Source organism: Eublepharis macularius, chromosome 8 (genome assembly GCF_028583425.1).
Source record: "Eublepharis macularius isolate TG4126 chromosome 8, MPM_Emac_v1.0, whole genome shotgun sequence".
Classification (NCBI taxonomy): Eukaryota; Metazoa; Chordata; class Lepidosauria; order Squamata; family Eublepharidae; genus Eublepharis; species Eublepharis macularius.
The window spans coordinates 44,725,930-44,980,242 of record NC_072797.1 but is presented as its reverse complement, the minus strand read 5'-3'; the positions used below and the strand labels follow the sequence as shown (position 1 = coordinate 44,980,242).

The window sequence follows — 254,313 nt, the reverse complement described above, 5'->3', positions numbered from 1 at the left end:
TGCCAGCCATAGAACTGATGTCTTATTCTAACTTCAGAAATATTTGTGTATGAATCCAAGATTGAGACAAATAACCGTTCAAGACCAGACTGAATATTTTTTTCTGTTTAAAACTAAGCAAAATGATGAACAAGATCAGCCTCATCAGGAGTCTCCATGATAATTCCTCTTAAATTTTCATTAATTACTATCATATGACTGAGAGTTTTCTGCAGGAAAACTATGCAGAAATAAGTTTGTATTTCATACTTAGGAAGATGTTGGACAGAACGAACAGAATGGACACATGGCTTTCAAAATTTGGGGGAATGCTCTGAAGAAACCTGAATACTCTAAGCTAAAGTGCTTCTATCTAATGCTGACAGGTGGCATGTTTTTATGCACTGAAGGATAGATGCAATCACTGTATTGATGATAAGTCAGTCTGCATCCAAAGGAGAAACAATAATGCTCTTTATGCTTTCAGTTTAATGCATGTTCTAGTGCAAGTTACAAAGATGCCTCCTGTATTAAAGTGCAGAAATGGGAATTACCTTCTTTGTTATCTTTCCCCTCACCAAACCTGAACCTAAAAGGAATATCATTGGCTAATGTGAACAAAGCCCCAAAGGACAGATTGTGAGGCTGCAGCTGCAGTACATTTAGTGGAATGTTGGCACATGGCCACCTTTTTGCCTTAACTGTTTGCTTGATTGTGACAGTTCAGGAGCTGAGAGTGTCATGGGCATTGTAAGGAGAATACAAAGCAGAGACATGCCTATGCCGCCAGGGCTAGAGGGGGAGTACTGAAGGCATGCCAGCATTAGCACCGTCTGTTCTAACCCTGATGGGTTCCAACAACCCCACTGGTCTATGGACCCCACAAACAGGTGCTTTAACAGGACAGATAAAGCAGAGAAGCTCACAGCCACCAGTAATGGGGAGTATCTGCTGAGAATACAGTTAAGAGGCTGCTGAGAAATGTAGTCCTGGGATTCCACATTACGGATACAACATGTTCCACTCTGGCACCACAGATCCAGAGTTATTTGTATGAGCTCCATGGCTTGGTTCAGTTTTGAGGAGATGAGGAAATATCCCAGCTCAGATATCCAAAGGCAGCCAACTATTGTGTCAGTAATGGTTTGGTTTAGGTTCAGTTTTGGCTCTGGTATGGGAAATCCCTCCACCTGGCTTCACTGTTGAAAGCTAATATGTCTATTTTGTTCCGTGCCAGAAAGGGGTGCCAGTCCTGCATACAGTCTAGTAGACAGAAATTTCCTGAGCCAGAATCAGTGATTAAAAACATGAGTTAATATGTCACTGAAATAACTTGTATGCATTTGTTTAATTTATATGCTTACCAGAATGGGGTGGGAGGGGGGGCAGGGGAGATCATTTTTACAGATTTTGGAATCTTATTCTTAGAATGGGAAAACGGCTAAAATGAAGAAGGAAAAAATTGTTGGCATGTAGGAGGACAAGGAAGGAATTTTTGACTTTGATAATCTAGCAATTTGAATAGGCATTTTAGGAACTTCTTAACATTTCCTATCATGAGTAACAATGGTAATAAGGAAATAGGAACCATGTCATTTAAAGAGGTCCTTCCTGCTGCAACAATGTAGGGTTACTAGGGTTTTTTTTGCTTTTGATAGCTGCTGTTTCCCCCAGGCTGATATTTCTGATACATAGATTAGCAGCTGTCAGAATAAAGACCCCCCTGTGGCTTGAAGGCAATCAACAGAAATCAGAATGGGGATATCCCTTTCTCCAACCCCCTCTTCCAATATGTCTAGTTTGTGAGCAATCAACTCTGATTTAGAAGAAAACATTTCCTGTTGAAAGATGTTTAGATAAATTAGAGAAACATGGGTTGCTTCCGCATGGAAATTTTGCTTCATCCAGGCTCTCAAACTGACATGGCTGTTTTTAGGAGCAAATCAATGTCCGTCTCCATTTATCCACTTCCATGTCTCCCCCTGCTTTGCTCCATTTCCCAAACCTGCTTTCAGGATATTTCTGGAAAGATCAGAGTTCAAGCAAGTTTGCATGCTGTGTGGATGGAAAGTATACATTTTTTAAACCTCCCACTCATATTGTCTCATTTAGCTGCCATAATCCTGCTGTGGCTTCCATTCCCCTCTCCCGTGTCCCCAGAGGACTTTTTGCTGTTTTTTAAAAAAAATTGTGATTGCTCAGCTGTTTACGCACACCACCATCTTGGGGTCCCAGCTGTCCACACCAAGGCTGCTAGGAGTTAGATACATTTAAAAAAACTCCTTTTAGATTTTAATCTATAGGATAAACTTTAGTAACCCCCACTGCCAAGAGTTCCATGGGCTGTGCAGATTGTATCAGGTCTCACTTCTAGTCCCCTGGACTGGCCTCAGTATTGATTCAGGCTGCACCTCAGCCTATGTATTCCCTTACTGGAACATAGAAACAAACGTGTGGTTGCATGAGTGAAAGTATTTGGACTCCCCCATCCTTGTAACTATCCATTTCAGCATGTTTTTAAAAAGTATGGCAGGTTTGTGACCAAAGATGTTGTCATCTATGTAAACCCCCAAACAGTTCTCTACCCAAAAACGAGAGATAAAGTCTGAATGTTTTATTAATTAAACTAAAATTAATGTTTTATTAACTAAACATATATTCTAGAAAAAACAGATATTTGGGGACAATCTATAGACAGATGGAATAATACAGAACACTAGTAAAACAAAAAGAAAATGCAGTTGCTATCTAGATCAATTTACAATGTCTAAGCATTTCCCGAGGATGGTTGAAGGCACCACATTGTGTAAAAAATATTTTCTGAGTTTTTTTCTATGGAGTTGCTGGAGACTTAACAAATAATTGACCACAGGCTTCCTTATTCATGAGTTTCCTTCTAGTTCGGGATTTCCTTTCCTCGGCCAATCAGAACTTGGAGTAAAAATTCACACACACACCCAAGACTTTTTGACCAAGCAATTCAAAAGTATAGATTAAAGGCTTCTTGAACTCTTCCTCCAGCTTATTGTTGGTTGCAGCCTAGAATGCCAGGTGCAAAGATGTGAGGACCAGGAATGCTTTGTCAGAGACAGTGACATGATGACCCAATGGCCATATCAGACTATTGAGTCTACTCTTACCCTCACCGCATCAATCAGGAAAAAGCTGCCAGTTCTCCTGTGGGAATATAACTTGGGGGTTTCATTGCTCAATTCAAAAAGGTAATCTTGTGTTATCCTAAAACCATATTAATTCATACAAAATAGTTGCTACATTGCTATTGCAATATTGCAAGTACCTTTCAAAAAGCCAGAGAATGCCCTTAGGTGACATGAGAGGAGGGGGGGAACTGCAGCAGATGACAAAGTACACAGAATCCTCCCAAATGCTCTGTTGCATTTGCTTTGGAAACAAACGCACAACAGGTAATTGTTACCATGTGGAGTTTAAGATGGAAATAGTCTAAAAGTCTTGTATCATCATGACTAAGCCAAAGCCTATATCATCAGCACAAACTGAACCGTGAATTCATAATCAATGAGCCTCTAAGCGACCACAGGATAATCCTGTGAGAAACTAGCACAGCTCCAGATCTTGCTCAGTATGCTTGTGGAAAAGATTGCCTCATGACACACAGCTAGGATGTGAAGGCGTCCTGCCACTAGATGTCACTCTTAGTATATTAAGAAATATAGGAAGGTGAGTATCGGGCTGTTGTTTGTAGATTGTTCACCTACAGTTTTGTAGCAAATCCATTGGGATTTTTTTAATGTAAGATTTGAATTGATCAAGTTTGATGCACCGAAGAGCTAAATTATCTGTCAGCATTTGAAACTACCTCAGTATCTTAAGACAGAAGACTGTTCCTGCTGGGCTTCGTAAGAATTTTTAAGACTGTTTTACTATATGAAAAAGAAGAGGAAAACAAGAGGGAAACATGTTAAAGGAATAACTGGATAAAGTGGCAAAGGAGATGCGGATTGGTTGTCAAATAGTTGAAGGAAGTAGCTGAGTCAACAGATTTAATGCATAATTGATGGAGGGAGGGAATCTAAATATTGTATTTAAATAAAAGCATCACAGCAATGACAACATGAAGATATATATACGCTGGTCACAAAATACATGCATGACAATTAATAAACCCTTTTTAAATGGTGCTACAATAATCAAAGCCTTAAGATCACGCTCCAATATTTATTGCCATAAAACTACTCCTACTGCAAATCTAGCTGCCTCTGGAAGAGGTTTTCTTCAGGAGAAGAAAAATCTTGAAAGCTGATTTATAGTGTCAGAACTGTTAAGAAAATTCAGCAGGCTCCCAACTAAAAAGGAAACCACATGCACAAAATTATGAGGCTCAGTAACTAATTTTGATTCTGCCTTCCATCCATTTGTTCTTACTGAGTAAAGAAGAAACGAAGTAACTTATGCAAGCAGCTTCAACTTTTTGCCTTTTCCTCCCTGGCTTCAAAAACAGGACATGCCACATTTTTCTATGGCAATGGAGAGGAGAAAAGTGTATTTACTCATTCCACCCCACCCATCAATTTGTGGGATTGCAAAATACAATGCACTATATTTATATTGTTCATTCTTATTCTGATCATCTATTTATAAAGGACAAAAATAGGTGGTTGAATATGACTACTACTACTACTACTACCCACCACTGATTTTGCTGAAGTTCATATTTTCCTGGTTGGTGACTGGTAATGCTCACTTCCAATGGGAGATGATCATTATGTTCACAGACTTTGTCTCCAGCTTATATTATGTTCCCTGCTGGAGAAGAATTTTACCCTCAACCTGTATGACAGATCAGTGGACTGCTGTTTTATCCCAATAGATTCCCAAACCAATAAATAACAGAACACCACAATTTGGATTTACAGCTTGATCAGTTTTGTTAAATCTATTACCTTTCTTTATTTAACAAGTCAATGACCCAAAAGTCTTGGACAGAGTCAGTCCTCCAAATACCACCCTCTATTTCCATCCTTGCATAAGGGATGGCGACAGAAATATAGCCATAGCCAAAGTAATTCCAGGATCAGTATCAGCCAGCAGGGAAGACATAGATACAACAGACACATCAGAAGCTATCACCAGCTGTATCAAAGGCACAGCCAATACACAATCAAAGAAAATATGAGATAAGGTTTCAATCACCCTAAACCTACATGCACATAATTTATCTGAGTATGGTGTTCTTCAGAATTTACCTGCCAAAACAGCAGAGGGGAAAGTTCTTAGCTTAGTCAAAAGAAAAGTCCTCCAGTATTTGGAGACAGGCAGTCGATGAAAATAAGATGGAAGGGTAAGAGGGGGCACAATATCAAAAAACAGTATAGAGCATAAATCTACAAGCCCTGCTAAGAGCCAACTGTCAGTCTAATGCCCCCAGTGCTCTTTCTAAGGATAGTCTAGCAGCCTGTGGACCAATAGTTAGGAGGAATGAAAGAGACAGTCCTACAAAATAAGGGTTGGATTCAAAATTAAACTGCCACTGTGAAACAAAAATGGGGTGGGGTGGGGAGGGAGAACCTACTAATATCCTCAGAAAACAAGACTTTCAAATAAAAGTGAAAAGCTTGATCTCAAACCCAGTTTCAATTGGAAAACCACTGGCAACCCAATGAGAAACTTTGCTGATTTTCGAAAGAAAAACCGCAAAAGGTTGATCAGTGGAACTATTGACTCCAGTAATCCAAAAAGCGACCACATGTAGAAGCTGAGAGAGCATTTTGGCCTTAAAGAATTGCTGCAAGTGCATAGTGACACCACCACCCCAGCAGAGGAAAATCAACAACAAGCAGAACCTGAGGAACTGGCCAGTGAAAGCAGAGCACGCTCTGTGAGCTTTCCACAAGGGAGAAGCTTGAAAAAGAATACCTGAGCCTATTACAAATGTCACAACAGCCCATTTACTATCTCTTCAAACAGGCTATTCTATATTCTAATATAGGCCTAATAGAATGGGCCTAAAACTTTATGCAAAGAGATTGTCATAATTACTTATTGGCATATTTCATCTGACTTCTGTCCACAATACTTAAGAGCCCTACTGCTCTTCAGCCTATTGGTAAGGCAGGAGCAACTAAACATCCTTATAACTGGGTTTAACCAATAACCCCACCACCACCAGCAGCGCACGCGCACGCATCATGGTAAGGAAGGACGCTATGAAGGACTGTAAGGATGTCATACATTGCAAACAAATACGCTATTATACGCTAATGCTGTGGTTTTCTTTGCCATGCCTCTATATGGTTTTTTAATGTTTCTTCCCTATATTCATCTTTTGTACCCTTAACTTTAATCATTCCTTCCTTGTAAACATCTGACAGCATCTTCTCTTTCTTGCTCTTGACATAATCAATCAGCACCCTTTTTTATTCTACTTCCCTTTATTTTATTTGTAACAATCCTTGGCCAGAATCACAGAGTTGGAAGGGGCCATACAGACCTTTTAGTCCAACCCCCTGCCCAATGCAGGATGAGCCTAAAGTATCCCTGACAAATTTTCATCCAGCCTCTTCTTGAAAACTGCCAGTGAAGGGGAGCTCACCACCTCCCTAGGCAGCTGATTCCACCTTTGAATTACTCTGACTGTGAAAACGTTTTTCCTAATATCCAGCCGGTACCTTTCTGCATGTAATTTAAGCCCGTTGCTTTGAGTCCTATCCTCTGCTGCCAACTGGAACAGCTCCTTGCCCTCCTCCAAATGACAGCCTTTCAAATATTTAAAGAGAGCAATCATGTCCCCCCTCAATCTCCTCTTCTCCAAACTAAACATTCCCCTCAGCCTTTCCTCATAGGGCTCAATCTCCAGGCCTCTGATCATTCTTATTGCTCTCTTCTGCACCCTCTCAATTTTGTCCACATCCTTTTTGAAGTGAGGCCTCCAGAACTGCATACAGTACTCCAGGTGCTTCTCTGATGGCTGATCTGCAATACCTACTAACCTTCATATATTCCTCTTTAGAGGTCTGTCCTTTTTTCCATTTCCTGAACATTTCATTTTTCTCCCTTAGCTTATTCTGGAGCTCTTTGTTCATCCACATCAGGTTCTTGGAGCCCTTACTATGTTTCCGTCTTGCTGGAATTGTGAGGGCTTGAGCTAGCAAAAGCTCATGTTTGAGAAGAGCCCACCCTTCACTCGTTCCTTTCCTTTTCAGCATACTCCCCCATGGAATGACTCTCATCAAGCCTCTGAGTTCATTGAAGTTGGCCCTACGAAAATGTAACCTAAGAGTCAGGCTACGAACTTCCTTATCCCCCCCTCCGCCCCAGCAACTGGAATTCAAGAAGGACGTGTTCACTTCCCCCTAAGGTCCCCACCACCTTCACCCCATCTACCAATTCTTCCCTGTTGGTTAATATTAAGTCTAGTATGGCCGAGTCCCTTGTAGTTTCCTCCACCATTTGAAAAAGGAAGTTATTGGCCAGGCAGGTCAGGAAGTTGCATGAGTCTTGTTGCTTTGCTGAGCTTGTCTCCCAGCACACATCGGGGAAGTTGAAGTCACCCATAATTATAAGGTTCTGATGTCTGGATACTCTACCAATCTGTTCAAGGAGGGCAGCATCCATTTTCTTTCCCTGGTCAGGTGGTCTGTAACAGATTCCAACAACAATACCCTTTGTCCTTCCTCTCCTTATTTCCACCCATATACTTTCCACTGGGCTGTCAACCACATTCTCCAGAACTTCCTGACAATCAAGCCCTCTCCTCATATACAATGCCACTCCGCCTCCTCTTCTACCCTTCCAGTTTTTCTTGAACAACTCGTACCCATCCACTACCACATTCCAGTCATGGGAATCATCCCACCAAGTCTCAGTAATTCCTACTATATCGGAGCCCTCTGTTTGCAGGAGAAGCTCAAGCTCGTCCTTCTTATTACCCATACTTCAGGCACTGGTATATAGGCACTTGTAGCCTTGTATCTTTGTTCAATCTGGCCTGCCCAGGTGGGCCCCCACAGTTATCGCTTCTTCATTGAAATCCCCATATTGACTGTCCCTTTCCCCTTGGGGCATCAGTTTAAAGCTGATGAAGCTCTCCAGGTTCTTTCCATACATTTTCTTCCCTGACCATGAGAGGTGAAGCCCATCATGTGCTAGAAGGCCTTCTCTAATAAAACTTATCCCGTGGTCCCAGAACCCAAAGCACTCCTGCCGGCATCACCACCTCAGCCAACGATTCACTTTGAGTATGCTCTGCTCCCTTTGCATTCCTCTTCCTTTGACAGGAAGGATAGAAGAGAATACCACCCACGGTCTTCAACTGCCTTCCAAGAGCTTCATAGTCCTCTTTAATTCTTGCGATGGTATTCACAGCCGTTTCATTCGTTCCCACATGCACCAGCACAAACGGGTACTGATCAGTCGGTCTGATCAGTTTCGGCAGTCAGTCTGTAATATCCTGAATTCTGGCTCCTGGCAAGCAACACATCTTTCGGAGTAGGGGATCTGGCCTGGACATATGATGTTCCATACCCTTGAGCAGAGAGTCCCTGATGACCACCACCTTCCATTTTCTTCCACTTCCGTGTGGCCCCATGCCATCTTCACTCCCTTCTCCAGGTTTTTGTGGTTCTCCTTCCACTCTCATCTACGTCACCATCTCAAGCAACTCAAAACGATTCTTGAGCTCCAGTGGACCAGAGCGTCACCTTAGTCCACATCTTCCGGTTTGTATTGCAGAACTGAGAGGAGGTCAGAAGGGAGAGCGACTCTTCCTTCTTCTCTTGGACTTATTTCTTCATGCTTGTACAGAGCCCCCAGGCTCTTCTCAATAAAAGCTTCCCCTTCCTTAATTTCCTGGAGGGTGGTGATCCTCTCCTCCATGCTCTGAATCTTCTCCTCCAAAAGCCTGACCCGTGTACACTTCTGTCAAGTGAAGTCCGTCTTCTCTTCCAGGAGGAAAACCAACATGGCACACTCCATGCAGGTGACTGGAGAGGGGCCTTCTGTCAACATCATCGCCTTCCAAGTATATTCCAAGAGTACTCTTCTAGCTGCAGGCCCCTTTCCTTCTCCTTCTCAGAGCCCAGATGGCTGTAATGTGCCTCTGGTGAGGAGAAGCCTAATTCAATTCAAGGCTCAGTCAGTAGAGGGTGGGAACAGCAGTTAGCCCCAGGCAAAACAGACTCTCTCCAATTAGTAAGAATCCCCCTCTGCAATCAGCTCCAACTCAGGCAAAAAAGACAAACAGAAACACTTACTCCAACAGGCACCACTTTACAGCAGACTCTACACACTCATACAGCCCCAAACACTGTCCTCCCACACAGTAACCTCAGCAAATTCCCACAGTAGTTACGGAATGCAACAGAAAAAGACTCACCGCTCTAGCAGCTCCCTTTCCTGCTCCTTCTCAGAGTTCAGATGGCTGTGACAGCCACCATTACTGGCCACTATGTGGAAAATAAAAGTCAATCTATGTCACCATGAGGAGGCAAGGCATGATTGGCTGTCATGATCTTCCTCATTTTGCAGTCTAATGCATCCAATTCAGCTTCTGTCCAGACTATAATTCCAGTGCAGTATTGAACCACTGGGATGATCCAGGTGTTCAAAGCACAAATTATATTTAAACAGTTTAGGTCTGACTTGGGCATTTTTGAACCCCTTTTATGTATTCAACACAAGTCATGTTATTATTATTGTATTATTATTATTTTTTCTTCATTTATATCCCATATTTCTCCCCAATGGGGATCCAAAGTGGCTTACAATGTCTCCTCATCTCCATTTTATCCTCACAACAACCCTGTGAGGTAAGTCAGGCTGACAATACGTGAGTGGCCCAAGGTCTCTCAACAAACTTACATGGCAGAACAAGGATCTGAACCTGAGTCTCCCAGATCCTAGCCTGACACTCTAACCACTACACCAAACTGGGTTTCTGGACTTTGCAACCTGCAGAAGAGAATGAGCCACAAGCAAATTAATGAAAAGCCATACATTATGTACATTTAGGCTTACCAGGTCCCTCTAGCCTCCTGGTGGGAGGCGGAAAACCCAGTGCTTAACTTTCCAGCCTTCCCATGATCCTCCATGTGTGCACATGCCCCCCACGACCATGCAAGGACGTCACTTTCAGGAAGTGACATCATTGCACCGACACAAGGGCATGCTCATGCTTTGCCACAGGCTCATTTTGGCTTCAAACATGCCAAAACAAGCCCATTTGGAGCCAAAATTGGTCTGCAGTGAAGCATGGGAGCGTTCTTGGGGTGGTGCGATGACATCACTCCTGGGAGTGATGTCATCGTGCTGCCCCTGAGCACACCCAGGAGGCCCATTCCTATGCCTTCCCTCCTGCCGGCCAGGTGAGTGGTGATGGGGGTGGAGGGTGAAAGCAGGAAATCCTGCACCCCCAGCAGAGGAATGGGATCCTTACATACACTACATTATTCATAACTTGCAATTGCTACCTCCCTAATCGTCAGGAGCAATGCAGCAAACCTGAAAGCCTACATGGAATATGGAAGAGAGAGCAAGAGGATATGACCAATGTTCCCTCTAAGCTGTGCAGTGTTGTGAGCTAAAAATCTACTTCATGAGCCAAAACAACAACTTTTATTAAAGTTTTGAGTGCGCCTCCTTTTTTTAAAAAAATTATTTCAGTCTACAAACATACAAAACACACAAACACAACAAACAAACTACAAACTAATGTGTATTGTTTCTCGCTTAGAAGCAACAATTCAAGCAGTCATTCATACATGGATTCTAAATATCAAACTAAATTACCCTTCAGGTAAAGTTATTAATACTTCTCCTTCCTAACTGTTTGATATATAAATATATCTGAGAACATGTCCTAGGGTCTGTATCCCATCCTGGGCACATGCTAGCCTTCTCTATTCCAACAAGATTGCAGCAGGTAGGTGGAGAGATTTACAGTATAATCCTGTACTAAATTACTCCAATCTAAGCCCATTGATTTCTAGCTTCTGTAGAATCCAAAACCAAAAACCATGTAATACATTTTGATTACAATCAAAACAAATTAACAATAAAAACTAGTTGTCGAAGACCATTTAGTGTCATTAAGTGAAAGGACCACAAAATCAGAGTGTACTTCTGTATAAAAATGGATATGTTCATGCTGATTGCAAAGGGGTAGCTGTGTTAGTCCATTGCTGAAAAATAAAGCAGACACCCAGCGGCTTAAAGACTAGCACTTTTTTTTCAAGATAAGCTTTTGTGAATCAGTGCTGACTTCTTCAGATATGTATGGAAATCAACCTGAGAATCATTCTTACGTTTTCTTTTTCCCACATAATGAATCTGCACTTGAAAGACTCGTGACAGAATTCATCCTTGATCTTAATCCCTGCCTCGTCCAACCTGCCCCGTAAGAAGGATTCTAAGTTTGATTTCTGCATCTGAAGAAGTGAGCAGTGACTTGCAAAAGCTGATACTGAAATAAAAGTCTTTAAGGTGCCACTGGACTTCTGTTTTACATTTCAAGCTTTCTTGTGGTTCAGGTGCGATTCTGACTGTGGATTTCTCAGCTCAGGCAGTAAGCCAATACCCTGTACAAGCACCTGGAAATCTGAAATTTGGGACAATTGTGCTTTAGACAATTACAAAATACATAAAAGCTGTCTAAATGCAGTATCTCTCTCATAGACTTCTATTATTCTCCATGTCACAAAGAAAATGTGGTTCATCTACCCTTTTCATTTTAGACAGAAGCTCAGGAATGGCAAACCTGGCACCTTAGTAACTTTGTGCATGCAACTTAAATAGCCTGAAGTCCATTTGCCAGTTTTCTGGGGCAAATAAACAAGATCTGTACAGTGTTGCAGCTCAGAGGGCTAGGACATGCAAATACAGAATTGCAAGCTTTGATTTTTCTTTAGAATATTTATATACCACCTGTACAGAGAGCTGCTTGAGGTGGCTCACAAACAGAAAACAACATAATTTTTAAGAAGTCAGGATGATAGGAGGAAACGTTTCCAGAATGCTTCAATCCATCATCATTAGGATCAGGGCTTTTTTTCAGCTGGAACGCGGTGGAACGGAGTTCCAGAACCTCTTGAAAATAGTCACATGGCTGGTGGCCACACCCCCTGATCTCCGGACAGAGGGGAGTTTAAGATCACAGCATGGAGGGCAATCTAAACTCCCCTCTGTCTGGAGATCAGGGGCGGGGCCACCAGCCATGTGACCATTTTCTCCGAGGGCAACCCACTGAGTTCCACCACCTCTTTTCCCAGAAAAAAAGCCATGATTAGGTTGAAAGCCAGTTAACATGAACTAGATCAAAACCTAAACCTGTGGAGTTGGCCAGCAACCTCTGGTTTTGAACAAAGTGAAAGAGGAGACTTTGTGGCACCAAAAGAGGTTCAGTTTGATAGCCATCTTGGTCCGCAGTAGAACAGCAGGATCGGAGTCCAGTAGCACCTTAGAGACCAACAAGATTTTCAGGGTATAAGCTTTTGAGAATTCAAGTTCCCTTTTTCTTTATATCTGAAGAAGAGAGCTTTGACTCTGGAAAGCTCCTATTCTGAAAATCTTGTTGGTCTTGAAGGTGTCACTGGACTCAAACCCTGCAAAATCTTCCAGGCTTCCTGTTTAATTCTGCACCTACAGACTCCCCTGTGAACAAGGAAGCCTTCCCTTGGCTTCTGCTGCAGGAAAGAAGGCAAATCAGGCACAGCTGCCCTTGGAGGCTCACTTTAGCATCAGATCCAGATTTGGGGGTGGGAGCAAAGAAGGGCTGTGAGCCTGCAAAGATGAAAGCAGCTTAAAAAGGGAAAATGAGAGAGCCCAGTTGGAGCCAGCCCCAAAGCGGTAAAATAAACCCCCAACAGCACGATCCTATGCAGAGTTACTCTGGTCTATGCCCATTGATTTCATTTTAGATGGAGATGCTCAGCTTACCAAGACAAGGCAGCCAGATCCAGTTCTTGGCCGAGTCTGCATTTCAACCTGTAAAAGCCACTTTGGAATAGCCCTCAAAAAGGAAGCCTTGTCAATGGCAAAGAATCAGCTTCCTTCAGCACCACAACGGTCTTCTCCTCCTCATCTGGCCATCAGTGGGCACCATGAGCATCTGGCCTCCTTGCCCAGCCAGGAAGGAAAGAGAGAAGTGGGACAAGGCTCCATCTCTGCTCTATCCCTATTGGTCCTACCTACTGGCACCAGCTGAGTGGAGGGTGGGGCTGCCTGAGAGTTAATACCTGTGAGCTACAGCTGAGAATCTGTGAGCAGAGGAGTCAGAATCTGTGAGCAATTGCTCACGTGCTCACATTAGCGGGAACACTGGATAAGACAGGAAGTGTCTCCTGACTAGGTCAAATTTCTACAGGTTCTTCAAGACCACAGAAACAGACACTTTCATCTGTGGCTATGCTCAGTTCTAACTGCTTTCCACAGGAAATGACAGGTGCCTTGATACAAAAGAAACACTCATATAAATCCCAGCAGTTTAGCTTGCATGGAGATGACATGGGAGACTAGAGTAAGTGTTGTCTTCACTGCTCCCCAGCTACTGTTCCTCCCCTAAAGTAATCACAAAAGAATTGGTTTGGCCACCTCTGCTCCTCCCCCACTCCAGTCTACAGGAAGGAAAATGGTAACAAGAACTTCCATCACATACAAAAGCACCTAGAAAATCACGCTTGATTTTGATGGCCACCACATGCAGGGAGGTCCAAGCTTTCTCTGCCATATTCAATACATAAACGCTAACCACTGTTTTGTGGGGAAGGGAATGAGCTGGCTGTATTGTGTGTGTGTGTTTGCGTGCACATGCCAAAAGTGTAAAAGGGTGTGACTGTAAAAGCAATTCTCTGTGAAATTTCATGGGTATCCATTTCTTACACCAAAACTGCTAACTCCACAAAAGCAAATCTCTTTTTTGCACTGCCAGAAACCATCAAGAGTCTACCAATGAGCACATTTGTGTACTTTGCACTACTTCCTGCCAACTGAGTCAAGTTCACACTTTTTACTGGGTGGAAGGTAAATGTTGCTTCAAGAAAGCCAAAGTAGGGCTTTGGATGCCAAAATAAATGGGGAAAAAAAGGGCCTCGTTGCTTGACCTCAATATAAAAATGGTTTCACACCTACTAAATAAATCCTCTGCTATTAATTATTATGTAGCTCTCATTCCTAAATATAATATTATGAAAACAAAGCAATTCAAAAGGAGTGAGTGGAATGAAAATGACAAAGTATTTATTTTCCTGTTCAACTCCTTTTTAATTAATATCCATCAAAATGCCTGGTTTGCAGGCCAGGTGTATAAATACGAAAACTGAGGTTGGACATGGAACTGTGCCAGTCAAATTCCCAACTTGGTGGTATGTAGTTCTTCAGACAGCATCTTTAGACAGTTCTCAGTTCTTTAGGCAGCATCATCATGGTTGTGATGTAGATTTATTTATTTTCTCCCTAGCAGAGACCAAAATGGCTTACCACATCGTTTCCCCATCCGCCTCTTTATCCTCACAACAACAACATCCCTGTGAGGTAAGTTAGCCTGAGAGACAGTAGCAGGCCTAAGGTCACATGCAAGCTTCCATGGCAGAGTGGTGAATCAAAGCAGGACTGACCAGATCCTAGTCCAACACTTGAGCCACTGCACCATATTGATTCTCTGGGTTTCAATTGAAACAGAAGCCAAACAAATCGCATGTTGAGCTTCATCATAACAAAATCACATAGTACAATTTTTTTGCTGGACAATTAATAAAAATTAAAGACAAAACTGGTTATGAAGCTAGAAGTCAGTAGAGAGTGGGAGCTATCCGGTGTTCTGCTCTGAATGCAGAACTTACTTGCTTGCTGGATAGAAGTTGTGAGTGTGTGCAGAGTGCAATGAGCAATTGGTACTCGGAATATACGTTTGTTCCTTTGAGACCTAGGTGGCTGACACAAGCAAGGGAAGTGGTGGTTTGCAGACTAGACATCCAGGCTCATGGAAGAGAGATCCCATTCCCATACAGCTATCAGAAAACGAGGTCTCATATAGGATGGTGTCATTACAGAGGAAAAGGTAAATAATCCTTTAGAAGTGACATAGTTCTCAGGTATTAAACAGATATTGTCTTGTGTTGAGAATATGTGTGTGTGAGGGGGGGGGTCAGGTTAGTGGGGGGGGTCATTGCATGTTCACTGCTTGGTGACTTACCTGCCTGATGTAATAGTTGTAGACATCACACACTATGTGTAGGCTGGCAGATAATGCAATGGGAAAGTCAATGGTTGTTGCGCATGTTAGCAGCCATGACTGGGAAATTAATGTTTATTTTATTTATTATTTATTTTAAAAATGTCTGTGCCCAATTCAAGGTCCTTAAGGTGGCAAACATTAAAACAAAACATTAGAACATTAAAACATTTCACAATTAAAAAGTACTTAAAAACAAATACATATAAACACATATTTAAAATACACAAAGAATGTAAAAATAAAAAATGAACACCTAAAAACACATGAACAAGGAGAAGGCTAATAAGAGTTAGTGAGGGAATGCCAAAAACACAAATAAAACAAAGAAGTCTTTACATGCTGGCAGAAGACAACAGTAGGAGAAGACAGACAATTCTCCCTAGGAAAGGAGTTCCATGACCAAGAAGGCCCTTTCTCAGGTGGGCACCTATCCAATCCAAGAATTTGGGGCACCAGAATTAGGTTCTCTCAAGATGACCAGAATGGTCAGGTAGGTTCACATGAAAGTAGATGGCCCCGAGCCATACTAGGCTTTAGTATGGCTTAGAAAAAATTGAGAGCCAGTATAAGTGGAAGAAGTCTGGAGTTATATGGTTCCTACCACCCACTCCAGTAAGTGTTCTGGCCGCAGCATTATTATTATTATTTTGTACCAACTATAGCTTCTGAATAGTCTTCAAGTCATACAGTACTGTCAGAAAGAAATAATTCCTGGGTAAGATTTTGAAGTTTCCAGGATATCATTCACAGAAATGCTACATGATTCATGCATGGGGACAGTGCTAGAAAAATTGAGTCAATACATGAAGATATATTGTCGAAGGCTGTCACGGCCGGAGAACGATGGTTGTTGTGGATTTTCCAGGCTGTATAGCCGTGGTCTTGGCATTGGAGTTCCTGACATTTTGCCAGCAGCTGTGGCTGGCATCTTCAGAGGTGCAGCACCAAAAGACAGAGATCTCTCAGTGTCACAGTGTGGAGAAGATGTTGGCAGGTAATTTATATCTACTCAGGAAAGTGGGTTTGGGCTGAGTCATCCTGTAGGAGTTTCCCAGGGTGTGGAATGCTAATGGAGGGAGGCGTCACTGTATCCTGAGGAGGTTCTTTTGCATATGGATTGATGCTTGATATGCTAATCTTCTCTGCAGGGCTATTGTGGGATGTGGAGTATTTCGTCTTTTGGTGCTACATCTCTGAAGATGCCAGCCACAGCTGCTGGCGAAACGTAAGGGACTACAATGCCAAGACCACGGCTATACAGCCCAGAAAATCCACAACAACCAATACATGAAGATGTTTAGATAGTAAAGCACTCAGCAATATTTTAGAGCAAGACAAGCTGTAAACAGAAAGTACATGTTCCATTTGAATAACAGTGGAATCCCTCTGCTGGGGCAGTTCACTTTTGAAGGCAAAGACAATGGTAGCATATCCTGTCTGGGAATGATGGTATACATGTTTTTGGTGACCATCTAAGTAGGGGATAGTGTGGAACTTGGCAATAAGCACAGAGCAAGAAATGAGAGCTATTTAAAGAGATTAAAAGGTCATAGGACACATTTGGAGATGGAGTTGGTGTTTATATGCCAGTGCTAGAAGGCTCCAAGCTAATAAGGAAAAGCGGAAGTGCTTGGTGCTAAAAAAGAACAAGAAAATAGCAATGGATTTCTTCCAAACTGGATGAATGGGCAACAAAATGGAAAATTAGATTCAATGTCAGTAAACATAGAATAAGGCATATCGAGGAAAAAATACTACTTTCACATATACATTGAGAGAGTCTGAACTGGCAGTACCTAACCACAGAAAAGAAATGCAGGTTGTGATGCATACACACATCAATGGAATGAAACATCAATGGAATGGCTTACAGTAATGAAAAAAGGAACACTTAGGAATGGTGCCGAAACCAAAAGGGCCAACATCTTAGTACCATTCAAATATGGTCACATTTGTAATGCTGTGTACAGTCTAGTCATCCTATCTCAAAAAACTTTGCAATAGAACCGGACGAAATACACAAGAAGGTAATCAAAATAATCAAATTGGGTTTTATAATTTATCCACCCCCCAATCTAGATAGACATTGAAAAGATATTGTCTTAATCCCATTCTTAACACTCTTTATTAAAATGAGGTAATATGTCATTGGCACTAGACAGGAAAAAAAGTACTTCACACAATGCATTAGGGAAATAGCTGCCTGAGACAAGTTATAGTGATGACCAACGGGTTGGACGGCTACTATACAAATTCATGGAGGATAAACTTATTAGTAGGTATTACAGCCATAAGTTAAATAGAGTATCACTGTATTCACTGTTTAACCCAGTTAAAAATAAAAATGTTTAACCCATTTAAAAAATTTAAAAATTCTGTATATAGAAAATTAGCATACCAAGAAAAGGTATTCTAGCTTACTTCCTCACATGCTAGCTTACTTCCTCACATGCTAAAGTGAAGGGCATCATGTGGGGGAACATTCAAACATATACCGATCACGAAGCATTTAATGATATATTAGAACTGCATTGTGATAAGTAAATCGTATGTAGGCCTCAGAAACCTAATTAAAGGATTCCATGTTTGGGCTCTTAGCAGAGTCTATCGTTCGGCATAGGAAGCATGATTATAGATGCTTGCGAGCTGGTTCTGCTGGCTGGTGTGTGTGCAGGAATGGAAATAATAAATCATACACTTGATTTATATTTAGCAAAGAAATGAGAGTTCTTTATTGTAGGAACTCCATATTCTGATAGGAAAGGAGGAGAGATCTTAACTACCTATCTAGTATAAGGATGCGCTTGGATAGCAGGATAAGGCCTGCATCCATGCTGCCAAGATGGAGGGAGGAGAGGAGAGAGGTGTTGCCTGGAACAAAGCCAGGAAGAGATGAGAGGCAGGAAGTCAGGAGGAGGAAATCCTGAGAATAGCAATCTACATATCAAAGGATAGTCAGAGCAGTAAACAGAGTGCCCTGACCTTTCTTTCTAACTCTTTGGTTTGTCCCCCTCTGAAACCTGAAGAGACAGCGCTGAATCCTCCTCTTCCAACACACTGTCAACTGGCTCTAAGAGAATAATAGTTGTCATGTCCTGTTACCTGGACAGAATGTGAACGTTATTACTGAGAAGATCCAATCTGTCACAGTGACTTGTATTTGTCTTTTAGAGGTGTTTCTACACCTTTAAGTCAGTTTCCAACGGTGAGGAGCACTTTCACAAACAATCTTCCTCTCACATCTGACCTAATGAACTACTACTTATACTGCTACGACTGTAAGCTTTGGACAATGTATTGCAAGTGATGAAGTTATGTTTTTAAAAACTCTGGAAACTACAAGTGGTATAATATTAGTAGCAGATCCCCTGCTAATGGCTTCCTCTTCCTGCGGTGTTTCTAACTTCTGGTTTGGCAGTACAATTGCCTTTTTAGCTACTAGGGAGGTGTTCTGAGAGAAAAACCATCCTGAGGGCATGTTGAAATGTGCTTGGTGGCTACTCAAACTCCTTGACTTGGAAGTTTGCGAACACCTGAGCTGGTACATTTCCTAAAGGCAGTACTAAACTCTTTAGTTTGGGCTCATGTTTGGTTACTAGGGTTGAAACTATTCAGGATTATGTTACTTACTATACAGTGTATATTTTCTTTCTTACCTTGTTTCATACATGCTGCTTTTCAGTATAATGCATGATATATAGCAATATAAATATAAAGTAAGAGTTTATCTTTTCCTGATTTTCTGATTAAGTGAAGGTTATGTTGTAATCCAGAATATGAAAACAGTACCAGAGTAGGTGAATCGTCGTCATTAGCAGATTACATTTTTCCATTGTTATTGCCAAGTAGCAATAACACAAGAGTTATCTAACCTGCTTAACTACTGATGTTCTGAACTACCATGTCATCCGTAAACTTACTAAGTAAATGAAGAACTGAATTGGCAAGTAATATTTTCCTGCAAATAATGGGTTAATTATTTCCAAAGTATCTCAGCTGCTTATAAACTTAATAGGATGATTCACAAGCCACTTATACTGATGTAAATAACCCCCTAGATGTTCTTTGTGGTTATTTATATATTCACGAAAATGCAGGCTGGCTATATCACTCTCTCTCACACAAACTCTCACACACTCACACATACTTATGTCCTTATACCAATGCAATCCTAGCTTTCTGTTGTCTTTATATGGCTAGTTAACAGTAAATGTAATATTTCTGATACATTTATGCATTCTGGGGTATTTTCAGACTATTAAAACAACCTCATACCTTCCTTTGTACCTTATCTTAGCCAACATCACTGGCATTATATCCCTGACCTATACAAAGTAACAGGCTTAGATGTTGGTTACAGGGATTCTCTATGTGTGTTTTAAACTCCTCAGGATGATACAAGATCTTGGGGCCGAATTAGAGACAACAGTCAAAGATCCACAGTGAGACTGCTCACTTTTTAACTCTTTCTTCCTATGCTTTTTTATCAACAACAAGAACATTCAATTTATATACCGCCCTTCAGGACAAAATGCCCACTCAGAGTGGTTTACAAAGTGTGCTATTATTATCCTCACAACAATCATCCTGTGAAGTGGGTGGGGCTGAGAGAGCTCTGAGAGAGCTGAGACTGACCCAAGGTCACCCAGCTGGCTTCAAGCAGATGAGTGGGGAATCAAACCCAGTTCTCCAGATTAGAGTCCTGCCACTCTGAACCAGTACACCAAACTGGCTTTTCCCAATTGAAATCACTAGGGTAGGGGCTTACTAACAATGCAAAAGGGGATAGTGACAGACAGGAATAGTTCCAGGTCCACCTCTCCTGGGGAACAGCCACTGAAAGCTGGCAGAATGCTGGAGCTAGTGACAGTTGAGATCCATTAAAACAGTTAAAGAGGGGAGAAAAGTTTTTGGAACTACTGAAGGGTAGCAGCAGATAATAGCCAGCTGTTGACACCTGTTCATTTATATTGGTATTATATATTATATTGGTATACAAGTGTGGGGTTATAAGTGCACCTCTTAACAACAACTGTGTGTATGTTTCTTAAATCGTTCACTTTTGTGTTCAACATCTTATAAATAAAAAAGTTATCCTTTTCCTGTTTTCATCATGGCTGACTTGACGTGGTTGGCTGATGGGAAATAACACACACACACACACACACACACACACACACATGAACATCAAGCATTCTGATCATAACCAGTGGGCCTAATTTAACTTGATAGTGGCAGCATATAGAAAGGTTAAACAATAGCCCAGGCAGTAGCTGTGTGAAGGGTAGTGAATATAGGAAGATGGCTGTCTGTTTATGGAACCTCTGGGAAGAGGAGCGAGAGGACTCAGAGTGGATCTGGATCAGGGCTCTCTACCTGATAGAGGTTAAACGTGGTGTTTTGTGACTGCCCTTAATTGCTTGTGAAGCCTCCAACCCATATAGCATAGTAAAATGGCAGCCCCATTTAATTTTCTTTCTTGTAAATCTTGAAAAGAGACACATTAGTTCTGCTAAAGGGACTTCTCTAGCGATGGAGGAGGAGAAAGATGAGACAGCAAAGTTTTTTCCTAATCTCATTTCTGGTTTAGCCAGCCTGGATTGTTATGACATTACTTAAAGTGAATAAAAATGTTCTCAGATGACTAATTGTTTCCCATAAGCCAGTCTGTTTAATTTGCAAGATCACATGGAGGGGGAAAGTACCCAGGTGTTCTACTGTGAAAACGAGTGGAAAATTAAGAGTTGTGTTGTTGCCAGTGATGGGGAAATACTATGGCTGGTAGTCTTGTTATTAGTCTGACATACTAAAACTTTTGCACGAAAATGGAAACAGAAATGGCTGGAATATCTTAAAAAGTACCTAGGGGACAGTTCTACATTTTATTGATAGCTGTAAAGTTAAAACAGCACTCAAGACATGGAAGTTCTCAAGAATAACTGGGGTTTTTTCACCTTTTTTTCTTTATTTAAACTATAAACTATACACCATAACATAATAAACAATAAACATAGAGAATAAGAACAAACACACAATTCTAAACATGACACACTAACAATACATATATCTATATAATTAAAAGGAAAAGGGAAAAGAAAAAACAGGAAAAAACCTAGATTACACTACAGGTTGAGTTCCGATTTTCTCCGCAACAAGTATATATCATTTTTAGAGTCACACTTATTCTAGGTTAGTCACAAACCCCTCTTTTTTATTGTTCATGTTTCTTAATCCATAAATGCAGATGTCATCAAATCCTTGTTATCCATTTCATGCAAAAAGTCTATTAACGGTTTCCATTCAGTCAAGAAGTTAACTAATGTCCTTTCTCTAATCAATGCAGTAAGTTTTTCCATTGACGCAAACTCCAAAACTTTTGTCAACCATTCCTCCACTGTAGGCAATATTGTAGTTTTCCATTTTTGTGCATAAAGTACTCTTGGAGCTGTAATAAAGTATAAAAACAGTGTTCTAAAGCTTTTTTCCAACTGGCTGTCCATTATTCCCAACAGAAAAGTCTCTGGTTTCAGCTGTAGTTTAATCTTCAAAATCTTCTCAAACGATGATTGTATCTGCAACCAAAAACTCTTTGCTTTCTTACATGTCCACCGCATATGGAAAAATGTCCCTTCTTGTTTGGCACATTTCCAACATACATTTGATGCCCCCTTATACATCCTAGCCAATTTTTCAGGAGTCATATACCAACGATACATCATTTTGTAAAAATTTTCTTTAATACTGGAGCTTAATGTAAATTTCAGCCCTCTTGTCCATGTATTTTCCCATTGCTCCATTAATATATCGTGTCTACAATTTTTCGGCCATTTAACCATACATTTTTTAACTTGCTCTTCTTCCATCTCAAACCTCAACAGAAGTTTATACACTTTAGAAATAACATGCTCATCATTTGTACAAAGGGCTATTTCAAATTCAGTTTTAGATTTCTCAAAGTCATAATGACTCTTGTCTAATTTGAATCTCTCCAGAATTTGCATATATAGAAACCACTGACAGGCATGCCCTTCAGCTGCTGAGTCCTCTCTTGATTTAATTTTAACTTGGTCCTGAGAGAATTCCAATAAATCCGGATAAGTTAATCATTTAGGTGGACTAACCATTTCCCTTCTAAAATGAGCTTCTTGTGATGACAGCCAGAGAGGTATTTTTGAACAAAACAAACTTAGATTTATTCCATACTCTCAGGATTGCGTGCCTTAGGTAATGATTATTAAACTCTGTGTTGGCTTTAACTTTGTCATACCATAGATACTCATGCCACCCAAATTTTAGATCATGCCCTTCCAGGTCCAGTAATCGTCTATTTTTTAACAGTATCCATTCCTTCATCCAAACCGTTAGCCACAAAATATAATCTCAAATCTGGGAGGCCCAAACCTCCTCTTTCTTTTGCATCCTGTAGAACCTTAAATTTAACCCTTGGCTTTTTGCCTTGCCATATAAATCGCGATATATCCTTCTGTTATTGCTTAAATTGTCTGAAATAGGAATAACATTCTAGGTAAGACATTCATGTAGCTATTCTTCCCACCAGCGATAATTGCATTTTATCCCATCTTAGCATATCTCTTTTAATTTCTTTCCAAGTCTTAATATAATTATTTTGGAATAACATACAGTTCATATTTGACAAAGTAATACCCAAGTCTTTTACCTTTTTCTCAACTTTAAACCCTGTTTTGCTCTCAAGTTTCATTTGATCTTGTATTTTCATATTTTTAGTTAAGACTTTGGTTTTCTGCTTATTAACCTTAAAACCAGCCACTATACCAAATTCTTTCAACTTTGTCATTAGAGTTTCAATTCCGTTCAAAGGGTCCTCCAAAATCAACACCAAGTCATCTGCAAAGGCTCTCAGTCTGTAGTTCTCCTGTTTCACCATAACACGAATTCTCTCATCTTGTCTTATGTCCCTATTCAAAACTTCAAGCATCAGTATAAATAACAAAGGTGACAATGGGCAACCTTGTCTTGTGCCTCTTTATATTCCGCATGGTTTGGTTAACTCTGCATTCACAACTATCTGTGCAGTCTGGGTTGTATATATCGACTTAGTCCATTTAATAAAATTGTGCCCAAAGCCCATGACTTCCAGTATCTTAAACAAAAATTTCCAGTTTAAATTATCAAAGGCCTTCTCGGTGTCTAGGAAAATCAAAGCAACTTGTCTTTCATTATGTTTTTCTAAATATTCCAGAATATCCAATACTGTTCTTATATTGTCCTTTAGATACCTGCTAGGTAGGAATCCACTTTGGTCTTCATGAATAATGTCCCGTAGGATACTTTTAATTCTTCCTGCCAAGATCGATGCAAATAGCTTATAGTCATTGTTTAATAGTGATATTGGCCTGTAGTTTCTTGTCAATGTGTGATCTTGTCCATCTTTAGGAATAAGTGTTATATTGGCCTCCTTCCATGAGTCCGGCATTTTCCCTCCCTCTAAAAGAGAATTCATCGTCTTTTGTAAAGGCTGAGGAAGTTCATCCTCAAAACACTTATAGTGGCTACTTGGGAGGCCATCTGGTCCAGGAGCTTTTCCCAACTTACTCTTTTTTATAGCTTCTCCCACTTCTCTTACTGTTATCGGTCCATCCATAATTTGTCTTTGTTGTTCCGTGATCTTAGGTAACTTCTGTTTGTTAATATATTCATCTATTTTTTCCACTGACACATGACAACTCTTATACAGATTTGTATAGTACTGATAGAATGCCTTTTGTATATCTGCGGTGTCTGTTAGTGCCTTATCTGCCTCTTGTATTTTCAACATCATTCTCTTTCTCCTTTCTCAATTTATAAGCCAACCATATTCCAGGCTTATTTGCATATTCAAATATTCTTTGTTTAGCATAATTCAATTTAATTTCCATTACTCTTGACATTAACATCGATAGTTGTTGTTGTAAGATCTTGATATGTTGCAATATATTAGTATTTCCAGGAGCTCTCTCGAGTTCTTCCTCTTTGCTCTTTATCTCTTCCAAAATAAGTTCTCTTGTTTCTTTGTTCTTAATTAAGCATTATATTGAATTAGATAACCTCTAATATATGCTTTACTTACATTCCAGGCCATTCTCATATCTGTACCTTTGTTTAAGTTTAATTCAAAATATTCTTTTAGTTTATTTTTAAAGTCTTTGCCCTTGAAATGTAAAAATCACACCTTCTGGAGTATCCCATCGAAAAACAATATTTTTGTTTTAGATTTTCCACCAGAAAGCTATAATCCTTGCGTTTACACAGAAATCGGATGGGAATTTCTTTCAAAACTATAATCTGGGCATCACCAATTATTAATTTTGTGATATAGTGCTGTTGTAGAATTTGATCCTTCACTCTTCTTACAAAGTAGACCAGCACATCCATTGGGAGCTTTCTCATTTTAGCAAATTTTGAGTTAAAAGCATGAATATCTGGGGTTTCTTAAAGTAAGTATGGGGGGGCAGTGAATTCTAACCCTATTCTTCATTGTACAATGGCAACTTTGACAAATGATATTTATTGATTCTACATATTATCCAACTTTATAGAAAGTTGGATCCTATTAGCTTATCCTCTGAAGAAAGAAGTGGGAAAGGCTCGATTCATTTAGGGTTCAAGACCATTCCACCGGCAAACTGTTCCAAAAGACAGGGGCAAAGACAAAGAAAGTTCACGTCTAGGCTGAGGAAGCTTGCATCATCCTATGAGAGGACAGTAAGCAAGCACAGCTGGATGAAGTGGAGCTGATGCAGGAAAGATAAGAGGGTCCTAATTAATAAAGAGCTCTAAAATCCAAGTACTATACTACAACCTACTGCTGGGATGTGCAGCCCCCCCAAAAATTTAGTTTTAGTCTGCATTTGGGTAACAGGGATACCCTAAAAATCCAGCATCCCTGAAATCCAGGTCAGATTCTCTAATTCTGTTTGGTAAAATTAGAGAATCCTGAATTTATCCAGCAATTTTTCCCTATGGGGGAAGCTATCTGGGGGCTGGAAGGCATTTTTTAAGCAAACTCTACCAAATGTGCAGGGAACCTACTCCTTCCAGTTTCAGGAAGGTTGAACCCAGGATTCTAATTCTAAGGGCCCCTGATCAAGCTGCCACCAGCTACTCCCCATTGTTTCCTATGGGAGAAACATTTCCAAGGCTTTCCAGGCAAAGGGAAACTTTAAGCAAAGGCAACCTCTGGCCAAAAGCTAGTCTCAATGCAAGCTACTCCCAATGTCAGCTAAACTAACAGAAGCCAACAGAAAAACAGGTTTTTACTTACCGTAACTGTTGTTCATCTAGGTCTTCCGTGCAGGCACACATGGGACTGCGCACGTGCAGGCCTGCCGATCCGGATATTTCCAAGCTCAAAATCACCACCAGGGGGCGCTCTCGCCTCCTACCGCACAAGTGCAGCAATTTCCCGCCGAAAAAATGGCTCCCAAGAGGCGGAGCGTCCCCCACATACCCTCAGTTCCTCTTTCGCTGCCATCTACAAGGAAAATACCAAGAGACTCAGCGGGGAAGGAGGGAGGGCATGTGTGCCTGCACGGAAGACCTAGATGAACAACAGTTATGGTAAGTAAAAACCTGTTTTTCATCTACGGTCTTCCTGTGCAGTCCCACATGGGAAGATTACAAAGCTTAACGCCAGGGAGGTGGCATTACAGAAAAAACACATACACGATTTCCCCTTTTTTCTTTATTAACTTCAGAAGAACATGGATTGCAATACTGCAGTACCCACTAAAGATTCCTTCCTATCCAGGATATCTAAAGCGTAGTGTTTTATAAACGTGTCAGCCGAAGCCCACGTCGCTGCTCTGCATATATCATGGAGAGGTACCCCCCTCAGGAGGGCCGCAGAAGATGCCTGTGCTCTAGTAGAATGAGCACGTACGTCTAAAGGGCAAGGCTGGTCTGCTGCAGAATAACAGGTCCAAATTGCCTGGACCACCCAATGAGAAATGGTGTGAGATGATGCCTTCTTACCCTTTTTTGGTCCAGCAAAGCACACAAACAAATTAGAGTCATGTCTAAACGGTCTTACCCTGTCTAGATAAATCAGGAGTGCCCTGCAAACATCTAAGGAATGCAATGGCCTTTCAGCTTCCGTAGACTGTTCCGGGAAAGAAACCGGCAAAGTAATATCCTGTGAAAGATGGAATTTTGATACCACCTTCGGTAGAAATTCCACCTTTGTCCTCAGAACAACTTTCTCCTTATGGATCTTTAGATAAGGGGGTTCGTTAGACAAGGCTGCCAATTCCCCCACCCTCCTTGCTGAGGTGATAGCCATCAAAAAGACCACCTTCTGAGACAAAAAGCGAAGAGGACATGTGGCCAATGGTTCAAACGGTTTTCCCATCAGCCGAGACAAAACCAGAGGCAATGACCACTGCGGGACGATAGCTCTTACTGGGGGGAAGAGGTTATTCAGTCCCTTCAGAAACATCTTTGCTACCGGGTGAGAAAAAACCGACCTCTGATCAATGGAGGGGTGAAAAGCCGATATAGCCGCTAAGGAAACCTTTACCGAGCTATTTGCCAAGCCCCTCTGTTTGACCCCCCACAAAAATTCTAAAATTTCCAGCAATGAAGCCTGAAAAGGCTGTGAACCCCTCTGCTGACACCACAAGGAGAACTTATCCCATTTAAACATGTATGACTGCCTGGTAGAAATACGCCTAGCGTTCTCTAAAACATGAGTTATGCCAGCAGAAAAGGAGAGTCCTGCTTGATCAGCCAGGCCGTAAGCTTGAGCCTTTCGATATAGTGGTGCAACACTCCCCTCCAAGTCAGTAGGTCCGGCACCACCGGTAATTTGATTAACTGAGTTTGGAGTCTCCAGAGGGCGTGAAACCACGGCTGGCGCGGCCAAAATGGGGCTATCAGTATGACAAATGCCCCGTCCCTCTGAATCTTGCTGATGACTTTGGTCAGCAGTGGGAACGGGGGGAACGCATACATTAGGTGACCTGACCACCCAAGTTGAAATGCGTCCCCACGAGACCTTGGGCCTACTCCTCCTCTGGAGCAATACTCCCGGGTTTTGCAATTCTCTTCCGAGGCGAAGAGATCTACTTCCGGGAATCCCCATTGAGAGAAAACAGTGAGAAGGTATTTGTCCTGCAGGGACCACTCGTGGTTGTCCCTGTCCAATCTGCTCAGATGATCTGCCATAGAGTTCTCCACCCCCGGTATGTGCACTGCCTGGAGCCACACAGAGTGCTCTATGGCCCAAGTCCAAAGTTTTGTTGCCTCTGCACACAGGGACATGGATGCCGTGCCACCCTGCTTGTTCACGTAAAACATTGCTGTCGTATTGTCCGTCAAGACCTGGACGGACTTGTGCTGTACGGTATCTGAAAAGGAAATTAAAGCGAGTAAGATCGCTCTCAGTTCAAGCAGATTAATATGTTCATTGCGTTCTAGATCGGACCATACCCCATGAGCATACAGTCCCTCGCAATGTGCACCCCAACCTAAAAGCGAGGCATCTGTTGCGATTGTGACTTGAGGTTGTTTATAACCGAACTCAACACCCCCCATAAGGTTGGAGTCAGTCAACCACCAATTTAGCGAAGTCAGAACCTTTCTGGGGACTGAATATTTCCTGCTCTGGGAGTCCAGTTTAGGAAAATAAACGGAATTAAACCACATCTGCAGGTCTCTCATAAAAAGCCTGGCAAAGGAAACCACAGCCGTTGTGGATGCCATGTATCCTAGCAAACTCTGAAGGAATCGTGCCGGCTGGTAACGGCATCTCTTCAATTTACGTATAAGGGACTTAATCTTAGATGCCCTCTCCTCAGGTAGGAAGCCCGCATTCCTAACACCATCCAATACCACTCCAATAAATTGGATGGATCTAACCGGGGTCAATTTTGATTTCTTTTGGTTGACAAAAAGACCCAACCAAAGACATAAAGATAAGGTGAGCGAGATCTGTCTATCAACCTCTTCCGGAGAATTTCCCACTAGGAGCCAGTCATCTAAATACGGGAAAATGCAACATCCCTGGAGTCTCAAATGGGCCACTACAACAGCCATGCATTTTGTAAATACCCTCGGTGCGGTTGCCAAACCGAATGGCAAGACCCTGTATTGAAAAACCTTGGTGCCACAAGTGAACCGGAGGTACTTTTTATGATCTGAAAACATTGAAATATGAAAGTAAGTGTCCTTGAGGTAAAGGACGGCGAACCATGAATTCGAGGGTAACAGCGTTAAAACTGTTTGCAGCGTCACCATCTTGAACTTTCTAGTTCGGACCAACTTATTTAACCTCCGAAGGTCAAGGATAGGCCTCAGACCTCCATCCTTTTTCTCAACCATAAAAAGGGCAGAGTAAAAACCCAACCAGAGTAACAACTGGTATGCTGCCATCATAGCTGCATAGTTTGCCACCTTGATCCCAAAGGTAGCCGAAGTGTAGAATTTCCTTCCTAATGTATCAATCTTTCTACTGTCGTTATCGACAGGCGTAGACATAGAACCCTGTCTTGGTCTAGTTTGCATCTCTTCAGTAACTAGAGATGATGGAGGTGGATGTGTTGAGAGGAAAGGATGAGCATCATCCTTGAGGCGATAAAGATTTTCAACCTTACGGTTGGTAGCGGGAGTAGAAGCCGGTTTCGAATGAAGACCCTTCCACAAATCCACGAACCCATAGATCAAGGGAAAAGCCACTGTTGGGGTGGATCCTGAATAGACGTGTTGCAAAATTTTGTCCGTAAACTTGGACTCTGTAGCAGAAATCTCAATGTCCAGTGCCTTGGCCATGCGTTGTAAAAGGTCGTTGTAAGCTCTGAAATCATCCGTAGGTGAAGCCTCATCTGTAGGTCCAATCTCTCTGTCTGGAGAATCAGAGATAGGTGACTCACTGTAACGCCGACGAGATCTAGGGAAGTCGACTTCAGAACGGAGAGGTGTTCTGCGAGAGTCCCCATAGGACCTCCACAAGGGTGATCTGGGGCTCTCCCGATAAGGTCGGTCCGATAAAGGGGAGGCTCTCTCACTAAAATATGACCCAGCCGGTTCGTCACTGAGGCGATCCTCCCGCGAATGGCTCCGACAGGAACGTGGACTACGCCTTTGGGGTTGACCCGTGGTAGCCCGATGAACCCGATGATTGTGCCTCTCTCGAAGTCGATCTCGGGCGCCCTGTTGGAGTGGGGGGTTTGTCTAAGATGACAACATCATCCACTGGGCACTGGGTTCGAACGGAACCTCTGGGCAACCTGTGATCAGTTGAACCTGCACGTCGGTCCTCTGCTGGGATGGCCTGTGCTGGTTCCGACGGGGGGGCAGCAGGGGTCGCAATAAGGCTCTCCAAGACAGCCGCGTCCTGTTTAGAAGAATGCTTGCGCTTCTTCTTCTTCTCAATAGTTGGTTCCGGTGTTTTCAACGTCGGGGAAGGATCCGAGGGTCTCAGATCCGATGACGGAACAACCGGAGCAGACATTAGAGTTGTCTTCGGAACCAAGGAAGGTCGGTGTCGATCCGATGCCGGTTCCGAGGTTCTATGAGTCGATGACGCCGAAGCCGCAGAAGACGCCGAGGGCTGACGACTCCAACTCGCCTTTGAGTCCGAAGATCTCCGACTAGAAGCTGCCGGTTCCGAGGCGCTCCAGATCAACGTGGTCGGAGGTTCAGAAGGCTTCGGTTCCAAGCGGCAGGGAGAGGGATGGGGACGCGAAGTTCTCGAAGATGTTGAACCTGGGCCAGATCTCAAAACCGTTGAACCTGGGCCGAGCCTAGTGGAATCACCCGACGCTGGGTCATTGACTTCCATTGCCCGCTTCCAAAGAGAAGCGTGCAGCCGGCCCGCTCTCTCCGCCCTAGCCTTGGAGGTGAAGGCTCGGCAGTGTTTGCAAGCCTGTGTATTATGGGTTTCCCCCAGGCAATACAAACAGTTAGCATGGCCATCAGACTGAGTCATTTTTCTATCGCATGTCTCACATCTCTTGAAGAGGGCAGTGTCCGACATCGCTGCGACGAGCTGGAAAAGAACCTTTTCGATCGGCGGCGAAAAAGGAACTGAGGGTATGTGGGGGACGCTCCGCCTCTTGGGAGCCGTTTTTTTCGGCGGGAAATTGCCACGCTTGCGCGGTAGGAGGCGAGAGCACCCCCTGGTGGTGATTTTGAGCTTGGAAATATCCGGATCGGCAGGCCTGCGCGTGCGCAGTTCCATGTGGGACTGCACAGGAAGACCGTAGATGAACCAAGCTACAGTAAGGGAACCAATATCAAATGAGAGAATCCCAATGTCAAACCAGAGAACCCCAAACTGAATCGGAGAGTGGGGCTCGCTGGACAAGCCATGGAGTTTAAAAGGAGACTAATGGTGGTTTTTGGAGTTCAAGGGTGGAGGCAGTGTGGGACTCCACAACTCTCAAGGAAAAAAGCAGGCAGCTAGGGATCCCATTCCCTTGGTGGGGGCAGGGGATCCCCTACCCCCAGCTTCTTCCCCCTGCCATCTTCCTGACGGAATAACCGCCTGTAATTAGTGCTGCCAAGTGACCCGCTTTGCCCAACAACAAAAACACTGGAGCCAAGACGTTGTGATGAAGTGCAGATGGTGTATTATACAAGTCCATATATTACAGGTGCAAAAGTGCTCAGCATACATACAGAGAGAGCAAAACCAGAGTCCAGTCCTTAGGTCAGTTACCAGAGTTATCCAAGATTGTTCTGAGCGACAAAGGTTTGCACCAGGCACCAAGCTGAGCAGATCAGCGATGCACAAACCTTTGGCTGGACTTTTAAGTGTCCACTAGCCTATAGGGTGAGTTGGAGTCAGCCAACCAGCACACGGCTGATGCAATCATGCCGCAATCCCAGCTTAATTGATCAGGTGTGAACTGTCAGAGAAATTGCTGACTCACCCTATGCTCTATGTTAAAGGGCACAACAGCCTTTACACATGTGCAAGTGAGTTTATATTCTGACACTCCTGCTAAACTCCTTGCCACATGTCACATATCATTTATATATATTATACACAGCTGACCTTACATATTTACACCATCAAACAACCGTTCAGTGAATATGTTATGTTTTATCACATCCAACCCTTTGGTAAACATGTCAGCTATGTTTTGTTCAGTGTTGCTGTATTGCAGGTCCACCAACCCTTTGTCAACAGCTGCTTTTACGTTTTGATACCTGATCCCTATGTGCTTGGAGCGACTTTTAAAGTTCTGCTCCCTAGCTAACTGAATAGCAGCCGTGTTGTCACAGTGTATAATGACCTTGTTTGGGGCTATACCAAAATCATGGCATAGCGAAGTAAACCACTCCACTTCTGTGACACAGGAACTTAAAGCACCAAATTCTGCTTCTGCAGAACTTAGGGATACAAACGTTTGTTTTACTGCTTTCCACTGAACCAGGGCACCACCCAAATAAATAGCTATACCAGTGGTGGATTTCCTTTGCTCCCTGTCCCCCAACTGGAGTCTGAAAAGCGAACAGGTTTGTATGGCTGGCTGCCAGAGTTAGTTTCCTGTTGCTAGTGCCCTTGAGAAACCTCAAGACTCGCTTGGCTGCCACCCAGTCAGATTGCCTAGGACTGGCATTCTTCTGACAAAGACGGTGTACAGCGTATGCGATATCAGGCCGAACCCAGGAGGACAGATATAGGAGAGATCCCACCAGTGATTGATATAATGTTGTGTGAGGAAAAAGCTCACCTTCTTCATCACAGCTATTTGTAATTATGGGAGTGTTAACTGGCTTGGCTTCTGCCATGCCAAATTTGTCCAGGAGCTGCAGGATTTTTCCCTCTTGGGACAAAACATAGGTTCCATTTGAGTGCCTGGTCACTTCCACCCCTAGGTAGTGTCTTAAGGGGCCCAGGTACTTTAGTTGGAACCTTTCCTGCAGCTTGCCCTGGAACCATGTTAGGTGCTCCTCATGCTCTGTTATGAGACATAGATCATCTACATAAACCAGTAAATGCACCCATTTACCTGCCCTTTGTAAGGTATACAGACATGAGTCAGCGTTGCTCTGCTTAAAACCCAGAGCTTTTAATGCCTGATCCAGGCATTGGTTCCATTGCCGGGCACTCTGTTTCAGCCCATACAAAGCCTTGTGCAGTTTTAAATGCATACCTTTTTCTCCCATGGGGAAACCTGGAATTTGATCCAGGTATAGACTTTCTTCAAGATCTGCATTGAGGTAGGCAGTTTTTACATCAAAGTGGAAAGCTTTCCACCCTTTGAAACCTGCTACAGCCAATGCAGTTCTGAAAGTCTCGGTTTTTACTGTTGGGGAAAAGACTTGGTCATAGTGTATCTGATTTACTTGTGAGAATCCCCTAGCGACCAGTCTTGCTTTGTATTTGACAGAACCATCCTCCAGTGGTTTCTTTTTGAAAATCCACCGGCACCCAATTACCTTTTCACCCTTGGGTAGCCACATTGGTGACACAACCTTATGGGTAATGAGGGACTGGTATTCTTCTTGCATAGCAGCCTTCCAGCCCTCTTGCTCTTTTTGTGGCAGTTGTTGAACCTGCCAAAAATCCTCTGGCTCAGAGGTGTAAACATAATTTATGGCCTGTGAATAGCCCAGCCGGTCTGGCGGCACACCTTTGTTTTCCCTCTGTGACCTCCTCGGCACAGCCTGCATTTGAGCAGGGCTGGAGGAGGGAGAGGAACTGTTTGTTTCTGCAGGAGGGGGAGATCGGCTGACAGCCGACTCACCCTCCTCTTGCTTCACAGCATGCCGTTTCTTCGGGCTGGGAGTTTTTGGAGTGATGACGTTCTCCTCCTGCTGTGGAGGGGCCAGAGGCAATAGCAATTGTGAGTGGTTGCTATCACCTAGCCTCTCCCAGCGAGAATTTTCCTTAAACCCCGCGGACCGGCTGAAGATCACCTCATTTCTATCACCCAGGAACCTGTAGGCTTTTGAACCTGACTGATAGCCAAGAAAAACCAGCTCCCTGGCTTTCTTGGACAGGGTCCGTCTCTTACCCAAAGGGACGTTTACAAAGGCTTTGCTCCCAAAGACCCTGAGGTGATTTATGTTAGGGTACTTCTTATACAGGGCATGATATGGAATGTCCTGTATTGAAGAAGTCCAAGTCCTGTTGGCCAAATAGCAGGCAACCTTCATAGCTTCAGCCCAGAAGTGTTTCTTCAGACCACTATCAGCCAAAAGGGCTTGCATTTTAGTTTTGAGAGTCTGTATCCACCTCTCAGCCACACCATTCTCCTGAGGAGACATAGTGTTGGCAAGCCTCTGTTCAACCCCTTGCTTTTGCAACCATGCCTTTAATCGGTTTGAACAGAACTCGCCCCCCCTATCTGACTGGATAGATACCACAGCAGTGTCCAGCTGTCTCTGAACTCTGCTCATCCAGTACTTAAGTGTACTAAAAACCTCTGATTTATGTTTCATGGGATACACCCAACAAAACCTTGTACAGTCATCCACTATTACAAGCACATATTGGTTCTTAGACACACTTTGAGGAAAGGGGCCAGCCACATCCATATGAACCAGCTGAAGAGGCTTGGCTGACTGCCTCTGGCTGTGTTTGGCTACTGGGGCTGCCTTGCTTTTTACTTCCTTGCAGATATTGCAGTCTAGGAAAGCATTGCAAGGCTTTACCTTTACCCCTAGCAGTCCCAAAGTTTTCTCCAAAGCCCCAAAAGAAGCATGCCCAAACCTGCGATGGAGAAAGTGTATACACCCATCGTGGTAAGGGCGGTTACTCACATGGCTAATGGTAGGAGAGTTCTTAACCATGTAAACATTGTTAGTTCGTGGTCCAGACAGCAGCTCCACTCCGTCCCTGGAAATTGTACACTCTCCATTAGCAAAGCAAACAGCAAAGCCTGCTTTGTCAAGGTCAGCTACAGAGAGTAAGTTATTTTGCAGGGATGGGACACAAAGCACCCCCTCCAGGGAGTGCTTCAATGCAGGAAAACAAATCTCCCCTTGACAGACCGTTGAAGCAGCTTTGCCGTCTGCAAGGGAGACATGGCTGAGCCTGGGCTCTGTTTCAGTGACCAACAAGTCACGCTCACAACAAAAAGATTGTGTAGCGCCCGAATCGACTAGCCAGATACTCCCACCAGACACAGAGGGTCCAGCAGACACCAGTGCTGTTTGAGTACGCTGGGTCACACCACTGCTTGCGACTCCTGCTGACTTCTGCTGCTTTTTCTTCCTCCGGCTGGATGGGCAGGCATTCTTTAGATGCTGTGTAGAACCGCAGGCAAAGCAATGACGGACACGCAGTGCAGTTTCCTCGCTGGAAGCTTTCTCCGGCAGGTGCTGGGACACTCCTCCGCATTGTTTGTTGATTGCAGAGCTCTTGAAGGTCGTAGCAGTTTTCGCTTCTTGCTGCCTTGATTCCTCCTCAAGCAGCAACCCAGAGACGAGGCCCATCGTTAAACTGTCCACGTCTCTTGCCTCCAAGGCTGTAATGAGGCTATCAAACCTGGCATCCAGAGAGCTGAGCAGGGCGAAGACTTTGTCCTGTTCAGGCAGGATTTTTCCTCTCTGAGCCAGCTGTTGGAAAAAGCCCTCCATCCGAGTCAAGTGAAAAGACATCGACTCCCCCGGCTGTAGATAGCACCGGTAAAGCCTTCTTGTCAGAGTAATGAGTGAGCCCGCTCCTTGCCTCACATGTAGCCTTCTCAAAGCGTCCCATGCAGCTTTGGCAGAAGCAGCACCCATCACATGGACAAGCTGAGTCTTATCCACACTCAAAACGATGGTGGCCAGGGCTTTTTCAATGTTAGTCTGATCTGCAGGTGTGGGAGCAGCGGGAGGGTTGCTTACAGCAGTCCACAGCCCTTCCCTTTTTAGATAATGTTCCATCCATACTGCCCACGTAAAATAGTTATCGGCTCCCAGCCTTTCAGCCGGCATGAGAGCCATTTGTGCCATGGTTGTTATCTTGCACTCTGCAGGACTCCCATGCACTCACCGCACTCACAGCTGCCTTAACGGGTCCAGGCACCGGCTTGTAACCAGTCAGCGTCTGTTCCAACCCTTGAGCTGCCACACAACGATCCAGACGACGCTCCAGCAAACCAACAGGTTCAGTTGCAGGCGGCAGGTACACTGGCACAGCGGAAGCGTGCTGGGCCCATAACCCTGACGGAATAACCGCCTGTAATTAGTGCTGCCAAGTGACCCGCTTTGCCCAACAACAAAAACACTGGAGCCAAGACGTTGTGATGAAGTGCAGATGGTGTATTATACAAGTCCATATATTACAGGTGCAAAAGTGCTCAGCATACATACAGAGAGAGCAAAACCAGAGTCCAGTCCTTAGGTCAGTTACCAGAGTTATCCAAGATTGTTCTGAGCGACAAAGGTTTGCACCAGGCACCAAGCTGAGCAGATCAGCGATGCACAAACCTTTGGCTGGACTTTTAAGTGTCCACTAGCCTATAGGGTGAGTTGGAGTCAGCCAACCAGCACACGGCTGATGCAATCATGCCGCAATCCCAGCTTAATTGATCAGGTGTGAACTGTCAGAGAAATTGCTGACTCACCCTATGCTCTATGTTAAAGGGCACAACAGCCTTTACACATGTGCAAGTGAGTTTATATTCTGACACTTCCTGGATTGGCATGAATCCAGCTATGTAACTGGTATATGAAGGCTGGATTGCACACTCCTAGCTTCTGCACAGGCAGACATGCTGGAAACTACAAATCAAGTGCAGTAGAAAAGAGCAAAGGTCCAGTAGCACCTATATTCATGAATACTACAAATTTTCTTAGTCTTATAGGTGCTACTGGACTCCTGCTCTTTTCTACTGCTACAGATAGGTACACAGCTACCTATCTAAATCAAATGCAGTTATACAGTGAGAGGCTAGTTTCAGCTAAACAGCCAGGAAAAGTCTCTGCTGCTGTGTCTCTGCTGTAACACAAGTTAAGGTGATAAGCTTGCCAGCCGCACAGTATAATGAGATGTATCTTCCTAGTGAGAGCAGGTAAACCTGGCTTTGGATTCAATGCGTAATACAGATTATATACCTTTTATAAGAAGCCAGATGAAGTATTCAGAAATACAAGAGTTCTAGTGATTATACCACAACCCCTAAGAATTGTGTGGCTGAAGACAGCCTTGTGAAACACATTACTTTACTCTCTTGACCCTAATTAATTTCTAAAACTTCACTTACGTGTTGTTTTACCCCACTGGGACAAGGCTCATTCTTTAGAAATGTCCAAAATTATTTCACCTAGCCAAAGAATCTAACTTTACCCATTGCATTTGTTACTATTCAACAAGATACAAAGTAAAACAAGCAATTATCAAGTAGTGTATCTAAGAGCTTTTTATTTATTTATATCTATTTATATCTAAGAACACATTTTAAATATTTATTTTAACATTTGACTTTATATATAATTTGTTTCTAACTGCTGAATAAATGAAATAAAACAGTAAGGTTGTTTTATTTTAAGTTTGTTAAGGAGGAGTTGAAAAGAAACTGCTCCTGTGTACTGCACTGTGGTTCACGCACCATGGTTAAATGAAATTTGCTGAATGAAAATTTGTCTAGGTAAAGGCAAGATACAGTGTTTACTCATAAATCTAGCATGGTACACCCCAAAATGTGAATTTAATGTAATAACTAAGGAGGAAATGAAATGGATTTTCTGATAGTTAAAAGTATGCCTCTTAACTACTGAACTTAATAAAAGTTACTGAGCGTTGTGGAATTTAATGCTGGGATACTCATATAATGCTAGGATATTCAGATAACTGGGGAAAGGTTACTGGGGGAAAGGCTATTTAATCCTCTCCTGTGGTTTAAATCCTCTCTCCAAAGATGCCCAGTAAAAGAGGCTGTAAAAAGTAAAGAGGGGGACAATTCAGCTTTCCTCATGCACATGCCTCTGTTGATGTTGAAATTAGACACCAACACCACCAAGTCACATTTTTACATATGAAACGGGCAGAACAGGGCTGCCACCATGTCTGGCCTGATTCTAACCTAACCATATGCATCACTGTACATTTATTACTATGGGCATTCGAGGAATAAAATGTTCACGTTGCCTATGCATGTGTGATCATTACACATGAAGATGTACACAGATGAAGAGATGTCATATTGTAAGAGGGGCAACTGCCCTTCCCTCATGTTGATTTGTGTTGCTGGCTGTGAGTTCCCCAGGCTTTGGAAATGAGATAGGAGGTTAGGCCTCATCCTGATCCTCCATCCCTCTCCTTTAGCTGCAGGAGGAAGATGCCAGTGTGTCCTCATCGGCCTCGTCTCTCCTGATTTTAAAGGCAGCCTTACAGCCTGCATATGCTCCATAGGGGCCACTGCTTCTTGCAGGAGGAAAGCCTCCCGTTAGTAAATGGAAGCCAATTGTCAGATGCCTACCACAGAATGCAGCTGGCCCACCTCTTTCCTTACCCCATCCCAGTGCAGGGGAAAGAAGTTGTCCCTGTAAATTAGCCTCTGCCCATCTTTCTCATTCCCCATCTCAGCAAGCAGCTGATCGGCAGGCAAGGGTTTAAAATGTAAAGGGGTCATGATGTCAGCATCCCCGCCCCACCCTAAAAGATGTCATAGGGCTGAGACTTCTTCACTGCCCCACCTATCAGCTGTAGTCAGGTGGGTGGAGAATACAATGGCCAAGAGGTTGGGGTGCTTCCTGGCATTTTGACTGTCCCTCTACTGATTGCTTGAGCTTTGTGATAGGCTTGAACAATACTGGGGCTCTGGCCTGATCCTGACCCCACATCCCTCTTCTCCTGCATACCTAGGGGAAGGTCTTTAAATAGATCAGTTGTCTTACCCAGCTAAAGAGTCAGGGTTTGAGCCCCTCCCCACAGTATCAGCCAGTCAGGGGAGCGGCCTCCACAGTCTCTCGGCAGACATGCACCCAATGATTTTTTGTTGTTTGCTCCACAAAGTCTTATGTAGTGTTGTGAAGTAACTTGTATATCTATCTGTAACTTACTACTGTTGCTAATGGGTCTAATAAATCAAATTGCAGGAAGGACACAATTCAGCATACAGGTATTTCCTTTCAACCAACTGTTAAACTATAATGACAAGAGAAGAGGAAAGGAGATTTTCATCATCTGAGATCTTAAACCCATTGCTTTTGATAACCATTACATGAATGGGCATTTGCTTTCTGGTAGGCCTGTCCTTGTCATGAAAAACAATTATTTCTTGTTATAAGATACAATAATGTCAACACAATGTGACATGTTGAGGTATCTTATGATGAAGTGGACAGCTTGTTCACCATGATGTTGCCACCTTTGCATCTGAGTTTAGCTTTACAATTCACCGTTATTCGTGTTTTTAGGGAACCTGCAATAACAACATTAAAAAGTAATCAGAAGTCATGGAAGAATCAGATGAACACTCCAGTAATGATATTAAGTGTGTAATTATTATGTCACTCCTGATTTTGTGACTTTTCGTAGCTATTAGAAAGGTTATTGGTAGTGTACGGCCCTTTACTGCAGGTAACAACTGTTCAGAAGTAAATTTCTCAGATACATACATAGCAATTATTTTTGCAACAGAGACTTGTGTTTCCTGACAGAAACAAGTGTAGAGCAGGTGTACAACACTAACCACTCAACTGCTGCTAGCTTCCCTACCACTTTGTTTCCAAAGGGCTGTGCAAAATGCTTGGTTTTTATTCCCTTTGGCAAAGCCTGAAACATGCCTGGGAGGGAGGGGAAAGCAGCTATTTAATTCTTTCCTGGCTTTTAAAGCCAGGAGGAAAGTGCAGTAATGTTGCAATGTTACAATGTTGCAACACTTTCTTGCCTTTGGGGTAAAAAAAGAGAGCGTGTGTGTTGTATGCATACCCCAAAGAAGGAATGGAAAACCAGCCATTTAGCCCTTTCCTGGCTTTTAAAGCCAGCAGAGAATAAATGAACTCCTGCAAACATGGGGAGCAGAACAGCTGGCACGCAGCAGCAGGGAAAGGGGCATTTAAACCCTGAATCAGCTGCTTGTCAGGGATCTCCCCAACAAGCATCTGATCCAAGCTCATCTCCAGTTGCCTAGGAAACTGATTTATCAGTGCCAGGCTGTCTGCAGTGATGAACTGAAAACGAACCAAACGAACCAGCCTAAAGTTCATCCATGTTCATCAGAAATGGGCTCTGATGAACTGCTGGTTCGCAAACCACAAACCAGCCCAGTCCGTGATGAACTTTGGTTCGTATTTCAGTTCATGCCCATCTCTACTAATGATTACTATTTATTTTTTCCAACATTGTCAGGACCCAAGTGCAGGTTAGCTTTAAATGTAGAAAAAGTCACCACTGAACTAACGCTTAACTGCATTTAAGGTGGGCAAGAGAAATTCATTCTGAAGAGGGCAGGAGCTAGGAGGGAGCATGTTTACCATCTCACGATCTGCTCCTTATCTCTGAACTGTGAATAAGAGGGCCGTCTTATTGGGTCTACACCAGATGCTGAAGATATAGTAAAAAGGTAGGTCAATCTGTTATAAAGAAGAGTGCAGAAGCAAAACTGAAATGGATTTTTCCCAAGCTATTTTTGAAAATAAATTTATAAAAGTTTAACAGTCAAGGAATACATTCAAAATTAATAATACAAACAATGCAACAAAATAAAGTAAGAGAAACCCTCTAGCTTATTTTTGAGAGAGAAGATTACGGATGAATAAGGGCAAAATCAAAGAGTGTATGTAAAAGGCAATAAAGACATTAATTAAAGAAGTGAATAAGGACAATTAGGAGAGGTTTTAACATTCTGAAGAAAAGAGCAAAACAGCTTTCAAGTGACCAGTTTCATGTAAGATCTTTTATACCTCTTTAATCAGCACTTGCCCTCTGCTCAGAATTGACTTTTGCATAACTCAGAGGTAGCTGGAGTCCCACTACAGGACCAACAACACTTAGCCATGAGATAATGTAATTTGTGTTCCTACAAAACAAAAAGAAAATATGTGGAAACTACCCTGGAAAAGAAGTAATATACAATAACTATCTCTAAAAGGTTTGGGCATCATTTTGAACAACTACCAATTAATCTTAAAAACTGATGTGACATTACAGTTGTTTATTATACAGTCTAAGGAGAAAAAATCATCACTGACTATTTTGACCTTCTAAATTAACACAGTGCACTTGAGATTGTGTTGTGCCACTTTCAACTGAGAATCTGTAAACCAGTCAGCCAAAAGCTCAAGAGTCTAGCACTTTTTCCAAGCCATATTACTGAGGACCTGCTCAGAAATTGCAGGTGGTAGATGTGAAACAGTCTGCAATAACTTGAAACAGCTAATTTTAGATGTACAATACCTTGAGTCAACCATGAACACCTCAGATGTCTTTAAATGTTGCCCTTCCTCCAAAAATGTGGGAGCCTAATTAGGATGATTTCCCCTCAGAAGACAATCGATTCATTTGGTTTCAAAACTCCCTTGGGGATTTTGAGAACTAGGTTAGTTAACAAGGTCTTAGTAGCAGATTGGACTATAAAGCTTCTGGGAGTTCTGGAAAAGGGATGCTGCCTGGCGTTGTCTTCTGCTGCCCTTCAAACACAGCCTCAGCACTATGGTATATGAATGAGCTGAGGGTGCTAATAAGAGAAGAAGATAGCTTACGCATTGCTGGAAGAAAGTTCATGCTGATTCAAATAGAGCACACCATACAGCACATTTGAAAGCCTACATGGTATTTGGTGACAGCATCAAAGACTTGCTTTTCTGCAACCACTGTGTTAGCTGAATCACGTCGAGGTCTGTTTCAAGTTGTACAGAATTTTTGTCATCGTCGGAAGCATTTGGCTGGCCATGATTTGACAGTAGGCTCTGATACTTTAACTAGATTCTGTAAAGCAAAAAGCTCTCTCATATAGTTTGACTCTGACTCCAGTTTAGGTGCAAATTAGAAACCAGAGGCAACAGAAATACCATAAGCTTTGCATGGATAGTTTTGGTTTTGTGGGATGTTGATAGGATTATGGAAGCGGAGAAGGCCACATCCTCTAAATTGAGTCACTCCTACTTATGGTTATTAAAATCTTGCGTTGAACAAAACCTGGGCTCCTTTGAACAACTGGGACAGAGGAATAACTCATTCAGCCTTTAAAGAAGGCTGTGAGGAACAATCAAATCAAGTCTAGATGGGAATTATGACCCAGAACTTAACACTAACTCTAAAACCTCAGAGCTTACAGCTAAGAAAGACCTCCTACAGCATACAAGAACTCTAAGCACTGGACAATTTTCTTCAGGGAGATAAAGAGCAAAACTCTTAAGAAATTGTAACTTAATCTGAGAATGATGCACTGAGAATGGTGTATGAAATTCGCTGGAATTTTTGTGAGTTATAGGGGGAGGATATAATACCCTACATAGCTGAACAATTCACATCCAGCAGCTCCTCACCTCTTTCCTTTCTGTGAACTGGATAATATAGAAGCCATAAATTCATTTGTCCGACAAGGATGAAGTACAAAGAACGGCTGTCCAAGTAATGGATGTTCCTGAAAAGAAAAACAGCATTGTTAATTTTTAATGAATCATACTCAATATACAAAGTAGTTTACAACATTATTATATTGGCCTTCATTATAATCCCATTCTACAGAGGAGAAATTGAGCTAAAGTTATATAAACTTCCCAAGATCACCCAACAAATCTTAGCCTTGGTTACTCTCTTGACTGGTGATGCATATTTTTTTTTATTTTTTTATTCTTTTTATTAACTACATTAACTAACGATACAGAGGGAAAGAAAGGGGACAGGGGAAGGAAAGAAAAAAGAACAGCAACATATAACAACACTACACTACACAGAATGCTTTCCCTTCATACTGCCATTATTAAAAAAAAAAATTACAGCTTTGTATGATATTGATGAAGTGGTTGACCTTGCTAAATACAAATTACAATTCAAATTAAGTCTTCCTCCCCCTCCTGGGCCCCGGACGCAATTCTCTCTGAGCAACTGCAGCCGCAGTGCTCGTTTCCCGCCCCCTTCAGACTTCGCCTTTTCTTCTTGCTTGGTGTCTTGCTGAAATTCCAGATTTTTGTCCTCAAAATCCCTTAGTTGATCTTCTGATGTTATCTTGTAAGCTTGATCTTTGAAACTGAATCAAATACCTTCCGGAAATAGCCATTTGTACTTTATTCCACGTTCCCTCAGAAGAGCTGCGAGCTTTTTATACTTAAATCTTCTTTTCCGAACTAAAAATGGGACGTCTTTCAGTATCTTGACTTTATTGCCCAAAAAGTCCAGATCCGCATTGTATGAGTTGTATAGGATAGTGTCTCGGATCCTTTTAGATGAAAGATCGATGATGATCTCGTGAGGCAGCTGATGCTTCGTTGCATATTTTGAAGAAGCCCGACGGACTTCCAAAATGGTGCTTTTTACCTCTTCTTTAGTTGCCTTTGCGGGTGTCGCCAATAGTTCCGAGACCAGACCCCATAAATCCTCATTTTCCTCCTCTTTCACATTCTGGAGGCGCAATATTGTCTGTGTTCGTTCCACTTGTAGCCCGATCAGCTGGTTCTCCACCAGCTTTAACTCTTTATTCGTTGCCCTCACGAGTGACGCATTTTCCCGAGCAGACTTCTCTGCCCCCCCCGCTACTTCCTTAATGGTTTTCACTTCGCTCTCAATTAAGCCCACCCTTTGATCTGTTTCATTCAGCTTGTCAACAAAGGGTTTTATAGCTTTGATAACCGACCTCTTCACCAATTCCTCGAGCGACTCTCCTTTCCCCTGTAGGGCAGCCGAAATTGACTTGCCCAAAGCGGGACTCTGTTTTTTCGCTGCCATTTTAGGAGGGGGGGGACCGCCAACCGAATTCTGAAACTCAGCGAGGGGGAAGAACGAGCCTTCTTAGCTTCAGATCCCACCACTTCTTCATGTGCACTTGTAATAACAGAAGGGATTCGCTTACTTACAGGCTTCCGCCTAGTTCTGTTCTTTGCCGTTTTCCATGGCCCGGCAGCACTCGAGGTGCCGCGCACGTCTGCCGGCCTCCATAGGAACAAACGGGCAATTTACCCCCCGCATTGGTTTTCAGGGGGCTCTTCCCGCAGCGTTCCGGACCCTGCCTCCCTCACTGGGAGTCCTGGGGGCTAATCTTCGCAGATCAGCCACCCGGTCAGGGTGCTCGGGCGCTTCCTCCCGGACCTGCGGAGAGGAGCGTCCGACATGGCCGAGAAAACGAAACCGAATCTGGTGATGCATATGTTTTAAGTTAACACTCAACACACAGTTCAGTCCAAAAAGAGTTACAACATTCTAAGTCCACTGAAGTTATTGGGCTCAGAAGGGCGTAACTCTGTTTAGGATTGTACTGGTAATCATTTCATAATCTAATATAACTTATTTCTCTTTGCACAGAAATAGATATTCCAATTAGACAATATCATAAACAATGCAAACATATATAAAAATTGTTTTAATATTTACAAAAACACCATCAGTGTTTATATTTATCTAAGCCTTCATCTTGGTGGTTAGTTGAAAATGATGGCTATTGGAAACAGGTTCTCAGCTGATGTTATAAGTTTCTGGCTCCAGTAAGTGCATGTAAGGCAGCCTAAACTCTTAGCATGTTTTATTTAGGAAATGGTCTTTTGTTTACTGGCTAACTCTATCAACATATGAATTCTACTTCCCCTCTTTTGCTGATTGGAATTTAGAAGGGAATTTTTAGACTACCAGTAAAAGTAGTTTTGATTTAACCTCTGAACATTCCCAAAATTCAAATTCAACATTCACCTTGCAAAGTTCTAAACTCTTACCTAGATATCTGTGATGGTGTCATTTCATCACAGGCGACCCTTAAGTACAGCTTGTAGGAGAAACGGAGAAAAATCCTCTGCCTTCATTTAATTAGCAGAACTGTAACATGGGATTCACTGTTGTTTTGACCATGTTTGTGTATTTTTGCATTTCCTGTAGGGTCATCTTTAAGCTACCTTCATGTTACTTAGAGCACTATCCCACAACTATAATTATTGTTACTGGAATCTGACATACCTGGTTGAAGGGACATGTCCTACAGCTACAATGGTGAAGCTCTAAATTGCAAGGCCAGATTTTCCTACACTTTACAGGAAAATAAATTTTCCTGATGTTTTTACACTTGACAGGACATTTTTACACATGACAGGAAATACTCTTACTATTTCCTCCAGTCTCCAATTTAGCACTTAACCACTGGGTATTCTTTAAGCACAATTTAAAATTGTTCTATTACAGACCTCAATCAAATTTTTAACACCTGTGCAGATGCAGGAGACATTTTCATATCTGTATACGTGAGGAAATAGGATGCAGCAAATGATAATATATGCTTACCCTGGCAACTAGAAGCTAAATTTTGGGCTTTGAAACGAAAGTGGGTTTTGGTCTGACAGCCACAGAAACTCTTGTGCTACAAATTAAAATGAGATGCAAGCTGCTTTTGGTCCCCATTGCAAAGAAAACCAGAGTACAAATACCTAAAAATATATAAATCAATAAACTTCCTTTTCTTCCACCCTCTACTTCGTATTCTCTCTCAATACTCTCTAATGGAACACAGGCACAAATGTCATAGCCTCTCTGGCCTGCATAGCGCTGTTGTTCTGATATTGTTTGAATCAGATGCTCTGATATCAAAGAAGGGATCATTTACCTTGACCCAGGCAGCTGCCTGCTTAGTGGGTTGTTTTATAGCTTAGAGTCAATAATCTCAGAGTGTTCTATGTTAAAGGAATTAATTTTACTGGTGACACCATTCCATCTAGGATTTCAAATTATACCTTGAAGATACAAATTGATCAAGTGGTATTAAAGCATTCTACCAAAGCAGGACTGTGGTAGATCAAGATAACCATGACCCTGGTCCCTATTCTTTCCCAGTCGCTCAGAAACCACCACCACACATTCTTTAAGCCATTCTTCCCTTAGCAGGAGAAAACTTCAAGCGGCGTAAGCAAGCTTCCAGGGGAAGGGGATTCCCTTGGGCAGGACAGCCAAGAGCTAGTCTCTGGGTGAGTTCTCTGATCTCCCCTTTTTAAACCGGCAGTAATTTGGAAGGAAGGTTTATTTAAGGCATAGAGGAAAGATGAAAAAACGTAAAGGTGGAAGAAAATTAAAATGTTGTTTCTGACTTTCCTTTAGGACTAGGCCGTTTTACACGCTTACCTGCAACTCTATTTGGCTGATAAGAATATTTGACCTAAACAGACTTTTTGGGGCCAGCAACCCTGCTTTAGGAACTGTTTGGGCAAAGAAAAAAGGTTTGGGGAGAGGCCAGGCCTACCTATTCTTAATCAGCTCTGAAGGACTGAGAGAAAGAGATTTTTTATTCAGTCTGGTGGGAGGAAATTGGGCAAATAGTGGTCCACAGGAACAAATTTTTACAGGATGATAGGAATCCAGACTTTTTAACATAGTGAGACTCTAGAGAGAAGGCAATATGTGAATGTTTCCAATACCTCAATGGAAATCTTTTCACCATGCTACCAGGTATAAATAGCTATCATATCTTGGGAGAATGGCTTAGCTAAGTGGCAAGGCTAGGCCATGGCACAGAGCTTCTGAGGCTCTTTCTTCATCTTCATGAAGGACCTGTCCTCTAACTAATATATCCTGGCAGTGGAGAATAAGAGATATAAGGGGGGAAAGGGAAAACAAATAGTTTTTCCTAAGCTGCAAACTACACTATATGACTGATCTCTATGAAGTTCAATCCAAACTCTTTTCCCCTGACATGAGAGGCAGAGCTGGCAATGTGGAGTAGGACCCTCCAGCACCAGTGAAGGAAATCGGTTAGCTAGCTGCCCTTGCCTCCTTCATTGAATGGGGGTGGGGGAAGCAATCCTGAAGATTCTAGAATGCCTCTTGCCTTTACTGGAGAATATCAGTTATTGGCATATCCTCTCATTGGCCTAATGAGTGATCTCTGCCCGTGGTGAACCATGTACAAATCATGGAGATTATCTACCTCATTCTGTAGCAAGACAGAATTCATTATTTATAGACTGGATTTCCATGAATCAGAACTATCCCCCAATCCTAAAAATGCAGGAAAGTCACATGTTTAAAAGATTATCTAAAAATTCCTCAAAAGTTACTGCTTAAATTTCTTCTCCACAGTAAGTATCTTGGAAGAAAGCACAAGACTCCCAAGCAATCTAAGATTTGTACATGATAACTTAACCATGCTCCTTGGTTACTGAACTATTAAGAAGACTGATGTACATCCAAGGTCAAAGCAATGAAACAGGCGGGCTGAAGCAAACTGAGAATAGTTGCCAATGCAATGAATTTTTTTAAAGTTAGCAGCTCAAGGAACAGATAATGAAAAAAACAGAGTTGCGCTTACCGTAACTACTGTTCATTGACGTCTTCTGTGCAGACACACATGGGACTGCGCCTGCGCAGGCCTGCCGACCGGATTTTTCTTTCTAGCAAACGTCCACTAGGGGGCGCACGTCCAACCCAATGTGCATGCGCGGCCGTTTCCCACCCGAGCGACATTGGGCGACGTCGCCCCCTTTCCCCTCAGTTTCTCCTTTGCCGCCGAATGCCTTCACATTATCTGGAAGAACACAGCGGGGTAGGAGGGAGGGTTGTGTGTCTGCACAGAAGACGTCAATGAACAGTAGTTACGGTAAGCGCAACTCTGTTTTCACTGTCCGTCTTCTGTGCAGCCCCACATGGGAGACTCACAAGCCGCTTACCCAGGAGGCGGGCATGTGTTCTCACCGAAAAAGAGACTGAAGCACTGCATTACCAACAGCAGCCTCTTTCCTTTCCCACACATCTAGTGCGTAATGTTTAGCGAACGTGTCAGAAGACGACCACGTTGCAGCCCTGCAGATGTCTTGCAAGGGTACGCCCCTAAGGAAGGCCGCAGAAGCAGCCTGTGCTCTGGTGGAATGAGCTTTCAGTTCCAAAGGGCAAGGTAACTTAGCATGAGAGTAGCAGGCCCTAACCGTCTGAGTAACCCAGCGAGAAATTGACTGGGCTGTAGCAGCCTTTCCCTTTCTGGGCCCGTAATAGCACACAAACAGTTGTTTGGCACTCCTAAACTGTGACGTACGTTGTAGGTAAAATAAGATAGCCCTTCTCACATCCAAGGAGTGTAAGGCCCTGTCAGGGCCACTGGAAGGGTCAGGAAAAAATATAGGTAGGACAATGTCCTGTGAGGTATGGAACTGAGTGGAGACTTTAGGCCTAAAACGAAGGTCTGGCCTGAGAACCACCTTATTTTGATGGACCTTCAAAAAGGGGGAATCCCACCTCAGGGCAGCAAGCTCGCTAACCCTGCGGGCAGATGTAATGGCAATCAGGAAGGCCACTTTACAGGATAACCATTTTAAATCACAGGTAGCCAGTGGTTCGAAGGGTGATTTCATAAGCCCCGTCAGCACTACCTGCAGTGACCATTGGGGAACAATTTCCTTGACTTGTGGAAACATATTATACAACCCTTTCAAAAACGACTTCGACAAACTGTGGGAGAACACTGTCTTCCCATCTATTTTAGGGTGGAAGGCTGAAATGGCAGCCAAATAGACTTTAATAGAAGAATTAGCTAGTCCCCCGTCCTTTAGGGACAGGAGGAACTCAAACACAGAAGACAACTGGCAATCCCAAACATTAACTTCGTTGTCAGCAGCCCAGGCCTCAAAACGCTTCCATTTAGCTGCGTATGACCTGCGAGTGGTGTCCCTATGGGCATTCAGCAAAATTTCAGCTACCCTGTCAGACATCCCCTCCGTCCCCGAATGTGCCAAGCAGTGAGGTTGAGTTTGGGTAGGTCGTGATACCAAACCCCTTTGTCGGACAGAAGGTCCGGGTTCAGTGCGAACCGATAATATGACCCCTGCGAAAGCTGCATGACATGTTGGAACCACGCTTGTCTGGGCCAGAAGGGCGCCACTAGAATTAAGTGCGGCCCATCCCTCTGGATTTTGCTGACGACCCGAGACAGCAGTGGGAACGGAGGGAAGGCATAAAACAGGTGCCCTGTCCAGCGTATCTGGAACGCGTCCCCCAGGGAGCGGTGACCTAGCCCTCCCCTGGAACAGAATTGCGGGGCCTTCTTGTTGGCCTCTGCCGCAAAGAGGTCTACGTCTGGGAACCCCCAGTCCAAAAAGATGGCGTTCAGGTAATCGTCTGCTATGGTCCATTCGTAGTTGTCGAATCGCATCCGACTCAGCTTGTCCGCGACGACATTGGTGGTGCCAGGAATATGGACCGCCTGAATGAACACGCCTCTGTCCATGGCCCAGTTCCAGATCCGAACGGCCTCGTCGCAGAGGGCCTTGGATGTAGTGCCCCCTTGTTTGTTCAGGTAGAACATCGTGGTGCAATTGTCTGTGAGCACCTGAACCGCTTTCTGCTGCAGCGTGTCTGCGAACGCGATAAGGGCATAACGGACCGCTTTCAATTCTAGCAGGTTAATATGATCTTTCCTTTCCTGCTCTGACCAAACCCCATGTGCCCTCAGGGCACCACACTGGGCTCCCCATCCTACCGTGGAGGCATCAGTCGAGATTGTGATCTCGGTTTGGATGGACCCAAAGGCAATACCCCCAAGAAGGTTAGCCTCATCAAGCCACCAACGTAAGGCCCGGATAATCCCTCTGGGGATGGAATATCGTTTATTCTGGGACTCGTGTTCAAAATCATGAACCGATAGGAACCACAGCTGGAGAGGTCGCATGTGCAACCGGGCCATAGGGGTGACAGCTGTAGAAGAGGCCATGAGGCCCAGTAGCCTCTGGATAGCCGTTACAGATTGGAACCTGCACTTAGAAAAAAGGTTCACCATCCTGCCAATCTTTAAAGCACGCTCCCTGGGCAGAAAACCTCTGTTTACGCCACCGTCCAGTTCCATACCGATAAACAGTATCCGTCTGGACGGGGTAAGGTTAGACTTTTGTAAGTTAACCAAAAGTCCTAATCTGGAGCAGGTGAGCATCACAGTATGAATCTGGGCCAGGAGTGCATTAGCAGAGGGTGCTGCTAGGAGCCAATCGTCAAGATAGGGGTAGATGGTACAACCCCGTTCCCTCAAATAAGCCACTACCACAGCCATACATTTAGAAAAAACTCATGGGGCTGTTGAGAGGCCAAAGGGAAGTACCTGGTAATGGTAGGCCCTATTGTTACACAGGAACCTAAGGTATTTCCGATGATCAGGATGGATGGCAATATGGAAATATGCATCCTTGAGGTCCAGGACAGCGAACCACATGTCCTCAAGCATTAACTGGAGGACTGTGTTCAAGGTAAGCATCCTGAACCGCTTGACGAGAACGAATTTATTCAGTTCCCGGAGGTCTAAGATGGGTCGCACACCTCCATCCTTTTTGTCTACCAGGAACATCCTGGAGTAAAAACCTAAGAGGGGGTCCTGAGGGAGCACCTCCTTCACAGCCCCCTTTTCCAATAGCACTATAACCTCAGCCTGTAAGCTATCAGAAGAGGATTGTAATGAGTGGTCAGGAAGAGACAACACTGGGTAAACATCAAACTGAATTTTATATCCAACATTAACGATTCTAAGAACCCAACTATCGGAAGTAATTTCTGCCCATGCAGAGGCAAACCGAACCAATCTGTTCCCAAACACGACAGACTGTTCGAATTCTAGTCAGAACTGCTTTGGCTGCGTTGCTGACTCTTTGGCATCGTGGGCTTGTGGACCGCGACGAGGGCGGTAGTTAGGCCTCCGGCGTTGGTAGGAACTTGCAGGCGGCTGGAATTGCCTGTAGGACCCATAGCGCGGATACGGCTGGTACCGCTGCTGCCGTCCCCGATAGCCCTGTGAAGGGCGATACTGGACACGATTCTCGGTGGCTGGTCTGGCCGTAAGAATGCCGTAAGAACGGGCTGTCATCCGGTCTTTGCGCTTCTGCGACAGGTAGTCATCCGTCTTGGCAGAAAACAGGGATTGACCCTCAAAAGGCAGATTTTCAACTTTATTACGTGTCTCGACTGGCAACACAGTTGTGCGGAGCCACGAGTGCCTGCGGAGGACGACGGAGGATGCTAACGCCCTCGCAGAGGTATCAACCATGTCACGGCCCGCATTTATTTGTTGCCGAGACAGCCACAGGGCCTCATCGAGGATCACCTTTGCCAATACTCTCTGGTCTGCCGGGAGTTTTTCCATGAAGGCCGCCATGCGGTTCCAAAGGAATATCTGGTACGTCCCCATGATGGCTGAATAGTTAGAGATTTTCAGCGTCAGGGCAGCAGAGGAGTATAATTTCTTGCCCAAGGAATCCAGCTTCCTGCTCTCCTTGTCAATGGGCACCGCATAAGACCCCTGGCGTGGGCGGGTCTGCATTTCCTCTGTAATGAGGGAAGAAGGAGGCGGATGTGCAAAGAGGTATGCACAAACATCATCCCGCGTCTTGTACAGGGCCTCCAGCTCGCGGGATGTCGGGTACACAGAGGCCGGCTTCTCACAGATGTCGTGAATGATCTCCACCAAGCCTTCGGTGAAGGGGAAAGCAATAGTTGGAGGGTTCCCAGACTGGACATATTGTAGAATTTTGTCCTTTGGCTTAGGATCCACAGCCGATATCTCGATGTCGAGAGAACGGGCCATTCTGACCATCTGCTCAGAATAGAGCCGGTAGTCCTCAGAGGGTGACACACGACCAGTCCCAATGATGATGTCATCCGGTGACGGGTCAGATGGAGGGCTGGGACTCGGGCACTGATAAGGCTCTGCGCGTTGGTAAGGTGAGACGCGCCTGGGAGAACCATAGTGGGAGAACTCACTCCGAGTGTCACCCCAATACTCCCTGCCCAACGATGGAGAGCTGGCATACAGGGAGCCCTCTCTGTCATAGCCACTCCGAGGAAGGTGATCGGTCCTCCATATAGGCACCGGCATGCCACGTCTGGGCAACCCGAGGTGGAGCGTCAGGCAGGTCACCATCGTCATCAGTGGAGTGGAGCAACGGAGGTGACAGGTGGGGTGACGGGGTCGAGGGCTTCTCCCAGCGGACCTCATCCGTTTGGACCGACGTCGACTGCCTGTGCTTCGATTTTTTCTTTGACTTCTGTTCGCCCTTGGCGGCTGAAGTCGGATCGGAGCTTCGGTTCTGGTCAATCGGAGCCGGCGACATGGGCAACGGATCCGAAACCTCCGGATCCGATCGAGAGCCCGTCTTCGGAACAAGGCCGGTGCGAGCCGATTCAGTGGGCTTCGGAGCCGACAACCTCGGAGTCGGACTCAGATCCGACGGCTTGGGAACCGACCCAGCCGGGATGTTCGGATCCGATGAAGTCCTCGGCACCTTCGGAGTCGGTGTGGCAGTCGGTTCCGACCTCGACGGGGACCTGGAACGATGCTGCTTCCGAGTCGGATCCGACTTCGGAGTTGAGTGCTTGCAACCCGACGCAGAACTCGCAGCCTCCTTCGGATCCGGAGTTGGGTGCTGGGCTTGTCGGCGATCCGGCGAGCGGGAACGCGAGGTGGTAGCGGTGCTCCGGACAGATCCCATCTCTGGGGGGGTGTCAGCCATCCCACCAGCCGGTGGCGGCCCCCACGGAGTACCCGGGGCCCCCGAAGCCCGCATCGCCCTTCTCCACAGCAGGGCGTTCAGCCTATTCGCCCTCTCAGCCCTAGCCTTCGGGGTGAACCGTTGGCAATGCTCACATTTCCCGACGATGTGCCCCTCGCCCAGGCACTCGAGGCAAACGGAGTGACCGTCCGTTCTCGTCATCTTCGTCGAGCATGTAGAGCAACGCTTAAAAAGCGACTTCTCCGACATCTCTCACAACTTCAAAAAAAGGTTCCTCACAAACAGACAGCTAGGTCTTTACCGGTCGGCGGCAAAGAAGAAACTGAGGGGAAAGGGGGCGACGTCGCCCAATGTCGCTCGGGCGGGAAACGGCCGCGCATGTGCATTGGGTCGGACGTGCGCCCCCTAGTGGACGTTTGCTAGAAAGAAAAATCCGGTCGGCAGGCCTGCGCAGGCGCAGTCCCATGTGGGGCTGCACAGAAGACAGACAGTGAACAGTATTTTATCGCTAGGTCACTGGTCCAAATACTACTATGTTAGCAGTAGCAAAGAGATATTACTATACAATAGTCTATAGAAAATTGACAGTATTTACATAATCAAAACTTGCATTAATTAGCCCACTTGTTATCACTCTAGCAGATAAATGACGAACTAAATTTACCAAGGACAATGAGTTAACCCTTTGACATTCAAGCCAATCATATAATAGTGGAACTAAATTACAGAATATGGCTGTCTAGGTTACTTACAACACACACTCCATGCATAAGAATAAGGCTAAGGTGGGATAAAATAACCCAATTTTTTGGAAATTAAAAGATCTCTGTCTTCAGGTTTTCAGTTCAGGCTACAATAATGTTGTTGTCACTATCACAATTAATTAATCAACAAGAATTCTCATGTGACTGAAAAAAGGCAAATTGAAATTAGCATGGTATGTCAATGCCTCCTGGGATAAAATTTAGCTCTTTGGTACAAAACCAGCAGTACAGATTAAAATTTCTGAATAATAAGGTAAACAAGGAGAACTCCATACGGATATCTCGTCATGGATGGTGCAGAATGCTATCTCATCAATAACAAATAAAAGCCAAGAACACTAGTGCCTTAAGACATTGAGCTGAATCCTATACTTTGTTCTACTCACGAGATTTCTGACAATTCCCTCCCCCCAGTGAAGACTCTCCATGCTGTCCACTAACCCTTCAGGAGAAAGATTCTGGCAACCACAATGGTCTGCAACAGAAAGGGTAAAGTGGGAATATTCCATTCACTCGGAGGTAAATTGTATGCAGCTTTTATCGATCTAAAAAATCGAGCCAGATTATGGGAAAAATTAGCGAAGACTTCCATTGATCGCCGGCTTCTCTGGCTAATTTACAAACTGTATCAGAAGAACACAGCTCAGGTAAGATGCGGAAATAGCGGTCAACTAACAAAAGAAATTCAAGTGAACAGAGGTGTTCGACAAGGATGCCTTTTGTCCCCTTTTCAATTTATATATACATGACATTGAAAGTAACCTTTCAGGTGAACACTTCCACCCCCCTCGCCTATCTCAGACTTCTATTTCCAATTTGTTTTACACAGATGATGCTGTATTGATCTCACAATCTCATGTGGGGTAAAAACATTTACTAGATGCATTTGTGCTTTATTGCTCTCAGGAGTTTTTTAGATATAAACTATCAAAAGACCAAAGTTATGGTATTTTGTAAAGGTGTCCAACCTCATCACCACTCATGGAACATGGATGGCCACTTAAATGAGCAGGTCAGTAAATTTCCACTTAATTGAGCAGGTCAATAAATTTCGGTACCTGGGTGTCCTCTTTTCTTACAATTGTCATAGATGAGCTATATGACTGCTGTTGGCATCTATACACTCAGTAGCCCTCCTGAGATTCTTTTGACAAATTCCTGCTAGCCGCCATCCAGGCATTTAAAGCCAAGGTAGTTCCATTATTATTATTTGGGGTAACCTTGACAATCACCAAAGTAAATGAGAAATATTATTCCTGTTTAATTTCCTTTCTGCACTCCATGTCTAACTTACCAAAGTGCATCGCTGGAATTTGCGGAACCATCATTGGAAGCCATTAGATTGCCATATTTATTTTTAGATGAAAAATTATTCTTTCCCCAGAGGAGAGTTATTTACATCTACTTGTTAAAGAAGGTTTTCAGAGTTCTTGGCAAAAACTAGTTGATGATAGATTACAGAGACTGAGTTTATCTTTTGAGACCTTAAAACAAATGGAATACTCCTCTGCATGTAAGCTGATTAAATCCAAAATGTTACACTTCGATAAATGGAGCGCCAGCTATAGAGCTCTTTGTACTATCTGGGTCTCCCTATTCCAACAATTTTACTTGCATACTGTAAATTTTTAACCATTCCCAAATACAGAATATCATACTAAGGCCATATTAAACGTTCTGCCACTAGCGGAGTTAGCAGGCAGGTTTTTAGGGATTCCCTTTTCTGACTGTTTCTTTGATCGTAAATCAGGGAATCTGGATACTATTTGGCACCTTTGTACTGGCTGTAAGAAGCATGTACTCACCAGAGATGAATGGATCTCAGTATATATCCAGAAAGGGGATGGGGCATGTTTCAAAACAAGTAGTAGTTACAAAGCTTTTAGCTGATACTGACCCAAGTGTAACTCTTGCTGTGGCAAAATTTTTATCTATGGTTTTTAATGATTTTTTTTCTCCTAACGACATATTTTACACTTTATATTTAGCATTTTGGTTATTTGGTTAACCATTTTATTAAATTGTATCTTTCTGTATTTTGAATTACTGAACCTGTCTGCTTATGACCTGTTGGTCTGTGAGCATGAAATAAAGGACTTGGACTTCCATTCCATGAGCACTACTGCATTCACAGTGCTTAAAATCCAACCCAGAGTACTCTGTGGTTTGTGAGGTGTCAGATGGACTGAACAAATAAACTATACCTCAAGAAATAAGAGAAGATGTATCCAGGCATATCTGCTTACTCATTAGTACTGATATGAACCCTATGCAACACCTGATCAGTTACTGGAATGAGACTCCTTGCAAGTAAGAGGGGAGAATTAGTGGCAAAGAGTAAGGCTATACAACAGGAGTAACAAGCGAGACCTCCATCAATGTTTACAGGGTCCTCTCCCCAAGGAAACTGTCAAGACAGGTGTTCTTCAAAGCAAAGAGTAAGTTTACTTAAAGAAGAAAATGCATACACACACACACACGACGTAATAAACTGTTGGCACAGACACACAGAGTCCTAGGAAATTAGCTATTGGAATAGAGTAAGGGGGAGGGGTATATTTACATATCCAGAAGAGTAGAGCAGTCCACAGAGGAAGAGAGCTTCAAACATCCTGCGTCTTCGGAAAGGGAGGAGGGCTCAGAGAGGGAGGCTCTGAGGACACTACGCTGGGTAAGCGTGTACAACTTGAGTGTGGCAAAATCCCGGTTCTTATAGGGCAAATCATGTCCTGAGGCTGGGGAGCCCACTCAGCCAACGAGATAAAAAACAAAATGTCAGTTCCTGGGAATGACAAAGGTTTTAGCACCTTTGATTGTTGCTACTGAGATGCAACAAGAGTAAGATTGAGTTTTCTCGTTGTTTGACAAAGAAACGATTGCTCATTAATGTTCCCGGAGCTGGGCTATATGAATTTACATGTCACCAGGAAGAAATTTACAACTTATCAATGCAGACTGATGGCCCATCGACCAGAGGATGGGATGGAAATGAGGGCTGATTGGAATGTGTGAGGCGACCCAGCGAGAACCTTTGTTGTCAACGACTGGACACCCATAGCTTGGGAGGGGTAGGAACTAATCACACCCAATCACTCAGAATTTGCATTTGTATTCTATTCATGCTTCATTATCCCAGTCAGGATTTGGTCCATCCTGCTGGAATCTCCCTGATGCAGATCAAGCTGTATTAATTCAGGAGCCCTGTGATTTTTATATCACAGGCTGTATTAAACATGGCGGAAGCCGGGTCAACTGCTCACAAGAGCACATACTTTAAATCTATGTAAGCTTAACATAACACTTCCTACTGTACTTAAAACTGAAATGGTTTGAAAAACATCACTTTTCGTCTTCTATTTATTTACAGTATTTTTACCCTACCTTTCTGACAATGTTGGTATCCATGGCCAGAAGCAGTTTTAGTGATTCTGGCGCAGTGAAGAAAAATCCAGGATGGTACTTGTACTGTAACCGCAGCTTAGAAAGCCTCAGTATCTGGGTAGTCAGAACTATGTGCTGTCCCTTTAACAATTGGTACTCATGGGAATTGCTGTCCCCCCCTCCAATATAGAAGTTTCAAAAACATTTCAATGTTTAAATGTCAAGCAAGGATGCAACAGCCATCATGAATTTACTGCCAGTCTACGAATAAATTTGGACCAATAAAGATGTATCTTGCTTCTGATTGAACCATGTGTCAATACCTACCTACCTTTCTGACAATGTTGGTATCCATGGCCAGAAGCAGTTTTAGTGATTCTGGAGCAGTGAAGAAAAATCCAAGATGGTACCCTAGAATCACTGCCACCTCTACCCGCTGCTGAGACCAAGCAAAAGTGGGAGCCCCAGCAGAAGCCAGCTGCCTGTCCAGGGCAGGTGTAGTAGCCTGCTGCTGTGAGCCATGGATGGAGTTGGTGCAAGTGGCTGTAGAACTGGCTGACTGAGTCCCTGGCTGAGCATGCATAGTTAACTGTCATACAGCCTGAGACCCAGACAGGGAGAGCACAAGTGGCTATTGCTGCAAGCGGGAGGCATGAGTCCAAACAGTCTAGGTATAAGTGGCGGTGGCAGGAGCCTGTTCTTCTTCTTTATACCCTCCTCTGTTGGGGCAGGGCAATGGATGCTTGGAAACCCCAGCTCAGGGCCTAGAGCAGCTGTTTCTGTTGCTCATTGGCTTAGATCTCCTTACCCATAGAAGCTTACAAAGCCATTAAAAAGAATTGTAAGTATTTTTAAAAGGCAAAAAAATAGGATCACGTTAAGCTGTGATGATGATGAGTCCAAGCTGTTCCATCATCTTCATGCTACCACTGGAGGGCTGAGGGGTCAAAAATGACAAAAGGCCTCAACCAGACATCTGATGGTTTTGCTGCTGCAGTAGCACCAGCCATCTTTTTACTGTGCTAAAATGCACATCAGCCAAACATGAGATGCCCATAGAACCTGATCCAGCTAAGGAATCTGAATGCAAAATGCTGCATTCTGGAAGAGGGAACTATTACAGAAGCATCTCTAGTATTTTAAAAGTTTGTCTTGAGATGTGCAACAAATTACCCTGCTGTAGATTATGAGCCCCATTATTAATTATTTACTTTTCAATTTATATCCTGCCATTTGCTTTAAAAGCCTCAGGGTGGCTAATAACAATTTAAAAATATAAAATCCAATCAATACAATTTAATCAATTAATTTTTTTTAAAGGCATAAATAAATTACAACCATAACAGCAGCATGTTCCAATAAATTATCACATCTTTAAAAAAATCATCTTCCTCAAAGGCTTGCTGTCTTATTAACTTCCAAAAGTCTTATTAACTTCAAAAAATCAAGTGGGTCTACCAAACCTATCTATGGAGAGTTCCATAAAAAGGGCTCTTCCATGTTCTTTGTGTCAGTTAATCTAGTTGTCTCTTTATGCATCACTGTGATTGGCCCCCCTCCCAACTACTGATGCTTATCAGAGAATCCAGCTTATCCAGATGCTTATCCAGAGAATCATAGATAGGAGTTGCTTGACCTGCCTCCCCCAGCCAGGTTTCGATAATTCATGCCAAGTATGTACCTTCATCCAAGATTGCTATTTTGCTGACTGCAGACTTAGTAGCATTACATATTTATCTATCTGAGATACTTCTATGCTGCAAGGCCAACCAGATTCCCAAGATGATGTTCAGTTCCAAGCAGTTAGAACAATCACTCAGTAAAATGCAATAAAAATGAATTTAGTAAATACAAGAAAACAACCGAATAATACTTAAATAACAGTCAAACGAAAAAGTAGCTACAGCACATAAAAAGGAAAGCAGCTCATGTAAGAGTAGTACAAAGGCATGTGCTTTTTAAAAAGGCCAGCAATAGTTTAGGTTAAAAACAAAAGTTTTAAACTGGCATGAAGGTCATCAAGTTTTCTTTTGTTTTTTAAATATATACTGAATAATTCTGAAAAGTTTACCAACAATGTGATACCTAAATTATATACCCACAGGTATTTGAGCCATTAAATCTTTTTTATGAAATCATTTGCTGTCAACATTAGAGTATTTGGAGATGGTTGGCATGCAACAGAGCTTAACATTTAACTACTCTTTATGAATGTAGTGTTTCTATATACATGGCGCTTGACAGAGTCACATAGCTCCCTCGAGGAGTTTACATTTTGCAATTGGGGGAGATGCAAGCAATTCAGAGTTGTTAGCATCAAGGAGATGTTCAGAGATGCAGTTTCAGATGTGAGACACTGCACAGGAGAGGGGAAAGAGCAGGAGATCTGAAGGTGGAAGATCATTAAGGTTGACAATGGGTAACAGTTTCAAGGACATGATTTCACAAGTAAGGTGCCATGGAAGTCCTTCACTTTTTAGGGTGGGGGACACTGCTAAAATTCTGATACAGATGTTGATTGTTGGGCAGGCTCATATGAGAGTAGGTGGTCCTTTAGACACCCTTACCCCTGACCATTTACAATGTAATCCTAAACAGAAACAGTCCTTTCTTCCAAGCTTACTGATTCCTAAGCAGAATCACACTGCTAATATTTAAATATTTAAAATGCTTTGAATTGAGCTTAGAAATTGATTGGAAGGCAATGCAATTCTTGCAATGCAATCCTAATCAGAGTTCAATATACTTAGAAAGGTGTGACTCTGCTTAGGACTACATTGTTGTAGGTAATGTGTCATCAAGTCACAACCAACTTATGGCTATCCCAGAGGGTTTTCAAAGCAAGAGACAAACAGGCAGTTTACAATTCCATAGTCTCTGTATAGCAATCCTGGATTTCCATGGTGATTTTTCATCCAAATGTAGTTCACTGGCCAAATCTAGGGGGGCTCAAGCCCCTCAGCCCCCCCCCCCTTTACACCTATGTCCCTATACAGATGTAACAATTTTTTTCAGGTTTATATATCAAGTGCAGAAAAGAAACATGAATCAAAACAGTGTTTCTAACCAGTAACTGTTGTTCGTCGAGTATCTTCTGTGCAGACACACATTGGGACTGCACGTGCGCAGGCCGGCCGCGGAAAGATTTGACTAGCTATAGAACGCTGAAAAGGGGGACGCTTGCCCGTTCCACGCGTGCGCAGTTCCGTTCCCGCCAAAACCGGCATACTTAAAGCGAGCGTCCCCCGCATTCCCTCAGTTCCCCTGAGCCGCCGGAGGCCAAGTAGTATCAAACAGCACTCACAGCGGGGCAGGAGGGAGGGAATGTGTGTCTGCACAGAAGATACTCAACGAACAACAGTTACTGGTAAGAAACACTGTTTTTCGTCGTCGTCCTTCTGTGCAGCCCCACATTGGGAGTATAGCGAGCTACTCACCAATGGGGGCGGGTGTGAGTGTCACTGGAACGAGTGCAGGACAGCAGTCCCAACAGCCGAGTCACATCTTGCATTTACGTCCACAGAGTAGTGCTTGATGAACGTCGACGGAGACGACCAGGTGGCAGCTTGACAGACGTCTCGAAGCGGAACCCCTCGTAGGAATGCCGCAGAAGCAGCTTGTGCCCGGGTAGAGTGGGCAATCACGGACAGAGGACACTGCACACCAGCTTTAGCATAACAAAGTTTAACGGCAGACACCAACCAACGGGAAATGGACTGTGGGGAAGCAGGAAGACCCCTCCGGGGTCCAGAATAGCAAATGAACAATGCAGGGGACTTTCTACAAGCTGCTGTTGCATGCAAATAAAACAATAAAGCACGTCTTAAATCGAGAGTGTGCAAGGCTCTTTCCCCTGGGGAAGAGGGGTTAGGAAAAAAGGTGGGGAGGATAACCTTCTGTTGAAGATGAAATTTGGTCACCACCTTCGGGAGGAATTCCAGACTAGGGTGCAGGACAACCTTATCTGGGAAAAACTGAAGAAAGGGGGGATCAGCCCGAAAGGCAGAGATCTCCCCAACCCTTCTGGAGGAGGTAATAGCCACCAGAAACACTACTTTTAATGTCACCAATGCCAGCGGACAGGTAGCCAGCGGTTCAAAGGGTGGAAGCATTAATTGGGCCAGAACCAAAGGCAAACTCCATTGTGGAACCGGGGGTGCTCTGGGAGGGAAGGTTTTGAAAAGCCCTTTAAGAAACTGCTTGGACAGGTGATGGCTGAACACAGTTCTCCCATCAATCCGCTCATGAAAGGCGGAGATTGCAGCCAGGTGGACCTTAATACTGGTCACAGCCAGGCCATTCGAGTGCAACCCCACAAGGTAATCAAAAATTAAAGGCAGAGGGCATACCCAAGGGGAAACCCCTTTGGGAGCCAACCAACGGGAAAAACGGGACCACTTGTGTTGGTAAGACAGCCTAGTGGAGAGCTTCCGTGAGTTCAAAAGGATCCGCAAGACCTCAGCAGAGAAGGTCACGCTGGGGCCAGCAGGAGCCAGGCTGTCAACTTCAGTACCCCTACATTGTGGTGCCACACACCGTCCCGTAGCAAGAGGTCCGGGGCGGGTGGAAAGGGCAGGCAACATCCCTTTGAAAGGGAGAGCAGGAGGGGGAATCATTCCTGGCGAGGCCAATATGGAGCCACCAGGATGCAGTGGGTGCGATAAGCTCGAATCCTGCAAAGAACCTTGTGAAGGAGCGGGGTTGGAGGGAAGGCATAGAAGAAGCCTGGGGACCAGGGTATCTGGAAGGCATCTCCTAGGGATCGAGGATCCACCCCAGCCCTGGTGCAAAACAGAGGGGCCCGTTTGTTGTAGGCCGTAGCAAAAAGGTCGACCTCCTGAAACCCCCACTGGTGGAAAACTGAAAGGAGGTATTTGGGCTGAAGGGACCATTCGTGCTGCAGGAGAAACACCCTGCTGAGGGTGTCTGCGGACATTGTTGTGGGACGCCCAAGACCATAGCCTTGCGGCTTCCTTGCAGAGCCTGAGTGAAACCGTTCCCCCTTGCTTGTTCATGTAGTAGCAGGCCGTCGTGTTGTCGGACAGGACCTGGACCCGCTTGTTCCGGAGCAAATCTGTGAAGGAAGCAAGGGAGTACCGGATTGCACGTAGTTCTAACACATTGATGTGCATGGAAGCCTCAGAGGGCGACCAGACATCTTGCACAGTTAAAGAACCACAGCGGCTACCCCAGCCGAGGTTGGAGGCATCAGTGGAGACAGTAACGTCAGCCACAAAAGTACCAAAGGGAGAACCCCTGGATAAATTCTCAGGGAGAGACCACCAAACCAGAGAGCGCAGCACACCTCTTGGAATGGAGAACTTCCGATGAGAGGACATCAGAAGTGGGTTAAAGCGTTTAAGAAACCAGGTTTGTAGGGGCCGCATATGGAGGCGTGCCAGAAGCACTACACTCGTAGTGGAGGCCATGAGCCCAAGGAGCGTCTGAATAAGTAAGGCCGTCTGGTAGCGGTGAGACAGAAAATAACGCACCATAGAAACCAGACGGTTTAAGCGATCCAGAGGTAGGAACGCCGTCCCTAAAGAGGAGTCCAGAACTACCCCAATAAACCGTATCGTTGGCGTAGGCAAAAATATGGACTTCTCAAAATTAATGAGAAGGCCCAGGCTAATGAGTAGAGAAGTGACAAGGGAGAGCTGATCCCTAAGTCCAGAGGCAGAGGGCCCAACCAGGAGCCAATCATCTAAGTAGGGGTAGATGACACACCCTTCAGAGTGTAAAAAGCCCACCACCGCTGGCATACATTTGGTAAATACTCAGGGGGCGGAAGCCAACCCAAAAGGCAAAACAGTGTATTCATAGGCCACTGACCCACAGAAGAACCTGAGGTATTTCCTATGATCCTCATATATAGAGATGTGAAAGTAGGCGTCTTTCAGGTCAATAATGGCCATCCAGACTCCAATGTCCAAGAGCTCTATAACCTTGGACAAGGTGAGCATTCGGAATTTCTGGGTCACTAGGAAATACCTAGAATAAAACCCAAAGGGAGAGGTGGAAAGATCAACCACACGCACAGCACCCTTTAGAAGCAACTCCTGAACATTATTATTCAACAGAGAACCAGAAACTGGGGCATAACGAGGGGGCAAAGAGAGAGGGGGGGTGCAGAAGAACAACAATTTGTAGCCATGCTCTACAATAGACAACACCCAGGAGTCAGTAGTGATAGTCCGCCAAACGGGCAGGAACGGTCGGAGCCTCTCCCCAAACAAGGGGGTCTGGCCAACACCCTGGGAGGCAGGCAAGGCAACGTCCAGGTCCAGTCAGAAGAGCTGTTTCGGACCCGAAGCAGGACCCTTCGGGGAGTGTTGAGGTCCCTGTTTCCCTCGGTTCCGAGAAGACCTTTTAGCAGCACTCTTCTGCGAACCGGAGAAGGAGCGGCGGCCATAGTAAGTTGAAGAATAGCGGCCTTGGCGCTGATGGTAAGGCTGGGAAGACTGGTAGGGAGCTTGAAAGGACTGGAACAGAGGAGCACGATACCTCGAAGCCGACTGGTCAGCAATCACGCCAAGGGACTTAGCCGTCTGGTGATTCTTTTTCATGAGGGAAAGGGCCTCGTCGGTCTTCTCCGAGAATAAGAGACTTCCCTTGAAGGGGAAATCCTTAACCTTCGTCCGCTTGTCCAGAGGCAGGGCTGTGGAGCGGAGCCAAGCATGCCTTCGGAGGACCACAGAGGAAGCCATGGAGCGAGCTGAACAGTCAGCCACATCTTTTCCGGCTGTCATTTGCTGTTTCACGAGCTTAACAGCCTCAGCTTGTAGAGCCTTGACCAAGGGTCAACTGGCAGCGGGCAAGTCAGCGATGTAGGAGGATAGTCGGTTCCATAGGAAGAGATTGTACGATCCCATTATCGCTTGAAAGTTGGCAATACGGAAAGCAAGGGATGCTGAGGAGCAGACCTTGCGTCCCAGGGCATCCAGTTCCCGGCCTTCTCGATCTACCGGAGCGGATTGGGAATTCCGACGGAACCGAGCGTTGACCTCATCGGCGACTAGGGAAGAAGGCTTCGGGTGGGTGAAAAGAAAAGGGCAATCCTCCTGCTTTAGCCGATAACATTTTTCCAGGTTCCGGGCAGTCGCCGGAACTGAGGCCGGTGCTTGCCACAAGTTGTGCGCGGCATCAACGAGATCCTCCACCGGAGGGAAAGCTACAGAGGCCGAAGAACCAGAGGACAGCGCCTGGAGGACCTTACTCTTGTGCTTCGTGGCAGAAGAAGTGACATCCAGCTCCAAAGCTTCCGCCATTCGGATCATCTGCTCAGGAAGCATACGATGATCTTCGGTGGGAGAGGACGCTCTGGACTCACCGACGGCGTCGTCAGGGGACGGATCCAACGCAAGGTCGGAGGAAGCTTCCGACGGGGAAGCCAGGCCCTCCTCATCCTCGGAACCGGAGAACTCCGGCACCTGCGCAGAGGCAGATGGCATCGGTTCTGTGCGGGAGACCGGAGGCAGCGTCGGAGGGGCGACCGCGTGTCCCGGGTGTCTCATGGACGTCTCTGGTACGGCAGCAGGGAAAGCAGGTACCGGTGGAACCAGGCCAGCGCGTTGGACAAGCGCTGCCGAAGACTGGAGCCAGGACACGAAGGATGACCAGGTCGCCACATCACCTATGCCCGGGAAATTCTGCACCGGAGGCAGCCACGGGGTCGGAACCGAACGGGGGTCCGGGACCTGCTGCTGGGGCCAGAAGGAGGATGGAACGGACGGGTCAGCAGAGGCAAGAGCGGATGGCAAGCCATGCTCGAAGGCCATGATCGGATCCGGGAGGTTCAGAACCGAGATGTAATCATCCTTCATCTGCGGCGGAGGCGTGTGCGGCGGCGACGGCGTGTGCAAGGCATCAGCCGGAGGAACCGAAAGAGTTGCCGGCACAGGAGAAGGGCCTCAAGTGGCGGGAGCGGAGACGTCTCGTTTGTGATGTTTGGAACGAGACTTTGACTTTTTTGCCGGGGGTGCCGAAGCAGCCCGTTCCACAGCGGAGCGCTCTGCCGAGCGCTTCTTCGGGCGCACAGCGCCCTCGGTCACAGGAGAGGCAGTTGGCACCGCAGCCGGTTCTGAGGGGGTCGGATCCGAGGAACCACGAACCGGGTCAGACGACGGCCCGGGAGCGGGAGAAGCGGCCGAGTGAGGCGCATCAAGCTTACCCGCCTGGTCTTGGGGGAAGGAGGTTAGACCCCCAGAGGAAGGCCTTCAGCTGAGCGGAGCGGTCGTGGCGAGCCTTCGGCGTAAAAGACTGGCAAATAGCACAGCGTTGAACAATGTGTCCTTCCCCGAGACAGAGAAGGCACAAATCGTGCCCATCCGAGTGGGTCATTTTTGTGGAGCATTTTTGGCACTTTTTGAAAAGGGCCATAACGACGAGTGGAAGGAGAAACACGCTAGAAGAACCGATTCCGACGGCGGCGAAAAAGGAACTGAGGGAATGCGGGGGACGCTCGCTTTAAGTATGCCGGTTTTGGCGGGAACAGAACCGCGCATGCGCGGAACGGGCGAGCGTCCCCCTTTTCAGCGTTCTATAGCTAGTCAAATCTTTCCGCGGCCGGCCTGCGCACGCGCAGTCCCAATGTGGGGCTGCACAGAAGGACGACGACGAACACTGAGATTTGCAACCACAAACCTATTTAAATGAAAAACCAACGTGGTTCCATATTAATCTTTTTGGAATAAAATTACCACTGCACTAGACCATTTCCTCAACAGTCTGCTAAGATTACAAGATGATAATGCCAGACTGTGGAACTTTAAAGGAAGCAATCTCACATATTTAGGAACAAAAGCTATCTTCTGCACATAAATATATCAAAAAGTAAACATTTTTCTTAAACCTACAGTACTGTTTTCCTGCCAAGAACCCCAAAAGCATGAAATAAAGGTTTATCACAACATTCTTCATTTGCTTCTTGACCAACTTATTTGGAATAATAAAAAGAGATCCAGCGGTCCCTTAAAGACTAACATTTATTACAGCATAACCTTTCATGAGTTGAGCACACATCATCAAATGCATATGAGTGCTCATGCAGAGGTGTGCTCATGAAAGATTATGTTGTAATAGTGTTAGTCTTTAACGTATGCCTGGATTCCTGTTTTATTTTGCTGCTGAAGACTGACAGTCCGCCATCTGGAATCTTTGTCTGCTGCAGCAATTTTTGCACCTTCCTGTGCAGCTTTCACAAGTTTTCAGACAGAAACTTCTGCTAGGGCAACAAATCATAAGATGAGATGATATCAGGAAATAATTAATGATAAATTGAACCCAAGTATAACCTGTTTTATATGATGCTACAGAGCAACCCCCAGAGAGAAGAAAAACAAGGCAACAATTGTGATATTAGAACCCTTTTTTGTTTTGCAGTCTGAAAATAAAAATGATTAGCTGCAGCCCAATACTGGAAGTCTGATGGCCTAAAAAACGTTACAGTATACGTCGAGTTCTCTTCTGTAACTTAATGCAACAGAAGGATTAAATGAAGACAGATCTTTCTGGTCCCTCACACTTCCTTTATCGTTAACTAAATAGTGTCATTCACACCATATTTCAGTTTGAAAAAATATGTAACACTTCCATCTCACAAAGAAGCAAATAGTCAAGTTCTGAAGTTTCACCACTGATAAAACAGCCCTTTCGTTAGATTGGGCTATATAACTTTAAAAAACAAGCACATGAGGAGATGCAGCCTAAAATATGTGAAATATTATCCATGTCAAACTTCAATTAACAGCAAATGTCACTTTTGGGTAATGGCTACAGTAAGGTAATTAGTTCTGGATAGCTTGTATTGTGTGTTTTACTCCCCTTCCCCCAAACAGCAGGTATTTTGATGTTGGTACATTTCCTGTAACAGGACCATTTATTTTCCCTGTCATAACTGGAGCTCCTCCAGTAGTAATGGCTTCTATTTTCTCCAGTGCTACATTAAACTGCTTTGGAGCATCCATCATAGCATTTATGGCCTCTCCATTTCTTCTACAGTACAGAGGGATTGTTGTCCAAAACACCCTCTGCCACATTCAGTTTGCATGATGTAACTTTGATGAAAATCATTCATAGAGGGATGTCAAGACTTTTATCAAGGACAGCAGAAAATATTCGTGCTTGAACTTTTTTTTAAATACCACCTGAGACCTCAGCCATTCTTCAAGCTAAAAGGAGAAATAAGAAATAATAAAACTTTATTTCCCAGAACCTTTACGTAAATATGCTTCAAGAGGGGCAAGCTTTCATTTTATCTTTAATATGATAAAACACCAAAATGTTTATTCCTTGAATTGCATGGGGTTCACTGACATGTTTTGACTCTTTAACCCCAAGCCGACATTCAGGAGAAATCACATTAAAAAGGATGATTCTATGTTTTAGGTCAGATATTGGTCATTCGTGTGTCAAATCTCAGAAGTCTCACACTCTGATCCAAGGTAAGTTGCTCTAGCACATCATCACTATTTTCTGTCACATTTTTAATAGATGGAAGAAGACACACAGAGAGAAATTCCCTCAACTTAACACCCATTAAGGCAAGGGCCCCCAACCTTTATGAGCCCTTGGGCACATTTAGAATTATGACCCAGTGTGGTGGACACAGCCACAAAATGGCTGCCACAAAATCACTGCTGCAGGAGGAGGGGCCAGCCACAAGATGGCTGCTGCAGCTTACCTTCAGTCATATAGTGAAGATTCTTGTGCTGTGGAACCACCTTCTCCAAAGCAATGTTTTTTTAAAATCTGCACAGCCAATCAAATTTCCAATGGCCAATCAAAAGCTTTGCTGGGAAAAAGCCCCACCTAGTCCCACCCATTTTCTAAAAACACTTAGCAGGAACCAGGAAAGGTGTTGGTCAATGAAGCCTACAGGCATAACGTTGGGGAACCTTGCATTAAGTTATAGAAGCCATATCATCTTTTGCATTTGGTCAATATTGCTCTCAGAAAAACAAAGAAAACATATATAGTGAACTTAGCTATAGGTTTCTGAAGATTTCTGATTTAAGACAACCTTATGTTAAAATTTTGAATTATGCATGGCACTACTCCTTCCCTGCAGTTGTTTAGATGGGCATGAAATTCGTACAGGCTGAAGGTGTGCAGCTGAAGTTGTGAAGTGTACGTTTTTTTCTTTATTTGTATAAATTGTATTTAAATCTGAATGCAAATCTCTGAGCCTCCCTTTTGAAAAAATAGCCCCTAACAACAGTCCTGTACATCCTTACCTTTTTTGTCTTGGCAGCTATTCATGAAATCTAAGGTCTGAAACTGTAAAACTGTTCCAGTTTGCAGGGACAACAAGGCAATCACTTTCTCAATAGGTGATATTTTCCCCCTATACTAAACAGCCTCAGTTAACATTTAGAATATGTCCTTTAGGAAAAAGTTAAGCACAACTTTTTGACTTAAACTTAAAGGGCACTAGAAGTGTTTTTAAATTCAACAATAACAAAATATTTTATTTAACATAGATGGCAAAGGTCAGATGAAACTAGGGTTGAAAATTTCTGAGGTAACTCAATATAGATAACTGAGGTAAAATGCACAGACTTAAGGTCTAACCTTTCAGGCTAAAGAGAGTTTCTTAAGCTCTTCACAGTTGCTTAAATTTTTAGAGGCTTTTATTCCAGAGTTTTCCCAAACACACTAGTACACTTTTGAGTATTCTCTTGCTCTTTTTGGTTTCAAGAAGGTGGGTACCCTCTTTCCAGTACCCAAATCTCTTTTCATGAAACACTTTGATATTTTAACTGACCCTTAAGGTCTTCAAAAGCAGTTTCCAACTACACCCAACAAAGGATCTCTTCACTCTCCAGAGCTACCTCCCTGTTTGACTGCACAGGGAAAAATCTCTCCTCAGAAGATCTATCTCCTTTCTTTGGCCCAAATGCGAGTCTGCATCTACGTTCCAAACTTCCTTGCCAACTTTCACCCAGTTCTCCTGTCTGTGTTCAACCGCTCTCAATCAGGGTGAATCTCGAATATGTACTCGACTCCTCTCAGCTAGGGCTGAAATTAGACTTCCCTCTCCCCAGCATCCAGGTCAGAAGTCTTTTCTCTGTTCAGCCCATTCTACTCAGTCAGATTCCTTGGAATAGCCTGTCACTTAAGGCTATCTGTTTCTGTGAAGCATGAACCCTTGTTTGTGTGAAACATTAACCCTTCACTGTCCTTCAGCTGTTTGTACAGCACTTCTAAGCTTTTAAAAAGTACAGTCCGTCACAGAAACACAATCCCATCCTCTCCAATCCACACTCAACAATAATAACAGCTGCTTGATATAACAAGTTTTCTAGTTCTCACAACTCACTCCTGTAATCATCTCTTATATGCACCACTGATCTCTGAGTTCTCTGTAAGTAACAATCTGTTGACGTCTCTATTGCATGTGCCCCTGCATTGTTCAGTAAGATGAGTGAGCTCAAGGAATAGGTCTTTCTCTTCTATGGTGCCTCAACTGTGTAATTTGTTCCTAGGATCAGTTTCTCTTGGCACAAGAAAACCAAAATGTTTCTGGCGGATGCCTAATGTGCAAAAAGACAGTGACCTTTTTGCACTTCAGACACCAGGCAGAAATATTTGTGTTTTGCTGTTGTTATTAACTTGTGCTCCTTCTGTTCATTATTGCCTGGTTGTATGAGTGTCTCTTCTGGCTTAATTTGGTGCCTAGTCTCTTCTCTATTTATTGTATTCTTTTGTTATTGATATAATATTACTGCTTTATTTCCAAGTAAATGGTTTTGAATGACTAATTTTTTTTAACTCCTGGGCTTAATAGTTTATTGCCATTTTAAAAAGATTTTTATGTAATTTTCATTTTACAATTTCAGTCTTTCTTTTGGAAGTCTCCTGAAAAGGAATATGCTGGGAATTGCAGATTACAAATTGTTTTATTTATTTTTGATAACTATGAAATATGGTTACCCAATTATGATGAAAGTTTATAACTCATTAAACATTTTAAAGAAAAGTTTATAAATGGAAAACTGGCAGATAAGTTTTTGTTCTTAGAATTGGCATTTCACTCATTCTTTCATGAAAATAAACAGATGATATATTTTTCAACATGTGTCAAAATAGAATTAATTTAGTCATCCAAATTTTAATAATTTTGCATGTCATTTTAATAAATGTCTGTTTAAAATCTGTTCTGAACTTGTATGATTGACTTACGGTGCGAGAAGTCCATATGAATGCAAGAAAAACTAGATTGAGCTAAGATTAAGTGAAGTTAATGCAATCTGGTGATACAAAACAAAAGATTTTGAAATTCTTGCAGGTTCTGTGAAATTTAAAAACTCTTAAATTAAGAAAAGAGGAAGTTAATGATGTTAAACATATATTTAAAGTATCACTTTTTGATGCAGGAATCACAATTCTTTGTATATCTTTCTTGTTTGTGACAACACATAAACTAGCTTGCCAATAATGAGTGTTAAGAGCCTGTGAATGAAAAGCAATTAGAAAGAAAATCTTTTGTGCATTTATTAGCAACAGAAGATTTATTTGTCAAATGTTCCAAGTCATGAAAATATGCCCATGAACCTTCATCTTGAATTTGTACTTGGAAAATATTCTCCCTTGGCCTGTTACAATGGTTAACTCTTACATTTCTTATATGAATGAATTCTTCATCTTTTAAAAGATGGAGTTCTGTCACCAGCTGAAATGAGATCCTTTGGCACATCTGATTAATTGACCTCCTACAACAAAATTGGAGCTGTAATCTCCTCCTCTTCTGGAAGTGGTCAGTTACCTGATTTCTTCCCCCATGCAGGGCTCACGCCCTGCCTGAATTTGCTGCTTGCACTGTCCCTCACTTTTTGTTTCTTAACACTTTCCACTCCTTATCTTAAAATTAGAATTAAGTGATATTCCTGTCCCAATTATCTAACCTCTGCACAGCAGGAACACCATCAGCACTAAATTAGCATCACACAGGGTTGAGCTATGGAAGCTCTCTATCTCTGTTCTAACCAGGTAATAAAAACTGATACATGTGTTAAGGTGCATACAATGCAAAATACTGGGTATTTTGCTTATAGAAAACAAAGGCATTTACACTTTTAAATCCCATTAATATGCTAAATAGTATCATCTTATACGCTCATAAAGGATGCATTTTGTGTTGCTAAAGCAGCAAAAGAACTTTAAGACTGATAGGGAAGTAAGTGATACAGATATTTTACTTTTCAGCCAAATTTCTACTTTTTCTGGGCGGAGACAGGAAAAGAATCCCCCCATGGCTTCAAAATTTCCTGAAATTTTACATCTTTATTCATTTGTAACAAAACAGTTGTTGCCAGATACAATATAGCTAATTCTCTAAATCACACTTCTTTGAATGATCATAAAATATAAGCTAAACATTCCTACAAAATGTTTGTTCCCAAAGCAAAAAAGCAGCATGTAATAGATGGATACTTAAGGAAAGGCTTTCATCCAAGAAGTTTATACAGGGACACCATACAAACTGGAAGGCTAAACTGAAGGTTAATCAATGCCTCAGTCAATTCTGTGGAAAGAACGAATTTTGTAAGGCTCTCTTGCTCTCCTGAAGAGGTGGGAGTGGGGTGGGGGAAACTTCCCCCAACCATCCAAAGAGGTTTGGTTTTAGACTTAGGATGACAGTGGCCATCTTTATGTTCTCATACTCCAAAACTCAGTTTAAGTATAATCATCATCATGGTAACTAGAACTCTGAATAGAAATTGTATTCAGCTCTGGGATGATACTTATGACTTGCTTATCTACAGTTGTGTTGATGCTACAAATGATTTTCCCTAAATTTTGGATAAGGGAGCTATAGCAACTGTTGATAAAGCTCAAAGAAATCTAGCTGAAAATTTTGGCAACCTTCTGTTAGGCTACTCTATACGTAACCTCTCCAACTTGACAAAATTCTGCAATATGTTCAGAAATATTTTTGCAAAATAAAAAAGAGTCCAGTAGCACCTTTAAGACTAACCAATTTTATTGTAGCATAAGCTTTCAAGAATCATGTTCTCTTCATCAGATGCATGGAGGGCAGAAGGAAACTGGTCAAATATAGAGGAGGGGAGGGGAGGGAAGGGGGAGGGGGGATGTAAACAACTCCTTTGATATGGAGATGCAGACAGCTCCTTTTGGTGTGGGGATCAGTTTGCTTGTGTTAAGGTTCAAAGGAGTCTGCCGTGTTAGTCTGTAGTAGCAAAATCAAAGAGTCCAGCAGCACCACCTAGATTATCCAATTCCACTGCAGCACAAGCCTGCGATAACCACAGTCCTCCCCGCCAGATGCATCTGACAAAGAGAACTGTATCTCCATATCAAAGGAGTTGTTTACATCCCCCCTCTCCTCCCCTCCCCCTCTATATTTGACCAGTTTCCTTCTGCCCTCCATGCATCTGACGAAGAGAATGTGATTCTCGAAAGCTTATGCTACAATAACATTGGTTAGTCTTAAAGGTGCTACTGGACTCTTTTTGATTTTGCTACTACAGACTAACACGGCTAACTCCTCTAGAAATATTTTTGCATCTAAAAATAGCTACCTACACAATTTCTCACCACTCAGCCACAAAGATTTAAAACTTCCCTACCACAATTTCACTTTGCTGTGACTCAACACCAGTATATCAAAGACCTCCCTTCAGAAACATTTGAAAATCTTTCTTTGAAAAAAAATCACACCATTAACATCCTTGACATTTTAGGAATAATGTTTATTGATTTTTGTGTTAACACTGCCATAAATTAAGTGATGTAATGGACAGAATTATTGTAGCACTATAAAGAACATGTCTTTCGGTCTCTTAACCACATACTGAAAAGAGTAGGATTAAAAATAGTCCAGCATGATCCTGGAATCAGGGAGGTGTAGCAAAGATAGTTATTTCACGTGAAACCAGCGCATAGCACCAACGTTCTGCCACAGTCACCTAAATTGTGACTAACCCTGCACCAATCTGATCTTACCCAGCCAACCTATCAAGGATTCTGTTCAGGACTGTTTTCTATATACAAAGCATATGCTATACCACTAGGACATTTTCCTCATATAATACCTAATTTTTACGTAAAGCTGTGCATTATGCCCCAAACAAGGCCAGCAAGCATACTTTGCCAAGATAAAGTACACAAGTGAATTTGAGCAAGTGATCACAAAAGGACTGAGTACCATGAGAATATGAACATAACCATTTTTATTTACTAATGTTGCAAGTTGCAACCCTCTGGACTATAACATCAAACATGTCTATGAATAAAGGCAAGATGTTCTATACTAGACTAGATCTTCAGATACAGTGAGACAATTTGTATTTTATTAAGCACACCTTTTTTAGAACTACATATGATTTTTCTTTTGTGAGACGTCCTATTGGCAGTACTAACTTGTTTTTTTTATGGCTGTTCTCTTGTTTTTTCTAATTACTGATAGCAATGCTTATTCACACTTCCCACTGTTAGAAACAAATCCAAGGGTGATATGAATGACTGTTAATCCATATGAGTAAGTAATGTTAATCAATTCCAAACAATTTCTCTTCTTTATAACAAGAGAAGCTGTGAGACTCAGGATAGTTAAATCCTTGGCTTTTTGGGGTGACTAATTTCTATGAAAATCGTTCCAACATGATGAGACTTGGACAAGAATTCACCTTCTGAAATGAACTTTACATGTACCCTTCTTGCTTTGAACTAAGGCATTTAAAATATAAGCTAAATGAATTATTAGTCAGAATTGTTTCATGTTTCTTTTTGTATGTTTTGAATTTATACACACACAAACTCACATCTTTCATTTGATTACATTTTTTTTAAAAATTGCCAAGTAGCCTTGCCAAATACTCAAAACACATTCCTGACTTCCAAAATAATACACGGGACAGTGCATAAAAATATAAAATCTTACGCAGAGATTAATATTATGGGAAACCAGCAGAGAGAAGCTAGGTGCAACTCTTCCTTTGTATCTCTGGAGATATTTTTATAGCACTCCCCGAACAATTCTCCCTCTAGGAAACTGCTAACTTGGATTTGAAAAAGTATAACCAGCTGTCCAAATTTTGAGCCAAAGTTTGTACCTGGCTATGATATCAGAGACCATGATCTTTCAGGAAAGCTCTGAAAATCTAGGGTTCCATTTTTCTGAGAGGCGTATGTCTAGACTACTTTCTAGATGCTCTCTCCAAGGGCACATGTGTCTATACAATGGATGTCATGGCAAACATGCAACTTATTACTGCTGACGCAATGTACAGGATGCTGGCCTCATTAGGTTTGAGCACACCGTTCATTTTTTTCCTGCCCCTTATATTCTTGGAACCCTACTCATGCTTTTGCATTGCCATGACCCCCTCTGACCAGCCCTCTGACCAGGCCAGACTTGGAGAGTTCAGAGGAAGAAACTTGAAGACCAGTAGGGCCTGGATGAGTCTCGTGCTGCAGAGGCCTTAGCTATCATGCACCAGAGACCATGTTACTAGAGCCTGCAAGCGACGTCCTGGCCAACCATGCCCCAGCAGCACCCAAGACTTTCCCACCAGAACCTGCACACTCCCAGCCTCCTGCCTCAGAGACCACCACTGAGGTCCTGTCAGGCAGGATACAAACCAGGGCCCATAGTCCCTCCAGACCACTGTCCACACCAAGGGAACAATGGTGGCAAAGGATCCAAGCAGAAGTAGCATAGAGGGGATGAAATGCAAGGCTGGCAGCATACCATCTCCCAGCAGACTCTGGTCAGGACTCTGACAGCAATGCTTCCTTGCAGGGCCATGGCCAGAGCACAATAGAACCTCCTAAGCCTTCATATCTGCTGGCAGATGCAGCTGAGCCAGATCACCCCCAAGCTTACTTAGGCTGAGGCTTCGCAGAGCTTCAGTGCTAGATCAGCCAGATGACTCACGCATGCCTTGTGTTCCAGCTCCAAGCTTCATTGCACACCAGCAGGTCAAGCAACAACCTTCTAAGGAGACCATCCAAGCAGGTCCAGGACAGTTGATCCGGCCTAGCAAATGGAGGCTATGGTAGCAACAAATGAGGCTCTCAGTACTCACCTCTTGGGCCAACAGTAGCTGCCCTGCAAGGTCAGTTCCAGCAGCCAGTTGTCCCATAGGTGCCTCCACCTGCCCCTCCAAGAGGAAATGCCTTGTTGGCCTCTCACAGAAATTCAAGGGAAACGTCAGCCTGTTTCCATCCTTCCTGTTGCAGTACAAGCTCTCTATGGAACTGCAACATAAGGACTTCCCCAATGATCGAACCAAGGTATGCTTTATACTCAGCATCTTTAACGGGGCTGTAGCCAAATGGACCACACCCTTGCTGCTTGAGGACAGCCCTCCCCTGGGGAATTTTCAGGGATACATGCCCACCTGTAAACTGTGTTCACCAACCCCTAGAGGGCTGAGGTTGCAAACCGAAGAATCCGCCAGCTCCAGCAGATCAATGGTCAGCTGGAGAATCAACGGGCAGACTGTTGACTCCCATCCAATGGGCCAGGCCTCACTGCCCCTACCAGCACCAAAGAGTCATCTGGAGAGGGTCCACTGTTGCCAGCCAAGTTCTCCACCACCAAGGAGCCCGTGCAGCTGGGAGAAGTTCGACCAAAACTGGCCCCCACAGAGAAAGCTCAGTGGAGACAGGGAAATCTCTGCCTCTACTATGGCAATCCTGGGTCTTACACAGAGACCTGCCCTGCCAAGCAGACAAGCCACACTCCAGTTCTAGTAGGATCCCAGGACCTGGGGAATAGTACAAAGTTCCTTCGTTCAGCAATCCACCTGATCAGCTCAGTACAGTTCAACATGCCTGAGTACATCCCACACACCATAGCTATGCTTGATTCCAGAGCCTCTAGTAACTATGGACACTGACTTTGCCCAGAAACACTGGTTACTCAAGTCAGCCCAGCCCAATTCCACTGACTCTAGAGACTATTGATGGTTGGCCTCTGAAGTTTGACTCATTGATCCGGAATATTGCACCTCCGACCATGAGGAACCAGGATCATCAGGAACAGCTGTCCTTCAAACTGGCCATATCCTTATACTTTCCAATTGTGTTGGGGATGCCTCAGCTCACATTGCATGATCCTGAAATCTCCTGGAATCAATGACAGTCACCATGCTGCCAAACCCAGTGTGCTACTCCACCAGTGCCCCGGCCTTCTCACCACAGGTATCAGATGTTGAGTTACTGCAGCTGACTGACCTGCCACTGGCCTACCACAACTACACGGATGTCTTCAGCCCCAAGGAAGCTAATATCCTACCTCCACACCAATCCTGCCATCGACCTAGTCCCAAGGGAACCCATCCCTGCTGGTTGACTGTATTCACTCTTGGAATCAGAATTGAGGGACTTCCTAGATAAGAATTTGGCCCAGGGGTTCATCCAACCCTCAGTCTCTCCAGCAACAGCCCCTCCTATTTGTGAAAAAGATATTTGTGGAACTCCACCTGTGCAATGGCTATCGGACCATAAACAAGATCACAATCTGCAATAGGTATCCATTGCTCTTCATTCCAGAGTTGTTCAGCCATCTTTGGGGGCGGGGAGGGAACCCTGTTCACCAAGCTAGACCTCTGAGGAGGCTATAACCTAGTCCAGATCCAGGAGGGAGACAAGTGAAAGATTGCCTTCTGCACCCAATATGGCCACTTCAAATTGTAATGCCAGGATTATGTAATGCTCTGGTGGTCTTCCAATACTTCATGAATGACATGTTTCAGGACCTGATTGACCAGTATGTCATAGTTTACCTTGATGACATTCTAATTTAGTCTAGGAATCCTGCCCGACACACTGCCCACATGTGATCAGATCTGGAAAGCCTGTGCCAGCATCACCTCTATACCAAGCTCCAAAAATGTGCTTTCAACTTGATTGAGATGGAATTCCTGGGGCATATCATCTTGCCTCAAGGACTCTGGATGGATCCACAGAAGGTGAAGGCAGTCGTGGACTGGAGTGTTCTGCCAAGTGTTAAGGAGTTGCAATGCTTCTTGGAGTTTGCCAACTATTACCAATGGTTCATCTCTAATTTCTTGTCAGTGGCCTTGCCCCTGACCTGCTTACTGTGATGTCACACTCCATTTGCATGGGACTGTGAAGGACAGCAAGCATTCCAACAATTAAAGCCTGTTCACTATGGATCCAGTTCTGACACATCCTGACCCCAACTTGCTGACCATGGTGGAAACCAACACCTCCAGTGTTGCAGTGGGAGCAGTACTACTGCAGCAGTATTCTCCACTAGCACTCCCGAGAACTTAGCACAAATTTTGTTAGTCTTATAGGTGCTACTGGACTCTTGCTCTTTTCATCTGGGACAAAGATTTGTTGGCCACTAAGGTGGCCTTTGAGGCCTGGCCCCACTACCTTAAAGGGGTCCAACATCCCATCAAAGTCAAGACAGACCACCAGAGTCTGGAATACCTGCAGACCACATGCAAATTGAACCAGAAGCAAATCTGGTGGTCCTTCTTCTTCTCCCAGTTCAGCTTCAAGGCGACATATATCCCCAGTTCCCAGAACTGGATTGCTGGATCAACCGGTTCACTTCGCACAAATTCTATGTTTCAGCTCCAAACTCCACTGCAGGCCAACCAGCCAAGTAAACAACTCCCAAGGAGGCCATCCGGCCAGGTGCAGGATAGCATCAATGCCCTTAATACTAGGGCAGCTCTTAATACTAGGGCTGAGGGCAGCCACTATGGATGCTTGGTAGGCAGTAAACATTTCTGGTCACTCCTGGAAAGAATTTACTAGAAAGGAAAGAATCTCATTCTTCCCTCAAGTGTGCTTCAAAGTACGCTGGGAAATAAACTGCTATTTCCTTATTCTTCCCTGAAGGAAAGTTCTACTTTATATTTAGCTTGTTCTAGTCCCTGTGGACTGGTTCATCCTCGGTTATAGCAGCACCTAGTTTATTTGTACTGTTTGCTAGGGAACTATGACAATGTTGAGCTGTGAAAATTTTGTTGCCTCTCAGTCATACTATGATTTGTGGGAGTGAGGCACTGCCAGTACCAGCTAGGAGCGTGTGTCTGTGGCCACTTTCACAGTCAGTCTTTTGATTGGGTCTGTAACTTCTTTGCATTTCATGTTTCCTCAGGTTTCACACTTCTAAGCTAGTCATGGAACGCTGCTCCACTCTTTGTCCAAGGGATCTCCGATTTTTCTCCCTGCGGACATAGCCTGAGTTTAATTTAAATCCGCTGGCGAGTCAGGGCTGGTGCGAGGAATGTCAGTGTGAACACTTTTTCCTGTATTTTCCCCCTTCTCCTTTTTCCCTGGGTGCCGACTGGTTTCTCTGGAATTGACCACTCCCACCCAACACAGCTCTCTGAACTGATCTTTTGCCATTTTCTCTTGCCTCCCAGGCAAGCGGAGCAGGGATGGGCAGTGCAGCGAGCCCCAACTGAGCTGCACTGGGCGCTTCCCTGCTCTGCTGCCCTCCCAGGTGAACAGAGCCGGGGTCGGCAGAGCAGCAAGCCCCGGCTGAGCTGTGCCAGGTGCTTCCCTGCTCCACTACCCTCCGTGGTTACCTCACAACATCACAACGTTACCACGCATGCTCAAACTTAAAATAAAAAAAAGAGATGTGTGTTGAGAAGACCACAAAGCCCAAGGCAAATTTAATGTCTGATATCTAGCATAAAATGCAGGAAAAAATGCGAAATCGAATCGGGAGCTGAGAGTGTAAAACGGTGGGATGGAAAGCCGCAGCCACGGAAATAGGGATGACTGCTCAAATCCAGCGGTTTTAAACTTGAGTGTGAAAGGGGCCAGTGTTAGTAGAATGAAAATGTCATTTGCTATGCAACAATAAAAGCATTATGGACCAGTTTGTGTATGTGGTGCCACTATCAAATTTTGACCACAATACTATCTTCCAGCTTGCTTGTGCCTGTGACAAAAAAGAAGAGCAAGCATGTATAATGTCAGCAAAGATTCTGGTTATCTCAATTGTTTTTTTTACTACTACTAGGTTTAATTGTATATGGCCAAAGGCCGTCACAATATAAAGTTAAAAACAGTAAAAATAGAAATCTATCTTACAGGCATAAAATACAGTTATTAAAATAATAAAAATAAAATACAATTAAAATGGGACCTTAATAAATACCAGATAGTTATGAGAAAAGTTAGGTTTCTGAGGAAACAATCTTGCCCCTAATCTTTTTTGCAGCTAAGGCAAACAGGGATACTCTGCTAGTGACAAATGAATCAGTATCAGATAAGAAAAAAACTAATTTGTCAATATCAGAGGTAAAGTTACGCCGCACTAACAACTGATTTTTTAAAATGGCTAACATTGCACAAATGAGTGCATGAAGGTATATACTTCCATATCATGTTACAAACTATTTCCATGCAGTGGTGGGCATACACAAGCCCATAACAGTCATGTCAAGAGAATTCCAAAGGCATATGCTAATTCTCTAACCTCATTTTTTTTCCCTTCACAACTCTACAGTTTTAGGCTCAAGCTGTCCTTTCTAATTAAACTGACAACTTTTAAAAAATGTTTGAGTATACATTCCATTTATAAGTTCTAGTGAATGTAAACTGGTAACTATTCAGGAAACGATTTATTAAAATTTCTCACACAAACCAACCAGTCCTTAAGGAATACATAAAGATCCTCCAGGGGGAAGCCTGAACCTAGAGAAAAGGCAGAGGAGCAGTCGTACAGAGCTTGCCTCTACCTGTCCTATCAGAAAGAACTATTTAAATGCCAGTTGCCTGTGGCCTGCAGACATGAAGGGAAAGGCCCTCTGGGCACCAGCCAGATGTCCCAGAGCAGCTAAAGATTTTTCCAATTACATTGTATATATTACTTTATAAGCCATTTTATTGAAAGGTGAAATAGTATTTATTTTATTTGCATTTCTGTTAAGATAGAAGAAGCAAAAATTGAACATGTATTCCATTTGGAAAATGAAAGCAGACATATTATGTCTAATAACATAAGCAACTTTAGAAAGGCTGAGTTATTTAGAATCAGAATTAAAAAACATTTTTTCTTTACCTGGAAAGTTTCTGAACCTATGTGAAGTGAATTAGTTCAGAAAAATGAGATTGCCTCTGTCTGTTCAGAACTGCAGCACCATTTTGACAACACATTACAATGATAAACATGTGTCTAATTTGTTGCTGCCTATATCACTGTAAGGAGTTAAATCATTAAAATTTTAGGCATTTTCCTAAATAAAATTTTTATTTTACTTTACATAGCTTCATTTTCATATCTTCCATTTTTCTTAAAGTGATAATCACTTTGATGTATTTGATAATCACATTTGATACATTTTCTTATACCTCTCCCAACTGCCTAACTTAAAAATTAATTTGTCAGTTATTCCTTTTCTAGATCAAATGAGAATAAATGCTATATTCTGTTCTGCAGTGGTTTTGTTCTTCCCTAGATGGTAGGTTTCAGAATGTGGTTTCACAATCTGTTTCCAGAGTCAATTGGTGCTGGTATTAAAAACCCTATAATTTTTATTTATTTTATTATTTATTTCAAATGTGTATTCTGCCCTCCCTACGAGCGGGCTTAGGGCAGATAACAACATATTAAAATACAATTAAAATACAATTAAAAATTCATGTTCATTAAAAACAACACATTTAAAACAAGATTAAGAACATAAGAACATAAGCAAAGCCATGTTGGATCAGGCCAGTGGCCCATCCAGTCCAACATTCTGTCACACACAGTGGCTAGAAATCCAGTGCCATCTAAAGGACTGTCAGTGAGGCCAGGACACCAGAAGCCCTCCCACTGCCTTCCTTCCAGCACCAAGACAACAGAGCACCACCTCCCCACAAAGAGAATACCATCTATCTCCTGTGGCTAATAGCCACTGATGGACCTCTGCTCCATATATTTGTCCAGTCCCCTCTTGAAGCTGGCAATGCTTGTAGCTGCCACCACCTCCTGTGGCAACGAATTCCATGTGTTTATCACCCTTTGTGTAAAGTAGTATTTTCTTCTATCTGTTCTAACCCGACTGCTCAATAATTTCATAGAGTGCCCACGAGTTCTTGTATTGTGAGAAAGGGAGAAAAACACATCTTTCTCGACCTTCTCTAACCCGTGCATTATCTTGTAAACCTCTATCATGTCTCCCCTCAGTCGTCTTTTCTCCAGGCTAAAGAGCCCCAAGCGCCTCAATCTTTCCTCATAGGGAAAGATTGTGGACAGCCTTCACAGGGAGGGTTTTATACACCCCTTTTTTCCAGGCCGGCGGAGGCCCAGCCTCAGCCATATGCCTGGCAGAACAACTCTGTCTTGCAGGCCCAGCGACAAGATAGTAAGTCCTGCCGGGCCCTGATTTCAGCAGATAGAGCGTTCCACCAGGTGGGAGCCAGGACCGAAAAGGCCCTGGCTCTAGTCGAGGCTATGCGGGCCTCCTTGGGGCCAGGGACCACCAACAGCTGTTTGTCCCCTGATCGGAGTGTCCTCTGAGGAATATATGGGGAGAGAAGGTCCCGTAGATACGCTGGTCCCAGTCCGCACAGGGCCTTATAGGTCAATACCAGAACCTTGAATCTGATCCAGTACTCCATTGGCAACCAATGCAGCTCGCGTAAGAATGGTGTTATATGTGCCTTATTTGGCACTCTCGTAATAACACACGCTGCTGCATTTTGCACCAGCTGTAATCTCTGGGTCAGGCTCAAGGGCAGCCCCGCGTAGAGCAAGTTACAGTGATCCAGCCTAGAGATGACCATTGCTTGGATCACTGCAGTTAAGTCATGGGTTGACAGGTAAAGGACAAGTTGCCTTGTCTGCCGCAGATGGAAAAAAAGAGTACCTGACAACTACCGTGACCTGTGCCTCCATTTTCAGGTGTGGCGCTGGGGTGCTCGGCATCGCCGAGCATCGCCAATTTATTTATGTCACGATGGGAAAAACAATATATTATGAATTCATCTAACCCATATAGAACATGCATATATTTTTTGGTACATTTTTGGATGACCTATATTTTGTATTTAAGGGAAGTGAGGAGGTGGAACCCTTTTGCAGTTGGCTGAATACCAGGGACAATAATGTCCAGTATACGTGGACACATAATAGACAAGAAATTAATTTCTTAGACGTTATCACCTACAGGGACCAAACTAATAAGGTTAAAGTAAGGACATATACAAAGAGTACTGACCGTAATTCATATTTGGAATATGGGTCATTTCACCCACAGCATTTTAAAATGAATATCCCCTATGGACAGTTATTACGTATCAAACGAAATTCATCGACAACCCAGGATTTTGAAAGGGATGGCGACAACATGTGCAGGGACTTTATAAATAGGAATTACCCTCAGAGTTATTCGGGCGGCCCTCCAACGAGCTAGGGATACGGATAGATCACATTTATTTGAGACACGGATTCAACAACCTATACACAGAATTAAATGGGCCCTTGATTATACTCCTTTGACAAATCAGATCATAAAGATTGTAAACCGACATTGGTATATTATTGAGGGTATTGAAGGTTGCGAGCAGCGCCCTGTATGTGGATTACGTAGAACTAGAAGCTTAAGGGATAGTTTAGTCCACACTGGTTTGTGGAAATCGCAAGATGATTCTAAACTTCCTCCTGGTACCTTTAAGTGTGACCACTGCAGTGTTTGCAGACTCATTTGGGAGGGACAGGAAATACTAGTTAGGGATAAGAAATTGACTCTGAAACAATTTGCTACTTGTCAAACCCACAACACGGTGTATATAATCGAATGTCCATGTAATTTATTTTATGTTGGTTGTACTACTAGACCCCTTAAAGTTCGCATGCTGGAACATATGTCTCGAATTCGGAAAAAAATATCGGAGGCTCTCTTAGTCCAACATTTTGTAGAAAGAACTCACGATGAGAGGTCCTTTAAAGTTGCTGTCCTTGAGGTGGTATATGATCAACCTGCTCTTCTACGGAGGGAGGCATTCTGGATTCACGAGCTACAGACTGTTAAACCACTAGGTTTGAATAATGAACTCTCTTTAAATTGTTTTTTATAAATAAATCCATATGAATCGTTGGTATAATATGCTTGTCATGGGGTAAACTAACTTGAGAATCAGAATTCGTCAGTCCCTTTAAATGGAGTGGTTGGTCTTAAAATGAAATTGTATAAGAGGCACCAATAGGAATTAGAGAGGCTGCGCGGGAATACATGCAGCCACCGGTGTCCTTCCTCTCTACTCAGAAAATTTAGAAAATACTGGAGAGCAGCAGGTCTGTATGGATAAATTTGTGAGGAATGTATTTATTTTGTTAAATTGATAATATAGGTGAGATATGTATATATATATATATATATGTATGTATTACAGTGGTATGTAATGCCCCCGAGGAAGCAAGTGAACGAAATCTGAGCTTGTACAGCTGGCAGCCAGATTGGGCGTTAACAATCGTTTGAATATTACCGCGTTTAAATATCACGTTGAGGATTCTTCCCGGAGGAGGAAGAGACATAACATTTGGGACACTGTTGCTTTAATTGAAGAGACTATAGAGGAACACAGATTTTTGAATTTTTCCTTTGTGAAGTTGGAATGGACTTAGACGAAAGGGGTCATCCATTACAAACAGTGTGTAGCGTAAGCACTTGGAACTTTAATGTCTATAAATTCATAATTTGTATGCTCCTGTGAGTGTATCTCTTTTTGACATTGTCCATTTTCAGGGAGGCATCCAAGATCACCCCCAGGCTCTTAACCCTTGGAACTGGCACTAATGGTGCCCCATCAAGGGCCGGGAGCCAAATTCCCGAACCTAATTCCCTGTGGCTCAAGTACAGAACCTCCGTCTTCATCGGGTTCAGTTTCAGCCGACTGCCTCAACCAACCAGTCACGGCTGCAAAAGCATGTTCCAGGACATCTGGGGCTTAGCCAGGCCGGCCATCCATCATCAGATACAACTGGGTGTCACGTGCATATTGATGACACCCAAGTCCGAAACTTCGCACCAACTGGGCAAGGGGGCACATATAGATGTTAAACAATAAAGGGGAGAGTATTGCTCCCTGTGGGACCCCATACACCAAAGGGTGGCGGGATGACAATTTCTCCCCAAGCACCACTCTCTGTCCTCGACCATGGAGAAGAGAGACAAGCCACTGTAAGGCAGTCCCTCATATCCCCACATCAGTGAGGAGGTGTATAAGATTTAAAGCCCTATAAGATTTGAGGTCAACATATCTGAAGGATCTCCTCCTCATCTACACTGGTCATCTTTGGAGGCCCTGCTTTGGGTGCCCTGCCAGCTGGGTTGCAGGCTAGCAACCTAAGAAGGGTGACAACCTAAGAAAGGGCCTTCCCAGTCATGGTACCAAAACTTCAGAACTCTCTCTCTATATATATCTTCCACCAGCTGGTGAAGACTTTTTGTTTTATTTGATGTATGCTCAATTGTTATTGGTTCTCCTCCTTGATTGCATTTTGTGTTGATATGTTTTGATTGAATTAAATGTTTTATAGATAGTCTATTTGAAATGCTGTTTTAATTTCTTAAATGTTTTAGTGTTGAAATGTTTTAATGTTCTAATTTTTGGTGCCTTAGGGACTATATTTGGGTGAAAAGGCACCATAGAAATGTTTTAAATTAATAAATATTCTCTGGATCAACAGTTATACCTCATATATTTATTTTTATTTATTTATATCCCACTTTACTCTCCAATGGAGACTCAAAGCAGCTTACAATTTCGTTTTCTCCTTTCTTATCCTAATTCTATTATTTGGCACGAACCTGAATGTGCATGTCACACCCTTTCTGCAGTCACTCAATGGATTACCAATCAGTTATTGGGTTCAATTACTGCCCTTGGGCCCACACACCTGCAGGACGACCTCTCCAGCTAGCTCTGTCACAATAGCTTTGCTCATCTAAACAAAGTGATATAATTGAGGCTTCTGGAGCATGCTCCAGGGTCGCATGCCATTTCGCTGTATTCTCCACCTTCCCCCCCTTGCCAGCCAGGTGAGTGCAGCCAGGGAGGGAAGTGAAAGATGGGGGCAGAGGATGGGGCTGGAATTCCTATGGATGCGACGATTCGTTTTCGTTTTCGCAGCCATGTCGGACGCTCCTCTCGGCAGGTCCGAGAGGAAGCGGCCGAGCCGCCTGGCCGGGCGGCTGATCTGCAAAGGTTAGCCCCCAGACTCTCAGGCAGGGAGTCTGAGTCCGGGACGCGGCAGGAAGAGCCCTCTGACAGATTGAGGCAGGGGGTAAATCGCCCATTTGTCCCTATGGAGGCCGGCAGACGAGCGCGGCACCCAGTGTGCTGCCGGGCTATGGAAAACGGCAAGGAGCAGGATTAGGCGAAAGCCTGCAAGTAAGCGAATCCCTTCTGTTACTACAAGCGCATGTGAGGAGTGGTGGGGTCTGAAGGTTAGAAGACTCGGATTTCCCCCCCTCATAGAATCTCGGAAGATTGGCGGTTCCCCCCCCCCCCTAAAATGGCAGCAAAAAAGCAGAGTCCTTCTCTTGGCAAGTCAGTTACGGCGGCCTTGCAGAGGGGCGAGACGCTTGAGGAACTGGTTAAGAGCGGTTATGGAAGCCATAAAACCCTTTGTTGACAAGCTGAATGAAACAGATCAAAGGGTGGGCTTAATTGAAAGCGATGTGAAAGCCATTAAAGAAGCAGCGGGGGGGCAGAGAAGTCTGCCCGGGAAAGTGCGTCACTTACGAGAACAGCGAACAGGGAATTAAAGTTGGTGGAAAATCAGCTGATCGGATTGCAAGTGGAGCAAACACAAACCATTTTGCGTCTCCAGAATGTTAAAGAGGAGGAAAAAGAGGATTTATGGGATCTTGCCTCGGAACTTTTAGCGACACCCGCGAGGGCAACTAAAGAAGAAGTGAAAAGCGCCATTTTGGGAGTCCGTCGGGCATCTTCAAAATATGCAACGAAGCGGCAGCTGCCTTGCGAGATTGTTATCGAGTTTTCATCTAGGAGGGTCCGGGACAGTATCCTATATAATTCATACAATGCGGAATTGGACTTTCTGGGACGAAATTCCGCAAGATATTGAAGGACGTTCCATTTTTAGTGCGGAAGAAAAGATTTAAGTACAAGATGTTGGAAGCTCTTTTGAGGGAACGGGATATAAAGTACAAATGGCTACTCCCGGAAGGAATCGGGTTTAGTTATAAAGATAAAGCTTACAAGATTAATTCGGAAGATCAGCTAAGGGATTTTGTGGATAAAAATTCAGAATTTGGACCAGACACCAAGCAAAGAGAAGAGGATCCGAAGCCTGAAGGGAGGGGGGAGGCAATGAGCGCTCCGGCGGTAGCTGCGCAGAGGGAATTGCGCCCGAGGCCCAGGGGAGGGAAAAAGTTAATTTGAACTGTAATTTGTAATTTGTATGATCAACCACTCCGTCACTATTTTATTAAGCTATTTTTTACTATGGCAGTATGAAGGGAAAGCATTGAAATGTAGTGTTTAGTGTTTGTAGGTCACCTTCCCCTTTTTTCCACCCCTCCTTCCCTTTCTCTTTTTTTCTCCCTTCTTTCCCATCCCTTGTGCTATTGTAGTCTTTTGTAGTTACTGTCTTGTAGGTTATGTATGTATGTAGTAGTTTTGTATGTTAGATATTGAAAAATAAAAAATATTATAAAAAAAAAAGAATTCCTATGGATGCATAATCAAGAAATCTGGTTGCCAGTCACGTCTTCAAATTTGGTCCTGAAGGTGCTTGATTATAATGGGAATAAAGCTGTAGTTTATTGCATGTATTAGCTTCTTTGTACTGCATTGTTTTTATAATTTCCTGTAGTTCCATTGCTGCATAAGTTATGGTTTGTCTTAACATTATCTATATTGTATTTTTAAAAAAATTTATCTAGTTGTTGAATTGTTTGAAAGGTTGTGGCTGTAAGTAGAATAAAGAAAGAAATCATTTGAGGCACAGCTCAACCAAGGAACCTGTTTTGATTATACCAAATGCATCCTTGAACATTTTTAAGTAGTAATAAAGAAAACAACCCATTTTCCCTTATGTAGAGCATCACCCTTTCAACGTGAGATAAGCAATCCAGCACTCATCAAGGGTACAGCTTCCAGATCTAAGAAAAGAGAACAACCACAGCACCGCTGACTTTTGAAAGTAGCTACATGAAATTCTTCATAGGCACAGAATAAGGTGGCCCAGGAAAGAAGGCTCTCTTTCCTACTACCAATTTCCTTCTCTATTCAGTGCCTCCAGAGGCAAAGCAGAAAATTGGGAAAATAGTAACAGCCATTAAGGAGGGGATTATTCTTCCCACACTCAGATCCCTGTCCCTTCCTCTCTCTAAAAAAGCCCTCTGCCCTGCTTCCAAGTTTTGCAAAATACATACATCTTAAAATAATCAAATCTAAGTTTACAGAAAGAAATGTCTGCATTTATTATGAAGTTATTCTTCTTTAGACTCAGTCAGGGATAGATTAATGATAATGTTCATTACATTGCTGCACATGGCCCCAATCAAGCTTTAGTTCTCTTTATTTATTCAGGCAACTAAAGAGTTCCATTCTCAGTATATCCTTGTAAAAGTTACTGATCAAACCAAAAGAGGCTATCAAAGATGCTCACCCACCCAAACTTGCCAAAAAACACAAATGAGCACTGATGCAGTGAACTAAATTCTTCACACAATGTTCACAAAAATAATTTAGTGAATTTGACAAATTCTGCTCAGTGTCAAATTCACTAAATTATTTTTGTGAACATTGTGTGAAGAATTTAGTTCACTGCATCAGTGCTCATTTGTGTTTTTTGGCATGTAAAAGTTACTGCAGCATTTCAGCAATAATCTTGAATCAATATATAAGAGCAGAGTTCGAGTGAAGCCAAGTACAGCAGGTTTCTTGTCTCCTTAAAAATAGTATTAACAACACTATTTCTTGCAAGATAATTTTGATTCATAACTGAACTGTGAATTTGTTCCACATACAACGGAATCATTCTGGGAAGAAAAATATATTTCATTATTGTTACTGCCACTCTGCTGGTGAAAGCACTCCTACCTTCCTTTCCCAGTAGTCTCCAGTGACCCCCCCCCCCCACAACCTTCTGGGAGAAGGGGGACCTTTATTCACAAAAAGTCACATAGGCTGGGGAGCTACAGTTTGGAGCAAAATCTTCCTCTCTCTCTCTTCGCTCAGCAAAATATAAAATATTGTTAGGATTTTAAAATATAATTGTTACTGCTGGAAATCTTTGAACCATTTGGAAGTTTTAAATCATTATCTCTAAGTGGTCAGAACATCTTCAACAGTAACAAGAAACCCAGATAGGAGCTGTCTTAACTATTAAAAATGCAGTGCTTTATAAAAACCAACAGTATTTTATATTTTGATGCTATTAGTATCTGTCACTTTTATCAAAATAATTCTTCCAATTTCAGAGTTCTTCCTGACTACTGGTATAAGAACATTCTGTTTTTTTACATAAATGTGATATATTCTTCATACAGTTAACTCCATTTTGTAATACATTATAACAGATTAAGAAGTCTCAAACCTGTTGTGTAATAGTGTCCCATGGACCCAGCCAGAGACGTTCCTTGTAGCATTCATGAACACCATTCCATATTTCATCCAAAGTTAAAGGCCTTCCATCTGAAAAAAAAACCCATGCATCCTATTGTAAAATTAATTCTAAAATACATATCCACATATAAACATGCAAAATATGGCCCACAGACTGGAAGCGCTCAGTCTACATTACAATTCCTCAAAAAGGGGATGCTAAAGAGTGCAGCAACTATCAAATTATCGCATTAATTTCCTATGCAAGCAAAGTGATGTTCAAAATTCTAAAGCAAAGACTATTAACATAAATGGAACAAGAAATGCTAGATTTCAAGCTGGATTCAGAAAAGGAAGAGGCACCAGAGATAACATTCCAAATTTACGATTGCTAATGGAACATACCAGGGAATTTCAGAAGAAAATCAGCCTGTGTTTTATAGATTACAGCAAAGCTTTTGTCAGTGTGGATCATGAAATGCTATGGAGACTGTTAAAAGAAATGAGGTTGCCAAAACATCTCATTGTTTTGATTTGCAACCTGTACTCTGGACAACAGGCTACTGTCAGAACAGAACACGGGGAAACAGAATAGTTTCCAATTGGCAAGGGTGTCAGACAAGGATGCATATTATCTCACCTGTTTAACCTCTATGCAGAGCATATCATAAGGAAAGCTGGATTAGATCTAGAAGAAGGTGAAGTGAAAATTGGTGGAAGGAACATTAACAATTTGAGATATGCAGATGACACCACGTTACTGGTAGAAAATAGTGAAGACTTGAAATAACTACTGATGAAGGATGAAGGAGAAAGCGACAAAGCAGGATCACAACTGAACATCAAGAAGACAAAAGTAATGACTACTTAGCAATTTCACAATTTTAAAGTTGAGAATGAAAATACTGAAATTGTCCAAGATTTTCTATACCTTGGCTCAATCATCAACCAAAATGGAGATTGTAATGAAGAAATGAGAAGATTGAGACTTGGAAGAGCAGCTGTGAGGGAGCTACAGAAGATCCCTAAAGATCTGGGAACCAAGATCAAGATAATCCAAACTGTGGTGTTCCCATTACGATGTGTGGGTGTGAAAGTTGGAGAGTGAAGAACGCTGACAGGAAGAAAATGGATTCATTTGAAATGTGGTGCTGGAGGAGAGTTTGTGGATACCATGAACAGCTAGAAAGACAAATAATTGGGTACTAGATCAAATCAAGCCTGAATTCTCCCTAGAAGCTAAAATGACAAAACTGAGACTATCGTACTTTGATCACATCATGAGAAGACAAGATTCTCCAGAAAAGTCAATAATGCTAGGAAAAGTAGAAGGCAGTAGGAACAGAGGAAGACCTAAAATGAGATGACTTTACTCAATAAAAGAAGCCATGTCCTCCAGTTTGCAGGATCTGAGCAAGTGTTAATGATAGGACATTTTGGAGGTCTTTCATTCATAGGATTACCATAGGTTGGAGGCAACTTGATGGCACATAACAACAACAAGAAGCCTCCACTTCTAATGCTATCCCTTTCCTCAGGTTTCAGAGAGGGAGAAACCAGAGAGTTAGAAAGATAGACAGGTCAGGGCTTCTGTTTACTGTTTTCTCCTTTACTGCCCTGAACTATACTTTGATGTGTAGATTGCTAATCTCAAGACTTCCCCCTCAGGAATAGATTGGTAGATAGGAATCTCCTTTTGAAGTATGGAATTCCTATAATAAAGAACTTACTTCTTTTCTAAAACTAAGACAACTATGTCTTTCTCTTTCATGCTCACACCAGCCAGCATGCTCCAACCACCCATCATCACATTTTCTCTGCAATCAATACTATTCTCTTAAGGAACAGTTTCTGTTCCTTTTAATAGGGAAAAAGATGAGTCTATTTTATTTTACTTTTCAGTTACTTTATCATTACATTGTATTTTGGAAATGGAAATGGAGTCTACTCTTTCCCAGAGTAGACTCTGTTTCCTTGTTGAAATAGCTTTGTTTGCATGCTTGCTCACTGTTGTTTGGGGGGGGGGGCTGGGTGTGGGAGAACAGTTTTTTTATGGTAGTGGGGGGGCTGCTCAGCCACTCCTAAGCTCCTCTTTCAATTTCATTCCTTTTTTAAATGGAATGGTGGCATCTGTTGCAGAAAAGGACAGTTCCTAAAATGGTAGCCTGAGTGCTGTCTCTCTGAAACAATGAGAAAGCCCATCTGCATGAACAAGATTGGGGGGCAGGGATGCAGATCAGAGGCCTTTTAAAAAATTCCTTTTGCCCTGTTTCAGCCCGGAGAGAACATTGGCAAGGAATGTGCACTTAATTATGTGATTTTGTTAATAATGTGTTCTGAATGTCTGTGTTTTTGAAGTGGAGTTTCTAAACAGTATGCTAAGAAAGCAAGGTATATACAATCCTAGGTAGTATAACTGTGAATTTTCTTTGGGGTCGTGACTAGCATTGTTCTGAATTGCCTCAAAATGTGCTTGTACTCACTTATAGCATATGAGTTTGAAATGAGAAGGAGATTGCTACTACTCTAAACTCTGTACATTGCTCAGAAATCGAGTGGACAGCAACTGTTTTGTTTTCTGCTTTGGTTCAGGCTTCAACCACACATTTACCAAATGAAGGCATCTGCGATGCCACAATTTAGTAAATTTCAGTACTAAGTCACCCTTATGAATAAGGCAGAATCAAGACTCCTGTAAACGAACATCCCGGAAAACTTAAAAAATGTTCCCCTACAGGCTTTTCTGTGTTGACTTTCTTAGTGTCAAATTTGTGACCATTAGTTTGTCCTATACACATGGTATGTATATTTGTAGATCTTAAAGTGACTATCCTAAAAGTAAATTTCAAAAACAGGACACGTCAGGAGATTGCTGAGATAGCACTATAACCACTGGCCAACTCCCACCTTTTCCTAGGTTTGGCCCAGCCCAGGGGCATTGTTAGGGGGGTCCCCATGGGTGCCTGGGTCCCCCTAAATTTGTGGGGAGCCCTCCCTAAATCCTCCATGGCTCCGCCTCCATAGATGGTGGCAATGGAAGCCCCTCCCTATGATGTCACTGGGCCCCAATTCTTTTAAGGACCGGATACAGCAATGCCTCTGGCCCAGCTCCAGCTTCCACCACCACCACCACCCAGAAATTGGAAAGTATACGTCCCTGTTCACACCCAATCTACTCATCGGTGAGTTTGCTGTAATTCTCTACAGGATTCTTACATCCTATAATTCCTGGTATTTTTCTGCCCCCAGATATTAGGTACACAGCAGTTTTGTAACAGAACTATGCTACTCTATTGCAAGTAAACATGTAATCTTTCTCTTTTTTTAATAATATAAGAATATTTCAATAGTTTTCAATAAGTATTGTCATCTTGGCATTTATTAGATGTCAGGAGGCTATTATCTTGTGAAAAATAGTTTTATTTCACTGACATTTTCATGTCTGTGAAATAAACAAGATTTATTCAGCCAATTAACATTTGAATGTCATGTTTAGATACAACTTGAAATCTGTTACAATCAGATTCAGTTTTATCTTATTTTCTGAACATATTCAAAATGGAGGATGAAATTCTTTTTCACTATTCATCAGTATTAACTTCAAAATGTGGGAAACAATAAACACAAGGAAGCAAAAGCAACAGTCAAAAACTAATTACAGAAAAATATTAGTGTATTATATATAATGTGTAAGAGCCAGTACATGCTCCATATTACTACAAATATTTAAAGGTTCACTGTGATAGGCCATGTAATAAGGGTGAATGCAAACAAGAGAAAGCTGAATCTCAGTTCTGGAATTTTACTCCATCACATCTGATACATTAGGCTTGCTTTCAAATACTATGCAAGAACTCTTTTCCTGGATAAACACAATTTATTGATAATAGTTTGTTAATATGGGATTTCATATTATAACTGCTATTGTGTTTCAGATGTTCTCTGCCTTGATCTTTCTTGTATAGAACAGGTTGAAACTCTATACAGATGTACATAACAATTTCTGCTATTATATTCATAATACATAACTAAGGATTGTTTATGTTCATAACATAATTTATCCTATTATATTTGTAACTATAGATTGTTTATGTATGAATATTAAATGCTGTGCCTTCAGATTCCACTCAGGTTCTTCTCTCTGGTCCACTAATAGTGCTACAGTTTACAGAGTATTTTCATTCACTCTGTGCAAATAAAAGAAGGTTTTGAAAACTTGTGATCTCTATATAAAAATTAGGCTACAAGTGCAATTCTAGTCAATGATGAGAATTTGGGATGAGATAAAAGAGTCATTTTTGCTCCTTTCAGAAACCAGTTGAGAGAAGATTAAATTCTGCAGACTGATTTACAGAAGATATTATTGCAGTTACTAAGGATCTTACAGGATAGCATTCCCATGAATTGTCAGCCTATCAATTACAAATGGATGAGCCCATGATAAACCTGAAGGTTGAGACACAGTCCTTTCTGGTCTGCCTAGTGTATTTATTGTGGGGGAACTCAGTTGTTTAGTCCAGCACACAATATTCACAACTGTGTGTTTTTCTAATTAAACTGGCATTTTTGAACCTGGTACCCAGGTTCAAATAAATAAAATACAAACCAGATCTTTAGCCTTTGGGATACATAAAATGCTACATTTAATGAACAAAAAAAATGAAGTTTTTTTAAAGAAGTGCTTAAATAGTATCCGTAACCGAGTATAACAAATATTGCAACTATTTATTCTTAAGATACATTGTGAAGAGATACTTAAAAACATTATTGACACTGTAACTACATATACACTGTTTAAAACGATTCCCACTGATTTAAAGTGAATTTACTACCACAATAAATGTACTTAGGATTAGTACCTCTGGATAATGGAATTACTATTATCCTCTAGAAGTTCAATATAAACAAACATGTTGCTTTATGAAAGGTAAGGTAGGACAGGCTGGTATCATATTTCTAATTATCTGTTGTCAGCACTTCCTTTGATACACTTTACCAGTACATACACTTCAGAAAATCACAACTGTGTATCTGATGCAAATGAATCATCAACAAAGAACAGGTTAGACAATTGGAATTTACAGAGGATCCCTGCTGGCTAGGAGGGAAGACCTGCAGGCAGAGTCTTCCCAGTCAGAGAGCATTCCCAGCAGTCAGAGAGCATTCAAGGAAACTTGGAGAATATTGTGTTTGTTTGGTGATAAACTATTGCATTTGCTTTTACTTGGTGTGCCTCTGATATAACTGGACCCTAATTTATTAAGTCATAAACCATTATTTTATTCCATTATTTAATTCCAGACTTCTGGTAGACATATCTAAATGCATGTTTAGGATTGGACTGTAACTAAATCAAGAGAAAAAGATCATTATTAGTATAAGTGTGGTTTTCAGACCGTAAAAAGGTATCTGTTAGACATGATATTAGAATTGTGGTGTGACAAGGTTTCATATGACATTCAAAAGGTTATCCCCATATGAGTAGGGCCAATCACATGAGCTTCTGTCATCTGAGCAATCCCCAGACAAGTGACCACTGCACTGCAATAATCTACAAGATGAGCCGTACCCATGTAATTGCTGGTCTTTAAACATGCAATGGCACAGGAACAATCCTCAACAGTTCCTACATCATGGCTGGAAGGTCTAAATGTAACTTTATGGGTGTGCAAGCCAACAAGTCACAATCAACTTATGGCAACTCCAACAAGGGGCTTTCAAGGCAAATGAGAAGCAGAGGTGGTTTGCCATTGCCTTCCTCTGCAAAGTCTTCCTTGGTGGTCACCCATCCAAGTAATTTAGCTGCTTGGCTTCTGAGACTGGATGAGATCAGGCTACATCATGCCACCTTCCCTTCCTAAGTGAAATCTATTGTACAGGTCTGTTAACAAAACTATCTCTCTCCTTTCAGGTCAACCATTGATGGGTAAAATGCTAAAAAGATATAAAAGAAGCTCCAACTAGCTGCAAAAATGCTCCAAAAGTCATTATTGTCTATTGTGAAATATTCCCACAAAGTGTGTTAAGATATATAATTATACTTATAGGAACAATTAAAATTCTGTACTGTAAGGGGAGCTGTTGGCACACAATACAAAGACTGTGCATTAGATCATCCATCAGCTTCTGTAATATCCACTTCCAGCTATAAGGAGTCATGTTTCAACACCTCCGATTCCCTGATGCTGACAAGCTAAACAACTTGTTTTGTCTCTGGGAGCTCTTCTCTTGGTGATTAACTGCTTATAGTGAATACTAATTATATGAAAATACAGTACTGTAAAAAAAAAAAGAACGAAAGAACTGCCCTATTTCCTCTACCTTTAGTAACATCACCCCCTCCCCCTTGCATCTGAAAGGTATATTTTTGTTCCGGCTAATACAAAGATGGCATTTTTCTGCATCACAAATAAATTAATTTTCCTCTTACTATACATTTGGAAAGCACTAAAGCGACTTGAGTAGATGTCGTTTCTTTGTTCTCCTGTCTGCAAGTAACTTAACAACAGAGTATAACTACTTTGTTAAATGTTTGCAATAACCACAAGTATGTAATTGCAGTGTGGTATGTGTGAATTAGGGAACTATTACTGGCAATGGAGCCTGATATGTCCCCAATTCTCTACATCCTAATTTGAAAATATACCATAAATTGTCATTTGTGAGAAATGCACCCCAAATTAAAATTCTTTTTAATGGAGGAGACTAAGAATGTTCTATTGTCTTTCTGCATCCAAAGAGCTGGTTAAAACGCTAACGTGGCAAAATTAGAAACCATGAAACAATATAAAGGCAGAGAGTGATTAAATCCACCAAACACATTCAAAGCAGCTTAAGCTACTTTCTAATTAAAAAGGAAAAGATATCACTAGCCACATTCAGATGGGCTAATCTAGATAAAGCTAATGGATCATTCCAAACACAAAAGCTACTGATGCTGCTATACAGGAGACTAAGTTTAGAAATGACCTCAGGATTCCAACTCCCTCCCCAGCCCTAGGTGCATGGAGGAGAGCGGAGTACAGCCAGGGCACTCCAGTATGATCACTCTATTCCTGCTCATTAAATCAGCATTGCAGCCACTGGCACTGGAAGAAGAAGGATGCTTCACCTTTCTGACAAACTAATAAAGGGTCACATGATCCAAGATACATATAAAAGGAAAATAACTGTTTTCATGAAGAGTTTAAACCTGTGATGGCTATAAATATAGCCATGTAAAGATGCTGTCTAAATTTAATAATTACTAGTTTTGATGCATCATGTTTAAAACAAAATTTTGATAAAGTCCATATTCAGCATTCTTTACCATATTAAAGGCCTAGGTGTTTTGTTTGTTCATCTTGAGCATAAATTTTAAAGCTATCTCTAGCTTTAAGATTCTTTCCTCTTATCATTTAAAGGAAAAGAAAAATGGCTAGCAGGTTTAGTCAACTATAGGCTTTCTGCCAGGAGTCTAAAGATCAAGCTTCTTCAAACTGAGATGATATCATCTGCCCCAGGATACAGATACTCACAGAATCTGAAATATAGGAGAAGTGAATCACAAACTACCCCACCCCAACATTTTTATCTTTTTATTTTTCTTCTGTGACTCAGACTTTCCCACATTTATGTACATTTTTCCTTTTTATTATTTCTTTATGCAGAAGCCATCTTACCTAAAAAAAATGCTCAAAAATGCAGCACAGGAGTTTGATAGCAGCAGAAGTCCAAAACATGATACTCATTGCAAATTGCCTCTGGTGCCACATGAATTCCAGCCACCAAACACTTGGAGGCATCATGGTGATGGAGCGGGGGGGGCATGTTCAGAACAGGCCATCACAAGCTGGGTGGTGCTGTGAAGGAGCGCTCTTGGTGCTGAGCATCATCCCTTGAACCTGGTAGATGCCCTGCAGCCCATCAAAGAGGCAGATGACACTGGGCATCTCTTGGCACAGATGGGCTGTGCTGGCCAGGATAAGCAAGGCTGGCAAAAATGTCATCCCAGTTTGGAGCCAGGGTGGACTTGCCCGGTGGGCACCCAAGGAGGTTTCCTAGTGCAGCCCACCCTTAAAATAGTCAGCTTCTGTTCAAATAAGCAATGACATAGATCAGCCATTTAAATAATTAAATATTTGAATATAAATAAACAACTAGTTAACCCCACGTAATTGTGTCTGTGTATTCATTTTGGCATGTCACATTTGGGATGCTGGGGTAAGCAGGAGCCATCTTACCTAAAAAACATGCTCGAAAATACAGCACAGGAGCTTGATAGCTGCAGGAGTACAGAACATGATACTCATAGCGAATTGTCTCTGATGTCGCATGGATTCCAGCCACCTGAGAGTCATCCAGAGCTTCCTGAAACAACAAATATCAACACCCATGAACAAGAGAGCATGAATTATACCATGATATGGACCCTCTTAGTGATTACATAGCAATTGCTTTGATTAATAATGTTAGGAAGGAAAAGACAGGCAAACTATACAAAGAGAGCTCACATTGCATGCCTCAGCTACAGGATGAGATCAGGTTCCTCCAGTATTACAACTGACACAAAACAGGTTTGTACATACCCAAAATTCAAACACTGGCTTGTCAGTCTTATTTTCTCCCCCATTATGCTGACTGTCTGCACTATTTTTTTAAATACTTGCATACATGCTAATCTGTTCATATTTGCCTTATTAACACTTTTTAAAAGTATACAAAACTTCCAGGAGTGTGTTTGGGGCCAAAATCAGCCTGCTGCAAAGTGCGGGAGCACCCCAGGGCCCATTGTGCTGCCTCGGCCACTGTGGAGCACTGCTGGGAGGGCCCTGGAGAGCTCCTGTGCTTCATAGTGGGCCAATTTAGGCCCCAAACGGACCCAATTCAGCCCCAAATAGGCCAAAATGAGTCCGCTGAGGAGCACAGGCACACTCCCAGAGGCAGCATGAGGCCCTGAGCAATGGTGTCACTTCCTGGAAGTGATATCATCACACAGCCCAGGAGCGCACGCAAAGACATCTACAAAGGTGAGTGCCAGATCTCCCACCTCTTGATGTTATCACGATGGCTGTGTGAGCGCTCTCCCAAACAAAGCGCAGAAACGCTTCTGTGAGTGGTGTGACAATGTCACTTACAGAAGTGATGTCGCCACACCAGTAGGGAGTGCATGCACAGCGCACATTCCTGAGGTGCCTGATGGTGGCAGGCAAGCTCCAGGAGCTTGCCCCATCCTGCCGATCACTGGGCAATCCGCATATGAGGAGGCAAATCCCCAGTAGTTTGCCTGCCACTGGTGGGCACCTGGGAACCCTAACTGGAGGATGAGAAGACCTGGTAATCCTAATTCCACCACTTTGGAGTACTACATTTTGATAATCCTAGTTTGCAGCTTAATCCATGTACCCATTTTAAGATCCATTTGCTCCCATATTTTTCAATTAAGATTTTCATCAGAGGCTATACTATGAATTCACCTTCACAAGCTAGGCAAATGATTACTGGGGAAAAGGACATGGTGGCACCACAGCTGTTAAGCTTCTTTCCAATGAAAATTAGTCAGTCAGTTTGACACCAACCACATGAAGACGTTTTCCTATGTTTCTAATTGCATTTAGACAAAAGGAAGCCTCTATTTTGTTACCTATTGGTAATTTTATTACATTTGTGTTAATTAGATATACTATTTTAATTTTAGACCAGGAATCAGGAACATTTTATAACTAAAAAGACAAACTGGCATTTTCACAATATGAGCACCTAACTTACCCCAGTTTTTCTACATTGCTGCCTTCTCACAGGCATGTTTAAAAGAAGGAAGAGGGAAAGGTGGAGCCTGCGCCCTTTAAAAGAATGCAAAATTCCTAGCAACCTCTGTAGCTAATTTGTAATGAGAAATGAGGCCTGCATAGAGAGTGCAGAAAGAGGGTGAAACTTTCAAAAGCAAAAAAACTTTTCAAATGGCAGGCAATTTTGGCTTTCTGTCACCTTAGAAGAACGTTTCAAAAACAGAGGATAAAGCCATCAGAAATGTGGTAGGAAAGCGATTCAGAAAGAAACGTGTGTGAAATGCATTGACTAACCTGTAGCATGAAGAAGCCAAAAAAGGCCATCTGAAAGTAGCCTAAGTTCAGAGCCTGAGATCAACAAAGAACCAATACAAGAAAGCCCAGTTCTATAATAGAAAAGATGCAACTCAACATTACCGATAACTGACATGTTAGTTACTAATCCATAAAGAAAAGAAGTGGCACACATGAGGTCTTATGATAATAGATATACACTGGAGCACCCTGTTCAATTATTTAATGCACTGGCATACATATGCATATGGTTCCCACCTGAGTTATTGGCAACTGTTCACTTCTATTATTTACTTTACTGTAAAGTATCTCTAAGAAGCCCTTTTGTCCCTGTGACAGAACCCTGAGATTCAATATGGCTCAAGTGTGCCCCTTAGAGCATCTGGGTTCTCAGGCTTACATGAGAATAACGCTTTATACTTCATTCCACATTGGCACTACCTGGCCAACTTAATCCTTTTTTGACAATGAAAAACTGGTTTGGGCCAGATTCCCTTTTAGTCATGGAACTGCAAAGCCATTAAAATGGTAGGACCATCCTAAAATAATTCTCTGATTGGTAGCAATAGCCTTTGACAACAGAGATGGGACTTTGCTTAGGAATGGATAGATCTGCTAATCAATCTCACCGAGGAGGCTGCTTAGGTCAGACCCCATTGGCCATAAATATCTGGGAGCGCTGGACTTTTCTTTGTCCCCAATTTGGAACAGCTGAACATTTTGAGACCCCAAGACCAGTGGGCTAGGGGTTAAGGTCTCTTCCACTATCTTGGTACTGCAAGGAACTCTGTGCATGCTCCGAGGAACCTGCTAGGTAAAGTGTACTTAGCTGAGTTAGATCAACATTATTGTTTTTATTTTAGAGTCTGTGTGCTGTGTGATAGTGTGCTCTTCCCTGTATTTGGTATTTTGTACTCTTTCCTACCCCTTTTTAATCCATCTACCATGTCCCCTTTTTTCTATAATAAACCTCCTCTCTCTAAAGACATTTTTGGCTTCCTTTGTACAATACATTTCTCTAGGATATTTCTCTGAATCTCTTCCTAATATGCCAGACCACTTGGGAGCTACGTAGTTTGCAATAAGGTATTTTCCAGGATTTCCACCCTGTTGCAAGGACTAAGCTGGAAGGGTACCTTCTCAGCAGGTCAGTCTAGATGTTCTCAGAAGATATCTGAGTGGCAGCAATGGATTATCATGGTGCTTTCCAGGGAAACCATGGTGTAAGGGAATTCCCAACAGGGAACGCCGCTCTTCTCCCTTTCCAAACTATAACAGTCCCATAAAAATCTTTGGTTGCCACAGGATTTCCACTTCTCTCATTTTGATGGGAGAACTCCCTGCTCACCACTACTCACCTGGACAGCGGAGGGGAAATGCTGAGCGAAATTACGGGTGATTGGCAGGGCCTGGTGCAATGACTTTCACTTCTATCATTTACCTTTCTGTAAGGTATCTCTAAGAAGCTGTTTAGTCCCATAAATATCTCTGGTTGCCACAGGATTTCAACATCTCTCATTTTGGTGGGAGATCTTCTATCCCTACCTGCCACTGCTCATCTAGACAGTGGGAGGAAAATGCTGGGTGAAAGGAAGGTGATTGGCAGGGCTGACGCAATCACATCACTTTCAGTGCAATGGATAAGTGATGTCATCACATCAGGCAATGTTCTAGAATTTCCCTAAAACTCTCTGGTTTGCACTAGAAGTGGGGCCACCAGGCCAGGGACAATGCCAATGAAGTAAGTCCCTGCCAATTCAATTTCCCACCAGTAGTCTGCCATTCCCTTCACATAGTGGTTACTCTGGTATCCCATTACAGAATCCTACCCCTCCAATATTCCTTAATTTAAGTATTTCATTTTCTTTTTTGAAGAGCAATATTTGGTTTTGTACTGAGCTACAGTTGGCTCCACAGTCATAGGTTGCCGAACTATTGTAGACTTTGATTTTTAGATTGTAGGTTACCTTCACTGACTGATATTGCAGAAAGACAAAGTAAGAACCCATATGTGGAAGGATAGAAAAATATTTTGTTGCACTTTTGTTAAACTTACAGCAACATTTTGGTGGCATGGTAAATTGGGTTGCATGTGAAGAAAAGGAGACTCACAATTACTTCACTGTGTTCCCAATTCTGCATGGATCCAGTCTATCTATATTCTCAACATACTTTTTTATTGTTTCTTGGCAGACTGATGATTCAGCATCTTGGACAGAATCAATCTTGTAAAGATCACCCTCTATTACCATCCTTGCATAGAAACCACTGCTGAGAAAAATTCAGCCACAGCCAAAGTAATACCCAGCTCTGTATCAGCTAGCAAGGAATACGTAGTAACAAGCAATACTCATAAACTATAACTGTATCCATATGTCTCTCAGAGAGGCAGTATAGCATTTTTTCCTCCTTTTTGTGACCTATATATTCCTGCCTCCCTGATTTCCTTAAGTGTTCCATTAGATTTTCGCTGCCACCAAAGGCTCTCACCTTAGTCTTCTCTGAGTTTGATTTATCGTATAGGAAACCTTGGCTATCGGTAGTAGTATGACAGAAGCACATGGGGGTGGCTGTGAGGTAAAAAAGAGTTCCTTTATGGCTGATGAAACAGGCATTTTGCTTAACTAAAAACTGAGCTATACCAAAATAGGTATAGCTCCTTAAATGTCTATTAACCGATCCAGTCACAAACACTAATTTTCCACACAGCTGCTATTTAGGCTAAAAGTAATCAACAGACGTGGTTACAAAGATTTGTTTCTCTCAGTTGCCACTTATGAGTTCACCTGGGCTCAGGAGCACATGGTCTGCAGCTGCTAGAGGAGGTAAGGGCTTTTTGCCTTTCTTGGCTGTGGTGGGTTAAGCTGAGAAGCTAAGGGTGGTCCTCTCTAGCTTTGGGGCTTTTTGTGTGTAGTTTTGTGTTGATTTGAGTGTAGTTTTGAGGCTGAGTGTGTTTGGGCTTGATTGTGTTTGAGGGTGAGTGTGTTTGTAAGGCTGCTGGGGGTTGCTGGAGTACAAGCCACACACCCCCTTTGTGCTCACCTCCTGTGCTTAGCAGGAAGTGACCTTTTGCATTGAAAAGGCAACTGCTGGGCAGGGGCGCGAGCCTTTGGCGCGAGCCGAAGGGCGAGAGCTAAAGGGCTCTTGGCCTGTGGCTCTTAGCCGGGGGATCATAGCCGTTTTCTTTCCTCTTAGTGTGTTATTCCTAAAACAGAATAATGAAGTCAGAATGCCAGCAGGGGGTTGGGGGCTTTCCAGTGTATTGCACTGAGTGTCACATGTATGACTATCTGCCTTCTGGTCAGAAGTCCTGGATGTGTGCTCGCTGCAAGGAGCTCCTGGCTCTCAGGGAACGAGTACGTACCCTTGAGGCCAAGGTGGCTGACCTGGAGAAGCGGAGACAGTTAGATAGGCACGAGGACAAGATTCTCAGGGACAGGACAGATGTGTCCCACTCTAAAAATGGCAGCGTTCTTGTTGTCAAGGAGAATGAGGATCTTGTGGAATCAGGGCACCGTATTGAGGATAAGGGGAACATGCCCTCAGAAGGGACCTCTTCTTCAGTTGGTGAGCAGGTTTCCTTTCGCATCAAGGAACCATCCCTGGGTGGGGCGGGAGGGAGGCTCTTGGTAGTTGGTGATTCGATCCTTAGACAAGTAGATAGCTGGGTGGCACAACCGCGTTCTGACCGTATGGTGACTTGCCTGCCTGGTGCGAAGGTAGCAGACATTACGCGTGTTATAGATAGGCTGGTAGATAGTGCTGGGGAAGAGTCAGCGGTCGTGGTCCATGTTGGAACCAATGATGTTGGGAAATGCAGTCGTGAGGTCTTGGAACAAAAATTTAGGCTGTTAGGCAGGAGACTCAAGGCCAGGACCTCCAAGGTAGCCTTCTCAGAAGTGCTACCTGTTCCACGCGCAGGGCCAGAGAGACAAACGCAGATCAGGAGTCTCAATGCGTGGATGAGACGATGGTGTAGGGAGGAAGGGTTCAAGTTTGTTAGGCACTGGGATTCTTTTTGGGACAAGCGGGAGCTGTACAAGAGAGACGGTCTCCACTTGTCCCGAGAAGGAACCCGGCTGCTGGCACTTAAAATCAAAAAGGTGGCAGAGCAGTTTTTAAACTAAATGCTAGGGGAAAGCCGACAAGAGATAAAGTGTCTCTGGTTCAGGATGGTTCATCTCAGAGAGATGAAGGGCTAGGTATAACACTTCTACAGGGAGATAGATTAGAGTTGTCAACTGAGATGGAGACAAACAGTGCAGATGACCTAACTACGTCTCGAGGCAAAGTGTGCCGGGGAAGTTACAGGTGTTTATATACAAATGCTAGAAGTGTCCGAGGTAAAATTGGGGAGCTGGAATGTTTAGTGTTGGGCGAATCCATAGACATTGTGGGCATATCAGAAACTTGGTGGGATGAGGAAAATCAGTGGGACACGGTGATTCCTGGATATAAATTATATCGGAAGGATAGGGAGGGAAGGGTTGGTGGTGGGGTGGCTCTATATGTCAGAGAAGGTATACATTCCAGTAAGATTGAGAAGGTAACTGAATTAGATTCGCTTCTGGAAATGCTATGGGTTGAAATTACGGGCCCAAATGGAAACTTAACTGTGGGAGTTTGTTATCGCCCTCCAGATCAGAAAATAGAGGAGGATTATAAAATGATGACAGGATTAAAGATGGCTGCTAAACAAAAAAACTGTGTTGTAATGGGTGATTTTAACTACCCACACATTGACTGGGCCAATGGGTGTTCGAATCGGGGGAGAGAAAGGGAGTTTCTAGACTGTCTCAATGACTGTGCTATGGAACAGATGGTTACAGAACCTACTAGGGGAGAGGTGATCCTGGATTTGGTCCTCAGTAATGCTGAAGACCTGGTGAGAGATGTAAATGTGATTGCACCACTTGGGAACAGTGACCATAATGTTATTGAGTACAACATATGTATAAATAGGAAATTGCCAAATAAGACCAACACAGCCATGTTTAACTTCAAAAGGGGTAACTTTTCTGAGATGAGGGGGTACGTGAAGAAGAAACTGAAAGGGAAAGTAAAAAAGGTCAAAACACTTGGGGAATCTTGGAGACTATTTAAAACTACAATCCTGGAAGCTCAAATTAAATATATACCGCTGGTTAGGAAAGGCACAAATAGGTTTAGGAAAAGGCCAGCATGGTTAACAAGCAATGTAATAGAAGCTGTAAAAGGTAAAAAGGATTCTTTTAGGCAGTGGAAAACTAGTCGGAGTGAGGTTGATAAAAAGGAGCATAAGCTGTGGCAAAAAAAGTGCAAGTCTGTGATCAGACAGGCAAAAAGGGAATATGAGGAGCATATTGCAAAGAACATAAAGAAAAACAATAAACAATTCTTTAAATATATTAGAAGTAGGAAACCAGCTAGGGAGGCCGTGGGGCCCTTGGATGACCAAGGCGTAAAAGGATTACTAAAGGGTGATAGGGAAATGGCCGAGAAGCTGAATGCGTTCTTTGCTTCTGTCTTCACTGTGGAAGATAAGAAGTGCATGCCCACTCCGGAAGCACTGACTTTGGGAGGGGTTTTGAAAGACCTGAGTCACATTGAGGTGACGAGAGAGGAGGTTATGCGACTGCTAGATAATTTAAAAACTGATAAATCACCGGGCCCAGATGGCATACATCCAAGAGTTCTGAAAGAACTCAAGTGTGAACTTGTAGATCTCCTCACAAAAATATGTAATCTGTCATTAAACTCTGCATCTGTTCCTGAGGACTGGAAGGTAGCTAATGTTGTCCCCATCTTTAAAAAAGGTTCCAGGGGAGATCCGGGAAATTACAGGCCAGTCAGCCTGACGTCAATACCGGGTAAGTTGGTGGAAACTGTTACCAGAACTGCTCTTTATTATAATGGGGAATTAGCTGTAGCAGTCTGTAACTATTAATATTAAGCGAGGATCATAACCTATGTTTACGGAGGTCCCGATCCCAGACACTCTAGTGAAAAAAGAGACAGACAAGGAGTAAGGTCCAAACACGTGTATTGAGTGTAGCGTAAGCCTAGCTTGCACAATCATACAAGGAACATACAAGGTCTAAGAAATGCAGAGTAGGAAATACAGAGACGTTCGCATTAGCTGGTTCCCAACGATGATAGGGGGAATACTCACTTATCCTGGAGCGAAGCAGAGACACAGCAGCGAGGGTGGCCCAATGCCAGCACTGGAACCACAGACGGACAGCAAGGAGGTCTGGATAGGGAATGGCCGAGGCCCCGAGTGGTCTGGGAGACCAGCTTAAATACCCCAAAACGTACCCTGGGGCTGGTGCTGTACTTGGTGGTTCTCACAGATTAAAACAAAGGGTCTAATGGGTCACTGAATGGCTTGGATGGGCCACTTTGGTAATCAGATTGTGATAAGTGACACCTCAGGAAGAGGGGACAAAAGAGGGAGGGGGAAATCCGAGTGGGCTGAATGGATGTTCCAGCGGACAGGGCTTGTCCTGATGTCATCAGCTTTGGAATGCGGAGGTTTCTTTGAGATGCATTCTTTAAGTGCTTGGGATGGTCGGCACTTAGTTCCTTCTCCGGGGCGGCTCCTAAGATATGCAGAGCGGGGCGAGGGGCTTTCGCTGCGGACGTGGTGTGCCCGCTTCGCCGAAATGGCTTCTCAAAGCAGTCTTCTTCCCAGGGTCTTCTTGCTGCCTGAGAACATGGATGCCGGCTGGGCATAGCTGGGCTGGTTTGCAGGTTGCCCGGTAGCGAGGGCAAGCTCGGGGACCGGCCCGCGGGAGGCTCCAGGCGAGAACTGACCAGGGAGCGCCTAGCCAGCGTGCGCCTAGCCAGCGTGCGCCTAGCCAGCGTGCGCCTAGCCAAATAGATACATAGGATTAAAAGCAGGGACAATTAAAAGCAATTCATACAGGGTAAAGTGAAATGTGCAAGCATGGCATAATTCATCAAGGGTAGAGTAATTCATAAATGGCTAAAATCATAAATACATATATGTGATTAAAAGCAATAGTTCATGAAGTCAAAAGCAGCAAGAATAAAAGCAAGTGCGTGGAAACAATTCATGAGGGGTAAGCGGCGGAAGGGCTCATAGGGGACAGAAAAATAAACTCTGCAATTAAAAGACCAACTCATATAGTCAGATTAAAACCAAATTCATCGAGCTTAAAATCAGAAATAAACTAACCTTTAAAAGGGACCGTTCAGAAGGGGTCCCGGTTAAAACCAAATTCATAAAATAATGGATATGCTAGAATTACCTCGGCGGAGGGAGTCGGGTTAAAAAGGCAATTCAAGGTTAAAATCAAATTCATAGGGATAAAGTTCATGGGCGCACTTGCAATAGATAGAGAGGGGGACTAGTTCGGGGCTAAATTCATGGGAGTTAAAATTCATAAAAGCAATGGGGAGAAATTCATAAGACCATAGAGTAACAAAGATCACAGGCGGCTCAGTCCGCAGTACAGCTGCTGGACTGGGTTGCATATATACAAGAACAAGCAAACTTAGTTCATGTGCTCCAAAACACACTTCCACCCCCCCTTGCTGTCTGTGTCAATCCGCAGAGCAGGGTCGGCAGGCGGCGAGAAGGGCTTCAGGCACACAGTTCTAGTCCTCATGGAGGTGGCGTTGCTGGTGGTCGTCTGGAGACGGGCCGTGGGCTGGGAGGCAGAGAAATATGTCCCCCCCTAGTCCACAAGAGGGCCTCGGAGCGGTGTCCAGCAGCAAAGCGTCCATGTGGGCCGGTGCAGGATTCATACACATAATAAGCATAATCATAGTTCATACCGGCACAAGCAATAAAACAAACACGGGTTAAAGGAGGGCGCCAAGAATAACCATTAGGGCAAGAGGAGGTCTGGATTGTAATGGTCCAGACGGTAGGACAGTTGGAGTTGCTGGAGCTGTCGGCGGCTCCAACAGCCCAAATAAAGTAATGAGGCACATAATAAAACTTGAAAGGCCAAAATCACAACGATCGGGTGCAAAGCCAAATTGTAAATTCCAGTGGCAGTGGGGCTCCAGCCAAAGAGGGTCTCCCACCACGAATGCTCGCCGGTGGTCTTAATCCGCTGGACCAGATCCAAAATCTCTTTCCCGTTGTGGGACACAACCAAAGCAGTGGTGTCCCCGTCCCTCTGGATGCTCTGGAGGGTGCGGTGGAGCTGCGGGTGGGCCAGGAGCTCGTGGATTAGCTCCAGACCGATGCCAAGGGCGACAGGCTTCACATAACGATAGATGGAGGGTGCCACCAGGATCTCTTCTTGGGTCCAGACCGGTACCGTGTAGGTGAAGTCGCAGGCTGCCACCGAAGACAGGTTGCAAAAGCAGCGGTTGACTCCCGGGATCACGGGCTTCAGCTGGAACGAGTTCAGGACCACAAAATCGCACGCCGTTCGCACGCAGGCACATCCTTTCCCAATGTAGACCACAGCGGAGCTGTTCTCCCGGACGACCTCGAAAGAGCATTCATTGAGGGCGTCGACTTGCGGGGCTACACAGGGGTGATGAGGTGCAAAGGCTTGGTCTTGGCAAATGAAGCCGGTCTGGTCTCGATGCTGGCACCCTTGGAGGCTGACGAGCTGCCATCCGGTCGGGGTGAAGCGGGCCCAATGGTCGGGGTGGCGGGCGTAGAGGACCTCGGTATCGCTGACTTGGAGTCCCAGAGGCACGACTGGGTACACATGGAATGACTCGTGCGCACTGGCCGTTAATAAAAATAATTTAAGCTCCTGGGTGGTCGGTGAGAATGAGGAATTTACGAGAGACCACCAGGATTCAAGCTCCAGTTCAATGGGTGACAATTTGGGCATAATCAATCTTTTAATTTCCAGGGGCAAATGCCCATCCGTGGCTTGCCGAATTAGCCCCATGGCCACAGCCTGGTTTAATTGTTGGGCTTGCATACATGCCATGGCTATTGACACGTTGCGTTCAAAAGACTGTGTCCCTTTGAGCAGCAGAGAAAAATCTCTTTCAATTTGACTCTCCCAGTTAACTAAAATGGAGCTGATCTCGTGTTGCCCATTTGAAATGGAATTTAGGGACTGCACCACCGGTTTACCTAAGTCGGAGATGCTAGTCGTGACATGGGCAAACTTATTAGCGAGAGTCTCAATGTTGACCGAATCCATGATTGCTAAGCCTCCGGCTGCAGGAGCAGTCCAGTCGGCAATGCTTCGTCTGGCACGCGAGAGAGAGGGGGAGGGATCGATCCACAGTTGTAGCCATGCATTCCAACCCTTGCTACCGGCCTCCAGATAGGGAGCGCACTGCGGCAGCCTCTGGGTTACATTTAGCTCAGCTAAGTCTATGCGGATCTCTTTTAAAGACATTTGCGGGCGGACTAGAGCTCTCTCTCGAATGTCAGTTTTCAAAACATGGGAGCCCACTATATGCGTGCCGCCTTGGCTTAATTGTTCACTGCTAGCAATCAAAGGGTCAATTTGGATGGCGTGGGTCTCCTGGGTCTGGATCAGCAGGGAATAATTGCCTGGTTCGTGAGTCAAATTTACAAAGAGCAGCCCAAGCCGGTGAAATTTCTCTACTAGGGGCTTGGTTTGGCATTCGGGCGTCTGTTGAACCAGTATCCAATCGGGTGGGCCATGTTTGGCTAGGTCTTCCTCCTTTACAATCCAGGTCAAGTTCTCCCAGCGCTCTATAGCAAAGGAGAGAACTGCACCTGAAGGGGGCGTGATAGTGACTGATGCAGACTCAGTGGTAGTAGTGCCTAGTAGGATGGTCATTCTAAAGGGGTCTCCTGCCTTCCATACTGCGGCCGACACTAAAATAACTTCACAGTATGGTCCGAAAGCCTCAGTAACAAATGGCGAGGTTTCGAAGTTGGCAGGGGTGGTATATTTGTCTACCACCGGGACTGCGGTGGGGGCTGGCCTGATACGGGGAAGGAACATACATGGAATTGGAGCAAGTGGTGAAACTGTATCAGTAGGCGAGTAGCATACCAGTTCTTGGGACATGGTTTTGACTCCCACACATAAAATAACAAGCTCTGGGGGTCGGATCCACTGCTCTTCGCAACTGCGGAAGTTAGTGCGATCCGTAGGGGTGGTCATATTAATCTGCTGCACAACCTTGCAGACCATCATTTCGTTCCCTGCCAGGGTATTGATGCATCTCCAGTGTGGGTAGGGCATTAATTTGGACGGGCGCCCCTCTATTAGGGTGCCTGCCAGTACGAGCAAACACAGAGTAGCCAGGTGCGTCATCTCCTGGCCTTCGTTTCCTTTCTGTAGTGAAAATATCCTGGGGAGACCTGCGGATATAAGTACAGGCTCCCTGAGTTTATTGCAGCAAAAATACATGAGTGAGGTGAAGTAGGGAAAAAGAAAAGGGAGGGCGTTTTTTTCTGCCAGCACTGTCTATTAGGTGGGGCTCGAACGAGAAGTCCCGGAGCACTAAGCGAGCCTTCCAGCTTGTTGCTCTGGGGAACTCCTGTGCGAAGGTTTCTTTCTCAAGCATGTATATTTCAGAGGGTAACGTCTTTACGTCGGGCAAGGGTCGGCTGTGCATTAGGCGGGATTATGCAAACTCGCCCCAGGGGTCCCTGGGTGTCTGGACTATGTGGCCTTCAGGTGCCCCTTGCTCGGTGGCGGGCTGCTTTTATTTTGCGGGCTGAGAGCTATCGGTCCGGCTTGGCCTGGCCTTGCCGTTTTAGAAAGAAAAAAACTAAAGAGCGGTTTCCATTAACTATAAGGGTTGCTGCAGACGGGGGCCCTCGTTTTAATTTTTCAAAAATAGGCCTTCGTCATATGTTTGCAGGACAACCAATTTTTGGGGGGGACTCCCTCGGGAGGCCCCATCTTCTGGTTTAAAAAAAAAGGTACACTGGGCAAAAAGAAAAATACACTGAGCAAAAGAAAAATGCACTGAGCCAAAAGAAAAATACACGGAGCAAGAGGCATACGGGTGTGGGGTACTTTTGGGTTGCCCTCACTTGGAAGGCCTGGCAGGGCTTAATAAAACTTCAATATGCCTCCCCCCCTTCTTTTCCCTTGTGCGGTACGGGCAAGGGAAAAGATTACGTGGGGCGGGCGGCTGCTGGCGGAAAGGGCCGAAGTGGAGCCGAGGGCGCTCGGCAGCGTTTATCGAAAAGCGGCGGAGGTGGCCGAGATCTGCCGGCGCCACTGGGTCTGGGTTGTTCGGGGGTCATCTTGGCGCGGGGGATCCTGGCTATGTAAATGAGGCACGCTGCCCCTTGTGCGTGGCGAACGCACCCCAATAACACATTCCAGAGGGCACATATTTACAAAATACTGGTGGGTCTTTTACTTTTGCACTAAAGCGTGCGGACTGGTGGCGCCGTATAGCAACTCACCATGACGAATATGAACATTAGTAAAAGAGGGATGTTGGGCTATCTGGGGGTCCTTTTCCAGGGGAGGCACGGCCCTCAAAGCCAAAGCCGACCATCATGCGAAAGCGTGGGTCTGGCAGGTGAGACCCCGAATCTACGTAGATGCGGGATCTTCACCAGCACGGCGGGTGAAATGTTTTCAAATACAGAGATCACCTTTATTGGTGTGTCTCCAATATTGGAAATGCATTCACTCTTGGGCTAAAGCCTCTCCAACCACTTTCACACAGCAACTCTCTTTTGCCTGTGCAATTTTTTCCCGAACATGCGGCTTACAATCCAATTAAGAATCACTCTCGGTGGTGGTCCTATTTGGCTTTGGTTGCCGTGTCTTTCCCTAAGGGTCCCAACTGTGGGGCCCGCCTAATGAGGTCAAAGAATAGAATTGGAAAAACTTTTAACATTTACACCGATATCTACATATTCTACTATTTCTTTTATTCTAAAGCTACAAAGGTCTGGTCTAAGGGGACACACGGTATCTCTGGCCCAGGGTGGAGGGATATCTGGCGAATCACTGGGCAGAGGGGGGCTGGACTGGTGGAGGTTCCCCCAGGGTCGTACACAGGAGGGGCGGTTTGCAGCGGCTTCCCTTTCCATTCTTTTAACTGGGAGGCATGAAAGTATTTTAGCCACGTTCCTCCTGTCCTTCTCTGGATGGCTACCTGATAGACAGCTGGGGAGACTCTTTTTGTGATAGGGACTGGGCCTTGCCACTTGGCTGCTAGTGAGTGCGCCTTTTGCGAAAACTTCCTGTACAGAACGAGCTGTCCTTCTTCCCACTGCCTGGGGTTCCTGACCCATCCCAATTTGCGGTCCATATCCTTCTGAGCTGTGCCCAACTTCTGGGCCACTTGCATGTGGACGGCGTGTATGGATGAGAGCAGGTCCTGGACCCAAGCATCATTAATCACTACAGGCTGCATGTCGGAAGGGAGCTGCGTATCTAGCCAGAAGGCTTCCGGAAGTTGCATTCTTCGCCCTGTCATTACCATATGGGGTGTGAGCCCGTGAACTGCGGTAGTGCCTCTAATGGCCATTAGGATTATGGGGAGTTTTTCATCCCAGTCTCTCCCGGAGGAGCGAACCATCTTGCGGAGAGCCTCCTTGAGGGTCCGGTTGGTTCTTTCTATGGCGCCTGAAGCTTGAGGGTGGCCGGCTATGTGGAACCGTTGCTGGATGCCTAGTGCTTTACAAAGCTCCTGTGTAACTTCTCCGATAAAGTGTGAGCCTAAATCGGAGTCCATGACTCGCACAATGCCCCATCTTGAAAAGACATTGTTGAACAGTAGTTTGGCTGTGGTGGCTGCATTGTTGCGCTTGCACGGAAACGCTTCGACCCATTTGCTAAAGGGGTCTATGACAGTGAGGCAGTAGCGATTGCCACGAGCAGTGGGGGGAAGGGGGCCGATAAAGTCAATCTGTATGCGAGCCCAGGGTCCATCAATTCTCTGATGCTGGAGGGGAGCTCTAGGTCCGGTGGGGTCTGCATTAACCATAGCGCAGGACAGACAGTTGTCTACCCATTGCGCTACTTCGGTGCGCATGCCAGGCCACCAACCAACCTCTTTTACCCTTTCCAGAGTCAGATCCTTGCCTCGGTGTCCCTGCTCGTGGACAAACTGAATTAAGTCAGCCCTAACTTCCAATGGTACTACCCAATGGCGTTCGCCGGCTGCATCTACTGCCCAAACTATGCCTTCCTCTTCTCTGATCATGAGTCTTCCTGTCTGATCCCTTCCTGCGGTTAGGAGGTCAGTTATTTCTGGGTCAGATCGCTGCAGTTGTGCTAGGTCTAGTGTTTCTGCGGTTCCCTGAGCTTGGCTGCGGGCTTGTGCCCGAGTGGTGACAGGGCGGAGGGGACAATCGGTGGCTAGTTCCGGTGGGGGAGCACTTTCAGTGGCGGCTGCCTTGGCTGCAAGGTCTGCCTGGTCATTCCAATAAGCGGTCTCTGAGTTCGTCTTCTGGTGTCCCTTGACATGGGTCACCTGCGTTGGGCCTGAGCGAGACTGGAGGAGTGCTGCTACTTGCTGCCATAGCTGTAGGTGGGCTACGGGTTTCCCATCGCTAGCTCTCCACCCCTGATTCTGCCACACCGGGAGCCAGACCGTGGCGGCTTTGGCCGTCCAATCCGAGTCTGTGTAAATGGCAAGTGGGCTTTCTGGGGGCTCAAACTCAAGCACTGCCAGAAGCGCTTGCACCTCAGCCGCTTGGCTGGAATGGGGGCGGGCTGGACCTTTGAGAGTATGGGCGTCGCTCACTCGCACGGCGCCGTAGCCTGTCCGAGGGGAGCCTCCAACGTGAAAGGAGGAGCCGTCACAGAACCAGCATGTGAAGCCGTTCTGTCGGGCTTCCTCTAGCGGGACTCCCCAAGTGACTGGCCAGACAACCTGTGGTGGCGGGTCCAGGGGGCACTCGTGCTCGGTCCCGGTCACCAATAGGCCATAGGGGGCTGGTGGCTCAGTGGTTTCCTTTTTGAATTCTACTCCGCGGTTGACCAGGGCCAGGGTCCACTGGGCTATGCGGGCGTTTGAGACTTGTCCGTCTTGTATTTTTCCCGACAGGATATATTTGAGAGGCGTGTGAGTGGTTTGAACTATTGTACATGAACCTCCTATGATAAATTCCCAATGGGTCAGACTCCAAACTAGAGCAAGGCAAGTCTTTTCGCATGGGCTGAACTTGGTCTCTACTGCGGTTAGGTTGCGAGAGGCATAGGCTACTACTCTAGCGGTTCCTGCTTGCTGCTGGGTGAGCGTGGCTCCTATGCTCTTGTCTGATACTGCTAACTGGATAAAGAAGGGCTGGGTAACATCTGGATGGGCTAGGGCCGGGGCTGCGGCCAGACTGCGCTTTAGCTCGGCTAAGGCTGTCTGTTGCTCCGGTCCCCACTCCCAGGGAGTGTTCTTCTTGAGGAGGGCGTAAAGGGGGCGAGCTTTGTCTGCAAAGGACTCGATGAAGTCTCGGGAAAAGTTAAAGGTTCCTAGAAGGGCTCTGAGGGAGGGGACATCGGTGGGTGCAGGCAGCTTGGAAATGACCTCCATTCGCTGGGCATCCGGGGTGCGACCCTCGGGTCCCAGGGTCAGACCCAGGTACTTGACGCTGGTCTGAACCAATTGGGCCTTTTCCCTGCTTGCCTTGAACCCAGTCTCGCGGAGGAGTTCCAGGACTTCCCTGGTGATTTGGCGGGCTAATTCTTCCGTGGGGGCGTGGACCAAAATGTCATCCACGTAGCTCAGTACGTGGGGCCTCGAGGAGGGTTGGAGGCGTTCCCACATCTGAACTACATGAGCATGACAAATGCTGGGGCTGGAGTGGAATCCCTGGGGGGTCCGCTTGAATGCGTATTGCTGGCCGCGGAAAGTGAACGCGAACTTGTACCAGCAAGACTCATGCAACCGGATGGAGTGGAAAGCATTGGCCAGGTCTATGACCGAGTAGAACCGGGACCCAGCGGCAATGGCCGTTAGGATCTCATTATACTTGGCCACAACCGGGGCAACTGGAGGGGTGGTGGCATTCAGGGCACGGAAGTCGACCGTCATTCTCCAGGTCACTCCATCTGCTTTTAGAACTGGCCACAATGGGGCGTTGCAGATGGACTGCATCGGGAGTATGACGTCCCACTCAAGGAGTCCTTCTATAGTCTTGGCTATCCCTGCCTCAGCTTCTGCTGGGTACTTGTACTGTCTTTGGGGAGGGGGGTCCTTTCCTTCAATCAGGACGCAGGCGCCCTTCACTATCCCACACTCGGCCTTGTCTGTCACCCACACTTCGGGAAAGTCCTGAGCCCAGGGGTCTCCTGTGATGGGGGCGAGAGGAAGGGGGGCCTTGAGGGCTGCGCATCGATGGACCGCATTAACAAAGTCTGGGCCTCCCGGGATGCGCCACAGGAGCCCGTTCGCTAAGTCAATGGTCAGTCCCTCGGCACGGAAGAATGGCATGCCCAAAAGTCCATCGTCCTCTCCCCGGTTTGCGCACGCCGAAATCCGGGTGGCCAGGTTCCCAACGGAGAGGGGGATATCCTGCCAGACCGGGGATTCCTGCGTGCCGCCCCCAAAACCGGCGAGCTGCATGGTAGTGGGGGTCTGGGTGCCCTTTGTGACTAAGGTGGGCCGGAGTATATTAAGTGAAGCTCCGGTATCTATGAGGAGGGTGGCAGGCTTCTTCTTTTCCCCGGGAGTCCCGATCCCTGCCTTCACTGTCGGTCTCCCCCATGTGTCCGGCTTTAGTTTGGCAACTATGCCCACGGAGGGAGACTGGGACTCGGGGCAACCCTATTCTGATCCTGCACACTGGTCGGTGGAAGCGGCGCTTCCTCTAAAGGGGTTGTTGGGGCTCGGTCGTTCCCGGACCGCAGCTATCGGGGGACTCGAGAAGGGAGGGTCTGGCGGTAACGGGGGCGCCGACGGAGGTACTGGGGGCTGCTGCTGGTCTTCCCACTCCATGATCGCCTTCATTAGAACGGACGTGGGCTTTCCGTCGAAGAGCTCCATGTTCGCTCCAATGTTTTTGAGGCGCATCCACAGTTCCCAACGGAGGGAGTCCCTGGACTGGGGCGTGCTGCCGCGGTCCCGGTAGCCCTCGTGGTCGCCCTGCGATGCTCCCCAAGCGTTAGACTGATCTGGAGGCGGGTAGACCTGATGATTGTACGGGTGTGATGCTCGCGAGTGAGAAGGGGCTAGGGGCGCCTCCTGTAATCGGGGCTCGTGGGGTCCCTGCTGGGAGGAGGAACTGTAACTCGGGGTGGGCGCAAAGGAAACTCCCGGGCGGTAGTCCCTTGGTCCTCTTCCCCGGTTAAAGCTACTGCTCCTTCCCCTCAGGATCCCTCCCCTTGCCTCCGGGTACGGGCTGCGTCCCTGCGGTCGGTATTGAGAGTGGGGGCCATGATTGGCATAGGTGACTGCATTTATCGGCTCGCTCTCCTTTCTACGAGAGGCCGGGGGCTTCACATGGCGGATGGCGCCGGTCTCTCGCAACAGGCCCGCAATGCTCCTGATGCGGGATTCCAGCTCTCCCCATGTAATGCTCCCGGGCTCGACTCCTGCTAGGGCTAGGCGAGTGGTGCTGTTGAGTCCATCTATGACTGCCCTCCTGAATTCTAAGTCGTCGAAGTCCGGCATGTCGCTCAAATCTAAATCTACCTCGTCTGCTAGTTCGGCTAGGAGCTGTTTCCTGGCTAAATATGCCTCTGGATCCTCTCCGGGTTTTTGAGACTCTGCAATATACAGGGCTTTTAAACTCTTGGTGGGCCACAGGAAGGCGCACAACTCTTTCATGGCACCATACTGACTGCGAGTGGCTAGTCTCCTGTTAGAAATGTATGCATTAAGAGAGGTGACTATTTCGGGGCTGGCACAATGGCGAGCCAGCTGAGCTACATCGGAGCCACTGGCGGAGGGTTGGGACATGGTCACGTGAGCAAACCATTGTATAGCTGAGTCTCGGTTCAGGGGTCCCATTCGATCCGCTATGGCTTGGAGCTCATCGGGCCTCCAATTGCGGGTCTCCTTAACTATTCGGTCTGTCTTCCTGCCATCCTCGTCTGTGGAGACAATTTCTTTGGTAGCTATCGGATGGAGGGGCTGTGGAGCTTCCTCGGGCTGGGGCGAAGGAGGTGACCAGTGGTCGGTACTACCTTCGGGGAGGGCCAAGAGGGCTGCGGGATGCACGGCGGAAATTACGGCCTGCTGCATTCCCAGGTGCTGTTTTAGGGCCTCTAGCTCCCTCTTACAAGCGGAGTGGTCTGCTGCGGCTATCTTTGCAACTTTCTGCTCTGCCATGAACTGGGCAGCATGGGTTAATTTTGCAATCTTCTCTTGTCCTTCAATTACTGCGTGCTCAGCCATATCGGCACGAGCGGTGGCTACTTCAGCCTTGTGCTGGGCGTCCTGGAGGGCAGCGGCTAGTCCCTGCTTCTCCAGCATGAAGTTAACGCGTTCTGAACGCCACTCGGCTGCTTTTTCCTCATGTTCCTTCTTTTCTCTCCTTAGCTTTTCTATCTCCTGTTCCTGTTCTTCCTGAGCTATCTGTAGCTTATTAATTAGGGACACGCTGTCCTGTAGGGCGGTGAAAAGTGCCCAAGCTCCATACCTATCCTTCTTACTTGACCTGGGTTTCTCCTTCTCGCAAAAATCCTGGAAGGCGCTTCTAACTATTTGGAGCGGGTCAGGTCCCTTGAAGGAACCGGCTTCCCAGGGGCAATCTCCCTTCTTAACTAGCCACTTCTCCAGGCGGGGCACGGTGGGGGCTGCCCGGTACATTTTACTTTTTAGTTTAAGGCTGATCTCGGGGGAGGTTAAAGAGTGGACCAGCGACACCAGGGGTGGGGCGATTAAAGCTGCTCAAGGGTTTTAACAACTTCTTCCTCTCTATGTCCCTTTTGGGAGGTTTATCCTTCCCTCAGGTCCTCAAGGGTTTTTACCAGGGGGTTTTAAGGTTCTACTTTTAGGTTCACAAGGGGATTTTTAAGGGTCCTACACTCGGTTCTTCTCCACCGGGGAGAAGGAAAATTCCTATTCCCGTTTCAAGCTTGCCTACAAGCCACGGGACCAGGAAAAGTTTACTGGCTCAGAAGGTGCTCTCAAGCTCTCTAAGCCCAAGAACCAAAAACGCTCAGTGCTTCCAAGCCTCTGCCTAGAAGCCAAAGCTCAGGGGTCTCCCAAGCCTATACTCGGAAAACCAAAGCTCAGGGGTCTCCCAAGCCTATACTCGGAAAACCAAAGCTCAGGGGTCTCCCAAGCCTATGCGCTCAGAAAACCAAAAAGTGTTCCCAAGCCTCTGCTCGGAAACTGCAACTAAGGGGTCTCCTAAGCCTCTGCTCAGAAGCCAAAATGCTCTCAAGCTCTCTGCCCAAGAACTAAACTCAAAGTGTCCCCAGGCCTCACGCTCAGAGACAAACGATTAAACTGTCTCCAAGCCTCGACCAAAAGACTGAAAGCGCTCAAGGACTGCCTCTGCACGTCCCCAAGCAAAATTGCTCAGGAGTAACACTTACTGTACTCCCAAGCGGAAAAAGCGCTCAAGAGTTCTACCAACTCTCAAGCGAAAGTGTGCCCAAGAGTCCCACTGACTCCCAAGCGGAAAAGCGCCCACGAGTCTGACCTAAAACTCGCAAGCGGAAAAGCGCCCAAGAGTCTACCTTAAAACTCTTAAGCACGGTGCGGCCGGCTGCCGCGGGGCTTCAGGAACCTGGCTTTAGATTCCCAAAGCTATACTGACTGAACGAACGGACTATCGATCCCTTCACGTTTCCTCCGGAGCGGGGATTGAAGCCTAAGTGCTGGCAGGAACGGGGGTCTGGACGGACTTAGGAGAGACGGGGGAGGGCAGAAGAGAATTTTATATGTGCTGCTTCAGGATGTATATAAATCTATAGAGCCTACTTCTGGGATCCCACCCACATAGACGCGTTTAGGCGGCCCGGAAGGTGGCCAGGAACTTCACCAGTTCAGAGGTCCTCACCCACAGTACACCGGTTATAACGGCTGGAGGGCCTCGCGGTGCACCACAAAAGGCAAGTAGTCCAAAGCTGGCTGAAGGAGGAAATGGGGAAAAGCCAACCCACAAGATAGAAATGCTCGCTAGAGCCACACACAATCACACTTTTAAATTCCCTGAGCTAAATTGCGCTCTTTACACTGAGGTCTGGAAAATTTTCCTCTAAGTCAGTTCGCCGAAAACACGCGTGTCGACTCACGTGCATTCACACGAACCGGGTTATGCCCGCATCCTCCACCAGTAAACTGTTACCAGAACTGCTCTTTATTATAATGGGGAATTAGCTGTAGCAGTCTGTAACTATTAATATTAAGCGAGGATCATAACCTATGTTTACGGAGGTCCCGATCCCAGACACTCTAGTGAAAAAAGAGACAGACAAGGAGTAAGGTCCAAACACGTGTATTGAGTGTAGCGTAAGCCTAGCTTGCACAATCATACAAGGAACATACAAGGTCTAAGAAATGCAGAGTAGGAAATACAGAGACGTTCGCATTAGCTGGTTCCCAACGATGATAGGGGGAATACTCACTTATCCTGGAGCGAAGCAGAGACACAGCAGCGAGGGTGGCCCAATGCCAGCACTGGAACCACAGACGGACAGCAAGGAGGTCTGGATAGGGAATGGCCGAGGCCCCGAGTGGTCTGGGAGACCAGCTTAAATACCCCAAAACGTACCCTGGGGCTGGTGCTGTACTTGGTGGTTCTCACAGATTAAAACAAAGGGTCTAATGGGTCACTGAATGGCTTGGATGGGCCACTTTGGTAATCAGATTGTGATAAGTGACACCTCAGGAAGAGGGGACAAAAGAGGGAGGGGGAAATCCGAGTGGGCTGAATGGATGTTCCAGCGGACAGGGCTTGTCCTGATGTCATCAGCTTTGGAATGCGGAGGTTTCTTTGAGATGCATTCTTTAAGTGCTTGGGATGGTCGGCACTTAGTTCCTTCTCCGGGGCGGCTCCTAAGATATGCAGAGCGGGGCGAGGGGCTTTCGCTGCGGACGTGGTGTGCCCGCTTCGCCGAAATGGCTTCTCAAAGCAGTCTTCTTCCCAGGGTCTTCTTGCTGCCTGAGAACATGGATGCCGGCTGGGCATAGCTGGGCTGGTTTGCAGGTTGCCCGGTAGCGAGGGCAAGCTCGGGGACCGGCCCGCGGGAGGCTCCAGGCGGGAACTGACCAGGGAGCGCCTAGCCAGGCTCGCTGGAGGTTTCCCCGGCTGGCGCCCGGCTGCTAGCAGCGGCTTGGGCCCATATGAGGCAGGCTTCCATGGAGGCAGGGGGAACAATACTTTAAAACACAGTCCAAGGCAAGGAACAGGCACGGTCCGTGGCAGATGGCAATGCAGGCACGGGGCACACTTGTAACACAGTCCAAACACGCACTGGGAAGTCCAGATATAGGTCAGGGCAGGGCTGCCCAGAAAAAGAGTCGTTTTGTGCAGTTAACCAAACATGGAGTCAGTAAACTACACAGTCTATAGTGGCAGCAAGGTAATTGACACGCAGGCAGGAAACTGACACGTGTACCAGAACACACACGTGCAAAGCAATCTTTGGTGTAGCAGTAAAACAGCAACGCAGGAAACTTTAGCACAGTTCATGGCAGGCTTCAAAGCAGGGGAGGGGGCCTACTTGGCAACAAAACTATTATCAAAAATAAAATTAGTGGGCACATTGATGACCAAAAGCTGATGAGGAAAACTCAGCATGGGTTCTGTAAGGGAAGATCTTGTCTCACCAATCTGTTAGAGTTCTTTGAGGGAGTGAACAAACAAGTGGACAAGGGAGACCCGATAGATATTGTTTATCTTGACTTCCAGAAAGCTTTTGACAAAGTTCCTCATCAAAGGCTCCTAAGTAAGCTCAGTAGCTATGGGATAAAGGGCCAAGTCCTCTTGTGGATCGAAAACTGGCTAATTAATAGGAAACAGAGAGTGAGCATAAACGGGCACTTCTCACAGTGGAGGGTGGTGAGCAGTGGGGTGCCACAGGGGTCGGTATTGGGTCCAATGCTTTTTAACTTGTTTATTAATGATTTGGAATTGGGATTAAGCAGTGAAGTGGCTAAATTTGCAGATGACACGAAATTGTTCAGGGTGGTGAAAGCCAGAGAGGATTGTGAGGCACTCCAAAGGGATCTGTCGAGGCTAGAAGAGTGGGCATCCATGTGGCAAATGAGGTTCAATGTAGCCAAGTGCAAAGTAATGCACATTGGAACCAAAAATTCAAAATATAAATACAAGTTGATGGGGTCTGAACTGGCGGAGACTGACCAAGAGAGAGATCTTGGAGTCATGATAGATAACTCACTAAAAACGTCAGCACAGTGTGCGACTGCCATAAAAAAAGCTAATGCTATGCTAGGGGTTATTAGGAAAGGGATTGAAAACAAATCAGCCGGTATCATAATGCCTCTGTATAAATCGATGGTGAGGCCTCATTTGGAGTACTGTGTACAGTTCTGGTCGCCACACCTTAAAAAAGATATCATAGCACTGGAAAAAGTACAGAGAAGGGCAACTAAAATGATTAAAGGGTTGGAACACTTTCCCTATGAGGAAAGATTGAGGCGCTTGGGGCTCTTTAGCCTGGAGAAAAGACGACTGAGGGGAGACATGATAGAGGTTTACAAGATAATGCACGGGTTAGAGAAGGTCGAGAAAGATGTGTTTTTCTCCCTTTCTCACAATACAAGAACTCGTGGGCACTCTATGAAATTATTGAGCAGTCGGGTTAGAACAGATAGAAGAAAATACTACTTTACACAAAGGGTGATAAACACATGGAATTCGTTGCCACAGGAGGTGGTGGCAGCTACAAGCATTGCCAGCTTCAAGAGGGGACTGGACAAATATATGGAGCAGAGGTCCATCAGTGGCTATTAGCCACAGGAGATAGAGGGTATTCTCTTTGTGGGGAGGTGGTGCTCTGTTGTCTTGGTGCTGGAAGGAAGGCAGTGGGAGGGCTTCTGGTGTCCTGGCCTCACTGACAGTCCTTTAGATGGCACTGGATTTCTAGCCACTGTGTGTGACGGAATGTTGGACTGGATGGGCCACTGGCCTGATCCAACATGGCTTTGCTTATGTTCTTATGTTCTTATGTTCTTATCCACAAAGCAGAAACCAGGGTTGCACTTCCCTGTAACTGTTGCTCATTGTGGTCTTCTGTGCAGGCACACATGGGAACTGTCTATGCACAGGCCAGCCACAGACTTTGTAAAGCTCCTAGAGGCATGAGACATTCGCCTAGCTTTTTCAAGCGCTTTTCCACCAGGTGGGGCTACAAAAGGTGGGGCAAACAACTTCCTCCCTCAGTTCTCTAAGCCACTGATGAAGGAGGAAAGTAAGAAAAAGAGCACACGACAGGGAAGGATGTGTGCCTGCACACAAGACCATTCGATGATCAACAGTTACAGGTAACTGCCAACCCTGTTTTCATCGTTGTGTCTTCTGTGCAGTCCCACATGGGAGTTTAGAGAGAAAAACGAGAACCAAGGAGAAACTCCCCTGGGAAATCGGCCTGAATGCTGGAGGATATAAGTTTGCTAAACCTCTGAGGAAGGGCTTGCATTGTGGCTCGGCAAAGTGAGATTTCTCACTCATGTTGTCATGATAGGCCAAAATGGCTGCTAGGTGGACCTTAATGGAGGAATTAGCCAAACCTTGGTCTTTTAACTAGACCAAGGAGCAATGAGGCAGAGACAAAGTTCAGATTGTTGTCTTTGGCCCAAAGAGAAAATCTTTTCCATCTGGCTAGGTATGATTTCCAGGTAGATGGTTTCCTAGTTTCCAACAGGACCTTCTAGATTGGGGAGGAGAAATTCAGTCCAGGAGGAATATGAACCAGGTTGCCAGTTTTAGAGTGGCCAGGTCATGGCAGAGAACCATGTTGTCCTGAAGCAGGGGTGGTGTAGATTCTGCCCTGCACCATTTGGAATGGATGAACAAACCAGGCTTGCTTCAGCCAGCAAGGGGCTATCATGATTGCCACAGAACTTTCCCTCATCATCTTGCTGAGAGTCAGTGTCATAACAGGAAGAGGGGGGAATGCATACAGGAGGATGCCTGACTGTGAGATCTGAAAGGCATCCCCCAGAGAGGCCTTCCCCTTTCCTGTCCATAAACAATAATGAACACATTTCCTGTTGAGGTCTGTGGCCAACAGGTCCATGGTAGGGTACCCCACATTGCTAAAACAGGATGGAAGAACTTAATGTGGATGGACCATTCGTAGTTCTGGGATTTGAAACAACTTAGTGTATCTGCTAGAATGTTGTCCTTGCCCACAATGTGTATGGCAAAGACAGTGGATACTGGATAGCCCATTCTCATATCAGTGAGGATTCCCGAGAGAGAGCCAGAGAAGCTGTGCCCCCCCCCCACCATCTGTTCAAGTAATGCATAACAGTCATATTGTCCATGAATATCTGGACATTCTTGCCTTCTACTAGGCAAAACAGAGCCTTAAGAGCATATGTTATCACCCTGAGCTTGAGGAGGTTGATGTGCACGGACGATTTTTGATGCTCCCAGAACAAGCCCACCATCCCGACAGAGAGTGATACATTAATTGGGGAAAAGACAAAGGGAGTCTCCACCAAGAGGTTGTGCGTGTTGTTCCCCACTTCAGGGACCTGTAAATGAATTTCAGGATACAGAACCACTTGTATGGGCTCTGTCAGTGTGAGTGGAACACTCAAGACAGACCATTTCTGCAGGGGACAAAGTCTCAGCCTGGTGAACAGAGCTATCAGAGTCAGAGAAGCCATAAAACCTAACAGTCTTTGAATCTGTTTTGCACTTTTGTGCCTGTACAAAAGGAACTTGTTCAGAGTGAGGAGAAATTTTCCTATTCTTCCTGGGGTTGGGTCGGCAAGGGCTAGGGAGGAGTCTAAGACAGCCCCCACAAATATCTTCTGCTGGGGAATCAGGGAAGACTTCTCCACACTGACCTTCAGGCTGAGCTGGTGGAGAACGGTAAGGACCAGATGTGTCCTGGGACAGAGATGCTCTGGAGTGGCTCACTAGAAGCCAATCATCAAGACAGGGAAAAATAGTAACCCTTACTCATTGAGGTGGCTTACTATTACTGCCATGGCTTTTGTAAAAATATGAGAGGCAGAGTAGAGGTTGAACAGAAGAATCCTGTAGTGGTACTTCTTGGAGCCACATTGAAAGCAAAGGAACGATATGTACTGAACATTTATTGGAACATGAAAATATGTGTCCTTTAAATTGACAGTAATGAACCAAACTTGAGTTTTTAACAGAGTAAAACATCTTTTAACAATACCATTCTGAACTTCTTGACAACTATAAACTTGTTTAAGGAACGGAAGTCTAAAATGGGGTGGAAACCTCCTGACTTTTTGTTGACAATAAAATATTGGGAAAGCACCCTGTCAGTATAATCAGGTGGAATTGGTTCTACGGGCTGTTTTTGCAGTAAAGACAGCACTTCCTCTAAGAGTAAGGTGGGGGGAGGTGGAGGGTTGTACAGAGGGAGAATATTGGATGGAGTTGTATTGAATTCCAGGCAGTAGCCTCGGCTGATTATGGACAGCACCTAAGCCTCCTGAATGATCGACTACCAAGCCCATAGAGGAAGTGAGTGGTTGACTGGCATAGCCCCAAAAGGTGTGGCATTAAAAAACTTGTTTATTGGATCCAGACTGACCCACTGGGGCACAGGAATTGTCCTTCGATGTGGTTCGGAAGTATCTCCTCTGTGCTTGAACAGAGGCAGAAGAAGAAGGTTTCTGAGAGCCTCTGGGCAATGTGTGCATCGGTTGGGAATGGAATTGATTGTATTTACTATTGTAAGGTGGGTATGATCTTAGGAGAAATCTCTGCCTAAAAGGATTTTGGAAGAGAGATGTGATACCCAAGGACTTCGCTGTCACCTTATCCTTAATTTTTTTGAGTATCTTGTCCGTTGCGGACGAAAATAGGTCTGTCCCTTCAAAAGGAAGGTCTTCTACTCTCATCCTATGGTGAGGGGCTAGCACTGCGGTTCTGAGCCACACATGTCTACGTATCTCAACTGCGGAGGCCATAGTTCTCAAAGAACAATCTCCAATATGTCTGATGGTATTAATCTATTGTTTGGAGAGCCTTAACACTTCTCCCTGCCTCCCTCCAAGGAATTTGATTGGGTAGCACGAGCTGAACAGAAAAAAAAACTTCTGAACTGGATGCTGGGGAGAGGGGAGTCTGATTTCAGCCCTAGCTAAGAGGTGTCAAGTTGTGAAAGTTTTGAAATTAAGCCCTAACTGAGAGCAGTTTAAAACAGACAAGGCAAGGAAGTTTGAGAAGTAGGCAAAGACTCACATTCTAGCCAAAGAAAGGGGATAGATCTTCTACTGAGAAGAGAATTTCCCTACCCATTCAAATAGGGAGTTAGCGCTGAAGAGTGAAGAGATCCCTGGTCTGATGTGATCAGCAACTGCCTTTGGTGACCTTAAGACTCAGTTAAGAACTGAAGATGAGTACTGGTGTTTCAAGAAAATGGGTTTGGGTACTGGAAAGAGGGTACCAACCTTCTTAAAACCAAAAGAGTATGAGAATACTCAAGGAAAGTGTACTAGAGTGATTGGGAAAACACTGGAACAAAAGTCTTTCAACATAAAGATGTAAGTAACTGTGAAGAGCTTAAGTTTGAAACCTAAGAACTAAAGTCTGTGCATGTACTGATTTTACCTCAGAGTTATCTATATTGAGTTACTACAGAAATTTTCAACCCCTAAATTTACCTAACCTTTCCCCTCTATGTTCAATAAAATATTTTGTTATTTTTTAATTTAAAAATGCATCTAGTGCCTTGTAAGTTGTTTAAGTCGAAACAGTGCGGGGGGGGGGGGGCGTCATACACATCAAGCATGCTTTGCAGTATTGGAAATGCCATCAGTCTAGCCACTTTCAAACGAAGGGCTTTAAAGACAGAATCTGAAGAGGTCGGAGCAGAGCAAGTCATCTCAATGTCCAAAGATTTCACCATCTGGACTCGGTGTACAAGTGGAGATTTCACTTGGGGAAAGAGCCACATCCTCAGTAAGAAATTCCAGTGGAGAAGGTTCTGGTGTAAGACCCAATATGGCATCAGAATTGTCATCTGATTGCATCATATGGTTCAATGCTGGTTCCAGGGCAACTATATTTTCTGGAACCACAGCCAGAACAGATGTAGGTTTCTATTTAACTCTTCATTGTGCATGAACCAAACATAAGCATCTTGGTCATGGGGGAACTAATGAGGAGGCAGATACATGCTTGGCAAAGCTTCAAACCCATAAAGAGCCATAAGGAGAGTAGTGGAACCAATGGCATCTATGGTGAGGAGCCCGTTCCAAGCGATTGTCACTCTCAGATGGGTCTGAGGAGTTCTTCTGTCTTTCCACAGGCTGTATTGGTGATAGCAGTAATGGAGAAATGGCAGTAGACAGTTCCATGACCTCAAGAATCTCACTCTCAGAAAGGGATGGAAATGAAGCGGAGCACCATCTAGGGGTTGGATATGGAGTTTTTGGAACCCTGGATGGACTTGATGCAACCAAAGTAGTCGGAGCTGAAGACAAGGATGTTTTTCCTCTTATGTAACTTAACAGTGGTTGCATTATCAGCATGTTTCGACTTGAGCTTAGCATTTCTCATAGGCAGCTCTGATTAGCACTGAGGTGGAACTGTCAAAGGTGCAGCTGGAACCAACTGGTTCTGAGCTGTAATAGGCTCCAAACATGCTGGAGGAACCAAGGAGGCCCATTCTGCATGCTGTGGTCCAATATCGGCAGAGTCTTGATCAGTTTTGATCAGATGACTCCCACAGAACAGCCCCCCTCCTTGCTTTCTAGGCCTGCATTTTTTAATCGCAACAACAAACATTCAAAAACCCCACATTAACCAACAGAAACAATACACAAACTATTTATATGGCAAAACATTACAGTAAGTCAAATGAAAGAAAATCTGAGAAAGTCAATCACCCCAGACACACATGCATATCATCTATCTGAGTAGGGGAGTCCTTGGAATCTACCCGCTAGGACAGCAGAGGGGAAAGCATTTAGCCTGGCCAAAAGAAAAGCCCTCCGATATTTCAGTACAATCAATTCACTGACAATAAGATGGGAGAATAGGAGGGGGCACAATACCAAAAAACAGACTATACTCCATGACCCCTGCCAAGAGCCTCTAGTGCTCTGTCTAAAGATAATCCAGCAGCCTGTGGACCAACAGACGGGAGGAACAAAGGGGGCAGCTCTAAAACAGGAAGTTTGGATTCAAGCTTGGATTGCCAGTGTGAGACATAAAGATCCAACCGTAAAAGAAAAGGAACTAGTATCCACAGAAAACAAAACCTTCAGATACAAGTGAAAAGCCTGATTTAGCTGCATTAAGAATAATTCAGTTTTTGTTTGGTTCTTTACACAAGCTTCTTTTCTTCTAACCTCAAAAACAAATATTAAGCATTTAGATATTTCAACTGCACTGTACTTACTGTAAGAATACAGCAGCAGGATATATGGAAAATAAATACTCTTTTTTATTATCATAGTCTTATTAGCCAATAACTATTTATATGAAACAAGCAAAAAAATTATTCACAATATATTTTTCATAGCTTGGCTTCAGATTACTGCCAACAAATTTACATTTTAATAATGACAATTTCAGTTAGTTACTGTTAGAACCACTTCAGATAAATTATTTTTTCTTGGAAAGAATACTTCAATTTATTTCAAACAAATTCAAAAGTTCAAAGAGTTGTTTTGTAAAAGATGAGGAGGAGGCATACATTGCACCCATCTTTACTCCAGCCTTGTTCCTGCTCCAAGGTACCAAGCCTGATGCCTGTTACAGTTTATAAACCCTTTACAATCACGTTGTTGAACATGAAGCACTCCATCTGACTGAAATGAGCATTACTGAAGTAGATAACATGCTAAACAATCTACCTAACTTTCCTAGGAGATATCAATTACCAGCTTTAAAAAAACCCTCCTGAGCACAATTTATGAATGCAAAAACTTAACTTTTTAAAGTTACATTACACATTGGATTGCCTATTTATTTATTTATTTATTTACTGCTTTTAGTGTTCATTTTTCTCATTGAGACTCAAGACAGATTATAAAGTTATAAGACCAATGCAGTAAAGTAGCAAAATAACACATACGATGGGCAATTAAATAACAATGGAATAAAACAGCGTAGATTTCATACATTACAGGATACACTGAACTGGATTTCACAATTTGAGGAAAATGGGACGGAAACAGTATAATAAGTCTGATAAATAATGCAGTACGGTGAAGGGAAAAAAAGATTCCTGAAAATTTTCACAGGCAATTCTAGCTCCGTTAAGGGAAATATTACAACAAATCTCATCACAATAACACAATTGATATAGTCACAGAATAAAGGCAGGAGCCAAAAAAAAGCAAGTGGACATGCAAAAGTTGAGTAATGGCAGGTATTCAAGTTTGCATGTCTTACATATCCATGGAACTGGAAGTGGTACTTAGTGACCACCAGTTATGAATATTAATTTTACTTTGCTGTTTTTTCTGGGCAACAAAAAATGAATGGTTGAAAAAGCTACAAATGGAGAACCAGCTTTTCTTAAACTGCAGTAGCTTCAAAAACAGCTTGCGGTATCTTGTGCCTTTCAGGTCCTTAAGTAATCTAAATTCTTCCTTGTACACTGGGGAGATACAAGCACTAATCATGTTAAAGATGACAGGTCCACGTGGAAGTCTAAACTTCACTTATTATTCAAAAAAATAATCTAATCTAAGAAATGCCCTTCTTCAAAAACAAACAAGCAAAAACCAAAACCAGACAACAGTGTACGATTTAAAACTAGGCAGGCTAATTATTGGAGCAAATTACTTTTTTTCTTTCTATTGAAAGTTTGCTCTTATTTAATCTACTATCAAATAACACTAGAAATCTTTGCTGCACAGAAGTAACTTATAACGATTACTAGATATCAAGTCCATCCTTTTTGCCTGCCTTATTAACTAGAGAAAAGGGAAAGGCTTGATCAACAATCTGCAAACATGCAGGAACTCCCAAATCCTCCCTAAGGCCTGACCTAATCCCTTTTTATTTGGTAAACAGTAGTAACAGGATGCATCACATTAAGGCCCAAGTACTCATGCCACATATAATCTATTGCTCTGTACTTCCAATAACATAGATGCAAAGACACAAAAAAGGGAAGTAAACTTTGGTGTCTGCCAGTGTTGACAGCATCACTTTAACTGACACAGAGCCACACTCTAAATTAACTTATGTTAAACCACTGTAACACAGTGTTCTCTGGGGTGGAAGAGATCACAAAATCTGAGAGATTTTTCTGATGGCTTTCATCTGTAGAAAATGAAATTTGTTGTGCCTTTAAAACAAATTGCCATTGTTTTATTCATAATGATGGATAACATCATTACAAAATAATGACATAATAAAAGCCATAATCTGTCAAAAGTTACTAACGTACCAAGAAATAGATTTCTCAGGGCGTCTGGCACACAGAGAAGGAGCAGAGTTCTACACAGGAACGCATAGTGATCCTCCCTTTTACTTACTATGATGGCCCTACTCAGGGTTTAGCATGGTAGTGCTATAGGTATGACAAGGCAGCCAGTCATTCATAGTAAGCAGAGTTACACTACCGCTATCTCTCTTACACATAAACATAGCATCTTCAAATATCCAACAGCAAATGCTTCCCAAGTCCCTCTTTGCACACACTATTCACAGAAGACACATGGAGAGAAAACTGTATTTTTTATAAAGATTTAGACAGATAGCTAAGTCAAAAAACACAATTAAATGAACACATTCAGCACTAATAGTTCTAGTAACTGCAAATATAGCAATGGGATTTAGAAAGTGAGTTCTGTCGCTAGGTTGTCTAATAGTTTACAACAAGCAGGGAAATCCACAAGGACTTGCAAAGGGCATCTTATTTTTCTCTCCCCACAATTTCTTCTTTCCTGAAAGCCCCCAAAACCTCCCCTCTCCAGTTTCCTTCTCTCCTTTCTGCCAGCCAACCTAACGTTATCTGCCTCCCTGTCTTCAGCTTTCCCTCCTTCCCTATCCCTGGCATCCTCTCCCTAGGCAACGCCTGGCCTAGCTGCATGGTACCAGCCGCATTGGGCCCAGTTACGTAAGTGGGGTTGCCAGGTACCCTCACCCTCCCAGCGGGAGGGGGGGACCCAGCGCTTACCCGTGGGATGTCCTCGCACGTGTGCAAAATGTATGCACGCTCCTGGCACAAAGACATTACTTCCAGAAGTGACATCATTGCACAGGTCCCAGGAGTGCTCCTGGGCTTCATGCTGGGTTGATTTGGGCCCTGGGAGGGCTGTTCTCATGCATTTTCCCCTGCCAACCAGGTGAGTGGTGGTGGATGGAAAGAGAATGGGAGCGGGGGATCTCCCACCAGGAACCAGAAACCCTACCTGCAAGTACTTGCAGGGACCTCACTTTCCCCTATATTTGCCTCCTCAAACTATTTACTCTTTCCTTCTTCCTGGCAGCTTCCTAGACCTAACCCTTGCCCGGCTTCCCATCCTTCATAAAACCTATCTTTTATCTGTGCCCCATCTTCAGGAATATTTATGATTTATATACTTCATTTATGCCTGTCAGTGGGGCCACAAAGTTGCTTACATCATTCTCCTCTCCTACATTTTATCCTCACAACAACCCTTTGAGGCATGTTAGGCTGACAGTATGTGACAGATGCAAAGTCATCAAGTGAGATCCCATGTCAGAGTGGGGATTCAAACCTGGGTCTCCAAGAACCTAATTTAAAACTCTAACCACTACTCAACACTGGCTTCTTGTGCATGGCTGCTGTTAAACAGCAGCAAGTAGACAGGCCTGCATAAGTCATGCAAGTTGTATAGTAGCAAGTCATCCGGTGGCTTCTGCTGGGCCTGGCCCCAGTGAGTCCTCTCTCAAATGTTAAAACAGCCCTGGAAGGGTCCCGCCCCCCCCTTGCTTTTTACTGACAGAAACTAAGTCTTGAGGGCTAGCAATACTGTTTGCTGAGCAATGGCCACTGAGAACATTTATTTCTTAAAACTACAGGCGCTCCGTTTATCATTTGAGGAGATTAACCCCTCCCTCCATGTGTGTATTTTTTAGATTTCAAATTCATTCTTCTGCATACCTGGGGCTTTTTGCAGGTTTGTAGAAAAATTTGTTTTGTCTGAATCTCCAGATTTGTACTTAGCAATGTTAAGAATTAGATACAAGAAGACAGTGTGTGCAAGATTGGTAACTGTCACTAATTTTAACTCAATTTTCATAGGTTTGTAAAACTGAATTCAGAACTGTACACTATGACCAAAGACTTTACTTCTTTATTTAAAATGTTTATGTCTGCCTTTCTCTTAAGTATCACAGGACCCAAGGCAAACAAAAACAATGTAAAAACAATTTTATGAAGAAACATTAAAAAAAACAATATATATAAAAACATTAAAACCAATCTAAAATAACCTTATGCCACCCACTCGCAGATATTCTCCTCTGCCCAGGCTCAGACTTCCCCCAAACGTTCCCAGGAACAGTACTGTTTTACAGCCTCAGCAGAAAGGCAGAAGCATAGGAACCCACCTGAACACCTTTGGGACGGTATTCTAGAGACATGGGGAAGCCACCGAAAAGCCTTGAACCCAGCCTGTTGTTCAAAGTGCCATAGAATAGGGGGGTACTGACAGACTCTGCTAGGAACAATGAGGCTACCACATCAGAACACACAGGGAGAGGCAGTCCTTCAAGTATGTGTGGCCTCAGGTCAGGTTGACAGATGTGATACAGAAGAATACTAGACCCCAGGGACAGGGGGAACATCACTCAGGTTTTTGTTGACATTTACGTACATGCTCCCAGCCCGATGATATCACTACCAGAAGTGACATCATTGCATTGCCCCCCACTTTTGGACAGGCGGGGTAGCTGGCCACTCTTGGGCAGCATCACGCAGGAGGGCAAGCAGACTGGCCACTTCCCAGGACTGGCAGCAATGCTTGGGATGCTGGGCAGCTAGGCTAGGCAAGCAAGTGATGGAGCTGCCTGGAAGCAGGAAGGCAGGGGGAAGAGGTAGAGGTGGCGGTTTCCCCTGGACAGTCTCCGAAAATACTGGACATCTGGCAGCCCTATCTCCAGGCCATGAAGGGCTTTAATTGTAAAGCACCAGCACTTTGACATGGAAGTCACTGAAGAGATCTCAGAATATGAGTGGCATCGTCTCGCCAGCTAACCCCAGATAACAAATGGGCTGCCACAGTTTGTATCAGCTATAGCTTCTGGATCATCTTCCAGGACAGTCACATATAGCATGTGTTCCAGGACAGTCATATACATAGTAGCCTTAATGTTACTAAAACATAGCTCACCATTACCAGAGCAGGGGTTGGCAAATAGGGGGCTGCTTCCTAACTAGATGTATCTGAGAAGCATTTTTTGCTGTCATGGGCACCTATTGGGGACCTGGATCCAGCAAGATTCCCAAGCTCTTAACTGTTTTTCTGCAAAAGCTACACACTATCCATGGTAGGAAGCACATGCTCCTCTGAAGCAGTGGCCCCTCCAGCCAGAATCATCTCTGCATTATCTGGATTCAACCAGCATAATTTCCATCTTGACTGGGGTTTTTTGTCTTTCAGTCATTTGACCACAGCTGTCAAGCAGCAACTTAGGAGGACCTCTACCATATCATTGGGGATTTGGATAGTGAGATAGAGCTGGATATCATTTGGTTTTGGACGGCATCCAATTCCATAGCTACAAATTATTTCTCCTTAAAGATGTTCATTAGACTTGCACTGTTTTATCTGCCTTGTTTCTCAGTGAGAAAGGCAAACTATAAACAAAGAAACACGGAATCCTGTGACACTCTCTCATGCAGGCTCCCAAGGAGATGATTCAGCAACTCCTACTGCAACTTATTGTGAGCAGTCTGATAGAAAATGTTGGACTCATCTCAACACTGCTTGCCCAGACTCACTTCACTTTCCAGGCATCTCAGAGGTATCACATGGTTCATTGTATAAAAGGTTACAAAATGCAAACAGAATCATGGAAGAGAGACTATAATTATTCAAGGGTTTTTAAAAACATGATTTAACTCGGGTTGGATTTTGTAGAAAAACAGCTCAGAATCACTTGATTTTTCAAGTTATTGCTTCTCCACAGCAATTTTACTTGCATGGCTGCCACACTACATGGGAAACCAAGTCTGGGACTGACTGTTTCCTAAACAAATTGGGAAGTTGTCATCAGGAAGCATCTGTTATTTTATTACATTCACATAAAAGCATTCTTGTGCTATCATAATGGAGTACTAAGCAGATGCTTTAAAGCACTATACCCCATGCAATATATGTTTAATAAAAAAAAGTAGCTACAGTCTAATTAACGATACAGGTTGCTTTACGTTCATTCTCACTAACTAATGAGACTTGTCAGTCTTCAGCATTTAAATCATGTCTGTCTGTTCCCAAACATGTTTGTTCTGCTGCTTTAAAGCTTTAAACACACACACACACAGACGCTTCTTTTCATAAAGCTGTTCAACTTAAGACCCTTCATGCAAACTACAACTGTTAGGGGGAGCTGTTTTCTTGGTTTTGGCAGAATTTTTGATAAAAACCTGGAACTCAGCCAACAGCAATAGGCTCAGGTCAAGGCAGATCAGCAAGAGATCTTTCTTGAAAAAGAGGGAGGCTGACAGAAGCAGTGATCAACGAGGAAAGCAACTGTGGCAGAAGAAACTGCATCTTTCTTCACTCACCCTCAAAACTTTATCTAGCAATCCTCAGTCTAGCAAAAGCCCTCAGAAACATAGAACGAGCTATATCGCAAACCCTTAGCTACAGAATATTTTGCTTTATTTTACATGGTTTTAATTGACATTCTTCCTGGTTTGATAGAAAACTTTCTTACTGATAATGCAGAATTTCCTGGGTTCAACACCTACATTCACCAGGTCTCAGTCACTAACCTCAAATTCATTCTCAGGATCTCAGGCCAAAACATCAGGGGCATGAGCAAGCCCACACACTTGATGGCCAAACAACATGTGACGCAAGGCCCCAATCCAGATTGTGTGTGGCATGCAATGGCCTCAGGAGCTCTCGTTTCCCCTCTCTGCACCTTTTCAGGTGCCAAAACAGCAATGGGGGGGGCACTGTTCTCACACCTGAAAAGGCAGAGGGGGAAAGAGCTCCCAGAGCCACTGCACTGAGCACAGTCTGGATCAGGGCCCTACAGCAATTTTTTAAAAACTACAACTGCTTTAAAAATGGCGTCAGTGGCTACAAGATAGACACATGGCCGCTGTCACTTGTAGTTACCTTTCTGTGCATTATTTCTTGTAATTAGCAGTAAGCTCATTCTTTCTTTGGCTAAAAAGACATGTTTACCACCAATGTAAGATTTCAATTTGCTTGAAATGTACACGTTTAATTAGTTAGAGGGGAAAGTTGGTTGGAAGAAGATTGCACATTTGGCAGTGAAGGGCTTTCTGCTAAAAACCATTCTGCAAATCCCCAGAAGCTAGTCTTTCCATCACAAACTACTACATATTTTACTGGCGTGAAGTACAGAAGGTTAGGTAGAACAATACCCATTAAATCTATCAATATGGTAGGAATGTATTACTAAGTTCACCACCTTTCATACACTTTTCCACTGACTTTTTTTTTTGTGCTGCTAATTGCTGCTTCTTTCAAAATTTATACTGCTCATTTAAAGTAGAATGGGTCCAGAAGCAGGAAACCAAGGGGACACACGCAAAATGCTAGTATGATTAGCTACAAATTCATGGATCTTACAGTCATCCCCTCTCCCCGCCCCCACCTGTGAACCTAGCTTGATAAGGTCCTCAAGTGTGATGCTGTGTCCTCAAAAATGGATCCCCTCGTGTTGCAAGAACAAACAGCTATGGCTCTTCCAACTTTTTAAAAAGGGCGCCCAGTGCATATTCCACACCATGAGAGGGGAAGCACAATTTAAATAATTACTACACATTCCCTGTACAATAAACAAACGTTTGGAAAACGCTTTAAGGAGAAGATGCACCCAGTAAAAAAATGTCTTTGAGGTTTCTGGCTCTGGAGAGCATAAATGAGTAATGCTGGCCCTTCCACAGTGCTACTGGTGTGAATCCTTCTGTGAACATCACCCTTATTTGCACCCCAAATCTTAACCCTTCCCTAGGTATACTTTACCTTGGGCAAACTGAGTACCAGTTCAAACGAATATGAAAGACTATCACTACAATGTTGTATAAATAAAGATTAAAATGAGTTTAACGTAAAGGGTCCTGCTGGGGCTTGCCTGCTCCATTTGATTTTATCTTTACTGTTTAGTTCTACCTCCAGGTGTTCCTTATTAATCCTGAATGCACCCTTGTTGCTTGCAGCCCCCACTAGAATGTAATATATGCAGCTTACTTTAGTCTGCTTTTGCACAGCTTGCTGAGTTCTAGAGTCCGATCTTCCCCTCACCAGCAGTAAAACGTATGTGGTCAATTACAAGTAATTTGGTAAGATCAAAACTTGGTGATACGACCTCCCTTCAATACTATCATGTGGAAGCGTAGTGCCTCTTGGCATGAGTTTTCAGACGGAATAACAACCAGTTCCAATGGGTCAAGAAGACAGTAAGTGTCATACATCTGAGTTTCTGCTCTAAAATATGAAATCATGGGACTGGCAGAACCAAAGCCCCAAATTATGCCTTAAGGCAGGTTCTTCCACTGAGACATTACTCCACATCTACACCACATATTCCCCACACCACATTAGAGTATTCCACAAACAGAGGGAAAGAATGAAGAAGCCTGCAGGCATGGAATAGATCAGCAACATAAATCCAAATGACTCAAGCAAATGAGCCAAACCACACACTCTAGGGAAAGGCAACACCCTCTCCTAAACTACAGTCCAAACTGACCTAAGGGAAAACGTTTTTCCTTGAACATTAAATAATGTTTAATTATTTAGGAAGAAAGGGAGAGTTTTGTGACATTAAACAGTCTTTCTTGCAAAAAAGAGAACATGGGATATATATATATATATATATATATATATATATATATATATATATATATATATATATATATATATATATATATATATATATATATATATATATATATATATATATATATATATATATATATATATATATATATATGTGGTAGTAAGAAGAAGCAAGACAGACAGCTTCAGAATCTTTACAGCCATGTTTATATGCAAGAATTCTTACCTTCTTTTTACAATTTCACAGGACAATACTATGGCACACAATTTGTAAAACATGGGAGGAAAGCAGGTTTCCTTTCTCGGATTATCCAATTTATGTATTTACTCATTTCTTTAAAAATTACATCCTGCCTTCCCCACTGGTTTGAAGCTAAGTAAATAAAGAGCAAAAATCAAACAAACAAAAATAAAACATATTAAGACATGAAACCACAAAAACATTTCCTCATAATAATTTCTATCAAATTATAACAACCTTTAGAACTACAGGTTCAACCATAATTTAAAATCAAATAATCGTCTTAGTTTGATCTAGAATTATCTTGCAGCCTTGTCAGAAGAAGGAAAAGGAAGGAGCAGTTTGAACATCTGGGCCACTTCAGAGAATGAGGGCCATCACAGTAAAATGCCATGTCCTAACATAAGCATTTGATGAACAAACTAGAAAGAAAGTTTACCTAAGTTGATGAAAAAGAATATATTGAGAGAGTGATGCTTCAGGTATGTGGGTCCTAGACTTAGGTTCCCTGAACCCAACTTGCTTTCATTGCAGTCACACAGCAGCTGCAGGGAAAGGCATTTTAAGATTCCCAGGAGCACAATTAAGCTGGGCAAAATGGGAGGTGGGTCGATAGTGATTTGTGCACAGAATACTCAACCAATGTCCAGCTCTGAAGGTGGGCAAATTACCTCCCCCAGCTACTTCAGCCCAAGAAAACAGCATGGGGAGGGAGGCCACAGCCCCTCCTCTCTGGCACTGTCACCCCACATCCAATCAGGCACCTGGGGAACTTTAAAAATGCCTTTCCTTGCAGCTCAACTAATGTGTATTTTGGCCTTTAAAAGGGCTTTTTAAATAAGAATAGAGACGTAAACTGTCCCAAAATGTTAAAACCAGGGTGGGAGCAGATTTTTTTCCAATTACAAAAGAAAATTGAAATATATTCTATACTTACTTTCTTGTCCAGCCTAAATGTATATTACTGATTTAATACTATACAATTAACTATTCCCAACTTAGCATGTAACATTATACTATTTGACATGCTTATAACATTTAAAATGCCTTCATTTTCTACAAGCAAAATTGCAAATATGCCTAACATTAAAGTATGCGACCAGCAAACTAATGCACTCTGCACTAATTTTCTGAGAAGTGGGAAAAGTTAAAGTTGAAAACAGAAAACCCAAATTTTGTAGTTAACAAAGCTAATCAATAAGAATAGTCTTTAAAATACTGTATACATCCAAGTATACATACAGATTGACATTCTCTACTGCTATAAATTGGCCTTCATAAAAATTTTCATACCTACACATTCTATCTAAAAACATTGTCTTAAAAAGCATTTCATTCACAGAAGTTACTTTTCACCAGAATTTCCAGTTTTTCCATTGGACTAATGTATGGCAGAAACACAACTTCCCAATATCTTGTTAAAAGATATATATGGCCCAGTGTCATCAGCATAGGCCAACAACACAGGAGAGATAACAGAGCTCTGCAGAAAACCATCCAATTTTCAAATTGTAAAGGCCATCTCTCCAAAAGCAACTTTCTCCCATCTATCTGACAGCAAAGACTGAAACCAAACTATGCTTGAAATTCTAAATTCCCACTCTAACTAGTCTAAAAAGGTAGCATGACTGACTGTGTTGAAGACTGCTGGGAAGTATAATGACAATCAGAGAAAAGGAACGTCCTTTTCTATCTGTAGATGAAGATCATCTATTAGAGCTAATAAAGCAGTCTCTGTACAAAGGAGCCAAGAGAGGAATTAATGATCCAGTGAGTGGAGTGCTATTACATATGTAAATATTTTAAAACAGAAAAATATTTTATAAGAATTTAAGGATTGTATCAGACCTAGAATCTAACATCCTGTCCCTCAATAATCAACTATAAGGCCTGAAGTGGGCACAGAGGCCAAAGCTTCCTCCTGTGTGGACCCCATTGGCAAACTTGGCCACTTCACTGTTCAAACCCCGTTTTAGATAATTTATGAATAAGCATCATCATGCCAGTCCTAATAAAGGTACAGACTTTACAGAAACAATGGTACTTGCATCAGTTTACATAGATTAATTTTTGATACAAGCAGGGCATTTTCATTTTTGGATTTTCAGTTTTATAAAACATTTTATTTAAGTGGTATTGGGGTGTGGGAATATATTGCATCTAGCAATTTAAAAGGAACTTTGTTACCTCACTGGGATTCAGTTAAGCACTATGAAAAAGACAAAATGTCTGGATTCTAAGGAGATTCTTGAGACAATTTTCTTTATAGGGAAGAAATTTCCATCTCAACACTAGTCTTCTATAGTAGCATGTTAAACTGTACAAATGTTTAACTGTAATGGATAGAAAAGGCATAACTGCTTCAGGGAAAAGTCTGTTTGCCCACTTTCTTAAAAAACAAAAAGGGTTGTGTATCCCCTGGAATAGGAAAGTAGCAGCAATTTATTTCAAAAGGAAAAACAAAAAATGTTGTTGTAATGCCAGAACATTGCTGCAGTGGAGAGAGTAGCACTGCACTATTTTTAGAGACTATCCTTGGCAGTGAAGCACTGACCCTTTACAGAACATACTATTTTTTAAGTGCAGGCATGGGGGAAGAGCAGGCATGGATATCAGACCTGGTGATGGAGTTCCACAGACTGATTGTTCTGGAAGACTTCAACATTCATTCTGAGGATATTCTTCAACTCACTGATGCGCAAACAGAAACACAGACTTAGCATAGTTCCATTTGTGCAAAATCTTGCACTTTCTATATAGTATAAAGCCCAGAAATTGGTTGCACAATGTATTACATAAGTGGGAATCCAAGGGAGGATACATTAAGTTTGATACTACACAAGTGGTTAGTGCAGTATTTTTCTTGCATTTCTGCTTGCACCAGAGTTCTAGAGCAAGTGGGAATTTTATGCTGGATCCAACACTTTTTCGGGACCAGCTCAGGATTTTGCAGCCTCCTTGGCCACTGTGGAACTCACTCAGGGTTGTGACAGGCCCAATACATGTATGTTAGACAATGTTTTGTACTTTTACCTTAGGGAGATCTAATTTGGGAAACTTAGGGATTTCACCAGATTCCAGAATGGTTTGAGGGATTTTAGGACACCAGGCAATAGTTCTGTTAAGGCTGTGGTGGGGATCTGGAAAGCAAAGCTCCTGGCAGCTATTGATAGGGCAGCCCCTCCCTCATCATCCTCTACCACTCTTGATGCTGGAACTGAGCGACAAGGAGGGAAGGGTGGTGCCTGGAGAAGTCCTAACAGAAAATTCAGATGAGCATGCTATACAGTTCACTGGAAGGCCTACGAGACAGCAATGCCAGTAGCAAAGAAATCTCTCTGCTACCACTGCAATCAGTTCATGATCAGCTCAGTTGTTTAAGGTTAGGGATGTTGTGAATTTCTCAGTAAACCATGAACTCACCTTGTTCAATACTTAAGACCAGACTGTGAGCTGATCAGGAATATATCTGGACTACATTGAGAAATTCGAACTACTACCAAACAATGTTGCAGCTGCTTGTCAGTCAGAAGCCGCTTGAGGAATCAACTAGAAGCTAAGATCTTATCCACCTTACTCTTTTGACAAAGTAGCTGTACAATAAAGTTGCAAAAAGGCGCTCTTCCCTTACTGTCCAATGCATTTAATGCTTTACATTGTAACAGGGAAAGAAGAGCTGTCTTTCCTTTTCTCTGCTGTCCAAGCCGACAACTTGGAAAGGGGAGAAATCTGCTGGGCTTCTCATCATCCACTGCTCTAAATTTGCTGTGTCTTGGCAAGTCTGGGAGGCCACAAAATTTACAGGAATGGGAACTCAGAAGAACCCAAGTTCCAGCTGATCGGCTAGGAGTTGGTTTCTGATTCCTGTCCCTCACCCCCAAAGAATTTTTTTTCTAGGCACAGAACAAAATTTTCACAAGAGATCAGAAGCCAGCTCCCAGCTGATCCCTTATGATTCTGACTGTTGTAAGCAGCTTGTTCTTCCAACTACACATAAACAGATTGCAAACAGTCAGTTGATTGATTTCCTGATTACCAAAGGCAAATAGGAAGTGAGGAAGTGAGCTGAACTGAGAGGTGTTTTAGCATCTCTATTTAAGGTATTTTGACATGTGCTAATTCCTAGGTCTGACAAACAGGTTTTACTTACTATAACTGTTGTTCATCTAGGTCTTCCGTGCAGGCACACATGGGACTGCGCACGCGCAGGCCTGCCGATACCGGAGATTTTAATAGCTAAAAACCACTAGGGGGTGCTCCCGCCTCCAAGCGCGCATGCGCGGCCGCTTTCCCGCCGAAACGGCTCCTAGGAGGCGGAGCGCCCATCACATACCCTCAGTTCCTCTTTCACCGCCCCCTGCAAGGTAAGTACCAAGAGAGTTAGCGGGGAAGGAGGGAGGGCATGTGTGCCTACACGGAAGACCTAGATGAACAACAGTTATGGTAAGTAAAACCTGTTTTTCATCTACGGTCTTCCTGTGCAGTCCCACATGGGAAGATTCCAAAGCTAAATACCTGGGTGGAGGTGACGCCAAGGCATCACTCAAAGATGGAGTGCAGAACAGCTGTGCCCACCGCTGTCTCCTTTCTATCTAGGATGTCCAGCGCATAATGCTTCACAAAAGTATCCGCCGAGGCCCACGTTGCCGCTCTGCAGATGTCTTGGAGTGGAACACCCCTGAAGAGAGCCGCTGACGATGCCTGGGACCTGGTGGAATGGGCATGCACTTCCAAAGGACAAGGTAAGTTAGCAGCAGAATAACAAGTCAGTATAGCCTGGACCACCCATCTAGAAATAGTCTGAGACGAGGCCCGTTTACCTTTATGCTGTCCAGCAAAACAAACAAACAAACTAGAGTCAATCCTAAACGGTTTCACCCTATCCAAACAAAATAGAATGGCCCTTCGAACATCCAAAGAATGAAGGGCTGTCTCTGCCTCAGAAGCCGGAGTTGGAAAGAAAACCGGCAGAACCAGTTCCTGAGACAAATGAAAACGGGACACCTCTTTAGGTAAAAACTCGACCTTTGTACAAAGAACAACCTTCTCAGGGTGGAATTTCAAATAAGGGGGCTCGCAGGATAACGCCGCTAGCTCCCCAACCCTCTGGCTGAAGTAGCCACAATCAAAAAGGCCACTTTCATAGACAAAAAACGGAGTGGACAGGAAGCCAAGGGCTCAAAAGGTTTAGACATCAAACGAGTCAGAACCAGGGGCAATGACCACTGCGGGACCAAAGCCCGCACAGGGGGAAACAAATTATTCAACCCCCGCAAAAATAATTTAGCAGAATAGTGGGAAAAAACAGATTTTCTATCCACCGGAGGGTGAAAAGCAGAGATGGCTGCCAGATAAACCTTGACTGAGGAGTTGGCCAAACCCTCCTGTTTCACCTCCCACAAAAATTCCAAAATATCAGAAAGGGTGGACTCAAAAAAGATCCAAACTCCTGCGGCTACACCACACAGAAAATTTGTCCCACTTAAGGGCATAAGACTGCCTGGTAGACAAACGTCTAGCATTTAATAGAACATTAGTCACAGCCTCGGAGAAAGCACCCCCGGTCTGATCAACCACGCTGTGAGTTTGAGTCTCACGATGTCGTGGTGAAGAACCCCCCCCCCCGCAGGTCAGGAGATCGGAAACCACCGGGAGACGGATTGATCGAGTCTGAAGACTCAGAAGGGAGTGAAACCAGGGTTGCCTCAGCCAATACGGGGTCACCAGGATGACAGACGCCCTGTCCCTCTGGACCTTGCTGAGGACCCGTGCCAGAAGCGGGAACGGAGGAAAGGCATAACACAGGGGACCTGACCAACTTAATTGAAACGCGTCCCCACTTGATTCTGGGCCTACTCCTCCTCTGGAACAATAAGCTAGGGCCTTGCGATTTTCCACTGTCGCAAAGAGGTCCAACTCTGGAGTCCCCCACTCCGAGAAGATAGGGGCGAGATACTTGTCCTGGAGGGACCACTCGTAGTTTTCCCTGTGGAGTCTGCTCAGGTGGTCCGCCATGGAATTCTGTACCCCCGGGATGTGAACTGCATGCAACCACACAGCGTGATCTATGGCCCACTTCCAGAGTCTCATCGCCTCTGTGCAGAGAGCCACAGACGCCGTGCCACCTTGCTTGTTGATGTAAAACATTGCCGTCGTGTTGTCTGTCAGGACTTGAACGGACTTGTTCCGCACGACATCTGAAAAGGAGATCAACGCATATAAAATTGCCCGTAACTCAAGAATATTAATAAGTTCCTCACGTTCAGACTCAGACCATAACCCATGGGCATAAAAGCCTGCACAGTGAGCCCCCCAACCGAAAAGGGAAGCATCCGAAGTAACTGACAGATGAGTTTGTCGAAAACCAAGCTCCACCCCTTTAAATAAATTAGCATCATCCAGCCACCACTCCAGGGAGGTCACCACCCCCCTAGGGACAGAAAGCCTCCTATTTTGAGAATCACGGCCCGGTGAGAACACCGAATTGAACCACAATTGGAAGGGCCGCATAAATAACCTGGCTAGTGGAACCACTGCTGTAGTAGAAGCCATGCAACCCAAAAGGGTCTGGATAAAGCGAACAGATTGGAAACGACACCTCTGAAGAGTCGAAATAAGCCTTTTGATTTTTGAAGCACGCTCTGCAGGCAAGAAGCCTGCATCTCTAACACCATCCAAAATCACTCCAATAAATTGGATGGAGCGCACAACAGGGGTCAACTTTGATTTCTTCTGATTAACAAAAAGACCCAGGCGTAAACATAAATTTAAAGTGAGAGACACCTGATTAGATACAGATTCAGCAGAATCACCAACCAGGAGCCAGTCATCCAGATAAGGAAAGATTTGGCAGCCCTGGAGGCGTAAACAAGCCACCACCACTGCCACACACTTAGTGAACACTCTAGGTGCAGTGGCCAACCCAAAGGGCAAAACATTGTATTGAAAAACACGTTGACCATAGACAAAACGTAAAAACTTTCTGTGCTCAGGGAAAATTGAAATATGAAAGTACGCATCCTTCAGATCCCAGACTGCAAACCAAGACTGTCGGGGTAACAAAGTTAAAACCATTTGTAAAGTAACCATTTTGAATTTACGAATTCGTATAAATTTATTCAATCCCCTGAGATCCAGGATAGGCCGAAGCCCACCATCTTTCTTCTCCACTAGAAACAGGTTGGAATAGAATCCCAAACCAGCTGAAGCAACCGGAACCTCCTCTATAGCCCCTTTCTGCAATAAGGCTGAGAGCTCCCCCAGGATCTCTGAACGAGGGGGGTCAGAAGAAAACACAAGGAGACGTAGGTAAGGTAAACCAAGAAATTCAACTTTATAACCAAACTGGATAATAGACAAAACCCAAACATCCGAACAAATTGAACACCATGCATCCAAGAAAGCACTAAGCCTGTCCCCAAATGTGGGGTCAGGTCCCTGTGATTGTCAGAATTGCTTATACAATTGGTCCTGGTCCTTGGCCTCATGCTGTTGGGAACCAGGCTTGGGACGCTGGCCCTGCCTCCGTCTGGGAAAGGCAGATTGTGGGCTCTGGTAGCTCCTGCACGGTTGGTAAGCATACCCTTGATAGGGCTGATAGCGGTGTTGTCTGCCACGCTGGAAGGAGCGATAGTATGGGCGAGAAGACTGCTGCGACGGCTGGTGTAGAACCCCATACGAGCGGGCTGTCAGACGGTCAGTCCTCTTCTTAGAGAGGAACTCGTCAGTTTTCTCTGAGAACAGGGTGTTGCCCTCGAACGGCAGGTCCTCAACCCTGTTCCTCGTCTCCACTGGTAGGGCGGTCGTGCGAAGCCAGGAGTACCTGCGCAGTACCACCGAGGAGAGGAGCGATCTAGATGCGGTGTCAGCCATACTCCTACCAACATTGATCTGGTGTCTGGACAGGCGGACAGCCTCCTCCTGAATGACCCGAAGCAAGGTGCGCTGGTCTTCGGGAATCTTTGGAAGGAAAGACGCCACCTTCTTCCATAAGAACAGTTGGTAGGCTGCCATCATCGCGGCATAATTCGCCACTTTGATGCCAAACGTAGCTGAAGTATACAACTTCCTGCCCAAGGTATCGATCTTTCTACTGTCCTTGTCAGTTGGAGCCAACAGAGAGCCCTGGTGAGGCCGAGCTTGCATCTCCTCAGTGACAAGTGAGGACGGAGGAGGATGAACAGCCAGGAACGGATGAGCATCATCTTTGGTTCTGTGCAAGCTCTCCACCTTCCGGTTAGTGGCCGTAGCAGATGCAGGTCGAGACTGCAGCTGCTTCCAAAGATCAGCAAACCCCTCTATAAGGGGAAAAGCAATCGAAGGGGTTGATCCCGAATAAATATGTTGCAATATCTTATCGGTAAATTTAGATTCAGTGGAAGTCACTTCAAGGTCCAAGGCTTTTGCCATTCTTTGGAGCAACTCGTTATAGGCCCGAAAATCATCGGTGGGCGAAGCCTCATCAGATGGCCCAATTTCTCTTTCAGGTGACCCCGACAAAGGAGAAACACTGTAGCGGGCACGGGGCCGCGGAGAAACCCTATCCGACGGAAGACGGGACGGGTCATACCCAACATCGGAACCGACTCGAAACGAGGGAGACAACGAAGCACCTCTATAATGCCGGTCAGAGTAGTATGAACTCTCCCTACTAAAATAACGAGGAGCTGGCTCATCTCGACGTCGACTCTCGCTGGATCGGCTCCGGCAGGACCGAGGTGGGCTCCGATAGCTAGAGCGACGGGTAGACCGACTCTGTCAACTCCGAACCGAACGAACCGAGCCCGATTCGTAGGAGGCCGATCGGGTCCGACCCGAAGGCGTAAGAGGCTTCTCGAGGAGTATAACGTCGTCCTCCTGAGCCTCCCGGTCCGGAGGAGTATTGGACTGCGGACGACCACTCGCTTCTGCCTGCTGCTCCACTTGGACAGGAGTGGAGTCGATCGGAACCGACGGTGGAGAGGTGAGTAGACCTTCCAACACTGCCTTATCATGCTTGCTGGAATGCTTATGCTTTTTCTTCTGCTTTTCAGGAACGGTCTTTGACCTTACAGACGGATCCGAAGTCGTTGGAACCGTAGAGGCTGTTTGAGTCGGAGGAGTCGACCTCGGAACCGACGGGGTCGAACTTCTACGGGCTCCATGGGCAGGTGAAGCCTGGACAGTCGACGAGATCAAAGGGTTCCGACAAACTCCGACCTGAGGGGATCCTCTCGGGCCTCGACTCCAAGCGACTCGAAGATGGTTGGGAGCGAGGAGTTTTGGAACCCGACGCCTCAGGAGGACGAGAGGATGCAGACGGAGCAGACAAAGACTTCGGTGGAGGGTCCTCGACCGACATCGCGCGCTGCCAGAGGAAGGCATGCAAACGATCCGGCCGTTCCGCCCTGGCCTTGGAGGTAAATGCGCGGCAATGCTTGCACGCTTGAGAGTTGTGTGTTTCTCCAAGGCAATATAAGCAAACAGAATGACCATCCGACCTTGTCATCTTACAATTGCAGGTCTCACAACGCTTAAACAAGGCCTTCTCAGACATCGCGAACAAAGAAAGCTGTAAACCTCAACGATCGGCGGCGAAAGAGAAACTGAGGGTATGTGAGGGGCGCTCCGCCTCCTAGGAGCCGTTTCAGCGGGAAAGCAGCCGCGCATGCGCACTTGGAGGCGGGAGCGCCCCCTAGTGATTTTTAGCTATTAAAATCTCCGGTATCGGCAGGCCTGCGCGTGCGCAGTCCCATGTGGGACTGCACAGGAAGACCGTAGATGAACACTACATTCTCAGGATCTGATTAGTTGTGACTATTTATCATTCTATCTATAATTTTCTCTTTCTGTACAAAGTTACTTCTGTACTTAACCCCTTCCCTCTTTAGTCTGGTTTCAAGCTAGGCTACGGGATGGAAACAGCACTCTAGACTTCAACTGACAATCTCCATTTGAATGCGGAGAAAGGCTGTGCTTCCCTGTTGCCCTTATTGGATTTATCTGCTGCCTCTGATACAATGAAACATCTTGTTCAGACGTTTGGAGGTAGAAGTAGGTTGGGGATGTGCTTGGGATTGGTTTACATCTTTCCTTAGAGATTGGACTCAGAAGATTACTCTTGGTCTTGGAGACTTGTCCTGGGAGCGTCCACAAGGCTCATCCCTACGCCCATACTATTTAATCACTATAAAAAAATAATTCAATTTTTTGGAGTTGGTTGTCATTAATAGTCTGGCAACATTCAGCACTTTATTTTTTGTCCAAACCACCCAGCACTACTGTAGAGATCCTGAGCCAGTGGCTGGCTACTGTGGTTGAATGCTTAAAGGTGAACAAGCTGAAACTGAATCCTGACCGGACAAAAGGGATGCTAGTTAGAAAGCCCAAGGCCTTGGGGGTATTGAGCTTCCCACATTTGACGGAGTTCAGCTGATCACTGACCCAGTTAAGAATCAACAGATCATTCTGGACCCAGTATTATTGCTGAAGAAGCAAGTTAATTCAGAGGCAAAAATGCCATCAACCATCTTCATTTGGCCCAGAAGATGGCTCCCTTCCTTGGCCAGGCTGACCTTGCCACAGGTATCCATGCCACAGTAACCTCAAGGTTAAACTATCACAATGCAACTTACATGGGTCTTCCCGCAAAGATAACCCACAAAGCCCAGCTGGTAAAGAATGCTGCAGCAAAATTATGCTGAAAGTAAGCAAAGTATACATCTATCTCTTCTGTGAGTGATTAAACCTGTGTCAGTTGAGGTTGGCACAAGCTATCTTGGAAATAAAAAACAGATTTACTGTGTAATCCTAAACTTGTTCTCCAGCACTTTGCAAGCTAGGTCTAGGTTCCTCTGGAGTAAGGCCTCAGGTTTGACTGGTTAGGCTTAGCGACACAGACTAGAGTTTCCAAGCTGCAGGCAGGAGCAGAAAACTTGCACCAAATAAACCAATTGATCCAGTAAGATAGATCTCAAGCCTCAGCCTAAATAGGCTGAGAGTTAATCTGACTCAGTTGGCACGTGGTGAAGCTCCTGAGACTGTTATGTGTCAGGATGTCAGAGTTACGCCATATTAACTTGTGTTACAATCAGTAGTTGTGTAGTTTTCCTCCCTCCAGGCCCAGGTGTCATCCAGGCCGCTCATACCCATGAGAGCGAAGAGTCCTTATCTATCCAGTCCAGCCAACGACCTTGATGTCCCCGTCTTCTCATGCCTTCGCAGACGGAACTGGGGGGAGGCTGGGAATGGGTGTTTGAAGTACTGTAACTTTCATTTTGCATGCCATTCTCAACAAAGCTTTCATTCAGCCAAGGCCTCATCAGCCTTTGGAGTATGGACACCTGTATATTGAGCATAGTCTTTCACTAAACCTTTTGGAATCAAGAAACCTTGTACTTCTTGCAAGCAGGGCTGGATTGAGGGTGGGCCGGGGGGGTAGTCTGCCCCCGGCACCCCCAGGGAGGGGGCACCGGGAGCAGCTGCCAGCTGCCAGAGGGCGCAGGCAGCCTCACAGCCCCCCCGCGCTGCCTTTCGCCTGCTCCGCAGGACAGAGGGCGGCCGGCTTGCACTGCCTTTTGCCTGCCCTGCAGGGAAGGGGGTGCGCGGCAAGCCGGTCGCCCCCTGTCCTGCGGGGCAGGCGAATGGCACGGGGGGCATCGCAGCCCCCCGCGCTGTTTTTGCCTGCCCTGCAGGGCAGGGGGTGCACGGCAAACCGGCCGCCCCCTGTCCTGTGGGGCAGGTGAAAGCAGCGTGGAGGGCTGGGAAGCCGCCCGCGCCATTCGCCAGGAGGCAAATGGCGCGGGCGGCTTCCCAGCCCCGCACACTGCCTCTGTTCCACCCTGCATGATGACGTCACCTGAGTGACGTCATCACGCGGTGCGGGGAGCACGCGCACTCGCAGCCTAGGGTTGCCCCAGACGCGGGCAACCCGAGATCCAGCGCTGCTTGCAAGAGGGGGAGACGAACTCTAGGTAACTGGGATTCCATAGTCTGACATTATGACTTTTCAGGTTTCTGCAAAGCAATATGACTTTCAGAAACCTGTTCTGGAACAAAGCTGTGTGCTGCCACTTTGTACTATCTTGGCTCAGGCCTTCTGCCAATGCTGCTCTTACAAAGTGGGAGCAGGTCCTGAAGGACTACAGATTTGGTTTTGCGCCCTTGGTGGGCTATTGGATATCTCCTAGGCCAGTGGCCAAGTCTTCCCTGGCAGGCTGTGGCAAGGAGGTTTCTGGTGCTTCTCGGACATGGTCAGCAGGTACCTCTGCAGCATCCCTCTGGTCCTCCTGATTTCTTGGCTTTGGCTCTTCAGAGTCTTTCTTGGAGTACTCTGAGTCAGAGTCATTGGGCTAATGACACCTGTTTACTTAGAAGTATATCTCACTGCTCTCAATGGAGCTTACTCCCACGTGTTTAGTATGTATCCTTGTGCTGTAAGCTAGCAGAAGTTAGTAACAGCTATGCTTCAGGGTCTAATTACACATGCACTAAATGTGAGGTGAGTTGGAGGAAACCTTTAAAATGGTGGTGGGGGGGGAGAGAATGGGCTCATAAGCAGGCATGAAGGCAGTTGCATCTGTGTTGGTCCCTGCTTTCCACCCAGCATGCTTCTGCAGATATAAGAAGACCATTGGTGGAAGGGTGTTTGTCTTACTGCACGAGACACACGTCTTCCCAGGAGGCATGTATCTCCCAAATCCTACTCTGAAACTCTAACCACTACACACTTGCTTTCATGAAGTAGCTGCTGTTGAACAGCAGCAAGCAGCCAGTCCCCAGTAAATCATTAAAGCCATATGGTGTCAAGTTGTCTGGTGGTTGCTGCCAGCCTTGGCATTGATGAGTTCTCCCTCAAATGCCAAAACAGCCCAGGAAAGGGTCATAGCCCTCCCCAGCCTTTCACTGACAGAAGGCTAGCAATACTGTTGTGGCTGCCTGGTAACCCCTACAATAGCCAATAGGAAGGCATTCATTTCTTAACTTTTACTTTTAGGTTTCAGATTTTTCTGCAAATCTGGGGCTTTTCCCAGGTTTGTAGAAAGATCTAGCTTGTCTGTTCATGGCTCCAATCTCTGGATTTAAGTATCCACAAATTTGGTCATGCTGAGGATTAAATATATCAATATATGCAATACTGGTTTAAAACAAAGACAGAGGAAGACAGAAGAATCTCTTTGAGAAGGGAGTAAAAAAGAAGACCTTTTTTTTGGTTGCCACCCATCTAGCCTCAGATGGCATGGGGACCCAAAGCTCTGAAGATAACCGTAGTGGTCGGTTTCATATGGAAGTAGGCCGTCCTTAACGTACAAGTCAACATCGAGTCAATACAAGCACCTTGAATTGAGCCTAAAAGTAAATTGGGAGCCAGTATTTGTGGAACAAGACTAGGATGAGATGGTTTCAGTTAGCATTCTGTACCAATAGTAGCTTCTGGGCCCTCTTCAGGGGCAGCCCAACATACAGTGCATTGTAATAACCTAATCTAGATGTTTCCAGAGCGTGCACCAAAGAGGCAAGATCTTTTTTTCCCAGGAATGACCACAGCTGACATTAGCTGGTAAAAAAACACACCTGGTCACTGCAGCTACCTATTTATCCAACAGGAGGCCCAGGGCCAGCAGCACTCTCAAGCTACAAACCTGCTCCTTCAGTATTTCTAATACTTCAATAATATGCATTCATAACACAGCTTTTTTGCACTCAAAGTTGCTACAAATAGATATGAAAGGTTATCCAGTATTATTTTCCCTATGTGACATACATAATGTTCTCCAAACATTGACCTGAGCAAGACCTGCTTAGCTTTGGCAAGATCGTTTTAACTTAAAACTTTCCATTGTTTGTGGGACAGAGTTTTGAACTGGGGGCTTGCAGACCCACAGCACAACCATTATGCTAAATCATATTTTATATACCATGTTCACTGGGGGATGACAGCAGCCCTGTTCATATTACAGGGAATACATTTATTATTTATTTATTACATTTCTAGACCACCCTCCCCGTCAGGCGGTCTCGGGGCAATGTAACAACATACAATTTATAACATACAGTTTAAAACAATAAAAACATTATAAATAAACATTTAAAACATTATTCCATGTGCAATTTCATACTACATACACACAAGGAGAAAGAACCAACGTGTGTTAACTTTAAAAATGAAACTAGATACAAGTACCAGGATAAATATGGGGTTTCACACAATTCAGTTGTGCATGCACTGAATGTAACATGAGAATTTCTCAACATATATATAAAGAAAAATTACTTGTACCCTGTTCACAAATTGTACATGCATTTACTGTAATCTATGAGCTGGGTAGCAGTGAGTGTGAAATATGAAGAAGCCACATTTTTATCCCCAAAGAAATAGAATTCACCATATTAATGGAACAGATTTGCAGTCACAGACTATGTGCTGTTATCACAGGAAGTGGGATGGCTATGGGCAGAAGTTTAAACTGTTGGGTACCTTCTGTACAAATTTGCAAGATGCTCTTCAAAAGAACTACCAGGAGCAAGCTACTCCTGCTCCACTGATGGGGTCAACAACCAACCCATACGCTGTGCAGAAGGGCAGTTAAAATGTTAATTAAAAAGGCAAGTAAGGTCTTCTGGTTAAGTGAAGCATAAAATTCAATTGAAAAAAGGGAAAACAAACTAGCAAATTTAAAAAAAAATCTAAGGGCCAGAGATTGTTCAGTCTGCTAAGATTAGAAAAAAAGAAGTTATGGACTATTGATGTGATACTTAGCGTGGTTCTTTATTAGAAGACTTCAATTGTGTGTAGCACAATTTTACTAAGGCAATGAAGAAACTGTGTGAAGTCAGTCATATGCATCCTCTGCTTAATCTGCAAATGTCTGTAATGAACATACACTTCTCAAAAAAGTTAGCTAAAAATGGTTCCAGTGAGGCTTTGATCCCTATGGTGTATAGATATATTTTGTTTTACACACTTCCACTCAGTTTAAACAAATTTTGTAGGTTAAAACAGTAAGTCTGCAAAACCCATTTATTAAAAGAAGAAGTAGGATTAGCAGCGATCATAGCAGCATTCTCCCTTCAAACGACCTTCGACTACACAGAAAAAAATTGTCTTCAGCTTTAAATTAGTTCTGTATAACAATACTATGCAGAATTTAGAAGTCTCACCCAAGCCTGTTTAAAGATCAGATCCTCATGCTGCCTCAGTTATTTGTTCTACACCACAACATCCAAAAAGGATTATACCAAGTGATAGGGGAACAGGAAAGGTTCCTCACCAGAACCACCCATAATGATAGAAGGGAGTTGGCCATAAGATCCCGCATTGATCTTACCCATCATCAGCCCATTAAGTGATAAAAATTAAGGCACTCTGAAGGTTCCAAAACATGAGCACACCACAGACAGAGACCATCTTACCTATAAGGCAGCCTGGGAACTGCCCAGGGACCCACATGGGACAGTTGTTGTAGCTGATATTCTGTAAGACCTACTGAAAAATCCATCAATTGCATCAACCAGGGTGTAGAATGAAAAATCTAATACTACTGATACTGGAAAGCAGAGCAAAGTAAAATTGAAAACTGCTGCACATTTTTGAAGGTACATGCATTGAGAAAACTGGGCACTTTATTCTTGTTTAGAATCTGTTGGATGGGAATAAATGGGGTGTGGGGGGTCCCATACTTGACCAGCCCAAGGACCAAGAATCACAAATACCATACCTGGCTGCCGAGATAATAAGCACTGCATAAGAGCATCCAATCTCAATGATAAACCACATGAAAAGTGACAAACGTACACACCTAACAGCCAGTATCAAGTCCCCTTGAACATGGAAACCAACTGAATTCTCCAGATCCAAACATCTACGCTTCCTCTCTCTCAGCTCAGCAATATAGTCCTGATCTTTAAATCTACTTGTAAACCACTTCCTGAAATGCTGCCAGAAGTTGCTAAAAGCCCAAGGAGTTATCAAACACTAAAATACCTGAATATGGGGTTACTTTGTGTTGAATATTTCTCTGCAATGTAAGGGAGGGAAGGTAACATTGCACCCTTGAAAGACTGAACCATCATTACTGTAGCTACTGGTTCACTTAGAGATCACTTTCCCCCATTTTAAGACTAAAAGGATGCAACTGGTGGTCAAGCATGTTTTTGGAAACAAAAAAAATTCATACAAATCATAATGACAGTCAACAATTAAAGGCAGTGAGTTTTACCCGTGATTAAGTAAAAATCAAAGCAACAAGTCAGGAGGGTGCACTAAATTACAAGATACTGAATTTCTCTTATTCAAAGGTAACAATTAGTGCACTGAAGAGGATGTCCACCTTCTGGAAATACTCCTTCATCCCCTGGACAGAAGATAAGCTTGTGTCAGAAGTAAAACAGCCAATTGTTTGGGGTACATATCAAGAGAAAGACAACCACCCACATCCTGAGAACTAAATGCAGATTACACACCTCTTTCTTTCCCTCCCTCGGTGTTCATTCATACCCTATCTAGAAAGACAATCCACATCTAAATTACTCTTACCAAATTGGAATAAGCAAGATGATCTCTTAAGTGACAACCTAAGACCCTCATCTGAATTTGGAGTGTTTTCCATTTTGGTATGGAGAGCCAGTTTGGTGGAGTCGTTAAGAGCAGCAGTACTCTAATCTGGAGAACCAGGTTTGATTCTCCACTCCTCTATTTGAAACCAGCTGGGTGATGTTGAGTCAGTCACAGCTTCAGCCCCACCTACCTCACAGGATGATTGTTGAGCGGATAATAATAACAAACTTTGTAAACTGCTCTGAGTGGGCCTTAAGTTGTCCTGAAGGGCAAAATATAAATCAAATGTTGTTGTAGTTGTTGTTATACAAAAACAAAATTGAGATGTATAAAAATCAATTACCTATGTATAAATCCGTTCAGCCTGTGGGGTAGAGAGATGATTTGAGAAACAACCAGATCTCATGAAAGTGATTAATCTTGAGCAAATATCAGTTCTTCACATATGGAAAAGGGACATGTTTCCTCACATGGGTATTATGTGGACGAATTTAAATTGAAAGATACATTATTAGACTTAACATTGACTAACAATCCCAAGACATTCTGTATCATAATGTACATACAGTGTGTAAGATAGAATCTATAAAAATGATAGCATAACTTCATCAAACAAAATGCTCTGTAAGGGCAATATTTTCTTTAGTATCCACATGATGTTCTTTAATCATTCTCTTGCCAGGCCTCTGTTCTGATCCTTCCCAAACCTTCTTTGGTAAAAAAATTTTTTGAAAAAACGCAGTGGAAGCATGTTTGTATCCTATCTGAATGGAAGGCATTTATTTTCAAAGGTCCCATACATTTCTGCATCATTTTCTTCCTTTAGCCCACTGCAGCTGCTATTCCCCACTTACTGACCTCTGATAAGCCACAGGAGGGTTTCTTAATGGCTTCTTAAAAAACATTAATATTGCTCTTGTGCTATAATGTTGTGTAAGAATGTTATAATGATCTATTGCCATTATCTACTACTCCCTCTGCATTCCCAGTCACTAGAATCATAGAATTAGAAGGGAAGTCCAGGGTCATCTAGTCCAACCCCTTTCACAGTGCAGGATATTCTCAACTACCCCCCCCAACTGCCCCAGTGACCCCTGCTCCATCCCCAGTAGATGGCAAAACACTATTAGGCTCCCTAGCCAAACTGACCTGGGGAAAACTTGCTTCCTGACCACAAAGTGGCAATCAGCATTACCCTGGGTTTGTAAGAAGGGACCATGTGAACTAAGTACTGATGTAACCCTTCCTGCCTTCCCTCTCATGATCTGCCTAGGTTCACAGAATAAGCATTGCTGTCAGATGGCCATATAGCTTCTACTTCAAAACTTCCAAAAAAGGAAAGCCGACCACCTCCCGTTCCACTGAAGGACTACTCTAACTATCAGGAAGTTCTTCCTAATGTTTAGCCGAAAACTCTTTGGATTTAATTTCAGCCCATTAGTTCTGGTCCGATCTTCTGAGGCAATGGAAACCAACTCCACACCATCCTCTGTATGACAGCCCTTCAAGTACTTGAAGATCTTATCACCTCTCACTCATCCAGGGCCAGCTCCAGCATCACCGGCACCTGAGGCAGCTTAAGGGCTGCCTCTGTGCGTGCGCGCATGTGCATGCACGCGGCAGACTGCATAATGCCCTGCATCACGCAGGGCTGGTGCGCGCACACGGGGGGGGGGCTTCCAGCCGCCAGCTGCGCCTGGCCCTCAGAGCAACTGAACGGGAGGCTGCCCACTGAGCTGCCCCACGCTGCCGCCACCAGCACACACTCCTGGCCAGTGGTGGCGGCGGCAGCTACGTGGCGTGTGCCCCTCCCCCGGGCTGGCGCCCCTCTGGTGCCTTAGCACCCTGAGCGGCTGCCGGGCCAGCCTCAGTGGGTGAGCCAGCCCTGCACTTGTCTCCTCTCCAGGCTAAACATACCAAGCTCCTTGGTCTCCGGACCCCTCACCATCTTCGTTGCCCTCCTCTGAACATGTTCCAGCTTGTCTATATCCTTATTAAATTGTGGTGCCTAAAACTGAACACAATGCTCTAGGTGAAGTCTAACCAGAGCAGGTGAGGTCTAACCAGAGCACAGTAGAGCGATATCATCACTTCACGTTATCTGGACACCACTTTTGATACAGCCTAAAATTGCATTTGCCTTTTTAGCTACCACATCACAATGCTGACTCATGTTCAATGTATGGTCTACTAAGACCCCTAGATCCTTTTCACATGTACTACTGGCAAGACAAGTCTCCCCCATCCTATAATTATGTATTTAATTTTTCCAATCTAAATGCAGAACTTTACATTTATCTCTGTTGAAATTCATTTTATTTGTTTTAGTCCAGTTTTCCGATTTGTTGAGATCATCCTGTACCCTGACTCTGAGTGGTGGTTATGCAACTGTATCCTGACTCTGTCTTCTATTGCATTAGCTACCCCTCCCAATTTAGTATCATCTACAAATTTAATAAGTATTCTCTCTATTCCTTCATCCAAATCATTTATAAAAATGTTTAACAGAACGGGTCCCAGGACCGATCCCTGAATCACTCCACTTGTCACTCTTCTCCAAGAGGAACCATTAACAAGCAGTCTTTGGGAGTGATCTGTAATAGGATCCAAACCACATTTTACCAACTTGTCAACAAGGATATTATGTGGAACCTTATCAAAAGTTGTAAGGATGCAGCCACAGAAAGACACAGATGTTTAATCAAAAAACAATTCAGAAAGTAATAGACATTTAAAAACTTTTAAAAGTCTGCTTCACCCTTCTTATTATTCAGTTCTCCGTTTCAATATTATTTTCTCATATGCGACCATTTACCACTTTGGCTCACTTCCCATTTGGCAGTGGTGATCAGGCAGCTAATCAATGGGCTGTTTGCAATCTGTATTTGTAGGTTTAAAAAGCCAAGTCCCAGCTGATGAAGAGTCAACTGGGAGTAGGCTTCTGATCTCCTGATGGGAAAGTTTTGCTTTGTACCCAGCAAAGATTTTATGGGGGGGAGGAGTCAAGAGCCAACTCCCAGCTGATCAGCTAGAAGGCAGGTTTTCCTGATCTTCCATCTTTGAAAGTGCTGCCTTGCTGAAATGCAGAAATCTGAAGGGGAGGTGAGAAGAAATGTGGGTTGGGCAGCATAAAAAAGGAAAGAAAGTGGCATTTTCTCTTCTCCCTTTTGAAATGCTGACATTCAAAGCATTGCTACAATCTCCACCCAGCTTGGAAGGGAGGAAACAAAAAGGATCTCTTTGTCCTCTCCTTTTTGTAAATCCATTCTGTGATTATTTTGCTAAATGGGTACAGACAGAACCCAACTCCCAGCTGATCCCCTAGCAGCTGTGAGTTGACTTCAGATCACCTCAGCCTGATTGTAAGAGCCAAAGTTTGAGTGATGAACAGGTCCACTAAGAAATCTGTGACATCCCTGAAATTATGCTTGTTTCAGTGTAACATTCTCTTCTCTTTTTCAGTGTCTCCATTTGTATTCCATTTTTGGTAAAGGTGCTTGAAAGAGTGGTGGTTATGCAACTTCATGAGGTTTTGGAGGATAATCTAGATCCATTTGATGTTTCTGATATTTTGGAAAAAATTAAGAACAGAAGGCGGGAAAAACAGCGCTGGCTACAAAAACACTATTAGCAAATCTATACATAGGTATCTATAAAAGGTTCCCAAATATCTAAAAATAATTCAATATGCAGTTGCCTTCTATATGCAATATGTTCAAACATTGATAAGTTTATAAGGTCCTCAATCCAATGAGTTATGGGAAGTGGGCCTTTGTCTTGTCAGAGTTGAAATATAAATCTTTTAGCAACTGTAAGAGCACAGAGGGTCCATTTATGTTGATCATCGGTTAGATTCCAAAAGACAGACAAGTAATCATTTTTTTGCTGAATAAGTCACAACGTAAGACCCATAGTGGTATATAGCTTAAAGCCTTATCCCATTGCTTTAGCAAAACTGGATGTTCCAGATCATTATTTCATTCATCTCTAAGGCGCTGTGTATCATATTTATTAACCAACCTCAAATATTTACATACAAATATTGTAGATTTTGCTTCCTGTATTGACTCAATAAGAATCTCCAAAAATGAGAAATTCTGAAGCACTCCAAGCTGCCGGACCATATTTGAACACCAGCAAATGTTGCCATTGAAAATACTGCCATTCAGCAACATTTATTGCATATTTATTGTACACTGATTACTGCAATTGTGGTCTATATGATACTGATGCAATTCATGATTGGCTATTTATGAAAGTTCATGAACGATTTTGATAAGGATTTACATTACTGGGGCTGGTTATATTTTCATTGATTTTTCAGAGATTTTTTTTATAATTTGTAATTGAGCACTTTGTACCTTAAATAGAAATTATTTATATAAGTTTTGTACTTGTGTTTATCTCCACGGGGACTTTTTGTCTATCGGGTGGCGATTCGACAGAAGTTGGCAAATCATATTTAGATCTCAGTTGGAAAAATGACAAGAACTCATTATCATTACCTATCAATTGATCTAAAGTAAAAATTCCCTTACCTGTCCAAGCCTTCCAAAAGAAAGATTTCTTCCCAATTTTTAAATCTGGATTTGACCATAATATTTGTTTAGTTTAATTCTATGCTTAAAATCTCTGGAAGGTACATGTGCCAATCTTCTGTTGGGTAACCCATTCATCTTGATCCAAAGAATACAATCTACCTACAGAAACTGATTCTCACACAAACATCAGCTGTACTATGTACACGAAAGCCTACATACAACTGCTATATTAAAGATGGTGAGAGAACACACCCAAAAGGTTGGTAATGCATAGCTGACACTGTATACAGTGCGATCTAAATTCTATGTACAAACTTAAGTAGTAGGCTTTGTGTTCACACGCACACCACCTTGTGCTAATATCCGCGCCTGCTTCCAGTGGTAGCTTCCTATTCAGCGTACTCAGAGGTACACTGCCATTTTGAAAAAAGACAAAAAGCCCCTCTTTAAAGGTAAGCATGACTGGCTTATTTTTTTTCTTTTTTGAAGCTCTGAGCTGAAGCAGATACTGATGACACTGTAAGCAGTGGATGCTATATAGATGTGGCATGGTAGCAGAAGGCTGAGTAACAGAAGCAGGCTGGATGTAGCTGCATAGGTAACCTGGGAGAGAAAGAGATAGTGATAAATGAGGGGAAACCAGGTTAAGGAAAAGCAAAAAGCAATTAGTTGGAAGTTGTAGAGGAATAATAGAGGGAAATGAATTGGGTAGAAATTTGGACTGTTTTTATACCACTAGAAGTTCATGAGCAGAGCGCAAAGGTAATGATCTCTTATCCCTAGCACATCATATTCAGAGGTATATTACCTCTGACATGGAGGCGCCTTTACCTGTTATGAGCAATCACTGTTAGACTTATCATTGATGAATTGCCTAATCCTTTTAAAAGCCATCTGAGTTAGTGACCATTACCACACCTTGCAGCAGTGAATTTATTATGTCATGTAATGCCTCAGTAGTTACTTTCTGTAAAACTGATGTTATGTTGCAAGCGGTCCCCATAAATAAATAATAGAATATATACAAATCCTCATATAATAAATTAAAATGCATAGGAAGTTTTGAAAACCTTAAAGAAAAAGGTTGAGAAGACAATCCTTATATCCAAATTCTGGAAATAATTGTTATGCTAAATTAGGTTATATTAGAGTTCCACAGAGGACCAGAGATCCAGAGGAAATGTTCACCACCTCGGATGTTTTAATTATCTTTATAGTACTGCCGAAGACCGAAGATTGCAAATGAGCATCTTTTTGGTTTGTTGTGCTATACAGTAAAATGCAAGGAGATTGTAAAGGTTTTTGTGGGTATATTTCAACCGCTGTTACCTCTCCCAGTTATGACTACGTGGGTCAATATTTATGATAAGTTTGTCTTGAATAAACACTGAGAATGGTCAGGATAAAAATTATTATTGAAGAACAAGCTTGTTAAAAAGAAGGATGCTCTGCATTGAAAAACTGTTTTATTCTTAATTACTAGGTATTTTAATATTCTGTTCTCAGACAAGGCAAACTCTTTGCAGCATTAATTGACATAAAAGTTGTTTTAACTCAATAGACTGAAAACAATTATAGAACAATCTCTAAAAAGCAACTATTGATCTACAATTATTATTTTTCCTTTGAGTAATCCATGTATACATTAATGCTAAAGTTAAAGCAGATGAATTAGAGACCTTCAAAATCCTAACAAGCAAAGAAAAGGAAAAGTCATTATTCATTTATTATTTTTTAAAATACTGCACTATCTATATTCTAATTTTCTAGAAAAATTCTACTCCAGACAATTTACAAAAAGGCAGATTAACAGTCCAATCCTAAACAGTTACTCCATTGGAATCAATGGGCTTAGACTGGAATAACTCTGTTTAGAATTGCACTGCAAATTATGTAATCCTAAAAAAATCTGATGCTAGGTGCCACAGACAACAACAGGTGCATTTAAAGAATGCCTTGGTAGGGACGAGCACTGAACACTTTGCTATTGTATACCGTCTGCTGATGTAGATATTTGCCTACTAGCAGGGCTTCTTTTCTGGGAAAAGAGGTGGTGGAACTCAGTACCGCACACTGATGTCACTTTGGGTCAGCTGGAAGAAGGGGGCAGTTTTTTAAAGTTTAAATTGCCCTTGGCGAAAATGGTCACATGGCTGGTGGCTCCGCCCCCTTATCTCCAGACAAAGGGGAGTTTAGACCGCCCGCCTCTGTCTGGAGATCAGGGGGTGGGGCCACTGGCCATGTGACCATTTTCAAGAGGTGCCGGAACTCCGTTCCAGCTGAAAAAAAGCCCTGCCTACTAGTGAGTTTCCACACTGCTAAAAATGCTATGGAAGTTAGATATGCTTTGTTTCAGATTTCATCTCTCTGTGCTCGATTTTATGCTTATTTAAAAATTTCCCTGCTACCATTCCCTATTGTATCAGTTTCCCTGAATGTCCTAACTGTTCTATACTACTATACTTTGTTCAGTCAATGCACTAGCTGTCACTTCCACTGTTGTAATCTGCCTTGAATCTCACTGAGAAAGGTGAACTATGAATGAATTAATTAATTAATTAAATAGAAATTATTATAGAAACAGCCATAGAAATTATAAAAATATGTTCTTAAAATAATGGTTTAAAGTGATAGCATAAAAGCCTACATGAGCGATTGGCTTCCACTGGCTTCTACTGGCTTCCTGGTCGCACCAGGAATGACATCATTCCCAGATCAATATGGACTTGCTCTGGAGCATGTGTGCACTACCACTGTACCCCCCCCCAAGACCCCTCCCATCCCCCGGTTTCACCCCAGGGGACATGTTAACCCTACTGTCACAGAAAGTTCAAGTGCAGGTGACAAGAGCAGCAATTTTTAAAAAATACACTGGAAAAGAGAGAGTAAACCAATGGCAGCTGCCACCAAAGCAATATTTTAATATGCATAGCCAATCAGATCTCCTATGGTCAATCAGAAGCAGTCGTTGGCAAGAGACCAACCTAGCCCCACTGTAAACACTTGGGAGGCACCAGTTAAAGTGTCAGCAGGCACCATAGCTCCCACAGGTGGTCATGTTGTGGACCAGTGTTCTACATAAATAATGTTGTAACTAAACTGCAAAGATATACCTGTATACCTTCAAAGTAAGAAGTCTACCTAATATCGGTCCTGCTTTATACATATGACCTGTTCAGTGCAAAAGTGAACTAATACTTTTAATTTCAGTATTTAGAAAGACTCTTAATTATAGTAATGAATAAAACCAAGATTAAGGTTTTCAGATCATCTAGTGGTCTACAGCTGGAAAATTAATGATTTATTCAACTGAACAGATTTTTATTTTTTATCTTTGCCTAACTTCACATATTTGAACAAAACGCAGTTTGACCATATCAGTAAAAGAAAAGAAATCAGTTAATTAAGATTCTTAAGAGTTTATAGATAGAGTTTAAACCTGACTGTCTTTATAAGAAAAAGTATACTTAAATTATATTGAAAATTAGTCACGAATACTTCAGGTTGAACTAGATACCATTTAAAGTGTTTTTGGACAGAATGTGGTTGGACTGCCAACAACAACCTCAAGATATTTGGTCAGAATCAAAAATATTTAGCTTTGCTGAAAAAGGATGAGATTAAAACACTGAAAGTCAATGCAATGAAAGGAATCTGATCTTCTCAAACCTTTCGTTTTATAAAAATAACATTATTCTATCAATTTGGATTCTCCAAATCGAGAAGGATAGTCATTTATTATTCAGCGTAAACTATTTAATTTTATTATTCAGTTCACAATTAGTGAACAGCATAAACTAGGATTGCCAGGTCCATCTGGCAACTTCCCTTTGGTATGCACTCCCAGCCCCATGCCTGAGAACGTCACTTTCAGAAGTGACATTATTGTACGAAGTGCCGGAGAACGTAGCATTGGGGCCGAATTCTGAAAGAACAGGCTGTTGTGTGAAGCGCACGCACTCCCACGCTCCAATCACGTCACTTCATTGCGTGTAGGGCCAGGAGCATATGTGCCTGTTTGCCTAGACTACTTGCTGGTGGTACGCGATTGCTGGGTGGCCTGCCTCCTCCCACTGACTGCCAGCAGGCACCTGGCAACCCTTGTATTTCATTCACTTATTAGGAATGTTCTATAACAAAACTCAGATGGTTCTAATATATAGATTAAAATATCTATTAATTCTTTATAACAAAGGGTCCAGTGGCACCTTATAGGCTAACATACTTACTGTGGCAAAAAAAAAAAAGTAAAGCACTCTTGTACTGATTGCTTATTCTTTAAAATGTTATAGGACTTTTTATTTGGAGTTCCTGACTACTGTGCAGGCATTGTTTATTTGTTTATTTATTTTCTAGGAGAAATGTCAAGCCACTGGGCTAAGCATCCAAACAAGGGCTGTAGGAAGGTCCTTCATAAGAACAGAAGTTACTTGGTCCCCAGATACAATAATTTCCACATAGATGAGGTCACTTGGAGCAAGAGAGAAGAAACTCAAAACATCCTTTCCCCTAAACACAACATGGAGTTTATCCTGTCTTAATAAACTCAGGGAGAGACTATGTCCTCGGCTGGGAATCAAACACAAAAATTCCAGAGCACAAATACTGGGCATGAGGAAGAACGAGAACATCCCCTTCAAAGACAAGCCCACCTCCTAGTAAGACCCAACTTCCATTTTTACAGAAACAATACTATCTATGTGCCTGAAAACTAAACAACAGAAAGTACAATTCTTCTATTGCAAGATTTAATTAAGATGTCTTAAAAATAGCTTTATTTGTTCTCTTCCCCTCCCCCATTACCATTAATCATATAGAAAAGGATGAAGTACTGAAAAGGTTAAACTGTTCTTGTTTTTCTAAAGTGAGATATTCTGAGAACCCTAAAGGCATTTAATTCCAAAACAGGAAGCCAGAGAGAGGAACACTCAGCAACTCTAATCTCTCAAAGATCTTTTGGAAAGTATTTTCCTAAACACTGGCTGAAAGAACTTTTTCTTGCTCTGCACGCTATCACAAGCTGGCTAAGTACAATTCTGCAAAACAAAGAAAACATGTTTACTATGTAATCCTTGTTAGGTAAAAGGTGCATTTTACTTATTTATTTATTTAAAAAATTTATATCCCACCTTATCTCCACAGAATCTAAGCAGCTGCAATGCAATACCATATTACAAAGGCAAAAAAGTAACAATCCAATCTGAAACATTAAAAATGCACAGAATTAAAAACACATCCAAATCTGCCAGTTCACCCTTCACAAAATGCTCGCTGGAATAAAACTGTTTTATACGCTACTGAATATAACAAGCGAAGGTGCCTTCTACACCCACTGTGGTAGGTCATTCCAAAGGACTGAATGCACTATGGGAAAAGCCCATAATCCAGTTGCTGCTGTATGGACAGTCCTAGAGAAGTCACCATTAGGAGAAGACTGTCTGAAGAATGTAGCTGGCGTACAGGAGTATACCAGGAAACATGGTTCAATAAGTCTGTGGGCCACAGTCCATGAAAGGCTTTAAACAGTAATAACCAGGACTTTGAATTGGGCCCAGAAGCTTTACTGTAACCTGTGCAATTAATGTAGCAGTGTAATTATGTGATCTGAGCAGCAGACCTCAGAAAGGAGTCTCACAACCAAATAACATAAAAATATAACAAAAGACTTTAAAAAACAACAATAAAAACACAAGACAGGAAGAAGGGGGCACTGAGAGAAAACCAAACCAAACAACAAAGTCTTCACCCACCATAGAAGAGGGCAACAGAGACTTCTAGGGATGAGAGTTCCAGAATTTTGGTCACACAGCCAAGAAGGCCCTCTCCTGGGTTGCTACCCACCTAATATCAGAAACCAGGGTACCCAAAGCAGGGCATCTGAAGATGACCATAGTGAGGTAGGTTCATAAGGGATATGGCAATCCTCTAAGTTTGTTGGTTCCAAGCCATATTGTGAGCAGTCCACCTAGCTCTCTGAAGTTTAATATGATCATATGATTAGCAAAATCATAAAGCCTCTAACTAATGCGCTGCAAGCCGAAGTAGTAAGCCACCCAGCAGAGCAAAATATTGCCAGCTCCCGCTGGGGAGACTAAAGCATGGATGGAATGTGAATGGAATGCTGAGTAATTAGACGTGATTGGTTCCCTCCCTTCCCTGCTACAGAAGTGCAAGTCTCCTGAAAAGAAAAGTGCTTGAAAGATTTTCCTTTACAACACCCTTCGGACATTCCTCTCTCCTATATCATTGATCAGAACCCCAGCTCAAATCCTATCCAGCAATCAATGGCAATCAATCATCTCTGATAAGTTTAAACTCTTCCTGGGAAAACTTAATATAACTTTAAGTTCTTTATCCAACTCCAGAGACACTTAATTAAAACGACAGTTTCATTGTCCAGCACTGGAAATGACTAATCTAAACCTACACAGCTCTCATTGTCACACCCCAGAATGCCAACCAAGGCTTCGCAATCTCTTTGTCTATCTCATGAAACAACTATTATAGTCATTGTCTGTCAGGCTGAAGTCACCTTCCAGCCCCAAGGCCCTTTCCCCCTATAATTACTCAGCCTTCGCCCCAGCCAAAGTGTGCACACTTACTTGGATCCAAGTGTCATACCCTCAGAATTCCTCTGAGCCTCTTTGCAAGGAATGATGGTTGTTCAAGCATCCTTCCTCCACAGACCTCATTACTCCTCTGATAGGTAACTATTACCTGAATCCTACAACTATTTCCCATTTTCTCACTACTCTTCCTAGGACTATGCCTTTGATTTTTATATATTTGCCTCTGCTGTGTGCTTGAATTTCCCCTTTGAATAAAATATTCTTTGCTTTGGAGAACACCCATCTAGTCAGCTTCCTTAGGGAAGGGACCTGGTGATAATTGGTGGGTCTCATTTGTTACTGCCTCTCGCAGTTTCTCCTTATTTGCTAATTCCCCCTACTCACAAGGAGAATCATCTAGGTAACAATATAGGACTTTAAGTCAACATGGGCACCTTGAATTGTGCCTGAAACAGATTGGGAGCCCACACAGGTGGGCCAAGACTGCAGAAGATATGATCCCTATGATCCACTCCAGATAATATCCTGGCTGCAGCATTCTGCACTAATTGAATTTTTTGAACATTTTTCAAGGAAGGCCCCAAGGAGAGCACATTACAGTAAACTAATCTAGATTTAACCAGAACATGCACCCCAGGGGCCAAATCAAAAGATTTTTTTCCCTTTCCTGTCTCCGAAAGAGTGGAGGGGGCATAAATTGGCCCTCTGGTATATAATGTGGCTGGATGAGGGGGAGAAGTGTGTGGCCTCCAAAAATCTGGGAAATCCAGATGCAGGTTTCAGGGATCCCCCTCCCCCCAAAAATCTAGGATTCCTGAAATTTGGGAAAGATTCTCTGATCCAATTAAGATAGATAAGAGAATCCTGGATTTATTTCACCATTATTTATTTCACCATTATTCACTATGAGGAAAACTATCAGGAGGCTATCCGGAAGGCTGGAGAAGCATTTTTCTAGAAAACTCCATTAAATTTTTCAACAAACTGCACTAAATTTGCAGGGAAACTACTACTTCTATCCTCTAAAGATCACCCAAGTTTCAGGAAGATTGGACCCCAGTGTCTAATTCTATGGGCCCCTGAAGAAAGTGCCCCAGCCACTCTCCATTGTTTTTCTGTGGGGGAAACATTTCCAAGCAGGCTCTCAGGCAGGAACACAGAGGGGCAAGATTGCCAGTGGCCAAAGGCACACTTCCAAATGCAAGAGGAAACCCAGCAGAACCAAAATGAAATGCGGGAACAGACCATTGGATACTCACTGTGAAGGGTCCTACTCCTCTGAGGAAAGGACATCTTGATGAGTGATTCCCACCCTCCATTCAGGGAGGCAGGAACAAGTTTTCTACTTCATGTCTTCCTAGTGGCAGTCACCCTTTCTTTCAGTTTTGGCAACTCCGAAAGCAGTTATAGCATCATTATGAATATAATACTCTAGAAATGAATAACAAGGAGAAAGATGAGTAACAAACATGTTAAGGGGAAACAACAGGACAGGAAGTCAATTTGTCAGGCAGAAGAGAGTGAAAAGACAGTGATTTGGGGAGGGGCAAAATGTCCTCCTTTCCTCAGAGAAGGACCCTTCATGGTAAGTATCCAATGGTCCGTTCTCCCTCTGAGGCGGAGGACATCTTGATGGGACCTCCCATAGCAGTGTCCCTATTTTCTGGGTGGGTCATTGTCATCTGGTCATAAGATACGTTGTAAATACTCTTCTGCCAAACGCTGCATCAGCTGAGTCATAAGTGTTCAGCTTCTAGTGTTTAACAAAGGTAGATACAGATGACCAAGTAGCTGCCTTGTAAATTTTTTAACTGTAGCAGTAGTAATCCTAGCTGGTATGTCTAGTTTTTGAATTTTGTGTGCTTCGGTGATGCATGCCTTGAGGTTACTGCTAATGGCAGATTTAGACATCCTCATTCCTTTATTCAGTGAGGATATAGAGATAAAAAAGGAAGCAGTTTTCAAGATTTGATCTGTTCTATAAAGAAATGCTTTTAGAATAAGTCTTATGTCCAGAGTATGCCATATTTCTTCTTTGGGATGAAAAGTATTTGGTCAACTGATAGTGGACATAATTCCAGTGATCCAGGGGAGAGATCACTTTCAGTATGAAGCTAGGATCTGTTCTCAGGACCACTTTGTCCTTGTATAAGATACGTAGCTCAAGCTAAGTAACAGGGGTACCCATTTCCGATACCCATCTTGCAGATGTAACTGTGGTAAGGAACAAAGTCCTCGGCCACTTAAGAGAAATTTCCTTGATAGGCTCTCGAAGAGGTGTCTGGTAACAGCAGACAGAACTGTATGCAATTTCCAAGTCAGAAATTGGTGAACGTGTGGCTGTCCTTCAGCATATCACATTAGAGGGAGCTACATCTGTGAGGTATCTGGACAAACTCAGATCCTAATAGTGTGGCAGCACTGTTGTTAAGACTGTGACCTGACATCTTAAGGTTGAGGCTCTGAAACCGCTTGAATGACTGACTTGTAGGAAGTATAGAATGGGTCTGTTTTGGGTTTCATGATATTAAACCCTTTTTCTTTTGCATCTCCTGTGAAGGCTTTCTGTGATGTTAGTGGACTGTCTCCTAGAGGCCAGTAGCATGTTGGTTACTTCTTGAGAATAGCCTAGCTGAGAGGGAGTCTCGCTCACTCTCCATGTGGTTAAGTGTAGCTATTCCAGGTGTGGATGAGGAACTTGGCATCACTGGGGCATATCCAGAGAGACTGAAGAAGCCAGTGGTGGAAGTGTTGGCAGCGGCTGAAGAGCAGAGAGCCATGGGAGATAGGGCCAGTAAGGCGCTACTACTATGACTTCTGCTTTTTTTGTTTGTTTGTTTTTGTTCCTTTATTTTCCTGATTAGGTTCAGGAGAATCGGAGCAGTTGGAAGGCAAACAGCAGAATGCTTGGCCACTGTGATGTCAATGCATTGGTTACTTTGGCCTCGGGATGGAAGCAGCTGGTGAAATATCTGTCCACTTAACTGGTTGACAGGCTGTCTGTTCTGATTAGAATGTGTTCGTCTAGTATCCGTGGTCTGAAGTATAGTAGGGCTAGATAAATTGCCCGAAGCTCCAGTAGGTTGACAGAGGGTCTCGTCTCACTGCTGGACTATCGACCTTGCACTGGTGGATCTTCTAGTGCTGCTCCCCATCAGGACAGACTGGTGTCCGTGGAACCTGTTCCATAGTTGTCCACCATATGATGCTTTTAAAAAAAATATTTATTTATTTATTTATTTATTGTGAGGGGGAACTGAATGGAAAGACCTTTCTTGTTCTTAATTTGTAGTTGGAAGGGTCTCAGAAGTCTGTAAGGGTCTTGTATGTAGCTGACCTTACTGGATGGTGTCAATACTCGGACCCATCAGTAGACCCATCAGTTTCGCAAATGTCATAAATAAATAAATACCTGGCCTTGATGATCACTTGTGACATCTCCTTTCTCTTCTTTGCCACTGCTTCAGTTAGGAAGAAAAAATTGCATGTTGTGTCTATTAGGGCTTCCAGATGTTCTAGTCACTGTTTGGATTATAAAGAACTTCTCTGTAAGTTGATCAGGAACAGTAAGCTTGTAAGAGTAACAGTAAGCTTGTAAAAGTAAGAGTTTAACCTCATCAGTAAGTCGTCCAGGTAGATGTGTAGATGAATGCTTTTTCTCCCTTAGCTTTACCCTAGGTTGATCAAATTTTTTGTGAAGGCCCTCGGTGCCATGGAGAAGCTCAATGAAAGTACTCTGAACTGTAGATGGAGTCCCCTTGCACAGAAATGGAGGAGTCTTCAGTGCACGGACAAGATCGGAATGTGGAGATATGCTTCCATTAGATCTAGTACAGTAAAGTACTCCTTTGGTGTAGGTCGGCCCTGAGATCCATGAACAACTAGTGCCAGGAGCTGAATCTGGGTCTTTCTGTATGCAAGGTAGGTTGTCTGCCACTGAGCTATGGGCCCTCCATTAGTAGGGATTCTGTGATGGATCTCATCAGCTCCAATCTGAGATGCCTAAGTCTGATGAACTTGTTGAATTTTTTTTTAAGTCTAGTATCATCCTTCAATCTCCATTCTTTTGGGCACTGTGAAGAATATGGTGTACACTTCTTTTCCCCTTGTCCTGGGGGAGTGGAGGCATGAGAAAGGAGGGATGCACTTACTTGTAACAAAAGTGATGTCTATTTGGACCAAAGTCTCTCTCTCTCTGAAGTAACAGCAACAGTCATTATGAAACACACAGATATCTGAAGAAGTAAATTTAACTCACAAAAACACATAGCAAATAAATGTTAGTTCTTAGGGAGACACCGGGCTTTCATCTTTTCCTACAAGGATGCAATCTGCTATTAGAGATGATCCATGGCCTCAATTCATAGCATTTTGGCCCATACCCTTTATGCCCTAGGATAGGGTTAAACATGTTTCATGCTCCCTTCAAGGGGATGGCAGAGAATTCTGGTTCTCACATAGACTAACAGTTTATAGCATTTGCTGTCTACAGAGAGTGAAATAGAGATGAGGTGCTATTTAATCTGTAGATCCTCAACCACAATAATAATGACCACTGGAACAAAGAGTGTTTAGCTAGTGGCAGAGGTTCTCCCAGTAGCTAATTCAATTAAAGTTTGTGCAGCAAAGACTTCTTGTCCCAGGGCACCCTTTCTGAGTAGAAAGATGGTTGTGTTCTAAACCCCAGCTTTCAGCCCAAGATGTATACAACTTTTCATACCTTTCCACTCTAGCCACACAACAAACCCACAAGGCAGGCTAGGCCTAGAAAACGCAACAGGTCCAAGGCCACAGGCAGGTCTCCCAGGGAGAATGGCATGAGAATCTGGATCTCCTAGATCCCAGCCCAACACTCCAGCCACTACACCAAACTGTCTCTTGTTAAAAATGGTGTCATACAGGAAAGATTCCAGAGACAGGATGAACACAATTGCAGTGAGAACTCTCTCCCAGTACAGGCAATTGTAATGCTGTGGAATTCCACTCCAGTCCAGGCTTTACTCGCATCTGCATGAGCTGGCTGAAGGCCTGCTAGGTCTTGTGCTCTTTTCTTTGTTTCTACTGAATAAAGTTACTCTGTGCTGATTAAAAGAGATTGAGAACCCTGGGGAGAGCAGGCCCCTTCCCCTGGAGGAAAAAAGGGCATGTTGACATATATGGAACCAACAGGGAGAAAAAACTTCACTATCTGCATAAGTTTCAGTTTCCCTTTCTTTTTTGGTATAGGTTACCTTTCTAGCTGCCTCAGAGGGGGCCTGCTAGGATTCCCTTTGTAAGAAATGACCTCTTCCACAGTACCCTGTTTGGGGGGTGAGAGGCCTGGAGGAAGAAACAGAGGAAGGCCTGTCTCTTCCCTCAGCACTCTTGACAAAAATTGGCAATATCAGTTTATGTAATCAAGTTTAGGAAATCTGGGGATATCATTGCAGTGCCTGACCCAATTGCATCCCTCACAAGTAGACCATCAGCAGCACTGGATCCTGGGGCCATTGCTATTTGGTGCTCTCGCTGGGTCCTGTGCCCATTGATTTGCTTTGGATGTGGGAAACCACTCCACAGCCACCTCCTGGTCTGTTGGCAAGGTTGCCAGCTTTAACAAGGTCAGAAATGGCTGCTGTGGCTTTCTGAGGTAAGATAAGCTAGTTTTTTTAAAAAAAAGTCTGTCCAATGACATTTAGGAATTCCTGGGGCACTACCACAGATCTCAATCACATCGCATTACTCATGAGTAGCCCTCCTTCGTTCGCCATGGGCACTGGAGGCATAGATGATTGTTGAATCTCAGATCAGCTTGGCTGCCCCACACTGGGTCTTACGCCACTAGACTGGCTTAAGGATGTGGAGATATCCACTCTATAGCTGCATCTCAGCTGGTTGGCAATGTTGCCCTCATTGGTGAAGCCAGAAATGGCTGCCATGTTTCCTTGCTTAGGGAGGAATACCGTCTTTTGTGCTTCCGGTCTCTTTGTGATATGAGTGGCCACAGCTGTGGCTTCCTTGCAGTTTGCCCCACTGTCTCTGGGGTTGTTGCCAGGATATGGCAGTGAGGGGGGCTTCCAACTCTCCTTTGGAGAGGAATCCATCGTGTCCCCCATGATTTTCCATCCTATTGTGATGGAAGAGCATGTTCTGCTGGTCCATGATTTGTCTTGCCATGAAATGGCTGCCACAGCTGAAGGAGGGAAGGAGAAAGCTTCCCCTGCAAGCCTTCTAGCAGGCGCACAGGGAGAAAGAGAACAGCAAGGAGGTAGAGTAGAAAGGAATAAACAAGGCAAGAATCAGGTTCTGGAAAGTAAAAGTGAAGGAAAGGAAGGAAAAGTTGAAAAACAAGGCAGCGCTCAGATGATGTCGAGGCAGGAATGAAACTGAAAGAAAGGGTGACTCCCACTAGGAAGACAGGAAGTAGAAAACTTGTTCCTGCCTCCCTGAATGGTGGGTGGGACTCACTCATCAAGATGTCCTCCGCCTCAGAGGGAGAATGGAGGTAATCTCTCCAGAATTAAAGCGAATCAAGGGGACCAACATCAAATATCTGACGGAACACCTGGTGAAACAGGGAAGTCAGTATGGATTTGTACCCAACAGCTCCTACCAGACTACCAGACCAACCTCATCTCCTTCTATGATCGAGTGACAGACTTACTGGATCACAGGTTTATTAGGAATAAATTTTTGACAAGGTGTTCTGATGGATAAACTGTTGGATTGTTAGATGGATAGGGAACTGGCTGGATAATCACACCCAAACAGTAGTTGTCAATGGCACCACATCTTATTGGAGGAAGGTGTCCAGTGGAGTGTCACAGGGTTCGTTTCTGGGCTCAGTGTTTTTCAATATTTTTATAAATGATCTGGATGAAGATGTGAAGGGATTACATTTGCTGAGGACATCAAACTGGGAAGAGTAGCAAACACCCTTGAAGATAGGGATAGAATCCATCGAGACCTAAACACACTGGAAAAGTGGGCAGATTTGAGTAAGTTGCAATTGAACATGGATAAGTGCCAGGTTCTCCACCTGGGTAACAAAAATGTAAAGCATGCATACTGAATGAGGGATACACTTCTGGGTAGCAGGATGTGTGAACAAGATCTTGAAATACTGGTGGATAGACAGCTCAATATGAGCAGATGTGATGCAGCAGCAAAAAAGGCAAACACAATCTTGGGATGTATTAACAAAGGCATAACATTCAAATCACAAGATGCCATTGTTCCACTATATACAGTGTTGGTCAGGCCCCACCTGGAGTATTGGGTGCAGTTCGAGAGGCCTCATTTCGAAAAGGATGTGGACAAACGAATGGGTGCAGTAACAAGGATGAGCAGAGGCCTGGAGACTGAGACACCTGGGAACATTCGATTTGGACAAGTGGAGGTTGAGGGGATGCATGATTGCTCTCTTTAAGTATTTAAAAGGGAAGGAAGCTGTTCCTGTTGGCAACAGAGGATAGGACTCGAACCAATGAGTTTAAACTACAGGAGGGTTGGTACCAGCTAGACGTTAGGAAAAACTTCTTCACTTTAAGAGTAATTCAGCAGCGAAATCAGCTGCCGAGGGATGTTGTGGTTCCCCCCTTGTTGGCAGTCTTCAAGGAGTGGCTGAACGAATACTTGTTGGGGATAGTTTAGGCTGTTCCTGCACTGGACCGGGTGTTGGACTTGATGGTCTGTAATGCCCTTTCCAACTCTGTGAGTCTATGATTCTATTCTATGATTCAAACCAGAGAATCCTGTCAAAACAGAAAAATCCATCCAAGCCAAACTAAAGGAATGGACACTGTTGCAACTTAGTCCAACTGAACCAGTGTCACTCACAGAAGCCAGGTAGACAAGGAGAGCTCCTGCATGGTTTGGCCACTCACTCCTTCCTCCCTGCCTCCCTCTCCCTCCCTCCTGCCCCTCCCCTCTTGGAAAAAACACTGGAGAATCCCAGGAAAGAGCAAGTCAGAGGCTGAAGCAACATTTCCCAGATTTGTCTAGATTTATCTGGAAGTCTGGATCCAGATTCTTGGGCTGAATCCGGGATTATTTGATTTGATTTAGGATCAGCAAAAATCAGGCTTCCCCTCCACCCCCACCAAACCACAGATCTGGATTGCAGATCCCTAGTGTGTGGACTTCCTGAAGGCACGTCACTGTAGAATAAGCCTATAGGAAAGAACCATTCACAAATTCCAATCTCTTTACACAGAAGCAACAACATCTGTATAATATCATCACCCAATCACAAGTCCAAAAAAAATGTGCTATACATATGTCTTTGATTGGAGAAAACTTGGTAAGTTCAGGCATTATTGCTGATTACTGCCATAGATTTCAAGCATCTTTTGCAGAAAAAAAATTGATTCCATGCAAGTCAACAGTTTAAAAAGGAGCCATTAGTGCCAACAAGCATGACCTTTTCAGTAACACGAGATCATGAAATTTTATCCTATTAATTTCTTCAGCAAGCCTACGTATTTTGCTTATGCTAGCATGAAACATTGAACTTTAGGCCCCTAATTCCTTTAGAGTAGTAACAAAGCAAGCCAGTGTCATACCACTATTCCAAAATTCTTCCATCATATTAAAAACCTCAATAGATCATTCTAGCCATAAATTCAAGACAATGATATCTCAACTATAGCAACAGTGCCAATACCAAAGCACTCTGCTTGTAAGACAGGCAGAAATTAAAATGTGAAATATTTGCTAAAAATTAAAAAAAAAACTAACGGAAGTAAAATAGGTTTTCTAATAAACACCATTTCAAATCATGTATTGTGTCCTTTATATCAATGGTTTCTTAAGAATTCTGTGGATGTCCTTCATGTGCCAAAACATGTAATTTATACAATAGAAGAGGGAAAAAATATCATTATATATCATTCGATAAAAGCCTACTGCTTTTCTGTCAAACTCCTCTTTGCTTTGATGAACAACGGTCTACCCATAAACCTACGTGAAAGCAAAATGAACTCCAAAATCTTACTTCACAAAACTAGTTGCCTACATGTAGCTGTTTGTGTTCCAATACTTTTCATATTTAATGAAGAACATTTAAAATATCAATGCTAAAGTTTTGCATTCTGAGACACAGCACATAAGCAGTTCGTAACTGCCTGTGTATTTAACAAAGAAAATATTAACTCTCAGAATTTCAGCTAACAAAGAAACAGAAACAAATGCTAAAGCACTAAATTTTGGATTTTTTTACTTTGTGATGGGAAACTGTATAAAGGTTTGCATTAGGAATGGGAATCGGCAGAATTTGCTGTCCCTTCATTTTACAAATGGAAATGCAAATTCTGTTGGGAGAACTGTGTGGTTGCATACAGGTCACTACTCCTTTCTTTAATTCATCTGCAAAGTAACATGTGCATGCAGTTTGCTCAGAATTTACATGGATGAATGTAGTTTATGGAATAGTAAAGAGTCCAATAGCACCTTTAAGACTAACCAACTTTATTGTAGCATAAGCTTTCTAGAACCACAGTTTTCTTCGTCACAAAAAGAACTGTGGTTCTCGAAAGATTATGCTACAATAAAGTTGGTTAGTCTTAAAGGTGCTACTAGACTCTTTACTGTTTTGCTACTACAGACTAACATGGCTAACTCCTATGGCTTATTTATACAACTTTCAATTGTGCTGTGTCTACTCAAGACAATTGGGAATGGAGCCAAGGATTTCTGACACTGGCTGTTTTGAGGACTGGGTGAGCGGAGATTCATGTGAAGTATGTGCTTTTGTCATTCTAAAGACAAAACAAAGGAATGTTATGAAGGATGCTTTGAGTTTAAATGGGAAACTGTCTTGCAATTTCAGCTGTTACATTTCAGTAAGATTTTGCTTCAAGAACAATTAATATATATTTGTTATACGATAAAAATAAGCATCCTCAATATCATTACAAGTTTGGCCATTCTAATTGTTATTAATTAGGTTGGAACAAAAGGCAGCTATTTCAATATGAGCCAGTGAGGTGTAGTGGTGACCCAGGTATGAATCTCTACTCTGCCATGGAAGTTCACTGGATGACCTTGAACTAGTTACACTCTTTTAGCCAAACCCACCTCACAGGATAGTTGTGAGGATATGAAGGATGAGAGAAAGATGTTGTAGGTCTCTTTGGGTCCCTATTAGGGAGACAAACAGGGTATCTGCTAAATAAAGGATCTAAATAAATTTACAGACTGTTCATTTCTGAAGTCAGGAATGTCACTGTGAAGTTTACTTTTTTTACTTGAGTATAATGTAATTTGTTCATAAAGGCAAGAATAGGACCTGCTTTTCTCCTAGTCAGGGACAGAGAGCCAAACTACAAGTGACGTCTTACACAGGTTGGACACTAGTCGGCTTCCCTCAAGTTTTGATGGGAAATGTAGGCGCCCTGGTTTTACAGCTTGGCTCTCCATTACAGCTGCAAGACCAGGATGCCTACATTTCCCATCAAATCTTGAGGGAAGCCGACTAGTGTCCAACCTGTGTAAGACGTCACTTTTAGTTTGGCTCAGAGTTAGCAGTTAGCAAAGCTTCACATACTGGTCTCCTCCTATAACTGCTAGCAACTCCAAACAAACGGTTTTTAATAGTTGCTTTTAATTTTAAGTATTTCTGTTCATTTTTTCTGTTCTTTATTTTTCCAAAAAAATTGTAATTGTATCTAACCCAGATATTCTAGAGAAAAGGAAAAAGAGCTGTTCTGTAATTTGTTTACATTCATATAAATCTTTGCTAACATTATTACTATTATAAATTGGAACATTTTGTACATCTGAATTCTGTCACAAACAACAGCAAATTACTGAGAGTTTTTAACAGGAGTTGTCTAAACCTGCACTTGGTTCTCTTTGAGAATGAAGGACTGGCAACTGTGCAGGTTGTTGTTAGAAGTCTGCTTATTTCCTGAATGTTCTGCATTTGTATTTGTAAACTTATTGTGAGGCGCCTCTTGGGCGGGGTCCGATGTTCGCCCTTCCATCATGGTTTTGCCACTGTGGCTGGCCCCCGGGAACCTTCCTGCTGAGGGCCGCCTGCTGGCTGTCCCTCTCATGGGGCTTGGTCACCCATCAAGGGCTCCCAAGTAGCCTCAGAAATGGCGGGTAGGAAGCTGGGGTTGTGTCACCCTAGGCTCCTCTCTTCCCTCAGAAGCCACCCTCAGCAAGCAGGGACAGTCCTCCTTCTCTCCTCCTCAGCCATGGGGTTCTGAGCCATCTTTATTCCCCCCTCGACAAAAGTGATGCCCCGCCCTGCTCCCCAGGGTCCCATCTCCAGGGTGAGGCTTGTCATAAACAGATGACTCATGCACTCTGGCCCCTTTCAGTCTGGCTTCAAGCCAGGCATGGGACAGAGACAGTGATTGTGACTTCAGTTAATGATCTCCATCTGAATGTAGACAAAGGCCATGCCACTTTTGTACTTCTACAGAATTTATCTGCTGCCTGTGATACAGGAGACTACGTTATCTTACTGAAATATTTGGAGACATACATAGATATCAGGGAGTATGCTTTGGATTGGTTTATATAGTTCCTTATGGACTGGACTCAAAGGGTTGCCACTGGAGACCAATTATCATCAGTGTAGGATATGTCCTGTGGGGTTCCCCAATGCTATTCAATCTCTATACTACTCAATTTCCGTGTACTTAATTTAGGAGAAATCATTCGTAGTTGTGGAAATGGATGCCACCAGATTATCCAAATTTCTTGGGGATGCATGCAGTAGAAGACTTGACCTACTGCCTGCCTGCTGTGATTAAATTGCTGAAAGTGATCAAAGTGAAACTGAACCCTGACAAGAAGGAGGTATTGCAGGCTGAGAAGACTGAAGTCTTGAAGGACATCATGCTTCCCATGATTAATGTCAGTGCGAACTCTATACTCTCCTTCTGCTTCTCTTCTCCCTCCTTTTCCCCAAGAGCTGATTGGTCTGTGCGGAATTAACCACTCCCACCATCCACAGCTCTCTGAACTCCTTTTACATCATTTTTATCAATAAAGTGAGGTAAAGGTCATAAGGCTGCTTCTCTGTTTGCTTCCTTCCTCCCAAGTATGCAAGCTTTCTCTTCTTTCTTTTTTTTTCTTCAAAGCCAGGAACCATTCCTAAAGTTGCTATTTATTCCCTGCTGGCTTTAAAAGCCAGGAGAGGGTTAAATGGCTGCTTTTCCTTTCCTCCCTCAAGAGTATGCTCACACACACACTCTTTTTTCAAAACCAGGAGTGAGTTGTAATGTTACTGTGTTGTAATGTTATTGCCCTTTCCTCCTGGCTTTAAAAGCCAGGTAAGGGTGAAATAGCTGCTATCCCCTCCCTCCCAGTGGAGGGGAAATGCCAAAGTGTTTTTTTTTAAAGCATTTTGCACAGCCATTTGCAAAACAAAGTGGCAGGGATGCTGCCAGTAGGGAATGAAGCAGCAGCATTTAAACTTTTCCTGGCTTAGCTTTAAAAAACATAAAGTGAATTGAACAAGCACAAAAGGTACATGTACATATTTTCCCCAGAACTCCACCAATTGCCTCTCAAGTGGGCAGGCGACAGCTGAATCAGCAAATACGGGGTGGGGGATGGGTTCCAACACTGCAACATTATTAGTGATAGGGGAATTTTTTTAATAGTACTCTGCTGCAAATTATAAGTTCCCCTACTACCACTTACCCAAATATATTCAAGACATCAAACACAGTGATACAAGAAAATATGGGCTTTATTGTTTCCAAATAGAACCCAGATGCGTATTACCTTTCTCTGGATCATATGCCTAAAGACTAGTTACATCAGAGAATCTTATATACCTTAACACTAATTATTTACAGAATAATTGCTAATTGTTTACAGAATAAAAGATCAAAAAGATTAATACAAATACCCCTTCAGAATGATGGAAATTACGCATTTCCCAGAATGCATGGCACTTGACAAGCTTAAATGACAAATAAATTATAATAAACATCTGAAAAGATGGAGCCATCTTTTTGTTATACTTCTGGGAAGAAGTTCATCCAAGCTTAAATCTTAATCATAACAAGAGGATGTTTATACTTTGCTCAGTGACCCTTCCCGCCTACCCGAGACCTATCTGACCTGCAGGATATTTCAGGAGGAAGAACTGTAACATTAGAGTAAGGCTACCTTAGTATTTGTGTGGTTTTAGATTGAATGTATGCTCATAACAAGATTTTTGGAAAGAGGTCTAAAAATCCTTTAACAACTATGCATGCTCAAAGTTTTTTTAAAAAAAAATGTGTGACGTGAATTGCAAAGCCCCAAAAGCTCGAAACTGCACCGAGGCTTCAAAGCCCATCCAAAATGAAAAACAGGACACCAAATAGAAACTGCCTCGAACAGTGTGTAACGTGGGAGTACCAAGCCAAAGCCACTGCGATCAAAGCGAATGCTAATAAATGGCGGTTTAAACCATAAGTGCGAAAGGGACCTAGGATCGGATCCACTTTGGGCCTCTGCAATTCTGCATTTGAGGGAGTTGAACTGAAGTGGAGCCTTTCTGCACCAGAAAAACGCCCTGATTCTCCTGTGGGCTTTCTGTTTCATTAGTTGATTGGCTGAGGACTGTTCAGTTTCATCAGCTGATGAAACTTGCAAGGTTTTTTTTCTTTTTTAATGCACCAAGGTTGCAACATTGCACCTTTGTTGTTTTCATTTTTTTAACAACGGGATTTACTTCTTTGTGCCAATGATAGCATTGGCACAAACACACAACACACTTTTTAGTCCATTCTGAAAATTTCTGTCAACCATATTGCAGGACACTTGCAAGATTTTTAATGCACCAACATTGTTGTTTAAAAAAACTGGATCGGTTGCTGTTCAGCCAATCAGGATGCAGTTGGATAAAGGGGAAGGCAAAAGGCAGGGCCAAACCTCACACTGAAGAAAGCATTCCGCACTTCAAAAAAGCCATGGGTTGATTTCACTGGGGAGAAAATGGGGTATGTACACAGGGAGAAAAATCACAGAAAACCCGGGGTGGGGGTGGAGGTGGGGAAATAGATTCTGCAGCTGATGCTGCCTTTCTCCATGCAGAACACAAAGAAGTCTGGAAAGCAATTTGGAATTGAAGTATTTTGACCATGCATCCAGCACTCTGGGGAGAAACTGATGCATTATGGGGCCAGAACCAACAAAAAAGCCCAGTGCAGAAAAGACCTTAGTCTGAAGAGTGCCCTTTACCTTATCTTGGCTGATCTGGCCACTTGGATCCATGCCACAGTAACACTGAGACTAGTATAACACACTCTATATAGGTCTACCCTCAAAATCAACTCATAAGCTCCATTTAGAATGCTGCAGCTCAGTTATTATCAGGAACTAGGTGGTATATGCATATTAGAAGACTGTTGTAGTATGGTGGTTAAGTGGTTGGGCTGCGAATCAGCACTATGATAGTTCAAATCCAACTATTGCCATGAACTCAATAGGTGGCCTTGGGTAAGCCACTCCTCTCAGTCCCAGCTGTATTGTGTGGAGAATTAACAAATTGACTTTATTCACCACTCTGAGTGGGGCACTAATCTGTCCAGAAGAGTGATATATAAGCACACTGTTGTTGTTGTTGTTGTTATTATATTACACCCATTCTGCTTATCACCCCATTGGCTCAATTCAAGGTATCAACCATCACATACAAAGTTCTTAGTCCCTTATACTTTCAGGATCACCTCTCATCCTATGCTCCACCATGATAATTTTGCTCATCTGAATAAGGTGCCACCCAGCAACAACTGTCTATGCATGTTCATTCTTTAATTTGGCTCCCATTAACCTGACAACAGAGAAGTATTGTGAATTGGGATAAAGCCAGCACAGGAACTGTTATACAACCTGTTCTGGAGGGACTGCAATTCCCATCAGGGATTAAATTTGGAGTTCGAGAATGGTCCTGGATCCATCACTGCTGCTGGAGAACTAGATTTCAGAAATGGCCAGTGATTCTTTTTACCTGCTTAGGCTGGTTTGCCCACTGTATACGTGGAGCTGCTTTTGTAAGAATACTTGAAATGTGGTTCAAAATGTGGCATCTAGGGTCCTAACTGGGACCAGCCATAACAACTGGCAAAGCCAGTACTTTGCCAACTCTGCTTGGGGTCTTAATTTCTAGGACCAATCAAGCCTAAATAATCTTTCAAGTGTAAATATATTGGGGGCCAAGTACATCCAATCACATGAATTTGTCTGAGATGAGCTGGGGGGGGGGGGACTGCTTTGTGAATATGAAGTTAGCAGACTTATGTGATAGTATCTTCTCAGCTGCTGCTCCCAAGCTGCATAATTCTTTGCATCTTGAAGTTTGTTTTAGCCCTTTCTCTTTTGGCTTTCTAGTGATCTGGAATGCTTTTTTACTACCATTAGCAGTATTTTGTGAAACTTTTATCCGTTATTTTACTGTTGCGTCATTTTCCTATTTATATTGTGAAATATTTCTTGGGAACCTATTTATATAGTTGTGTAGCTGTGTAGAAAGGAAGGATGTATGTGTCCTAAACAAATGAAATAAATTTAAAGAGTAAAATAACCAAATATAAAAACCAGCAATTTAAAGGAAATAAATGTTCTTTATACTGTCTTCAGAAAGCCAATAGATACTGATGCACTCCAACTGAAACTGCTTCTTAGAATAGCAGAGATATGGCTATGACACTTGAGAAAAAGCCTTATCACCCTATGCTAGCATTCTTATATGTCAGAAGTCTTAATGGGGCCTCTTCCATTCACCTCAATGAATCAGGATCAATCTAGATGTGCAGGTTTTTAAAGAGTTGGATCCAGGTTCCCCAGATCCAACTGGGGTTCCCACAGCCACACAGATGCTGCAGGGAGTGGCTATTTAAAAACAAAGGAGAGACCAAATGGCTGCAGAATGTCACTGCAGGGGGAGGATGGGCTCCTGCCTTCTCCCCCAACTGTTTCCAAAATAGCGAGAGGGGGGAAATCCATTTTGCTGCTTCTCATAGAGTATTCTGTGCACGTGGAGCAGTTAAAACAGGGAAATACCCTCCCCCAGGCCTGTGCTATTTTGACATGAGGAAATATGTAACATTTCAAATTCACTTTTTTTTTCTTTATGGAACAAAAGTCAATGGAAGTTCTCTTTATTGCATGCATGTATAAACCATTAGAGAGATGACAGCACAATCCTGTGTTGAGTTGCTGCAGTCTACGACAACCAACATCAATCTTCTGCATAGGATTGGACTGTGATGCTCTACTGTAGCTGGGAGTGAAGCGAAGCATGGCTGCAGGGACCATGGCAGGGAGCTAGCAATAGAGTGAATGGGAAGAAGAAAGGGAAGGTCTGAGCAATACTGGCATAGCAAGCCAGTGAACTGGCAATCAGTACAGTTTTCTTTTTTATAAAAAACAGCAATTTTTAAAGAAGCTAAGACAAACCTATGCCCTTAAATCTGGACATGAATGACAGAGACTGTGGAATTGCACATATATTGTGAGCTTGACAAGCAAAAACAAATCCTCTAAGGATATGTGTACACTTGAAACTGATGGATTTCAACAAAACTGTTAAAAAGTATGACGGCTTCCAAACCAAATATTCTGAAATCAAATGTAAACACATCAAGCTGTGATTATTTAGTAGCAAAATATTAAACTGTTTAAAAATCCCTTTTCATAATAATTCCAATTTAATCCAAAAAGTCACTTGTATCACGTAGAAAGGTTTATAATAAGTCTGAATCCATCCTAAATCACAATGGTACACATATGCAAACTAGACTCAGAAAGATTAACTCACAAAACCTCTACAATTTTAGTAACATTTAAATGTTGGGGGGGGGGGGGGTTACAAAAATACTATTAAAATTAGTACATTCATTTCAAACTTCTAATATTAAATTAATACTAGTCCTGATCCAAAAGAATGACATTAAACAAACGTGCAAAGGCTTGTATGTGGCCAGATGGACTTTATTCGTGTTAACCTTAAACAGTGACTGCACCAACTATTTTATATGTAGCAAATGGAACTGTTTTTTTAGAAACAGAAGTCCAAGGGCATTGAATACGTGGAACTAGTTATGTGGTTCTTTGAAATCTAGCCAAAATGTATTTTGACCCCACAACAGAATTTAAAAAAGCATTTAATTATGGGGGTCCAACAGACACCAAAGTCAGGCCCACAAATCAAGAGTTGTTTGAGATTACACCATAAATTTATTCAAATATTAGTTTTTGTGCATGTTATATAGCATTGTGCAAAACTAAAGAGCCACACTGAATTATAAATTCTTTCTCCTTGACATAATGTTGGGTTTCTTTGACATATTTACTGGCAATTAATGTTTTTATTTGCTTTCTAAAATCTCTTTTCAGGTTTATCCTATGCAGAGTTACTCTGCTCTAAATCCAGTGCTCTCAATTTGTTTAAACTGGAGCAATCCTGCATAGAACTGCACTTTAAATATTTTAAATGCAATGCTTACAGACTGCTATTACTCTGGTTAGAACTGCACAGTTAGTTCAGTATAGTTTTTGTTGTCACATATTCAGACCACTGATGCTGTATCTTACTAACAGTATTTATTACTCTGAGATTTTCACACACATCAGCACTACAGTCACAAGTATGCTCAAGCTGCATGGTTTTAGTAAAGTACATGGAAGAGGATTAATAGTTCTTATTATTTTTCCTGCTTCATTAAAGTTAACAGGACCTGGAATATGTTGTCAATATCCCACATGACTAAGATCCTTGTATATGGGTTAGTTTCCACTAACATTTTAACTACCTTTAACTACTATCTACTACACAAGAAGGATGGATTCTTTCCATGGTAAGCAATTCCTGTTCAACACTACAGGAACAGAAACAGAAGTCAGAAATGTATACCCCTCATGTATTTTAAATGTGCTTGCTATTAGACTAAAGTCTTACAAATTTAACAGAGGCTTCCAACAATATCTTATCATATCTGACATTCATCGTCGTGTCCCAGTTCTAAGATGCATTCTGCAGTGTCTTCAAGGCTATACATATGCAAACCAGCAGATCTGCATAGGGAATTCCACAGATCCAAAGTCTGGCTGAGGTCTCAACAGAACACACTGCAGGCCCCATAGGGTTGCCAACCCACCTACGGGGGGCCTGGAGGGGGGTGGAAGATCTCCCAGAATTACATCTGATCTCCACACTATAGAGATCGGTTCTTTTTTGTGCAATACCATGGCATTTATCACATTGGGGTGACTTGCAGATTTTAGAATTGGAATTAAACTATGTAATCATTGTCTGCATGCCACAGGCTATCAGATGGCACCTTCTTACTATAATCAGCTGTGTAATTTTCCAGACTTCATTAAATGCATAGATCACACTTCCAGGTATATTTTCATACTATCCCAACACCTAAAGGGTGAGTTCCAGTATATGTTTTGCAGAGGTTTCCTTACTAGGGTTGCCAGGTCCCTCAAGTCTCCCAGCGGGAGACTGGGACGTTAGCTCTTTACCCTGTCGCTGCTTTGGATCTCTCCACCACTCCCGGCGTGCATGATGACATCACTTCTGGGAGTGACGTCATCACACAGGGTCAAAGGGCCCTGCGTGACAATGTCACGCACGTCGGGGAGGGGTAGAGAGAGCAGGCAGCTCTCTCGCCACGGCTGCGCCCCTTGTCCCTGCCGGCACGGGCTACACAGGGGCGGTGGCGGCAAGAGAGCCCCAGGGAACACGCCCCCCTGCCGGCCAGGTAAGTGGGCGCAGGGGGAAAGGGTGGGATCGGGGGATCCCCCACCCCGAGCAGGGGGATGGCAACCCTATGCCTTACAGCAGTTCAGAAACTTCAACAGAACATTGTCTTTAGACAAGAGAAGCGAAGTGACTGTGTGTTACTAGGCATCATTCATGGTGCTGCCTTATTGACCAACTTTCCAACTGATCATGATTCTAAAACCCACATTTCCAAGATCCCTGGATTTTTGGCACTGTAGTACCTCCAAGCTGAAGAACAGGAGCATGCAGTATGGCTTCTGAATCTCCATTCCCATGAAGGTACCTTTTGGGAGCAATGTAACATGAGGCAATGGCATGGTTGGCATATGGCCACCAGATTTAAGGATGGTATTGCATTATTTAACATATCTGAAGCATTTGTAAACTAAGTTTTTAGATAATTTAGAATATAACTACCGCAAGGACTTGCAATTTTTTTTGTATAAATGTAAGTATCAGTTAAGATGTATCCCTACTCTAAGGAACATAATGTAAATAACATAAATTGTTTCTGGGAAGGAATAACTTTGATGTTACTACTCCTTTTTCCAAAGGAAAACCTCTCATCTTCTTTTGTCTTGATGTTGCGCCTGTGTTTCTGCATTCACTTAAGGGATTTTTCCCTTCCATTTAAGAATAAATGGTTTGTGGAAAGTGAAGACTAAATTATCTGGGACCCAATTTAGTCTTATGGATAATTAGGGAGGTTTGAAAAACTCTTGCTCTGTACCTGATGGACTGGAAATGCTGCAAGAGAGCTTTAGAGTTACACAAGTCCTTTATGAAGTGCCTTTAAAAACCTCTGTTAAAATTACTTTGTACCAGCTCTGTGTAGCGCTACAAGTATAATATCACAAGTTTTTTTTTTAATGATGCAGGGATTACTTAGGCATCTAAATGTAAAAAGCGTAGTACGTCTTTAGATTTGCATTTTTAAAATTACTGGCTTATTGGAAGAACCTGGTATTGAGTTTAATTTTAATAGTATTATGCTTGATTAGATAATTTACCCTCTGAGAATATTTAGGTTAAAATAATAAGAAATGATTTGATAGTAGTTGTCTGAGATAGAAGAGGTTGGGTTTTGATTTTATTTCTATCTATAATCTATATAGTAACACAGATCCTATGCATAATTTTCAGGATATATACAAAACTGATGTACATTTATACAGTATTCTTTCATTTTCTTTTTTGTACTAAACCCTGTTATAAGCAGCAGATCTGCAAATTTATCATTGTTTGAAACTATTTTTGTTTGTTTGAAACTATTTTTAATGTTATCAAGTAAAACCAGGTGCTGAGGTCTGTTCTTCATTACTTGTACCTTGTCATTATTAGTGCATTAATTGTTAATAAACATGTTTTTAATCTGGCAAATTCCTTTAATTTCCTAATTTTGGATGTTGATATTTAACAGTCTGTAGGTTTTTGGAATTGACTCTAATTTACAAAATCCTACCCACATTGATCTGTTTGCTGAAGATTCCCTACATAATTAAGAGGAAGTTCATGCTCAGTTGTGGGCATACAAACCATTGACCCATGCACTCTCAGATTACACAATGAAATGTATGCAACTGTTCCTCATGATTGTGCATTTTAGGAGAAGATTTGGAATGGTAATATAAGCTGTTTTCAAGCTGTAGTTTACAGATCAACTGTCTGCAACAGTTTAAAAACTACTGGGATCTGCTAATATAATGGTAGCATTGATCTCATCTACTCAAATAAATTAGACCCAAGCAAAATATAAAGCCTAGAGGCTTCTGACTGGTAACAGGTTAGCCTCCTATAACCCAGGTGGCTGAAATGCTGTATGGTAGGAAGCAATGGGGCTTGATCAGCCTGTGTTAATTGGCAGATATCAGGTTTCACAGTAGGAGTCATACTGCACTGAGAGGTCACAAGATAGCTATAGCTTCACAGTGCTCTGAGTATAACTGAGCACCTAAATACCAGAGCAGGTCTGCTTAGTGCCCAAGCAAACTAGTAACAATTCAAAGGGGCAAAACCAAGGCTTGGGGTCATATACTTTGGTACTGCTGTGCAGCTTTTGCTGGAAGCTTTCAATGGAATGATGGTTATTAGGTAGTTGGAGTAGTGGTTAAATCCTATGTTGTCTTCCTCCTTTGGCTTAGGGGTAGGGTTGCCAAATCTAAGTTTTGAAATTCTTGGAGATTTGGGGGTGGAGGCTGGGGGGCAGGGTTTGAGGAAAGGAGGGACGACAGTGGGGTATAATGCCATAGAATCCACCCTCCAAAGCAGCCATTTTCTCCAGGGGAACTAGTGCGGGAGCTCCAGTCATCCCTCCTTTTAGTGTCATGGTGTTCTGCATCAGTTTGGTTTTTGGAACATATGAACAGGGCTCTTACAATGAAACTGGGAACCCCACATGTGGGGTTCATCTATACATGCATTGAACATAACATGAGAATTTTTCAATGCATATATAAAGATCAAGCAGCAAACATACATGGTACACAGATTATATGAGTGTTCATTATAACAGGGATAAAGAGAACAGAAGACATGCAAGTAGATTTTAGCACTGCCAATAGAGGTTCTAAAGGTACTTTAATACATGCTGCCTATAATTTTTCATCATATGATTTTTCATCATATGGAATGCTTCTTTGCTTCCTTAGTGTCGTGAGTCAGCCTCAACCTAACGTGCATCAGCCTCGACTAGCCACCTTACCTCTTGCCCCAGAATCCTCCTCAGAGGACAAGGAGCTGAAAGAGCCAGCAGAGTCTACTCTAGAGCCAGCCGTGACAGCTGTAGGACTGGAAGAAATCCAGGAGGAGCTGCCAGGAACCTCTGTGGAGGCTGTTGGAAATGAAGACTCCCACAGAGTAAGGGAGAAATATGAGCTTCCCAGGCCAGCTGAGAAAAGGAAGAGTAAAGAAAAGGCAGCTGTGTGGGAGAGAGGGAGGAGTGCTCGCTTGCAGGCACAGCACAGGGTAAGCCTTTCTGAGAACAAGGCAAAGCTATCAGAGGAAGATGGAACACCTGCACCTCGTTAGAGCAGCAATAAAGGGAGACGCTGAGCAGAGCTCAGCATGGAAGCAACTTAGCTCGCCACTCCTCGCAACCTGAGCCTCGTGCCTGGAAGCCTATCACCTCACCTTGAACCTTGCTCCCCTTTGGAGTGACCTCCTAGATTTTGACCTCGGCTTACATCGGACTTCTTGCCTGCCTACCCCTAGTGTGGACTGACTACTTTGGACTTGACCTGGACCGCTGTCTCCTGCTCTAACCGACTGACCTGCTGTTACCTGGTCTGGCCCAATGGTGAGCTAACCTGCCCGGCTCATGCCCAGCACACGCACCCTGGCCAGAGTGCGACTTGTTGCTTCCACCCAACAATAGCTCACCATCAGCATGGACCCAGGGGCAGCTGCTGCCCTAATGGTGCAAAACCAAGCACTCCAACAGCAGGTTGATCAGCTGACCAACACGGTGACCCTACTTCAGCAACAACTGCAGCAGCAGCAAGCTCAGGTGGCCCTGCCACCTCCCTCTACAGCCCTGTCCAAGTGCTCAGTAAGCCCACTGGAGAAATTCACAGGAAATGTGAGTTTCTGATCTTTTTCACCCAGTGCCAGCTGTACATCAGCCTACGCCCCAGGGACTTTCCAGACCGGACCAAGGTGGGGTTTATCTTGAGCCTGTTGAAAGGACAGGCTGCCAAGTGGTCTACCCCACTTTTCCTACAGCCATCACCACTGCTGCAAGACTACAATGGGTTCATAGAGCAACTTCAGATGGCGTTCACCAACCCCATCAAAGTGGAGAACACTAATAGGTGCCAAGAACAGGGCACCGTGGCAGCCTACGCAGCTGAGTTCCAACTCCTAGCTCAGGACCTGTCCTAGAACAAATCAGCATTGATGGACCAATTCGTGGAAGGGCTTGTGGATGAGGTCCTGGACAAATTGGCCCAAACAGAACGGCCCACCACACTCCAAGCCCCGGTGGTGCTTTGCCAGTGCATCTACCAGTGCCTCGAGAGCTGTAAGCAATTGCGGAACAAGGCACCGAGGGGAATGACTTCTCCTCACCCCGTGCCAGTCCAACCCAGCCTGGCACCAGGCACTACTGGTGCAACAGGGGGAGGGGAACCTATGGAGCTGGGAAGGGCACTGCCCCGCTTGTCAGCAGAGGAAAAGACCAGGAGATGTAGTCGAGGGCTCTGTTTGTACTGCAGGGGTTCTGGACACTATGCTAGCTCTTTTCCTGAGAAGCACTGTCCCCGTGCCAGCAAAAGGCAGACCCCAGCTCACAACAGCCCACATGAACTGGGGCGAGAGCACTTCATCCATGGGGCTAACCACACTGGAGAGAGACACCTCTTCCTCCCCGTAGACCTCCTGTTGCCAGATGGACACCGCCTGGAAACATGAGCCATGGTAGATTCAGGTACTTCCTGGTGCTTTATGGACCTGGCCTTTGCACACCAGCACCAACTCCCTCTAGAGGAGAAGGCCAGTGCCTCCTTAGTTGAAGCCATCGATGGGTGACTCCTGAAACCGGGCCCAGTGACCCATAAAGCAGGACACCTGGTACTGCAGATTGGAAGCCATCAGGACTGGATCTGGTTCAGCCTAATACACATGCCGCGCCACGCAGTCCTAGACATGACCTGGCTGATCAGGAACAACCCCAACATTGACTGGGTCCAGCATACAGTGCAGTTCCACACAGTTTCTCCTGGGAGGCCACCGGAGTCGCTCTCAGGAACCAGTACAGACCCGCAGGGGCTCACCCTTCTTGCTCCAGTATGTGGAATTCCAGGACGTGTTTGCAGAAAAGGGAGCTGATCAACTCCCACCACATCAGCCCTATGATTGCACAATCAACCTGGAATATGTAATCTATGAAATGTATGTTAACCTACCCAATAAATTTCTTTATAAAAAAAAAAAACCATGATACCAAGTAAGCCTCTTCTGACGTCCCATCTCTACTCACTGTCAGAACCCGAATGCCTGGCCCTCCAGGAATTCTTGTCTAAGAAGTAGGAAAGGGGGTTCATTCAACCATCCACCTCCTCCACGTCCGCACCTGTCCTGTTTGTCAAGAAAAAGGGAGGGGAGCTACGCCTGTGTTATGACTACCGGCCACTCAACTAAATCACAGTCTGGGACTGGTACCTGCTTCCATTAATCCCGGAACTACTCAAACAGCTCCAGGGAGCAACTCAATTAATGAAGCTGGACCTGAGAGGGGCTTAGAACTTAGTCCAGATCAAGGAGGGGGACAAATGGAAGACTGCATTCAGGACCCCCTACAGCCAGTTTGAATACTTGGTCATGCCATTTGGCTTTTGTAATGCACCCTCAGTCTTCCAGAAGTTCATCAATGACATGTTCCAGGACCTCTTGGGCCACTACATCATTGTTTATTTAGACGACATCCTGGTGTACTCCCAGAACCCTGACAAACATGTGGACCATGTAAAATCCGTCTTGCGCCGGCACCACCAACACGGATTATATGCGAAATTGGAGAAATGCGAGTTCGATCAGGAGGAGGTCAAGTTCCTGGGGCATTGTGTGTCCACCCAGGGTATCCAGATGGACCCGCCCAGGTGGATGCAGTACTCTCCAGGCAGGCGCCTAGGAACCGAAAAGATGTTCAGCGATTCCTGGGGTTTGCCAAATATTATCGCCAGTTCATCCTGGACTTTGCAGCATTGGCAGTTCTCTTCACTTGATTGCTAGGGCCACTTATGCCATTTGTGTGGTCGCCCGAGGCTCAACAGGTGTTCCAAGAGATAAAGTCCCATTCGCAGCAAGCCCCATGCTGGAGTACCCTACAGTGGACCTCCCGTTCATTGTAGAAGCGGATGCCTCAGATATCACCATCGGGGCTGTCCTAGCCCACAGAACCACTGAGCAGGGGACTTTGTGCCGTTGTGCCTTTTACTCTTGCCAACTTAAGACAGCAGAACACAACTACACTATTTGGGAGAGAGAATTGCTAGCCATAAAAACTGCCTTCAAGAGATGGAGGCATCATCCACCACATTTTCCACTTACATGGGATCCTCCAGCATCAGATCGCTCCTCGGAGCGATGCTCCCCATCTCATCCGGCAGTTCCATCAGGCCTATCCCAAAACACCAGAGCCCTCCACGCCACAGATGAGGGAGGGTCTTGGGAGGGAGTATGGTGTCATCAGTCAGCCTCAACCTGATGGGTATCAGCCTCGACTAGCCACTTTAACTCTTGCCCCAGAATCCTCCTCAGAGGACAAGGAGCTGGAAGAGCCAGCAGAGTCTACTCTAGAGCCAGCTGTGACAGCTGTAGCAGTGGAAGAAATGCAGGAGCAGCCAGGAACCTCTGTGGAGGCTGTTGGAAACAAAGACTCCCACAAAGTAAGGGAGAAACCTGAGCTTCCCAGGCCAGCTGAGAAAAGGAAGAGTAAAGAAAGGCAGCTGTGTGGGAGCGACGGAGCTCGCTTGCAGGCACAGCTCAGGGCGTGGCTTTCTGAGAACAAGGCAAAGCTATCAGAGAAAGATGGAACACCTGCACCTCGTCAGAGCAGCAATAAAGGGAGATGCTGAGCAGAGCTCAGCATGGAAGCAACTTAGCTCACCACTCCTCACGACCTGAGCCTCGTCCCTGGAAGCCTAGCACCTCACCTTGAACCTTGCTCCCCTTTGGACTGACCTCCTGGATTTTGACCTCGGCTTGCATTGGACCTCTTGCCTGCCTATTCCTAGTGTGGACTGACTGCTTTGGACTTGATCTGGACCACTGTCTCCTGCTCTAACCGACTTCCTTGCTGTTACCTGGTCTGGCCCGCCAGTGAGCTAACCTGCCTGGCTGACGCCCAGCACATGCACCCCGGCCAGAGTGCGACACTTGGAGACATTAAGTTGGGAGGAAAAGTGGCATAGAAATGTTTTAAAATAACCAAATACATAATCACTTCTGAGCCATTTAGACATTATGGATGGGCATTTGAAATATGAATTTCTTCAGCTCGTAATGCTTGGCTCTGTTATAAATGAACAGCAAATATCTCAAGAAGTTATTTTATGGCTTGGAATGTAAGTCAAACTTTTTGAAGTTCAGCAAATAGCCGTGAACTATGCAGATCCAAGCCCTGCAATCCTAGGCTTTTCGTGCTGTTGTAAATATACTCAGTATGGAGGTAGTAGACACGCATCTCCAGAGGCATTTACAATTCTCTGGAAAACTACATGCCTCAGAATCTTGGCTACTTAGGATACTACCATTATTATTTACCATTTTAAAAAACTGGTATTTTACAACTTTTGGAAAAACAATTCGTATTAGGAAAACTAAATTTCAAACTGAACAGAGAAAAGGCTGCCTATTGCTAGCCAAGAACACATATATATTGTAAACTTCTATGGTCAAGCATATAATTTAATTCAAAACTTTCACAGAACCTAAGTTTCAAGCAACCCTTTCCTGTAAACATTAGCATACTTGGATGTTGAGCACAGCTCATGAAACAACCTACATCTTAAACAACAGCATTTTTCAATTGAGAAGGATTTCCTAAGAAAATACTGGCCAGCCACACATCAACACACAAGCAAACTGTTTGCTTAGAGTAATGAATGCAGCACGTTTGAAGGCACCAGATGGAAGAAGAACATTACTGCAGTTCCTGCATCCCATTGTGCAACAGCCAAGAGAGCTGTTAAAGCTTTCTGGCTATTTCTAAGCAATTTTATGTGCCTTCCTTTGAAGTTTGCATTCCCCTGTCAGTTTCTCTGATAGGTTCAGCTGTCTGGCAAACAAATTTCATTGGCAAATTATAACAGAATGGAAATAAATACAGTAACTACACAGTGCAAAATATCACTAGACAGTTATTAAGCTTGCATATGAAAATATTACTTTCAATGTGGCAAGACATTTTGGAAAGAATGTTTCTCTCCTTTGAGACTAAAGCTGTCACTTTCCCCATTTTACTCCCTGTCAGCCTTTTCAGTATCTATAGGTTAACCACCCTACCATAATAAAGCTCCCAATCTTTTTGTCTTCCTTTGTCACATATAAATATTAACAAGCACATGACACTGAATCATCTCCCTGAAAACAGAATGGAGAAACTTAAATAGAACTTGTCTGAACGCGTGCATTTGACTTTTCTTTTTGTTGTCATAAAATAACTTTTCATAAAAATTATCTCACTGAAAAAGATGAAAACATTTAAACATTATAATCATTTCCTCCAAGGATCTCCCTGATCATTGTGTAATCAATAGCATCGTTGTTTCAATTCTATTTCCAAGAGGTTGTTCATTGTACAACGTGTATTGTGAAAACATAGCTCTCACAAATTTCTAAAAATATATCAATCTAATAATATTTAGCATTGATATAACACTTTATAATATTCAAAGACTTTTGTATAAATTATCTTCATGAAATCCCTATCACGAATCAGTAGGTCAGTATTACCATCATTATTTTAGTCTGTCACACCATTAGTGTTCTAGGTATGCTTTCACTGGGCCAGAGAAGCCAAGCCTGCATAATATACCATCCGTAGCATGTCTGAAGTTCAATCAGTCAGGCCAGGCCTCACGTACCCTCCTATGGGTATAACTCTGCATAGAGCCTTGCAGAACCAATATAAGGTACACATGGGGGATTTAACAAAATAATAAGCTAATTTGTAGATTGTGATTTTTGTTTGTATTTGATTCTTGATGAACATTTTGTTAACTGCTTTGAAAGCAGAAATTATATTTTAAAAGTGAGGTATACACTGTGATGGACAAGGGACAGTTTGCCTACCCTGCCTACAGCTAACTACCTTTTAAAACAGAAGAGGAAAGGCTAAAATGTTAAAAGAGAAAAAAAAACAGTTTACTGTCTGACCAACTGTGGAACTTGGAGGGAAGTGATGAAGAGGTACCTTGGTTAGACAGAGAGTCCAGTAGGGACTTTAAGTTTTCAGGCAGGGTTTGGGTGCTGTTTCTCTCAGAAGCAGTTAGGAGTCTCTATAGTCTGTGTTTGCAAGTCTGAACCCTCAAAGTCATTGAACTGTACAAGTGTACACTTTAAAGACTCAGCTCTCTGTTACTTTGTGACCTTAAGATCTGAAGAGGCTTGGAGAACAGTAACTCTGGTCAGCTAAAGAAACGTCCTCTTTCCCCACTGAAATCCCATGAGATGTATCAAATGCCATTTCAGAGTGTATCTGAATATACAAGCTACAATTTAGAAGGTAGCAGAGGGTAGCAGCAGGAAGGTCCCACCTCATGAGCAGAACTCTACTTGCAGTTATCCATATCCAAACCCATACCTGAAGAACTTACAGCTTTCTTCTTGTAAACGGAACTGATTGATCTGGAGAACAACAGCCCAGAATACTGCTTTCCAAATAATCATTTGTTCAGCTAGCCCCAGAAAATAGTGTTTGGAAACCATAACCAAACAGAACTAATTCAGAGCTCACAGTATAATTGTTTTAATGCTAATGTTGGTGTTTTAACATTAATTCCGTTCCTATGACATTTGACTTCATTACACTAATTGTATTTTATGTACATGGAAAGCACTCCCTTGTATCTTCCATATCTCAATAAAAGCAATATTATTAAAGCCTTGGAGATTGTTATCAACATATTTTTACATGTGCTGCTGAATTCTAAAGTGCAGTATTAGACTGTGTAGGTAATTAGAAAAAACACTTTAATAACTTGAACGAAAGGGAAAAAATCATGAAGAAAGAAAGAATGTATCATTGCAAGAAAATGACTAAACAACACTTAACCTCATACAAATGGCAAATACTCTAGAGATAAAGTAGAGTATTAAAATTTTAAGTAACAAACATTGTTCTTTTAAGTATTTTGCTGAGCTTCTAAAACCACATTCTATGATTATTCAACAAATATACAGCTCAGTTTCAAACCCTGCAGAATCCTATTCTAGACACTTTATTGAATATAAACCCATATGATGTATTTATTTACATTATCTATAGTCTGCCTTTCTCACTGAGACTCAAGGTGGATTTCACAGTGTAATTCAATAAAATCAACAGCCAGGGCATTCAATGAACAATACAACAGAGCACAGATTGCAGAAATCTGAAAAACAAGCAGAAATCCGATACAGGGCTGAAACAATGATAAAACAAAACATAAGCAATTTGACAGGACATAATAAAGAACAATAATAGAGCACAGCAGAACAGTCTACAGTCCCTATGTCTTTATGGAAGCATCTCTTTGAACCATTCCCCTACAGCACAGCCCTACTATCTGTGTAAAAAAGCCCTCCTGAATCATTCACTTTTGCACAGATTGCAGAAAGCCAGGAGAATGGTAGGTTTCCTGACCTCTTCAGGAAGGCCGTTCCATAAAGTGGGGGCTACCACAGAGAATGCACGTGTATGGACAGCTGATAATTTTGCCCATTTGTAGGCAGCTGCAGAAGGCCCTGTTCAGATCAGAGCTGTTGTAGCAGAGCATAGGGAGAGAGGCATTCCCACAGATATGAGGGGCCAAGGCCATGAAGGGCTTTGTATGTGATAGCCAATACCTTGAACTGAGCCAGATAACTAATGGGCAACTAATGCAGTGACTACAGAATGGAAGTAATATGCATGCTATTCCTAGCTCATGATAATAATCTAGCTGCAGTGTTCTGCATCAACTGTTGTCTCTGAGTTGACTTCAGGGGAGACCTATATACAGTGCACTACAATAGTCAAGTCTCAATGTTACCATGCCATGGATCTAGGTGGCCAGATCAGCCATGTAAAAGTAGGGTGACATCTTTTGGACTAGACTAAGTTTGTGGAAATGTATTAACTCGTTTCTCTAGCACCAGCACTGGGTCCAGTATAACCCCCAGCTCTTAAATGAGTTTGCAAGGGTCATCGGAACCCCCCCCCCAAAAAAAGCGGGAAGCAATGTCCTTCACTAACTCTCCCTTCCCAGCCAGCATCACTTCCGTCTTGTCTGGGTTCAATTTAATAATAACTGCACTTATATACCGCTTTTCTAGACAGATTAGTGCCTCACCCAGAGTGGTGAACAAGTTAATGTTATTATTATCCCCACAATACAGCTGGTGAGCTGGGGCTGAGAGGAGTGGCTTACCTAAGGCCACCTACTGAGCTCATGGCAGTAGTGGGATTCGAACCAGCAGAGTGCTGACTCGCAGCCAACCCACTTAACCACTGTGCTACAGCAGCTTTCAATGTGTTCAGTTCCAGCCAACTGACCACAGCTGTCAGGCAGAGATTTAAAACCTCTACTGCATCACCAGGGGGGTTGAATAGATAGAAAGCTAGGTGTCATACACATATTGATGACATTCAGTTCCACAGCTATAAATGATTTGTCCTAAGGGCTTTATATAAAGGTTGAATAACATGAGGGATAAGATTGTACCCTGTGGAATCATGGAAGATAAATCCCACTCTGAAGATAGCTAGTCTCCCGCAATCTTTTGAGTCTGTTTCAGTTAAAAGGCTGGGCATCACAAACAGCATATTAAAATAATAAAACCAATACAATTATTATAACTGTCCACATGGTACTCTGTCTTTTGGTTTGCTACCAAAAAATATTGGTGAAAGCCATATTACCAATGAGGCACACACTGCATTCCAGATTTCAAAAATATGTACCTGATGTTTCATGGTATATAACATACACAAACTAGAGAGCTTCTGCAAGTGGAGTAGGAGAGGGGCATCGCTAAATAACAGGAGAACAGAATGATGATCTTGTGATCTTTACTGAGGCTGCGTTCTCTGAAGGTCACCGACAAACGCCAAAGATAAAGCACCCATTGAGTTCACTGTTCATTTTTCACACAGCAAGCATTTTTAGATGCCGCAAGAAAACAGACTGAACACTCACCAAATGACAGTGGCTATATTTTTTCTGTTAATATATTCAATGTAAAATCACCACTCCAAGCTCAAGAGATTAGAAATGCAGTAGTGTGTTAGCAAGAAAGTATTGGGCTTTCAACATACAAATTCTGTGAACATTTTCCTTCATTTGCACACTGATACTTTTTCTGTACAAAGAATGAACCATATTTACCAGGGTGATCAAGGGAGGCTTGCTATTGGGATTACACCTTGTCTTCAATCTCTCTGACTCATACACAAAAATCTGAATTGGAGCAATTTTTAATTTGCTCTAAGTGGACAATCTTTACTAAATAGTGAACACTGTAACGGTATATTTAAAACAAAATCATTCTACATTGGCATCGTAATTGGAGGATAATCACGGTTAGAAATCATATAAGTTTACTGAAGAGTCTTTGGTGAGGTTCCTTAATAAAGACCTTTTAGAAGTCCAAGTATATATCTACCTGATGAGCCTTATTGACATGCTAGTTAACCTGCTCAAAAAACAAGAGATTGATGAGGCAACACTTCCCTTCGCAGAAGCCATGCTGACTTTCCCTCAGCAGACTTTGTTTCTTGATGTGTTCAATAATTCTTTTCTTAATAACAGTTACTATTAATTTACTCAGAACTGATGTATGCCTAACAGGGTTGTAATTTCCTGGATCCACTCTGGACCCATTCAAAAACTGTGGTGACATTTGCTGTTTTCCAGTTATCCAAGAAGGAGGCCAATTTTAGCAACATTACATATACCAGTTGCCCTGACCTGGATCACCCAGGTGAGCCAGATCTCGTCAGATCTCAGAAGCTAAGAAGGGTTAGCCTTAGTTAGTAGTTGGATGGGAGACCTCCAGTGAAGACTAGGGTTGCAGAGGCAGGCAATGGCAAACCACCTCTGTTAGTCTCTTGCCATGAAAACCCCACGGGGCGGGGGGGGAATCGCCATAAGTTAGCTATGACTTGAGGGCACTCTCTGCCACCACATATACTAGATAGATCAACAATTTTACATTTGAGTTCTTTAAGAACCCTTATATGTACGCCATCTGGACATGCAGACTTATTTTTCAGTTGGCCTGGTAGTCCTAGAATTTCATCCCTCATCACCTCAATTTGACTCAGTTCTTCAGACACCCTTCAGGGCAACTGGTATATGTAATGTTGCTAAGACTGGGCTCAGGTATGGGTATGTGCCCCACATTTTCAACTGTGAAAATATTCCCCTTCCTTTCCTAGACTTAACAAAGTAGTCAGAATACAGTTAGAAAGCCAATGTAGTATAGTGAATAGCGGATGAGACTGGGTGTACATCCCCATTCTGACATGAAGCTCACTTGGTTACCTTTAGGCCAGACTTCTCTCTTTCCTGGGCATTTTGAGCATAAAATAGGGAGTACAGAACAACGTATGCTGCCCTGAGTTCCCTGGAAGTAGGGAACTATAAAACTGTAACAGAATGGTAGAAAGTAGGAATCAATTTCTCATTTCATAGCCAGCCCATTTCTTAATGGAAAACACATGAAACAGCTTAATGGACTCAAAAATTGGTACCAGTTACAGATTAAAAAATATTAAATGCAATTCAGAGTATAATCTCTTTCTCCAAGGGGTCCTACAGCAGTATCATATCTTGGGATTCTCGAAAAACCAACAGCTGAGAATTCCTGGTTTAATATATTTAAATTACAATACTTGGATTAGTCATTTTTCCTTAGGATCTATTTCAACATTCCTATTGAATGCTGAGTTTCATTAAACTTGTTTACATTTTTCTTCAGAAATGTTTGTTAGGTTTCAGCTTCATTTTTTAACCCCCCAACAAATACTGTGGTTTTGCAAATATTTACATTTTTGTTCAAGCTATTTACTTTTACACAAAGAATGAGAATGATTTTTAATTCCAAACGCACTCATTTGTTTGGAAAAAATGATTAATAATCACTGAGAATTGGAATATTTTCATCTGTGATGGATGCTACATGTAGAACAACACTGTTGATGCAATTTATATGTTGGGGGAAGTGGCCTCTGTCCCATACCTTTTCATGTACGCTACACTCTTTTGGACTACATAGAGGTTGCCCCTGCACTGATATATAAGCTGATGTCCCAAACTAGAAATACACAAATATAAGCAGCCTAGAAGAGAAACTGTGGTCTCAGAAGAGGTCATGCTCAGTATCCACAACCTGCCAGCTGATTCACACAGCAGAAGTCTTTGCAAAACTTTTCAAAACTTATTCCACATTGACTCATTCCATCTGTAGCAACCACAAGAATCAAAGCAGAACGCATATACACACAAATGACTATAACACTGAATTCATTTTCTGAGTTTTGCAGGAAAACATCTCAGGCTTCTTCCTCCAAACTTTTTGTGGGAGACTAACACAGATAAATGCAAACTTCAATTATTCTATTGGTGCATTAATCAATTTAAGAATTAAAATGGTGTTTTAAAATTCCCAACCAATAGTAGATTAAAATTCCTCTTCCCTCATCAATCAGTGAGGCTGACAAGATGCAGCAGAGATGAAAAGTTCAGGCCCCACCTTAACATTACAAAGTCCTCATGCTTCTTGGGGAGAAATATCAAAAAATAGTGCAATTGGTGTTTTGTGCTTCCAAAATGCACAGCATTTCTGTTGGCAACCACAGCACATAGGGAGAAGCGTCTTTAGCCACCACCACTACCACCCTACACACGCTGTTTTCACATCTGCACACCATCCTGAAGAGCTGCTATTTGTTCCATTCTGTAGATATGTAAACAGGGCTCATTTCGAGGGGGAACGCACAGGAATGCAGTTCTGGCAGTTCCCCAAAGAGGTCACATGTCAGGTGGCCATTTTGGGCCATCTTGGCCATTTTGGGCCCGTTTCGGCCTGGATTGGGGCCAACACGGCCCGGATTGGGCCTCTGATGGGTAGTGGATCACTCTCCCGCTCATCAGCAGCCTGATTCTGACCATTTTGAACCCCTTTTCAGCCATTTTCAGCCCCTTTTTGCAATGTTGGGCCCAATTTCGGCCCTGAATGGCCAGGATTGGATCCAAAACAGCCAGAATAGGTGATGTCAGGGGTGTGGCATATGCAAATCAGTTATACTAATGACACACTTCTGGTGATGGCAAGAGGCGTGGGATATGCTAATGAGTTATGCTAATGAGTTCCTCCAGCTCTTTTTCTACGAAATGACCCCTGTATGTAAGTAATACAATTTTCTTATAACTGAACCAACAGCAGCTCCATGAGGCTGTTTGCAGATGAGAAAACAAGCACGGAGAAGGGCTAAAGTCACCGACAGAAAAGAACTGGTCTGTGTCTGGGAGGTACAGCACACACAGCATATGTGTGATTCGAAGTCCTTATGTTGTTCCCCTAAAATACCAGGACTTTGTAAATGTAAATGAAGCCTTGAAAGACTCATGACGACACATCTGCCAGATTCACTGGACCCATTCTTTCTGTGACAACTGCAGTAATTAAAAGATAACTTTATTCACATTTTTAGGTAAGTGTAGTCCTCATAGTAAGTTAACTAATTTTTGGTTGCTGTGTTATTAAATAGTCAAACAGGTCAATAATGTCTATAAGTTATCAGCTTTTAAGAATTTACATGTGCAATTAAACCACATCACTCTAGCATAAGCCATGGGGAAATAAATGATTTTTTTTTAAAAAACACAGCTATGTTTGCATACTTCTATTTTTGTTAAGGTCTGATAAATATGAATATACATGCAAATAATTAAGAGGGTAGCACTTCTAATATCTATCTACTTGCCCCTATAAAGACTGATGATTCACATGTGAGTGTTTTCTCTTAAATTCCCATGCACTGTGCATGATTTGGAGCACATGGAGAAAGGCTTCAACTCCTCCTCCTATGCTGTTTTTCTGACCTACAATGGTCCTGGGGGTGTTTGGGAAACTCATACCCTCTTGCTCCCCCCCTCCCTTCTTCAGGTCAAGAAAGTGGTGCAGGGAGAGGCATAAGCCCCTTTTCCACACATGCTGCAGATGAGATGCTGTTAAGAGCTAAAACAGAGAAGACACATTAAGAGAACTCGAGTGTTTTTTAATTGGTAAATAGCAGCCGGAGTGTGGGAGGATTAAGCCTCATCATGAGGGAATTGGGATTAACTCTTCCCGATACTACAGGTGGTTTACTAAAGCTGCTGTTTGTCCAGTGGCTTGAGGTAGTTTTTGAGATCGAGTAACTGTTATGGAACAGAAAGGTTAAGTAGCATAGTATCCCCTGCAATGCTATCCCAGGTCAAACTGGGAACCTGCTCAGCAGCCATTTTGGGACCCAGTTTGGTGTAATAATTTATATACCGGCCTTCAGGATGACTTAACACCCACTCAGAGCAGTTTACAAAGTATGTTATTATTATCCTCACAACAAACAACCTGTGAGGTAGGTGGGGCTGAGAGAGCTAGAAGCTGTGACTGGACCAAGGTCACCCAGCTGGCTTCAAGTGGAAGAGTGAGGAATCAAACCTGGTTCTCCAGATTAGAGTCCTGCGCTCTTAACCACTACACCAAACTGGCAGTTAAGAGTAGCAGGACTCTAATCTGAAGAACCAGGTTTGCTTCCCCAATCCTCTGCTTGAAGCCAGCTGGGTGACTGTGTGTCAGTCACAGCTCTTTCAGAGCTCTCCTAGCCCCACCCACCTCACAGGGTGATTGTTGTGGGGATAATAATAGCACACTTTGTAAACCGCTCTGAATGGGCATTAAGTTGTCCTGAAGAATGGTATATAAATTTAATGTTGTTGTTAATACTATTACTATTATTTAAGAATAAACAAATGTTTCAGAATGCAAATACAGAATCCCAGAGTCTTGTCTAGTATGATATCCAGGTTCAGACTGAACAAGCAATTTGGATGAGATGTTCTTCCAGAACTGATTATATATATATGATATATATTCTGTTTCTTATTCTAACACAAATGATGTAGTAAGAAACAAAACTCATCTAGAAACACTTTTCACCAGGCAGCACTTGCCCACACTAAGCTTTAGTTATAAGTAAATGTTAAACTCAATTAGTAACTATATCAGACAATTTAGGATGCTTTGACAATATTCTCTATCAAACAGGATTCACATTTTTAGAATACTGTTAGCCTGACTAACCAAAACAGTATTTTACAACAATATCAGTTCTGTGCTGAGCCAGCTATGGTCCATTTGAAATATAGAAAGCAGACGAAGGGCATGATCTTATCTAATACATTTACTTTATTAGCATGCACAAGTTAAATTGCTTAGCTTTCGAAGTAAGGAGTTTTATTTTATTGAAGACTATTAACAGATTAGTATCTTTTTTCTGTGCAAAGTTAATGATAATTCCCATTCCAAAACACAATGGGAGTTACAGTGTGTACATGGAGCATACATAGAGGCTGTCAAATTCACTTACATGGCAGAGAAAACTATATCCTCGTTTCCACTGGAATAAGACTGAAAATGCATGACAATATGACTGATAGTTCTAGGAACAGCCGTGATAATACTTATTACTAAGATTGCAGGTAATTGTGCTGGACATACATAACAACAAAACAGGAGCCCCGCTGGATCAAACCAGTGTTCCCTCTAATCCAGTAACCTGGATCACACTCTTCGTCGCTGCCACCACTCACTGATTTGTACACTGCCTGACTGAGGGGCAGTGAGACCCCTCTGGCTGAATTTCCTTACTGGGAAATGAGTTACCCAATCTTTGGTTGGGCCCTGGAGAATTGGCAACCCACCAAGGTCTGGCCTGATCCGTTTCTCCCGGGCTCCCTCCTTTCCTATAGCGTGCCAAGTGGGGGAGGTTATGTAGTCAGAGCACCACAAGGTTCTTCATATTAAAAAAAGTATTTAATAACTATATACAGAGCACTATATACAAAGCAGGTAAAGGCACAACACATAGGGGTAGACCCCCCCCCTGTTCAGAACTCATAGGGCAGAAAATCAAACTGAAGAGAACCGCTGTCTGCTTTCCCTACCACACTGTTCCCTACTCTACCTTAAGGGGGTGGTGGTCTCAGGGAAGGTTCCCCCTTTATTTCCTTTCTGCTGCCTCCCAGACCCTCCACATTTAGGGCCTAGGCAACCGGGTTTCACCCAGCAGCAGGAGCCTCTCCTTCTTCAACCAAGAAGGTGACTTACCTTTCTCCTCAGGATCGGCTGGGTATATCTATTCAGGCTCCACCCCTTATTTTTCCCGCACTTTCCTGGCCCGGGGCAGCTGGGAGTTGTAGTCCAGGAAGAAGGGCGTCTCACACCAAGACTCCTGCAGGCCTCTCCCTGGCCCTACAGCCCATCAAACCTCATGGGGAACATCCCCCCCCCCTTTAAAGACAGATTAACAGCAACTGGCACTCATTTCAGACTTGGTAACCATTTCGTTACAAAGCCATCTATGCTAGTGGCCACTACTACAGCCACTGGCAGTAAATCCACAATTTAATTACTTGTTGAGTGAATAAGTACCCCTTTTGTCTACTGCCCTGTGGATCTATTAGTTCATTACAGGAAAAAATTAAAAGTAACAGTAGCACAATGTAGAGAACTAGCTTTCAACTGTTCTTTGACTCTACTCACCTATTCTGTATAACTATTTATCAGAATGGACAGCAACAAAAAGAGGGTGGAGAAGGAAAAAAGAGATTGCTCATCTGCAATGTACCACAGTCTTAGACAGGATTCAGGAAGTTTTTTATAGAATTAAGGTACTTTCCCCCAACTCCTACCACTTGTAGTTTTTACCCCTATTGGACCAATTCACCTATCTGTAATTTTTATCTACTTCAAGGAATGCAGAATTAGCTATCCTGGAGGAGAATCCTAGAACAAGAGGACAAAAATCATCTATCCTCCAATAATGGAATTTTGTAAAACAACGTGCTCTCCAACTGTTACAATTCAATAGGGCTTCTGTTGACTATGAAGCGCATATATATACTATATATGAAGTGCATCATCTTCTCCAGATCTGGTAATATAAAAGCTAGCAAATGAAAAAATATCTTCATTTGCTTTCTGATTTGCAAGAATCCTATAGTGCTAAAAACTGATTAAAAATACTGATGGGTTTTATATTTTCCTGGGGAGAGAGATTATCGCATCTCTGTCCCAACAGTCTTTGAAAACAATGGTCTTCATACTTTATACATGACCCAATATTAACTATTTGGTTGGTAAAGAACTTCCATGCTAGCTTTTTTGTGATTTTTAGTTGATCCTAATAGAAGTATATAAAGTATACTGTTTTTATATTAATGGTTGCAAATTCTGCACCCACTATATGAATTTAGCTTTTAAAAAACTAAACAGAAATGGAAAACAACTTACAGCACCAATACAAAAGACGTTATTATATCACTAAAACAGGCAAATACACAGACATGTACTTAGAATCAGAATGTTAGTTACTTAAAATCACACTAGCTGTCACACAGTAAATTTCATAGAGCTCCATCATTAGAAGTAGAACTAATCCAGTTAATGTTATTTCACTTCTAATGTGCTATTGGTTTTAATTCTAGTGATTCCAATGATGCTATACTGATGAAACTGAGAACTTTATATTTTCTTCTATCTTCATGGATTAATTTGCTTTTCAGATATCCTGTTTAATATCTCATCTTGCCTGCCAAAATCTAATGCTCTGTTCTATTAGGAACTTAGGTTGAACTATTAGGTTAAATTTACATGTTTAGAGGATGCTTTTATAGTATGAATATAGTACCCTGTTATGAATCCATAGCAAGTTTCTTCCTTCCTTTTTTGCTTCTCTCTTTGTTCTAGGCTGTGTATAAATTCAGTTTCTCTAATAAGGTATTCCTCATCAGCCTTTGTGCTGATTCCACGGACTTTAATTTCCTAACTTTTCCCTCTAGGCTGTTCCTAATTAATACCCTAATTTTTGAAGTTATTTAGGTTTAGCAGAGTGATACTTCTCAGTGTGATCAGCTCTACAAGAACATAGTCACTCCAAGAATCCTTATTCTTGGTAGTTCAGCTCATTTGTTTTTTTTCTGATCAGTTTCCCAATAATGACCAGAAAATATTGCGATATGAATTATTTTTATTTTTGACTAACAAGCTTTATTAGCCGTCGGAACATATGATGGCTAGAGTGGTTCGACCAAGTCAAACTGGATAATAACCTTGAGCTGTTGAGTGGCTTTGTTTTACTAGTTCTACACACACAAAACACATGAAGCTGACTTCTACTGGGTCAAGCAAATCGTCTATCAAGTTCAGTATTGTCTATTCTGACTGGTAGTAACTCTCTAGAGTCTCAGGAAGAGGTCTTCCATTTTGTCTACTATCTGATCCTAGTAATTCGAGAAGCTAGGGATTGAACCTGGGATCTTATGCATGCATACTAGGTGTTCTACCTCTTAGCCATAGTTCCTCCCCAAAGCTAGTCCTAGAGTTTTTGTTCACAACATAGTTCAAATCACTTTGTTGACCTATATTGGTATACTGTATTTTGTGGTTCCAAATCTCTGGCTGTTATGACACCTTAAACAATAAGCAAGTCTATCCAGAAGATAAGGACCTGGATTCCGAAGCAAGGTTATCAGCTGTATCTCCACTGCCACAGTCAAAATGATTTCCTTTGTTCTATACCTTGCACTTGTACACTTTGAACCTATGATGCTTTGTCATTCTGCATTGAGGGCATGGATCCATCTGGTCCAGTAACATATTTATTTTTTTACTTCATTTACAGTTCATTCTTCTCTCTGAGATTTGCCAGGTTTGTAAAAAGACCTCTATTTGAGATCCGTTTTTACCTGGAGATACCAAGGATTGCACCTGGTATCTTCTGCATACAAAGCATGTTTTCTACCACTGAAGTACATTTCCTACTTTCCTCAGCTCAACTTAAAAGGGCTATGAGCCTCCACACTTCTTCAGAATACCATGATTGTTTATTTCTAATTTATTTATTTTAAAAGCTGTTATCCAGCCTTTGTCCTTATGAGACCTGAGAAGGTGTACAAAATAATTTTAAAACAATTTTAAAAATAAAACAATTAACCAATATGGCTAGTCTGCATCATTAAGTGGCAAAGCCCCTCTGATTATTCAACCATTATTTTAAATAATTCTGTTTTGTGCGACCTTCATAACCGCCTTTAAAGTCCATTGAACCATGCATGCTGGCACAATGCTGCCAACTCTACCCAGTCATGAGGATGGGCTCGTGGGACTGATGAGCAAGCAGAACATCAATCAGTTCATTCTTCAGAACTAGTTTTCCAGTATATGGTAGCATACAGTTCAGCAACCTTTATTGGCATTACATGGAGGCATATCTAAAACAGGGATGTTGCTCCAAGGTGACGATATGTCTTGATCCAAACATATTCCAAATGCAATAATTTAAATCTGCTAATTTCAGTTCCTGAATTCAACAATAGTAAAATATCAGATAGTTTTAAATTATGGCATTAAAAGTACTCTTTTTAACCAAGCATGATGTACTTACCTCAACATAAGTAAATGTTATTTCATCGTTGTCGTTCGTTATCTCCCCTAAGTCTGATGAGACACCTCGACCTTTCACTTGGAAGTGTGTTTTATGCATATAGCCATCAGTAGAACCCTGAGTTCAAAGAAAATATCTTCTTTAAGCAATTTTAACATATGTTACTACAATTACTTGTCAGATGAAACTCGTCAGATGAAACATTTAACAGAGGAATCGCAAACAGAACACCACCATTCTAAACCCACTTACTTCAATGGACTTTAAAAGGGGTAACTCTGCTTAGGATGGCACTATAAATCTTGGGGGCTGTTACTGTGATGTTCCACAGTTATATAGTTCTTAACATACACAGGCCAGGATCATAAGTGTAATCCACCAGTATTATTCACCACTGTGAAACTGCCTGCAAATCTTCAGCAAGACTTTCTGCCTGCCCCCCACCCCCAACAAGGTTGTGTGACAAACCTGGGCCATCAATCCTATTGGGCTGTTACCTTGAAAATGCTCAAGCATCCAAACCAGGTGCACTGCACAGAGTCACTGCCATAAGCAACTTATAAAAAGTTTGGTGATAGATACAGATTAGTCATCTCAGGCCCATTTTATCAAACTACCCTCCAAAACAAGAACTCTCACAAAACAATTAGGAGGATTTAAGATTCTAATCTAACAAATATTCCTAAAGAAATCTAGTATGTTCCCATTCCTGTAGCTGCTCCAGTTAATTACTTCAAAAGAGGTAAATTTTGTCGAGGTCAAACTGAAGGAATTAGATGGTTCTATAAAATAAACAGAATATGACTGAAGAGGAGTAAGTCCAGGAAGATACTATATTTAAGTTTTAAGAATAATGAGTATATAATACATAAAATGAAGGTTTGATAGAATAAGTAAATAGATACTGAATTAAGAACATTTTCATTATCTAACATCCAACTTTTTTCCAAGATCAAAATAAAAAATCCAAACTTCCTAATGATTAAGCAATAGTCTACATAACTAATTAGGGGAAAAATTGAAATGAAAAATGTTCATGGACATTTGAGATTTATTCTAATAAACTGGATACACAAAACCAATAACTTTGTAAGGATGGAGAGAAATTCATTTTTCATAAAAGTATTTCAGTTTTAAGTATTATATTCAGACAGCTTTGTTAAAAGACAGAAAAATCTCCTATCATTATTGTGCATTTTGTATGTTATAGGAGAAATGGCCATGAATACAAATTAATGATAATCGCTAAAGGAGATTTAAAGAGAAACTCTCAAGTACATTAAAAATAAAGTATGGTTCTATTGTATAGATCTTAGCAGCTGACCTACTTTTGAGTTAGGTGCAGATGGCAAACCTGTAAACAATAACAATAAGACACAAGTGCTCAATAGTAATCTCAACAAAAGCATTTGATAAGAAGCAAGAGGATGTATCTTTCCCATATGCCATTGAAAATGGGACTGAAAATTTACCATCTGCAAAACAGGAGAATGTGAAGTAGCACTTTCTAAAATTAAACATTAAAAGTAAGCAGACCCAAGAAATTCATATTCAAAAGTCTACAAGAACCACAGAACAGTTTTCTTCAATTTTAAAATGTAAAAATCTCAGAGAGAGACCAAAAATATTTCACAGTATCACTTAGACCACTGGAGTTTTCAAGAACTACAGAAACATGTTACTATAATAGTACATTTTATGTGAGATGTAACTAAAAGGCCCGGGGGGGGGGGGGGGCGGAATACAAAACGACATAACTTTTCATTAAAAAATGTCTTTCAGATGTCACATTTATTTTTACATGGATATAACTGCATTGATACAGAAAATATGTATCTTACCGAACTGTACTGGATTGGAGGAGTAGAGAAGTATAGTTCACCCATTTAGGAGAATGAAGAGGCAATGAGGCAATGAGGTAATAGACACATGTTCTACACACAGATCGAAAGCAGCTTCCTCCCCTCTTCTGGTGTGTTTTAGTTTTGAATATTACTTTGCATGCAAAAAATGATGTAAACAGCACACTATCATAACAGGGAGAAAGGTTCTAACCCATCTATTTGTCTTTTGTGTTGGTTTAACAGTTTTTAATGTAAGGGAAGCAATCCAAAATTTTATTCTCCGAGATCCTTAAACTATATCTGAAACAGAGCAGCCCATTCTACCACCTCAGATCCCTGCTGCCACCTTATTGTCACTTCATTCCCATGCAGGTATGAACCAGGCTCAAGACTGCACTCATATAATGACAACTGCCCTTCATTCAGTCTTGCTCTCAGAGAATGTGTGAGCTGTAATTTCCTCTATGGCATTACCAGCTAGTGTAGTTGCCCAATTCATGTAATTTCTTGGGGGCAGGGGGAGGATGAACATTCAAAATAAGACAACCACGCAATCACAGACTGATAATCTCACATGAACTTGTTGTGCATGACCAAGGAGAGAGCCACTTCTCCAAAGGATAAACCAGGGCAAAAATGGACAAGGAAGGGGGGGGGGGGGAGTCAGCATAGTAACCAGGGGAGGATTCTCACACAATCCATTAACTGAGGGAGCACTCCAGTAGTTCTCAGGCAAAAGGCTGGCTGCAGACCACTGATAAATATTTTTAATTTCTCCCTGTAAGTATTAAAATGTAATGTAAGATGTCCAGAAAATGTTATAATGTATACATACAGGAACTATTATGTAAAAGAGGCAACAGCTAACCGCATGGCCAAACATATGCTCTAATTTACTTTTCTGTTCTCAGGTGGCTTTGTCCCACTTTTCTTTCTTTGACCCGGCCTCCTCCATCCCTCCTTTACTTCATTCATCCATTCTCTTAAAAGACTTCTGGTATCTTATCCACCCTCCACTATTCCCTTGCCCAATTTTCTCCTTTTTAGCACCACTACACAGCAGATCCTTATTAATTTCCCTTTCTCAAGTCTGGATTATTTCATATGCTCTTTCCTAAGCCACTTGCTTTCCACAACATTTCTCACCTTATCACTTCTGGCCTGCAGTCTTTTCTGCCCCTTAAACTCCTAGTGTCCTCCCCCACCCTCTTTCCTTATAACCTTTTGGCAGCAACAGCACCACCACTATATGAGATCCTCATTACACAACCCTTATGGCTGCCTTATTGTTTGGAAATGTTATAGGACTGTTTTTAGAGCTGCATCTGGCCTCAACTTTATAAGAAATCAAGTAGACTTAACAAACTTATGTCTGAACTGGAAACTATTGATAACTTTTGGAATGAGCAAAAAGCAACTGTGAACTTTTAAAGGTATTACTGACAAGTTTTTAATAGACTCTTGCTGTTTGTGTGTGACGTAGCAGAAATGCCTAGGATTGGCATATCAGTCAAATAACCATCTATTATTTGATTGTGGTCAAATAGTGTGAAATATTCCATGAAGCCAAGTGTAGGTAAGCAGTTTCTTTCTTCTTTCATTACTGGCAACGTGTGTTAGCAACGACAGGAGGGAGGTCTGTATGGAAGTTGATAGTTTGTGACTAGGTTTTTAGAGAGAAAATGGCTGAACTTTGGTTCAAGCTGTAAGTGTTTCAAGGATTTGTAGCCTAGTACAGGAATGTGTTTACCTGAGCCGATTAAGAAAGCCTGAAGAACAGTTCCTAAACTCTCTAACTACTTGACCCTGAGGGACTTGTCCCGTAAGGGCTCTGTACTTTACTCCTTAGATTTCTCGGAGCTGTAATGCCAATTAACAGCTTGATCCTGATTGGTTCCTGTGTTGCCAGGTAGGCAGGCAAAGCCATGATGTGTGACTCAGTGAGGCCTAGAAAGATGGCTTTTCAGTTCATTCAGTTGAGCAATAAGAAGTCAGCAAAAGTCTTTCAAGTCTAGACAGACAGGTTTTAGTATTTCGCAATAGTTAAAAATTTCTTGTTTTAGTGCTTTTTACCTGAAGAGGGTGCTTCTTGTTTTGTGGAGATTCTCCCTAATTAATAAATTTACTTATCTTACTTATCTTTTATTATGCTGGAGTCTGGAAGTTGCATCTTCCAGAATTTATGCTGGAGTCTGGAAGTTACATCTTCCAGAATTTCAGAAATGAAACAGAGACTGGAAGCGTGGCCTTTGAGAAAGGGAGAGTTTTCAGACTAATGAATAACTCAGACTGCATTCTGCCTGCCTGGTCTCTGCAGTGGCTATGGGTCAGCGCTCAGAGCTGGGAGTTGTGAAGTGTGGGTTCATGCAGCTTGTTGCCTTGCCCTGCAGTACCAGCAAACTCACCAGCACAGCAAAGCTTCTCCTACTAACCACCTGCTATAACTGCAGGCATCTCCAAACAGGATGATTTAGTCTGTTACCTATTTTGCATGACTATTTTTAAAAACTGTTTTTTAATACTTTGTACTATTTTTTCTAATTTTGCAGCTGTATGTTAACCTTAATGTTTCAACAGAAAAGCCAAAGAGAATGACTCTACAATAAATCTACCACTAACATTGTAAAGTTTGTAATAATCTGTTAGACTACAGTACAGATGTTGATATGAACAGTCTGGAAGGGACACATTGCCACCTTACAAACAAGATAAAATGCCTAACTACGCTAAACTTCAGGTCTCAAATTAGTGAAAATGTGCTAGCATGTCTTTCTGCCTAGATTCTGCCTTCACAGAGCCCATGGGCAAATAACTGGTTTTTTATCTGCCATTTTGCAAATTATTCCAAACTAAAAACATTACATAATTTAGTAAATAAGTATATTATGTGGCCTGGTTAACTCTAAAACAGCCTTAGTCACCCTGATGGATAATCTTTGAGCCAAGCTACAAAAGACAAATTACACGAGGAGGAGCACGTGAAGGGAGTCACAATGTTAGGCGGGAAGCTGAGTTTTAAAAGAGATCAGAAGGCTTTGTTAATTTCCCCTCTCTACAGAGCCAGGGAGATCTCTGCTCAGAGGGTTTGTTAATTTCCTCTTTGCCTCCAGAAGGCTGTCAGTTTCACCTCCCCTTCTAAGAGGTGAAGAGGAAATAAACAAACCCTCTGAGCAGCATCTCCCTGGCTCTGTAGAGAGGGGAAATTGACAAAGCTTTCTGATCTCTTTTAAAACAGCTTCCCAGCTAACATTGCGACTCCCTTCATGTGGCCCTCCTCATGTAATTCGTCTCTTGTAGCTTAGTTCTCAGACAGGAGATAAATTGCGGAGTATGACCCTATTTATTCTCCTGAACCTCTCAGTGGCTTTCAATACCATTAACCACAGTGCCCTTCTGCATCACCCTTCAGAGTTAGGACTATGAGGCATTGTTCTATGGTGGTTTCAGTCCTACCTGCAAGGTTGATGGTGCTGGGTGAATGCTGCTCTGCTGCTTGGCCTGTGCTGTGTGGAGTGCCACAGAATTCCATCGTATTCTCCATGTTCTTTAACATCTTATGAAACTGCTGGATGAGGTCATCTGGAGATTTGAGATGGACCGCCAGCAATGTGTGGGTGCCTCTCAGCTCTCTCTCGTACTTCTAGCTCATTTTGGAGAGGCTGTAGGAACCGTGAACCAGTTCATGAAGGCAGCTTGGGGATGAATGGGGGCTCATAAATTGAAGCTTAATTCTGACAAGATAAATTTGCTACTGGTGGGCGGAAGGACTGACACAGGGCTTGAGGCATCTCCTGTCCTGAATGGGGTTGTACTTCCATTGAAAGAGGAGGACTGAAGCTTGAGAGTCCAGGTCTACTGCTGAAGGGTACTGCTGATAAGCGGGTGGCAGTGTTGATTATAAGAGCCTTTTATATCAGCTTTGACTGGGAAGAAAAGAACAGGCCACTGAGATACACACCCTGGTTTTAAGTCAGCAGATAACTGTACAATGGAGAATTAATATACATTAGCATACATAATATAGGTCTAATTGATAGACTTTTGTTGAATGTGTACATGAATTGTTTGTTGTGTAGTTTTATAATGGAGAAATTAGTTAATCAAAAAGGACAAGACATGTAAAAGAAAGTAAAGAGTAACATATAGAGTACAAGTCAAATTGATTGATTTATAATAAATGTATGCAATGTTTATAGAAGTATGTGAAGTTATGCATAAAGAGGGACAAATTGTTTGTCCCATTTTGAAGTACTTAGAAAGAGTAAGATAGAGTACAGAATACCAAAATGATTATTATTATTATTATTATTATTATTATTGAAAAAGATAAGTTAAGATTGTTATACTTTTACCCATTTGGGAAGGAAATTAGAGATAGTACTATGTTACTATAGAAAAGCTTAGAAGAGATTGAAAGTATATTATAATAAGTATAATAAGTTTGAAATGAATAGAGGGAGAATAGACAAGGGGTTGGAAAACTGTTGGAAGTCAAAAAAAGGGGGGGAAAGGGAGGGGGTTAGAATTGGAAAATTTAAGGGAATGTGATTGTAATAAATTTTATATGTGTCTAATCCAATAAAAATTTTTATAAAAAAAAAAGAGAGAGAGAGATACACACCCTGGTAACATGTAAATTAGAGTACTATGATGCATTCTGTAAGGGATGCCAGTGAAATTCTTCTCTGTTGGTGCACCAAAATTATGGAATTCCCTCCCAGAGGGAGGGCATCTTACCCCCTCTTCCACTAATAGGTACAGACTTCTTTGTTTTCTCTGGTGTTCCCTCAATGACTCCTCTTTCCTCACTTGTATGTTAATTGCTGTCCTTTGTTTTAGTTTTGTTTTTAATGGTTTTTATTATCTACCTTTAATTTTTTTTGTTTTGATTTTTTTTGTTTTGTTAGCTGCCTTGGTGGCTCTTATTGAGAAGGCAGAATATAAATTTAGTATAAATAAGGTCCATTTTGCATCCCTGCAATGAAACTTGTAGCATGTGCCCCTGTCACCCCATAGTGATGATGAACCTCCTACTCACAAGCTCCACTAAGCAAATTAAACATGCCCTTGACAAATCAGTCTTACAAAATAAAAGTTAAAAGAACTGACTGTGTCACATGACAAGCACCACTGAGAAGAATATCTGCTGAAAGGAAAGAGAAATGCATAGGAGATAATGAACGGTAGCTGCATATTAAGAGCTTATTTCTCAAAGGAAGCAGAAACAAATTGGGGTTTTATTAGCTGTTTCATTAAGTTTTATTTTAGACAAACACACACAGAAAGCATATGTGCAACATCTGATATGAAGAGATTCTATTCAAAACAGTCTCTGTACAAAACGCATTAATGTAGCATTAAATTACTCGACAAGGCTGCAAATTTAACTATAAATTTAACTCTTTGGATAATCCATCATTTCTGACACAATTTATTTCATTTGTTCTGATCTTTAAATCAATGTCTCTCTCATTCCTGCACATTAATTCTGTCTTTTAATCAGCATTCCAAATATATGTGTCTTTTTTTAAAGTCTATGTGGCTTGTGCCATGGGCTATTTTGGCACTTTGTTGTTACAAGTTTGTACCTGAAACAAATCAATATGTGTAGTTTTTGTCAGTAAACATTTGAACACAAAACTGATCACTTTAGAGAAAATTACCTTGTTCTTACTTGCTTTTATTGATATGCTATATTTATGTTCCCATTATACACAATGAGCCAAATTCAGAATGAATTCTGACTGCACATGCAGCTGTACATACAATGAGGTGCAATCGCTGCAATCCAAATCTAAGAAGTAGAGCAGGGGGAAAAAAGGATTTGCCAGGAGCAGGAGGAGAATTTTCATATTCAATAAGAATATTCAATATTCTCCCCTTAAATATTGGGTGCAATGTAAAAGAATTTAGGCATTCTATATGCTTAAATTAAACACAGAATATGCATTTGTGCCCTAATGATATCAATCAAACTTAAATATGCCTAGTATTATCTGTATTGTAACTATGTTCCAGCTGCCTCTACTAGATCAATGTCCAGAAGCAGAGTATGGCTTCTACAACCGCAAACACTAGTCTTGAAAGTCTACATTCCAAATAATTCTGACATTTACTACAGTTGTGGGGGAACCTTCAAAATCATATACTCTTTGGGGATTGGAATTCAACAGCTAAAATTGACTTTTTATACACACACAACATAGAACACATAGCATTTATTCTACTGGGATATGTTCAAATGGACAAACCCAAACATCTCTGTGAGATGAAATATGACCTTTTAAAAATTCAAATTCTCAAATCTGTCCAATTTCAAAATTTAGAATTACATCAATTTTTACAAGTAACAAACGTTGCATTATCTCAGATCAGCTACAAGATTAGGCAACAAAAAGATTGCTTTAGCACCTTTGATAAGTAAGAATCTCTTCTCAATGAGCAGGTAGGGAAGCTTTTAATTCAGAAAGAAGGTTCTTTCCTTTCCCAAGGCTATCCATGCAAAAATGACTATTACAGAAATATGTGAACAAGTGGGATAGCAATTTTTGCAAAGTTATTTCCAAAGTTGTACAAGTATATCTACAAAGAAAACACTGAGATTTTAAAAGGGAATAATGCTCCTATACAATGTTATTTATTCTTTTAAAAAAAAAACACCAAAATCACTTTTTGAATTCAGGAAGGTTTAAATAAATTTAGAAGTCCTGTAGCAGAAGCTTCAGCCAACAAAAAAAAAAAAGGGAAACCCAGACAGCATGAATTTGCAGGGACCAAAGTATGGAACTGGAAAGGGAGTGGAGATCAACCGGAAAGAGCAACGTATATGACCCAAGGGACAGACAGGACACCTTTGTTAGAAAATAAAGCATAGCCAATACCTTTACATTTCTCCACTCCCAACAGTCTCCTATTTGTTGCGAGTGTTTGATAAACTCTGCACAATACTCTTTGAATTTATTCTCCTCCAAACAGTCATCCTCACCATCCGAGTTATGTGACATCTAGGAAGAAAACAAAATATTAGTATTGGCAAATGCAGAGAAATCTAAGGATTACATACATCCCAAAGGAAGTTAAAGGAAATCAAAGCAAGTGACTGATGGTGGGGTGATCGATGATGGCAAAATACATTGCAGCTATTATTGCTCTGTGCTATAGTCCTCCCACTTGCGTGTAGCTTGACAGGCCCTTAAGCTAACAGAAAGGTCTTCTAAAGGCACAAGTTTCCCTACCTCTACAGTACTCAAACATCTTTTTAATTACCTTAGGGATTTCGCTCAGTGCTTTATCCTCATTAGGGCTGAAAGGGGCACTGCTCCATCAAAATTGTCTGGCTCTAGCACCAATCTCTTTTTGAGGGGGGAGGCAGAAAGATGGAAGCTGGCTGCTTGAGATCTGTGCAGCCCAATTCTGGGGCTTTTTACTCTGAGATAAACCTCATTGCAATTTAATGGAGCTTGCTCCCAAGTAAGTGCTGTGGCATTTTGGTACTGTTGCTTTAAGGATAACTTCCAGAAGCCCTCCAGAAAAACGCCCAGGTCTTCTGACCACAGCTGGAGTTGTAAAGGATTGGTTCTGCCTGTGTGTATTCCAATTAAAAGCAGTTATTGGAGCCATTGCTGCCTCCACTACCGTTCCTTTTCCTCTCTACAGACATGACAAGTGCATCTAGGATTGCAGCCCTAGTCTAGCACAGCAGCAACTGAGTTATCCCAGCCAGTGACTCTGCTCTTCATGAAGCTGCGGGGGGGGGGGGGGATGGCAAAATCATTCAGGAGTTTAAAATATGTGGCCAGACTCTGAAAATATCATAAGAGGAGGAAAGGGTTATGTTCCCCAATGAGAGGGCATAGGAGAAGACATAAAAGTTAGATCCCAGCAACTGAGATGCTTGAGAACCCAGGAGAGAAGAAACTGGGTGATAATGCATCCTGTAGGGTTAAGGGTGCAGAGAAGAGAAAGGGAGGGCACAGCATTAATAAAGTTTGTAGGTTAGAAAGGCACTAAGAGTTCTTAAGATTTCTGGCTACTGACAGAGAACAGAAGTTCGTTATAAAGGTGTTATTAGTCTACACAATTTTTGAGAGGCTTTTGCTGTTTTTATTCTTCTTCAGATAATTCATACAGGGATTGGTTGGTAGCTCAGGACGACAGTCTGGTTATATTCTGTTTATCCTAAAGTTCTATTTTAATAGAAGTGATCACTGCCAATGTGACATATGCAATCCCAATCATAAAGAATGAGAATCTCTATCAGACGGTGCAGAATCATCGTCCAGGAATAGTAAGGTGGATTTTCGTTCCCTGAAAGCAAAGCAAAAACTTGATCCAACTGTGTAGAAAACTTATCAGTTACAATCAGCTTTGTCAAAAACAGTAAACCTATTGAACATCTTCTGGCCTTTCATGAGCTTAACAGTCTTACCACTGATCCTGGCTGTGGGTTTAGTTGTTCTAAGATGGTAGCTTGGTACAGACCACCCCCCCCCCCCAAGCATGCTGACTCACCACACAGGGAGGGAAAGTGAGCAGTGGTGCACTGGCTCTGCCCCTTCCTTCTCTCAATTGCTGGGTTGTCTGCGGAGTACAACCAGTGATAACACCCAGCTCTGTAGCCTGCAGGATAAGCAGACAGAGGATGAGATCTCGGCCCTTGTCCAGTGCCCAGATGCAGTAGCTGGTTGTTTGCATGATAGTTGGCTCAAGTTAAATTAATCAAAAATAGAAGTCATGTGGCTGGCTCGGTCGGCAACAATAGAGGGCCCTGCTCTTCCATCACTTAATGGAGTCCAGCTTACAGAGGTGGATCCATCAGGTGTTTGGGTGTAGCTGGATTCCACAAGATCAATTGACATGCAAGTGTCCATGGTGGCAAAGTCAGCATTGTACCATCTCTGCCAAGCCTGCCACTTATCCCCATATTTGTCTCAGTCTGACCTTGCCACAGTGATTCATGCTATGGTCACCCCTCCTTTATAGACTACTGCAGGGCTACCCTTGAAAGCATTTCAGAGACATTAATTGGTACAAAATGCAGCTTCCAGACTGCTGACCAGCACATCACTTTGATTTTGAAGCAGCTGCACTGCCAAATTAAATTCACCTTTTGGTCTGGGTCCCACTCATAGTATAGCCCCCTGCATTCCCTACAGTCTGCAACTCAGGGCTTGTTGGTGGTTCCCTGGCCCTAGGGCTGTTTGACTCTCTTTTGACCAGAGGGAGGGCTTTTACGGTTGTTTCTTTCTCCCTCTGGAAAGCAGTAACATTGGAGACTTGCTCCCTCCGGGATTTGGTGAAATTCTAGAGCCTGCAAAGCACAGATGTTTTGCCTGGCATATGGAGGTTGATTCTGATATTATTGGCTTGACTCCATGTGATTGATTTTATAAACAATAGGCATGAGCAGGATTTAGTGATGGCACTGTTCTTTGAGATGTATGGCTTTTAATGTTTGTATTCTGTTGTTATTGGTTTTTAATGTTTGTGTTTATATTTTAATACTGTATTGTACATATATGTTGTAAACCACCTTGAGCACTAAACATCGTGGAGAGGCGATATACAAGTCAAATAAATAAACACAGAAGTGGTTGTATTCGCACACCCTCCTTGTGATCAGCAATGTTCTGAAAACAGTGCATGGCACATTATTATAGGGTGCTAAACTATACCTATGTGGTGTATTGGTTACTATGTTGGTCTAGCATCTGGGAGAAACAGGTTCAAATCGCCACTCTGCCATGGAAGGTTACAGGGTGACCTTGGGCCATTCACACCCTTTCAGCCTACACCAGTCTGGTGTAGTGGTTAGAGTTTTGGACTAGGATCTGATGTTACCGGAACTGCTCTTTTGAATGGGGAATTAGCTTAGCAGACCAGAACTAAATTTAGCGCAGATCTAACCATCTATACCAAGGTCCCTTCTCCAGACGCTCACGTAATAAAGAGGCAGACTACAAAGATTCAATCAATAACATGTATTTACTAGTAGTGTGGCGTAAGCCTGAACTTGCACATACACACAAGATAGCATACAAGGACTAGGAAACATAGAGTAGGAAATACAGAGACGGTCGCATGAGCAGGTACCCACGATGATAAGGGATATACTTACAATCCTGAAGTGGAGTAGAGACACAGCAGCGAGGTGGTCCAATGCCAGCACTGGATCCACAGAGAGACAGCAAGAGGTCTGGACAGGGAAGGCGTACGCACCATGTGGCTGGGGCGGCCAGCTTAAATACCCCAAAACGTACCCTGGTGCTGGTGCTGTACCTTGTGGTTCTCATGGGTCGAAACAAAGGTCTTAATGGTTTTCTGATGTCTTAGATGGGCCACTTTAGCAATCTGATTGTGTTATAGTGACACCTTAGGAAGAGGGGACAAAAGAGGGAGGGGGAGATCCGGGCGTGTTGAATGGATGTTCCAGCGGACGGGGCTTGTCCTGATGTCATCAGATCTGGAATGCGGAGGTTTCTTTGAGATGCATTCTCTAAGTGCTTGGGATGGTCGGCACTTAGCTTCTTCTCCGGAGCGGCTCTTAAGATATGCATAGCGGGGCGAGGTTCTCTCGCTGCAGACGTGGTGTGCCCGCTTCTTCGAAATGGCTTCCCAAAGCAGGCTTCTTCTCTAGGTCTTCTGGCTGCCTGAGAACATGGCTGCTGGCTGGGCATGGCTGGGGCTGGCTAGCAGGCTGCCTGGTAGCAAGGGCAAGCTGGGTGACCGGCCCACGGGAGGCTCCCAGGCGGGAACTGGCCAGGGGGTGCCTGGTCAGGCTCGCTGGAGGTCTTCCCCGGCTGGCACCTGGATGCTAACAGCGCGGCTTGGGTCCAGATGAGGCAGGCTTCCATGGAGGCAGGGAAACAGCACGTAAAACATAGTCCATAGCAGGGAACAGGCACAGCCCGTGGTAGATGGCAAGGCAGGCATGAAGCACACATGTAATAAAGTCCAAACCCACACAGGGAGGTCCAAATATAGGCTTGGGCAAGGCTGCCCAGAAAGAGAGTCCTTAGTGCAGTTATCCAGACATGGATTCAGGAAGCTAACACAGTCTATTGCAACAGTAGGATAACTAGCAAGCAAGCAGGGATATGTTAAAGTGCACACGTGCAGGGCAGTCTTTGGTGCAGCAGTGAAACAGCAACACGGGAAACTCCAACACAGTTCATGGCAGGCCTCAAAGCGGGAGCGGGGGCTGCTTGGCAACACTGAAGAACCAGGTTCAAATCCACACTGCCATGAAAACTTGCTGGGTGACCTTGGACCAGTCACACCCTCTCAGCCTAACCTACTTCACAGGGCAGTTATGAGAATAAAATGGAGGACAGAACTCTGTAAGCCACTTTGCGTCTCCTCTACTGAGGAGAAAGGCAGAATAGAAATGAATAATAATTTTAAAAACCAGGAACAACTAAGCCCTACATTCACTGTTCTAATCACCAGTTCCACCTTGTAAGTGTACATGTTTGTTCCATAATACATCTGGCTGAAGACTTCTTCTAGGTGTGCAATCATTTGTATAATTTCACAAGAAAGCCTTGTATTCGTTATCTTTATTCAAGTAGTCATCTGCAATGCCTTCTGAGGCAAAGGTGGATAGGCCACTTTGCTACTACTACTGTTACCTATCAGAACTGTGAAAAGATAATGGATGTTCCACATTATTTTGCAATACCCATAAGATAAACCGTACTGCTAGCAGACCTCAAAATGGAAGCATTCTCATTACAAAGCCAATATGCCAAGATAAGTTTCATAGTCTTAGCCCTTCTAAAGAAAGATGTGCTGTGTACTTTTGCTCCTGGCAACAGAGCACTACAGAGCAAGGAAATGCATTTACGCAGAGCTGAAGAAATTGTAAACATATGTGTTTCTTCCCTGAAAGAAGAGGACAAAAAGAGCTGCCAGCTTTTTTTGAGGAATTTTATTTACATTGAGGGAATTTATATGTCCTACTTGAGGCAGCAATTATGGGGCAAAACATGCCAAAGATGCCATGACAATACCACAGAAAGTGGTATGGGGAACGTGAAAAGGAAATGGAAGAAAAAGAACACAGTTGGAGGATTTCCAAACTATGAGCAGTCATGGATCACGCAGTGGATCTTCTTCATGCTTTGAGCGACAGAGAACTTTTAATTAGGTTCATGACTACACCATTTCTGAAAGTGAAGCAAGCACTACTTTTCAAAATACAATGCTTAGTTTCTTTCAGCTACATAGTATTTAGATCATTTCCATATCAGTTATGTCTCTTATACCCAAATTGTGCTGATGTTGTAGAATTTATGCAGGAAGTACAAAGGTCAGGTAAGCTCCTGGTTTTCCGCAAACTATGCAAAATCATTCAGGAAAGCTTTTAACTCTAGAAATAGGTCTGTCCTTTAAGGAATGGATCGGACAGATGTCTTGGTAAAGGGATAGGGCCTGTACACTATACTACTAAGTACTATATGTTGGTATAGATATGTTCCTACTTATTTTCTGTGTCATTTAATATGTTCATGTCAAATTACTTATGTTTTGTTTCAGCAGTATTTCATATCTGTATTCAGTTCTATGCTCATTTTCAAATTTCTGCAATCCATACTCTATTGTATTGTTTGCTGGATATACTAACCGTTGATGGTGTTGACGTACACTGTCTGTGAGAAAGGCAGACTATAAATAAATGAATGAATGAATAAACAAACAAGCAACACTTGTATAAAGGTTTGTTTCAGTACTATCTTGTTATTTAATTACAAAAGGAAATTGTAAGTATTCCATCTCCTTGCATTCCTAGATGCATACAAGGTGCTAGCTTGTGCAGTGATGTTTGGTGCATCAACAGCAACATATTTATTTTATTTTAGAATTTAAATTTAAAATTTTGTTAACTAGCTACAGTCTGATACCAGATCACCTGTAATCATCTAGATTTTTAAAAAACACCGCATGCTTAAACTAGCATTTTTGTTCTGACAATCTGTTGCTTGCTATTTATTTAGTAGAGTCTGCTCTGCGACTAATTGCTATTTAATATTTCAGTTCTATGTTTTCTTCATATAAAGATGACTCTGTATTGATAATATAGCTACTTTTCTGTGATCAGAAATTTCCTACCTTTTTCCCAGGCATCATATTACCCTTAATGGTCAGCATTTCTTTTGAATTCCTTATGTTGGTTTATGTGGCATTGTACCAAATGTAGATGTTACATTTCTCTTTAACAGATGCTAAACCTTGTGTCTTTATGATCTCAAACCTCCCTTCTTTTTGGTTCATAGTTCTAATTTATTGGGACGGATGAATGGATGCCAGGATGCATTACTACAACTATGCACAATTTTAAAAAATTACTAAGACATATCAATTTTGCCTATAAGGAAGTTGTTTGAAGAAAAGCACAGAAGCTTTAACCATTCTGGAAACATTAGCAACCCTAGACAAAACTGAAAGGAAATTCAGCAAGAGTGCTTGTCTGAATACATCCCTTGGGCATCTATACAATACACGTACTTGTTGCATATAAACCTGTGTTATTCACAGCAGTGTAGGCAACACACATTTCAAATACAGTACACACAAATGAAGGAAACCTAGCCCCATATAATTGGGACATCTGCTTTTAAACAGCTGAATATTTTATCAGTGCTTCTGATAAATTTCAGGGGTTAAACTAAAAGGAATCACACAGAATGACTTTTGACAGGTACTAGGGGGTTCTTTTCCAATGACTATAGGAATGCACTGATTTTACGAAGGATCTAAGGGGTCACCTTGTAAGCAAGTAACCCTCTTTGTTTTAATGCCTTCCAGAGGTCTTCCAGAAAATCAACACATTCTTGAGGTCATTCAGAAGGAATCAATGCATCCTCATAATCATTCCTTTCAGAGTCATTCACGTTTCAGCAGGATTTGAGTCCAGTAACACCTTAGAGACAAGATTTTCAGGATTCCCTTCTTTTGCTGTTCTACTACAGACCACCACGGCTAACCACCTAACATTATTCATGTTTCAGTCCCCACCACTAAAGGGGGGGGGAGGGGTTGGCCTCGCCATTGCACTACATGTAGGGTTGCCAACAGGCCTGGAGAAAAACGTTACTCCTCTTTAATAGAGGCTTAATTTGTAGAAATGGGCAACTAAAGCTTTTCACGGTATGGAGGTAAATAACATGGCCTGGTAAAAGCCTCTATTAAAGGGGCAGAACATTTCTCCTCCACAAAGCTGGCAACCCTAGCTACATCTGACTCCCCCAAGCCGGTAAGCAAACAGACAAGTTAAAGGGACATCGTACTAAAAGTTTGCCCTCCCTCTGCACTGCGAACCATGCGCTACCACAACACTTGCGTGTGTGTTATGTGCCTTAACCATGGAAAAAGGAAGCTGCCGTTCTGAAGCGTTTTTTACGAATGCCACATACGTGCTGCAACAAGCGAGCAACTCTAAAAGGGAAAGGCGGCATTAGTCGAGAGACACAAGTACGTTTTCTTTCTTCCCTCACTCCTGCTGCATTTGAAACGAAGCGAGGCTGCGCCGACGAAGGCAAAACTCAAAGGAGAATCTTTTGAAATGCACATTAACAGCCTCTCCGGGGAAGGCGTAGGGAGTACTTATTGGGGTTTCGTCTTTTTGCCGCACTGGGTGGCATTTCTGCGTGCGGTCGGGGAGATTAGGAGAAAGAGCGCGTCAGTCTGGCTGGGCACAGAGTTAAAGGAAACAGCCCGGGGGACGTGCCCTGACAATGACGGGGCACGCCTGAAACGCCGGCAGGTGCCAGGGCCCGAGTTGCTTAAGAGCATCATCAAGGCGCAGGGCGCCCCGAGAGAGACGAGGAGTCGCAGCCCAGCCTCTCTGCCGACTTCCCCGTCTGCTGCTGCTGCTGCTGCCGCCGCTCTCAAGCGCCCCTCCCTCCTTTCTCCCCCGCCTCTCACCTTCTCCGCCCGCCAATTTCTGAGAGAGACGCAGAGCCGGCTCCGTCCCCTCCCCCTCTATGGGAAAGGCTCCGCGCAGGAAGGGCAAGAGTGAGCCTTTACCGCATGCGCACAAATGTCATTTGGGATTACTATTCCCTCCCCCCTTGGGCTCCCAGAGCTACTTCAGGAAGCTGAGCCTCGAAGGCGCATGTGCGAAACTGGGCACGTAGACAAGCATGATATTGGGGGCGTGCTTCCTCCTAATCAGAAATCGGGTTCCTCCCCAAACCCTTTCAGAAGAAAACAAAGCTTTGTGAAATTGTTGGAGCTGTCCGTCTGGCTTCTAGTGTTGTGATAAAATTTATAGCCGTGCTACAATGCTGGTTTTGTTTTGTTTGTTTTTGCTTCCAAGTTTCTCCTCCAGTTTGGAGAGTTGAAAAGGTTTCTAAGCACAGTCCCGAAAGTATTCTGTAAAAATGAGCAAAATATATATACCTACCTGCAATGTTAGGGACTTTTGCTAACTCTGCAGTCGTGATGAGACGAGATAAAATGTTTTGAGGTTGGCAACAATAATATGTTTGAAGTTCACTGCTTTTAACTCATCTGGTCCAAAATTCCATACTGTTTTGCTGTAATTCACTGGAGTGAGGGTGAGAAATTGGTAATGACCCAACTTACATGTTCTAGAAACCTAAGGATAGATGATGATGATGATGATGATGATTTCTGCACAGTTGTCAGGGTGAGGTAACTCACCACAGATTTCAGGGTAAATGTATTAAAAGAGCAAAATTCCAGAGGGGTTGCCACAAATGGCCACTGCAACTTCTACACTATGTACGCAAGCAGTACAGAAGTTGTTACAAACTGACATTTCATGCTTGCTTACATTTAGACAATGCAGCTCACTTTCCCCTTTAGATTTCCACCCCCCAGCTGTCGTTTTTTGCATCTCACTGGAGTTTGATACTAGCAGTTTCTGGGCTGCATCATTGATAATAGTCTTAATGTCCTGTATCAGTTTTAGTCTTTTTTTTTCTTTTGGAAAGCAACTTCCAGAAAGTTTTGCTGGTAAACTTCTGTTCAAACCCTTGGGTTTGGCCTGTGGTATTCTCCAAAGCTTCCACCTTAGTCCTCATGGCATTTAACATCTACATGAACCCACCAAGACAGATTTATCCAGGGCACAGGGTTACCAATATTCAGAAAACAGTCAATCTCTCTTTTCTATCTAAATCCAAGAAGGCCATGGAAAACTTAACCATAAATTACTTACTTAATTTACTTAATTTATACCGTTCCTTTCTCCCTAATGGGGAATTACAACGGCTTACATAATTCTCCTCCATTTTATCCTCATAACACTCCTGTAAAATAGGTTAGAATGGGAGAGTATGACTGGCCCAAGATCACCCAAGTAGCTTCCATGGCAGAGTGCGGATTTGACCCTTGGTCTCCCAAATCCTAGTCTGACACTGGAACCCTTTAGTTCCGTCACAATGTCACATGCTCCATTTGCATTGATGTGGATTGGGGCAAACTGAATCCACAGTGCTAATGACATGTATCTCTCTTAAATTTAAATAATGGAAGTATATGACTGATGGTCTTTAAATTTTATAAATATTATTCCAATAAAAATAATTTCCACATAAAGCATTGAGTTTGTTTGAATATAAAATTTAAATCACACAATTTCCAACCAATCAAATATTTCTGTTTAAGTATTTGTTGCTATTGTGACTTAATATATCTTATTTATTTTTACTAAATATAGGTAAAAAATCAATGCACTAAATTAGATTGTGCTCTGCTTAGAACATATTCTATTTTTTCCAGAAAATCCATATCACTGCTGTTTTCCTTTTTTAAAAAACAAGTTTTATAGCAATGTTTAAAATTTTGTGTTTTTATTATTCTTCTGGGCTACTTTAAAGGGTGCCGAAATGTGGCAAAGAAAATAAATGCATACCCAGCTTGTTTGGGGTTTTACTACCAAATTCACTTTTTATTAGCTCTCCATAAATTGATTGCTAAACTTGAATGTTCATTAACATTGTAGATTTCGTCAAAGAATTGAAATAGTCGTTGTTTTGCTTATACTTTCTCTTTTTGAAAAATATATTTTGATAATGTTTTGAGTCCCAGCAAAAATTATTACTAATAATTATACTTTATAAATGGAACTTTTAATATACGAAGTATTGTGCAAATGTCACTTTGTTCATTCTCCCAACAAATTTGGTTAAATTTCTTGTAACATTCTCTAACTTTTTAATTATAAGAAGTATTGTTTGATACACTGAGCATAAATATCCCCTGGGAATAGGGGATGTAGGCTTCCCCTGTTGCTCCAGGTCTTCCTGGTATAATCCCTGGGGTTAAGTCCCTGATGGACCATTGTACAAACATCATCAAAAACATTGTAATTTCATCCATTCTTCCAAGTAAGATAGTTTTTTTAATACAAATCATAGAAACCGACAAGCAATGCCTCTCTCTCAAATAATCTCTGAGCACAGCCCTAATGGAATCAACCAAAATTAATTTTCCAAATTCAGTGCTTAGATAAAGTACAGACATAGAGGAAGCTTTTTGAATATGAAACGAACCTCTGCAGAACAGGAACTGTCAGTTGTAGCTTGGGAACTGAAGACTACATATGGAACAAACCCAAGTAATTCCCATCCCAAATTAAGCACAGGACACATTTCCCCTCCCATTCCCTCCAGTGTTTATGCCGGTGGATACTACTCTCTGTGGAGCCTCAGTGTCTGGATCAAGGAATTGTTAGTTGGCACTTGGACTGTTTTTATTATTATTATTAATCTTCCTTTAAAAAAAAACTTTATTCAGATTATATTGAATTAAAGATTCATTGAATGAAAGACATTACAAAACAATTTAATACACCAGCAGGGTTAAAAGATGCAAAAAAAAGGCAAGATGTTTTGTAATACATATTGTTATAAAAACACATTAATTGTTTCTATCCATCACATTATCAAATCACTCAAAAGATTTCAGACCTCTAATAGGGATGAGGATCTATCTGTTAATATACTTAATAAATGGTTTCCAGATTATGAAAAGGGCTTCTTCACATGTTTAACCACTTTTTAATTTCTCTAACAGCACTGAGAACTGGGGGATGTGTCAGTTTGGGATCTAATGTAATTTTTTTTCAAAACATGAATTAAAATTTCAAAGAAAAATTGAAACTGGTTAAATCCTGTTCTTGATACAGAGTCATATAGAAAAGGCAACTGATTAACTTGCTGTGCACATTTACTCAGAAGTCATGTCCCTCTTTATTCCCTCTTGTTTATTTCTTGGAAAGTGTGCCAAACTGCAGGTTTAATTACCCATACTTACTTATAACTTACTTATAAAAATAATATATATGAAAGAGTAAAAAAAAATTGGGTAGACTTTACTATTGAGCGCAGTGACCATAAGATATGAACATTGCAACTATAGCTGTTTGGTGACTGTCATCTTCTCTGCTAAGTATGGTACAAAGAGAATCTGAATGTCTGTCCCAGTATTTTCAAAGTCATACAGTCCAAAGGTATGTTCAGTGTTGAAATGAAAAATGAAAACAAGTTCCAAACCTCCATATCATGTAATTTAAACCATTATTAGAACTATATATAGCCAAATAATTTATGAGTGTGTACTTTAAAACAAACAAAGGTTATCGAATCCTTCCATACTCTTTTTAGCATGTCTATTGATTTAATCACCAGTTACTCTGATTACTGTATTAGCTGCAGTTTTATAAGATTAGGCTTGGTTCAGACATGATGGAAAACCATGGTTTAATTTAATTATGGTTAGTTTGAAGGCAGGATTTGGCTCACAAATAATCTTTTGCCTTCATCACTGTTGCTCTTTCCCCTGCCTTCCATATAGAGATCCAGCTCATATGCTAGCCAGCACTTCAGCAAGGGCAGCACCAGGGAAGGAAACCAAGATTAAGCCAGGATGTTCCAATTTGCACATTATACAAAATAATATTCCAGCGGCTAGCGAAATATAAGTCTAATTAAATAAATTAATAAAACTATAGTTGAGATACCTGGAGTTAAATAACTGGCCTCAGATTCAAGAGTCCAATTCCTGCTTTTACATATCCTGATTAATCATAGTTAGCAGAGTGGCCCATATTCACATAATCACATTAACCACAATTAGTTCAAATAAACCATGTTCTTATGTGACATCTGAACAGAGCCTTAATACTGTCCGTTGAGTCTTGATCAGTGCCATCCTAAGCAGTGTTACAAGCTTCTATACCCACCGATTTCAATAGACTTAGAAGAGTGTAATATTGCTTTGGATAGCGCTGTTAGTTTCTGACCAAATACAGCTTTTTTTTCCAGATTAAATCTAATTGACATAAATGTATACCATGGCAAATCATGTGGGAAGAAGTATTACAATTTCTGAAAATCATGAGAAGAATATCATGTTGATGTATTGTCGAAGGCTTTCACGGCCGGAGAACGATGGTTGTTGTGGGTTTTCCGGGCTGTATTGCCATGGTCTTGGCATTGTAGTTCCTGATGTTTCACCAGCAGCTGTGGCTGGCATCTACAGGAAACCAACTCACACTGATCGGTACTTACACAAAAACTCCAATCACCACCCCCGACAGAAAAGAGGCATAATGAAAACATTAGTGGATCGCGCAAGACGGATATGTGAGCCGCACTTTCTCAATGAGGAAATTAATCATCTAAACCACACACTTCAGGCAAATGGCTACTCCAGAAATGAAATCCGAAGAGCAATCAAACCCAGGATGAATCAAACAAACAAGGAAAAACAGTCTCCTACAGGAAAAGTGTTTTTGCCATATATCAAAGGAATTACTGATCAGATGGGAAAGCTTATGAAAAAGCATAACCTTCAAGCAGTATTCAGACCCACCCGAAAAATACAACAGATGCTACGATCAGCAAAAGACAGTAGAGACCCCCTCACCTCTGCAGGAGTATACCGTATTCCCTGCAGCTGTGGACAAGTTTACATCGGGACCACAAAGCGTAGCATCCAGACAAGAATAAAAGAACATGAAAGACACTGCAGACTTGGACAACCTGAAAAATCAGCAGTGGCTGAACATAGCCTAACTCAAACAGGGCACAGTATCTTATTCCAGGACACCAAAATACTGGACAACACTTCCAACTACTTTGTCAGACTGCACAGGGAAGCCATTGAAATTCACAAGCATAAGCAAAACTTCAACAGGAAAGAAGAAACCGTAAGAATGAACAGAGCATGGTTTCCAGTTCTGAAAAACACCAGGCTAACAAAACACTCTATACTCGACAATAGCCCTGCAGAGAAGATTAGCACATCAAGCACCAATCCATATGCAAAAGAACCTCCTCAGGATACAGTGAAGCCTCCCGCCATTAGCATTCCACACCCTGGGAAACTCTTACAGGATGACTCAGCTCAACCCCACCCCTCCTGAGTAGATACAAATGACCTGCCAACATCTTTTCCACACTGTGACACTGAGAGATCTCTGTCTTTTGGTGCTACACCTCTGAAGATGCCAGCCACAGCTGCTGGCGAAACATCAGGAACTACAATGCCAAGACCACGGCAATACAGCCCGGAAAACCCACAAAAACCATTATGAATAATATTGCCCCCAAAAAAGAGTGAAACAGGTGTCAACCAAAACAAAGGTGTGTAAAATGTAAATAATTTTGTTCTGCCATGAAAGTTTGTTGAGTGACCTTGGGCCACGTACACACTTGGGCAGTCCAGTCCTAAGGTCTGGTCCGGCACCAGCACCCATGCATCAATGGAAAAGTGGTGCCACTCTGACACTCCCTATAGATTTTTGTGGGAGAGCCACACTGGCACATGTGTTACCTGAAGTGGTCTCCTTGCACAAATATGATTATGGGGGGAATTAGCTGGCAAGGAAGATGGCTATATGAGAGGCGGTAACTGGAATCTATCACCTATGTATACCAGGTCCCAATCCCAATAAGCCAAGCGAGTCTGGTGCTTCAAATCAATCAATAACTTTTATTTTAAGGTACAGAACTTCATGCACATACACGCCAATTACTGAGGGAAATAACCACACGTAGACACAGAGACAGTCCTAGGAAATGATAGCCAGAAGCCTGGGAATAGATTAAGAGGGAGTCATTATATCTACCTATCCTGGAGGAGGGGTCCAATCCATAGGAGAGAAGCTTCAAACGTCCTGCGTTGTCAGCCCAGAGAGGTGTGGAACAGCGCTCATGGATCCAGGAAAGTGAGCAAGCATGAACGAAGAGAGACTTAGGGAAAGTGCCCCTAAGGAAGAAGCCAGGAAGCTTGCATGATTTGAATGGAGCCAGGACCCTACCTTTATAGGTAAAATGTACTCTAAGTCAGAGGAGAGTTCTCCTGGCAGTTAGGACAAAGAGTCTAATAGTCGGTTCCTGGGTGTAACAAAGGATTCGAGTACTTTGGTTGATGGCTGTCAGGGTGCGCGCAAGCAGATGCAAAACTAGTTCCAGCACTGCACAAAAGGGACAGTTTTCCTGATGAAGTGCTGGAGCCAGTTTAAGTGTTTTTAGGAGGGGATACAATGTGCCAGGAACGACTGTACATGCTTATGAATGCCAACTGATTAATTCCTCGATCATGGATAGGAAATGTCATCACAGGAAGAGGGACAGGAATGTGTTAAGTGGGGGTGACTCAGCGAGACCTTTATTGCTCTGGACTTTCCAGAGCTTGGGTGGACAATGAGGCCAGTTACATCACAATGCCTCTGCATTCCAATATGGTATTCCATACACGCCTGGTTCTCCAGGGCAGGATCTGGCAACGACGGGCTCTCTGGTTGGCAGTGCTGCAGCCATTTTAAACTCCAGAGGCCTGTACACTTTTAATATCATGAGCAGTCATATGAAAACTGGTATTAAAATGGTGGAGGCTGGGCTGACTGCTCACACATGACCTCGGCAAGGCCGCTACCAAGTGCACCCACTCGCTGTTCCCCTGACAATCCCATCAGCACCAGCCAATGGCCGCACTGCTCCCCTGACATGTGCGCAAGGGTCAAGCAGTGGTGCAGCCAGGCTGCAATCTCCACTGCTCAGCAACACACACAGCCCGTCAGGGAGCAGGCATTCCTGCCAGGGGAGGCAGAGGTAACACTGAAGATGCAAACAGGGCACCCACCCTTTCACTCGTCCAACCCCCATTTCTGATGAGGGCCAGGTTGGTGGCTGCAGTTCTGCTCACTTGCAAATCTCCCCTACCCTGCCGCAGGAAACAGATTCCCCCTCCCTGAAAAGTGGGACCAGAAAAGCTGTGAAGAGTGAAGAGGGACCCAGCACCCAGGTTCAGCCCCCCATGGTCAAGGAAAGACAGCTATGTAGGGGTGAGCGGGGGCGGGGGCTGCAATAGCCTACAGTGCTGCCCACTGGGGACCATCGAGGAGACTGGAAGGACCATTGGATGTGATGGGAACAGCCAATGCCCATCAACTTGCAGCAGCTCCATTACACATCACCACCTCAAAAAGGTGTAAGGAGAATGCATGGTGGGCCTTGCAAGCCATGTTCCAGTCCCGGGATGATGTCCCCCAGAATGGAATGATGGCCTGCGGGGCCAGAGAACCTGCTCCAGGGGCTGTCATCCTACTCCCCAGCACAAGGTGCCCAGAGTCCATCCCTGGCTCCACAAAGCATAAACGGGAGAGGTGTATGGCCTCACAGGGGAAGAGCTCCTGAGATCTCGGGATGTCGCTCCATCTCTCTCTCTCTCACACACACACACACACACACCAACCTCGCTCCCCGCATGCAGAGGTCTTCTGCTGGCTTATTAGATGCCAGGAGAGCGGAGTCCTCCATAGCACCACCACCACCACCACCAGACACACACAGGCTACACTCCAAGTCTCACCCTGAGGCACACCGTGAACCTAGTGGAGGAGGGGGAGGGAAGCTGGTCAGGACTGGAGTCTCCAAGGAACAACTGGACACCTGCTTTTTCGGTCTGCAGAGCCAATTAAAGGCACAGAACCACCCCACCTGTCCCAGCCCAGGGTCAGAGACTATTCACTTCGAAGTGTGGAATGGCAGCCCTTTGGGGAAGTGGAGGGGGCCTACTGTCATCCAATGGCAAGCAGACAGACCAGAGAGGGGTTGGTGTTCAAAACAAATTTTATTGAACTGCGAAAAGGGAAGAGGGTGTCTGGACACGTGTCTACCCAACGTTGACCGGCCATGCCAAAAGCAAAGCCAGCCTGCGCAACTGTCAGAGCTGCCAGATCCATTCCTCATGCTGCCCTCACAGGAGGGAGGTTGAGATGCAGGCTGACTGGAGAAACACTCTCAGGGCTGGACTTGAATGGCAGTCAAGGAGGATCACAGGGAGTTGGAACAGCCATGTTCCTTGGCCTCCCCAGCAGGCTGTGATCTGTCTGAAAGGGAAACAGACACACGTATAGCAAGGGACCTGGCGTTGTGCAAGCCCCAGCCCAGTCTGCACATTCTAGGAGGGTGTCTATGGGTGGGAGTGGCGGCGGCAGCTCCATTGTCACAGGTGAAGTCTGTAGGCAGATGATTCCTCTGGCGAGAAATCACTCCTCATCTGTATCGGGATGGTCTGATTCTGTGAGGGAGACGGTTGAGGGGCTCAGACCCATGAACAACAGGGAGTTACAAAAACCCAGTCACCCCGACCTGTAGCTGCACCTCCTCTTCTGATGGGGGGGGGCACCTGGCTGAGGGGATCTGAACAGAGCCCCCAGATGAGAAGCTGAAGCGCCCCCCCCCCCCGAACGGCTATGTCAGAGGTGGTTCCCTGGGCAACTGCCTTCGTGACTGGCAAGGGCAGCCACTGCCCACCACCAGCAAGCCTCATCTGCAGAGGCTGGTGTTCAGGAGGGTGCGGATGAAGGGAGGGGGGCAACTGGGAGGCCACCCCAGCTCCTTCTTACTTGTCAGAGGACCTTTGCCCCTTCACGAGCCGGGACTCAGGTGTCAGATAACCTGCAAGGAAACTTGGGTAGAGTTTGTTAGTATGACATTCCAGACTAGGCACATTCCAGACTAGGCGCATCTTCCCCTGAGGGAGTGCAAAGTTCCCCAAGTGCACTTGTGCCCCACCACCATGAGCACCCTCTCCTGCTTCGTCCCCACAGCTCTAAGTTCCCATGTCAGGGGGCTGCTGGGCAGAGCCTCCAGCTGCCTCTCAACTTACCTGAGTTCATGGGCGCCCCAAGAGGAAGTTATGCAGAGGGCGCCCGATTGAGTGCACGGCGGGGGGTTAGGCCACCACGAGGGTACATACAGATTGGTCCAGGTGGTAGCCAGCATCCAGCGTTCCACCGAGCTGTTTGGGTGAGCCAGGAGTTGGGCCGGCAAGCAAATTTTCCCTGTACAATGGGGACCAATGGACTACGCTACCTTTTTTTGCAGTATATCTTTCTGCCACTGCAGTGGGTGTGCCTGGACCTGAAGCAGCTTTGGGAGCCAACTAAGTTGCGGGCTGCCCCCCAGCCCACTCCCCTGGCGCCAGCACAGAGACTTATGCCTCACTCACACCTCCATCTGGGCCGGGCCATCTCCTGCCCGGGCCGTCTCCTGCCCACTGCTGGGTCGCAGCAGGGATGCACCTCACCTTGCCACCAGTGTGTGTGTGTGGGGGGGGGGGGGTTACGCCCATGTAAGTCCAAGTTACAGTGGCGTACCCCTTAGTCTACTCCCTAAGCACTTTCCTCCCCCACCCCCCAACCCGGATTGCATTGTAAGTCTAACCTACCTCACAAGGTCGTTATAAGGATAAAATGGAGGAGAGGAGAACATCATAAATTACTTTGGGTACCCATTGGGGAGAAAGGTGGGGAATGAACAAATGACTTAATTAATTAAATATCCACGGGGAGGAGAGCCTAGGGAAGGCCACTATGTGCTCAGAGGAAGTCAATGAATGTCAACCTTTCAGTAACAAGTTCTTCTGAAGCACAGAGATAATCAAGAATCTTCTCTCAGCTATAACCAAGAGTAGCCCCAGCCTCGTAAATCATCAGAATACCTTCCTTGTGTAGTAGCCTGCATAGCGATAACATGATTCTGATTCCAGGTCTGCAACTCAAGAGAAGATATTAAAGAAGAGATAAAGAAGCAGCTGCCAAAAGTTTGGAAGCACTTTGTGTTTCACAGACACAGAATTTAACTCTAATTCTGTTATGGCTTAGCTGCCATCATAATCAAATAATGCTCCTCCCTCCTCCAATAGCAAAGGAAAATAATCACAATGCAGGGGGGAAGCTAATGTAGCAACCAGGGAGAATGGTCCAAGTATTTTTTTTTAATCAGAAGATTGCAACAGATACGGATGAAGAATCAGACCCTGTAAAAGAAGGTCTGGAATCGCTGGCAGCAGCATTCTTGATGGAGGACACCACTAGGCCATGGTTACCTGAACCACCTAGGTCCAAAGAGATCATAGATGTTTGACACTCATTATTGTTCTGACTATCAGGTGAAGAGGAAGTAAAGCATACTGGGTACAAAAGGAAGTCTAATAAGTAAACTGACTAAGGTAATTTACTGAACTACATGTAGATAGTAAGAGGAATGAGACTGCAATTACTTGTCCCTCACTCTAGTTCTGCAACTAATTTGTTGTTCATTATTGCACTGAAGGAAGCTGGGTAACTTGGTTAGCTTTCTCCGCTGTATTTCCTCCATTTGTGTCTCATATGTTATTCTAAGCTCCTGCCCACAGGGACTTTTCATATTATGTACTAAACCAATGATCATTTGTATTGTTGCAATTCCATTGCCTTCATCAGTCTATACCAGTTTCTGTATTATCAATAGTCCTCTGAGGCACCCTGCAGCTGGTAGAAAAAGAAGAGGGAAAGAATCCTATTCACTTACCTTGCTTTGACAAAGCACTACACATATAGTTCCTCCAGACCCAGAGGTGATCAGAAAGCCATCCTCAGGCAGGTAAAGACTTTTTTGTTTAGTGTTCCCTCAGTAACCACTCCTTCCTGCCCTATGTCTTAAGTGTTGTTTTTATGCAATTTATTGTATTGTATGTGTAACTTAGTTATAATGGTTTTTAAGATGCACTTTTATTATGTATGTTTTTAATCTGTTAGCCACATCCAAAGGTGGGGTATAAAATCTGTAAATAAATAAATCGATATGAGTGGTGCAGACGGGAACAGTAAATGCCTACCATTGGTAGCACAAATATTTTTCTGCTCAGAGCCTCTTCTTATGAAGCCCCGGTATTTGTTTACTTCACGTATTCCTCCACCTTTCTCCCCAACGAGGATTCAAAGTGGCTTTCATCATTGTCCTCTTCCTCCATTTTATCTTCACAATATCCCTGTGTGGTATGTTAAGCTGGGAGTGTGTGACTGGCCAACGTCACCCAGCAAGCATCCATGGCAGAGTAGGGATTTGAACCTGGGTCTCCCAGTCCAACCTCCAACCACTACTCAACATTGGCTCTCAGTATATCAAATAGGCAATGTTTTTATGTGCAATCAACATCCTGGGAAAACAAAACTTTAATAATGGATGGCACGTTGCCACAATTTTTTAAAACTAGGCTGAACAAAACTGCTATATAACAATCCTGCCTAAGAAACACATGAACGGCATACTGTAACATATCATTTCCATTTTTGACTAATATGATTCAGTGCCAAGAAAATGATCTTTCCAAAGCACCATGAATCCACAGTAATTCAGGAAACAATATTCCTTTGAAACTTTTCAAAGTAATGAAAAATGTTCCATTTTTTTAAACTGACAGAATTAACATTATATAAACTAATTTCAGATATTCTTGTAACATAATGCAGGTAGATAGCAACTCACAATGGTTCCTAATCTTATCTGTACCACTTCAAGCCTCTAGTCACTTTTGATCTTTTTCTCTCTATCTCATTCTCTCTCAGCACAAAGCATTCAAGCAAAAGTCATTCTACACTCTCTACCTACATCAGCAGAAAGAGCAGCTTAAACATGTTTTGGAATTCTAGCAACAAAAAGAATAGGTCACTGTAACCAAAGTCAGAGCAGATGTTCCTGTTTCTTTATAGTATAATGTACCCCTATCTAATACAAATGCCACTTAAGAAACCATCGTATTTATTTGCACACATGCATGTCCCACCCATTTGCAGTGGCAAGCACCTTTCACTGAGCAACAAAACCACTTACCCTTAACAACAGTGCAGTCCAAGGTTAACTCCTGCTCCATTTCGGATGGAATCAAGACTTCATTTTGTATTATCACCTCTATAAATGACTGTGTTGCTCAGTCTATTGGGTCCCTTAAATGTACATAGAAAGAGCTGGAAAGATCTTCCAACAATGACAAATAAAGGAAAGATATGAAAGCTACATGGCTTGGTTTGGGCCAGCCAACGATTCACTGCAGTATCACCGAAAAATTGTTGTATGTGAAGGAAATCCTGAAATGTGCTCGGTTTAAAAGGATCTCATCAGGTAACAATTCTGGGAAAGACCTCTGACTGAGCTCCTAGAGAGTTATTGCTAATTGGTGTAAATAATAATCAGCCAGATGGACAACTGATTTGACTCTCTGTACAATGCCTCTTCATATGATGTTCTCTTTCACAATGTGAATAATTTCAGTGATTCTAGCAGCACAGTTAATGTTGTTGTTGTTTTCATCATATTTATAGGTAAACAGAGAGAGGACTCAGCTGCTGAATGTCAGACCCTGGCACAGTTCTGCATTTCACTGGCTCCCAGGCTTGTGAGTCAAGCACCTTGTTTACAGAACATTGCACATGGCCACAGAGGTCACTAATAATCCTACAGAGTTACTCATAACAAAATAGTATTTTCCTGTTGTATCTTTTGTTTCAAATGTAATACCTGCCAGATAGTTTATGTTGGCATCTTCCCTCATCATTGCAAGATGGACAGAAAGGAAAACCAAGATAAAGATATGTGAAAATAAGTCTTGTTCATCGCTGTCTTGGACTATCCAAGGAAAAATAAATGAAATTTCCCTAAAGCAAGGCTGGAGAACTTTCACTCAGGGAGGGCACTTTTCTTCCACAAGCATCAATCAACTTGAGAGAGTTTCTCCTCCACAGCATGGCAGTTGCCAAATTACATACAGGAATCTGATCATCACTATGGGCCATCAACCAAAGATTTTCTCTGGGCTTCTCTCACTCTGTTTAGAAATAATACAAGCATCTTACAAAAATAAGTGACCTGGCTTGCGATCCGTAGACTTTCAAGGTGACGAGAGGCCCTTTAACATTGTTCCCTTAGGAACAAACTAGATGTGATGGCATCCACGAGCCTGAACCTTGGATACAGCTGCCATTTTAAAGCAATTTAAAAATGCTGTGCAGGCCCAGTTCTGATAGTACCCACAGTGCAATGGGTTGAGGCAGTTTCCCCCCCCCCAACATGTACCTTTTCAAGTGCCAAAATGGCTGCCGCCCCTTGAGGCTGTTTCAGCACTGGAAATGGCACACGAGGTTGTTACCAAAATGAGTCTCCTTGCAAGTAGGGGGAATTAGCTGCAAAGAGAAAGCTTTGCGAGAGGTGGTAACTAGAGATGGGCACAAACAGCAATATGAACAAAAAAAAGCCACGAACAGCCCAATCTGCTGTTCATGAACAAGCTGTTCGTGAGGCCCCATTCTAAACGAACAGGTGGTCGTTGCAAGCCTTGTTCGTTGCTGTTCATCAAGCCAGACAGTCCCTTGGCAATTTAGGCAGGGATTTTCTGAACTCTGTCTGAACTCCTGCTGTTGCCTGGAAACCCCAGTCTAAGCCCAATTTAGCTTGATCGGTAGGTCTTCCTTTCAAGTGTGAAGTTCCAAATTTGTTACAAAAAGGGAACAAAGAGCAGGGGGGAGGGGGGCTCCCAGCTCTGACTTTGCAGACAGTGGAGAGACAGTTGCTGTTGGCATTTTGATAGAGAGAGTGCATAGGAACTTGAATTTTCTTTGTGTGTGGTGGGATAGGGATCTACCCCTTCAAGTTCCAGGGCTGCTGCCAGGCTCTGGGGCCAAGCTATTATTTATTATTGGTACCTTTTCTGGTGCCTGCTCAAGTCAGGTTTCTGGGAGTGGTGCAGTAGGGATCTTGACTTGGATGATGGCTGGAGGAGAGCCTGCTGGCCTCCCCGAACAGCCAACCACGAACACGTTCATGAACAGGGCCATGTTCATGATTGTTCGTGAGTCCCTGTTCATGGATGGCAACGAACAACAAACATCATGTTCGTGTTTTTTTTCTGTCCATGCCCATCTCTAGTGGTAACTAGTGGGATACTCCACCAACTTTTACGGAGTCCCTCTCCTGAGGATACCAACAAGACGGATGCTTTTCCAAAACAAAGGTAGTTTTTATTGAAGAGGAAATATATCATACACAGAGATAGCTAAAGCGACTATATATATATTTCAGCAAGCATACGAGAACCCAGGAATATAGCTAGAAAAGGGGACTAGCATAGGTTTTGGGGAATATTTACCTATCAGAGGTCTGCAGAAAAGGAGCTAACAGCCACCATTTCTCGGAGAGAGGCTCAGTCCAAGATTTTAGGGTGTGACACGTGGATCCAGGTGAGTGTGAAGACACTGGCTGGAGGCAAAGCCCATATATTTATAGGGCAAAATGGGCCCTAGAGGCAGGAAGGTCCTGGAACAAAGGACCTTGATATTTATTTCCTGGGAAGGCCAAATTATCTTAAGGAACTTTGATCGCCATTCCAGGATGTGACAAAGGAGGTGATAGATTATTCTGATGCCATGCAATAAAACTGTAGTTTACATTAAGTGTCTCCGGGTTTGGGTGATAGATTTTGAAATTTAGATTGTGTTACCAGGAAGGAGTAAAACTGTTCCAGAGATGGATGATGGCTCTTAATTGCTCGATAGGATTTGTTTATCAAAGGGGTAAAAGAGAAGGAATCTTCAAAGGATATCAAATGTAAATCACTCAAGCGCCTTTCTTGTTCAAGGATCTTTCACGTCCGCAACTGGAGAGGCAGAAGACAATCTCTCTAATCTCTCAGCACTGTTAGCACTTCAGTTCTGCCACGCAGGAGCTAGCAACGCCTCATCTTGTCAAGTGGCTAGTAATGGGGGCTTGCATAGTACATACAGCTTATGATCAAGCATATTTAGATGGTAGAGAGCTAGGTGGACTGCTTACAGAGTGGGTGAGGAAAGATCACTTCAACCTGCCACACTACAGGCCTGATCAAGATTGGGCCCTTGCAGCATTTTTAAATTGCTTTAAGATGGTGGAAACATCCCCCAGGTCAGACCTGTGGATGCTGTCATGTCTAGTTTGGTCATTAATCCCTTTCTTTCATCAGCCCTTATTATACATGTAAAACGAATGCTGTGCTATTGCCACGTTAGTGAGGCAACACTATTACTCATCACCAATGTAAAAATAAGGTAGATATCTAGAGTTCATTTTAAGTAGCTGTTAGGCAAAGCTGCTTTCTTTGGATTAAGAAAAATTGCCAATGATTTGATTTGAACATGTGCCATCTTGGAGATTTAAAATCCACAGTAATTGTAGCACAAATTGCACAGATTTATCTTTTTGCTAACATTCAGCTGTAGATCAATGTTTTGCAGAAGGCAAATGGAGAAAGGAAAAAGGATGCAGGAAACTAGGATCCATTCAGACTGGTTTTGCCAGTGGAAAAATGCCTCCAGTACAGAGAACATAGCAACTGCACTAGAGTTTATAACAACCCCACCCCAACCCACCCACCAAAGAGTGGCTTGCCAATGATGATCCTTGACAACCAACCAGCATACTTTGATGCTACCATGCCGTATGATGTTGGGCTGCTACCCATACAGAAAACAAGGGTGGAAACAAAGAGAACACAAACCTTCCACACTCAGGAGCAGTTGTCTAACCCAAATGGATATACATAAACAAGACATAGCATCAGGCATTTACAATTCCCCTAGCAGTTCTGGGATTAACAGGGGAGGTTGTCATCTCCCCAGTTATACGTACCATTTATTATCTGAATTTGCCAACTCTAGTTGGTCAGCCTGTATTGAAGCTCAAATAAGTTCCTTGAACTTATCTATAGAATCTTTATCCCTGCTATCTGAGTCTGAGGCCTTCTCAAAAATAAAATCCAGTCTTTTGGGATTAGTTACAAACTCTCTATAGTTCTGCTAATAGAACTTGTTCTCCCCTAAACTTGGGGATTTTCCCTAATGTAAGTTTCCAAGCAGTATACCTTTACCAACTCCTGGCTCCCAATTTCTGTAGAGCCTTTTCTCTGGCCAGATTTAATGTTCTTCCTTCAGCCATTTTATCTGGCAGATTTCATGGGATTCCTTATTATAGCAGGTGTTGTCCTTGTTTGATGGACAGTGTTGAAACTGTTTCTCATGTTCTTCTCCAGTGCCCTTTTTATCCGGCGCCACGCCGGGATCTTCTACATCCTATATTAGCCCAACTTTCAGAGTTTTCTGATGACTTTAAGGTTCAGTTCCTGCTTGACAACCCAGATGGGGAAATAACTGAAATAGTAGCTAAGAGAGGAAGAGGTTGATGAAACGGGAACTGGGGAAGATCCCAACAGTTGCGAGCCCTCATCTGAGGATCCCACTGAGGTACTCGGCGGCGGCAGCTAACATTTATTTATTTAATTTATTTATTTGATTTGATTTATACCCCGCCCTCCCCACAAATGTGCTCAGGGTGGCTAACAACATTAAAAAAACATTAAAATCACAAAAACATAAAATCAACAATAATTTTTTCAAAATCATTAAAATAGCCCAGGAGCAGGCTATTTAGACAAATATTGGGAGTCCGTATACAGGCATAACATCACCCACCTTCCTGCTTTCGTGGAAAGGACAAGAGGGAGAGGAGATGTCGTTTTGAGGGGTTGGAGTATTCCAGAGAGGGAGCGGTCAAAAGAGAGAATGGGAACTGAGAAGATCCCAACAGTTGTGAGGCCTTATCCGAGGATCCCACTGAGGTACTCAGCAGCAGCAGCTAACATCACCCACCTTCCTGCCTTTGCAGAAAGGATAGGATGGACAGGATGGAAAAGGTCATTGGGAGGGGTTGGAGTGGTTCCAAAGAGGGCGAGGTTGAAAGAGGGACAGTGAACTTGTCAGGGAGAGAAGAACAGAGGGTTACCACTTCCTGGCCACCTTGCAGAGCATGACCGGGAAACACCCAAACATTTGTGAGCCTTCAGCTTTGAAACCCACTGATCTTGTCAGCGGCAGAAGCACCCATCACCCACCCTCCTGTCTTCATGGAAGGGACGGGATGGACAGGGCAGGAGAGGGCGCTGGGAAGGGTCGGAGCGGTTCCAGGGAGGGCCAGGTTCAAAGAGGGACGGGGAGCTTGACGGGGAGAGGAGGACAAAGAGGACTCCAACACCCTCCGTGTCGGATTGCGCAGACTGCTCTAGCAGAGGCTTGTCCACCCCTCCTGTGTCACAGTGGAGGCTGTTGCCAGAATCACTCACCTTCCTGCCTTCATGGAAAGGATGGGATGGACAGGACAGGAGAGATCATTGGGTAGTGTCAGAGCGGTTACAGAGAGGGAGAGGTTGAAAGAGGGACTGGGTACTTGTCTGGGAGAGGAGGACAGAGGCTTCCTGGCCACATTGCACAGCAGGACCAGGACGGAGGACCCCAACATCCACACTGAAGGAGTGTGCAAACTGCTGCTGGAGAGGCTTGTCCGCCCCTCCTGTGTCGAGGCTGCCGCCAACATCACTCACCTTCCTACCTTCATGGAAAGGAAGTGAGTCATGGGACCCATTCCCCCCACGCACGGGGAACAGCAGGTGCCCATGGATACAGGTGCACCGTGCAGCACAACCATATCAGCAAAAGCTTTTGAGTTGCCCTCGTGCCCAAAAGCAGCAGCAACACAGCACCCACCTTCCTGCCTTCACAGAAAGGGTGGGAGGGACCCATTCCCCCCTGCTCAGAGGGGACAGCAGGAGCTCATGGATAGGAGGCCCTGTGCTGCACAACCATATGCACAACAGCTCTTGAGCTGCCCCTTGTGCCCAAAAGCAGCAGCTGCAGACAGCACCCACCTTCCTGCCTTCATGGAAATGGCGGGAAGGACCCATTCCCCCCTGCTCAAAGGGGACACCAGGTGCCATGGAAAGGGGGGGACCATGCAGTACAACCCCATCAGCAACAGTGGCAGAGCTGTCCCTCGTGGCCAAAAGAGGCAGCAGCTGACATCACCCACCCTGCCTTCGTGGAAAGGATGGGATGGGCAGGACAGGACAGGACAGGACAGGAGAGGTCATTGGGAGGGGTCATACTGGTTCCATCCAGAGAGGAAGAGGTTGAAAGAGGGAACATCCAGGATCTTGTCGTGGAGAGGAGGACAAGGGTTGTTTGTCACAGCCACATTGTGGAGCCGGACCGGGAAGGCCCAAAGGCGGTGGCAGTGCCATGGTAGTCCTTTGTGCTCAAAGGCAGCAGCAGCTGACATGACCCACCTTCCTGCCTTTGTGGAAAGGACAGGATGGACAGGACAGGAGAGGTGGTTGGGAGGGGTCTGAGAGGTTCAAGAGAGGGAGAGATTGAAAGAGGGACCGTCAGGGAACTTCTAAGGGAGACGACTTCCTGACCGCATTGTGGAGCTAGACCGGGAAGGCCCAAAGGCAGCGGCAGTGCCATGGTAGTCCCCCGTGCCCAAAGGTGGCGGCAGCTGACTTGACCCACCTTCCTGCCTTCTTTGATAGGACGGGATGGGCAGGACAGGAGAGGTTGTTGTGAAGGGTCATTCCGGTTCCATCCACAGAGGGCGAGGATGAAATAGGGACCATCCGGGAACTTGTCAGGGAGAGGACACGATGGGCAGGACAAGTTGTGGGGAAGGGTCATATTGGTGCCATCCAGAGAGGGAGAGGTTGAAAGAGGGAGCGTCCGGAAACTTGTCTGGGAGAGGAGGACAATGGGTTACCAGCCGTGGAAGCAACCCCAAGTACCGAGGAGGACTGGAGTCCGCTGCACAGGAGCTTGGCCTAGAACCACAGATTTGGGGAGGCTCACAGCCCAGGAAGGTCCAGGTCCAAGGAGGGATACTCAAGGAGGTTGAGGTTGACCTTGACGAAGGTCAACATGTCCACTAGGTCCAGGTACAGATGTGTGCAGTGGGGACGGAGTAGGTCTCCCAGGTGGGAGAACACCCACTCGCTTTGCACACTGGTGGGAGGGCAGGACAGGATGTTGGTTGCCACGATTGACAGGTCCAGCCATATGGCAGATTTACTCACCCAATACTCCAAGGGGTTGGAGTGGGGGGGGGGGCTCGGTGGGCTTCGCCAGGTACTCTCGCACCATAGCCACCACCGAGTCCTCCACTGTGAGAGAAGTGCCCACTGTGCTGCAGCCCACCATACAGCCCACCGATGAGACCCAGAGATCAAGTAGGGCCGTTTGGGTGGGTCTCTCCTAGCGTGGCTCTCTTCCCAACTCCCCCCACCTCCTCCTCCTTCTGTGCCAACTGCCCCTAGCCCCTGCCCAGTTCCCTCAGGCCTGCCTTCTCTTTCTGGTAATGGAGCACCACTGTGCGGAGCTCCTTTTTCCAGCGCTGCATCTGACCCGCCCACATGGCGATGCTGCCTTGATCTGGGGGTCACAGAGGGAGGCCATTTGATACAGCACCTCATGTCACAGAGGATGCAAGCACTCAGCCATGCATGCCTGGATCCTCCTCACAAAGTCCCGGACCCTGAGGAGTAACTCTTTCTCATGCTTGAGCTCCTTGGCCACGAACTGGTCGAGCCCATCGATCAGGGGGATGACCTGACCCAGGCTGGCCTCGTATGGGATGGACAGGAACTCCACAACATGTCGTGGAACTCCACATCATGTCGTATGTGGAGTTCCAGTGGGTGGGCAGGTCCTGGAAGAGTTGGTGCTCGGGATCCCCCCTCCCCCTGCCTCCCCCCTGCTCGCAGGAAGAGTTGATGCTATGGAAGAAGTGGGAAGCGATGTGGCAGCAGCTTTCCAGCAGATTGCACATCCACAACATTCCCTCGTCCCAGCTGTCCCTTGGCTTGCTCCCCAGCCCGAGCACATCCCTCATCACCAGGTGCAGCTTGTGCGCCATGCACACCAAGCCCGGAAGGGATGCCTCTTTCAGGGCTGCCAACATGTGGCTTCCCGCATCCGTCACCATGAAGCCACGGACAAACTCTTCCCCCCAGGCCATCCACTCCCTCATTGCCGCCTTTACGGTGGTGGTGATGTTATTCCCAGTATGGACCTCATCCATCCCCCGGGCCTGGAGAAGAACAACCTTGTAGTCCAGTGGCAAGCATAGTACCTTTTTCTGGGTGCCAGTTCTTGGCCTGGGGTGGTGGAGGTCCTCTGGTTGCCACCAGTGGGCGGTGATGGCAAGGTACCCATGATGGCAGCCACTCCAGAGGTCAGCCATGAAGTGTACTGTGCGGCCTTTGGTGGCTGACAGCTCTCTGAGCACCATGTCTCTCACAGACTGGTAGAGGGCAGGCAGGACTCAACACCCAACGGTGCACCATGACGGCATGGAGAACCATGGGGCAAAGTGCTGAAGCAGCCTTTGGAAGCCCACACCCTCCACGACGGATAGGGGGAATCCTTGCAGGGCAATCATCTCTGCCACGACACAAATGCCCACCTCCTGAGCCCTTTACCTCACCCTTTTCAATGGAAGTATCCCCGACCCCGATGGAACAACCTCCACAAGGGTGGCCTGCCTGACCGTTTCGCTCCCACCACCAGCACCCTCGAGGCAAGACTTCTTGCTTGGGGTGGATTCCGGTGACCCTCCCACTAATCCCAGCTCAAAGGAGCTGGTGGCCCTCTGTCTCCCCCTGCCAGATGTTATGCTGGCTGAGGACGGACACCACAGGCTTGGGTGGTGTGTCTTCAGGTGCCTAGTCAGGACCGTCAATGACAGGTGTTTCGAGTCATTGCCCCTGCGCACCAGGCCATCACAGACACGGCACCGCACCACACAGGGGTCATTCAGAAGGGCCTGAAAGTGCCTCCAGACAGAGAGTTTGAACCGTGGCCCACTAACTGTTCCAGGGGAGAAAGGACGAAGGGTTACTGGCTGCGTCCCGGAGCTGGCAATGGAAGACAGAGTGAGGGGTGGACTGCAGGCAGGGACAGCACTGGGAGTTTGGGATGGGGAAGGGATGAATGTTTCATTGAACCCCAACCATTCCTCCATGGATCCCTCACCCTCCTCCTCCTCAAACAGTTTAAAGAGTTCCTCTTCCCCCAGCGGCAAGAGCTCTTTGGCCTCCTCCACAGGCCCCACAGGTGATTTTGGGGGAGCAGGAGTCTCTGCTGCCTCAGAGCCCTGCTAGCAGCACAATCTAGGGCATCAGCTGTACCTAGAAGTAGCCTTTTTAAGAATAAGGTGAGGAATTGGGAGGGCAGAATACGTTGGGCAACAGACTACACCCCCTTGGCGAGACCCCTACACAGGGTGATTTGTCAGCATTAGCCTCTGGTGTCAGACATACAGGGGTGTGAGTTGCCACCCACTGTGGGATACAGGAGGACCCGTAATATCAAGGATAGGTTGGTCCACTCGGACTTTGTCGGGACCTCCACAGCACAGGGCTTGCCTGTGGGTAATTTCAGATGCAGGCATTGCTCTATTTGCAAGCTGCTTGTGGAGGGAGACCAGATAGACGTGCCTTCATTAGGTAAAGTATGCCTATTAGGCATTTTGGCCCGTGTCAGTCTGTGGGGGTGGTGTATCTGATAATATGCCCATATGCTAAATTATATGTAGGCAAAACCATCAGACCCCTGCGCACATCGATCTTGGAGCATATTTCACAAGTTAGGAATAATGTGCTAGAGGCCCCTTTAACTTTCTGTGCTGGGACATAATGTGCTGGGACATAATGTATAGGATATCAGGGTTTCTATACTGTTCATTGGATGGAAAGGCTGTAGCCAATGTACCCCCAGGGAACTCATGAGAAGGGAAGTCCAGTGGATCTTTTCATTAAACACCTTGAGGCCACATTGTCTGAACAGTGAATTAGCATTAAATTGTTTCTTGGGCTAAGTAAGGTTACTGCAACTTTAAACAGAACAGGATGGTTTTGACTATATAAGCTAATTAGGAGCCTTAGGAAGCACGTAAGATTTTTGGATCTGCGTCATTCTCCAGGCTCCATGAGAAAATGAAGCAATTAGTCTGTGTTTGGGTAAGTTTGGCAAGAAATGTTGAATACATGTTTTCTACATTTATTGCTTTTTGATGTGAGTGTTACATTGTAATGTATGCAATTGCTGTAGCGATCCTTTGTCTGCCCCTGAGGAAGTCGGGAGATGAAATCTGGCATTGCAGCTGGCCTCCAGCTTGGGCAATCATCGTTTTGGATCTCCTTTTTGGAATGTTGGAATGTTGAAGAAAATCTGCAAGCAAGAGAGAGATGGAACGCAACTTGCTTTTTTGAAAGACACGCAGCACTTACCTGCATTTTGGACTTGGAGTTGGCATCCTGCTTCTCATGAACAAACGGGAGGGGAAGGAGTAGTCCTCTATTTACTTTTCAGTACTTTGTACTTAATGAGTGTTCACTGTAATAAATGTATACATTGTGTTCTATTTAATACATAGGAATTTGGGAGTACTAGCACCTTAATTAGATTACTATTTTTCAATCCCAGGTGGTTTGTTTCCACTTTGTTTCTTGAGCTGTTACTCTGGGATTTGCCTGTGTTTGCTTACTGGCCTCAGGGTCTGGCAGCAGCTCTGGAACCACAGGGAGGGGGTAGAGCCCTAGCCCAGCACTCTGAGAAACCTGACCGGATCAGGCACTAATAATCAGGGTGAGCCCTTAACTGAGGTGCCCACTGAGCTTGGCCCCAGGGCCTGCCAGCAGCCCTTGAACCAGAGGGAGGGGGTAGAGCCCTAGCCCAGCACTCCCAGAAACCTGACCAGATCTGGCACTGATAATAATAATGATCAGTGTGAGCCCTCAGCCGAGGTGCCCACTGAGCTTGGCCCCAGGGCCTGACATCAGCCCTGCAACCAGAGGGAGGGGGTAGAGCTCTAGCCCAGCACTCCCAGAAACCTGACCAGATCAGGCACTAATAATCAGGGTGAGCACTGATAGTAATAATAATTAGTGTGAGCCCTCAGCTGAGGTGCCCACTGAGCTTGGCCCCAGGGCCTGGCAGCAGCCCTGGAACCAGAGGGGATAGATCCCTATCCCACCAACCACACACAGAAAAAATCCCGGCTCCAATACGCTCTCCCTGTCTCTCTCCCCAAAGGCTAGCAACAACTCTGTCCCACTCCACTGCCTGCTGAAACTGAAAGCCAGAACTGGGAGCACAGTGCCCTTTTATAACCAGAGGTCTCATAGAGAAAAGCAGGAGGTCTGTGGTTGGCAGTCAGATCTGCCTAACAGGGTTTGCAGGGATGTGATTGGAGTGCCCATAGCTACAGAACACCACACCTCCCCCCTCCCTCCCCCCGGTCTCTGTTCCCATGTAACCAATTGTAACCAATTTGGAGCTCCACTCTTGGAAGGAAGACCTGCCCATTAAGCTTAGATTGGGGTTTCCAGGGCAAAAGAAGGAGTGCAGAAGAGTTCAGGCAGTCCCTACCTCTGTCGCCAAGGGAATTGATCTAAGGTGCCTGACTGTCTGGCTTCACAAACAGCAGACGAACGCAACGAACCAGGCTTGCGACGACCACTTGTTTGCTTACAATGGCGCCTTATGAACGGATTGTTCATGAACAGATGAATGGGCTGTTTGTGGGTTTTTTGCGTTCGTAACACTGTTCGTGCCTATGTCTACATCCACCTTCTTTTACTATGCCCTCCTGGTTTCTTTTTTGATATATTTTTCAATCTTAATTTTCATATCCTTATATCAATATATTATAGTAATAACAAATGCAGCAGATTCTATGAATTCCCAGCTTTCTTTTTTTAAAATATATATATATATATATCTACGCCCTCCCTTGCAGAGATACAAGGAGACAGGCATTTGTCTGCAATGGAAGGGACTAGAGACTTTTTAAAAAAATGAAAGCTGGGAATTCAGAGAACTTGCTGCATGTATTATTACAACAGTATGTCAATACAGTGATAACAGTTTGACAATGTTTTTACAAAAATTGCAAAAGCCATGGTGGTACTCATACTTTGGAGTTCCAAAAAGGTTTTGTTCAGAGTTCAGATCTCAACACATTATCCAAAATATTGTTTTAACAATGTCAAGCCAAGCCAAATTTGCAGTGCCATCCTAAACAGACTTACACCCTTCTCAGTCTATTGAAGTCAATGGGCTTAGAAGGGTGTAGGTCTCCTTAGGCTTGTACTATTAGTGGCATTTATTTAGTGAAAAAAAGGAGAAACTTTCCTGGTGACCTCTTAGACCAACTTGCATTACACTGTACATCAGATGTTTGACTGTAATTACACTCAGAATGTTTTATCTTATTGGTTCTTTACTGTGCTGCAATTATTCTTCACGCGATGTACAAACTAAAGGAACAATCTGTCTTCAGCTTTTACAGCCAAATTTGCCACAGCTTGCTATGTGGTACTGTCAAATAAATGATGCAGAATTGGCTACGTTTCCTTTGCATCATTGACTTTGTATGGATGTAAGACTTATTCCTAAACATTAGCTGTTTAGGCTTTTCAATTCTTGCACAATTAATTTAAAAAAATTCAGATGACTTTTTGTACCCACTTCAAACCTTTAAAAGATGTCTTCAACAATGCAAATTTTTAAGTGAAAATCCACCTGTTAAATTTAATGTGATGTTACAGAAATATTGGATGTTCATAGCTGTTAATGTGCAGACCTTTATATACAACATTACCTTCAGGAAATAATACTCTGAAGGAAGGACCTTGCTTTCTCTATATGGTCTACAGGTAGTACCAGAACAACTGAAATACTCAGTAACTTTTTATTGTCATCCAAGAAATCAGAGAATGTGCTATTTGTCACATATCCATGGTAAACATTTTAGAAGATTCCTGCTAAGTAGCTCCGAAGATCTGGTAGTATATTGCAGAATAATTTGAAAGGCATTTAGGGTTGCCAGTCTCTGGGTGGGGCCTGGATATCTGCTGGAATTACAACTGATCTCCAGACTACAAAGATCAGTTCCCCTGAAGAAAATGGCTGATTTGGAGGGAGGACTCTATTGCATCACATCCCTGTGGAGCTCTCTCCTCTCCAAACTTCACCCTCCCCAGGCTCCACCCCCAAATTTCCAGGAATTTCCCAACCTCAAATGGCAACCCTTACAGTACAATCCTAAGAAGCAGGGTGGAAACTGCATAGGGAGAGAACTAAGCCTTGCACGGGCGTAAATGGCACTTACGCCAATGTAAACCCCTCTCCGCAAGCGCCTGCCCAAGGTGCAGTACTGCAGACAGGTTGCCGGCAGCGGGCATGTTGGCGGCTGAGTGGAGGTGCAAGTCTGGCACAAGTCCCCACACTGGCGCGGGAAGGGGCGGGAAGGGGGGGCAAGTTAGTCCACTTCCAAAGCCACTCCAGCCCTGGAAACACTCCCTCCAGCAGCGGAAAGTTACACCAGGAAAAAAGGAGGCGCAGCCCATAGGCGCCCATTGAACAGGAAAACACGAGCCCCTCTCTCGCTGCTCAGCCCCACCCCCGCAGCCTGAAGGAGCATAGGATGGGAACTACCATGGGGGCCAATCCGCATCTGCTTCCGGGGTGGACGAGCCCCACTCCCCGCACCCAATCACCTGCTCACGCACCCTACAAAATGTCCGGCTGCACTGCTCATGACCTCAGGTAAGTGAGCACATGGTCGGAAGCTCTGTCCGTTAGCCTTCTGCTGTGGGTACTTTGAGCATAAGATAGCGCCTCCTCACCCTCAGTTTCTCCTAAGCCGCCAGTTCCTCTAAGTATCAGTGAAGAGGAACAGCGGGGTAGGAGAGAGGGTATGTGTGCCTGCACAGAAGACATCAATGAACAATAGTTACAAGTAAGTGCAACTCTGTTTTCATTGTCCATCTTTCTGTGCAGTCCCACATGGGAGATTAACAAGCCACTTACTTCAAGTGGTGGGCATGCTCTTCCTTAGAATAACTATTGAAGAACTGCTTGTCCCACTGCTGCTTCTTTTCGGTCCAGTATGTCTAATGCCTAGAGTTTGGGGAAAGTGTCTGATGATGACCATGTTGCTGCTTTACAGATGTCCTGCAAGGGAACTCCATTCAGCAGTGCCGTCGAAGATGCCTGTGATTTAGTGGAGTGAGCACGAACTTCTAGAGGACAAGGTAAGTTTGCTGCTTCATAAGATACCTAGATAGCTTGTACCACCCACTAGCAATAGTTTGAGCGGTGGCTTTTTCCCCTTTGTTTGGACCCACATACACTAATAACTGCTTGTCCTTCCTAAACAATGCAGTGCTATCCAGGTAAAATAAAATCTTTCTGCAGAGATCTAAAGAATGTAACATCTGTTCTGCTACAGATGTGGGTGACAAAAAGAAAACCAGGAGAACTATCTCCTGTGACATGTTAAATTTGGATATTATTTTTGGTCGAAAGTCTAGGCTAGTTCTAAGAATTACCTTTCCTTGGAGGATTTTCAGGAAAGGAGGGTTTGATCGCAAAGCCACCACCTCACTCACTCTCCTAATTGTGATTGCTATCAGAAGTGTTACCTTCATAGTTAAGAACCTGAGATGGCATGTGGCTAGTGGTTCAAATGGTTTTGTCATAAGTTTTGTTAATACCAGTTGTAGTGACCATTGAGGCACTATTCTCGTTACTGTATGGAACAAGTTCTTTAAGCCTTTTAGAAAAAGTTTGGAAGTGTGGTGAGAGAATGTCTTCTTGTCTATAGATGGATGGAAGGGTGATAAAGCTGCTAAATAGACTTTGATTGATGAATTCAAAAGACATTCCTGTTTTAGATTCAAAAGAAATTCTAAGATTTGTGCCAAAGGGCAATCTGATGGATCTAGCAACTTAAGTCAGGCCCATTCTGAGAACCTTCCCCATTTGTATGCATAGGTGTCATGGACCAGCCCAACCCGGCAGAGCAGAAAGGCACAGAGGACGCTTCTGAGGAAGAGGCAGCTGGCGAACCTGACCCAGATCCACAGCCCGAGGCAGAGGCACTGCAGGAAGAGGCAGTCTCTGAAGGATCATACATAGATCCACAGCCAGGTCCCAGCACACCGGCCCCTCAGCTTCCCAGCCCTGGGCCAGCAGCAGAGAGCCAGGCACCAGCCAGCTCTCCCCCCTCATCACCAGAGCCTTGGGAGCACCATCAGAGGGGGGCAAGGAGAGCCCTCCAAGCCAGAAGGTGCAGTGCCAGGCTAGCAGCTCAGCACAGCATCATTAGTGATGATGAGTGCTTGCAGGAGCAGGACTGAGACAGCTGGCAGGTGCATAATGCAGCACAAGTGGCTGAGCAGAATGAGGCTTAAAAGCAGCAGAGATGGGAGTGGTTGTGTGGAAGCAATGTGTCTGCTTGCTACTGACCTTGCTGCTGTGTTTGGAACTGATTACCTTGTCTCTGACCTTGGCCTGTTATTGTGGACTTCGTTCTGGAATACATCCTTTGGACTCAAAGTTATGAGGGTGGTCTAACCTGTGCCTGAACCTTGGAACCATGATTTGTCCTGCTCTAGCAACTTGGGAACTTTCCCCTGCCTGCTGCCTGTGTGAGTCTGTAATCAGGACAATAGGATTGTCTGGTAGTATCTCTTCTTGTATTGAATATGATTTCAGCTACTTTCTCTGAGAATCTACCTATTGTTGAATCAACCAAGCTGTTTGTTTCAATCTGGGTAGATCATGATGTAGGGCCTCTTGACAATGGAGCAGGTCTGGCTTCACTGGTAGGTGATATAGTATTCCCTTGGATAGGTGCATTGAGCAGTGAAACCATGGATGTCTGGACCAGTATGGTGCCACTACTATGATGTTTGATCCATCTGTCTGAATTTTGTTGATCATTCATGCAATGAGTGGAACTGGGAGAAATGCATAAAAGTGATGTCCTGACTATATTATCTGGAATGCATCTCCTAGAGACATCTGTTCCCTTCCCCCTTGAAACAAAAAAAGGGGGCTTTTTGATTTTCCCTTGTGGCAAATAGGTCCAGCACTGAGAATCCCCATTTTTGGAATACAGGTCATATGTAGGATTCTTATATTGACCACTCGTGCTTGGATGAACCCATTCTGCTTAGTGTGTCTGTGGTAACATTGGTTGCTCTGGGAATGTGTACTGCCTGAAGGGTTGTGCCATGTTTGATGGCCCATTCCCAAGTTAGGATAGCTTCCATGCATAGTGTCTTGGAAGTGGTAACTCCTTGTTTGTTCAAATAAAACATTGCAGAACAATTGTCATTATTTGTACATTTCTTTCTCTCACCATATCTGCAAAAGAGATAAGTGGATAACGAATAGCTCTTAACCCAAGAACATTAATATGTAACTTTCTCTCATGTAATAACCACCTACCATGTGTGGACAGATGCCCACAATGTGCTCCCTAACCAGATGTTGAAGCATTGGGGGTAATCATCAGATCTACCTTCTTTGAACTGAAGTCCATGCCAGCAAGCAAGTGGATGTCTAGAGTCCACTAGATAAGAGACCTAATGATAGCTCTGGGTATGGTGTACTTTTTTTCGAATTCAACTGATGCACAGATAGAAACTAGAGTTGTAACTTTCTCATTATGTAATCTAGCCATAGGAGTTACAGTAGTAGTAGCTGCCATGAAATCTAATAGAGTCTGGATGATCCTAGCAAATTGGAATCTGCAGTTATTGAAAACTCTGATAACACTTTTGATTCTTTTCACCCTTTCGAGCAGTAGAAATGCCTTATTAGTTCTACTATCAAAGATAGCACCTATAAATTGTACCTTCTGCGAAGGTATCAGGTTGAATTTCTTAAAATTTATAACTAGACCAAGATTCTGGCAGGTCTTAACAATGAGATTTATGTGATCCTGTAACAGCTCCCTAGATGGAGCTGACACAAGTCAGTCATCTAAGCAGGGGCGGCGCAAGGGTTTTCGGCACTTGCGGCCGGCCAGCCGGGCGTCCCCCCTGCACGCATGCAAGCGCGTGCGCACTGGCCTGTGTGATGACATCACGCATGACATCATCACGGGAGTGCGTGTGCGCCGCCGCCAGCCCAATTGCTGCAGCAGGTGGCTGTGACGGTGCGCAGTTGCCTGCGCCGCCGCAGATGCCTGCCTGCGGCAGCTGCGCCCAGCCAGAGGCGTGTGCTGGCAGCGGCAGCGGTGCGGGGCAGGAGGGATAAGAGGCTGCTGCTCTGTGGTGCGCGCTCCTGCCCCCCGCGCCTCCTCCAGCGCTCCCTCCAGCACCCTGTGCCTGAGGCCACCGCCTACCTGGCCTCAATGGGTGCACCGGCCCTGCATCTAAGTACAGGTAAATGGAACAAACCTGTGTGTGCATGTGTGCTACTATAACTGCCATACATTTAGTAAACACCCTAGGTGCAATTGCCAACTCAAATGGGAGCACCTGCTATTGCACATTTTTACCATTACATTTAAACTTCAGGAACGTTCTGTGTGATGGGTGAATGGATATATGAAAATAAGCTTCTTTTAAATCCATCATTGCAAACCACAAATCATGGGGAAACAACTGTAGTACCATATTCAGGGTAACCATCCTGAATTTACGGACACGGATTGACTTGTTTAATTCTTGCAGGTCGAGTATAGATCTAACATCCCCATCCTTCTTTTCTACCAAGAACATCCTGGAGTAGAAGCCCCATTGAGATTCAGAGGGATGTACCTCTTGTATAGCCCCTTTTTGTACCAAGACTGATAATTCAGCCTATAAGTTTTCAGAGCAATCTTGTCTGTATGAGCTAGGAAGACTCAGAGATGGGAAACATTTGAATTCAACTTTATATCCAAACTGAATAGCTTCAAGCACCATGAATCTGTGGTGATCAATTGCACAGCAGGTAAGTATTCGGGAAGTCTGTCCTCAAACACTATTGCCTGATCTGACACTAGTCAGAACTGTTTTGGCTGTTGTGATGCATCCTTTCCTGAGGGAGTATTATGCCCCTGCCGAGATCTGGGGCTTGTCCTTCTCCTCTAATATTGGCTGATAGCAATATGATCTGCCCCTGGAGGATTGTTGTGGCTGATAAGGTTGTCTCTGATTAGGTTGCTGTTTTGGAGGAAGCACCCCATAGGAACACACTGTTTGTCTATCGCGCTTCTGGGATAGGTACTCATCTATTTTGGCCAAAAAGAGGGTCTTGTCCTTCGAATGGAAGGTCCTCCACTCTGTTCCTTGTCTCAATAGGTAAGGCAGTCAACCGCAGCCATGTGTATCTGTGAAGTACTATAACAGCCGCTAAAGCTCTAGATGAGAAGTAGACTGAGTTTCTCCTGGCGTTGATTTGTTGTTTATGATGAAGGATGCATTATTCTCACATTGAGTGATTCACGCAACATTTCCTGCATGCAAAGAAAGCTGCTGTACATGTGTACAAAGTTTTATTTGCACAGGGCTAATGACTTGTTTAATGGTAATCTAATGTCTCTGACTGAATACAGAGTAAACCATCTGCAAAGAAGTGGTGCTCTATGCTCCAAGCAACATCATTAATCACTAAAGTTGTCTCTATGCCCTAACAATAATAACAACAATAACAACAACAATAATAATATTTAGTGTTGGTCTAGTGCATTGCAGTATCTAATGCGCACAATATTAAACTAGGTCTGTTTTATTCTCACAGCTGATGCAGAAAGAGCACTGAGGCTGTGAGAGAGATTAACTTGTTTAAGGTAATGGGGTACCTTAAAGATAATGAGGAAAGTGAGACTTGACACAGACACTTGACACAGACTCAAAGGAAAAGATATATAAGGAGAAGCTTTATATAATATTTGGAGCTACTTCCTAACATGGCACTAGACAAACAAGATCCAGACGTGCTAAAGAAACCAGTCTTAAGTAGACATGGGCACGAACAGAAAAAAAAACCGAACATGGTGTTCGTTGTTCATTGCCATCCATGAACAACGAACAACGAACATTGACAAACATGACCTGTTCATGAACATGTTTGTTGTTTGTTGTTCCTGGGGGCCAGCCAGCCATCAAGAGCCCTACCACACCACTCCCAGAAACCTTACCTGAGCAGGCGCCAGGAAAGGTACCAGTAATAAATAATAGCTTGGCCCAGAGCCTGGTAGCAGCCCTGGAACTTGAAGAGGTAGATCCCTATCCCATCTCACACACAAAGAATATTCAAGCTCCAACGCACTCTTCCTGTCTCTCTCACAAAATGCCAACAGCAACGGTCTCTCCCTCACTGTCTGCAAAATCAGAGCTGGGAGCCCCCCTCCCCCCTGCTCTTTGCTTCCTTGTAACAAATTTGGAGCTCTACACTTGAAAGGAAGACCTGCCTATCAAGCTAAATTGGGCTTAGATTGGGGTTTCCAGGGCAAAAGCAGGAGTTCAGACAGAGTTCAGGCAGTCCCTGCCTCGGGTTGCCAAGGGAATTGATTGCAGGTGCCAGATTGTCTGGCTTGACGAACAGGAATGGAACGAGGCTTGCAATGACCACCTGTTCATTTAGAATGGGGCCTCAGGTACAGCTTGCTCATGAACAGCTGATTGAGCTGTTCGTGACTTTTTTTAGTTCGTATTGCTGTTCATGCCCATCTCTAGTCTTAAATCCACTTAGGACAATACTTTCAATGTTTAGTTACAGAAATCTAGGAACTAGAAGTTATTGTATTGTGAGGCTGCTGACAGACAGAAGCCTATATTTCTTCCTTCTCTCTATTCAATTAAGTAAGTATAGGAAAAGGAGCATGAGAATTGACATTATCCAAATTTCCCACCCACCATTTGCCAACAGAGGTGGAAGGGGGATGACACAGAACTCAATGTCATGTGATAAATTTTATTTTCCACATTATGAGGAAAAGAGTAAGAAGAGATACAAGACTAATGTTTCATACAGAAACCATAAGTTTCCATTAACATCTAGTTCTGGCTAAAGAGTGTCATTTAAAATCTATACCTATGGACTACGAAACTATACATTAAAGGGTGTTGTTATATTGTGGGAGCAATTCAACAATACCTTGGTTTCAAAATAATTTCAATATATAAATAAAAAGTTAAAAGCTGTTTAGGGCAGAATTAAAGTACTTGGAAAGAACAACTGAAATGCCAAAAGGGAATGGTAATGCTAATAAAAACATATCCTCAGAGGCAAAACTTGGTTGTCAATTGGCCAGAATGTTACCTTGTTGGCTGGCTACAGTATGTAAGGATCCAAAGCTAAAAACATCTTGTTCCAGCCAAGGGGTGTTGTTTAAGATGCACACCTATGAGCTAGAAAACTATATTCCATTCATAAAATTATTTTATTGTGCAGCAGGACCTATTCAACAAGGATGCAAGCCAGAAAACATTCTATGATCCTGTTGCTAGTGTTACATAACCACAAGGGCAAAAGATACAGTTATCAGAGTAGTATGGAAGCAACTACTAAGAATGCAACAAGCATTCCATGTAATTTATAAACCAGAGCTAAGATGTCATGGGAGATGTGGCAGGGAAATGCCACATATATAATATGACTGTATTTTATATCTTAATTATGTGTTTTGAAATATATTTATCCTACACTTCTGTTACAGAAACACGTCATTGTGACAGATCATAACAAGTTTAAAACAATAAAATCAATGTTAAAAACAACCATTTCTCCAAAGATCAGCATCTTAAAAGCACCTTAGATAGTAGGAAAGACAATCTGTATTTGCAGCTCAACAATACAACTAGCAAAAGCCTTCTTAATGTGGGCTTTTGTTTGGCAACCAATGGAAAATCAGCAGTGATGGGTCTAGGCAGATTGCCCACAGACCCACCCACTATTGTAGAGAAGCCCTAATTACCATAGGCAATCACAGTACTTCATGAGATAGAGCACATGGACAAGGATCTCCTGTGATAACTTCAGTGTCCAGGAAGATCTCTATGACAGAAGATGAGTATTTAGCAGTTTAACAGTGCAAACCTAAGTAGAGTTACTCCAGTCTTGGGGCTTAGACTGGAGTAACTCGTTTTAGGATTGCACTGTAAAGGTTGTAACCAGCACTTTGAACTTGAGCCCTAACGAATTAGAAAGACCTGTAGAAGGAACACGTTAAAAGTTTGTCAGACTCATTTTGGACCAGATGGAGTTTCTGAATACTCGTCAAAAGCAACTGATATAGAGCACATTACAGTAGTCTAGCATCCCTAGGGCATGAGTAACCATGGCCAGATTCTTCCTAAGAAGGGACACCACTGGCAACCAGTTAAAATTGGCTAAAGTGCTCCTAGCTACGGCTGCTTCTGACCACATAGGAGCAGCAGCAGATCTAGCAGTACCCTCAAGCCACAGTCCTGTGTTTGCAAGGGGATCACAACCCAATCCAATGACAAAACAGCACATATTCTCAGGTTAGTCATGTTCTGAACAAGAACTATTTCATCTTGTATGGATTAAGTTTGTTCATCACTGAACTTCCATGCCTCCCTAGGGGCAGCTGGAAATGAGAAAGCAAGATCATTGTGTGACATGTAGTACTGATTCCAACGAAGCCTAAGTCTCTTGAACAGCCTCCCCACTGGTTTCATGTAGACATTAAATAATCTTAGAGACAAGATGGAACTTTGCAACATCTACAACACAAAAACAATAGGGCAGAGCAATAGTTTTCAACACCATCATTTGACCCTTATTTGCCAGGATGAAATGAAGTCACTCTAAACAGTGCCACTTAGGCCCAGTCCAGCCAAGTGATCCAGAAATAACACGCCACAATCTCCTTCACAGTACATCCCAGCGGGGGGGGGGGGGTTCATATAGAGACATTTATTAGCCCTTCCCTCCCCCAAATGTCCACTTCATGCTAGTAGCTCTGATCAGTCAAGATGGAAAACATATGTAGGGTTGCCAACTCTGGGTTGAGAAATTCCTGGAAATTTTGGGGTGCAGCCTGGGAAGGGAACTCTGGAGGGCATAATGCCACAGAGTCTGCCCTCCAGACTGACCATTTTCTCCAAGGGAACCAATTGCTGAGGTCTGGAGATCAATCCAGAAGATTACCAGGCAACCCTATCTGCAAGGATCCTGCCACTGTCTTCAGACTGAAGACACTGAAAGAGATCCAGTAGGATTCTGAGACTGAAGACACTGAAAGAAATCCAGTAGGATTCCCAGGTGCCCACTGGTGGCAGCCAAACTCCCATGGGTTTGCCCCATTGCCTGTCAATCTGCCAGCAATCAGTGGGAGATGGCAAGCCTCCCAGAGGTCGCCTGCCACCTACAGACACTCTGTGAACACACACCGCGCGTGTGTGTGTGTGTGCATGCGATGACATTACTTATGGAAGTGACGTTGTTGTGCCGGCCATGGGAATGCTCCCACACTTTGTTTGGAGCTGATTTCGGCAAATTGGCCCTGTGCAGAGCACAGGAGCACTCCTGTGGCCAGCATGATGATATCACTTCTAGAAGTGCACACTTTGTGTGTGTGTGTGTGTGTGCAAAGGGAAAGCACACAACCGTCACAAGGTAATTTCTGCCTCCCCCACCCCCGCTGGGAGGGGATAGGGACCAGGCAACCCTACAGACAACTGGAAGCCCTGCCGTCTCCTGCCATCTGGCAAAACAGTGTCTCTGGGAAGACTAACAACATTAAAGAAAATTATACATAAAAATGTAAGTGTATAAATTAGTCACAATCTGAAAAGCTTAAAATATTAAGAACAAGTTCAGAGTAGCAGGACAGCAGCAAGCAGAGGTGTGGGGAGGGGCACCAGGTCCAGCTGCCAGAGCTTCACCTCCCACCCTCACCTGGAAGCTATAAGAGCACTGACAGGAGACAGGGCCTTACTGGGGGGGGGGGGGGAAGTGCAGAGCTGAGGGATGCCTGTGGCTTGCCCACAATGCAGCATTATTGCTGAAGATGAGATACAGAGACACCTGACAAAGAACAAAGCCAGGGAGCAGAGCAATGGCCTTTGTTGGTGGCTCCCGATTAAAGTGAAAGGCTCTGTTTAATACCAGGAGACAATGTAGACACTGTGAGTTGGGAGTTAGTTCTGCACACACACACACACAGAGAAGAACTGCCCATTAACCTGTGATGAATGGGATTTCTTTCCTGTGATCTATACCAACAGGGAAAGAACAGTAGAGGCATGTGCCTTCGCCTCTGAGATCATGCCTACTAAACTCCCTCTGTGCAGGATCTATGACAAGCAGCAATTAAAATTTTACATATCCTCTTTTCAAAAACAGTTGTTCTTTTCAATTGGTACAATTTTGGCACACAAAGCATACATAGCAGGCTATTGCATTACCCATGATCCTCCCAATATGTGTGGCCGCCAATCTGTGTGAACAGAGCAACATGTATTTTCCAGCTTTGATATGCATGATCAAGCCCAGATTGGCTGAGAGTATGCTTTCACACATACAAAATTCATATAAAATCGTGTGATATCACATTCAAGATCACGGGTAGCATGATCTTCCCTTACATGTGTTTGGACTGCTAAAACTGTAATGACTGAAAAGAGATACCGAGTAATCTAGCCTGTCAAACTTCTCTGCAGCTGAGAATTCGTTAAGAAAATAAGAGCAACTGATCTGAATCAGACCAATAGCCTATCTAACCAAACATTTTGTTTCACACAGTGGCAGACCAAATTCCCTTGAAAGACCTACAGGTAGGCACAGAGGCTAAAATCTTCACCATATGCCATGTAGGACTGCTAATCAGAGGGCTACCAGCTCTGAATGTGGAGGTTACACTTATTTATTGTATCTCATAGCCATTGATGGACCTGTCTTCCATGAATTTGTCTGGTTCCCTTTTAAAAAGCAACTGAACGCATGATCATCATTACCTTTCATGTCAACAAATTTACAAGTCAATCAGTTCCTGAGAGAAGAATTTTTCTACTCAGGCATCTTTGTAGAGGGACTTTGGTGACGGACTTTGTCATAAGCAGGATGTCATGACAGAAAATGCCTGGATATAATTCCTGTCAATTTAACTTCAACAAAATACAAGATTTAGAATAGTGTCTATT

General features: G+C 43.6%; 1 protein-coding gene across 2 annotated transcripts; it reads right to left on the bottom strand.

Annotated features, from left to right (window-relative positions):
- Positions 1-35,383: 35,383 nt before the first annotated feature.
- On the bottom strand, positions 35,384-218,222 carry ATG10 (autophagy related 10). Of its 2 annotated transcripts, XM_054986777.1 has the most exons (9): positions 218,134-218,222; positions 211,720-211,827; positions 210,090-210,212; positions 201,365-201,481; positions 95,595-95,721; positions 87,365-87,462; positions 41,576-41,673; positions 39,992-40,107; positions 35,384-38,508 (listed from the first exon to the last, which is right to left on the bottom strand). In XM_054986777.1, exons 3-8 carry the CDS (start codon positions 210,210-210,212, stop codon positions 39,996-39,998), a joined length of 675 nt encoding a protein of 224 aa, XP_054842752.1. In that variant the 5' UTR covers positions 211,720-211,827; positions 218,134-218,222; the 3' UTR covers positions 35,384-38,508; positions 39,992-39,995. The 2 variants fall into 2 exon arrangements, with proteins under 2 accessions (XP_054842752.1, XP_054842753.1); XM_054986778.1 differs by lacking the exon at positions 211,720-211,827.
- Positions 218,223-254,313: the final 36,091 nt, after the last annotated feature.

Bases quoted from the DNA above. Each gene is read 5' to 3' on its own strand.
- ATG10 (XM_054986777.1), bottom strand. From the start codon at position 210,212: ATGTCACATAACTCGGATGGTGAGGATGACTGTTTGGAGGAGAATAAA. The intron at 201,482-210,089 runs GTATTGGCTATG...CTTTGAACTCAG, and splicing joins GGGAGTGGAGAAATGTAAAG to GGTTCTACTGATGGCTATAT. The intron at 87,463-95,594 runs GTAAGATGGCTC...TTTTTTTTTCAG, and splicing joins TTTTCGAGCATGTTTTTTAG to ATGGAAGGCCTTTAACTTTG.